This window comes from Rhopalosiphum padi, chromosome 1 (genome assembly GCF_020882245.1).
Source record: "Rhopalosiphum padi isolate XX-2018 chromosome 1, ASM2088224v1, whole genome shotgun sequence".
Classification (NCBI taxonomy): Eukaryota; Metazoa; Arthropoda; class Insecta; order Hemiptera; family Aphididae; genus Rhopalosiphum; species Rhopalosiphum padi.
The window spans coordinates 57,506,961-57,737,373 of NC_083597.1; the positions used below are offsets into that span (position 1 = coordinate 57,506,961).

Here is a 230,413-nt window from a genome sequence, read left to right on the forward strand (position 1 = left end):
TTAAAACAGTGCACTTAGCGTGTACGCAATCATCTAGATATATTATCACGGCTTAAACAAATCAATTGTATAATGGTTGTAGATATATATATATATATATAGTCGTATAAAATAATAAATAATTAATATAATATAATAAGTACTATACAAGTATACAACCGCGGTACGTATAATGATAACATATAATATTATTATAGACTCGATGACGGTGGTTGTTATATTGTTTTAAGTATCATTGCTAATTGAAATGTTCTGTCGCCGAGTAAAACACAAAAAAAAAAAAAAAACATTAACGAGTGTTCGACTTGTTTAATGCAGTACTGCATTATTAAAATCTAAAGAACGGCGTCGTCGCGATTTACGATCAAAACTTTATTATAGATCTGCGAAAACAAATTAATCACGGGAAACGATAGCGTGACTGACCGGACCATCATCGCGTTCGATTTTAGAATAAATAATATTAAGTTATTCGATATGTTTGTAACCTGCATCGCTGTTTACACGACCAATCCGTTTAGTTGTCGAAATAATATTTTAATATTATTATTTTAGGATAAAATCAAATAATGTTTTAATATTTTTTTTTTCGTTATTTAATGATTTGTTCGGGTTTTTAAGGTTGAAATTTCAATTTCATATTCTTAGCTGCCGATAATACCTAACATAGAATGTTCGTTTATAAATACCGAATATTTAAGGATAGACGAATAGTGCAGGTAAGAAACAAGGATAACTAGTAACTGCCATTAATGTGTGATGCTCTGTACAGAACCATCAGAATCTAATGGAAAGAACTGATAATAATATTATGAATTAACTTCTACGAAATACATTTTTTTCAATCGATATTTTAACAACTTGATCTAATACTATTAAATTGTGTAAAACTGAGTATAGAATAAAATGTATTATGAAGTTAATGTGGTAGTTCCTTATGTCAGTCCTTCTTCGTATTTTCCACTCTTTGCGCTCGTAAATAAAAAGGGGGAAAGTTAGTAACCGCTATATTGTACAGTAGGTAGTGTACCTCGTCATTGAGTAAGTCATTGTAATGTATGCGTTCAGTTTTTATTCAATGTTAAATCATTACAAAAACGATTCTGAACGAAGGCAGTAGCTATGTCAGCTATATATTATTACTAAGTATATTTTATATTTTTATGATATATTTTAATATTTATATTGCTATTATAGTAATTTATTTTACTATTAATAATACAGTGAGTTAAGTTAATTTTTTCCGTATAAATTGCATTAATTATAATTAATTATAATAATAGTGTCTGTATGATATTTGTCATATATAATATTATTATAATTCACTTTTAAGTCATTATCAACTTACCGTAGAAGAGTGTGAATAGTTTTGTGATATTAAAATGTAATAGCATAAAATGAATCTAAATGTTATGAAAATGTCGATATATGTAAAAAATAAAATAACATACTTAAAAACTTTAAGTCCCTGAAAATAATATTTTTGAATTACAACAAAATAACTAAAATCGTTCTTCTTAGATATTTAAACATCTAATTACACATAAATATTATGTTTAACATTGTTTTATATTTTTCAGTTTCTGCGGATAAACTAATTGTGAGAAATTACATATTCAACTCTTTTCTATGAAAATTAGACATATTTATTTTTAACTACAAAATAATTTGTAAATTTTTATTATTTTGTCAAATTATCAAATGTCTATGTATAGTACAAAAAGGGTAAAATATTTTAAAAATCATATACAATATGAATATAAATATTTGGTGAAAATTTCAAAATCTACAATCTATATTTATTCATTTTTGAATTACCACAAATTAAGAAAATCTTTTGATGTAAAATTGTTATTTAACGCGTGAATAATGAGCTTTTTAAATAATTTATTATTAAGCAATAATAAAAAATATATATGAAATCACGATCAACTTATTTGTTTAATTCTAATAATAACAATTTATGAAAAATCTTGTATTAACCATTTTGAACGGGTGAAAATGTTCGAAAAAAATAACCGAACATTTATCATAGTCTAAACATGTATAAATAGCTTTCAAATAGTCAAAATATTTTGAATATCAATTATTATTCCATAATATTATACAAGAAATGTAATTATAAATATATGGAAAAAATTTGACGATTAATAATAGAACCGGCAATTTATAAATGTTGACCCCTCCTCCCCAAAAAGTAGTAATAACAAAATTTATTTTTTTACCAGAAAATGTATTAAAGTTGAAAATCAAATTATTTTCACCGTTCTAAAAAGCGATGGCTGTGGATTCGTACACAAAACAAAAACGTTTTTGGAAAACGTGTCCGCTGTATTTTACTGGACATGAAATCCAAACCGTAACGATTGTAACAATACAAATTCTAATTAAAAAAAAAAAAAAAAAGAAAAATTCATCGACACAGGTAACAGCGAAATAATATAAAATGTATTCTAATCCTAAAACCGCAGTGATGAAATTACCTAATACATAATATTCGAATTAAAACAATAATTCATCACGACAAATTATTATATTATAGTGTCGCGCGTCGTGTACGCGTGGTATACGCACTTATACCTATATAATATTACCTAGCTGGCCAGCTATATATACAGTTATCCCGTATAAAAGCAATCTCGAGTTATGTAGTTATTTGTCTCGTGTGTGTGTGTGTGTATAATAATATATACGAATACACTGTACGCCGCACACGCTAATAGATTATAATAATAAACAATAACACTATAATATAATATACGTATAAGTATTTGTCGTGCCCGTCCGTTGACGATATAATATGTAAGACGGTGCGAAATAAATTTTCAGTCTATATCTGATTTTATTTTTTTTTACACGTATAGAGGTACCTACACACACCCCTCTCACTATAATATGTATGTATATTATGTGCGTGTGTACTTTATCGACGTCGGAATACTATTATATTATATGCCCGTACCGATAATATTGTATATAGTTGCGGCGTTCGTTCTCACGGAACTTTTATCGAAATTTATTATTATATTTTCTACCCGCCGCGGTCATTCGGTAGATATAGTGATTCGTATGTACATTGCATTAGTATATATGATATAATATACAACGCATTATGTGCATATAACGCACGTGTATGTCATTATGTGCACGCGCGACTCGTCCAAAGCCGAATGCTGGACCGATCGGTTTGTAAATAACTTAGCGTCTCGTCGAGTGAGTGAGCTGAATTAATGTACAATAATAATACTATTTTTATGGGACTTTATAATATTATGTCGTATAGCGGGCGTGACAAATAATATGCGAATCGGTATTCAAATGTCTGCTGGGGCGGATTACATATTATCTTCTCCGTTCGGTCGACATATAGTGATGTAATATATTATTATATTGTATATCGATGATAAATCTTTGCGTTCGAAAAATGAAAAAAATGCGATTAATCGGACTAGTGAATACATTGCAGGTTAACAATTGCTCGGAATTTTATTATTCCGCAGGACAATTATTGGATACTTCTAAAATAGATGTCCTCATCGTAGTAATTAGGTATAATATTTCGTATTATACATTCTGTTAAAATTACTACAACAACATACGAATGTGATAAAAGAAAGAAAAGACAATTACATGTAGCACTAAATAAAGAAGCTTCCCCGTGAAGGACTTTAATAATACATCAATAACATTATATTGGTTTAATTATTATTGAAAAAATAATCTTAATTTAGCAAAAACGACCGTAAAAAAAAATAAAAAAAAATATTTGTTATCTTACGGGGATCGAACCACGAACGTTTAATTACTTGTTGATTAAAACCGATTAAGTTGACAAAATATGTATTTAATAAACATTATATTTCTATGAAACGTTATAAAGATATTTATACGTGAAAAAGAGATATGTGTTTCTAATTTAACTTTCCAGCGGCACTTGCCCCTCCTACTGCAGTTGGCTTCAGAGGGTTTAGCTTTTGTAGAGCTCAATTAGTCAACACATATCGACCACGCCAGTACGGCCACAAGTGATTGAGCTAATTTTATAGGTATTTAAATATTATTTTGTTTGTTCTCTTGGTAACTAATTAAAATATATATCTATATTATTATTATAAAAATGATAATATGTAAGCAGGAATGTAAGAAAACATTTTTTTTATTTCTTTAATGTATAATACTTAATTTAAAAATAAACATACTTTTTAAAAGTTTTTGATAACTCGAAATTTTTAGTAAGTCGAATTTTTTTTTCCCCTTGAACTTCGAGTTACCGAGAGTCGACTGTATATAATATTTTTTATCTTTTACATATGTAAGAATTTTTTTTATAAGGGTCGTTAAAGCATCCAGTTAAGAGCGGTTAGGGTAGTTAAGGTTAGTTAAAGGTAACTAAGTTATCCCAAGAAACGATGTCTGGGGATACCTACTCCTTAGTTATAATTAGGGTTCGGGACTTCTTGCACTTAAAATTATGGAAATATAACTTATAATACATATCCACCTTACTATTGACTATACCTTACCTGTATTCAATTTCAATTATAACTAACTAATAAGTTTTCCTTTGGTATTGTAAAATATTTCGAGCAAAATTGGTCAATTAACCCTAAAATGTTTAGAGTGCAATTTATTGCTAAACTGCCTTTCATTTGAATTTGTGAATAATTAATTTTTGAACCTGTATTAAATTTGAAATATTAAAAGCGAGTAAAGGGTTGGGGTGACATGTTTCTATAACACTACGGGATAGTATTGTAGGTACGTTTATTTATTCTTTCAAATATTGTGCAACCTGATATTTACACCACAAAAACCAATAAAAATATTGAATAAATAGAGTTATTATTTATTATATCATAATCACGAATGTTAATGGTTAATAATTATTAGTGTTATTTAAAGTTTTATTTCGGTGTTTCAACACCCAGTTACATTCAAAACCCGTAACCCGAATGATGATCGAATAAATATTTTGAGTTCAAAAGCTGGACACGGAGTGCAAGTACAGCAACACTAATTTACTTCTCTGAGCACAGTCATAAGGATAGCTGATAATATATGCATATATAGTTAAATATATAAAATAAATGAAAATGTTTATGTTTTTTACGGTCTACGATACGGTCGATAATCAGTCGTTAAATATTAAGTCATTTCGTGCAATCTACACAAGTATAATAGGTATATAAAACGTATTTGATAATAGTATTATATCTTAACATGGACTGTATTTCCTAGTTCCTACCCGATGACCAATATCGTACGCGTTTCACGAAACATATAGGTAATATACTCGAATAGCGCACGCGATCGCCGCAGCTGGTAGAATAATAATTATGTCATATTATATATTATGATGTTGTGATACACACATATACATAACAGCTCAAAAGACGTGGCATTTCCTGCAGCGGAGTGTTCGGGTGGTTTACGCCGTCGACCTTTAATCGTATTATTGCATCGAGGACAGTGTGTGTGCGTCTCGTTCCAAACATAGTGCGGTGGTCCGAATAATAATATCGTCATGCCGTCGCGAGAGACGGCCAACCCGGTGAATTCCAAAACGAAACGAATAAATAAAACGCACTCAAAACGCACATCACATATTATATACGCGTACGTCGTATAAGCATTTACACTCGTGAGTATTGCCCGTAATAACGCGTCGAATAGGAAGAGCAATAAATTAAACAAGTTTATGTATATAGATTGTACATAGCTCGGTATGTGTACGACGAAATTAGTAAAGCTGTTAGACTAGATTCGGATGCGCGCGTATACGTATATGATATGTAACGCGCGCGACTCTTGTTGTGCGGCCTAAGTGACTTTGTTCGCATTCGTATTATATATTATATCATGTATCTACGCAATGGCCAACACGAGTACTTCTGGTCAGTCGTAAATTATTATACGGACTCGGAGCAACGCAATTTCGTTTCCTATTATTCGTGTTTCTTTGTATAACGTATGTTTTTGGATTCGGATCGGACCGAGACGGCTGCGCATTTTATGTGTGCACACATATAAATTATATCGGTTGTACAATGATGTGTGGGTTTTTTTTTTTTGGTAGTGGTGAGGTACGGGATAAAAAAAAAAAAAATAACGTTACGATTATAAAAGGGAATAACTCGTTTGATCACACTATAAAAATATTATTATATTGACAGTCGAAAATCGAAACGTAATTATTATTATAATAAAGATTTACCATAAAAGTCTGTGGGACTGTCGCGGTCGTGCCATGTAGTTTTGTAATTGTTATTATACCCGGGGTACCTGTACGACTTACCAAAATCAACACTTTATAACGATGATATAGCTCATGTGCCACGGTCATTCGGTAACGATTTCATGTGATACACACAAACGAAATTGGTTTTTAAATTTATTGGTAAAAAAAAAAAAAAAAAAAAAAAAAGGTGAATTAACTTTACTATTAAAATGCAAATAACACAAGTTGTACGTCTGTATTACAATCGTGTAGACGATGATATAGTTAGGCAGCCTCTTCGGTGTAAGTGTCCATTTAGATACACTTGAATCTTGTATCCCCGTCCGCCGATTTACTACTCAGTTATAATATACACGTATATTGTATTGTAGGTAGTACATTTTTAGTCCACATATCGATTGTTTTTTACGTTACTAAGAATAGAAATACTTTGAAACATTCAATTTGATTCTAAGGATTGACAATTTTTTATAATAGTGTAGAACGGCCTACGTATTTAGTTTCGACTAGTTTTTTTTTTTTTTTATCATCTCTGTTATTGTTATAATGATTAGTATTTGATCTTAAGCCGGTTCCACACGACTCGTAAACTCGCAGAAAATATTCGTCGATTGTTGTGCTTTACGAGTCTCATAAGACTATAATACTCATGATGAAATATAGCCAAGTATTTAATCGTAAAACAAACAATTATTTTCACTCACCGAGTCACTCGTGGTGTCTATTGCCTCTATTATAGCGATTTATTACTCGGTCCGTATTTTTTGCACACGTCAGATCGGGACATGTAGATACAGTATAGTTAGTATAAGGAAAACGTTTTCAGTATCTGTACGAGACATGCCTCAGATAAAAATAATTTAATTATTCCATTGATTATTTTGAACAGAATATATTTTAAAATTTTAAAAACTACTGATTAATTTTTGCTATTTTTAATATTGTTATTTTTTTTGTTCCTATAAACTATTTTGAAAATTTTTTTATTACGATATGGAAATTACATTAACATCTAAGAAATATGTAACCATTTTAGAAATATACTTTAATAACGTACACCTATGTTAAAATGTTATTTTTCTAAATTTATTTCAATCGTTTGAAGTAAAAAATCCAACATGAATAATTTAGATATGGCACTTCGGGTGGTGTTATTTTATGACATCACGCATAAAACGCGACTTACAGATATTGTCTAATATTAATTTTTAGACCCCCCCCTCCAAGATTTTTTTTTTTGAAGCTTTATAGGTACTTTTTAACTGAATAGGATAATAATAATATAATATTATTATTAAATTCTATTCTATTTGTTAAAATATTGTTTATCCTTTATTGTTATTATATAATGATTTGTAGGTTTTACTATTTGACTATTTAAATTATCTTTCCGTCTTTTATTATTAATACAATATGATTATGCATAATTCAAATATAAAGACGTTGTACGATAGAGAGTGTAATTAATTATAATTAATTAAATAATTAAAATTGTATTTTAATGTATTGATTATTCAGTAACTAGTATAAAGCGATTGATTTTGTATGTTGCAAATCCACGGAACTTATAATTTAAGTTTATTGTTACTTAGGAAAGTTAAACATTGATGTATTAAAATGTTTATCATGACTTAATTCAAAGTTAAAATTTGACATTTTCTTATCACTTATCAGCAACAAAAATAATTAAATAATGAAAAACGTATATGTGAATAGTTGAAGTTCTGAGCTGAAGATAACATAGTAAGAAACAATATTTTCTAAACAATAATTTAAAAAAAAAAATTTAATTCGATTAAGAATATTCAGATAATATACCTTACGCAATTAACACGTTCAGGTACATGGACAATTATAGAGTATAACTAACTACCTATATTATTACGCATAATAAAAATACATTAACTCTGAAATTCCAAGATATAATAACATATGTATTTTTAAATATATTTTATCGGTTGTTCGTCGATAGTGTAATATAATAGTTCTGTTTGTCAAAAATGTTTAATTAAAATTAAATTTTTTATACGATGTAATTAAATGTTTGAAAATCACCGGTATGGTGATATCGCGTACACGTATGTTAGTATGCGAATATTATTTTCATAACACCGGCGCAAACCCATACCTATGGGAAGGAATCCGCGTAATAACGAGTACCTACCCATAATACGTATACATACGTAACGTTATGGTCGTTGACTAATTTGTGCATGAAAGTGCTCACGTGCGGCATTTCGTGACAAGATCGAACACGTTTTTCTTGTACTTGTACACGCTCGGTAAGGAAAATGTCTGAAAATTGTATAACGCATTATAAATAATATAATTGTCCGCGGGCCTTGATACGCATTTGCCATATTTTCCACAACCGCGGTATCTCATCGGCGAAACAAAAATAATAACAAAAACGGTTGTTCTGGTATTAATTGACTCGTTATTTACAACGTGTTTCGTAACGCGTGCGCGATATACAGGTACACATTTCCATGCGAATAAAACAAAACACAATATTATTTTAACGTCCTCCCGAGGTCGACCGCTAAAAACCGTATAATGTATATATAATGTATAAATTATTTATATTATATGTTATGACTGTATTGTTATTCGATACAGTAAAAAACGCGCCGTACAGGTATGGTCAATTTTAGTTCTGAAGTCGATTTCGTTTGGCCATTTCCTATACTGGCCATGTACCGCAGGCATCGCACTCGTATATATATATATATAATAATATAATTTAGCATCGGAATAACCGCATTACCGCGACGCATTAATGAATTATAAAATTCCAAATCCAAAAAGCGCATTAAAACGCGAGTTTACAACCTCGTCCCGGACTTGATTGAGCGTAGGTGTGTGACACAGAACTGCCCGCCATATATTATTATAATAATATCATATATTTATACAATGTGTACACTGCAGGAGTCTTTACCGCGAGTGCGGTGCCTACATATTATAGCCGTTCGAGGGTCAAAAAATGATTTCGTTAAGCGTAATAATAATAATAATATAATATAAGTATAGGTACGATGTTACGATAGTACACATTCGAGTTTCCACTTGAAATCTCATTTTAGAATGATATCGCAGACGTATCATATTATACAGTCTCGAGAACGATGTTCTTATTTGTACAAATTGAAAAATACATATAATATAATATCATATTTTTGTATCGAAAATAATAACGTGATAAAAGTATTAAATAATATTCCTCTCATTTACTCGTGTTTTGTGCCCAGCAATACAGCCGTGTTGTCGAAAATCATTGTACTTATATATTACAATAATGCGTCTAATTAGTTTGTCCCGCGACGACGATGCACTTATTACTGTAATATATAATAACTATACGTTAAACTGTATACTTACGTTTCTGGCACATTTTTACGTACTGCTCATCCGTATATCATTATATATACGAGTATACGTATATTTTTTAATTGTCGTGTTAATGACTAAGGTAAAATACACGGGACCGTATACGCCACCGTAATGAGTGTAAATACATTGAACACTGACATTGGTTCATTTTTCATTTTGAGTATAATATGTACTATAGTGTACTATAATATGTATCCTGAAAGTAAGTTACAAACAATTCGACTTCGTTAAGTTAATATAAAAGATATACTATAGTTACCTACATTTTACTACACCTATACTTTTTTATGTCAATGAAAAATAATTACTCTGCGATGATAAATGTTTTTGTTTGTGTATAATACTTCTGTTTCACACTTAGTATATTTTTATGTACACATATTTTTGTAACAGAGGTACCTACAGGTTTCAATGACAGATTATTACACAATAATGTTTGATTTAATACATATAATTAAACAGATTTAAATTACAATTTTTCATCTAGGTTTATGTATTTAAAAAAAAATTAAATTTACTTTTATTGATATGTTGGTTGACAGTTTTTTTTTATTAATGTTTTGCACGTGTCACACTTTTTTTTATCACGCGTGGGTGGGTAATGTTATTATGTGAGTGTCTTGTTTTGAATCTATTTATGACCATTTGGTATTAATTATATTCTTTCTTAGTCAAGTTATTTGGATATGTCCATTTTGACAATTGTGTTTTTTATGCTTCTCGATGTTGTCAGGTATTAAGTTTCAGCGGGCTTTCCTTTTTTATTATTAATTTTTGTATTTAATTTATTGTGTCTTTAGAAGGTATTTTATTTAAGGCTATAGTCGCTGCGAATGTGACAGCCACGTTAGCATTTTTGTCTGCTTGGGATGGAACCCATATAAAATTAATTTTTTTAATGAAGATTTGTGTTCTTGGACATGCTGTAACAGTTCGTTTTCAGGATATTATTAAAGTAAAATCAAACAATTTCAAACGTCGCTTATTGTAAAAAATATAATGTTTGACTATATGATGGCTATATTCAATTAGCATTTAGGTAGAAATATAATATTATATAATATATACAACAAAATTTAAGTAAAAATTATAGTTTATAGGCTTAAAAAAATATTTGACCGATTATTTTGAAAGCTTAATATAGCTTGTTCGTAAATATATAGAGGTGGACTTTTAGAGAATAGTTTAATTCATGCCTGATAATGACGCTAAACAGACTTTATTTTTGTTGATGTATACCATCATATAATTGTAAACTATTGTAGGTACCTACTAACAATAACAAATTAGCTGAATTAATGTACAATAATAATACTATTTTTATGGGACTTTATAATATTATGTCGTATAGCGGGCATAACAAATAATATGCGAATCGGTAATCAAATGTCTGCTGCGGCGGATTACATAATATCTTCTCCGTTCGGTCGAGATATAGTAATGTGATATATTATATTGTATATCGATGATAAATCTTTGCATTCGAAAAATGAAAAAAATGCGATTTATCGGACTAGTAAATACATTGCAGGTTAACAATTGGTCGGAATTTTATTATTCCGCAGGACAATTATTGGATACTTCTAAAATAGATGTCCTCATCGTAGTAATTAGATATAAATATTTTTTATTAAACATTCTGTTCTAACTACTAAAACAACAAACGAATGTGATAAATGAAAGAAAAGAAAATTATATGTAGCACTAAATAAACAAACTTCCCCGTGAAGAACTTTAATAATACATCAATAACATTATGGTGGTTTAATTATTATTGAAAAAATAATGTTAATTTAGCAAAAACGACCGTAAAAAAAAATTTAAAAAAATATTTGTTATCTTACGGGGATCGAACCACGAACGTTTAATTACTTGTTGATTAAAACCGATTAAGTTGACAAAATATGTATTTAATAATCATTATATTTCTATGAAACGTTATAAAGATATTTATACGTGAAAAAGAGATATGTATTTCTAATTTAACTCTCCAGCGGCACTTGCCCCTCCTACTGCAGTTGGCTTCAGAGGGTTTAGCTTTTGTAGAGCTCAATTAGTCAACACATATCGACCACGCCAGTACGGCCACAAGTGATTGAGCTAATTTTATAGGTATTTAAATGTTATTTTGTTTGTTCTCTTGGTAACGAATTAAAATATAAATTACTATTTATATTATTATTATAATATATAATTAAAAACATTGAATACGTAATATATACGATATACCCCATTACATCGATGATACATATATAATATTTTTTATTTCTTACATATGTAGGACGTGTAAGGGTTGTTAAAATAGTTAGTTAAGAGCGGTTAGGGCAGTTAAGGTTAGTTAAAGGTAACTAAGTTATCCCAAGAAACGATGTCCGGGGATACCTACTACTTAGTTATAAATACCCTCATATTATTGTAAACTATAATAGGTACCTACTAACAATAACAATATAATATATTATGCTATATTTTATAATTGTTCATTTTTTCCACCAATAAAATATTATGTGAAAATCATGATTATAGATATTATCGTTTATTTATTACTTTCTGTAAAATGAAATGAAAAATTTTAAAGTATTAATTATAATATTTATTATAATAAAATTTCATAAAATGAAATGTTTTTTAAAAGATTATGATTGAAATACGTATTAATACTTGGATAAGTGTTTAAATATAAATAGTTTACAATATTTTACAATTACGGACATCTGAGTATACATGAAAAAAATGGCATGTTAATATATTATTTTAATAATTAACTTATCTATATAATATATAAAAGAATATGAATGGTACCCAAACAGGAAGTCGGCGGTAATAATACGTATTATGATAAAACACTCGTATATAGTGAATTAAACTTTTAAAAATACGTTTAAGAAAATAAAAATATGTATTTTGGTGACATCTTTTGTAGTAGTCAATAGTTATAGTACTTTAGTCATTTCTCAGAAGGATTTTATAAATTAATAACGATTATTGTCTATTTTCAAAAAAGTTTTGATAAACATAATATTGTATAGAATTAGTATTTTTTTTTCGGGTCATTGGTCATAAATTATGACTCATAATATATTATTATTCATATCTCAACTCACCATTCTGCACACACCGAGCGTCGGCCGTCAATTCTGTTTCTATAAATTATACAATATTAATATGCAGCATGATCGTTCAATTTTTTTTCTCGAAATATACATGTTAACATCATGTTCGCGAGTACTTACACAATGTACTCAATATACTGTCATATATTATATTTATATAATAATAATAATAATAATATTATTATTATAAATACGTCGTGTAATAAATAATAATACACGGCGGCTGTCATTAAATTTCGTCTCCGTCCACGGTCATTAACTACTAAACACTGTGCGATAGATAGGTACTATACATAATATGTACACACACACGCCGAACATCGTGTACATCGTAGTAATGGTATAAGGCACATTATATTGTACTGTATAGTAAGAGCTCCGATACTAAACCTAAATATTTAGTGTCAAATTCATTCCGGTTTGTTTGTATATTATTATTATTATTATTATTTAACATGTCAAATCGATTATCGCGGACACCGTGTTTCTATGCTCGTTTTTATTATAATATAATATAAACAAACGAGTACACGTGTTGTACCTGTATATATCTATATGCAACGAAATGCGCGTCATATCGGTAATTATAATATGTCCACGTGTTAACGACCTACGCGTATAATGTATTTTATGTGATATAAAAATCGTATCTATTATAAATGCCCTGTCACGCCTAAATAATATAATAATTCACGTACAATCGCATCGGAGTTAGTTTTTATACATACAAAATTAATATACTCGTACGTATAATATTATTATTATTATTATCTATTATAAGACATATTATAAACCGTAGTAGGTAGTCTGCTGCGGGCGTCTATAAACATGCACTTATCGACTTGTTTTTATTCTCCCTCCCCCCTCCTCGAGAAACGCGGTCTCAATACCTACGTCGAATCGAACAATGACAATATAAATAATAAATCGAAGATTATCGAAATAAAAAAAACAAATGGTCTAATGATCACTATAATAATAATAATAATAACACCGACAACAAAAATTATTTTGAATCTTGAAATGACCTATATGCATACCGTGTTTTAACAGTACAAGTGAATGGATAACTAGTGCTTATTATTATGATTTTTAAGCACCTTTTGACGATGTTATGTTTTTAAACATAATACAAATAGAAAATTATTTATTTATTCTCGAGACAAGATTATACAAATATTATAATAAGCTATACGTAACTTAGAATTTTTGAAAAGAAATTGTTCTGAATTTAATGATCCTTACTGTTTATAATTGTATTATAGTTTACTTATCTCTTGAAAGATCTGTTCTTGAATTTGGCTCGGTTGTTTGGAACTCAACTCAAGTTGGCCTTAAAAACAATCTTGAGAAAATCAAAAGACTGTATTTATCTAGTTTTGTTTCTTTCGCGTGATTGCTCATAAAATTTATTTGGTTAATAAACCAGTAAAATATATTACCATAATATGCTAAATTCGTAATTTAGAATCTAGAAGGCTAAATACAGATATACTGTTTATCCATAAACTATAAAATAATAAAATAGACTATCAAAATCCACTAGAACTAATTTATATAAAAGTACCAGTTTATAAATTCCGCCAATCTCAATTATTTTTTTATTGATTAGGACAAAAATAATTTCGTTAAATACAGTCGACTTAACCGTATACTAATTTTTAATAATAAAATCCCTTATTTTGAGTTTTTTCATGACAATGTTATATACTATATAACATATCATATGTTCAGTGGCGTGTCATACATGTGTGCGATGTGTGTAAAGGCCGCGGGCTATCGGTTTGGGGGCCCATTATTGCTCAACATTCCAAAAAAAAAAAATTAAATAAATACAGTTATGTACGAAAAGGTAAAAAAATTGTTCTCAATTTCAAATGGTTCTCATTTTCTCAATCTGATATCAGTATATCATAGTATATTATTGTTATAAAATATAAATTTATGTATATCTATATTATTTAGAATAAAAAGATGTTGGAGGGGGGCTTTTTTTTAGTTTTGCACATAGGCCCATGTTTGGGATAAACCGCCACTGCATAATATGTTACTATAACTTTATACTATATGTTATTATCAAAATTATATACTTGTAAGTTATTAATTTTTATTTAATATTTTATTATACCATATTATATCTTTATTACATTGTATAAATATCTTCTTGTGTACCTATAATTATATATATATATATTGTTCATTTAAATTGCATGCATGCAGTAATTATTATTGTTCTACGCTTCTATCTTTATGTGCCTCATTACCTTCAAGGGTGCTTCTCGCTTTATAAATAGATATAAAAATAAAATAATACTCTTCTTAAAATTACATTTTTAAACAACCTCGGGGCTTAAACATTTAGATTCCTCAAGTATATTATATAATATTGCAGAATGGGATGTTGTAATATAATAAAATTAGTATATAATATCTATATATAGATAAATATGAGTATCGGTATACTTACTATATGATTCATTAAATATGTTTATATGTTTAAAATCAATATTGTTGTTGTTAAAACAAACAGGGAGACGTCATGTTTCAACAAAGCGTTTACGATTCTGGCGCTCTCATACGTTTTACTCGGGTTTCACACATGATTAGGTATACCTACCAGAAGTATTTTAAAACTAATTCTGTAGATACGTAACAGAATAATATGACGAATGTTGTTGGACAGCTGCAGAAATAACATATATTATTGTTAGTAGTGCGGAAGTCGATTGATGTCCTAACCAGGAGTGGTTCTAGTTCAGAACTTAAATAACACATACTTATAAAAAAACCAATGACCAAAATTAGTGCCTGTTATCAAAGCGTTTGAAGACCAAGACCGTAGAAAGATGTTTTGTGTGGAATCTACTCCGTGGCCGTACATAATAATTAACAGTAGTTGATTTTTTTACAAAATGTGTGGTTTTAAGAATGATAAAAACTAAGTATAGAAATCAAACATACAAGTATACGTCGTAGGTCACTCTAAGATGTCACACGATCATCTTATGTGAAGAGAAAAATCATCACCATGGTAAAACCGTGGGCAACTTCTAACAGTCAAGCACTTCTTTGTTTACTGTCCACGACACGTGAAAACCAGAAATAGCTTAAGAATTCCAGACAACCTCTTCGAAGCTCTGAGTCCATTTGAAGACTGTAATAAAATCATTTTATTTCTCAAACACATTGATATGCGTACAACTTGATATAGATAAACTGTTGAATTCATTTACATTATGTATCGTTAATATTATATTTTTTGTTGTAAGCTAATAACCTTAAAAAAATATAAGAATAAAAAATATTTAAAAATATAATTTTTTAATAAAAACGTTGATTTTTTAACAACTTGAAACAATGTAAAAAAATGTTTTAAAAAACATGAATACTTTTTGAAATGATGAGTGGTTCATGATAAAAGAATCACCCTGTATATATTTTCCAAATAATTTTTTGAAGTAAGCTAAAGATTACCTATGTCTTTCCTTATAAATAAATATAATATAATTTGAGTAGACAAGAGGTATAAAAAAAAAATCGACTTTTACTAGCACTAACAACTACTTATAATTTAATACGTACTAATTGTTGCGTGAAAGTCGTATTGGATCATTTTATAGCCATAAAAATGTTCCCATGGACAGAACAATTTTACTATGGTTAAATAATTATACGTTTCCGGAACTTCCTGTAAGATAATATACTATAAATGCTGTTTAATACTGTTTCAAATAAAATTTGAAATTAAAAAAGCTATTCTAAAGCCAGTAGCCAGTGGATACCTATAACTAATAGGCAATATTTAATGTATGTACCTATATTGATTGCCTATGGTTAAAAGGTGATTGTAAAACATTTTAAACATCAGAGTAATATGTGCTGTGAAATAAAGTATGTACCAATTTATAATAATAATAATAATAACAATAATAATACCTACTTTAATTGAATTGCATCGTAAACATATTGAACGGCTTAACATTTCCGTTCGTAACGTCGTTGGGGTCAAAGATGGTAATAACTAATAACTAATAATTATTATCAACTGTTCTCCAGTAGCGAAGTGTACGTGTGACGAAAATATTATATCAAAATTAAAATAACAAAAATTACCAAGCTTATACGACATTAATTTTAATCAGTCATCTTACAAACGAATACGTAATAACTAATGAGCGACCGAAATCGGCCCGCGGGAGCTGCGTATTATAATAAATTATTATGTAAATCCTTTTACCGCACATATACTGCTCACATTCTAATATATTATACACAATTTATTATTAATAGGTAATCGAATCTGTGTAGGAGTGATTTAAAAACGATTAAGTGGATGCCGCAACCATCGTGCGTGTGATGTTACCGTCTTACAAAACATACAACAAACGCTGAATTTACGATGAGCAGAATAGATATAGCGAATTCGCCCATTCACCAACTCAAAGGTAAAAAACGATCTGTGCTTGTACATCGGTTTTTTTACAATATTTTCATTTTAAAGTGAGCTATTCGTATTTTTATACTGTCCCTAATAATTTACATAATATCCATAAATCTCATACATATGTATCGAAATATTATATATATATATAAAAAATGTATTACCTACTTATACAAACTCAGATAATGTTTTTTTTTTTTTTTTATATAACTACTTACCTAAGTTTGATAATATTGGTAAATTCACAGTAACATTAAATCTAACAACCTAAAGTAGTTTTTGCTAAACAAAAATTACCCGCGATGTTCAACGTTAGTATATATAAGACAGTGTCAGTACGTCGTGCAATTGTAATAATTAAGCGTAGGACTTGAGTAAAAAATTACGTTAATATTTTTCATGTTTAGTAATCAATAATTTTAATAGAATTTTTGTGCCCCCCCCCCCCATTAATAAAAAATGACGCAAATACATTACCAAGTGCATTCAGTTCTAGCCCTAATAGATTACTATATACACTATTGACCAAACCTAACCACTCCTGGATAATATTATGATGATAGGTATTTGAAATTATTATTGAAGTTATTAAATACGTCGTACAAAACATATCATCCTTGTGTTTTGATATAATGTATGTTTCAATGTTTGTGTACGACAGTTAATAGCGTAGACATAAAAAGAGGTACGACGACAGCTAGACGACAATGTAAATATTGTGCTATCGACAATAAATAGGTACCTATATATATTGATAATTAATGTAGAAATTGGTGCCGCCAATTCGTTTTGGTCTCGTTATTATTAATTAGTTTGCTTATTATACAAACATGTACATTGCACACACACGCACAGATAAGCCCACTTTTTCTCGGTCGATTATAAATAATAATCGAATAGTGTTATATATATATATATAACATGCATTATGTGTTGCTATATAATACGTCGTATTGAGCATAATAGATGATTAAAAAAAATAACAGAGTACAGCAGTGTGTGTATATATATATATAGGTATACATATTTATAGAGGCATTCGAACAAGACAAATCACGTCGTGTGTTTAATAAACAAGATTTACATTTTGATATTAATACACGGCTGCCGCGTACACGATAATGCGAACATGCTCGCACTTTGTACTTATGAAATATTTAAATTAAATAATGTGCCTGCGCGTCGTGTAAACGATATGATATTATATCATACACTGCGGTTACGATTCGAAGAAACTTAATATTAGCTGTGCATAAGACGTAAGTACAGAGAGTGATTTTTTTCACAGTATATTGTATAATCTGTGATAATATATTATCAACACTCATATTATTATCTCGATAAAGTATTGACGATTGCTGAAGATTATTTCAACGAGAAATATGTGTTTCCCTGAGTTTGTATATATTTTAATGAAATATACTTATCTATATTTTCGATTAGATTGTGTCTCGCCCATCAGTATCATCAAATTTTTAGCTCCCATTGTGTTATTCTCCAGATCCATTTTGAGGGTACTTCGAATCGAACTTTTTTTTGTCAAGCCAATGTTTTGATCCACAAAACCTAACGCACACGATCCAGCGTGAGTAATATTATCGACGATAATGTTATACTGCTCGACCGATCGAATAATAGAATTCTAAAAAAAAACAATATATATTTGACGTGAAAACGATACCATAAAACGGTATTAAATAAATTCGGTTGTACGTTTAACGGAATCGTATTATGACGACAGAGCCCCGAGGACGTTCTTCCGCATGCGCTCGGATCAGACGATCCCTGAGTACGGAAGAACATCCTGAGACCGTACAGTACCCACGATATAATATATTAATTAATTCCGTTCCGAACGCATCTCACGATGGATATATTATGTATATTCGTCGCTATACTATAATATTATGATATAATAAGCATACGGCGCGTATTCATAAATCATCGTATTTGTTTCGGTTCGTTTTGTTTCTGTTCCGACGTGACTGAAATGTTCAGAGTAACATCGGCCGCGCGGAGCGTATGATAATAAAGTATAGAGCGACGAGAGTGGGTCGTATTATATTATACTGTCGCCGTTTCCGTTTGACGTGAATAAAAAATTAAACAGAAAGATATTATTATATGATATTGTGCGCGCATACCCGTGCGTATTGTGTACGCGCGGTGGGAAAGACATATAAGATGGGTACGTCGTGCACGAACGATAAACATCGAAACACTGTTCTGTATCATAGTGCAAACAGAAAATGCATTTTTTTATATTATACGACTTCGCCGTATAGTTGCACAATCGCAGTCGGCGAAGAATCCATAATAATATGCATATTGTTTTTATAGAAAAATAATAATATAATAATAAAAATAATAAAAACAAAATATGTTTGCGTAACATTGACGTGTGTTCTAAAAATTATTTTGATCACTTTATTAACTGAAATATTCATTCGTGAACGATTGAGTATAAAAATCAATTTCATTAGAATATCAAACCGGAATACCAATTTAAATAGAGGAAGGTGTAGCCACTAACCACACGAAATGAATGAAATGTATTTTCTATATTGTGTTATTGTAATATAAACTATTACATTTTACATGGTACGATAATGTTATATAAATTAATTAATACATAAAAAAATCACATGATGTATATCATACAAATCTACAATATTCGTAATACGCGTATATACGCGAAATCATTTTCAAAATATTATATTATTCTCTTTTTATCAAACAAAATATTGTTTATTTTTCCAGATTAATTTTTGGAATCGTTCTTTATTTTTAACTTTATTTTATACATACTGTGAATACTTAAAATAATATTGTAAGCAAAACATGTGCAATTCTAATGACAAATATAAGTGACCCCTGTCCTATACGACGTTAAAAGTTAGGTAGACTATTATTTTTTTATCGCGTGACATAGGTTTTGAAAAATCTCTAACCTCTGTGTTAGGTATATCTGGATAATTTACAATCGTTTTATGGAATCGAATTTTTATGATATTTTTTTGGCACGCAAATTTTAAAATGACGATAACACGGCGTTTTGTATAGGCAATTTAGGTACATAAATTTCACGCCTTCCCGATATAATTTTTTTTAACTGCTATATACAACGTGAGGATTTGATATACGTGTGTATGGATTTACAGATGAAAATATCGTAAGCTATACTAAAAAATAACGCTAAAGCAGTAGGTACACCAGTTCCACAACTAATTATTGCCAAATTGGGTATCAACAAATATAACTATTAGAAGAAATTTGAAATTGAATATATAATATTTTTTTACTATAAACTTAACGTTAAGCAAATTATATCATACATTTTTTTTTCTTATTAATGAACATATGAGTCGATAGCGGAACAGTCAGAATATAAATAAATCGATTAGGTCTTGGTTTGTTATGCAGCAGAGAAGAGAGGAAAGTGATTTTCCGCAAAATTATAATATCTATTGATAATAATCATAACATCCGTATTGCATAATAATAATATATTATATTATATTATTACATATACCTTATTGATCGTCGATGTCGGCATGATTACGGAAAATGTATGATATTTTGCGATCGACGGTGAAAAATCATTAAACACGGTTTCGTTACTATAACGTCATAACACTAAGCACTCGTAAATAAGTGTGCACTATCATCATATACCAGTATATCCTGAAAGTAAATCATAACATTCATGATATTATATTATTATAGTAATATCATTTTGGTCCTGTGAACTGATAGTGCAATAGTAAATAGCTATCAAGTATCAGATACATACATCGGTATAGTGGTAATATTTTTTAAGGATCTTTTAGAAGGCCCATTGCCAAATTATCATGCATTGAAACCAAAGCCATTAGATCTACACAATACACTGTCCAAAGATTTCATTGCCTATATTACTGATATTTTATACTACTAAATTTCCGGTAATGCTATATATTTTGTAGTATTCATGATGTACAAGCTAATTCACCATAAATTCATACCCTTAACGTTTTTATTTATTAATACATGTTATTTAAATTTTTAAACATACATAATTATCATATTTCTAACTACTTACAGCTTATTTTATGCTATTTAATGAGACGATTCTGTAATAATGTACAAACTTTAATTTTTGAAATGATAACCACTCTATTTGTTGTAAACTGTAAGTAATTGTTTTAAGATTTTAATGCACCAACGTCAAACTACTTAAACGTAGATCCTGGATTAATACAATTTATCAATTTATGCACCACAAATAAATAATATAATAATCCTTTATAATAGTTAAAAATAAAATATAAAATAGGTGTGATATACAAGGTGTAACAGATAGAACTGACTTTTGGAATTTAATTGTTTTTTATATTTATTTTTTAGTACTGAAAATAAAAAAATTAAAATTTGATTAAAATTTTTTTGGATAAATTTAAAATAGCTACTTTGTGAATCTGATTATAAGAACAATTTTGATGGTAAACAATTTTATCTAAGTCAAGTAGTTTATTCTTTAATTTTTTGTTAAAATATCAATATTTTTTTATTAAATTAATGTGAAACATAATAACTTTTTTTAAAAATATGATTTTTGAGAATTTACTGACACGAGTATATTTCTTAAATTATTTACTCGTCATATAATATTAAAAAATTTTGTCATATGTTTAAAGTCCATAGTTAATTTTTTTTTTTGTCAAGTCTATCTGTTACACCCTGTATATATATATATATACAAATAGCGTAGTTGTTACTATAGCACTAATTATGCATAGATAGATAATACGTATATATAAATAACACAATTGTAATAATTACTATAATTTTCAAGTCATTATAGCACTCATATATTACTAACCTACTATCCTTGATATATAAAGCTTAATAACTCAAAAATTTCCCGTTTGAGTACCTACCAATTTAGATACATCAACATTTATTTAAATAAGTCGTCTGCTAAATAGTTTCAAAGCTCAAGAAAAAATTATTGATTGATGATATTGTATAAGCCCTGAAGCTCTGAATTATTCAAATATTTTGCTTTTAGTTGATGATGCAAACGTGTTTAAATTAATTAATAACATTGAAAATATGTAACGTTTACAAAAAGATTTAAATAATATTCATGATTGGTGTAACTTCAATGGAATGACCCTAAAAATAATAAATGCAACACTACATATATTTTTCTAAAAAACTCAATTAAATAGCATTCAACTACAATTTTGCTAATGCATAGTTTAACTCGTGTCCTTCAATTAAAATATCAAGCAGTTTATTTCGATTCTAAAACTGTAATTTAACTTACATATATTATAAATTCTAAAAAGTTCTCTTAGTATTAATATGATTGAACATAATTTCTTTAAATTTAACGATTTTATCACATTTAATCATTTAAATAATTCGATTCTTATCTTATTAGACCACATCTTGAATATGATTAACTATTGTCTTGTTTATGAATCTAAAGCATAAGTATAAATTATAACAACCAAATTAAATCTATACAAAATATTCCTAGAAATAAACATTACAAGAGAACTACACTTCGGTTATGAAAATATTTTTCTAACACTAATTTTTAAAAGTTAGAAGAGGCAAAACGTATACCACATGTCTAGAAAAGTTATTAATACACGAGATATTAATGCCACGTATATTTGAATTGAATCGACCAATGATGATTTTCTTCACGAACTCAAAACATATCGATTAATATTATTATAACATTAAACAATCGATGTTGGCGGCGGCTTTGGTAGAGTTATTATAACTTTTAGTTGTTGACACATATTGCCGATTACACGCGTGCACGAACGAAGTATATAAGAATGTACGATGAATCGTGATCGCTCCGTGTGTCAAGGTGCCTTCGTGGGTCTATGGTAGTTGCAGTGTGACGCGTGCTAAAACCCGCTAAGTCTCTTAACACGAAATACGATTCAAAGAATATTATAATGATTTATTATCATTGTCTTACCTCCGTTTCCTTTAGCCGCGGTGCTGAAACAATCGAAATCATAATATTATATCGTCCGCCGGAACGCGCATGGCTTGTGTGAGGTGCATATTATTTGAGTTTTATACCTGAATGGACAAAAAGCGATATACTAATAGATTTCCGATATATGTAAAAAAAATATACCAATCAAAGTCCACAGTGGAGAAAGTAAAATTTATCGTTTCAGTTCCACATTTTTTTTTTTATTAATGTGTATGTGTTGTGTCAAGTATATTATCGAATTCAATAGGTCTGGTCAAGATAATATATCGTTTAAATCCCATAGATTTTTTTTAAAATTTACACGTGTTATATCTTGAATTTCTTTAGTTCTAGTACCCACACTACTAAACAATGAATGAATACTGCAGTGTCCGAATCTAATCAAAAGAAACAAAGAAATGATATCGTAACGAAACAAAATGAAAGTAGAGAAAAACGCAGACGTTACAGACAAACACATTTCAAGATTTAAATATGTATAAAAAATATCGCTAAACTTTTTACCGATATAAGACGTCATCACGTTTACAATTATTCTATACAGCTTAACATATATCAATCATATATTATACATAAAATACAATTTTATCGTAGTTATTAAACGATTTCAAGTATTAATATAATATAAAATAAAAATATTTTTAAATGTACCTGTTCATTTTTTCTTATAACCTTAATTGTAAAAAATTGGAATGAATTTTTTTTCTTCAAATTTTGAATACAGTAAATATTAAACTATCGCTGAGTCATTTATTATAGCATCTTAAATTTTAAGCGGATTCAATTAGTATGTAACTAAAACGAAATTGGGAGTCTATTCGTACTAGAGATTTTACTGGGACTCGGTTTAAAGTCTCGATATTAATTTTTAAATTCTTTTCATCGTAACACGTCAATATTATGGAAATTATTTTCTAGCATCGAACGTATAAAAAATAAATAATATTATGCTAAACGAATAAACGAACAGAAATTTAAGCGATTTGCCTGAATTACATATTATTGTTGTAACTATGTTTATCGGTCGTCTCGTTCACGTCATGTTCACGTTTTTAACATATTATTGTATATTGTAACAGCCGATCCCACTCGAACAGTCGATTAAAAAGAAACACACTATATTTAGATTCTCGACGATACGACTGAAGTTTTTATTGCTTATAACTCTTTGAACGGTTTAATCTGACATTTACGATTATTCAAATTTCTTATTTTTTTTTTTCGTTCAAACAATAATGACATAATCGAAACGCCATGTAAATGTTAATAGAATAAAAGATATCTACCATGTATGGGTGGGTAGTGTTGTAGTATGTACACATTTATATTTTATATATATATATGATAAACATTATCGCAGTTGAACGTAACGACGACAATCAATTCAGCAGTTGGCTCGGTCGTCGCGGAGAACGTCGCATGTGAGTCAAATATGCATTATTATATAAAACCAGCTGCGCCGAAATATTCTAACGAGTACTCTAAATCTCGGAGATTGCGATCGAACAACATATTTCGTATTACATTACTTTCAAACGAAATATAATGATAGGCATGTCGCGACAGTTCTTCGTCACAATTACGCGCGGCCACGGTAGACGAAACGTTTAACATAACGATTAAGTTTACGTCCGTTTATTTATAAAATCGTGAAGAGGAATAACGGCACAAATAATATTATGTACAACAAAATTTGTAAACTACTTTTGTCGGATCGTACGAATCGTCGTTATTAACAAAGACATCGCTGACGTCGTTACTTTAAGTGTTTACGATAAAAAAAAAAAAGTATTTATAGGTAGGTATGTGTTAATAAATTCGGCTCTCCGTTGTTGTTGAGAAAACTTCAAAAAACTATAGGTACATAATATAAGTCCAGAGATGGGATAGTTGAAAGATTAATAAACTTAATATGATTTCAACATTTTTCTTGAACACTTCAAGAATCCATTATAAAAATTCAGTTCTAACTTTTTAGAAAATACTATTTATATAATATAGTTTGATGTTTATGCAAAACCACTTGTTATATTTTTATTTATCGTTTACTATTTTAAATTACAATTTCTGTTTTTAGTTTTTTAGTTTTTTAGTTTTAAAACAGAATATTTTTTGGAGTACTTAGTATTTCGATACATAAAAATCGAATTTCAATTAAAATATAATGAAATTTAGGTAGTTATAAAACGTATTTATGAGCGGAATAGTGTACCGACATTTTATGGTGTATTTACCTATGTACCACTATACTTCTCTCATCTAAACGTTTATTATCAATTTTCTAACTGTAACCACTTTAAACCGAGTTAATAGTTAATATTTTTCATCACTTTAACTTTAAGGTTATAAATATATTGTTTGTTAATTATCGTTCTTAACTTTGACATAACTTAATCAAATAAAGTAAATTTTTTTCACACAACTTGTCCATATTTGAGTTTAAAATTATTATAGATACATGAGTATATTATAATATTTAATATTCACTATTCACATTATCTAACATTATTTCCTGTGATTTACTATGTACATGGTTTTAGAGTGATACGAACCAGTGTTGAACTGCTATGATGTATTTAAAATGATTGGCCAGATCACGAAGTCGTGTAAAAAATTCGATATAATTTATTAGGACATGATTAGATGCAATAAAATATAATATGATGTTGTATAAATGTATAATACGTTCATCAAGATCGTTAATATGTATTGGCGAAAACTAAGTTAAAACAAAATATAATGCATATTATTATGGTGTACTATTATATTATTTTATTGTATGCTTATAATATTATGGTGTCACGATTTATGAGCGTCCGTTGTGGTAATGATTCCGACGCATTGTGTTCGACGGTATAAAAATCGCGCGTTAGATTTTATTGGAAAAAAAAAACTATGTGGTCATTCGTCTGACCTCTACCCGATGGCTAACAATGGCCAAACTTGACGAATTAACAAACGCGTTTAAAATCGTTATTAATTAGTATCGGAATTACGATATTATTATAAATTATTATATTATTATGTACGTATTATAATAATAATATTATTAACACGCGATCGGATACTTATCGAACCTCAAAATGACACCTCTGGGACACGCCGATTTGTCACACTCCCGCAGGAGGTCACTCTCGCATTTATTGTAATTATTTTTATTATTTATTAAAAGTTAATAATACGTACAGTGAGAGGGAGGGGAAGAGACGGATAACTCAATTACCTACTGTTGTATTGCTGTGACAGACTAAGCAAATAAAATACAAATACATAGATTTCTCCGGGAAGCTAACAAGTTGAACAAACAGTTGATATTGTAAAATACGTTTATAAAAGACAAATATTTACTCGTTATTTCCATTATGGAAACCATTAGATTTTTAATGAACTACATAATTTGGTACTTACGCGTAGTGACATAAAACTACCACACAATACGAATGCGCTGTTCATTTCAACTAAAATCTTCCTCTAAAATAAACGAAATAAATGCCTCGTGACATTATGTGCACCTCTGGGAGACAATAAGACGCTCTGTCTAGTATATTATTTTGGCGTTATGCAATGACATTTTCAAAATATTTAAATTAATTTTAAGCTAGTATCAAACCATGAACCTATTTTCACTGTTTACGGTAAGATGTATTGACTCCAAAGGTTAATAACTATAATATGGTACAAATACATTATTTTATAATAGTTAGTTAAATATTAATAATATAATTAATGCATTGTTTTCGGCAAAAATTAAATCAGCTTAATACCGTAATACGAATAGTAAAATTAATTATTTGAATAGCCATTTGCCACTACCCACTTGTCCACCATATTTTTGTATTTTCAAATTAAAAATACTTTAATAATAATTTATTTCGAATAAAAATGATGTACAATAAAAGCATTTAATTGAAATGCTCTCCACACTTGCCTGGTTGGTATTTTTGAAAACAATATTTTTACTCATACCACACATATTTTCGGAGAAAATATTAATGTACTACCTAGTTAACTCGTAGTCGGGAATCAATAACGAGTTTGATACACAATAATAATGTGAAGGTAGACACTTTGTCCGTCATAAATCATAGTTATTTTAACTATATAGGCAGTATAGGTTATGTTTTTACCACGATGCAACGTACATTTAACGAGTAACATATACTCGTGGGTACATTCCATAATAAAAAAATAAACAAATTACATTGTCGAACGAAACTTGCTAGTCGTTGCTACGGGGCAAACCTACGTAGTTGGTATTAAGGACTATACGGTCTATGATGCACAAAATAACCAGGATTGGCACAGCGGGTATTGAAGATGTAATATCCCGATTAGGATATGACCAAATGTATAATAATATAGCACATGGAAACGCAGTGCAGATTTGTTCAATTTCAGCCAACGTAATTGTTGTTCGTGGTTTTTTATTGTTTTAAGATTAATCCTAAACATTTTCGACTACTGAAAAGGCAAATCAACAATCAACAAGTGCAGGTGATATACAATACATATGGAAAATGGATGGTGGAAAAAATGTTCTTCTACATGTTTATTGTTTCTACATAATTTCTAGTAGTTCATTTATGAAAATTGGATAATCTTCTACTAAAATATATCGTTAGTTGCAATAGTTGTATTCTATAGTTATTATAACGAATTTCATGACTTCAGACCACTTTTTCAAGATTCGTGTTAACTTATTTTGAGTTAAATTTTATTGATAGTTGAACTTGAAATCAATTTATGAAATTTAAAATTTTGTGGAGTCCTTATGTTGTTCTACATAGCTTACCATTCAAAACAAATTTATTTAGTAATGATTTTTTTAAATTAATATCGATTAACAAATATGACTTTTATATTAAATATTTACCTTACAGTAATCTTATGTGGTCGAAATAACACATTTTAAATTTCGAGGAACCGTTGCTGTTGTGTTACACTTACGATTAGTACGAGTACAATGAAAAATGATGATGTACTTATTTACTCTAAATTCGATGAATTTAAAACGATCGATAATCACACGCTTTTTACCACGACGGGTTTCAATCACTCCAGTAATACGATTATCCATGACCGTTCAGTATGAAATTGAAGACACATCTGGAACATAGTCACACTGAGTGAATAAAGAAATTTGCAAAGGTATATATTTAATATTATATTGAAGCAGGCGTAATAAAGATTATAGTCGATAACAAGTATAGCGTGTTTTACATATGTGTAAATTCGTAGTAGCGTATACTACGATAATAATCTTAGAATATCGAAATAATATGAGTAATTGATATTAATTGGTTTGGAGATAAAATATATGACTACGAGTATCATACTCAGAGTATACCACTATTGTATATCATCACGTGTTTATAAAGTGTACCCAAACGTTCTCCGATTTACCAGGTAAAAACGAAAATAGCTTTTATTTTATGTGCCCAAATGTTGTGTCTATTTATACCCAAAAGTGTTGGCTTTTGGGTCAATGTGACCGTTTGTTCAGCCCCCACTTTAACGACCCCCACACGTCCTACATATGTGAGAAATAAAAAATATTATATATGTTTCATCGATGTGATGGAATACATCGTATATTATATTACGTATTCGATGTTTTTGATTATTATATTATATGATAATAATATAGATAGTAATTTATATTTTAATTCGTTACCAAGAGAACAAACAAAATAATATTTAAATACCTATAAAATTAGCTCAATCACTTGTGGCCGTACTGGCGTGGTCGATATGTGTTGACTAATTGAGCTCTACAAAAGCTAAACCCTCTGAAGCCAACTGCAGTAGGAGGGGCAAGTGCCGCTGGAGTGTTAAATTAGAAACACATATCTCTTTTTCACGTATAAATATCTTCAGAACGTTTCATAAAAATATAATGATTATTTAATACATATTTTGTCAACTTAATCGGTTTTAATCAACAAGTAATTAAACGTTTGTGGTTCGATCCCCGTAAGACAACAAATATTTTTTTTTATTTTTTTACGGTCTTTATTACTAAATTAACACTATTTTTCAATAATACCGCCATAATATTATTGGTGTAAAATTAAAGTTCTTCACTGGGAAGCTTCTTTATTTAGTGCTACATGTAATTGTTTTTTCTTTCTTTTATCACATTCGTATGTTGTTGTAGTAATTTTAACAGAATGTATAATACGAAATATTATACCTAATTACTACGATGAGTACATCTATTTTAGAAGTATCCAATAATTGTCCTGCGGAATAATAAAACTATGAGCAGTTGTTAACCAATGTATTTATTTACTAGTCCGATTAATCGTATTTTTTTTCATTTTTCGAATGCAAAGATTTGTCATCGATATACAATATAATATCACATCACTATATCTCGACCGAACGGAGAAGATATTATGTAATCTGCCCCAACAATTTGTAAACATTTTTCGACCATAATAATTAATTACTAAGTACTGGATTAAATATTACACATAATATACTTTAGACCTTAGTTAATACCATTACAGCTAGTATTCGAAGTTCAATAACTTGGAAACTACTCGTTCAAATGTTTTTGATATGTCAACATGTTCATAAAAAATCATTGAAATTTGGATTTACAGTACAAATGACTGTTTATCGTTAAAGATTTATATTATCAAGTTTTTGAAAATATTATGGTATTTAAATGTTATTAAAGATTCCGAAAACCATAATTTGAATAAAGTGCTTATTTAATGACAAAAGGGGTGGTGGCGGAGAGTGTATAGTTTGCGAATTATCCCGTATAATATACGCATATAATTGTGATACCATATAATAGACGAAACCGAATACCACACTATAATAGCAAGTTATATACACAACTCCAGAGCGGTATAGATTTCCGAATAACGTTCCGACGATTTCTAATAATAATAAAATATTATTGTGTTACACGAAATGTCTTGTTGAGCAACACACGGCTATACGATATCCATATTAAATATATTACGCAAGAGCATTATAAATATAAATATTATAAAAACTAAATGGAAAAAATAAAAGAGCGTTTCCGTTGTTTGAGAACCACGACCGCGTCCATCGCGAGTAGTTCTGGTCCGGTAATTCTCTCTGTCCACGACGACGACGCCGACGACGACGACACTGGTCCACGCTGCGTTGTCTGTGTCGAAATACTTCTCGTGTTATCTATACTTTTATAGTATTATAGTTTACCGACCACTTCCTGGTCGTATGTATATATAATATAATATATACATATTTATATATAAGAGAGAACGATCTATCGAACGGCTGTTGTCGTCGTAACTTAATTTATTACAATAGTACGCATTATAATAATATATAGATACATGTTTAAAATATGTATTGCAGCCACAATGCGACGATGGTAATAATATTATTACGAAATTTTGTTTTAATAAAATATTATAGGTATATATATATATGATGTGTAGACTCGACAGGTGCGTCCATGGTACGGATCTTTGGAGTTTAGAGCGTCGCTCGTCGGCCGAGCACGACCGAAAACGAAATCGTCGTGCGCTATATTTCATATAGGTAAACACGGCGATTTCGAGTATGGCTATACCTACAACGGCTCTCATCTCGATCACTCGGTTGATATCGTGATGATAACTTATGGGCATGTGCTTACGATTTGACGATTGCGGCTTTCTGATTTATCGTAATTCGATAAAACCGTTCGGCCGTTAAAATCGAAGCGATTAAACAACGAGACGGGCTTACATAAACCGCAGCTATAAAATAATATTCGTCTATAAAAAAAAATAATAATAGTAATTTGGCGATAATATTAAAAAACGGTTTTAAATTGTCAACGATTAATGCGATCATCGAATATTATCCTACGTATATTTACGAACCGATGATTTCTGATAGTCGCGGACATAGGAACGATAATTATAATATAATATTAATATATATACCTATCACGCAACATGTACTTGATAGAACATGCTCAAAAACGAGAAATAAAAATAAATTCATATTCACATTACAGAAGACGGAGATTTCCGAGTAAGCTATTTTATTTTCAAATACTTTATAAAATTAGTTTTGATAAATATTATGCAAACAAATAAACGTTATAATTTTAATTAAATTTTTTTTTTTGTCAATAGGTTAGTTATTTTTAAAAATTGGGAAAAACTAGGATTGTGTAGATAATTGTGGTCAGTAGTTAGGGTACAAAATAAATAAAATAATATAAGTTAAAAAAAAATTACCTACTGCCTAAGACAATAATGCAGTGAAAATATGCGAGAATTATGAAATTTGTTATCAATGATATGACACATACTCGTATGTGTGATAAATGATAATATTTATTTTATACATTATTATTATTTATGAATTATGTACATGAAAAACTTAAATTAAACATTTTTAAGTAAGTTATAAATGAGATTGTACGTAAAATTACGGTTAATTGAAAAAAAAGTAAACAACTTATTCTGTAACCGTTGCCAGAAATACTAAAAATAAGTAAAAGTAGCTGATATTATAATATAAATTATTACTAATTTACATAGGTACTCGTAATATAGATATATTTTATAAATTAATCAATGTAATAAGCTTGTATTTGAATATTATCAATGACCTAACTATGAACCTATGTAAAATAATTTAAATATCAGTATATCACTCATTATAAATTATAAATCTATAGCATAAAAAAAAAATCGTTTACCATTTGTTTTTCTTTACCTCTACATGTTTGCATTCAAAATACCATACACATTTCTTGTTTCGAATATTTATAAATTTCATTATTTTAATAAGATACACAACATATGTTTATGGGAAATTAATAAATATTTAATAATATAAAATATAAAGGTCGATAAACCTGATTCAGTGTAAAAATAATTTTTTCCCGTGTATACCTATGCCACATATTATATTATAAGATTCTTTACAGCACAAAATAAAATACACAGTACAGTTTAAAATGCACACGCAATGATCGAAAACAACTAATATTGTACTAGCTGTGGTATATTCTTGTTTTTTAATTTTAATTCTATAATAATATTATTGTAGTATTATAGGTTATTATTATTATTGCAGTTTTATACTTTCACAAAATTTTAATAGGAATAAGAAAATATATAATATTTATAAATAATATGTTAGAAATAACCATCATACCATGCACAATTAATATTATCATGGTTTAATTTAACTTTCGATGTAATATGTTAATTAAATGAATTAATTATTTTGTAATTATTATTTACAAATATTTAATATTATAAGTGTAAAGAGAAAATCAAAAAACAAATTTTTCGATATTACGTAAAATCGTTTATAGACGCTTATGGTGCAAGCTGGCATTATTAAACAAATAGTATATTTAGATCATTAAGTGTTGTGTATTAATTTTTTATTCCATCGTCATTATGTAATTTGCGGACATTTCTTATTTGTCTTCGATCGGTATTTACATAATAATCACAATGCCTGTTATAAAACGAACTCCGCGAGTACCCGTAATGAAAAAAAAAATGGTCTTATTGTTAATTGTTAAGACTATAGCGTGCATCTGGCGGTCCAGTTAACCTGCCCAAGCGAGAGGCCGATTTGCATCCTTGGGAAAAGTCCTGGTACATCATATAATCGTGATTTGCATAATGTAGGTAGGTACCTATACCTAGTTTAGATAGGTATAAAAAAATATACACAGATAGATATAGTTACGAGATCTATGCATAATTAATTACTTACTTAAATGTTTTAGGATAGGTACTGAAATTAATATTATAGTTCGTTCGATAAAATAACACAGTCATCATATCTACTCAAGTTACCTAACGAGTTATTTTTTTATTTTTTTTTTTTAATGAGACTTCCAATTTAATTAATCGATCAATTCATTTTAAAGTACCGTTAAGTTAATTTTTCCCCATTATAAACACTTACGATTTTGAAATACACTATATACCTATTTTAGTAGCTACAAATTATAATATATATATATATAGTCATAATATGATGTATTGTAAATACAATGCTGTATTAAATGTTTGACAATCAAAGTGTCGAATGCTTATAGAAATACTTATAGAAAATAAAATTAATTACAAACATAACATATAATATATATATAATAACTATATTATTTATTTAAAAAAAAAAACTGACTGCGAATTGCACCACCTACTTTATTTATCACTATATAGCTACACTTTATTTTATTCGTGACCTTAATGCGCATTAAATATTTAATTAGGTTTATCAAATCGAATTAACCACTCTTACTTATGGATTATAAAATGTGTATAGACAATTCAATTTGCATTAATATCTTGGCAGGTATTTCGATTTTTTAAGTTTCCGTTATATCTATATTTATGGAATAGATTGATACTTACAAATAGTAATCATTGCGATATTTCAAATACAAAATAAATGTAATATGTGCACTAAAAAACTATTTTAAAATTGATTCAAAATTCCCAAAAATTACTTCTTATGCGAGGCGTGTACCGATTTTTTTGGAATATTATATATAGGATTACAATACACCGACATGTTAAACAGGTTAAATATTTTTTAAATAACTGAAAATAAGAAAATACGTGTGATAAAGGAATAAATATTTCATTTATACATATAATAATATGTAGCATACAAATGTAATTATTCAAAATATAATTACTAAATATCTCACCTGATATAAAAATTTTATCAGAGTGGGTAATTTTAGTCTGTGTACGATAAATAATGAGTAACGGTGATAAATAATTTTGATTATTATAAATATTCTTAAAGAAGTTCAAACACTTCAAACAAGTATTGCCATAAGTAGTATACACGAAAAAAAATAAAATCACTAATCACGCATACTTATAAACAAAAAAAATCCAAATGGAAGATTTAGTAAATAAATACAAAAACAAAAATATTAGCAGATTAGATTTGGTTAATATATTAGAGTCGTTATTATATGATAATATAATACATATAATTATTACATAATTAGAAATATCTAATTTTTATTATAATTTTATACTTTTTATTTTTTTGACAAAAATTGCATTGTATCTCATTAAAAGTATTATATATTTTATTCATTTATTATAAGCATTTTTATTTATTTTCACTTATTAACATAATATTTACTTCCTCTATTTTACGGGTTGGTATTGTAATCGTATACATATAATAATATATGTGTGTAAAATTAGTACGTTTGGTTGAGGGCAATATTGGCCATTTTTTAATTTCCTAAAACAACTACTGAGAGAAAGTTGTTTGTTAAAATGAAACTTATAGTTAGTACTCTGTTTTTCATTTTTCTACTTTTCTACTTTTCTACTTTATTTATTTATTTTTTTTTTTATTGATATTATAGTATTTTGTTGTGTATAATTATTTAAAGGATAACTCCATCAATTTCGAGTTAGACATCTATATAATATTTTTTTAAATACAATTGTGTATATTTTGTTTTTAAAATGTATTTACAGCACTCGCATATTATACTCGGTTATAGTATAAAGTGATGAACGCCCTCGGTCCGACGATGACTATCAGTATTGCCGCCGACAAAACAATATTGTGGTACACAATTTAATGTACACCCGAATCACACACCGATGGAGTTAGAACGTTCGCGGGTTTTAAAAAATATCATCTTATTCGCTTATACAGGTATATTATACTATAGGTATATTTTTATCGAGGTCCTTGCGCAACTGAATGTTATTGAAACAATGAAATCAGCCCATCCGAATCACGGTCATCGCACACGTACAAACACAAGCACTTGTGCATATTGATATAATCATAAGTCAAAAGTGGGCAAATCATTATTGAAAATATAATTTACCAACTCAAGTTAAATTTACTTAAATGAAGACAAGATCGTAAAGTTAGAAGTCGATAGTTGACAAATAATAAACTGAACACACTCTATTTATGTGAAAAAAAAAATTTTAACTTTTGTGAGTTAAATTAGTACATGGATTACATACATGGTATTTTGTGCCCATCTTGTATTACTGTTTCCATTTTTATTATAGTATTTGATTTTTTTTTTTTTTTTTTTTAAAATCTAAAACCGTGTTTACGGTATGAACCTATACAGTAATAAATGAATGTTTAAAACCATTAAAACCAAAACATTTTAATTTTAATTTGATGGATTCTTTTAGACCTGACTTAAAATACGAGCTAAGCTATTGCAATAGTCGATTAAACTGCCTATAGTTAAATTCTTACGTTGATTAGAAAATCAACTAACCAAGACATAAAACTATAGCTTAAAAAATATGTAACTATGGTCGATGCTCACCTTCGATAACAATATTATTATACGATATATTAGCAATATACATCATTCAGCGCGTTCGTCCGACAGTTATGGTGATCAACAACAGCGTTTAACACCTATAGCCATAATAGTGTATATTATTATATTTACATATACGTATATGCGCATATACCTATACATTATACGGCCGTACGTATAAAAACTTCAAAACCAATAAGCGTTGATATCGTCGTTAATTTTATCACGTGATAAAAAAATACAATAATCACGTAATGTTGCTGTATAGATTATATATCACCTACTTATATTATTATGTAGATCGTAAAGGGAGATAAAAAAAAAAAAACCACGCTGTGTCGCTATCGCCGTTAATCACTATATATCATTTAAATCACAAACTATAAACCGCTGCAGTATATTATTATCTTGCGGACAAGTGGTTTGGAAGACAACATATAACGCCGTAGTGCAACCACTGCGACATTAAAACTGTAATAGGTGCTTGTTCCTATAATATAATAGACAGACCCATATTAACGTCGCAGGACCTTAAAGAGTAAGAGTTCTTGGATCTAGGCCTCTAAATTTGAATAATTTCCGGTGGTCAATTGTTCATCGTTGTACATTTTTTATTTTCACCAAATAGGTCATTTTGTTTAAAATTATTCAAAAAATATAAAATATATATAATGAAAAAATACGAATGATAAAATATGGCAAATTTGCAGGATTGAAAAATTGTTGACCAAGATTAGGATATGTTTAATGCGGTAACGTGGAATCTGGTTGTGGCGTAAAGGTCAACTGTTGGGAATCATGTGGGATTGCAAAAACAGAGGCTCATCGCCTTATGTAAATGCTTATTAGTATAATGGAAAGGAGAGATCATGCGAATACAATATTCCATACTCCTTGTTTACCATTACTTGAACATTTTAGGAGAGGTGAGGTTCAATTTTTGAGATTGTCTGGTTTTTATATCATGGCACATTATCACATTAATCAATTAAAACATTGAATTTATTCATGATTCTTTCTATCACCATATACGCACTGTGACAAACAAGTTATATATGTAGGTATATAAATATGAAAGACAGTTATATCACCACAGGAAGACTTAACTTGGCCGTCCAGTGCATTTGATTTATTTGACTTTCTGCTGAATAAAGAATTAAATAATACAATGTAAGAAAATGACTTAACATACTTAGAACTTATGTATAAACCATTGTAAGAGAATATATATATATATACATATTTAACATTAACGAATTTGTATAAAATTCAAATTTATGAAAATACATTACAAACATTTTTTTAAAAAAATTTCAAAATTTTCAAATCATAGAAGTTGATGATAAATATACCCAAAAATAAAATTAAAACAAAAATACATAAATATTGTGAAATTAATACATATAAAAGCTTCAATGAGAATTTTAAAAATGTGTTACCATAAGTCATATAATTAATATTAAATTTTTTTTGAACGGTAGATACTATAAATGTTAATATAAAAAACTTTATAACTTTATTATTGTTTAGGTATATGTCAATTACTCAACTTTATTAAATGCGTTTTGTAAATTTTTTACCACAGTTTGTATTACAGTAAGTACAAAAAATAAAAACAATTATACATGTCGACGCAGCGTAATCACAAGATTAATATTTTTAACTTCAATACACGTCAATTGATGTGATTTTAATACTATTCGCGTTTGTTCGAATTTAATCAATTCGAATGATTAAACGTTTTTTTTTCGAAAGAACGTGAAAAATATTAACAATAGACATCTACGTAGTGTGCTTACCGACAGAATGGTTTTTTTCAAAAATATAATTGCAATATTAGTTTGAAAATATCTATAAAATACGAGCTCAACGATAATAAAAATAACACTCGAGGTAAAATTTTATTAATAAATCGATATTATATGCTATACGTGTACTCGCGCGTATATAGCGACTGCATTCCTATTGGGTACTATAAAAATTATACTGCTAGGAAAACAGCGATGCGCATCTACAGATTAATGGTATATCACTCGCAGGTCTAGGATTTCTATGCAGTGAAAATTGTAAAATATGCATTTTATTTACCAAAATATGCAAAAACAATTTTTTTTTAATATTGGTCAATATTATTACATGCTATTATTAAATCATGTTTTTAAAATTTTAAAATGTGAACGACCGGCGGTTAAATCGAAGATTTATATTGGCTGAAACTATTTTCCACATCACACGATGTTTTTGGAGCATATTCAAATTACGTGATTTGTCCTGGATTTAAAGTATTATTTACATCTTTTTCTTCCGTTTTAGAATCACCGTTTAAAATGTTAAACATTTTTTGAAATGTTTTGAATCCCTTATTATTCTTTATTATTAAGTTAATTTTAGTTTAATTAGGTAGTATATTTACAATAATTTGACAAATAAACCAATAATTATAGACGTTTATTAAATAAATACCATTTGAAATTAACAAGATATTCAACAACTTGTATACATGCAATTATATATGCATTATGATCAAATTATGCAAAAATTGTACTATTGAATCAATAATAAGACGAATCCTGGACATATCTCACAATCGATCAATTTGGACTTGAGGAAAAAAACATGCAAATGCATAGAAATCCTATCCCTATAATATCACAATATTATGATTTATAACGTATTTTGGAATCCGTAGTAAATGATTATTTATTATTACTTTTTTATCGTTTTTCGTCTGTTCGTCAACTCTACAACGTGTCTATATACCTCTCTCTCTCTCACACACACACACACACACATCTGTATCGCGATTCGAACGCGTCTCGGCGGTTTTTGGAGCTTGAAATAATGCCGTTAAACGTGACTGCGACGTTTTCCCGCAGACGTATATAATAATATGTATATATTCAATATTATTTTTTTCTCAGTGTATACATAGGTATATCTCGTATTTTACGCGCTGTTTACACACTGCAGTATACATTATTTCCGCCTACGGTCCGTTTGTATATATATGTACATTACAATATATAGTACTATTGTAGTACATGTATATTGGCTGTTTTCGTTTTCGAAATCGTTGACTTACGAGCGCGTGTTTTGTAGGTACACGCGTTTTCGTTGTGTCATCTTGTCCGCTGCAGCTGCCGCCGCGCGTAGCACACTGCAAATAATGTCCCGATTTTTTTTTTTTGATTTTTTTTTTTTGGTTGTTGCGCGCGACGCCGTCCGCTCGGCCGCCGCCGGTTTTCGGGTGGTTATCGCAACTGCAGTAAATTTACGGTTTTAGTTTCGGTTATTGTTATAATACACATGAATTTACCGCAATATATATAGTTATACAATATAACGTGCACACTAGGGCTCTGCACGAACGCCGCGTAATGGCGCAATCGGAATGGTCTGAGTGAAAGGGGATTTCGTCGACGATGCACATCATATATTATATTGAAAATATATTGCTACGAGTGCAAAGTCTACGGGAAGCTGGAGTCTAAACTCCGAAGGACACTCGGTCCTGGACTAGGTGACTGCAAAGCGAAGAAGATCAAAGAGCGATTATACTATACAATATTACTATGCCTATATAATATAAATGATATATTTAAGGAATTTTACGACGTATACTATGCTCGCGCGTAACGTAAAACCGCCTGCAATAGTCTTTTATATCGTCGTATAGGTACTGCACAGGGTCTCCGCCAATCGTGCTCGCTGTTATTTATCATTTGACAATGCACGAGATATACAAATTCTTATGTTTAGCCTCTAACCTGTTGAATGCCATTCATGTTTTATAGTTTGAGTGTAATACTAAGTAAAAGACTAAAAATTGTAAAACTGTTATTAGGGACTATTATATCATTACTTTTTAATAACACAGCCACTTCTCGATTAAAGTTCGATATAGATACGTCATCAATACACAATTTTTCAAAACGTGTTTTTAATTAAAGTCCGTATCGCTACACGTCATTCGTGAAATTGTATAAAAATACAATCAATTGAAAAGGTAATTGAATTTCAAATAAAATTAAAAATCATTATTTGAACAAATGCATGCAGTATTCGATGAGGATAAAAGCCGGTGAATACTAAATAACAACAGACATATTACACGGAGAGCCATTATTATGCACGTAACAATGAAAAAAACACGTCGATAAAAAATAAAAATAGATTTATATTATTGTAAAAAAAAATATTACCGAAAGGCATATATGCCATTAAAATTATAGTTTTTAACGGGACGATTATTTGAGTACATTATTATAATACTTGTGTACGTACACCGTGTTATTTTAATGGCATTTAACCGTATTTACAATAAATGTCTATGATTATTATGATGATAATGCACTTGTAATTTATTGGCAATTACGCCAGACGTAAAGAAGACCTTCACTCAAATACCGATACAAATATATACATATATATATATATATATCAATGAACACGGACGTACACTTGATATGTACAACAAACTATACAAATCCTTAATAAGCGAACGTGAAAATCTCATTTTTATAAATATATAGGTATAGTATATATATATATATATATGATATGTGCCGCATTGAAATATTACACCGTTCGTGATAATATAATTGTAACCATCACACTATTGTTAAAAACACTCTCGACAATTTATGTATTTCAAATAGGTATTTTTAAACGCATTAATACAATTTGCAGGTAAATGCTTACTCATCTGCGCGAGGTCTACAGGTCTAGAATTCGTCTATGTATAGGTATGTATTTTTATATTTTTTACGTTCGTACAATATCACAAAGTAATCGGAAAATATCTGATAGATTATTTTGTATCTATTTTTTTTTTTAAACGTGTAAATACAACATTTTCATTCTAAATATAAGTCATAAAAGTATGATGCTTTCATAATAACAACTTTGATAGTAAATTACCTGCTCCACGTGTACCACCACCGCTCAGGTCTCGTTTATGAAACAAATTTGTCGCTATAACAATAATATTATTTATTTAGACGAAGAAGAAAGCCGTCACCGCATTTCTGGGTTTTTCTTTAAATAATTATTTGTTTCCCAATTAACATTTTCTACGTAACTTTCCAAAGCCTATATATTTTATTAAAAACACTGTGTTATTAATAATTATTATCAGCGTGAAGTCACTATAAACATGAACACTTAAGTATATACGGTGTTGGTGTAGAGACGGCCGGCGATAATATAGTAACAATTATATTATGTACGTATAATAATTATACGAGACAACTTTCTACGTTTCCCGGTACGATATTATAGTACAATGAATATAATGTAAACACCTTGAACTTGACTGCTCAGTTTTACCCAATTTTTCGCAGATACTTTGTTCGATTAAGTATCGACTATCGAGCGTATAATAATTGCGTTTCACGGGCGCGAATTGTAGCTCGTATACGCAGCATTACAGGCAACGGGGCAATTTTCAGTATGAACGGACACGCGTGATGTGTATTTATAATAATCTTCTATATTACATAAACATTAAACATATATTATATTATTATAAATTAACGAATAACGGTATGGTTTTGCGAATAACGATTATCCTACCTCAATATTTTTTTAAATTCACTTTTTCGAACTGACATACATACCCGTATAGGTACTACGCATCACGAAATGATGAGAGTGCATTGGTTCTAACACTGTTTTTCAACCTTTCTATACTACGGCGATACGCCATATTATGTAAAAAAGAAATGTAAATGATGACTGAATAAAAATCTGATTTACCTATTTCATTTTAATTAGAAATATATTTTAAATTTGAGTAAATTCAACTCGGGACTATATATATACAGAATTTAACATTGGAGATGTTAAATATATTTGAATGTGCTATTAATGTTTTACACGTAACCAATATTATCTTAAAAGCGATTAAATATTGGAAAGGATAATATGTAAGTTCTCATTGACAATAATAATTACCCAATGGTTGACGGTGGTGACCCTTCTTTTGAACAGTCGGCCACTGGACGCCAACCCAATAAATTGAAGAAATGCCTCAAATTCCATACCGATTTCAATGTCAACCTCTATAAATATATATAAAAAAAATTTATTGAATGGTTTTAATAAATAAGATTTACCGTGTAGGATAATAAAAAAAGGCTCCAACAAGTCTATTTTAACATTGTTGGATATATTTTTAAAAATTTTACTAACAAAACAATACTAATTCTATGCTCATTTTCAAATGTAAGAAATTATTTTAATTTCTGTATCAAAAATATATTCACATCAATATTATGTTAAGATTTTAATTTTAAATTATTCATTATGAAATTATATGCAATTCAACATCTACTAACCATCAGTGAGTATTGCATAAGTCAAGTATGCCGTTGAGTCATTTCTGTAAAGCTACGTTTACATCGTTCACTTTAAGTTAAACCATTCATATTAATCAATTTAAATGTGTTTTGTGTGAGTTTGATTTTTAATAATTAATTATATTATTATATGAAGTGCGTTTGCAACGAAAATATCTATAAGAAAATCCGAATTATACATTCATTTGGTCCCAAAATACACGACTTTTAGAGTTTTATGGTTCACTAACCCCTCTCAATTTTTAAACTTAAGTATGTGTCTTCACTCTCAAATACAATAATTTAATTACTAATTTTTTGACGGTTATATAATATAATTTTATACCACTTAAAAATAAGATAATTTGTAAGATATTGTGTACAAAATATCTAGGGAGAGACTAGTTTGATAAGTCCCGAGCCCATTCACGATGAAATTTTAACGACACGATTCTGGCACAAGACTCATCATCATATTATCTCATCGTTGAAGCATGTTATTTTCCGATATACGACATTCGCATTATTCTGATATAGCTACAATAATAATTGATACATGTATGGGCTTCCACAATGAGACGTATGAACGTAGGATGGCATTTATATATCATATACGTACTTTATGATTATATACCATAGTTGCGGTAACCGGATGATGACCACACGCGTTCCCGCAGTCGTAAACTATAATAGTATAGCATGTATAGTTCGCGTATAGACTCGTGCATGATTATTGCGGTCGAAAAACGACAGGTCCTTGATGACGGGTCGCAATATTTTTATTGTTTTATTTATATTTTGTTTCCGTCGAGCTCCTACACGCACCGCAGTCCGCCCGCAAGGTGAATGGCTCTTATACCGGCACAAGTCCAATATAAAGTGTCCCGTCTTTTATGTATCATGTGTAACGACATATCTCAAATCGATGACCTTAGATTGAAACGCGCGCGGTTTGCTATGCGATAGCTACTCTCTCGGAGGCTCCGCGAAGTGCCTACCTACTCATTTCGTAGACAATTTTACATTATTATTTAAACGGATACATAACAGAATCACTGAATACGTTCGATATTATAGCTGTGATATTGTAATATATATATATATATATATATATCGTTAACAAATAATTTTTTTATGCGATGTCACGAGACAATAGTCCGCCCGTAAGTCGTGTAATATTATACATATTACACAACTACATAAGTATACTCTCGAAGCGATAAAATTATCGTGCGAAATATTTAAATAATAATAATTATATTCTATTTCTGCGTCGGAGGTGACTGCGGCTGTGGTCGTATAATATAATATAAGAATAATATCGTTGTATTTACTATTTTCATTGTACCTACACACGTATTATAATTTTGTATATATGATTAGCGTACGTCGACCCCCTCGTGACAATAAAACATACGCGTGCGCTTATATTATACTAAAATAATAATGATAATGTTTGGGTAGGTATTACGATAATGTTACGGATTTTTTTTTCAGCGTGAAATGTTTGTTTTTTTCGAACGATTTTTTTTCATTTGTCAAAAAAAAAATCTATATTTTCATATGAACAGCTGTGAACAAATTATTTTTCTTGAAGTTTAAAAAAAAATATATATCATTAAAAATATATTAAGGTTTATTTTTAAGGTCATACACATACTCCGATCTTCGAGATCTTGAAAAAATAAAGTTTTTACATAATTTGAAATATTTTAAATTAATGTAAGATATTAAAGTTGAAATCATCGTGTAAGAACATATTATTATAGTGCACATACATAAAATTCGCGAGTATATTACACCCGCCTCTCTATTTACACCACTCATCAAAACTTAATTACGTAATTAGGTATAAATGTTAATTAATGATAAAGTATATTCGTTGGATATGTTTGAGATTCATGAATTAAAAACTATTAAAAAAATATCCTTCTTGAATATACAATTTAAATAAAAATATTTTTTTTTTGTAAATTCTAAAATGTTATTTTAAGGTTTTAAGAATAAATGTTTTTCCTATATTAATTATTATTAAAGTGGTAGTTTCGTGATTAAAACGTTTTAAAAAGACACGAAAGGTACCATATATATAATCTTACCGTAGGAAATTATGTTGTTTACGGTTACATGTAGAAACACTGATGTTTCTCTCTCTATTCAAGGAAACCCATTTTTTATTTGGTCTTAAATATATAGTACCATGTGTATTGTGCAACTTATCTATAAATTTATAAATACAGAGTGATCCTTAAATCAGCTTCAATAACAGGTCATACATGAAATGTAACAGCCAATAGGTCTATCGATATTTTTTATAATTTGTAAAAATCATCTAAGTATAATAAATAGGTACTATTGATCCAATAACATATCTATTTTATATTTTACTAAAAATATTTATAAGGACTTTAATCCTCAGTTTATACATTTCAATATGTCAAAACTTATACTCATTTGAATTTTGATTAACATACAATTTATTTTAAATAGTTCATTATTACAGAAACATAAATGGAGGTGAGAAATGAGCATGCTTGGTGAATCACTAAGATGAAATTACGCTATCATTCAATCTATATACATACAGTTTTTCGATCAAATTTAAATTTGATCTTTACAATACACACATCTTTGTAGTTATAGTATATACAATTATGTATGTGTATGTGTGTGTGTGTGATGAAAACGCGTCACGGTCATTGACATTTTTTTTTTAATCCGATCGCACTTGTGTTTTATACGGCCTCCGAAATATATTGCGAATTCATTATGAGAACTGTTTGTTGCTTTCCAAATAATGTCGTTAAAAAAATGCAAAATCACGTCTTTAACTTAGTGATTCTTTTAGAAAAAAAAAACACTAATTTCCTGTAAAAGTTTAATGTTTTTTGAAACTATTTTTTTATAATTTTATTTTTACCTATACATAATTTAAATTCTAATATAATATAAAGACTTCAAATTAAGAAAAAAAAAATCAATATTACTAATACTTTTCGATATGTGACGCTATAAAAAGGTAGTAGGTAACTTGAGTACCAGAAAATAAATATATAAATTAAAATATATGTGGTTTTTTTTTAATATTATCATGTTCTAAATAAACAATATAATATGGTATAAATAATTAAAAATTGAGTCTTGAAAAAATGTTAATACGCATAAATATCATGTTTTATGTAAAAACTTAAATGATAAACATTTAACAAATTCTTATTGGGTCATTATATTATTATTAGTATATTTCGTCATTTGTTCCCTTATGGGGCCGCTACACACCAGCATTTGTTTTCTCTGTCTATCTCCCACAATAGGAAATTTAGTTCAAATTAAAAATAGATAATAATTAAAAAGTACAGAATACATAAAACATCTACTCGTAAAAGGGGGATAGGTAAATGTTGGGTTCCGACTGATAAACACTGCAAAACTAGGTATAAAATATTAAAAACTTACAACTTAAATTTTACGTATTTATACAATTTACTTTTGAATAATTCTGTTTTTTTGGACAAACTATTACGAGACCAGCGTTTGTTTTCTCTGCCTATCTCCCACATAATATAAGAACAAAGATACTCCGTATTTCCACGATTATGACTAACTGATTCAGTTTAGGGCAAAAGCTTCTATTATATATTTTATAAAGAAGAGAATTTCTTGTGCATTGACCGGAAAGATTTTTACTATTTACATTTTTTTATAAATATAAGTATGTTTTAATTTAAAATAATAATTTCGATCATTTTTAACCATTTACCATTAATAATTTATTCAAAATTGTAAATATTAAAAATCTATCCGGTCAATGCACAAGAAATTCTCTTCTTTATAAAATATATAATAGAAGCTTTTGCCCTAAACTGAATCAGTTAATCATAATCGTAAACTAAATTACCTATTTAGCTACAACGTGTTCGTAACATCACAGACTGTAGAGATATTATGATCAGAACATTACAATCGTCCTAAAATGCACAAATTTTTCGACTTTTTTTTTGTATTATTCGATTAATTTCTGCTGAAATTAATTATATACTCGAAACAACTATTACGATTGATTGATACGTTTTTAATTGTTTCACACGTCTTTGACGATCACTGATAGGTCCGTTTTCACGACGTCCAATAATGACAACAATCATAAAACCAAAAAAAAAAAAACAACGATTTACTCACACGTATAATTATCTAATTTAAAATAATAATGTGATTTAATTATTTACCAGAAACCCGAAGGACTTCCAAGTTCCAACTATACTATGTGCGTCTAGCAACTGCTTCTGTGTCTGCTATATCCAGCCGAGCATGCCTGATGAATCACACTGTATATAAGTATAATGCTTACTCCAAGTGCATATGTAGATCATATATTATACAATAGAAATGTCATTATAATATATAGTCTTAGTAGTTTTATTTGGGAAGTATACGGAGAACCACTGCAAAAACTGTCGTATTTTTTATACTCTAAAAACCAACTTTATTGTTTAAACTTCGTTTTGAAAAACGTATTTTGAATGATTTATTTTTTTACATTTTCAGTTTCTTTAATCGCAATGATTTAATTTTACATCTTTCTTAAGGACGAGTGTAGGTATTACGTACAAGTCTGTTTATGCGATAACGATAATATTTCGATTACATAAATCATTCTAGAAATATTATTAAAGCCCCCATGTGTCTAAGGACCAATCTACGCCCAAACAACGCCCGTCACAGCAACGGATCGCTGTGGGCCGTGAAAAAATATATAAACAAAAAAAATATAAGTTCCACGAAATTTGAGATGCTCGTCCGCAGAAAATCCGCTCGGTTAAGGTCAACCTTTATTTTTTCTTTCATTTCCTACTACAATTTTTTTTTTACTCATAAATATACATACCGCGGACAAAAGATGACGGCCCGATCTGATCTATCACAACTACACACGGTGTATTAAATTATACACCTCCACGATGATACGAAAATATATTTACATATAATTATAGGTATATCATATTATCGTTGTCGTAGTGATAAAACAGTTCCGGGCCGCCGGTAATTATTGTCACGGGATAACATTATAATACATTACGCGTCGTACGTGCGCGTACATTAAAAATAAACAAAAAAAAAAAACAAGACACGTTACGTTATATTATGGTCAAGCGTATATGGTGTATAGGTATATATAATAATATGTACGCTCGCGAAAATCGATAATAATCATGTCGATGATTTTTTTTCTCTTAATATTTTAATACACTTCACCCGCGTCGCACGCGCGCTCGCCTTTGACTCGGCAACGGACGGCTATATTATATATTATTATAATATCATGTAGGTAGCATATCATATTATTATTATTATTATGTAAATAATTGTTATTATAATATTGTTTATACTGCGGGCGCTGAGTGCCTACCCGCAGATCGTCGGAACATTATTATATATTCAACACGCTGACATATGCTCCGACTGGGATCGATAGCAACGATAATCTGTAATTGTCCCGACTCAAGGTCCCCGCGCGGAGATTAGCCGAGTCTGTTAGGGCGTATCGCGTTACATATTATTGTTATTACGCGCTCGTACGACGACGGACGGACGACGAGGAATTCGCAATAATAATAATAATAATAAATATTAAATTCAGAGCTACAGCGTATACACACAACGGCGTACTTGCGCGACGATTTTTTTCACCGCGACATAACCCCATACGGGACGATGGCGATGGCTCTTGCGGGACGTCGGAAAACGGCGATATGATTTTTTTCTGCGGACGTGCATATCGTCGCGTACACCGTGTATACAATGTCATATTATTATCGTTATTATTAACGTCCTCAAGCTTCGCAGTCGGCCCAACAAGTGTTCATACTCTTTTCGGAAACTGGACTTGTCTCGTTTTATTAAAAAAAAAAAAATAACAATAACGATTTTACGTGACACGAAATACGAATACGTAGGTACCTACGCGTGCGCTCGTTGCGTCCGGATCGGAAAAAGATTTCCCGGAGCTGGTTCCACATCGTGGGTTCTTATCGGAATTGCAGAGATCACTCGGATGTGGTATCTATATATTATTCTACATATATGTGGGTTCGAATGAGACTGTAAGAACTAATTCGGAGCTACTATATATATAATGTAGGGCGATGAGACTCTTTTCGATCAAAACCGTACGATTTCCTTTTTGGCCAAACCAATTAATAGTCTGATATTAACTTTATGTTAAAGCGAAATTAGTTCCCGAGTCAAATAAAGTGTAGAAATTGGTTCTAGTTTAAAGGTGCTTACCAATCGCCCGATAAGAACGGTACTATACTTACACATTAGTATTTCAATTTGTAGAAAATCATTTGAGATTTTAAAACATTTATGTAGATTTTGAAAAAATTACCTTACCTCACCTTACTGAAGTTTGGCCACTATCTAAATTAAAAAGATGTAGATTCAACTTAGGATAGGCGGCGAGGGGGAATTCAAATCCTAGAACTCTCCAATGACTTTTAATATAAAGGATCAGAGATTGAACAAATATTAAATACTTTTTTTAATTGTCTTTATTGTCACCTGATTATGTAATACAAAAATCTGTGTTGAGTTGATGGCTATAAAACCAGTAGAAGAAAAAATTTACGTATTTTTTGGTTACGATTAAATTGAAGTGGCAATGATTTTTTACCAAAAATGTGGGCAAACTTTTTAGCTTCACTAAGACGAACCGTTGCGAATCGTTTCATGGAAATCTGAATTCACAATTTTTTTTTACCCACATTTTTTCACTAAAGTTAATGAAAAGGATAAATTTATCAGTGAAAACGTTAGAAAATTAAATAACGGTTTAATTTTTAACTTAAAATTCATTCCATATTATTTTTTTTCTTTAATTTTAAAAGTTAATTTAACATAGTTATATTGTCATTATTGATACTCACCAATTCGTATGTAACCATTGTAACCTGCAGACAGCCCGGGAATCAATTCGAATGCTACCTATAAACAACCTGGTAACCAACTCGTATTCATCCGAATTTTGTCACCAAACTTATTTTATGTGTTTGTCCTGGTTTAAGCTCATATTCTACTCGACTTATCCTAATTTGAAAGTGATGAAACTACGGATATACTTAGTCTACCTATATCAAGGAATTTTTAAATCAGATTTACACCATTCGGATGCTATCAAAATAAAAACATTAAAAATTTTTTTTTATATTATTGTATATTGTTATCATTACTATCGTTAAAACACATATAATTATATAGAAATACAAGACAATTTATATATAATATAGACGAAAAACATAATAATAATAATAATAATAATAATTATATACTGTCATGAAATAAAAATTTGGATTACGATAATATAGACTTAAAATAAACTTAAATATAAACTTAACAATAAGAATAATATTATAATTAACTGGTATGTATACGCATAATATTATAATATTGTTCACATAATCGTTGATTGTATATATATATATATTATAAATATATACGACAACAAGTGTGAACAACGCAGTCGACGCACGCGAACCTTATAAGAAAATTATAATAGTTTAATAATACGCGTATATTATTATGACCATAATATTATATTGTAATAATTATTATGTTATAAAATTCAGTGCGTCGGTCGCGAGCGTCAAACTTACGTGTTATTTTTCACTATATAATAAAAAAAATTGAGAGGGAAAAAAGGGCATATAAAATAGGCGTACAATGTATATGTATATATCATTATAATAATGTCGATAATACTAATAATTATAATATGCATTAAACCTAAAAAGTCTAATCGTAACGTACCTATATATATTATAATACTATATATACGAATAGCGCGCGAGCTTAAAATATAAAAAAAAAAAAATCATAATAATAATAAACAACAAAGATAATATATAAATTACTTTTATACAATACGAATTTATTTGTTTTCATAAAAATTAAACTTAATCTCTTTGCTACGAATTAAAAATTGTTTATTTCTTTTAACGCATTACAGGTATATTATATACGAAGAATTCGATCGATTTTACGTCTCCCCACACCGGTTTGTGTTTTTTTTTTATATTTTTATTTTTTTTGCTGTTTTTTCTCTATCCTCAATTCGATCTATTTATTTTCACACGGTAAGTTTCGTAAAATAAAAAAAAAAAATCGTATCCTTAAACACGCGTACCTCTTATATACACATCGTCGACACCGACGTCGTCGGCGAATGCTAGCTCTGTACGACTGAATTTCGCTTTTCTGTTTTTCGCTTTCTACGAACAATTATACTATACATAATATTATTATTATCACCGCGATGACGCGGTTTTTCGGCAGTCAGACAACAAGGTGTACACGAGAATTATAACAATACGATACCTGTGATTGTGTGTGTGTGTATGTGTGCATGGTCGACGACCGTGGGATGATAAATGGTCACACACGTCGTCGATGGAAGATTTCGAATTTTTCCAAAACGATGATACGATGACGTGCGCTAGACTATAATTTAAGAGACATAATTTATTTTATATGTAATGATTATTGTAGCACGTCACTGATGCCGCTGCTATACATATATCCGTAATAAAAGGGCCCGCGCGAGTTATTTCATACTATTGTAAAACTTATATGCATAATATTCACATAATTATTATAATACGATTATAATAAAACGAATGTACACTGCAGTAGTACGGATTTTCATCGCGTTTCGTACCAGCGACGAATAATTAAATAAAATCGAAAACAAAAAAAAAATCACAAAAACATATACCTACTAAATACTTTATATAATATCGATATGTATATATTAAAAAAGAGAGAATAGTTATAAAAAAAGCTCATGAAATCGTTTTCCGATACATTATGTTATAATATATAATATAGATGTACGTAATTTATATATATATATGTGTATAATATAAATCCATCAGTCGAGAGAAAAAAAAACGAAAAGGGATCTATATAATATAATGATTTTTTTTTTTTAATTTTTCTTTTCTTTTAAAATTGTATCATTTCGATTTTCGTTGATGAGAAGTGCGAATCGACCATGGTCACTCCGTCCAAGTGGTATCGTTAGTCCCATTCGCCAACGTACATTGGAGTCCTGTGTCCCGTCGGTATGTAACCTCTGGTGGGTATGGGCAACCGTCCGTAGATGTGGTTGTACGGTGAATCGAAAACTTCGGCGTCTGAAAAACGTAAAAAAAAACATTTACATTTAGTACAAAATCATTAATACGCGTTTACACATATAATAGCTAATATTACATAAAATCTGTTGTACGTCTATTCGGCTAGAAGACTATTACTATAAATCGTACATTATACATTCCACAGTGTACGAGTATATTATAACTCAAATCTCTATACATCAAAAAATTAAAAACTCGGGATAAAAACTTAATTTGTTTCAATATTATAGATTTCCGTGTACAATTTGTTTGTTTTAATGTTATATCTACTTAAAAAGTTAAAAATATAAAATACATTTTTTACCTATAACTTAAGAACGTAGACTAATTTAAGTGCTCTTATACATACCTAATACCTACCTATAACATTTTTGTAATTTAGAGCAATTAAACTATACGAAACGATCGCGCGTGTATGTATGTTGTAGATTTTTCACTACACAATATTTTTAATTAATATACCAGTATGTAATATTATGATTAGCAAACAGGACAAACTTCCTACTTCTTTTATTTTTTATTTGCCAGAAAATTGATAAAAAATAATAAAAAAATATTAAAATATAATAGATTTCTATACAATTGAACTTTGATATATTGTCTATAATATTCTATTTTAATATTATTAAATTTGTTACGCGTTCGTTTCACCGCATCAGCGAGATCAGAGAAGTCGGTGGACTAATTATTGCTAATTGGTCATTTTGCGAACACCGTTTAGGCGTCGTCGTCTTCGTCTTATTTGGACACGATTATATGAAACCGGTTTTTAAAAAATAATATAATAATTTACAACAATAATAATAATAACCATAAATAATAAAATTGCGCAATACGCGGGGTCGTATATTTTCGCCAAGCCGTTACACTGTTACAGAGTCCACCGCTCCAGTCACAAATAACATAATATTATACGTAATAAACGATAATATAATAGTCTACCTACACCGAAAGTCCAACGCACCGGCGGAAATCCACTGACATTACATTTTTAAGGCGGTCGTGTTATTATTATTAAACTTTATATATTTTTCCTGGCAAACAGCCTTTTATCCTTTTCTGTTCTGCAGTAGTTTCAGATCAATCTAACGCGGTTACTCGTGGTAACTCCAAAGAAGGTAAAAGCAATGCCGATCTTAACCGAACGAAGAGCCGTTATGAAACCTCCGTGTAGTGCAATCATTTATCATACTGTATATTGTGTACATAGGTACCTGTGGTCCGTACATTTTAAATTCGATTTAATCTATCGTTCGCAATACCGAAGAAAACGAGAATCGTTGTATGCGTCTACACCGATACGCCATACATAGGTCACGGTTTTCATCGTAGTGGACTTGATGACGGTCGAGTTCGATAATCGATTGTACCCAATAATAATAGGCGTTTCCGGCACAATTATATTCGAATAACGGGGTCCGGTTTCGTGCCGACAGCCGTGAAGAAAAATCCGCAAAAACAATCAATGTGACGTTTAATTTTTATAATATATATATAGGCATGTAAAAATATGTGTACCGGAAGCTTTGTAAAGAACCTTTACAACCAATATTTAATACGGATTCGCTACACGCGGTTTTAATTCAAGATAAAACCGTTTGACTTTAAAAGAGACGGATACTGTAGTATAATTCACCGATAATGCTTAATATGCACTTAAATTAGGCATAATATATTATATTAAAAATTCAAATTCAAATTTTGACATTGAAAATACTTATAAAAAATAGCGGTAGGTACTATATTTTACTTTAAAAATTATAAGAATAAGTAACAAAATATAATATTATATTAAATGATAAAGGGATTTGAGAATATTTTGCGAACAACCGTGTACCTATATATTACCTATATTAAAAATTATAATGTATAATATATTATAATAATTTTACCAGCTTACAACAGACTCTATGAGGTAACAATGTATAATTTAAATTGCAGATTACACTTATATAATACAGTTGACGATAGTGGTTTTGGAGTAAAATATATTTTTTTTTAATGGAGCACTTACAACTGACAAATGGAAGTAGGATTAAATACGGTAAATAAAATATTGACGGTGAGATGTATAGTGTATACTTAATATTATACTAAAAAATGTATATTAAATTATTTATTGGTATTTGTGACTAAAATCGTGCAGATTAGAATTTTTTTTTTCATAACGAAATTGAATGAAACGAGTCATTAGGACAGTAGTCAGTAAGCTGTTTTGAATATTATGTTATAAGACAGTGTCTATATACTGTGTTGTAATTGAAACACATAACGTGACAGTAAACCTATGTTGAATGTTTCGAAAGTAATTTTATCTGACCGACAAATATAGGTACTTATAATAATTATATACTTATTCGAAATAAACATAAGACATACCTTTTGTTTCAATTTTTTTTAAATAGTATAGGTATAACTTGAATGAAAATATTCAAAAATGAATATTAATTATTTCTAGTCACGTGAAAAATAAGTTCCGTAATAGTGTTGCTTTAATATAGAGAAATAAACAAACGCATTTATATTTACTGTAATAACGACGATTATATGGACTACTGTCGTCATATTTTGTATACAATTGTATTATAATATTATGTATAGTCTGTTGAAAAACGATTTTGATCGACGTCACAAATCCGCAGCGGATGCAATAATAGTACAGCTGAATGAAACGAAAAAAGAAACGGGAAATGGATAACGTTCAGCCCCGTTAACATTGAGTATCGACCGCATAAAATCGAAATAGTAAATTGAAAATTTCGCCGTGGAGATGCGTATAATCGTTAGGCTTAATAAAATAGTCAATTGATTACCGGTATGGCGAGGAACTCTTGACCACCATACCGTACATGCATATACCAATCGATTATATTATATTATATCCGAAACGTTTATCGAATTCACTAAATAATAATTATCAACGAAATGTAATATCGAACGATCGCTCACCCATTCCGCTGTCGAAGCTGCGCGTGTGCCACATGGCGGGCTGCGTGTGATGATGATAGTGTACGGCGGCGGCAGTGGCCAGGTGACCGTTGGACAGGGCCATCGGATTCTGTTGGTACCGTGATGGCGGGACGGCGGTGCTCATCTTCGGGCCGGCGGGCACGTCTTTGACGAATTCCTTGGTTTTTCCGTTGGAAGTCTTGACAAAGTTCGGCACTCTCGCTCTCAGTCCGCAATAGTACGGGTCGTCTGAAAATAGAAAATTTGTTTTTATAAAAAGAAAATTATACGCAGTGCTATGGCTACTATAACATTCGCTTAATCTATTTAGTATTTATAAATAATTGGATGTTATTTTTCGATTAATAAAATGCGTATACAGTACTAAGCATCTCGGAAATCCGCTCTGTACCCGAGCGCTGTCAAACATTTAAAAAAGACATTATAATATTTATTTATAGACTTTTTTTTTTTGCACAAGCGTTTCTTTTTTAGATTTATCGCGTATTCGTCCCTCTAGGTAAGGTTAGGTAGGTCTTCTACTTGATATCAAAATGGCTATTTGGAAACTTTTGTTTGTAATATCGTAACAAAATATTAAATACCACCTAAAATATCAGGTATACATGGCACCTGCACGATCGTCGTACGCGCAGTCTGTCTTATCGTCTCGTTCTCTCGTGTCGCGATTCAAGCGAAAATTTATAATTACAACGAGCTCAGAGTGCTTAAAATATAATAATAATAAATTGATACTAAATGTCAAGGTACGCAGATGCCGTTTCGTTTAGTGAAAGTGTATGTGCGTCAGCCGGTTCTGCGCGCACCGAGTCGGCCTTTCACCTAGCTGCTGCAGTTTTTATTCACAAACATTTAGAATAGCTATAATAACAACGTGTAACCGGTAATCCGAATGGATTACGCGAGTACCAATTTCCCGTTTCGTACTTGTGCATAATATAATATAGAATTATAATATATTACACTATTTTTAACATATATTTATTTGAAATTATACAATCTGTAAGATCATTTTCAGTAAACACTTGTGCGGATAATAAAGTACAGTACATAACATGAACAATTAGTCAAGAAATCGCCCAAGTGCACCAAGGTGTAACATTTTTATCATGATTTTTTTTTCAAGTTAACATAATTATAAAAAGGTCTCTGTACACCTTTTTCTCTTTAACCGGATTCTATAGGAGGATTTCCAGATATAATAGTGTTAGAGAGAAATGTAATTACTTTGATTTAATTCGGAAGCGAAAGAATTTGTATTTTTCTGGTTCTGCTGTTTCTAACACGATTTAAATTCTAAGGTCTTAGTGTAAAGTATGGTTTGAGATATAATTGTATAGATTGCGCATTTTCTACGTAATGAAATCAATTGGAAAGTTAGTATTTTTCTATTATAAATTTAACTTTAGCCATGCCTTTATTAAAATCGTGTTGGAATACGGCATGTATTTCATTGAAATTTTCGTTTCAAATTTAATTTTAGATACTAAAAAAAAATAGTAAAAAATACTTAAGGATTACATCGAAAAAAATTGAAAAGTCGATAAAGTGATATCAAAGTTTATAGGTCGAGGATCGTGATGAATAAATTCAAATCGGTTTTTATTTAAGCTTCACTCAGTAAGATATGATTGGTATGTTTTTATAGGGAAAATTGTGGTATGCATAATATCCAATGCCATTAAAAATCCGAAATCGTATTAACATAAACGATACAATAAGACCGTGTAAGCCTTGCCCTACCCGTACTAGTACCACAGAGACAGCAATTGTACTGTACACCTAAAACCCGTCTAAGGTGTAAATCATATCACGGATCTACGGTTTTTATTATGTAGTACTTATCCTATATCGGCTATTCATATAAATATATAATATTATATATCATACAGGCGTACAATGTAATTTACCAAGCATGTTAAACCCATTTTATCATTTGATAAAATTATGATTTTAGGATTAAGATTCTGTGGTTGATGGAAAGAGAAGATTGTTTAAAATTATGGTCTTTAAGAATAAATAAATAGTCTGAAAATTAAAATTTGAATAAAAGACAAAATTGGAGTGAAGCATACTTGGTGAATCACCATGTGCATAGGTAGTTTATGATAGGAGCGACCAGGCGTCTGGTGTAGCAGACGGATATGCGACAGCTGCTGATATCGCATAATATAAATTAAATGTAGGTACTTATAATATAATAATATAATGACGATGCCCACCACAATGACGTGACGTATAAGTATAGTATGTATACTAACTGCCTCGTTGTATTTTTTATGTTGAATTAGGTAATCTAGACGAAACGAATTAAAAAGAATACGAAAACCGGGCAAGGTCGTCACCGGATGCAAAGAAATTATAATTATTATTACGCAGACGCGTTATGATGGTAAAAATAATATATAGGTTTTGTCTTTTGAAATCATCTGAAACGCCGTGCCGCGCTGGGGAGAATCTGCTGAGAAAGATTGTAATACTTACACTACAAGTGTTTTATAATACTATTGATATCATAATATAACATGATATTTATATATATATTATATTATAGCGATAATCGTGTATTACAATTATAAATTTAATAATATCAATGGCCTCACAGGATGAGAAATATTCACGATTTATTTTCACTACGTTTACAGTGTACATAACCATTTTTTTGTTCGGCGCACGAGCTATGTATATGTTTTATGTTCGCTACTATTTATGCGGAAACTGTTTTGGTCGCAAATAGATCACATATTACATAATTAAGACACCGATAACGAAACGAGGTCAAATCTTGTTTTTATATTTGTACAACAGAATTAAGAAATGGTCATTTATTATAATTTATAATATTTATATTTATTTAAATTTATGAAAACGAATAAAGAGACTATTTTCTGTACTAAAAGAATCCAATATTTTTCTATAGTATAAATTTATACCTCTATGTGTTATTTATAATTTATATCATTATAGTCGATACAATTTCAGCCACTCATCACTTATTTTTAAGGTACGTGTATGCATGTCTATAATTCATATAATTTGCATTTAAAACATGGTCGTACATTAAGAAAAGCCATAATATAACTAATATAAGTACTATAATAGCTGTTCTACATACGACATGAAATTCAAAAAAAAAAGTTTGGCGTCACGCGTATAGATATTATAAGTTAATTTATTTTACGAAAGTAAATGCACTAAATATACACGAATGCTGCGAAATATCACAATCTCATGACCAAAATTGTTAAGATTTTATTATAAGTTAATAAAATAAAAAATATATATAATTTTTTTAATGTGCTGCAGACGTTGACACAATTTTCTATACGTTTTAATATATTAATATACAATAAAGGTATAGTATGCATAAATGTGTGTGCACCGCAGACACCTCCTAACCCCGGACGATTACACTGTGGCGAAATCGGCTTCGGGACACAGAACTGCGCTTATTATTATACCTATATGTATATATTATAGTATAAAAATAATATACGTGTGCGCTGTAGCTTTACTGAACATACCCGTGATGGGCGGGAGAATCCATTTAAGAATCTGTGCCGCCACGCACACCGCTATTATACGTTTTATTTAATGGCAGATTATAATATTTTATATTATTATATCTGCGCGAGAAGGGACATCGTCGTATTAAATAATACGTATGGCGAAATAAGCATATGTGTAAGTATTTACCGTATTTTTTATTGTTGTCCTTGACTTTGTCCTTTCCCCTCGACGAGGTGAACTGCTTCATGGAGCCTACCAATCTGTTTTCTTCTTCTTCGATGTCGTCGTAGTCGGGCTGCAATTACGAAAAAAAAATGCATGTAGTATAGAGAAACACTTCCGACAAAATTACATGTGCATGCGAAGTCTGACAAGATTTAAAACTGTCAGGGTATAATATTTGAACACTTCAATAGGTACGTTCGGAAAACAAAAAGACTGTATAGCCGTATAGGTACATAATATCATAAAATATTTATCGTTTTACCTCGTCTATTATGAAATATATAATTATACATAATATAATGCCCCAATTTTCTTCGAGTCAATTACTTCTCCGGGTTGAAGTTATTAAAAAATGGTTATTTTTCGTACTATAATTCCTTAGTATTGGTATTATTTTCCTAATTACAGTCTGATAATATTATTCTATTCGTGTGTGTGTTAGAGGTTGGAGTGGAAAAGAATAATTGGCAAAACGCAAAACCTTGATATGCAATAACACGTATTATGGCATTTATATACTTTTAAATATTCGTCCAATCTCGGATGTTTAGCCTTTATATGCTTAATTATACTAGCGTGTCAATTTCAGAGTTTTTCGCAGACCTATTCATATTTTTTATTTGCGGGATATAACCTGACTGCTTCCCATCGCCCAACTCCCCGCTAAAACTCTGTGATTGCATATATTATTATTTATTATAGAATTATACTTGATATATATAAAACACACACACAACACACATCACACTAAATATTATTAAAAATCCCACACTAAGATAATAATGCAATTTTATTATTACACCACGTAACACGGATGAAAGTGTGTACAATGTACATATTATATCAATCTCAAAATGTGTAAAACGTCACTTAACGCATTTGTTCATTCCACCTAATTGCATATTATATTATATAAATTATTGGTTATTAATTAAATATATTATTACCTTAGGTATTTCATGCGGGTAAGGGTTCGACGGGTCCCTGGGCGGCAGCTTTGGTGGTTTGTCACCCCTGCGCGCTGCCGTCTGCATCATCAACTGTTCCCGTGTGGCGGCCACCATGTTTGCTCCCGCTATGCTGTATGGGTCCTCATCCGGTATCGGGATCCTGGGCCGGTTCTTAATGTCCACTGTAGCCCGTTTCACTGCGTAAACAACAATGCGTACGACAACGACGATTAAAGACAGTCGGAAGAAATTACAATAATGTGTTGATATAGTTGATATTATAGGCTGTAAGTAGGTCCCTAATAATAAAATTCATATCAATCTGCAGTGGGTATTACTATAGGGCATTTGCATCACTCATAAACCCGTGCATGGGAAATGTCCTCTTATTGAATATTATGATGATATTGAGAAGTAGAATAATATGCAGAAGATTTCAGGTGTATTATGTAAAACTGGGAAACGTTCCCTCTATTCTCTATTCTGTGAACTATAAATTAACCATTCGCGTTATACAGAAACGAGACTAACCAGCAATGGAATCCTTCATATTAGGTATATGTAAAAATATTAAAATATTAACCAAGCCTATGATGCGTTGATCCGAACACCAAATACGATTATGTTATATTATATTGTTTTATTCCGTAAAACGCGGTACGATCGATTACTTTATAATATAATAATACATCGCCGACACCGACGGTAGCCCGAGTACGTGTTACTATTATTATTACGCGGTGTCCGGTTTGACGCGACCGTTTTAAACCATAAACCGATGGAAATTGGCACCGAGTTATAATAGATATATGCACATAACAAACGAACGCGTATCCCTTTTTAAGAGTGTTTTAACCCCGGGTCCGCATTCCCGTCGACAGCCCGATTTTCCCCTCCTACCACCGCGATAACCACAATACACACATATTAATGCATTATATATATATATATATATAATTTCGTTGCGTGTCTCTTTCCTTTTCTATCTTGCTTTGTCTCTTTGTCCCCATCTTAGTCTCCGCGTGTGTCTCTCGACCGAGGAGAATAATAATAAAATAAGTCATGACCGCGATACTCATCATCTGCACTGGTTAACGGTTGTGTTTAATATACATGTGAGAATATATATATATATATATAATATACATTATACTTCCAAGTGCGCCATCGACAACGGGACACTGTACCGAAACGGATTAATCGCCGCGACGGACGGACTGTGCGCCAATTAAAAGGTCACTGCCGCCGCGTAAAAAAACGGCAAAAACTGCACTTGACGAGATATCGCAAGCGCGGACACGACGACGACGACAACGACGTAATAATATATTACACGAACGACGCGCGCGCACTCGGCCGACCACCCACGCAGCGCGGGGACATGATCTATACGAATATAGGACGACATATGTTTTCCCCTCTGCAGCGGTCGATCGGATAGTACCACGTAAAGTCGTGTGAAAATATCCCTCCACTTATGCACGCGAAAATTTATCTGATCACTTCTGCAGATTATAACAAAATTTTGACTTTTTCTGCATCATGTTCAGCGTAATGGTTTCGAGCAAACGTTTTTAATTCTATCGTCACATCAATATATTTATTAGAAGAGTGTAGTTCCTGTTTGAAAATCGATTGATCATTAAGAATTTCTTTTTTGTCATTAAAAGCATAAACTCATTACGATGTGTGACGAAGGGAAATGATAATATAACCTAATGTATAAAATAATAGCGACGGGATAGAAATCCTGATTTGAAAAGTAAAATACAAATACTAGTATTCAAACAAGTAATAATCCCAAAAACCGGAAAAAATTGATCGATGTTTTAGCATCAAAAAAGTTCAATTGTATACAATAATGTAACGCTGCAAAGTGCATTTATATAAATATACTTATAAATGTACGACGAGAGTAAAACACATCATCCGCGGGAGACCTGTTGTAGCAGCACGTAACATTATAATAATAATATATAATATGCCGATGACCGACCGCAAAACTACATTCCCGCTCGATCGTTAAACTAGCGTATACCTACGTTATATAACACAACGATTGAACTCTATATTATTTTATTATCGAATAAACGATATAATAATGGACTATATTATATGTATATATACGAGAATAATAATGTGATCCGAAACGCAGCGCACGAAATTTGACGTTAAAGTTTTATTTTATTTGGTTATAATAATTTAATATGTCCTAACCTCGAAAGATCGCATCTGCGTGGTCCAATTTATAACGCATAGACAGTGGTATGTCGATCGTGATGACATTTTCGTTTAATTTATATATAGAAGGAACTCAAAAACGTAAATAATAATTAAAGTTTTGCCATCGACCTGTGAACTCGTGAAACGTAAGATATATATAATATATATAAATGTATATCATAAATGTTACATTTAATCGGTCGAGGCTACACACAGAAACTCAAAAATATTACAATAATCTAGAAAACCCCTGAGACAATAAATAACATAATATTATATGATGCGATTTATTACCGCGTGTAATGCGTGCAGTCACGAATTTCGCGGGATTGTATAACAAATCGATGTAGCGAGACAGCGAGAAGGCACCGCACACGTACAAGGATATAATTTTATAACAATAATATCATAATATTATATATAAGATATATTTGATAATTCTATTCAAAATGGGCAGAAATTGATATATGATTAAAGGAGTTAAAATTTTATATAAGTATTTTCCTTTAAATCTCAAAACAAACAATTTTTTTCACTTCTTTAACTATTGACATCCCTAAAATGTGTAGCGCCTTCGGAGCCTTAGAGTACGTTTTGCCCCTTCAACCACATATTGTTGTAGTGCGTACATTTTATATATTCCTATAGGTGATGTAATACAACACCATAAGAACACTCGAAACATTATATTATGCGGTCCATTATTAAGCCACCTTTACAATTTTCTATGGAAACGATGAGTACAACCAAAATAGAATTTAATCATTCTGTTATTTCCAGATTAAGATGACTGCGCCCGAAGATCTGATCGCGAAATAGTGGTCTGAAGATGTTCCTTTTTATGTGTTTATAATATATGAAATATTAAATTGTACAACGATCATGACGAATCCAGCGATATATTGCCACGTGCAGGCTATACATTGAAATTATATGTAATATTCGCGCTTGTGTTCGAGACAAACGATGATGAACTTTGGTACGATTTCCTCGAATCAAAATCATTGCGGTTCAGTGACCCGAATCGCTGCAAATATATGAATCAATATATAATATAATGATAATACACCGGAGGACCGTTGAACGAATCAAACCGCGGTGGGAACCCAAGCCTCCGGGGCTGAAATACGACTAATCAAATCGCGGTCCTGTGACCAATCAAAAGAAATTAGGACCGTGTGTCCATTGTTTGCGACTATTATTGCATGTATGCGGGCGCGCACATTCATTTCACGCCTTGTGCTACTATATAGGTGTTATCTACTGTATTTGTATCTGCGGCCTTTTTTATTTATTTTTTTTTGCCAGGTCAATGGCAAGTGTGTGTGCATATAATTATTAAATAAATAAATAAATATATATATATATATATATATATATTTATATGATTCGGTAAACGATGATAACTGAGAAGGAATAACGTCATTAATCGGGAAATTGTGTTATAGCTTATAAAGTAGGGTAATTTTGCTAAACAAATTAATTTTATAAGAACTAAAAATGTTATGCCAATTACTTCCTAAGATTGGTGGTAAGGGTAATAAAAACATTGCTAACTCAGGCCATGATTTAAATGAAAAAACTAGGGGGTGCTGAAGAGGCTTAATTATCATTACATTTTTATTTTTTGGCGCTAATAAAACATTTTTAATTCTAATTTGTACATTTTTACATGTTACATAATACGCATAATTTATAATTTTCCCTCCTCTTTAAATAACAATAATTTTTGATGATTAGGCTTTGATAAATCTATTTAACATTAATGTCCGGGCAATGTACCTATACGATTTAATAGTTCTTATTTTCAAAAGAATGAATAGATATTACCTTTAAGCTATAATGTTGTCTTTTCCCGCAATAACATCATTGACCATTACATATATATATATATATATATATATATATATATATAAATCCACAAATTCCTAATATTATGTAACTCCTATATATGATATAAAAATATTTTTACTTGTAATTTGTATAATTATTATCGCACTCCTTATTGATGGCATTATCATGACATTTTTCGGAGACTTTAATGAACGTCAACAAATAGAGGAAAACAAAATATTTTTAGAAATATAATATTTTACATTAAATTGTATATATATAAACGTCAATATTATTATCGAGTATGGTTTATTTAAATTGAATGGGTATATAATTATTCATTTATATCAATAGTAATAATAATATGCATGGTTAGGTTGCAGACAACTCGATTCAATAAAATAATTTCTGTTCAATATCATAAAATGATAATATAATGATACTTTCAAAGTCAAAATGGTTAATATAATAATAATAAAAATAAAAAATAAAAAATAAAATAATATATTTGAATAATGATAAGACTACCCCCCTCCCCCTTTGTACAACACAAACATATTTTTATATTTATGAGTGAGAAAATGAAAGAGGACAAAAAAGGACAACACTGTAATATAAGTTGTCACCCAGCGATAGAAAATCAAGTGGAAAAAACATAGTTCTACGAAAAACAACTTACTTGGTGGCAATTTCGATTTGAGCATATCCATGGCTACGACGTTTATGATCAACACCCATATAGGGCTGTCCAACATGTCTGGTTCATTTTTAACGAAGCTGATAGCACTCAAACATTGACATTCTAGACGCCTGCGGTCAGGGTACGCTCTGCGCAATTCTCTGGATACGTTCTGTTGAAATTTTTTCATATCGAATAACTGAAAAAATAAAAAATGTATTATTATTACTAAACACTCGAAAATTAAAATATTATGTATTTTTTCGCTGATTTTTATAATCTACTATTATCATAATATGTAACAATAATACGTATTCGCCATTTCACGCATGTTACCGTCAAAATGACCATTACTACTGGTCGTATTTAACTATAATATATAGTTATATATTAAAGCCGTATTATAATATATTATATGTATTATTTTTATGAACGATATATTATATATTTTTAAGTCTCACAAACGTACCGCCCAATAGCTGCGTTTTGCGATCGACTATACTATGTCCCCCATACGATCCACAGTGTATATTATAATATACTATAAGTACGATATTGTCCGGGCGTAAGATAAATGCGCCGCCGGCGCACGCATTTCAATGGACACCTTATCTGCGGCGGCGACGTGTGCGCGCGTGGCGGCCCCGCTGTGGAATGCGTTTACGGCGAAAACAATTGTCATAAGTACGCTAGAGGTGGTCGAACTAATTACCGGGGCATCGGGAATTACCATTCAATGAACCGCTCTCCTCGAGACGGGTTGCAGCGGCAGTGTAATATATACCTATAGAGGTAGCTGCGGTACATGATACATAATATTATATATATATATTTGCAGGTAGGTACAAACATATATCGAAAAAAAAGAAAAAAAATGAAGAAAAGACGCGTAGAAGGGAAATTAAAAAAAAAATTTAACGGCCATTGTTCTGTCTTTTCTATACTAAACACATCCCAACCCTCTTCTTGATACGACCGTATTTTTTGACCTTCGCGCGGAAAGGCTTATCTCGACGGTTGGAAAACGAAATGAGAGAAAAAAACCTATCCGCGTCAAACCATAACGATACCTATTTCGGCTATCTCTATAATTACGCGTTTTGTTCGTAGGTATATAGTATATATAGGTATATATATAAATATATATAATACATGTATATATAAACATTTTGTATATAAACGCGTTGATAATATTATAATATTCTGTGGCGCACGGTCGGAGTTGAAAGAAAAAAAACTGCCCCGACAATGACGACGACGAATGACTATTATGACGACCACCTACGCATTATATATATAAATCTAAGGTATCTACGTTGCTTTTAAGATTTATTTATATATATATATTTTTTTTTTATCGAAAGACTATACGTGCGCAACAGAATATTATAGACGGCTGCTATTATTTTATGTAGGTATCTATAGTAGGTATATAGTTATAAATGTATAAAAAGACGATCGTTTTCCTGTAAACATAATGATGCGTATTGGTATATTTTTATTATATATACATGGATAATTTGTAAGGAGTAGGTACACCGATGTAAAGTGGTAAGACGGCGTTGTTTGCAAACCTGGTGATGTGTAACTCTCGCGAAGAACAAAAAAAAAACATATTTACCGAATTAATAATATAATATTATGTATACATGATCAAAGTATACTCAGTGCCCACCACCTTTTTATCTTTAATAATGCAGTTCAATAATAAATAATAAATTATTTAGCGAAAAATCATTTTGAAAATATTGATGCACTCAATTCAAAATGTTAACGATTAGTTTCTCAGTTATTTAAGTGTTTATACTAAGGGTAATAGTCCTTACAAATGGTTTTATAAAAATATAAAAATAAAAAATATCATATGTTACATTTTATCTATAGTTTTTATACTTGGGTTATTTTCACCTATATTGGACCAATTGAAATATTGATAGATTGAAATTAATTACTAAAATGATCAAATTTCCATTACCCTCATATATTATCTTCTAAATACATTATCATGGGCCATAATTCTTAATACACAAAGTTAAATATATCAAAAACTAGGTATTATATAACTTTCAAAACCAGAATTTTAATAAACCCGTCATTAAATTACAAAATGGGGGTGATTATGCTTGATAAATCTGTATATTATTGGTTTGACCAACAAAACAGGAACTATTGGTGAAGCATGTTGCATATATAAACCTACTTAACCAATATTAAATCAGCACGGCAATTTTATTTTTCGAAAACACTCAGACTAAACTCCAAAGACGCATAAATAATGTTATTTAAATATTCGTCATCGACACAGGTAGGCGTATACCTCCGCGGAAAGTCATTGATGAAACAATATGTTATCGAAAAAGCTAATTTTAATATTGTGTCACAGTGTTAGAATGCATCGTTTTTTGTATGGGCACAACGGATGTAATATAATATATTGGTATATTACAATAATATTATGATGATGATGTATTATTATAATATTCACATTGATAGAGGAGGCCTTGTAATACACGCATACAATGTTCCATTGTACAATTCGATATCGGAACCACAGCGGTAATAATGGTTTCCGTCTGATGAAATCATTTACATATTATTTTGTTCAAAGTCCACCTCCGAATGCGTTTCTGCAATATTACAAACACAACCGCGTCTTATTGTTTTATTCGTTATATATATATATATATATATAAATACACTGCAATCCACGTAGAACGACTTTGATCGATGATATAATCTTGAGAAGAATTTAATAACAATAATAGTATGTATATATTATAATTTATTATGCCTACGCTTGTTATATTTATGACACTGAAAAATCAGAAAACGGATTATTTTCGCAACTTAATATACGTTATTTCAAAGAACGTATAATTGACTAAATCAATGTGGTTATAAAACCATTAAAATGTGTTTTTGTGTAGTCTATGTTGATGATTGTTTGAGGTGTTGCACGTCATTTTCAGTTTGATATCGAAAAATGTTACGAATACGACGGATAATCATCGACGTTATCAAATCTTAAAGTGCCGGACACCCTTTAGTATCCTTAAGTATTTTAAACCCTTATCCACGAATTTGCGATTTATTTTTCCTGGTTTATTTTATTATTGTATATACTATACGTAAGTAATAAATATAAAATTCAATTTACTACATTTTTGATATAATAACCAAAATTTGTAGTGCATATTATAATTTTGCATATTTTAAGGTTTTTATGGAACATTTTTAATTTTAAAACCATATAATCGTACTTTAATATCTTGGCCAATATTTTTAAAATTAGATAAATATTTTTCGTAAGTCGAAATCAAAAATGACTTGATTCAATTGTCGGATTGTCGTAAAATCTATTGAGACCAAATCACTATGAACAATTGATAATTATTTAAATCGTTACTACTAACTGTAGACATAACAAATAGAACACAACACACGTGTTATGTACTAATTTGTTACAGGTATTTTTATTATATTAGGTAATGATTTATGACTACAATAACATTTAAATTTAATTTTATAAGGGAAGATAAAAGTGTCCGCTATATGAAGAGTAATTATCTGCTGAAGGGAAGTAAATATTCACTATTGGAGAACCCCTGGTATATACCCAGAACCCTCTTTCGTCACTGCAAGCAAACCTATAATGCGGATAATAATAATATTCTTGTCATCGAAGTCGAATGTACATACATATAAGCAGTACTACTACCTATATTCTAACCAACGATAACAATAATAATAAATAATTATATCTACACATAAAATATTATTTATCGTCAAGTAATTTGAAAAAAAATATAACGCCGCGTTCAAAGATATGGTTTTTACGACTTTTAATCGTACATAGCTGCAACCTGCTTGACCGCGAATTTATTATATCATTATTATAATGCACTGACCTAACTTAACCTAACTGAGCACTAGCTGCTGTGCCTTTATAGGTTGCATACACGACGACGGTTGCAGCTATATAACCGTGTATATGTATACAAGCATGTATATATATATATATATATTTATGCCTGTATATATACAAGCGATGGAAACATAAAAGTCGAAGTGTTATCTAATCATAAAGGGTTGTTGGTGAGGGGAGAGGGAGGGGGACACGCACCTTGTTTCGTTTAGTCCGGTTAGCCGGTGCGGTAGTCGTCTTTTTATGTTGCCTCTCACCACCCCACTACACTTCACCGCAACAGTCGTAACTGACTTTGTGTCACCGCTTCTGCAGCAACATCACACGAGCTACTTGTATATGTTATATATGTATGTAATATACACACGCTGACCGACCGTAAATAATAATAACAGCAATAATAATAATAATAATAATGCGGTAAATGGCAAAGCGAAGTACGGCGTAAGTATATCGGCCACTGCCACAGCAGCAGACACTACAAATGCAGTGATTTTTTTTTTTTATACTGTGTCGATTGAACAATGTCTGGCCGCCGTCCGTATGTAAATATTGTTCATAACTACATGATGTGATAATATTATATTTTTCGGGGCCCGATATAAGTATTATTATATTCCTACGAGACTACTGTCATACGGTCGGGCCGCAAGGGCTATCCGAATTTTAAGACTGTTTATCAAATAATGATTTGAGGTGTACTCTGTACATAAACAAACTGTAGTAATTATTATGCATGAACGCATTATTCGAGTTGTCAATTTCAACGAATATAATACACCACTGCGAGAAATATATATATATTTTTTTTTGATTTCCGTGCAATAGTATATCATATCAAAAGAAAAAATTAACAAAACATTTTTATATTATATACAGAGAGATTCACAGGGATCGAACGACGCCGAATATAGATGGCCGGATATAGCGTGATATAACAAAATAACAAACTATTATCGCATTACACATCATATACGCGATAAATATATTAAATACTATTATACTATATATTGTAATACACTAACCTTAACCGGTTTATCGTTCTCCAGACAGTAGTTGGGTAATTTGAGCACGTCTGCCCCGATGCTAGTCTCTTCGCCGGCGTTCGATATGCTCTTTACGTACACGTTCTTCCCGGACAGCCTTTTCACGAGAATGTTTCCCTGATCGTCCATTTTCACTTTGACACCCTACGCAAAACACGTGACGATAGTTAATAAGGTTATTCATACATTAATATCAAAATTAAAATATTGTTATGTGTTTCTTTTTTCACTTACGAGGCCCACTAGTTTTTTCACTTCTTCGGTCTTTGGATCCCGCATCGGATTGTCGAAACCGTTTACGCCAATCCTAAAACACAAGTTATGTTATTATTAATATTATGTAGCATATAATGTGTGTATCCATTTTTAGAAAAATTAAACATCCAAATCGATTAATCTATTTAATTCATCTTATGATTTTTTTTAGTTTAATTTTACTAAGTAAGCAAAACCAAGGTAATTAAAAATATTATTTATAATACAATTCTCATGGCACGCAACCAAGATTGATACTTATTTTAAGAGACGAATACTAAGTACTATCGATTAGCAATGGTTTTTGTTTGGCATTGTGTGCAGTTAAAAATTATTTAATTTTGTAAAAGTTTCGTTATTGATTTATTCATAATGTGTATCCAAATATTATAAAATTAGTTGTAATAATTTGGTCGGGTATAATGTTTGTCGCGTTTCTCAGTTATGTTTAATACGCGGCTCGTAAATAATATTAACCATAAGACCTCGGGAGGCAACGACTATTCTTATTTCGTAATGTCGTCGGCAATGAGTTGGCGGTGGACGCTTTTATAGTGTATATTATAATTATTATGATACACGACGACGACGATTTCTATCGCACGAAATTACGTATACAATTTATCATATTATATTATTAATATATTATGTATGATGAATCGTAATGCGATCTCTTATATTAATGTAGACAATGTAGCGAATCTTCTGGACTTGATGACCTGAACCGCGTTTGAAAATTATCGAAATGAATATAAATACGTCCCTAACTAAATACACCGCCACGATTTCACGCTAGTCATCGCATGCCGATAACGAAGGTGACGGGTGTCCATAATAATATTATATTGAATTTGGACGAGGTTAAATTATTACGTTAAAATCGCATCATAATACATAATAACATAATAATATTATTTTTTTTTTTATGTATTTAATTAATCGTGTCAACATACTTAATGTATTATTTACAATGGCTCTATAAAATAATAATAATAATAATAATAATAATACAATTATATTAGTATAGTTTCAGGAAGCGCGAACGATCTGACGTATCCAGGAGATTTTAATTGGTTTTACTTATCAGACGCGGCTGCTTTAGCAAATTTATAATATTATCATTATATATCCCGAGAGACTGTTGTTTTGTATTGTCCGTAATTTATACATCACGGCTTCTATAATAATATATAGAGTTGCTGTGAATTTCAGCCGAAATAGTGTGAAAATAATAATAATAGAAAAAATCTGGAAATTAATTTCCACAACGCCGACCGACAATACTGTTATATATTATAACAATATATAATATTATGTATTATGATCTCTTGTTATTATTTATCGTCATCGGCCCACACGCGTGTCCGAGCACAAAAACGCCAAATCATTACCGGCAATATTATTATTATTATTATAGGAGGTACATTATTGTCGTGTCGAAGGACCTCTTTCGGTTATTGGTTTTATTTCGCCGCGATCGACAATACTATAGTATATCTATTAATTTTTTACAATCACTATAATAATGAGATTATAATAAGTGTGCCGATCGCTAAAAGCGCCGAAAAACTAGCTCGCGTTCTATTTTCCGTCGCTCTTCGTACGGTTCGTTTTGGGTTTTATTTTTTATTGATTGGTGCCGTGCTCCCCGTAACAAGGAGGATGCTTTTCCGAAAAAAAAGTAGACGAAGTCGATCGAAACTTTTGAACAGCCGAAATATTGGACCGGTCGTTTTATTACAATCATATATATAGTAATGTATAACAACTATTATTAATAATATATAATGGACTTGTGTACGACGAGGAGTGCTACCGTGGCAAGTATGTAAGACAATGATAAATTGTGGCCAGCCGACGGTTTTACGTCGAGATTTCTCAACTGCCGGAACGGTGGCGGTGCCGCGGTAGCATTTCTCGCGTCGGCGTCGACCGCGGATCGTTTTTACTTTTTACCATCAACGCAGTACGCAGTTCGCTGCAATAATAATAATTACTATTATAGCGTTGAGCAACGGTCGGGTGATACGTAAACGCCACCACCTCTACCGCAACTCTGTTATTGCGGACTCGAGACTACGTTTGGCGCGCACCCGAATACCACAATATATTAAAATAGTGTAGGCATACACGTATATATATATATATATATATATATAACATAATACAATAATATTGCAACTGCGTCGGTATCTCGGTTTGCACGTCCGTCGCGCCACTCCACTGCACCGCACACCCAGACCGGTAGAAAAAAATATGTGAGTGTAAATGTGTGTGTGTGTGTGTGCGTGTATTATATTTTTACATGATTGTATATATATATATATATATATATATTTGTAGAGCGCGCGTGAATCTAGAACAACAAGGACGCGAGCGCAGCGTTATTATTATGCAACACTGACCCAGTCCGGGCGGGCACTTTCACCGAGCTCATATTATTATATATACACACCTCCCCCCGGCACCCCACCCAGAGACCCATTGTTCCGCCACCGCACCACATATTATTATTATTATTATATTATACACTCGGTCGGTTTTATAATGACGGTGACGACGATCTATATAATATGATACGCGAATTCAAAAATATGGATGAATATTGTACGATAATATTATATATACGGCCAAAACTAACACTATTCTCGGATGATCGAATGCACCTCAATAAGTATATGCGATAAAGACAGCGGGGGAGGTCGCGTACGCCAAGGGAAGTATAATCGCTAGTTCATTCCCAATCGACGCCCTTCAGCCCTTAAATGTTTTGATCGTTTTTATTGATGTGTTGGGTGTTCTTATTTTTAAACGATATGAAAATATTATAATTTATAAGTAATAGACATTCTTGATAAAAATAGCGAAAAATAAATTAAATATTGCTTTTATTTCTATAGGTATATAGAAGTATTTGGAACTCTGGCACGGAAAAATAACATGGCTATTGGCTACCGTGCTCGAGTAGAGAGCTTATAAACTGTGGCAACCGCACGCGATCGTTATAATATATTAATGCAGACGGACGAGCGATCGTAACGAATTCGCCGACGCCACCGATGCTTATTATAAACGATCGATTTATCGAAATAATATCTAACCCGTTCATCGATAAACACGCGCGCTCGCGCGTGTCTATTATTATACGATCGCAATTGTTAATTTATCTTTATCGCAATTAACCGATTCGACACGCGCATTAACTTAGCGCGACGTTAATCGCACGTGAGCGCATGTCACTTTTGCAGATTTTTTTTATAATTGAACTGAAACTGATTATGCGAAAATATCAGTCTTAAGCGAGACTATAATATCCAATATACGTTGTTCATAATACTTTTATTGCATACAAATCAGGTAAACCACCCTTTTTTTCATTCTCATTTATAGTGACATATTATATGCCGTTTTTCCAATCGATATTTTACATTTTTTTCTGCAATTTATTTCATGATATTATGGGGTTAAATTTTTCGCGTTACATACTCGCAAATCTGAGACAGCCAATTCTGTTAAACGTCGATTCTTTGAATTTTTGATACGAAACGGAGGCAGACTATCTTATTACTATTATACGTATATTATACCCTATACTCCTCCTAGCAGCAACGCAATCAATTTCCGAGAAAAAATTGCCCCATATAATATATAGGCTATCAAAATTAATTCCACTTAATCATTTAACACAATTATATAATATTATAATGATACATAGAGAGAAGGTTTTTAAAAATACCGTAAAAATCCTTAAAACCTGCAATTATATCGACACTATTCAGTGGTGACAGTGATAATATATAGTTTAATAGCAAAACGCATATTGCGTGCGCAATAATTTCGCTTGACTTGTTTAGTACGAGAAACTGCAGTAGTTGCACAATTATATACGTATTATTTTATTCTTGTATATTATGTTCGCGCGATTTCAGCTGAGTCGAAAAAAATCATTGCCAGGTTAAAGATTAATAGCGGGCCGTAATGGGGGGGAAAGTGGCCTGTGTGCATAGAAACACACGCAAGCATATATATTGCACTGAGAGCGAAAACGGTAAAAGCTTTATGGTGTAAAAATCGTTCAGAAAAAGAAAAGCGAAAATGAAAATAATTGTAACAGCAGCTCTGTAGGTATGTACTGTATATAATACAGTCCTAAACCACGTAATAATTTAATAACGATTCGTATAGCATTTTATTGTTACGAACCGTTCGCTGCTCCCAACTGTATTATAAAAATGTATAACAATAATACCATTATTATTACACCCACACACGTTTAAAAACACATAACAGATTGAATAAAGGAAATGAAATGATCACAATAATGACAAATCGAAAACTGCGCGTAATAATCCGTTCGTGTCGTAAGACATATAGTCTGAACATAATATAACATATTCATAATATACACATAAATTCCTAGTACTTATAATATATTTTAATTTAATCTAACTCAAAACAAAAAAAAAGTTTTCAATCTCAAATCACCGTGAATGCTTAAAATATACTAAAGTTCCGTAAACTTCAATTACGTGCCAAACATTTAGAGAATAAGCCAATAATTGTGTGCCTTCAAAAATATTTTTATTCCCTCGTATACTATATTAAATACAATTAAGTATTTGTTATCAGAACAAAACGTATAGCTACTGGTCAACATGGCGTTTCAACAGATCGCATTGCCTCTGATTAAGATGTATATTTAAAATAACTTTTTCCGCAGAAACTTGTAAAATTTTCGCTTCTGAGTTTTTTCATAACTACAGGTATTTATTTCTGATCAATTTGCCTACTTTGAAATAACTTTAAACTTGAATATATAATGCATTTGATAGTATCAAGGGGCATGGACTATGTCACGGCATTAGCCTCAGTAAGTACGTTTTTTTTTAAATACTGACACGTGATTAATCGCTCAACATTCGTTTCTAGAAATTTTCACATAACATATATTATAAAAATTTAGAATTTTAGTTCAAGTACGATACGGTCGTTGTCGTTGTAGTTGTACCTACAATAATGATTAATAAATTGTTTTTTTTTTCGTTAAAATATCTTATCGTTTACACGATTCAACGACCACCGATGATAATCGACAATTTTGCTTTGTAGAAATCGTTAATAACAGAACTGACGATTAAAACCCGACTGTACATGCCACTTACTATAGATTTAACGCCTCGTTACAAAAATACAGTTTTTTTTGTATAGGTATAGTTATATTGTATATAATATATATTCATTTTTCATTTAAACGTCTACGCATAAAAATATAGTACTAATAGGGTGATTTTCTTTTATCATAATTTTTTTTATTAGTAATTTTTCCTGTAAATATACTTGTATGTATTTTTGTGTTTTCACAAAGATGCATGCTTTTATGTAATTTTAAATCGTCACTACTTAATTTTAAGTTTATATGGGTGAAGTGCATAAGGAATTTTGTAGGGATATCCACCCTTGCTAGCCGTTTTTATGCTCATATGTAGCGCTTATATAAACTATAATACAACTATAGGTACTTGTTCACGTATTCTATTTTTTCGTGGTATCAAAATTATTGGGAAGAATGTTTTGTTTTAAAATATAGAAATGGAAATAAAGTATTTCATCATTTAAAAAGTAAAAAAAAAATTCAAGTGTAGTACAATAGTAAAACCATGAAAAAATGTTTTCAACAATAAATACATTTATCGATAAAATTACTGCTTTGTAAACTATATAATCACCCATTATACAATTATTACTGTTATATATATATATATATATATATTATGTTTAGATAGTTTGACGCTCGATTTTGTTATTTGTTGTTTATTTATTGCGTTTTGCTTACTTATTCGACCATTATATTATTATATATATATAATATATAATATATAAGTTAGGTTTTTATACGACACGCAATTTCTCGTAGATAGATATCACGGAAATCACGTTCGATTAGATTTTTCTTTTGACGTTTTACTTTTTTTTAAATCTCCTATTGACGACCGCTTGAAATCTGAATGGTGTACATAAATGAATTTTAACGATTATGGGATTATAGTCTATTTATCTAGTGATATTATAATTAATTATTATTTATTACCAAATTTAAAGAAAAGAAGCAAACATTCAATAGAAATTTCAAAAATTATTGAATAATCATTTTTTATAATAAATTGATATTTTCTAATAATATATTGCTAAGTTTTTTAATCCGGACTTGATTATCATATATAATATTATATCGACTGTATACTACGTTTTGGAAATTATCGGCTGCACAAATAAATGTGGAAGGACGTACAAAGGCTCATCGTAGGACCACGCAAAAAGCTCAAATGACAGTAAAACTAATACCTACCTATCAAGTAACAATAACATTGGTTTATATACTTAATAATATTGTTCATTATTAATTTATATACATATTATACGAGCGCAATAGAATTTATAGAGCCGAAAAAAACGAGAGCGTAAATTATTATAACGACGTCATAATATCATATATATTATAATATTGGTGTTAACGAGTGCATGTACCCGTGTTGAATTATTATGTAGTTAACACAAACAGAATGTATATAAAAATGATAAATCCTTAACGACCAGGCGCGAGCAGATTTCATTTTTTGTGTCTATCCAATTAGGTACGCGAAATACATATTTCTTATAATATGCACCACAAATTATCTAGCCAACGAACGAAATGATAATATTATTACTCCCCCACCCCCCCTTCGTCGTTCTAATAAATAATATAATACACAGTATTGACGTTGACCCAAATCGCACGGACCGTTGCAGAAATCGGAATGAAAAAGTTAACCGAGAAAAAAATATATATAGAATTTCTTGTATTACTTATATTATTATCTATATTAGTGTAACACCTTCGAGTTCAATAATATTATCTGAGTACAATGTATTTTGTACCGGCTGATGATTATTATTATTTTTATCTTTTACGTAATTCGCGCATACACAAACAATACGTTATAGTTATATACGGTTTTTTACGATTTCATAAAAGACAATTAATTATCTGGCAAGGCTGTGTATAAGGTTTTAGTTTAACCTTTAACTTATAGATACTTTTTGAATAGGTATGATGATATCTGAACGATTTTAGAAGCAAAAAGCTTAGAGATAAATTTAAGTAAAATAAGTAGTATATAATATAGTTGCTAAGATTCCATGAGCTTCGTTCGTCACAAACCTTAAATTTAATAAATGAGCTGTTTTAGATTCTCTTATTTTTAAAACAATTTGTTTCAATTTTTTGAACGGATTTAATTATAAAATAACATACTGTAAATAAATAAATTTATAGTACCTACTAAGTCTTTAGCGCATTCAAATGTTTAAATATTTCTAGTTATCAGCATCATAATAATACCATTACATTATACATAGTAAATTAGTAAAAATTGTTCATTTCTAATATCTAAATATCTAGGTGTACGTCGTATATGCGCAGTGCGCACCGATGCACTACATAATAACAAGATGATGATAATAATAATAGACATATAAACACAACGATGTGTAATTTATGTAATTATAATTATCACGTTTCGAGTACATTACGTTTCAAATATACGCGGAGTTGGTGTTTTCCTTTTTAACGCTGGAAAGTAGCGATTTTCGGTGCATTTCAAATTATATATTCATTATTATATCGCACATTCGTTTCTATAATATTATATGGTTATACATGGTATACAGTGGTTGTTTTTTATAATAATATACGATCACGGTTGCTGATGTTATCGAAAATTCCGCGTCGGAAATAAATACATGTTATATAATATAATATAGTCAATCATATTATCGCCTACTAAAACGGTCAATATTATCATGTACTATTGTATAACTTATAAAAAAAATATTTAAAAATTTAACTGTCAAATTATGATATTATTTCCAGTATATACTGGATTTTAAAAATAATAATTTAAATATCTATATTATGCATTACATTGTTGTTATTTTTTTTTTTTTTTTTAGAAACTTGTGTTTTTTCGTTATTTATTATTACCGGTTGTAGTTACTATGTTATTCTTATAGAATATATACTTTGATTTTTTTTCGTCTCGTCATAAAATAGTTTTATCTAACTGTCGGCGACAAAACCAAAGTGAGTACCTAAACAATGACAACGCATAACTGCATACCTATTATTATTATGTAATAGTATATATTTTCCATCACCTCCGCGGGAATAGAATTTACAGTACAGACGTTCGTCGTAATATTATTATTTTAATATTTACGGATCGACAGAAAGTAGGTATATACATGGTACTTATATAACAATAATATTATAGATACTCACGGGTCTCGATTTTCTAAATGTAGTGACCACCTGCAGTGAGAGCCCGCGACATCGTCATTATGGTGCACCGGGACATGCATTATGAACGGAAAATACGAATGAAAAAATTGTATACCGTCCGAAGACATAATAATAATATAATATACCTAACTGACAAAATGTTTATTATAATATATAGGTAAGTAGTACTGTAGTAGCTAGGTATATGCAACAGATACAAATTTTTATTACATTATTATTACACATTTACGTAACTCATTGGAATGGTTTTTGAACTACATTGCGGTTAAGTATACATTATATATATTATACCTATTATACATATATATATTACAATGAGCGTGTTCTTTTCCTTTATTTTTGTAAGGGTTATTATTATTGTTTTACACGCCAACCGCTTCGCCAACTGCTCTATGTCTAATGGACAGTCCTGGTCGTTTTAGATATTGTAGCATTCCCTAGCGTCCTCAAATAGCAGTTAGCGCGAGAACCAATCAAAAACATTCGCGTTTACGCAAGATTTAATATTGTTTAGTTTAAAAGGTGTGCGTTTTTGTTATAATTATATGAGTATTAATCGAGGTCGGATATTAACAAGTTAACATTACGTATTAAGTTAAAACTTCAAGATAACTTATAACTTATTTCTAAACTTTTTGTTCAACCTTATAAGTTACTTCCTTAACAAAATATATATATAGCATATAGATACCTATTCTAAGCGTGTTAAGTAATACAGAAGTTAATTTAAATATTATTAATTTAAGATATTACATATTATTATTATAACGTCTAAGAATTTATACTCGAGAATTTTAAAATGTCCTGGATTCATTTAATTAATTACTAGTAGTTTGTGTCTATCATCATAAGCACATGGTTCAAATTATTGTAAAAGTAACTCAATAATATCACGAGCTATACATTTTTAACTTGCACACGCTTGATTTCTGATACGCAATAAAGATGAATTCCAAACAATCGTTTCAAATGTCGTGGTACAACGCGCGATGCATATACATATAATAATATTATATTAATCGTAATGAAGATATAATGTTATAAACGTGTCGATGCACTAGATTAGCGCTTCTCAAACCTTTTTTCATTCACGTACTCCTTGACCTCTCACCATTGCTCTATTTTATCCATAGGTTAGAGTGTACCCACCGTCTATGATATATTATACTTATTATGAAATTATAACTTGAATTTATAGTTAGACATACATAGAAATTTGGGTTTTCATTTGTGATCAATACGCGATGGAGCACGTAAGAAGATGTGTGTGTATGTGTGTGTTCAACATACAGCTAATCGGATATGATGCGCTCAAAAGTTTTGAACATTATGCACTTATATAAAACATTTTTTTTACGAAAAACCGATTTTTGAAGAACCATTTCAAGTACACCAAATTTCATTTTTCGGCTATTTTACTTTTTTTATAATTTTATTATTATTTCATAACTTCTCACGTGCCTCTAGTTGAGAAACACTACATTAGACCATCGACATCCACCTAACTCCAACCCTCTACTAGATTTATCTGAAGAAAACGTCAAAATGTATAATATTAAATAATTATATTATATCGTTCCATCCCATAATATATGATATTATCATCGTTGTTGTAACTGAACGAACTACAGGTGCGCGGGAGCCTCTGGTCACACATATTATATTACATACACTCTCGAAACATTATAAAAAGATCTAAACGAAATAAATCAGCACCAGGGAGGTTAAAAAGTAGTCGATTTACCGCAGCGTTCTGCAACGGGTGAAATGATCGAACCTGTTTTGCAATGTATAGTACATAATATTATAATACGCATAGACAACCTGCAGCTCAAACGTCTAATGTAGATGATACTTCCACAATTATTATACCAATCGTGTCACACGAATATTACGATATGAACACGTTGTGGATTTTAAGTGTACGCCACACTCTCACATATGTTGACACTTGGCTCGTCTACATTCAGCAGTACCAATTATATCTTGTGATTAGCTTTAGTGTAAACCAAGTTAAAGGTAACAATATTGTATACATAGGACACCTCGCATGTTTTTATATTTTTTTAGATTTTAAAGTGAGTTATGAATTTATTTTATTTTTTTATTAAATAATATCATTTACCTTTATATTTCATAATAGGTACCTTTCTTAATATTAAATTTAACAATACAAAATTGGTTCTGCCGAACGCAAATTTATTATTATATAATATTATCCATGTCTATAAAACAAATAAAACATATTCATAGATATATCTTCTTATAATATATAATAATGTAAAAGCTGGCGCGGCACAACTTGACATCGACGGCAGCCTAAACGCCCAATATCTACTGTTAATACATAACATATATTTTTTTATTTGAAAAATCAATCATTATTTACAGATTAGATAATTATAATTAGTTACAGATTTTATTAACGTATCTCTTGTAAACTTATGTAATTTACATTATATATTATAATATTATTATTATAATATGTAAGACACGCGATTGAAAAAGATTAGAACGGAACGCCGTTAAACGATAATCGAAAGAAATAAGTCGTGCAGTGGCGGAAATTGTATGTATTATATTATGGATTCACACGGGTGAAGTTTTCTTTCTACCCCTCCCTCCCTCCTAATGAATAATTCTCAGGATTGGAATTATAATTTTAAATTGAAAAACAATAACTTATAATTTATTTGAACTGATTTGTAAAAGTAGTGGGAGGGCTTTTACCTAAGCTTAATAGCTCCCCTGGGGGTACATAGTTATAAATTATGGAAACAGACTTACAATCACTTACAATTAAAGTGATATAACTTACAATTTACTAGAGGGCTATTTAGCCGTGGTAGGGGGCCAACTTCACATACTTGCTCAGCCACTCGTTTCGCGGTTATGGATTTATCGCCTCGGCACGTTTGTGTATCATATTATACCTAACATTATATTGTAAATATTTCCGTTCAGTTCGCCGTTTTTCAGATTCGATGATTGCGAAAAACACGAAATCGCCTGCCGGCGGCACCGATCGTACCCATAGGTATTGTTTTAATTAACACCAAACACGGACTGACAGGCCGAGATCGAGTTCTTTCACGCCGCCGTCACCGCCGTATGACGTACATAAAATTTAATGGGTACCTACACGCCGTATCATATCATTATTGTTACACCGCAATCCGCACAATGGACGCGTGCTCTGCGGCAGAGATTGATGGCGATTAAAAATGTATAGCCGACTACCGCCAATATATTACGCCGTCATATTATATATATAAACGTAGTATATATAATTTGACTGCATTTTTTCTTTTACAAAGTCATGGGTAGTGTTTTTTTCTTCTCTTCAATAATATACAATTCTGTCACAAGGGAAAACATAACCTCACATGCGACGTAGTTCGAAGTGTTTTGTTTCGGTGGACGATATTGTTTTGTTCCATAATCAATCTTAATTATTTATTTATATATATATAATAGATACTTATAATATGGATACAAACAGGGAGCTATGATTTCTGCTACCATTAACGCGTGGGACGATCGTCGAAAAGAAAGTATAATAACAATTGTTATTATCACATTTCATAAGAATATAATTACTACTGAACTACTATTGTTATAAAAGCACAAAATCGCAATAACAGTTGAACATACTATAGAGCATGTACGCGGAGGCCGTTCCTGTAAATGTTATATATGTATAAGCGACCAAAAGACATATTTTCTCTCGATCCCGAACAATAGAAATCGAATAAATCATAATAATACACGTTTATGCGTATGATATAATATAACATATTATATAGGTAATACGTATTATATTGTTTTCAGTGAAAAAATCAGGATTGAAAAAATTGTATAGGTATTATTAAAGGATTGTGTATTTTGTGTGATGCCGTGAAGTCTGAAACACACTCATCTTAATAAATTGCAGTAATCGTCCTCGAAATGCTGCGAAACCAGAGCTGGAAATAAATGTTTCGAAGAGTATATATTTTTATAATGTGTAATGCTTTGTTTCTATGTCATTGCATTTAAACGCTGCTAGTCCACAAATTTGTTAATTTACCGCACACCCGAAAAAAGGGAAATGCAATCGTTAATAGTATGTATTATCATAATATATTATGCAAATTAACGTTCGATAAGCCTAGCGTTCGTAGTCTAAAGCCAATATTATATTATTAAATAGCCGAAGTTAAGTGGCTGACGTATTATTACTTTTATTCAGTCACGCAGTTTTTTACGCGTGGTTTTGGGCCGGATGTTTTTTTTTTAATATAGTCATTAATTTATTTATTATACATAATATATTGCATCTTGCTGAGATTTTTATCGGAGAATACGCGTTTGTTCGCAGGATCCGATGCTGCATCAGTTATACTGCTGGTAAACGTATTATAATATATAAAAGCCCCGCCGGGCTGTTTCGTTTTTTTCAAAATGCATTCTTCGAGTGGCCTGTGTACGATTACGTGTATATTACACGTCTACGATGTCCAATACACTATAAAATGTCTAGATATAATATGTAATAGTAATAATAATAAATATAAATGTTTTAATCTCCGTAACGTTTTTCTTCGGATATACAAGCAATAATTTGTGACACACAAAACTGAAACAAGTACTTACATACAGAGTGATTATACTATTTAAAATTGACAACTAATAGCCAACTTTCATAAAATAGTTCAAGTTTTGTTTTTTCAAAATTATTTAATAGCTTAAAGTATTTCTACGTTATGTTTTTGAAAAAATCTAATTTTATAACGATTTTAATGAACAGTGGTATTTCATATTTTTTTTTTATTCAAAATCATAGATTGTAATTCCATGTAGGAATCCAAAATACTTTTCTAAAAACTGTGAAGTGATAAAAAAACGAATATCGATCAAATGCAACTACTTTTCACCACACTTAAAGCATATCTAATTTAATTTAATTTCTAATAACATTTTACATCAAAATAATATTCTTATTGAAGTTATGAGAAATGTTTAAAATATAATTAGACTTTGGAAAATCCACCATTATAAAAAGGTAGGTATACAAACATTTGAAGTTTAGTTTATAAACTTAGTATACAAATAAAAATATTGATAGTGTGTACTATTTTCTCATGAGAATTATTCTGTGTACAACTGTCATCGCATCATTGGACGATTTACCGCCCTCGATTACGCAACGCATCATCGTTTGTCAAAAACCCCAATAAGGAGTTTTTAATGACAACCCTCGGGTCGTGGTCACCGTTGTACAGTATCTAATTTTAGATAATTTTCTCGGACATCATCCACATGAATTAAATATTATACATATACAGAAATTCAAGTACTTATCTACAAAAATAATGTATATATAATGTCTCAACCACCGAACAGTGATGTATAATAACCCTCACTCTGACCTATATATGTATAAACAAGAACCGAAAATTATATAAATTATAAAATCTCAATAAAGAAAAAAATATGTTTTTTGATATTTATTTACGAAATATTTGTTTTATGTAGTAGAAGACTCCGCCTCTTTTCACTTAACTCACTAACGTCCTGTCAGACCATGCCGTAGTCCCACTGGCCCACTGGAGGCTTAGCCTACACAACTCGAGAATCGGCTGAATCCGCTCCTCTTTACATCTTGATATTTAATATCTGTAAGTTTGTTACTTATAATATTCACAATACGATTTTAAATGATTAAAAGTTGTAAGTTTAAAAAAAAAATAATTATTAATGTGTATATGCTATTACATTATGCGGAAGATAAATTAATATACTAATTATTTTAAAAAAACAGACAAATTATTACATTTTTCAGCATACACAAATCAAATAATTGTATATTATTTATATGAATTCCAATAATCCAACACTCACAAGTCCCGTGCGTAGTATACAATGTGTCGGATTATATACCTTCTGAAAGTATATACAACGCGTGTATTTATGTCTTACACGTTTGCACAGAAAAATGTGAAAATCATTTATATTATATCATAAATATGCAAGATAAAGCGTCTGCCTCCGAGCACTGTTGCGCCTCAAGCCTCAATGCCATTTTCCGTGGACACTCGGCAGATAGGTACCAATATCTGTTTTTACATCTTAACCGTCCACTGCTGTGTAGCATATGTTTGACATTGCGATAATATTATTATAATATAATATATTATATTAAAACACACGCGCAAGGTGTATAATATTATACACGGAGACGCCGCAAGCTCGTTTCGCGTTCGATTTCATCACGATGATGCGAATAATAATAATATGATAATATTATTATTAAATTATTATCGCGGACCTGACCGGACCCGATCCGACCGGACTGACCGGATTCGAAAGAAGGTGACATTGGGTCTTTTTTCTAACTTCTCTCTCCCCCTCGCCATCATTCGACTCCGCCGCGCACGATCTATGATTTTATCATGAAATAATATTATACATTTTTGTATATATATATACGTTTATACACCTAATATAGTACTTAGAAACGAGATAACTAAATCAATTTATATTATTTTGGTTAAAAGTTAAAAAAATTTGATTATGATTTATATTAAGTTATACTAGCTACTAGGGTCATCAAATGATGAGCAATGATTAAATTTCATTATTTTTTCATTACATAATTTGTATTTTTCTTTAATTTCTTTGAAATATTAAATATTTATGTTGAAATTATTGATATTAATGATTGATTCCTATTATATAACAACATAATATATAATATTATGTTAATATATAACTTTATATATTATTGCAATTTAGTAAAATAGTAAATATTTGTAAAATCGCTATTCCTTATTGCATTTTTAGTTTGAATTCAATAGCAATATTCAATATTTTATATGATTGGAAATAATTGAAACAAATTAAATAATAATTTACCTAAAAGCATTTTTTACAAGATTAAATTTATTTGAATTTAAAAACATTAAAATCCACTTCTGCGTTGTAACATTATTCATTGATTTATGATTATTTTCGTTGATATCGATCGTATAATATAATATGCGTTTTACCGTCGCCAATTTAATGACTATGTTTAAGTTGTTATATTCGAGAAACACGAAAACAAATTTATTTCATTTGTCCACGAATTGAAAACATTTTTATACATAATATCATTATTATTATTATTGTATCGACTGCTATATCTATTATTATTAAGTTCAAAATATTTAATTAAAGTGTAATTCGACAGTTCGAGACGAGAATTTTTGTTTTTTTAGCCAAACCGGTTTCGTGCTCGGGTTTTAAAAATATAATACATTATATTATCTGCGTAGATGTTGATACATAAAAACATATTATAATAGCTTATCAAAAAAAATAATGACCTCAAAATAAAATTGTGATTTGCTTTTACAAAATATAATTTCATTTTATCATCGGAAAAATCCAATTTGTACAGCAGATTATAATAAGATGGAAATAATAGATACAACAACTAATTGTTCAAATTTTGATTTTGATACAAACAAATTTTCAGAAAAATTATCCATTAAATAATTTAGAAGAAACAGTTTACACTTCTTATTAAAGAAACACGTGGAATTAAAATTGTTTTTAACACATTTATAATGCGCTTAACCATCGTTATATAAATTATATATTTACATAATACATTTATTATTATTGTTCATATTATTGTGCATGTCTCATGCAAGACCAATGAACTAAACAATCTCAATAAACCAACGACAAACTCTTAAAAAAAAAATAATAATAATAACAATAATGACAGACGCGTGAATTGTGTGTTCACTGATCACCGATCGTCATATATAATATATAAATATTATATGTAGTAAATAGCGTTCAACTTGCATGTCGAAACCACACGCGCAATCCGAATGGTGTAGTTTATGCTTCGATAATTCGCCCGTCGTTTTGACCGAAAATAACACCGAGGAAATGTCAACCGAGAATACAATAATAATAATAATATAATGTACTTTTTGTTACATAAATCACGAAATCATAACATACCTATATCGTGTACGACAACCGTAGTCGTTCTGTTATTTTTCATAAAAATAAACACATAATAATAAAAAAATCCAAATAGTATATAGATAGTTAAATGGTTTTTGTTGTCACATTTCGCTCTCGTAATCCACAATAATAATATGAATTGCATTATTATTATATTATTTTGCAAGACGGAATCTACACACAAGCATACGATGCATACGAACACAGCTGGTAACCTGCACATGGTGCTCAGAGGAGACATTAACACTAATTTAAAACGATATTATGTGGTCGCGTACGAAACAATAGATTTATTATTTATACCTTATAATATATTATATAAGTATAATAAACAATACGTTTATTTAAAAAAATATATTTATAATAAATTATACATATTATATTAATATAGCGTATCTCAACGTATAATCGTACATGCTAAACTATTTGAATACAAAATGGTAATCATTAGTAAAATTTGAATTTTAAAATATTAACTTAAATTACCCATATTAAAAATATTTATTAAGAACTTTAAGAAGTATTTAATTTCAGTACATAAATTTTGTTGAGTTCGTATAAACCAAAAAATAATCTCATAATAATATGAACTACAGTAATATTATGACTCTATAATATAATACAACAAGGTGATTATTTTAAAGGTAAACACTTCTCCATTTTCTCAAAAACTAAAATATATTAACAAATTATAAAAATTATACTATTATTTTTTATCGTTAACATTTTTTTAATTTTTACTTTTTGAATGACTATGACGTACATATTTTGTATTTCATATTTCATGTTTTGATATCTACCTACATAAAATTGAAATTAAAAAGTTTTGATGAGCGGAATGTACCTAATGGCACACGAATACCACGCAAAATCTTGGTCTAATTCAGTTAGTTCAAATAAATTTTAAATAATTATGTACGCTGCCATTGAAAAAAGTAAAAAAATCAAAAATTATAATAACGATATGAAATTATAAAAATAAATCTTCTTTAAATAACTTTGTTTAGTAATGACTACGAATAATCGAAAAAAATAAATAATATTTGTATAAACGCATAAAAAAAAACTTATCAAAAAAATCAATATTTACTATTAATCGCCTTGTCATCTAATCGTCGTCCCTAACTATTAGTACCTGCCATTAGTTACTGATGGGCATAAACACGGTGGCTAGGCAATTGACTTTAGCATAATTATACAATAACATGTATGTATACATCAATCCAATAACCATATACATACATTATAATAATTATGAAACCATTGCTATGCTATAATTTATGTTTATACTTTTGGATAATAATAATAATAATATCATAACGGATATCATAAAACGGTAGTTAATACAAGAGACACGGTTGTTATACATACTGTTAATAGTTCATAACAATATTTTTGAATATAATATATTACATTACATTGCAACATCCGCCGTTATATATTAATATATTATACAAGATGAGATGATTGGTAATATTTTATTCGTGTACCTATATGAGCGTATTGTTAGAGACATAATAATAATAATTATTCCAATAGAGAATCGATTTTCTGTGTTTTTAGACACAGAGTAATATATAATAATAATAGCATAATATCATAACACCCTTTTGAATAGGTATATATAACAAACTGACATTTTAACATCTGCACCGCACGTAAGTGCAACAATCCGATATTATTGTGTAACGGCGCGCCGGCAAATTTATGTTCAAGTGTCGTGCAGTCGTGCCCAGACTAAAATAATATATAATAACAATTGCGTACACGAATTCTCGTTCTAATTAAGAAATCGCAAAGAACTGCGGAAAAAAATGTGGTATCTACCTATTATATTATACCACCCAACGATACAACGACGATTTAGTCGGTTGACCTGTCTATGTATTCGAAGTGAATAAGAAACAAAAAACGAAAAATGACGATTTATATGTAAAATATAATATAATCGTGTTCCGTACTATAATATATAATCAAAAAATTCGCAATTTATTATTTACAAACAATGTCAAAATCTTAACGATAAGTGAAACACTTGATTTGAAATTATTATTATTCTCGATGTCCCTGCAGCCGCACAAAAGTAATATCTGTGGGTGGGTACTGGGTACATTATATATTATATTGTATAATAATTGGGTGTATTATAAATCATATGTCATAATATAAACGCGAATGCATTTAGTTTGCAGATTAATAAAATGTTTATTTCTAATGCCAGACGGGAAGAATAAAATATAACAACTGTTGCACAAAGTAACAGTGGTCTGGCGTGTTTTGATCGAAAAACAAAATAAAAAAATAAAATTTTTGCGGAGGTTTGGATAATAATTTGTAGATGTATTACGATTATACCTGTATGTCTTGTACTTTATAATATCCGTCATCCAATCGTGGGCACCCCCAACGCAGGTACCTACATATTAATATTATAACCCACGTTTAACAAATCAAGACTATGCGTATATAATATTATGACATTGAGCTTTAACTGCGGAATATATACCATCCCGTGAAAAACTATTTAAAAATATTATAGTACCGCGACAGCAATTCATTGTTATGACCATAGAACTATATATAATGTTTATACGTGGCATTATAATATAAGCGTGCATTAGGTAATCTTATATATTATTCGTACCTATTCGTTTGACCTATCGCCATTGTCCAGTGAACCGAAAATAACAGGTTAAAAATGTTGTTATAGAGAGATAAATATTAAGCGATGAATTAGTTAAATCGTTTTTATTTATAACTCTCGATACGTATTAACCGATTAAATCGTAATCATTAATATAGTCCCATTAGGATAAAATCTAAATGATAATTTTAGAAATTCGCCAAAATATAATTTATTTTAAAATCCGCAGGTTGTACAAAAATACCTATTTTTTCATCGAAATTTAAAATAGTAATAATTATTAATATTTTATAAATAACTGCGAAAAATATCGTTTAAAAAATAAAAAGTGATTCTTGTTTACATTCTATACAATTGCATACTGTAGGTTTTAGTTCATCCTACATGCTACTTGTATTCTTTAATAATGAATATTTTAGTAAAATTCTGATTTTTGTAATTTTCTAGTAGGTATGTATTGTGTACTTAAAATCTATATTTTACTGTGGTAACCTTCTTTTTTTTTGGGAGAATATATAAATTTCATATGAATTATCAAACAAATAATTTTTTTAAATTTTGAAGCATTTAAATCAAAACAAGTAGTTTCTTAAATATAGGTATAGTATTATGTTAGGTATAGTTTAAATTAAACTTTATGTACTAATAATAGCTAGGATATAATATATATAATCTTTAAAAAATGCAATCTTAATAATTGAAAAAATGAAGTTGAGCATGTCTGATAAATTACCTTATACGTATATATTACACGAATAAAATATTCTAACAAAATGTTCCGATGACGACAATGTAACAATGATAATAGTATCTATTATTATTATATTACGATTAAAGTCGCCGCGGAGACTTAAACGCTAGCAGCTATGGGCGCGTTTAGCGTCCTTGGCATTCAACTATTATGCAGTCGGAACGGGCGCCTAAGAATTTTTATACGTTTTTAAGGACTCAAGCAAATGATTTTCGATTCAAGTACGCCCCACAATACCATAAAGCGTATTCAGCGTGACGACGATTACGACTCAACATATTAGAATGTCTACTATAGGAAATAAGATACTATATTATATTACATATTTATCTCGTATAAACGGCCGCGGCAGTGGCTTTACACACATTATGATAAGAATATAATATGTTATTATTATAAAATAATATGGGTTATAAAAATATATATTCTAGATTAATAGATCTATAACCCCACTTTGTCTCCGAAAAAAATGAATAAAAATAAATACGTCGCGAACTGTATCTTGAATTTAAAGTACCCATATTAGCTCACGGGAAATTCGGGGTCTGTGTACCTCTTGTAGTGTATCTATTGGATATAGTATTTTGTATATAAGATTCAAACTATTCGCTACTGTTTTGTTATCTCTAACAATAATTTGAAATTCTGATTAAAATTTATAAAAAAATACATTCATTTCTATACATATATATACATGACTTCGAATAAGTATTTTCATATGTAAATCATATATACACGTATCTTTTGATTCTGTGACCAATAGAAACCCTGAGTAAAAACACGGAAATATTCAATTTTCGTGAGCCAAGACTAATAATTATTTTATGTGTGAATCACCCTATTATGGTACCCTATATATAGGGATCTCAAGGAATATGTGTGTAAAATGTATTAGTACCAATTGGCACAGAAGTTAAAAAGTCTATAAGCCCCACTTATTTAAACGTACATTAATTTGTATACATATACTCGTATAAAATTACACATATTATGGCTACAACAATAATGTGCATTATTTTTATATTATATATTATATTGTTTTGTTTTGAAATTATTACATCACACAGCCGACGCTATAAATCTCTCGCAGTCTTTAGATAATATAGGTGTACATATTATTATACTTATATTAATATATAATATACATATTATAGCGCGCGACTGGTTTCAAAATCTATTTTTCGCATCTCAAAAAGTTCTCATAGGTCGCGCGCCTCCCGCGCGAACACGTTCGTCGCCGACACCGCCGCCACAGACGACAATAAATATTCAGCTATTGGCCTGCACTCTATTGTGAGCTTATAGATTATAAAGAGATTTACGGTTTACGCACACATACATAATACTATATGCGCGCGTGTGTGTACCCGGTTCACGCCATCTACGTATATACGCGTACTTACATACGCGTGTGTCTTATACGTGTAGAAAAGAGTCCTGGTATAAATTGTCGCGATTCAAACAACGACTGTGGTTTCGTTATCGGCGCGGTAATAATAATTGAGTTGAATTGGAAAGCGCGCATTCGCGCATGTGTGTATGTGTGTAGCAAGCGTATAAGGAAACAGAAGAACACGAGAAGGGCGATGTGGAGGTAGTGGTGGCGGCGATGGTGATGGCGGGGTGGTGGTGGCGGTGGAGGAGGAGGAAAAACAAATTGTGTACATATGGCCGAGAGAGTTCACTGACTTGCGGGAAGAGAATTCCAAAACCAGAAACGTTTCTTAGAAAATACATATACATAATATATATATGTAGATAGGTATATACAATATACAAATGCTAATTCGACTGCAATAATTGGGCGCCCAACTTTGTATCGATAATATATTCGGCTAGGTATATTATAAGGTATTTCTCCAAATATTATTGGATTCGGATTTTATGTAATTATATATATTTTAATTTTCGTTACATCGCCTAAAACTTGTATACAATAAAAGTGTTTTTCATTTGAAAAATTAATTTTTGTTTAAATAAAAATTTGGTGTAATTATTATACTATTATAATTGAGTTTTGGGATAAAAAGTGCTATATTCATTATTAGAACAATTCTCGTCGGATGAAAATAACACACGTTTTGATCATTTCCATATTATAATACATATATGTATGTGTATATATAAGTACTATACCTATATAGTTTATACATACAACACAGTTTATAATACACCCAAGCCGAAACCTCGCGGGCTTATAATATAATAATATTATGCGCGGAAAAAATAGCAATGTAGGCTTTTTAATACGCGTGTGTGTGTAAAATATAATTGTATGTATTAACTTGCGTGTTCCTTATCGCTAAGATTGAATTTACATGGAAACAAAGTTATAGATGAATAATATTATTAGAAACCTACATTTATGTATAATTATTTCAATCTATCTCCTTCCTCCAGCAGTCAGAATTGAACAAATTAATATACTATATAAGTTACTGTAAATTTAATATCATTATTATTATTATCATAATACGTGACGTAGGTGTCTCCGAAAAATGATGAATCAAAACACATTAGTAGTATAATTCTAAATATACATAATATAATACACTATAATATGCTGTAATTATTATCGTAATGTCGCGTAGGTTCAATCGATTAATGATGAACCTTTTACGAGACACAATAATAATGTAATTATTATGATATTACACATACAAAATACATACATATATATATAAAGTAATATTTGCTATCGAAATTGATTTGTATCTATACCATGACCATTATTAGGTATACCGGCGAAAAGCGTTGCGCATTACATAGCACGTACATAAATTTATTCTTAATTTTAATTCGCGTGTATATTTTTCCGGAAACGCACACTTTAAACAATATACCTAAGTAGTAGGTAGTACTCAAGTACCCAACACTTAATAACATTGTAGTACGCTACACTGTTCGCGTTAATTCTATTTCGTAAGGTCACTGCTTTGGTTTATCGTATTAATTTAATGGTAAATGGTAACACATTATTATTATACTGTCGCGCACTCGCGATACTTATAATCAAATGCTAATTATTTCAATAATAAATGAAAATAAATGTTTTATATCAGAAAAAAACATAATAACAAGCATTAATCACTTAATACGAATAAATCAGTGAAACAAGTATAGTATTGCGATGGATTATTAAGTAAACTTTATTTTATAATATTAAATCTTAACAAATTATAATAATTATTATTGCAGTATACAACCGTGGGTGTGTGGAACTTATAGAAAGTAGACAATGTGTAAAGGCAAAAATAATGAAAAGTGGGAATTTTGTGGAACTTATATTAAAAAATAATCACAAGAGCACCCCTCTTTCACTCTAAATCCTTCAAATATTTAGATTAATTGGCTGCTTGGTATATATTGTTTAATTAAAAACCAAATATATAGAAAAATAAAAATTTAATAATAAAAATGTTTGGTTTACTATAGCAGTGGTCCCACGTCTGTACTATTATTGGCTGTCACATGAATTACATAATTAATCGTCTATAGAAATATTAGATTTTTGAGGGAATAAAAACGCTACTGCAGCAGAACAAACGGACCATAATATTACATATTATATTATTATGTACTATTATGCCACCGGATTTTCACACGAAACAATTTTTTTTTGTTATCAATCTTATGTGAAAGTTTCATGTCTCAATAGTAGAACGTATTATGTCTGTAATTTTCTGGGGTAATCTTCTAGGTGTATAGTTCTCGCGTGATTAGGTCGATAAATGTATATGTATGGTGTAAAACTCTTGTCACTATGAAACTTTTCACAATCTCGTTTGAATATTTTATTTTAGCTGTGTTTATATATAGAATATATATATATATATATATTTATACGATATCGAAACATTATAATGCCTAAACTATCAATAACTTATAATAATTCGTGTTAAGTGCACAATTCAAAAAATTATTATTACCTGTATCCATCGAATCCTTCGTCGGACCCGTTCACCGTGAGTATCGGTGCCCGGGCGTAAGCTTTGGCCACTCGACGGTTTCTTTCGAGCACTATCACTTTGGCCCAAATCTCGTCGTCGATTTGCGTCCATTTATCTAACACTTCCTGAATGTGATCCTGAGAATAAAAAATAAAACCAAAAATAAATAAACAGTCAAAACATAATATACTACCACGATAATAAAAATGTATTCACCTACAATACGGGAGAATACTATATACCACAAATAGCAATATACTGTATAAGTACAAACGCACGGACAGTTTAGTTGCGCCTAACAAATTAAAAATTGGATATCGTTTTAAGACGCGTATAATATTATAATACTATTAATACTATTGGATTATACGTATATAAATATATATTATGTCGTACATGTGGTTTTAAACGCGCAAAACCACTCGGCCGTCACTAAACGCGCATAACATTAAAGTCATGGAGTATATAATATGTATTATATGTATAGTGTATACTACCGCCAACGCACCCGATAGTTCGTATAATACACAAAGGTTGTCAACATAAATATATTTTTATGCTTTTTAACAGTCGGTAAGTGTGAAATTTTAAAGTATCCATATTGCAACAATTTGGGTTAATATGCCTGCTACTATTCAGATAGTTTTCAAGTATATAAGTAATAGTATAATGTAAAATTTTAACGAAATATTTTTAAAAAGAAATGAAAGTTGCACAGCATAATGCATAACCTGCTACGTAATAATTAAAGCAATTAAAAATCACTACTTCTTTTTAACCCGGTTAAATGTTATATTGTTATAGCTCACTATTTAAACATTAACTTATAACTAACTAAAGGTTCTTAACTTTGCCATCTCTACCCACCGGGTAGCCAGCACAAAAATACCCATTGCGCTTTATTATCTTATAACACCCACGGAAAAAAAATCGTATTTAATCGTACACGCGCGTGCCGTCCAACGGGAGCTAAATAATATCACGTACAAACAATCGATCGCGATAATAACAATATGTAATAATACATATGGTATACGATGGTTATAGTATCGTATAATATATTATTATAATATAAATCGTAATGTGTACTATGCGGCCGGAGATTTCCGCACACATGCCGTAACAACTCCGTAAGTGCAATAATATTAACTTGGCGGCGGCAACGCCCTAAATCAAATCCGCGCGCGCGTGTTACATAAAATGTACAACGAAAAAAAACACGATTTTTCCTCGACGACCTTGACGGTCGCGACTACATCGGGAACCGTGCGAGAAGGAGTGTGCAAGAGAAAGATAGCAAGAGAGAAAAAGCGAAACCGCACAAGTAATATAATATATATATATATTAATATTATATAAATACAGTCGAGGCAGGCGGGCTAACCCCCGGGGGTCTGTTTCGCGAGATCCGTTCGGGCGTGGTACCGCAGCCGCCGACGACCTTGCCCCGCCGATCGCCGATCTGATTTAAATTATTATTATTACTATAGCATAATAATGTGATATTAATGCACTACAATTTGGCCGATGGGTTGTTATTATTATTATTATTATATTGTGGATTTCGTTTTTTTTTTTATAATTTTTCGCACTCTGCTCCCGTCACGTCATGTGTGTGCTTGTATGTATGTGTATATAATGTTATACAATTTGCGGCGTGAGATTAAAATTAGCATTTTTAAGCGAGAGCAAAACGCCCGGCCGTGAAGACAATTTTCGTTTCACGGTATTGTCGGTATTAGTATTATTAATACGACGATATAATAATAATACGTACGCTTTATAATATTATGTTTGTACATAAAATATGGTTAATATTATAATACCCGAAGATTCTTATTAATATTTATCGTGTATACCTATGGTATAGTGATCGCGCGATTCATATTATTATTATTATTATTATTATTATTATTATTGTAGGTATATGCGATAATAATCGAATTATTACGACGATCCAACGCGCCGTGCAAAACGAATTATCGAAATCAAGATCCGTGTGCGGTCGGCGTGTACACTTTACACACAACGCGTAAGAATAATGGGCGGATTTGATTTTTTCCTTCGTTAATATCGTATTATATAGAACTTCGATAGTCCGAACGAATTCTGAGTCTCGAATACAAATGTTATCATCCGGATTATACTTTGCACTCTACAGACAATTTTATATAGATATTTGAATAACCGAGACATTTTGTTTCTCTGCACCTTTGTTAATGTTCTGATAACAAATTACAAGAAAATAAAAAATCTAAACAGATAAACACAGAAAATTATGTAACAATAAAGACGTGTACAAATAATTAATAAAGCCGCGTTAATATAATTTTATTATTTTATTATTCATAAATGAACTAAATTACAAAAAAAAAAAAAAGAAACCATTTTGAATACTTATAGAAAACTTCGATGAGCGCGAGAAGCCAGAAGGGATCCCAAATAGCGAAATTGTTGTAGTAAAAAAAATTAAATCACATACCATATGATATAATATACAGACGCATATTTTGATATATTGCTCCTATACGAATAATACAACATATCTAGCATAATATTATATGTTATTAGTTATTATTATTATTATTATTATTTATTTATATGATAATATATACGCAGACGGTGTACGTATAACGGGATTCGTTTTACGATAAAATTTATTAAATTATGTTTTAGTCGTTGTCTCGTAGAAGCGAAATATATTTCATTAAAATACGCCTACGCTGACGCCGCGACTGCAGTAGGTTATATATATATAATATATGTATAGGCCTATACTCTGAGCCGTTGGATTTTATAACGGATAACGTTTTTTTTTATTCGATGAAATGGCGCGAAAGAAAAAACTCGAAGGTAAATAATACGCAATATAATTTTATAATAGGTAAAAAAAATGAAATCGGCCGCGGCAGATCGTAGTCGTGGGTGCATTTGCAGGCGTGTTACGCGTGTGCCGCATAATATAGACGACGATTACACGCACCGTGTTCCTATATAAGTCCGATCGTATAAACCACAGCTAATTCACGATCATACTACAATTATATTATGTCTTCGTTGTACTGCCATCGCAATAACGTATTTAATGTAATGTATAATAATAAAAGGCACCGCTCTGGGTCGCCGCCCCCGCGGCCTATACGATATACAATACGCGCATGCGTAATACAAATTTATTATTGTCGAGTTCGTGATATTTAAAATCCGGGCCGACTGCAGCACGACCCGATTTCCGCCTAGTCACATAGACCGGTGGTTCTCAACCTTTTTAAAATGCAAATCATCCCCAAATTATAGACGATTAATGTAATTTCCGTGACATCTAAAAATATTTTTCATGTATCTACCGCCTCTTCGATTCTAAATAATCATTAGTTAGTGTCTCCTGGTTGCAGGTCTTTAGCGTGTTTTCGTCTACGGTAAGCTTCCGTTCTAAATTTTGGATTTAAATAAAGTGCATAGCTGCAGAGGCTCGTACACATTACACAAGCGTACCGTACAAATTATGCTATTTCTGACATACTTCCCTAAGTAGATGTTATGGAATTCGCTATTATGAAACATGTTCTATTAATAATTTATTAAAAAGTATAGTAAAATTTGAATGTACCTATTATACGATTTTTAACAAATGGTATACGTTCGTGTATGATTGTTTTATAGGAGCATATTAACATGCATTTTTTAGAGTTTTTAAGGTCGTAAACATGTCCACTAATTTTCAACATTAAACTTCCGGTCTTTTAACGATCTCCACAAAGGTTGATGTCGTTGACACGAACACGACAGAAAGCCGAGGTACTTAATATTTCATATCGCTGTCGCCTACCGTTTCATATACTACCGTTTTCGCATAAAATAAAAATAATAATAATAATATATTAATATGTATATTATAATATGTGCTACTATCGTGGTGCACCGTTAAAATATAAAAACAACCGTGATATTATGGATATAATAATATGCCAATCGCCGACCATCGATGTGCGCCGATAAAAAACCCGTAACGCACTACAGCACGGCGCTCACGTATGCGTATGACTTACGAGTGAAAATCCTATTAGAAAATGTGTTTGTATGTTAATCTACGGCGGTCATTGGACTTGAGGCAACGCGACAGCGACAATCGAATTTGTTTTCCATTCGTCAGGTGTCCACTGGTCGAATAATACATGTTATTATTATTAAGTATTATTCTTGTCGGTGGCGTTCGTGTGCAATCTTTTTAAAATGTTTTAGGCATAGGCCACACCTCACACATGCGCCCGCATGTCCAATTAATAACCTATCGGTGTAAATTAGGAATTCCTACTTCAATCTCATTATGCGACATAATATTATACAATATTATCATCATCGTTTGAGCAGAGAATCCCGTTAATAGCTGTTTATAGCCAGAGAATGCGCATATCGCACCTATATATACTATCCATAGCCTTCCCGCGTAAAACGAAATGTAAAATTCCGTTGTCGATTGTGCGTAAACGCCAAAGCTCACCGCCAAGATAACTTGATTTATGTACGAACGGGGATAGTACACATTATTATGATTATTATAGTTGTCGGGTTTCTCCTATAATATTCTAAATAAATTAATATCATTATTTTAAATGTTAACGTGCCGAAATTGATTTTTCACACCGGTTATAAGTGAATTTTTTGGAGAAAACAAAAACCGTTAGAAAATCCGAAAAAGCCGATAGCGTATTATACTGCCCATATGCACCTATTTTATACAGCAAAATGATAGGATTGACCCCGAGGTACGATCGCTTATTAAATAATAATTTATAATAAATTGTCGTGCGTAAAAATATTAATATGATATGTGATATGTATGTGTATATATATATACAATATACATATATACTGTATAAATATACAATCATACAAAATTAAAAATACTATCATAATATTCTCCAAAACAAAACTAACTAAACCTTTCAGATCGAATACACACCATTAACATCGTATGATATTACAGGTAAAGGAGATGATCGATAGTTGTATATTATGACGTATTATATTACCTGTGGGCTGTGGCTGTATATAATATAATATTATAGTTACGTATATTATGAATAAGATGTGTTTAAATATTATCATTTTCATACACAGGTAATAGCAACGAGCCAACAAAATTATTATAAATAATCATGATAATATTATGACTATCCCAATAACCCCACAAGGAATATTACGAAAACGATGGCAAATAATATGTTAATTTTTATTTAAACAGGTACCTATGTCTAATTATCTGCAATTATTGGATGTCACTGTCCTTCAGATCGGGATTAAAAGAGATAATTTTACTAGCCGGATTGCGTTTTATCATTATAAAAAATATATGAATATAAATTACATCGATTGGCATATAAAATAATTACAATAGCAATATTCGAAAAAAATCTCTAATAATAACTCTTATTAGTATGAGTGTTAAATTGTTTAAATTGAAGATAATATATATACTAAAATTCTAATATTACACAATATTATATACACAAAGGTAATTGATGTAAGTACTACCTGTAGGTACTGGTATAAATATTATATATAGACTATATAATATATATATATTATGCATACTGTCGTGCGTGAGAATATAAATCTGATCAACAAGAAAATATTACATATTATATTATATTATTATCGTCACGACGACGTTCTTTGGACAAAGTTGAAGGATACAGATCCGAAATGATGATACACACGCGATCTATCAAAAAGCATTTTTCAGGTATAATAATAATAATATACAATATACATATTATTAGTTAATCGCGCGTATCACGCTTACGTATACAGCGTTTACCTACTTAGGCTACATATATATTTCACAACGTGTCGGAGCGACAGATCATAACTTACTAAATGTATATTTAATAATATTATAATATGTGTTATTAAATTACAGGGTAAGCTGGCTGGGGTTATATTATAATATAATAAGTGTATCAGCTAAGATATAATGATGATGCGTTATAACCACATGCATTTTGGTGTACTGCAACAATAAAACGGTCGTTATAGCAACAAGGGTGACTACTGTAAGGTACACAGGATGTTTCACGGTATGAGATGCATCATTAACAAAATATTTAGTTATTATTTAAGAATAGAATTTAAAGTAGTTAATCACTATACCGCGTGACATAGGTGGTAATCAAAAAATAATAATAATAAACTTATTTTGAACAGAATAAAATAATATTTTTCTACCTATTATATTAACTTCAAACTTCTAGGGTTAAATATACTATTGTTTGTTAACTATGTTTAAAACGTTGTTTTAATTTATAAGTTATAACTAATTCAAGTTAATTTATCATATACTAACTTACACACGTTTAATACTTTTCAATCTGTAGGTACTCACTATATATATACTCGGATCATAATATTATCATTATACCAACCTATATTAAAGAAAACGACAGTTTTTATCTCCAATCGGATGAAGACCGAAATGAAAGTTGTATTCGGCCGCGCGATGTATAAACCGCTCGCAGGTATGTATATTGGCATATATTATTTTATGTAAAGATATTTACACACGCATATATATACATATTATGTGTACTGATGGCGAAACCTATCGATACACGTCATGTGCGAGTGACGTAATAATAATAATAACAACATTGTATAGCGATTTGGGATGACCGCAAACGTTTAATAATCGAAATATTTAATACATAATATACATAGCGTGAACAATTATTGAAGAGATGATTGCGATACACTCAATATCATCGCAGACAATAGTATCTGAAAGCGCCGCCGTGACGTATAGACTTGAGAAATCGTAGTAGGTTTATAGAGGAAACTCGGCCTCTGATCGATGTATACGTGATTCAGTTTTCACGATAAACAATATTATAGAACACCGAATATGTTTGGTAAAATGGTGACCGTAGTCTGTAGTCGATATTCATATTAATATTTTATATTATTATGTACTGTAATATTATGTGCAGCGAGTAGGTATATACAATGTTCATATACATATGTATATAAATATATGTGTAAAATACAATCGTAAACACAAATTGGCAATTGCATAGATCCGTCCACATACTATCCATAAGACCATAATATGTATTTAGAACGCATTATTCTGTCCACGTCGCGAACCGTTTTGGCATAAAAAAAAAAATAAAATAATAATAATAATAATAAATAATCGGTTTTCACCACGGAACGGCGGCATTTGTTCATTCTGCTCTATTTAATGATCGTATTATAATATTATACATATTTTGGCGGCAGTTTAAAGTATGCCATCACCCAAAAATCTCAGTGACAATAACAAAAAAAACGTTCAGCGTATATGATATTATATTATATTAATAGTCTATGTAACGCAGAAATTGAAATACCTAGTTGTAAACCACAGCAAACTCGGGTACAGAAAAACATCGATATTGTATGGAGTAATCTATCAATAATATGTACTGAAAATATATTAACGAGTATATAATAATAATTCCTAGATGCATATACGTATAGATACACTATACAATATGAAGCTATAGTGTTAAAAATTTGGATTTTTTAAACTATTAAAATGTTGTGTGAACTGATGACTATACATATCCCATACCTATATTATAAGTAAATAATATTATATTTTATGCAGAGACGCGTGTCCTATATTCCGCTATTTCACGACTATAGTATACCAATATCGCAACTTGCAATGATGACCGTTTGGGTGTCATCACACATATACGAGTCGTCAGGTTTTGCTAATAAATAATAAAACGCGTTGAAAACTCAGAAAAATAATATTATTATTATGTTATGTAATATATTATATGATGTACGGAATCGTTTGCGAAGAGTCGATCGTCTGACAAAAAATTAAAAACCACGGTCATATACCTACTTGATTTATACGCGCGCCAATAGATAGATCTCCCCCCGGGGAGTCCATTAAAAAAAAAATCGACGCGATATAATATAATATATACCTATATAGTATATATGTATACTAATAATATATAAAACGTCGTAGTAATTTAATAACGTACCGCACGATGATGGATTCAGTCGGTCGCGCGAGCGAGAATATCGCTTTTACTTACTGTAACCCTCGAGCCAAACGTTTCTCCCCCGATTATCATTATTATTACTATTTGCCAACTCGTATATTTACAATGTATCATGTACGTTCAATGTTTGCGTGTGTTGGTCTGCGCGCGCATTCGGATATATATATATATTTATATATGCACCGGCTGTCTTGCACTTTTGCCCGCGTTAAATCTCAGTTTACTATATAGCTACTATTACTACTACTTATTACTGTTATTATCATATTATATATTATACTCCAATACTTTCACTGGGTGCGCGTATCTGCGCGCGCATCGTATATAATATGTATACTTACGCGCGAACGTGAATATCATATTATTATCATTGTTGTTATACATATAGATACGTGGTAATAACGATTTCACGGCGGCGATTTCATATTATAATACTATATATAACATACAGGGTGTACCAATCATACTCCTATATATGGTTGTATATACTAGGTATAAATTATATATATGTATATATATTTATAAGTTTATAACCACATCTTGCTCATACTTTGAGACTATTTCAACAATTAATAGAAATTATTGATGTAAATAATTAGACTTTAATAAAAAAAAAAATCATACATAATAGAATTGATAACCAATAAAACTATCAAGTATTTCTATTATATTTTGGTATAATATTATACAGATACCACAGTATCAATAATTTTAAACAAATCAAAATATTTCAAAAAATAAAATTTTTAAGAAAGTTATTGAAAATCATGGTGACTGCACACGCTGCTGTATACGCATTCTCCACACAGCAATAATATACTGCTACTGTTGTGATTTAAGTCACTTCTGTATGAGCGCCATTCGTTAAAGTCTCCCGTCTGCCTGGACATTAATTATTTTATATTATATTATTATTATATTGTTTATTTAATTTTGTATTCTTTTGGCTTTTATCACTATATTATTATTTCTATGACAACCATAAATTATATACGATAAAATTACTTATTATTAAGCATTTAATATAGATCTATATTCTATATTCTATATACGTCTGCACACTGCAGTATTTATAACAAAATATTAAGTCTAGTAATTTTTAATATATAAAATATTCATAGTAAAATAAACAAACATAGTTACATATAACTTGTAAAGTGGAATCAACATGACTGCCAATTATTATAAACACACCTATACCTATTTCTTATATATATATATATTTATGTGTACGAATATAATAATATATTATAACGTCGGAAAACGATACGGTCGTTTCGCGCTTATAACAATAAATATAATATATATATACATAGTATACACAATACTTATTTACTTATATATCATATTGTATCGTAAACAACAATATTATTATTATTATTATTGTTGTTGTTGATGTTGTATACACAATTTATACGTACTATTTGTGTGTGTATATAATATATACACTTTACAGTATATAAAACGACCTACGTGACGTTTTCGTATCGAAACGCGTGCGCAGAGAAAAAAAATGATAATAGCAATAATGTGTGACGTTCCGGTGAAGGGTATATATATATATATAATATATACCATTGCGAGACACAAACGGTTTTGCGGTTTATTTATTTTGTCAAATTCATACCGTTTTACCAGCTATTAGGAATGATAATGCGAAAAGGAAAAACATTCCGACACAATTCCGATTTCTAATATGTTCTCATTATTGGCGTATTTTATATAAATATATATAACAAGCCTATATAATATATAGAACAACTCTATGACGATCTTCGAGGAATGTATGAGGATGGGAGGGAGGTTTGTCTCCCACACAAACGAGCGTCACTATCTATCCGACCGAATCGGAAAACCTAGTGAAAATAATGATAACGATCGTATAATAATAAACGTATGGTCAATGTTTCTGTACATTTATATATGTATATTATACACGCGTATCATATAGATATTGTAATAGCTGAGTTTGTTTTAAATTAAGCTATCATTTAGCTATCATTCTATACCTATATACACGGCCGGTCGTGAAATCATATTTACTATAAAATATACTATCGCATAGCTAGGTCTCTTATAATAATAATTATATATTGTATGAGATATTATGACGAAATACTTGCGTTGCATTGTTATACTCGGAGATTTTTCCCTTTGATTTCTCGTCTTGTGTCCTATATGAATATTATTATTTATTGTACGCATTAAAATAATATATACGCCTTATATATTATAATTTATAAGAATCTAATCTTATACATTGATCTCTCAAATTATAATATCATACAAAATATGTTTATTTTTTTATTAATATAATATTTTTACCAATAAAAATAGATAAAACCTTTCGCTCAGTAAGTGTACACCTCCTAATGTTTTATTACAATGAATTACTGTTAAAAAATATTAAAAAAATGTTTTATAATGACCGTTAAGATCGAAAATGAATGAACACATTAACGCGTGAAAATCATTAGCACGTGTGAAACACTTAAGCCTTACTTTAATGATTTTACTCCCAAATTGCATTTATCGAGGCCGTTCATCTACAGGTATATATATATATACTACAATATAATTATAGAAAAACGTGGGTTTTTACGAAAAACGTTTTGGGTTAAAAAAAACCTAAGCTTAACTATATCGAATATTCATGCATAATATAACAAATATAGCGTATGTCGTATATACCTGAAACAATTATTTATAAGCTAAAAATTAATGTCTACACGAAATATTATTTAACACATAGAGCGAATCATACGACAGTTTAGCATGATAATATTTTGTTTTTCCATTGTCCATAAACAACTTAGTTACAATAACTATATAGTGGATTTTTGTTCTGCCAAATTTTAGGGAATATATATATATTAATAAAATAATTAATTTCGAAAGAAATGTTTACCACCACAGGCAATTATAATTTGAGAGGCAGAGAGGGTAAGATTTAAACAACAATTTTTATGTATAAAATATGCTAAACTCAATTTGGTTGTTGGTTTATTATTGACTATTGTCTAAACAGTGATATGTTAAACAATAATATATATTTTAAATTCAAGGTTAGTGACAGACCTGCATAAGTATACGAAATCATTTAATCTATATAGCTACTGAAATACGCCAACACAAAATACGAATGATACAATAAATCGTAATAATCACAATTTTATAATGTATAGTTGTGTTATATATTATATAAAACGCAGAATAATATTTTATTGGGTCGATTTTATTAGCCGGAAGCCGGTAACGAGGGCGATCGAGGTCAATACCGCTGTTAATGAATCGCACAGCGATATAACAACCTACCTACCTAGGTATCTAGCTATCAAATGATAGTAATAATACGCGAAAATAATATTAGAAATGACCAGAAAAAAAAACGCACTGCGGAATAATGTAGGCAACGTTACGCAATAATATAATAATTAATATGACTTGCCCAATGTCCAAATTGATTTCTCATAACACATTGTACAGTATAGTATTGAGAACTTTTGTCGACACGATAATATTATTATTGTTAATATATTTATATACGCGTTATATATATATATATATATATTCCGTTCTAAAACGAGTGTATTATAGCATTCGGCTGTTGATTGAAACCGAAAAGTGAAATTTTTTTCTAGTCGTATACCCACTATACTAATTATATTATATTTGTGAATGTGGCTACACACGTATATACCTATATAATTATTACATGACAATTGGCGATAATAATACACGAATCCGAATACTACAGGGATATGTGAAAATAATCAAAAGTGACTTCTGTTTGTGATTTTGACCATTTGACAGCGTCATATATTTTCATCGTCATATGATACTACATTAATTACCAAACTTATCACTCCACATTTAGCGTTACCCACCTCTAAAGTTTAAATTTAAACGATGTTTTTAAAATAATGTTATACTTTATCTCGTAATATTATGGTTATTTTAATCGCGTGAGTAAATACGTTTTCTCCAAGTTTCCCTAGGTGTCTCCTTTTTCATTTTATTTCTCAGGGAGGGTACACATTTTATTTAAATTAACCAGTTTTTTGTTGAAGCATTTTCCATTAATTAAGCCTGGTTATATTGCAAGTAATTTATATTGTTGGATATTACAACTGATTTTTGCTCACCCATTTTTATTGGAGAACAATGTTTCTCCTGGAAAACGCCTTCAATCCATCATAACGCATTATTATTATTATACTTGCATGTGTTGTCCTGTTGTCAATGGAGCGCGCTTATTTTGCATTGTGTGTCGCGACGTTCCAGAGACTACGGGTCAAGGCGTACCCACCAGATGGCCCCCGCGACCGATTTTTTAATTCGCGCTGACCTCTTGTTAGGTGGACTTGGCAAAGCAATTATAACCGAGTTTTGGCTGCACTATTGTACAAATATAATAACCACGTATAGTATAAAAAAAAATTGTTGGAACCTGACTGAAGACCACCTATGAATATTATATTTAATAGTCATATTGTACTTACAGTTATGAATTTTGAACAATATATTATTAAAAACCATATTTAAAAAAAAAACTAACTTGGATTTTATAAGTCATTTAAAGTATTCGATTTAGGAATACATTTTTTTTCAAATCTTAACTAGTCTTTTTTACTTTAAATTATTTAGATATGTTAATTTTATTGGAAATGTTGATATATTTAAATCAAGATTTGATAGATTAGTTTCTAAATCCAAAAATGTCTTGAAATGTATAGGTCAAGAATAAATTTAATTAAATATAACAAAAAATAATTAATTAATTAAATTTAATACTCAGTTAACATAAAATAATCTTAAATTCTTTTATTCTTTGTACTAAAAATTAAATAGGTAACTAAAAAATGACTTGTATTTCAATTATAGGATAAGAATAATCATCTACCTAACAATTTACACGAAAAATGTTCATTCTCGTTTGAAAAAATAAATCAGTATTGCTACAGGCCCTCTTTAAAACGAAAAAATCGGAGTTGACTTGTTAGGTGTGATTATGAATCCCCTGTATATCATATATACCTATGCGTCTTTCTTTTATCGAAAACAAATTTTTAATACTAAGTGCATGTTTTAATAGTTTCTGATATAATAATACGAGTTTTCAACTCTGTATTGATAATTAACAACATATTATACCTCTATATAACCACACCGCCCACTTCTGCGGCGTGCCTCTATCACTATATTGCACTCCTGCAGCGCGAACAGGACCCGAATCCGGTCACGATGCGTTTTTACTTTTTAATAATAATCGCTTCGGTTAAGAGATATCTGTAACTTGGAAATAAAGGCGTTATCGTGCATGCGCTATCGTGTATATATGTTATTATCTAAATGCACTGCCACGGCAGTCACTCGGATTTTATTCACATGTATATTATAATATATCGCGAGACACTAAACAAATTATTTAAAACGCAATCAGGCGGCCTCGCAACGTTTGAAGGGTATTAAGTTTGATTAATATAGAAAGAATGAAGTAACTATATATGAAACGCAATAACTATGATATAATAACATTGTCGAGGTGGCACATTGACACAATATCGAAACGGGTGACTTGAAAGCCACATAATATATAAATATTTTTTCCTTTTCGCCTATGCCGCCGCGGCTGAATACGAAATATTATTAATGAATTCGAGTATATTATTTTAATAATATTGTACAGAATTATTATATTATATTATTATTATTATCATAAACGTCATAATCGCGCGTTCATTAGGAATTGTGTAGCGGCAGCGGCGAAATGATTTTCGGGTCTGGTTTGTCGGGTTATTGGCGTCAACCAAATTATACTTCATCGCGCATATTAAACTAATTTACAACTACTATTAGATTATTTTTAAAATATATAAAAATAATAATATCGTAAGCGCGTGAGATTTCCGTATATTCTTATTTTATTTTATTTTCTACATATATTATAATAATATTCGCCGCCACGGACCCGCACAGCCGACCACGACGACGCCGCCGTGACCTTTTAGTCTAATCTCGTTATATGTCGCGCGACGGCCAAAAACAGCATTCGCGAGGAGCATCCAGCTTCAGGAGATCAAGTAGACCTACGACGTGTTGGTATTTGAGGTGGGGAGGCAGAGGCGCCTTCAAGTATATTATTTATTATATTATATTATATTAAATAATAATATTATACATAATCGCATGTTCCGGCTGTGGTGACGGCGTTAACATTCCTCAAACACATGTCGTTGGCCCGTTATAATATTATTATTATTATTATTATTATTATTATTATTATTATTACTATCGTCGTCATCGTCATCGTCGTCCAACCGACCGACGTATACAGTAGAAATAATAATAATAATCTCGTTCCTGGAAACTGCGGGATTCCACGCGTGTAAAAAGACACGTAATCATTAAAAACTAATAATAATAAAAAACACGCGTGCGCGTGTATATTTTAATTTATATACAAACGACTAAACTGCAGCATGCGGTGTCATTATATTAAAAATTGTCGGCTTTTTGATGCGATTTGCCACTGACGCCGCCACAGAAATACGTGATGACCTACCGCCGACGATTTTATAATATAAAAAAAGGAAATAATATTTAAATATAATACATCATTATTATCGTATAATAAGGTTATAATAGGTTGTATAAACATTATAACAATAATAATAATAGACGTTTCGGATTGAGTGTGGTTTGTATGGAATGAGCACAAATTATTACGTCATGTTAAAATTATACACATATACTTAAGTAGTGTTTGTTAAATTTCAGAAATTTAATATTTTTAAAATGAAAACTTAAATGAAAATTTAATATTTAAATATATCTACTTAAAGGACTTATAATAATTTCCCAATTTTGAAAATACATATTATCTAATAGAAGGTTATGCATATAGGTACGACATAATATGTATGATAATATATTGTTTTTTATTGTTGCATGTATTAGAAAAATGTATAATTTATTTAAAAAAAATTCTGAATTTAAATTTTGAACTAAAAGTTTGTCACGAAAAATCTTATCTCCGTGGCGAGTAGCGACAGCACCACGACTAGAGTAAGCTATTATAAGTTATAACACATGATAAAATTGTTTCAGTAATTCCGCGGCGCCGGTGAAAATATTATCATGACATATCGATTTATATCATTCAAACGTGAAATTTGTTAACAGTCAATTTTTCCGACAAGTGCCTTACCAATAATTTATTATTAAGCGACAATCATGTATTAGTTTGTAGTGTATATATGTATTAATTCTTCACGTCATTCGTATTATCGCTTACATTCTCGTACTTATAAACTGGTAATTATTGATCATTATTCATCATCAACGTCTGTATCAATTTCATTTACTGTCCAGTAGTTCGACTATATCAGTGGTTCCCAAGCTATTCTATTCTACGCCCCCTTTATATATTTTCAAAAATCTCGCGCCCCCCCTTTTTTAAATTGAAAAAAAATTGATCATATTTTTTTGTGTTCTTTAAAAATAAACTTTAAATTATTCAGAATGACTACTTTTTTATTGATGTTAATAATAATAATAATAATGGTAAATAAAAAAATACATAATGAAATTAGATGTTAATAATAATAATAATAATGGTAAATAAAAAAATACATAATGAAATTAATAAATAATGTTAATGCTGACAACACTTTTCCTTGGACAGTTTTTTTATGTTCGGCTCAATATTTGATAATGAACACCTTAAGTCAGATGCGACATCTAAACGATTTCTATGTTTGTTTTTTATAACTGCCATGCTGGAGAACCCAGATTCGCACAAATATGTAGATGAAAATTGTACAAGGACTTTTAAAGCTTCATTTGAAATTTCAGGATAAATAGGTTGGTATTTTACCCAAAATTCTTCCAAAGAGCTACCACTGTTAAAATCAATTTTCGCCCGTGAATCGTTCTTCAGCTCGATTGCCTGTTCTTGAATTATATCTGGCAATGTGTCTACGTTAGTACTGAATGGAGAACTTGTTAACATATATTGCCAACTTTTGTTCGAAAAATTTGGAAAATATCGAGTGAATTCATCAGTCAAACTGTCGAGATGTTTAATCACTATATCTTTCAATCCAGTAGGACAAAATGGTTCTTCTTCATCAGAGAGAAGTTCGTTCAGTCGACGGAAAGACGAAAAATTAGGAGTCTCTTTGTTTACTCGGCGTTTCCACAGTTGTATCTTTTCTAGAAATGAGTTGATAGTATCGTTCGCGATTATTACGTTTATATTCCTCCCTTGTAATTTGAGATTTAGGTTATTAATAGTCTCAAAAAAATCTGCTAGATATGCGAAGTAGAATGTGAAATTTTCATCAGTAAAATTTTCCCGAAGATCGTCTTTTCCTAATTGTAAAAGCATTATTTCGACTTCAGACTTTAATTCGTACAAACGCTCAAGCATATTTCCTTTGGATAACCAACGAACCTCGGTATGGAATAATAAAACAGAATGTTGGGCTGATAGCTCAGAACAAAGAATCTTAAAAAGACGTGAATTAAGAGCACTACTTTTGATGGTATTAACAATTTTTATACATACTTCTAGTACATTTTTAATTTCAAATGGCAGCGTTTTTGCAGCTAAGGCTTGGCGGTGTATTACACAATGAGAACCAATTATTGATGGATTTTTATCTTTTGCAAGCTTCACAAAACCCGATCGTGATCCTAGCATAGCAGGGGCACCGTCTGTACATACACCTACAACATTTTTCCATGAGAGGCCATTCTGATCAAAAAATATATCGATGGCAGACAAAACGTCACTGCCTTTTGAGGTAGAACTTAAGGCCTGGGAAAACATAAGCTCTTCTGCAATAGTCTTTTCATTTATAAAACGGCAGTAAACTAATAGCTGACAACAATTGGCCACATCAGTTGATTCATCACACTGAATTGCAAAGAATACGGAATTTTTTAATTTATGAATCAACTGATTTTGTATGTCCAAAGCTAATTCATCAATGCGTCGTTTGATTGTATTGTCTGAAAGAGATATTTGAGAAACTTTCCTTTTACTTTCTTCACCAAGTACTATTTCAACGGCTTTAAGTATGCTAGGCTTAATTAATGTTTCACCCAATGTATGTGGTTTCTTTTGCTGAGCCACCATAAAGGCGATGTGATATGAAGCTTCAATAATTTTTTCATTATTCTGTTGAAATTCTCCGGTTCTGTCAAGTTTAATTTTATTTAAAGAATTTTTTTTAGCAACAAAAAACTCTTTAGGTTTTTCTTTTAGCATCGGATGAGCTGTGGTTAAATGTCGTTCTAGTCGACTTGGTCGGAGAGCATCGTTACTTAACACAACGTGACAAATAACACACTGTGGCATTTGGATACCATCCTTTTGAATGAACGTGAAACCAAACTTTATATAATCGTCGTTATACAATCTTATTTTCTGTGGAGCCATTATTTTTACGTATGTACACTCGCGACGACTACGTACTACGATACTACGTGCAGTATGCGACTGCAAAACGAAACTAAATCGAGTTTAAACTAATCTAATAGCTTTTCCCTAACATCCTTTTATCGTTCCGATTAATTTACAGATAACGTAGCATAAAACTATTTATAGTTATTATCGGTTATCCATTATTGATACCCGAGAACCGATAAAGAGAACCAGTCTACTAATTTTATTTCTCTACGTTTTAAAATAAAAAAAATGTAATCAATAAAAATTGTCTTTCGTAAAAACTGCTTGCGCCTCCCCAGCAATGTGTACACGCCCCCCAAGGGGGGCGCGCCCCCCAGTTTGGGAACCAGTGGACTATATAATATAAGAAACCTTGTCGAATTGGCGATTCCAAACTCCCAAAACGTACATAATATACATAATGGTCACCATTATCAATTGGTGCTCGGTTTTGTTTTTATCATTGTTTGAATTATTATTGTTATTATTGACGTAAAATCATTATTATATTATTATTGTCCATTAAGGCATGATCAATTACTCCAGTAATTTCACAGTGCAGTTTATATTTTATATTAGGTATATTTTATTATCATTAACCATGAACTATGAGACCCTTTGTGTACACAAACGCTTTGCACATTAGAAGGGTAGCTTCAACTTCAGTCTTCGATGGTATAACGCATACGTATACTATAATAACATCAAATAAACCAACTGTACACTTTTAATGTAATACTATTAATATTTAATAATATATCGTATAAAAACTGTTCGGGGACATTGTACGGAGAAACTAACAAACGGTCGATAATATTTCTCATCGAGGTGACCGGTCACGCAAATGCGTTGTACTAGGTACCTATACATTATTGTTATAACGAGATACAATAACAATAATGGATACCTCCGACTAACCTAATTATTATATTATATTATTATTGTTACTATATCGTTCAAAGCTGATTATTTTCATTGAGATTTAAAGGATACGACGCCTTGACACGCAAACAATATAGTTATCCGATCTAATGTCTATATGTATATAATAATTCGTAGGCTTGAAGCAATATTTCGCTAAATGGAAAAAACTGAAATATTGGTAAATTAAGTTTTAATCAAATTTAAAATTAATTATTTACATTAATCTACTTAAACTGTGATAAGTGACTCTATTGACCTCAATTTTTATTTTAAGCATAAACCTATAGTTATTATAACGTGATATTTCTGAGTTCTAAATAAATCTTAAAAATGATAGTTAAGAAATTCGAAAAAATCGAAACGATCGCTTCGAATTTGAACACGTTAATATAATAAAATATATATTGTGACATATTGCAATGGTATAATGTTATAATAATGTTTATGAAAAAAAAATCGTATCGCGATCTCCACCGTGTATGTCATCCACTATGATAATATGATATATTATTGTTTGTGCGGCGGCGGTCATACGCGTTTATACGTTTATTATAATATATTATATTTTTAGCATGCTGTCGGCCGCCGCCGTGTACCTATATCATGCAGATCGTTGCAGATACATCATGACGTGTATATAATAATAATAATAATATTATACACTACGACGGCAGACTTCTTCAGCAGAGGTAGACATAGAGGACTGTGGTAAAGAGCGTCTCGTCTGCGCATATATATATATATAATAAAACGATGATAGTATTACCTTTAGGCATGTATAAATACAATGTGACGGACGGGGCGGCGGTCTCCAAGGAGCATGAGGGGTGGAAAAATTGCAGAAAAACGCGGACAATACCATCGGATTTTTTTTATCCTCCACGCAAAAATATATGAACGTATCGATCGGAAAACTGTTATATATATGATGAATGTTTCTATTGTCAACGGCTGGCGGATTTTCTGTGTTGACCGGGCGGTGGAAAAAATGCACACGACCGGTTGTCAAATGCGCATAATAATATATGTATATGAGATACGGGTACGTTTTTTTTGTTCTCTTCTCTCCGCGCGTAATATATAATAATATAATATATATAGGTAGCCGCCAGTGCGAGTGTATACACGACTATACGCGATTCATAAGATTCGTTGCTGCTTCACAATGTATATATATATATATTATTTTTATATGCATTTGATGCACTGCACTGTCTGCACTGCAGCAATGTCATCAGATATCAATTTTCATAACGTTGTTATACGATGCTCACGCATCGGCAGATGGAATCAATAGCCTTCATGTGCATGTGCCTTTGGCAAAAGAAAATTGTGTGCTCTCCATATATTAACGTACTATGAACATTATGATAATATTGTACTCCTTATAGTTCTATTATCACAGTACTTGACTGCTTATAATTCTGATAGTATAGAAAGCAACGGGTTTTAGAAATAAGGCAGAAAATGTTGGATAGAAAAGTTTGGATTTTACAAAGATTTTTGTTTAAGTAATCCGAAAACGAAAGAAAAACGAAAAGAAAATAGTTGTTGACAGCGACGAATGTGGAGAAACACTCTGTATATACTATATACCTATTACACGCGTTATAGCTACAGAACTGCGAGTACCTACTATGTAATAATAATAATATATAACACAATACGAAAGTGCCCAAAAAGCGTACAATATATTATATTATGATGGCTACATCATGGCTATGCACATTTGTTTCTATATATATATATAGATATATATATATATATAATGATAGTTATTATTTTTTTTTTATAATCTCTCGAAAATCTCTAGGAGATACAACGAAAGCGTTCGTTGTTATAACATAATAATAATATAATACTATAATATATGTCATAATTATTATTATAAGATCTGATTTTGTTTTCATTTTGGACCGAGGGACTTGACAAGTGTGGCTGGCCCGACTTTACCTCACTTTTTATTTCGCTCGCGTCGTCTGCAAGTACTAATTTCGTTATTAGTATTATTATACCGTAGAAAGCGTGTTCCTATCGTAGCGGCGGCGCGCGTGCCAAGCCCACCAGCCGTCGTTTATTACATTACATTACATTATTACGATTGTTATTATTATACCATGTTCGGCACACGCGTATGAGAATCAGAATATAATGTCTAGAGTAAGTATTTTGTAAGTCGGGTTTACGCCATCTAGAACGCGTGAATTTTTTCCCCTTCGCTCTCGTAATTATGTCATTATGCGACGAAAGACGAAAAAAAATGCTCCGTGTAAAAATATTATTTTACACACATAATATTATTATAAAAATAAATGTGTTTTATGTGTAAATATTACGTTTAGAAAAAAAATATCTATTTTAAAGCACTAAAAAAAATACTAAATACTTGGAAGTATACTTTTATGCTAAATTGTTAGGAGATTATATGCTGACTAACAATGTCCACTTTCTTCAAAACATATTTAACCATAATTTATAAAAAAAAATTATTATTTACGTATAATATAAATGTACATAATGTACCTTCCGGCTCTTTTGTATAGAAAATCAAACAGTTTATATTAGCTTTAATGCTTTAAGTGTACCTATAAAAAGTCATGTTCATCCAACATTTTCTACCTTGTCAATTAATTATGAAATTTGTATAATGTATAGTGTAAAATTTCAATATAGAACGATATGACCGTACTACGATCAAAGTATACACAATATAATAGTGTAATATCACCATTCACCATACATCGCGCGTAGTATAAAATTATAATTATTATGTGATGAACGATGTTAAAAGTCATCTTCGTTATTTAGTGGAATAAGTTTGTGTACATAGGAAGTCCTGAGGCGAAACGAAACCGCGTATCACATTTAATTTCATATATTATTATGTCATTAATATTTGCGATACCGATTTAGTAAATGTCGAGGACTCATGCAGACGTATATAATATATTTGAGATATATGGCCTCGATGAAGCTACGCCACCCCGAAAGCTTTTTTTCGTGTGTCTTCTCTTTCTTCCAAACCGATTTCAAAGTATATTTAACTTCCTCTGTGATTTTTATTTATTTACTGTTGCGTTTAATCCTATCCGAATAGAATCTATGTACACAGTTATTGTATCTCGAACAAAAATAAAATTATACATACAATCACACCGCGTGAGGTCGTCGTCGCGTAGTGTGATGTAGATGATTTTTCGGGTTTCCGCGTGTGTCCATTACGCTCGGCATGCTAAAACGACGTAAGTCGCACTGTCGGTATTTACACGCCTGGGATGATGTCAACGCCGGGTCCGTATATTATTATTATTGTCGCATGTACACATGCTAACCGTACGATAATGATATATCGGCGGAGGGGACACCTCGGTCGGTGGATACGGGCTCAACGCCGACATTCTTTGCATAATATTATCATATTATTCCGGTGTTGGTGCACAACGACTACAACACGGGAACGCTAAATTATATACGACTACGTATGACGACGACGATACTAATGCTGCTGCCGGACCACGCCAAATTGAATAATCACCGTCGTCGTCGTCGTCGTCGTTATTATTGTACAATACGGGATGTATAAATACGTGTACGTGTTGTTCAGGTTTGGCATGGTATTTACAATAATATAATATTAAACGTCTTTAAAAAAAAAAAACCATTTCGTTTCTATATTTATCTCGCAGCCGCCGCTTTAATCGTTATTCCGGCCCGAAAGTCATGATGTTTTTTTTGACGCAATATCAATACGCCGTTTTATATTATTGCTACATAAATTTGCGCACTGCGGGACACACACGATTTTCGTAGGGTTAATATTATGTATGACACTATAACGTCAATATTATTACTTTCGTACCAGTGTGTGGCCATTCGTCGTGTTATCGTGAGCCTTCGAAAGTTCACGCATGTAGGTCCAACAGCCACTTAGACTCAAACTAGGTACTTAAGAAAATTGATACACACCAAATAGGTAGGTAGTATAGTAATAATTTGTAACCAAAATTCGATATTCGCAAGTTAAGTCTTACTTCAGAAATTCATATTTTAAACATTTGGGGTCCTGTGTACTGATGAATTGAAAACTTTAAAGTCGGTGGGCCATTAAAATGTCGGTTCAGGACTCCAAGTAATAAAAACATTAATTCCGGGGGTAAGACTTAGATTAAAATTTTTTATTTTTTATTTATAAATTATTACTAAATTAATATACTAATTTTTTTTTAAAGTATGAATTAGAGAATATATCGAATTTAGGATATCTGCTAGATTACATATTTTAAAGCCCGTCTCGCTAAAACAATAATAGCCAATAGATACGTATTATAATAAATATTATTATATGCTGCGACGTCGTACCGATGACCGTCGATGATTTGCCACCGCTCTTCGTATACTATTTTAATGGCGTATTCAGAACAAATTATAACGACCGTCAATTTTCTGGTCAGGATCGAAATGTAATTTTTTATATCATTGTTTCATAAATAAACCTTTTCCAGTCGTCACAATTTGATCCGGTCGAATCGCGTATAATTCACAAAAACTACAATTGTGTCCATACGTAATTCGTTTACTGTCGTGTACCACAAGTAGTTTGAAAAATATTTAATCGTTTTCTTTTCTCTTTTTCCACAAACATTCACGGTGTAGAATAATATGTAATATTATTATTTTATTTGCGCAACACCAACGTTCATTCATATAAAAATATATATTGTTTCCGTCGAACAATTAGACATTATTGATTTTTCTATATACATTGTTATAAACGATTGTCGTCTTATTACGAAATACATCGCAACGTCCCGGTACATAATAATAATAATGATAATGATAATAAATAATGATAACAATAATATACTATTTTCTAACTGGCAATAATCTACAACAGCTTTAACTCATGTTTTATTGTCGTTCTATCGCTTTGCCTAAAAGCCACTCTGACACTGACAGAAATCTTCGTATTTGGACACGAATTCGATACAATAATAATTGTACGATCTACAAGCACGTTGATATGTGCATGTGTTTTGTCTCGGACGATTTTTAAAATAGGTTATTATTATTTATTTATTTACGTGGTGTATTTTTTGATCAACACTGTAGTAGGTATTTGTACCTACACTTAAGTTACTTCCTATTTATATTCATATTTTTTTTAACTATAGTTGAACTGTTACAAATAGTTTACGAGAAACGAATAATTTTTAATATATATATATGTATATAAAAATTCTGAATAAAAAAAATAGAAATAATTTTACACTTATTACAAGTCTATTTTATAACAAAAAAAAATATATTCTACTCGGTAGATACTAGGTATATTAATTAATTTACATGTTAAGTTATAAAAATTGTAAGATTTAGTTTTTTAGCACAATTTTTGGTACCTTGATCAATAACTATAATATAACATAATATATTTTTATAACTTACAAACACTATCTAAATATTTTATTTTCGAATTTCTCTAAAATCACCGGCTATGTAATTATACGACTCATGACACCGTATAAAGTGTAATTATATCATATTCAATATTATTTAGGTCCTATAGAGCCTATGGATTATACCAACGTTTGGACGGCACAGCCTTGATTTAGTTTTAAAATGATAAAATTTAATAATAATGTGCGTATACTATATTAATTTATATTTTAAGTTCTCGGCCTCTTTATAATCAATGCGTCTGTGTAAACGAGACGTAAACACGGACACAAAAATTAGTTTTTATTTACGTGAGAACAACTGGTTCGTTTCGAGTAGAGCTCAAACAATACATTAGACTTACGCAATATAATAATACACACAAATACACGCATACACAAGGTACAATGTTATATTATTATAATGTGAAAAGCGTATGGTTTGATTTTAAACGAGTGGACGAAGGTTGTGCGGGTAAATCGCGTAGGTACCTCTATAATGCGTGTTTATTAGTCGGGCGACGGCGAAGAAGTAAAATAATAATAAAGAAGTTTGTTAGAAATGACAACATTGATACTATATCGACTTCAAGGTATTCTTATATTATTTTTTAGCAACCTCGCGTGCGCATTACCATATTATAATATTATTATGTGGTTCGTTATTAGTTTATTACAGTTACGATAAAATATATACTGCCTTACGATAATCATAATAATAATAATATTAATAATTAATAATTATAACATTATATCGAAATCCCAACTTCCGAGACAGTGATTCGTGGTTTACAGAACGCACATGGGTACTTATACTATCGATATCAATAATAATTATACTATGCAATATATATAATATGAGCGATCAGTGACCATGGGCTTTCACTGATTAGAAAGAGGCAAGGGATTTGTCAAAGACACTATATATTATAACATCATATGTTCAAATCGATAATCCATAAAAAATATTATAATTTTATCGTATTAAAACCAATAAAAATTATACACGCGCATAGTATAGGTACGCACAACTACAACACTCAAGACGGTGGACAAAAAACGAATTGTATCGTATGCGCGATGTTAATTAAAAATGAATTTAACACTGAGAAGTGGTGGGTCGGTGGGATCATCGTGTATCGTTAAATTTTCGTAAGAAATACCACCGATCAGCGATAACGGTAGATCGTGTGGTCTGCCATAAAAATATTAAAAATTATTATAATATTCTCCTAGGGGCAAGTCATATCGGGGTTGGGAGAAATTATTGTTATTTTTGTTGTTAAATTGTTTCGTACATTGTAATGATAGTACTGCGAATGTACGTAAGAGTCGTTGGGCGCATCTTCTCTGCAATAATAAAACATTTATCTAATAAAACTGTATACGAGAGAAGAAATTAAGAAAACAAAATGGGCACCTCGCATTCACATAGTAATATTATGACGTTTTAGTAATATTATTACTATAAAGGTATATAGGTACAACAAAACTGGGTTAACACTGTTAACAGTCTTCCACACGCTGCGCTCTGCGTCGACGGCCCCCGAAGGGCGTATATATCGACACTTTCGCCGTCCAAGGCAATCCAGTCGGTGGTTTTATATTTATTTGTTTATATATTTTTATTATTATCACCATCATTCTCGTATTCGTATTCGTTTAGCACACTCTTTCGTACGTGTGTATTATAGGCCACAGAAGCACTCTGCGTGCCGATTGTCCGTCGCGTAGTACCCGCAACTTGCGGTTTTTCGTCATGCCACGACCTGCTCTATACTCGCAGTTATGAAATCATCATTATCATTGTCTGCGAGTTTCCAAGTCCCGAGTTCCGGGGGAGAAGAAAGGAGTCGAGCAATTAGCGCGAAAATCTTGGGAGAGGGTTTCAAAATTCTACGAAAACAATAATGTATGCTATTGCCTATTATGCATTTAATACCATATTATCATATACCTCCCTACATAATATTACAGCTATTGCAGTAATTACAAAACAATTTTGGTAGGGGGGGTCTAAAAAATGTTAATAAAAAATTATGGAACTTTGACATACGCATATAATATTATAATGTTGACGTTTTCGAATTGTTTGTTCGCTGGCCACTGAGCTTTGATATTTATCGTATAATATGATATGCGCTTGCATAGATCTAATTGCATTAATTACCCATCAATACCATACGATTTATGTTTCAGATTTAATTAGAACCGCCACGCTATTGCTATCGAATGCGCCTAACTATATACATTATGCGTATACCTATTATGTGTACTTATAGAGATCGTGGTTTCGCGCAAAAAAAAATTATAATCATCGCACCACATTGTATCTATATAAACGTTTTGTTGTTGGTAGGTGGTAGTGTGGTACATACACCTAACTGTACACGACAACAACACAATTGTCGGCGTCGTGTGAACTGTCACCTTAGCGTATTTGTTAGTTCATTGTAATCGTCCCCATGGGACTAGAATAAAAACAAACGACTATCGAACAAATTTCGGGCTCGGCCCGCCTTGGACAACATTGCGTTATTGAATAACGGGCCAAAAACGGTTTTTCGACCAAAGAGAACAATAATGTCGTAGGGTACCATCACAATAATAATACATGTAATAATATAGGTATGCTTGTTAATGCAACGCGTTTAGGTTTGTCGGTGGCACTTTCGTGAACCAGTTTGACAATATTCGGAACGCAAAACCCAAACGACGACGACCACTCCGACGATCGTATTATTATAATGGCGCACGGATTTACATTATTATCGTACGACTTTATTTTGTTTTTTTATTTTTTACTTTATATGCACATCGTTATTATTATACCGTAGCCGACGACGCGACATTTAATCTCTTATATGCGGCACGGGGTGCGTTGAACCCGAAGGTCAGTCCGTCTCGGGCTAAATCTCGTAGCTGCAGCGGCGCGAAGACAAATAACACACACACAGACACACATATATATATATATATATAAACAACGGAGGGCAACGAAATAAAAAGAAGAAAAAGTAAAAAAAGTAGAAGTTAAAGTTCAACATCGCCGCCGGCGGTGCACTACTATACATTGTATATATATGTGTTATGCATACATAAAGGTACATAACCGGTGGTGGTGATGGTGACATTCCGCCCACGCGAGACACACGCAATGCAAAAAACAGATATACAACGGAAGAAAAAAAGCGAGAAAAGAATAATACGAAAATAAATAAATAAAATAATAGTAATATAATGTATATTTATTGTATGAAGGTACACAGCTCGCACGAGACTCCAAAAAAAAATTGCATATGACCGTACAATAATATAACGCGAATTCGTTTAATAAATAAATATCGCACGGCGGCGAAATTCTTTCAGTTATTTGTGTGTGTGGATCACAGTCAGTCCTAAATATGTATAGTAGATACTTAAACAATACGAACGGTCGTATAAATATATTATGTATTTCTCGGTGAGATAATAATGCAAAGAATACTTTGCATGTGTGTGTGATGCGGTCAAGTACCTATATATTATAATATAATAAAACATATTATTATAATACACATATAAGTGTACAATGTATATATAGTTATATATTACTCAGACTGATTCAGCGTACCTACCTGCGCGTTCTTTTTTTATTATTTTATAATAATAATATTATCACCCTACGACAATAAATCCGGCTACACGATCGGCTACGATGATAATAGAAAAAAAATAACAAGCACTTGTATATTAAATTATTATTATAATGTGCTGCGCAGCGGTGTCGTTGCGCGGGCGTCGTTGGCGTCGGATATTTGCATTTCGGCGACAGAGGTCGTAAACGCCCATAATGGCACTCACTGGTACACGCGCACTTGAGCGTACACGTGCACGTAGATACTATGGATAGTTATGCGTGAGTGTACGTTGTTAGAATAGAATATTGTAATGTATAATACATGGAATTAACGTCTGTGAGATTAGTCCCCCCCAATTTTTCCTATGGAAAATTAAAAACTTGAGGGTGAAATAAAAGCTATAAATATATAAAGAAAACTTTGCTTAATTCATTATAAATGAATAATAATGATTTAAAAAATAAATTGCTTGTCTGCAGGCTAGATAAAATTGGTCTGCGGATAACTTTGTGACTTTTGTGACTGACCCTTGAACCATGTAGTATAGTACGTTATACCCTTAGATACCCACGTTAGACATAAGTTCACAAGTTCACGGTAATCGGGCGATGATTGGTAGTGTGTGTGTAATACGAGTATACAGAACGATGTCGAACACGATCTAATTTCGACGCCTACACGCCCTATATAGTAGTATAATATTAATATTGTGTAAATAGGAAAATGACCACATTCACGCACCTATATCATATGTAATGTGTTATTATGTTTGTATAACGTATTACGCGCGCGCGTTTGGTTTAAGGCCCTTCGTGACGATAATATTATATAATAACCACTAATGTTAGCGGCCAGGATATATAGGTAATTATTTCAAAAACACCGACGACCACCACCATTATATGGGCCCAGGGTTAAGGTAAACAAATATTGTGCTTTTTTCGCTGAGGCATTATTGTGCATGACGATAATGTCGTATTATTGTCGAATGCAGTTCGTTAGGTCGTACCGATATAATTTAATATTATAATTTCCTAGTTAACGCGAAGATAGATGAATGACCGGGGAATAACGATCGCACACTCGCACTGCTGCAACTACGATAACAACAACAAATCCTGTGAAAGTTTTTGAAAACAATAATTAATTGAAAAAGTCATAAATTCCCGATATTGAATGCAATATTGTTATTGTACAGAAAAGCGAATGCGTGAGCTAAAAACGTCGGTCGAATAAAACAATTTTATTATACAGGTATTATAAATATATATATATATATATATATATATATATACGTATAAGAATATGACGTAGATATGAACATTTTATACCAACCAACGATTTTGATATCCGACTAACTTTTCTCATTTCTCTTACCGGGAATCGAAACGAGTTACATACTAAACATATTATATTATACGCGTTCGCCGCAGTTTTACGATGACAGTCACAATTCGTCGTAGTACTAATATATACGTCCGTACCTACAAAACAGGTAGTAGATAGATAATTACGTTGACTGCATATTATATGCTACAATGCATCGGTGATATATTTTTTTTTTATTAAATCGTTCAAATATGATATAATATTATTCGTAGTCTATAATATATTCATACGCTGAGTAAGATGACAATCTGCAGCACAGCCATCGCTGACGTAGAATCGAAAAAACTGCATTGATTTTACAAGACAAAACACATAATTTATATAAAATGTAATACGCATATTATGATGTGCACGAATGTTATGCATGTGTGATGTGGGTAATGGCGAATGGATCGAATTGCAGCTAATTCACGTGACAACTTCTGGATGATGGTTTTCCGAAGAAAAAATGCAGTTTGCGTTTGGATCGTAGGTAACATTATATATCTGGTAAAAAATAAAATCACGTCGCGTTCGTAGAAATAATTATAATAACTATGATATGTATATCGTATATGTGTGTATATAATAATCTGTATTATATATAGAAGATGGTATGATGACCTTCTTCTTTCTCGGTTGGATAATCTCGTTTCCTTTTCATCTCCCTCGTAAAATCTTTGCGTTCTGTTGTGCAAACACGATTTTGGTTGGTTTTTATTTTTATATAAAATATAATGGACATCATTTTTTTTTTTACGTCGGCCACTTCACTCGTCATCGAGATGTTCGGTGGGCGGTAAAATAGTGTTTCGTAATTAAGTTAGTCGGTGCAACGCGTTTATTAAGCTGCATCGTGTCAGTTATAATATTAAGCGTCTTTGCGGCAGGTATATAACGCAATGGAAATTATAACAAACGAATAACAATCAAAAACCAAACGGGAACACGCGCGCGTTTTGCGTATTATAATATATTATAATTATATATAGTACATCATCATAACCATATACCTCGAATTTGACGCAGTTTTGATAGCTGTATCACTTACTATACACACTATAATTATGTATAATATACATTGCTCATTGCTATAAATCATTGTTAAAAAGTATATTTTATAAACGTCCATCATTGTTGCAGACAAATTTCGCATTTAAATACACGCGCATTATTGCTTTCATTCCCGTTTTCGGTATGGTAATGTGCAGTGAGAGGAATTTCACTAAGATGTCATTGAAATTGTATCGTGTTATAATATTTTTATTATTCTTCAATTTGAAACGCCTGTTTAATGTTATATTTTTTGGTTTCCGGAAAGAAGATAGAGCGTTTCTCGCGGAAAGTATACTGCCCATTGCCCAGCTGGACCGTTACTGTTGCCGACACGCGGAACCGATCGAATCGCGGTCAGAAAAAAACATAGAACGTACCGAGACGACAAAGAGTTTGCGAAAAATTAGACGATGATTATTATAATAATATCTAGGTAGTATAATATGTATTATACTCAGCTCCTCGAGCCAAAAACGTATACGATTCAGTCTAAATCTGATAAAATTCCGCGCATAAAATTCGACGACGAAATCAACGATTATCATTATTAGGAGACAAAACGAGTTTCGTATTATATCTTCAATATTATACTTGGATATTTTGAGATTGCATAATTTAGCGCATTCCAAGCTTGTATATGCATGGTGTATAAATAAATGTATACAAGTAACATTATAATATTATGTATTTGAAAAATGGCAGACAAAAATAAACGTATATATACGTAACGTACGAAAAGGGCAAAAAATAAAGATGCTCGCGAAACCAGTTTGTTTAATTTTATTTTCACGTGTAATATGTAAAGTGCAATAATAATAATACGATTGGGTGATGACGCCGCACGTATATATAATACCTATGTACCGAATTGCGAAATATCGTCGATCCAACCGTGATCGTCCTCGGTCACAAAACGTTTAAATTAAATCGAAGATCATCAGCTCATCGAACCCGCATGCAAAGGCGTAGACTCAGCCATGGCACTCCTCGACCATATCACCACAAGCATTTTATTATTTCATTATTTTACTTTAATGTATGGTGGCGTATTGACTGCTATTAAGTATAAAATCGCACACAAAACATTCGACACTATCATAGACAAAATTTTCGAATGGTATTGTTACAAGTTTTTTTTAAGTATTACAGTTTATATGTACATATTTTTTAAAAGTGATAAATAAATACTTGTATTGTTTTATTTTTTAAATTTGATTCAATTCGAATATTTATATCGAATTGAAATAATTGAAAATATAAATAAATGGAAAAAAAATGGGACATTAAAGTATATCATCGAGCTCCTACTATAGAACAAGAGATTTGGCTCCGACCATGAATATAATATAATATCGAGGGAGTCTGATTTTATACTCAGAGTGTACCCGAAAGATGTGACATACTTAAATGCAATTTAATCGTTAACCCGCCAGATAAACACCCAGTGCGATATAGGTACGTGCATATTATATTATATGATGTTATAGAGATACGCGCATATATTATAATATTAATACCAACTTCATAATATATTATATAACAACAACATATAAAAAGTTACTGCAAACACTACTCATGTGAGCGACGGTGGTCGCCTTGGACTAAAAATCGCCAAGTGAAAAGATCGGTCCGTTTATAATGTGTATAATACCTACTTTATAATTCCGTCCTATATGTACAATGTACGTCATGTACGCGTCATGATATTAATATATTATAATATAGGCGTGCGTATATATAGTACGCGTTGTTTGCGGAGTTTTTGTTATTGTTTTTACAATTTTTTTTTTTGTCATTTTATTCGAACGAAAACAGCGTGTAATGTATGATGTGTGCGCGCGTATATCGGGTTTCCACGATACAGCCTGTATAGCATTATCTATAAACACGGGTCTTATTTATAATTGTGTTTTATGCGCGAGATAACAATGATGATAATAACAATATTATTATTACGGTACATAGCGTCGGCGGCCTTAAGAGATTATTTTTATTATTGCCGCCTCCGCTGCACCTCCTCATCTCAAGGCCGTCGTTCGCGCAAAGGATACATAATATTATATATATATTATAATATATGTATATCATAAAACAATAACATCATAATACGTACTGGCTATTCAACATCGCGGTCTCGCGCGTACACGTGATATGTTTTTCGACACCCCTGACATTGTCGGGGTTTCGTAACGCGCTTGATAATTAAAACCATAACGCGTCGCGTCTTCCACGTGGAATTTATTTTTTTTTGTTCTTATATGCGTCGTGGCATAACGTACAGCGTGTTATGTTTTTATTTTTATTTTTTTTTGTTATTGTTGTCATTATTACAGCACGCCCATTGGACTCGGACAGTTGCATAACTGCAGTGTAGACGGACATCAATTTCACACCCAAAAAATCGTAAAAATAAAAACTATGAAAAGCAGGAATAAGTTGTTAAAAAAAATGCGCCGATGACGGGCGGAAAACATGAAAGTACCCGCGGGTTAAACGTGCGGGCGAGAAAAATGTCGAAGGATTTATGTCGACATTATAATGGGTACTCTCGCTCGTACATAAAGAAATGGAAACAATCGCGAGGAATTTCGTGCCGGACGAGACCTCGCTCCATATTATAATCTACGCGTACGCGCCGTTTCATGATAACTCGTGGGCGGATTTCGGGAGCAAATCAGCCAACCCCCGCGGCAACGGTGGCGTTAGTGGTGCAACCAATGTGGCGGTGGAATTGAATTCGAATTTCTCGGAAAACTACAGACCCCGTGAAACAAGAGCGTATAATATGGATAAAAAAAAAGTGCTGAAAGTGACTTATGAGATGAAGTCCTGCGCAGTGTCTGCGAAAAGTACTGCTCTGCAAATCGATCTCGAATATTAGTCTGTGGCGGGGGTACGTGTGTGATGTGTGAGCCGTATACACTCTCGTTAGAACGTTCTAGAGAGCATGGCGCGGCGGTTAATTGTGCGGATCGGCGTAACATCGCGGTGGTGAAAGTACTTTCACCCGTCGAGCGTGTTTCCTCGGCCTCCGCCGCGCCAAGGTCGGTGGTCCGGCTGCTGCCGCTCGGACGAGATTCCCTACCTACCCCCCTGTGGATCACACCGAACTCTCCTCCCGTCAGTCACGCGATGACGTCCGTTAGTTCGCGGCGCGCGCGCGCGTCCTTCCGGACCGGAACAACGACAACAAGCGGAGACAGCATAGACGTCGGAAATAAAATTCGCTCTCCCGCACGCGCGGCTCGTACCCATATACACGTAGTACGAGTTTTTCATGTCGAAACGCCGTCGGTATACATTAATATAAAAGTACTACACGCATAATAATAATATACTAAAGCTCCATATACGTCGTCGAGTTCACCGTGATCGTCGCAGAGACAATAATATATTTATTGTTGTACCGAGAACAATGGTATACGCGTATATATTATTGACGAACATCGGCGGCAGCGTACGGTGTTTTTTTCTTCTTTTCATTATTATTCTAAACGGTTTTATGAAAGAAAAAACTGTACGCACATAATACACAGTACCTACAGCAGGCAGGGACAGTAAGCGAAAAAAATTCATAAACCGAGTTTGCGTTATATAATAGAAATTATAATATGATATTATACATCATACTTGAACTACTATAATAATATTATGTATAAACCGTTTACACGATGACTATATTAAATAGATACGCGCTCGCCGTGTAATATACATTTTTCAATAAACGTTACGACGGCGATTATCATATTATACTGTAGCAGCAGTTCGATGAGTTATTATTATTATTAAACTTACCTGTATACCTATTCTATATCAACAACAAGCTATAATAGTTATTATATTATATATTGTATCAGGACGGCTGTCGATAGGCAGTAGGCAAGTGCAGCGTTTGGTGGTCATGGGGAAGATCGGCGGGGTGTTAGTATATAGTTTACAAGAAGAAGACTTGTTTTTTTATACTCGAAACGTCTTTGCGTAGAGGAAGCCTATTATAAGATGTTTAAAATTATTCTTATATAATAATAATATATGGTTAAGATTCCAATAAGAACATCTCAATTTTAACACCTGTTGCTTGATATAATAATAACACCGGCCCGTAGTCGAATGCCAGTACCGGTTATTAAAACACTGAACTATTACAAAGAATAAATGGTAGGTACACTAGTCACAATAAAGTGTTTCAAAATATAGATTCCTACGTATGGTGAATAGCATGTACTTACTTACTAGTTACTACCTAGGTATACGAACAGATTGACCGAAACAGCAAAAATCTAATTTTTTGTCTGTACTTTTTTTTTTTGACAACCGCGATCAATACGATGTACAAACAACGCGATTAACATCGTTCGACAAACCGTGACCACATTGTATCCGTTGTTGTTATAATATTAAACGAACGCGTTTGCAAAAAAAATACTACAGTCTTAAGAACTCATCTCCAGCAGCAGTCTACGTGAGTTTATTACCCACTAGTTGGCAGCATGCACGTATACGTATAGGAACTTTGTGATGTTATGAAAACGTAATTATTCGGGACAACGACGTCGTTTCGATTGAAAACCTAACGAACGCGTTCGTTCGTATATATTATAATAATAATAATATAAGAGAAATCCGACGGGTTGTATTTGTTGTTTATCAGCAACGAAATAAAGAGTGAACGCGCGCAGTTATAATTATTTAATTATATGAAGAATGTTGATATTTTTTTAAGTGTCACGAGAATAATTCAATGATGGAGATGACCGTTGAACTCGAAAGTTGTAATAAAACTCCAGGACGCTCGTTAACACCGTATAAATAACTGCTGTATAATAAAGAATAGTGGAATGTATATGGGAAAAACAAATTATTATTGTGAAATGATATGATATATTATTACAATACATTAATGAAATAAACACGCAATTTAATATAGGTTCAGTTAGGTTAAAATGTATCCGAAGACGAGAAGTAGAGATCAAAATTTTTATTATTATATTCAGGGAATACCTCATCCGCACTTGGGCTGTATCCATCTAACAAATGCATACAAGGTTGAAGGTAGCAAATTTGAGTTCACCAAAATTAGTTTTCTGTTATCTTTAATATTAGAGTGAATTGGTGTAACATAACATAATTTTATTAATAATTTTTAAATTTCAAAGCTTTGTTAACGTTTTAAAATAGAAATATTTTTTATTATATCTTATACTACTTACTTTAATATTAAAATACTAATAAAAAATTTAGATAATGCCCTTAACTTTATGTTTGATAATAAGCTAAATTATTCTAATATTAAAGTTAACAACACAAAATTGATTTTTCTAAACTCATATTTGCTATGTTGTTTATTCGTAAGACGGAGACAGCAAAATAATATGCGGGTGTGGCGACCTCATCGTTCCACGACGGTCGGTTTGAAAAATGAGTTCCTATTTTATTTTGAAATCTTGGTCGAATACATTCGTTGTCGCCCCACAAGGACATTGAGAGAACTACAATGGCAGGTGCTCGCGGGTTGTGACTTGTTAATGGGCGTTTCAAAACGAAACTGTTGATTACAGTTGACGTATTGCCTGGTCGGTATGACGTGTACGCGGAAAACACCACGAGGTATATGCGTGGGATATGTATAAAATGTACTCATACGCCCCTAAAACCCGGACTTCCCCATGAAAGGTATCGTGCTATGCTCGAAGTCATGCAGGAGCAATATTGATCTATTCCGAAAATTGGTGCGTTTGAAAAAAAGTTTTCAATCGCCTCTCACTGCAGAAGAGTCTTTCAAATGCCATAAACTAACCTTATTATATAAGTTTGAAAATATTATTTTTAATATAACAAAATAAGGTATATTAAAAAATTCATCATGTAAAGCTTGTGAACAAATAAAAGCGTAATGACGAAGAATGTAACGAAAAGACACCTACCAGAGGACTGATGTGCACTTTGTTTTGAATCCGTTATAAGAATTATATACGGATAAATTTAAAATTGTGAATCAATGGCGTCCACAAAGAATTAGTATATTTACGCAATACGCAATACATTATAATTTCATTACTAAATATACAAATATGCACTATAGAACACCATCGAGAAACTTTAATGTTTCCAGGTCAGGAAATTTGAATAAAACGGTCGTTTTCGACGGAATCGACCGGACAAGGTCGTTGTAGGCACGTCCTCCCACACGCGAGAGGCGCTCGCGGAACGAATCTAGTGGAACCTATATATAATATATATAAATATTATATTATACATAGTATTATTATATCCCGCTATTGCGTTGTCGCTCGCGTTTCACATGTAAACGATGTGCATGCATCATATTTATATTACATTATACACGATGTCGAATCTGTCCGAGATGGGCGCAAAAAGTGAAAGGAGGGCGGCGTGAAAATATTAATATACCTAATAGTGATAATAAAAAAGATGATTCGATTTTAAAAAGCGAAACATATTTCTAACCAAGCGGCGTCAGTGGCGAAGTCAGTTGTCGCAAGGTCGGCGGGGATACATTGCCTGCTATATTATTATTATTATTATTATAACGTCCGATTACGACTACTTGTGCTGTCTAAAATCGTTTATATACACATGCAGGTAACCTAAACGAAAACAATAAATGATAAACGCACCTTGTACAGCTTATCCTTGTTGTACCACACGTCTTCTTCTTCTTCAACTTGAACAGGAAATCCTACTCCAGAGTCCAAGTTCAGGTCGTCCCTGGACCTGGATAATATTCGGCGCCTGGATATCATGTCGTTGGGTACTGCTAACGACGGACAACTGTAACACAAAACGAATCGTACCGGTTAGCGATCGTAAATAATATACAAGTTAACAACAACAACAATAACAATACTAATATTATAATAATATGTACTTTCTCGATCGACAAACGGTTAGGTATATATTGCGTAAATACGTGTGGCTGTGTGTGGGATTAACAATGGCATCGTAATAATAATCTAATATCGCTTGGGCGTTTATTTTTCGACAAATGTGCGTCTATATCTATATATAATATTATATAATTAATGCGCACCTTGTAGGGGGCGGGGGACATGCGTAAAAGCGATCTCAGTATAAACCGCGTATAGACGTATAGTTCGATCGGATCTCACGTACGATATATATTATAATAATCTCCGAGAAACGTCGTGTGTTTGATTTTCCTTTACACAAAGTATACCTACAAAGCCGATCGATATTATTCGCTATTATATTACTATACACACCGATCGGTCGACAATCGCGTCGATTGTATACAACAATATATCGACCAAGTATACACGATATTAACGAGTCCAAGGCCCATTATAATATGTACTATAGATAATAATATATATATATAGATCTATATAGATCCTCGTCGAATCGTGTATATATAATAATTACGCGAGAACACTGCAGAACGCTTCTATAAGTAGTACCTATATAGGTATTCGCGTCATTTACACGGGCATGGCAATTATTATTCTCGAAGACCGCACTCACCACTGCCGCGTGTGTGTATAAGACGTATTATAGTGTCGCGACGAGTGTATAATATGTAATATATAGTAATGCGGCACGAGCACATCCGAGGAAAAGGTCACGTTTTTGTCGCGTAAAGGACGATATAAGATTTTTATTCAACAATAAAATAACAATAATCTTACGTTCTTGGGATCACTCGCTCGCACAATCGCGTGCATGTGTGTGTGTGTGTGTTGTGTGTGTTACCGAAACAGACAGCGAAAGTGTGAAAACGAATATACGCGAGTTTATAATTATTGTCGTTACGAGTCGTTGATCACCGTACAAGAAATCGTTCACTCGTCTGTGCGTACTCAGTATCATTACGGTTTTAAGTATATATTTCACCAAAGTTTCCCCAACAATTATTTCCGTCCCGTATACTAAAAAAAAAGACCTGACGATTTACTAATATGAAACAACCATAATAATATATATAATATATAGCGCCAAGATATTATATTATACAAACACGATAATAATATCACATATTCCTACGAAAGCTCGGCCGAGGTCGAAACGGAGACCACAACGGAAACTACTCCCTGATTTATAATATTTGAAGGACTTCTGATTAATCACACTCAGTTATCTTTTGAATCGATTTGAAGAAACAAACATTAGCTGTATAATTAATATAATAAAACTGTGTATTATATAATATTATTAATAGGATTTATCATATATGCCAATTGAAAACAATTATTTTAAATTACAATTTGTATTTTTTTTCCCAACTGGTGGAATCAAATGGACGATCATAATATAGGTCATGTAGCGCGGAATTGATGAAATTTCACAATGGTGTAACAATAATACCTATTGTTTCGGTCAAAGGTCGCCGTAGTAGTAGCGTAGGTCCAATGGTTGTCACAATTATTAAATGGCGTAGGTTAGGTTAGCCTTAAAGTCATAGCCACCTTCCTTAAATTAGTAACATTATGCATTGTAAGGCAACAGAAAGCGCTCAATTAATTTACTGAGTGATCAATGCACAAACACAGTTATATGTACATACATTTCATAATTTATAGTTATAGTTTTTACTACCACTAGCTTCCTCTACCATAGATTCGATTTGAATTAACAGAACTAGTGTACGAATATATAAAGTATATTTAGTTGCATGGCCGCATTACGCAATATGGCTAATAAAAACATATTATTTCGTTCACAATTTTTTTCCTTAATTTTTTCCCAGCCGCGTGCGCCCGAGTTCGTGATTATAATTCGGTTCGTGTGAAGAAAACATGCGGCCTCACTCCCAATTGCTGAACGCTAAAATAATTATATTATTATTATATATTCCTGTATTACAGTATATATAGTGACGGTTATTTATTTTCTCGTTCTATCGCTGCGCTATCCACGAAGGTCTCTTCGCAGCGACGCACCTATAGCGTAGTGCAATGCAGAAGGTTAGGCAGTGATATAGGTTACACGTTATTTGTATACCCAAAAAAATATATTAACAAGGAATTAATTGATAATAATATTAGGGTGAATAAGATGTATTCCAATAACTCAAACTAGTCACTGAATATTTAAAATATTATTTTAGTGACAGTAAAATCAAGGCATTATATCAATGACCCAGTGCTTAGTAAACTTAATTTTTCACTTTTTGGATGACTATAATATCATCGTTCCCATTTTATGTCATATTACTCTATGATATAAATTAATACATTCTATAACAATCTCCTCCTCTCCTCTCGCTGATTATTAATTCCAAAGTCCAAAGACGTTATAATTTTCAAAACAATTAATAATTAATAATTATATTATTGAGTTAGTAGTTCCTGCAAGGTAACTAATTTTTTACTGTAGCTCAGCGCGCAAATACCTAATTAAAAAATCATTTTATCATTTTAGCATTATGATTTTGGCAAATTTGAAGGATCGCACTCCTTACACTCATAAATATATATATTTGTTTAATTTTTCAATATTTTTTTCTTTCAAGTCAAAATGTGCATATTATTATAAGTGATACTATCACGTTGGCTGTAAGCCCTTTATATATATACAAGTATATATTACGCGTCCCGTAATAACGTGTAGCCATTGTAGTATAATATATTGTTTTTCGGCGACTATATATATATATGTGTGTGTACATAGGATTATATTATAGGAAGAAGAGTATAATATTCATCGTAGTCTTCTCGCATTTCGGCTCGTCCAACACCACCACGACCGTCCCCGCCGACTGACTTTCGAAACGACGCATAATTTTTTCAATCGAAAAGATTGCGTCGAATTCGGCCTGATATTCGAAAAAGGGGGCCCGTTCCCATATCTTTTTCCATCTAGCCACAAGATGCATAAACACAATACTACGACTGTAGCAATAATAATAATCGCATGAACCGCGTACGGTATATAAGAACTGCAGAATATTTCTCCCACGGGATGCACGCAATCAGCTCATAAGTATAATAATATACAACGAAAAACAATAACAACAACTACCTTGTCTATACATAATTTATAATACGCATTTTAATAACTCTGAAACAACTCGTTCGAATTTGGTGAATCATCCTGTATAATATAATGTACTACGCACGCACGTGTGACAGTCGCGACACGGGACGAAATCGCCCCGCGGTTCACATCGGAACAATGGCCGTTACATATAATAAATATAAGTGCGAGTCTATATGTATAACGTGCTCGTGTGCGTTCATTTTTGACGTATTCCGTTGACAAGTACGTGTATGTGTGTATTTGTATATAATATAAGCCCTCTATACATGTTTATGTACATTGTATGTATATGTATGTATGGGTATAGTGGGTATGATATTGCAAGTGCATATATCTCGCTTTCCCGCCACACCCGTCGCGCGTGTTCGTGTTTCACAACGAAAGTTTCCCATAGATCTGTCGCCAACTTGTCGTAAATACATAAATATAACAATAATTGTATTTTATAATAATATCGCGTTGTTCGTATATACGCATGTAGGCATACTGTATAAAATATAATATACTACGTGTTTATACGAGTACCTATATACATATAAGCTATAGACGGTCAGGCAGTATAGGTATGTAGAAGATGATTGGCACGGTACTCCGTTACAATTAACATGCTAGTCGTGGCCGTCGTATATATTTTATAATATTATACACGGTGGCGAACAAATGCACATTTTTTTACCGTATGGTCGTAAAAAACAAATGAATAGACGAACGATGCTTTTTGCCTGCCAATATCTAGCCGAAATATGATTGTTCTAGTCTATCGAAACTATATACGATATATCGTATCATACACCACGCGTAAATAGTGTGTTCCTAGATTGAGTCATTATATATATATATATATATATATTACTATTGTAGTGATATTCGTCGGGAAATCCTTGGTCAAGTATACTAGCCGACTACCATAATGTCGACGATACAGATGATGTATGGTTCCTGAATGCCGCGTTAAGGAAAAAAAAGAAGTGTATAATAGAATAAATACATAATAGCTTTGCTAATCGCTGCACCGACGACGACACTCGCGCGTCCGTGACCAATGGCTTTTATAAATATTATACGTGTTTTCATTTTAATCGGAAAAAAAACATAATATACGTTATACAGGTAAGCGTCTATTATATTATATGACATGTTATACGTCGCGAATGTGTGCGACGTTTATTTTTTAAATATTTATTTCCGAGACATTACACGTGCGCCACTGTCGAATGGCGAATTAACGGTTCGGAAAAATTTTGTTCGTACTCCGCTGTTGCGGAAAGGTGGAGAGAGATATGATGGGAGGAGGAGAGTAGAATATGAGGGTTACCATTTATAGAACGCGCAAGTGTAGGACGACAACGACGACGACGACGATCGGCGTGGGACGAATTACAGCACATCGCGTATAATATACACGTATATCGTATATTATAAAATTATGTATACGCCGCAAGTGGGCCGGACGACGGTGGAATCGTACGGCGGTCGGGCGTCGGACATTTCTCGAATGCATAATGCATTTTTACGCGGTCGTTTTTTCGGAAAACCGGCGACAAAGACACGATATTATATTATTATATCTTGCGCTGCACCGGGCATTGTTCGATTGTTGTCGGATATTTTTCGAATCGAACACGACCACTGCCGGACGATTCTTCAGAGTCGTAAAAATCGTTGTCACGACGATAATATTTTAAAGAATATTATAACGTGGTGCGCTCAGCGCGCATACCGAATACCTGGTATATACGAGTGCATCTATATTATAATATTATATTGCCGTTTGGACGACGATAGTTTCGTCGGCGAGATAACTTTATAATTGTATCCTAAGAGATTTCGATTTGCACATTATTATTAATGTGCCGCGTTTTCTGTATATTGTGTAACCACACATCAGGTCTCTGTTGGCGCCAAGCGTGTTTGGTGTTCGCCGAGTTAATGTATTATAATATCCGAATATGCCGTTATTATAATATAATATAGGCGCGTTTCGTACGGAATCGGACTCGGATGACCCGTCGTCGTCGCCCACCAGTATTAACGTCCGTCGTTGGATTAGTATTATTATATTATGGTATATTAACGCGCGTCCTCATCATATTTGATCCTACGCGATTTTCCGCAGCCGGGTGAACGCACTCCAGATGCCAAAACATACACATCACTTTAAAAAACAAAAATAATAATCCCGGTACGGCTTTGCGGGTGTCAGACTTCGGACGCCTTTACGGACTAATACCTACAGACATTGATTTCGACTGCGACCCCAAAAACGACTACCCGCAGTTATGATACATGCCATAATAGAAAATGGTCGGGGTTCTAAATAAACGGAAACGCATCACACTATTTATATTAGCGCCCTATGTGATGTTTTGAGTCTCCGCTGTGCAGAAAACCGCACATTTATAGAACCTTGAATTCGGAAATCTCGCGCGTGGGTAGCTCCAAAATAATATGTCAATGTCGGGAAACCGGTGTGTTATACGAGATTTTGCAACTTCCCAGACAGAATAGAATAATGACAAAATGCCGTAATAAATATTTTTAGAGTGTGCTCAGTCGTCGTGGGCTGTTGTAACCATACGCTCCGTCGTATATTATTATAATATTACACCCATATAATAAATGGTCGTTAAAACCCTCCTCAGTCTGCGGCAACTCCGTATACGCAAGCGTGCAAATTAATCGATAAACCTCTTAGGTACAAGTAATTTTTTCCTGAAATTACATCTTTTGCCCATGTGCCTTACGACTAACATTTCGTTTCTTACGTGTAAGGTGTGTAAATACAGAATATAACAATGATATAAACAACAAATTACTTTTTTTTTTAAATAATATTGCATACAGTAAATGTGACTATTAACAACTTAAACAGATAAATCTAAATTAACAAGTTTATTTTTATTTTAACTTTTTAATTCAGTTAAGTTTCAATTATAATACCTGTTTTTTTCAGTTTATTTGAAAATAATAATATCTATTAAATAAAATTATGATTATATTAATATTTATTATAATTGCTTATAAAAGATTCTCAAAGAATCGAAGAGTCTCAAAAAATGATAGTATTGCTGCAGTGAGAGAAACGTGACACGATCAATCAAACGTGAACCGACCATTAGATGATATAATTAATATGGTCCCGAGTAAGCATTTTATTGTGGGTGCGTATAGTGGGTGTTGGCCGAAGGTGAAGCGTCCATGCCATAAAATGTGACGATAATGGCGCTCGAAACAACTGTTTATTTTCATAAAATAATCGTAATAATTTTACTTTAGGATTTTAATCATAATTAACGCAATTATTAAGACAATACCATTCGGAGTTTGAAACCATATATAAACATGTATTATAGTACATTACATATATATATTATATGACAGCTATTTTTTTGGTCAATAGGTATTGTGAAATGACACCGTTAAAAATATTTCGGTTTTACCATATAAATCCAGAATTTACGATCTTCTTATAGGCACTAATATAATCCTAAATTTCATTGGGACCACGTGTGATTGATCAACTTCCATGATATTTATATATATATATTATATACATGGGTCGTATAGAATAAGAGGTACCAGGTTTGGTTTAATCCGGGGAACAATTTCTAAAAAAATAAAAACTGGTTTGCGGCGTGACTCGCGACAGTTGTTTTACATAATATCGATAACTACCTATGCCGGCATTATAATACGCTTAGATATATTTACCATGCATGTAAGAAATTTCTAAAGTAAAAACATCCCAGTGAAGTATACACAAATATAAATATTTAGAGTATTTTATGATTAAAATAATCTACAGATTTGAAATATTACACGATTATTGTACTAGAATAATATTGAACGGAGAAAGTACAATAAGTTTTAGTCGGGTTACTAAAAAAAAGCACGTGGAACGTAAAAGTAATATACTAATTTTGCATATTATTATTGTTATATTTGTATCATATATTCATATACGTTCGATTAAAAAACAAACAACACGACGTTCTCGTAACCTAACCTAATGAATGATATCTCGAAAAGCTCCGTGTATGGAGATGGGGTTTACGTTGTAAAGTTTGTAAAACAAATACGATACATCCACTGTGGCACAGCAAATATGATGTGATTTCGATGAAATTAAATAAAATAATTTTGCAGTGCGGACCTGAGGCGACGAACGGCAAAATATCATTGCAACAGTTTTCACCGACAGCACTCGTTCGTCAAATCTCGAGCGGAAGAGAAAGTCGAAAGCTATAATATTAATATATGTATTCGACGATACGCACTCATATTCTATATAAATTATAAATATATATAATTTGTGTATGTGTGTGTGTGTGTAAATAATAATAATAATAATAATATTATTAATATATGTTGAACGCTACGATACATTTCTATATCTATATGCCTATAAAAGACAATGATCATGCTTGCTCTGAGTTTTGAAACTGTTTTACTATCATATTTATAAATGTAAACTGATGACTGATGGTGGTACAAAATTCTATTTTTTATACATTTTAATCCAACAAGAATAATTTTTAAGGTAATATACTTTACATAATATGTAGGTACTATAATATGCCTATATACCCATTATGAAATGAATAGTATCAATTTACAATGTAAAAGGGAAGTATTCATTTGAAAAAAATAAGTTCGTGTCACGTGTCACTACAGAACAACACTCCTTAAATAGTACAAGAAATCTAAATACTTGAAAATACGGTATTTAAAAATATATTATGTACTTTAAAACAGTAAAATCATAATTTGAATAAATGTGCATAATAATTAAAAGACAAAACGGAAGCGAGCACATGCTTGACGAATCACCCTGCAGTAGTACCTATACAATATATATAGGTATACGGTTTAAATACGAACGCGCTTGTTTTGTGATGGAGGGCAATAATCGTCGGGAAAAATATACAATTAATATTTTGTTGAATGCTCCGCGGAAAAAAAAATTATGATAATAATAAAAACATTTCGTTATTATAATATTATACGAACTGGATGACTCGCAGTTTGATCAGACGAATTTCCCGACTCTACACGCGTATACACACACATAACTGATTATTATTCACGACAGATTCCACGCGTGTAATTCGGTTTTCCGACCTCTTCCCTTATCCAAACACACCGCAACTACAACATATGTGTCGTGTTCGCGGGACGTGCGTGAACCGCGTTTTTTATACCTATGGCAACCTTGACTCGATTAGCACACGGTTTTTTTCCCCATTCTTGTCTTGTTTGCGTTCTTAACAAGACCATCGGTTACTCTTTTTTTCTTGATACGTATTTTGTACATAAAATAATACGATATACTCTTTCTTTCCACACGCTCACACTATCGGTTTTTTTTTTCGTTCCTTCCGTCGCGTATCGCTTTTTAAACACTACGAGAGTCCATACGGGTTGGCGAAAACGACAGACCCGATAATGAGACAACGGAAACCCGCATTGTTATACGCGCACGTCGCGCGCGGTCTACGCTTCGTTCCGGGGTACGATGACCACACGTGACAATGATGTCAAAAACTGTATCTTCTTTTAGCACGTGAACAATCAATATAGGTTGTATAAAAACCTATACAGTCGTTTTATCATACATCTATATCGTTATATTATTATGACATGTACCTACTACATAGTATTTTAACTAGCAAAATAATTAAATACTTATATAATTTATTATATGGCCGTCATCGTGAAAAACGCCACCACCTCCGCCAAAGCTATAGCTGTATTTTTAACTTTACTAACTTTGCATATAAGCGATATTTCCGAAGATATATCATCGGATGTTGCGTAGTGCCAGGAAAGAATATAATATATAGGTAGGTACGTATAATAATAATACACCATACACTGCACCAGACGACGTTTTATCATCCACTGCTCTGAATAATAATTAATCGTATTCGTGCGCAATACGGTACGCTATACAATATTACTTTACGTAGACATATTATATTTTATATGTACGTTTATAAATGTATATTATATTATATGCGGCGATTGTTTTCGGGGTTTTGTGCACAAGTGTGGGAACGGAGGACATATCGCGTTCACGACGCACGTATCGTGGCCGAGCAACGTCATGTGTACGGTGTAACATACCTATGCTATATGGGTACGCCTAGCAATAGATATACGTATAAGTACGTGATTTGGGACCCGAGAAGCGACTGTGATCGGAATAATATCGAACCGGAAAGTTTACCGTAATATAATCCCCATCATGATACTGCTGCGTTAGAAGTCTCTCTCCGCTATAAGTTAGGAATAATATTTTAATATGACGTGTGTATACCTCACTATGCTAGACGGTCTGAGAATTTTAAAATCAAAACGTATATTATAACGTGTATAGGTTAGGTATATATGGTTTATGTGCGATACACTCCATGACTATACAGCGGTGTATAGCTGCTTTCTATAAACGAACGCGTCCGTAAACGATTCGAATGACTTCTGTTCTTTACATAATTATAATATTATACTGCACGTCACGGTAACCATTGACGCCAAAATAATAATTGTGTTTTTTCCACCAATACGTCGCCTCCCAGATCGACAAAATCGATCGGAATGCATTTATGGTATATACCTATTACTATTAAATATTATGAGTACTAATCGACTATAATATACCTCTACGTTCGACGAGCGGATACGAAATGTGAAGACCGAAGGACGTCTAGTCACTTAACTGACTGCACACGAATATCGTCGTCTGATATTATTATCGAAAACGATGGCACTTTTAATACGGTGAAGGGGGCATGACATTATAGACGATTATTTAGTGACTTTTTTTATACGTCAAAAACTATAAAAACAATTTCAATCCAACCAACCTCATTGCCATTATTTTCTATGTAATTATGTTTAGCCAATTACTTTATGTATATGTACGCACCATTGAACTATACACAACCAATCTCGGGAGTAATAATACTAATAATAGTTAAATCAATGTCGATCACTTGATGTTGTACTTGAAATTAGCTCAATAATCGGCTAGCCGTAACCAATGTGTCCATCTCAATGTTTTCGGTTACCTTGAAGCGAGTTACATAGTTAATTGAATAATTCATTTAAACAAATAGGCGGTGTCATAAATGCCACAGTGTATTGTGAACTTTAATCATTAATAAAAGCTCTGTGCACGTATTACATTGAGAATTATTGATTCTTGATCGTGTTTCTTAAATAAAGCTATACTGTTGTCAAAATTAATTCATACTATGATATTATTGGAACTCAAGTATACAAATAATTAAGCATGTATATTGTATGGCTTAATACAAAATTGTTTCGTAAATAAATTCAAATATTCTCTTTAATGTTTGCGAATATTATGTGATTATATCTCTTGAGTCGTAAAAATATTTACTATAGCATTTTATAAATTTAATAATTAAAATAAATTAATGTATTTATATTTATTTATAATCTTGAAATAATAATTAATTTTAAAAGAACCTATAATATAATAACCTTGTAAAATTATATTTAGATGTAGGTATTATGTACAATTCTCAGGTTGAAAAAAATTGTAACAATTAATTAACTTTTAAAGACGATAATAATGATAATTAGTGTTCATAAAAATGTTATATACATATAATTTATTACGGCATTCAAGAACATGTTTTACTTGCCCCTTATAATATAGTGGTTTTATGCCACTTGTAAAAAACACTTCGATTCGATACGATTAACAATATGGTATGTACAAACAATATTCAGACAAATTATTGTCGTTATAATTTATTTTCAACAAATAAACGTAGGCAGTTCGGCAGACGAAATAGGCTATACATAATATTTGAACGGTACACTACAAGTGTGTGCATTTGGCCTAGAATACGATTGAACTCGGATCGTCGGACGGGTGTCACGAAATAATATTTTGATGATTGTGTGTAAAAAAACGATTAGGTACGCCTTAATTGCATTTTAAACGTTGTTTTGTTATAATCGAATTAAATGTTTAATAGTATGCGAAATGTTTTGATCGAGAGACAAAACGCACGCCGAGACATGCACTACGGGAGATCATTGTGCCTAGGCTTTAATATTATAATAAATCCCCGGCAACGTAAAGATACGGGTTTGAGTTCAACACAAAGTACGCGGCGTTGTTCGGGAAATAATAAAATCTAACGAAAAAATGTTCAAAATGAAAATATTTCGTACTCGGCGAGACCGCATCTGTTTATTTATATATTTGTTTGTTTTTGTGTTTTTGGAAAGCTGTGCATGACTACATAGTTGTTGTATAAAACTAACTGTAGTGCGACTGTCGTATTATTTTTATATTATATATATATATATATATATAGGTTTATATACACTGTATGTTCAATAAAAGTAAAAATACGAGCCTTGAGGCGTTGATTAAGTTATACTCAACAACTGTACAGAAACACTACAGTTACGTTCACTATACGCGAGTAATCGAAAAAATAAAACCACCGGTTTCCTATAAGTAATAACATAAAAGTATAAAACGTTAACCCATAAATTACACTGTGCCGTATTAATTGCATCATAAATATTATTTTACGTTGAAAACATTTAAACAGTTAATCTCACCAAATGTACCTAATCCGATAACAAATATTGATTTATTTAATGCATTACTATCATTTTTTTTTTCATTTTATATATAAAAAAAAAAGTATGAAGTTATTAAATAATATTTAATCTAGTTTTATGTAATATTATTACTAGAAAATATTTTATTATTATTATTTATCTTTATATTATGTGGAACCCAGGAAATCACAGTCCATTCATCGTGTGAAGATTTATATATATTACATTCAAAAACTTTGTAATCGCGTCTACAATGTTATTTTAATAAAAAGAAAAACCCGTTATCACATAATCTTATAATGATGAAAAATTAGAAATCCGTTAAAAAATGTTGGTTCCCACAGCAAGTAATTAATAATTTGCAGCCCTTGTAATAATGCGACATTAAAGTTATTGCTAAATCCCTAACTTTTTAAATAGAAGTTAATTAAACATAATTTAAAATTATACCCATGTATATAGTATAGTATTTCAAGTTTTTAAATGGAATACCTATTGTTGAAAAAATTTGTTTTGTTCTTAGGTGGAAAAGGCCGCGTCAAAAAGCAGTGCAAAGAGCTGCGCGATTATAAGACAAAAACACTGACATATAAATATATAAGTACATCATTTTTTAAACGTACAATCAAAAGCCTTATCGAGAAGGGCACATTATCCCTTCATCCCTATCATGGCTACAACTAAAAATAATGATATATATGATTGTAAGACGATTATAGTTATTTTCTGGACGGACTCACCGATTAGATTGTAAGTGTAATGAAATCCGTTGGACTGTGTGCTAGGTATATATAGCCGAATTCCAAGTATGAAGTTTTCTGTAGAAGGCCCTTTAGAACGATTTTTCGCCTCAAAAAATTTTACTATTAAAACGAACTTAAAAAAAAATTAAAACGCGCGGCGAAACAAGACGCAGTATTATAACAATATTATTTAAAACAAATGACGAAAATAATATTTTTACTCGATTACAATAATTATAATATTATTATACGAAAAACAAAACACACGTGGGTAAAACAACGCAGGCGGCGGATACGACGGCTACGGCGGCGTTCGGCGGCGGCGACGACGACCGGAGAGAGTTGCGAACGCGACTGAACGGGATGGCACGACCACCACTTCTGAATTCTGATCGGCGGCGGCGGCCGGTGTAATACACTCTTACACAACTTTCCTATGTAGCGCCATCAGCTGCTGCTGCGGCGGCGGCGACGTGCCCACCACCACCATTGCCACTGACTGGTTTCATCGTCACTGCCACCCCACCCCCCGTCAATATAGACGACAATCTCTAAAATAAATAGCTACGTTCGCGTATTACGATAATAGTAATAATAATATTATTATTATTCTTTAGGTATCTATGCGTGGTTGGTAATTTTTTTCGCATTTGTTGTCACACAAGCGTGTGTTTGGTTGTCTACTCTGAACGCCGGACTTTTTGCGAGTGAAAAAAATTAAAACGATACAATTCGTTTTTATATACTGAGACTATATTATTAGAACGATACATTGCGGGTGCTTAAGATTAGTCGATAAATCAAAAGTACTTAGTGCTGATAAATTTTTTTCATAACCCATCATTCACAAAAATTTATAAATTTTATTTATTTTTAATAAAAAAAACAAGAAAGTTTATCGTGATGGCAGTGTTAATATATAATTATAAATCAATTTTCATCTATAATCGATAAATGTACAAATAAATCTATAATATTAAAATTGATGAATTGAACTAAAACATTTTTATTTTTATAATGTTCGATGGTAATGCATATTAAAAGCGGAAATGATTGTAGAGTTACCGTTATTTAAAAAAAATATATATTCCAACTGTTCGCTAGTATTTCACAAACATTACCAATTTCCCTATCGTTTGCACAGTGTAAAGTATATATTTATATATACTATAATGATCATTATTATTATTATTGCGTTCTCACGGTCGAAATTTAACAATAAATTGCTTTTTTCCATCCAACACTAGTTTGAACGAGTTATAAAACAATTATTATGCACATAGCGTGGAATTTCGGCAACAACAAGTAACTAAAAGAAATTCGTACGATATTGGTTTCACAACAATCCAATCATATTATTATCAAAGAAATATTCTCTTTTTAGTCACAAATAAACTATTAAAAATGATCAATATTAACATTATACATACGTTATGCAATTATTATAAATTTACGTCAAATGTACGCACATTATCATTAGATATTAATATTCATTATTTCACTTGGAAAAATTACCTATTATAACTATGTAAAGTATAATTAATTATGAAGATATGTGTTTGTCTTTATATCCGAGTCAAGAAATAAAGGCAAGTTAAAATAATATACCATGAGAGGAATAAACCAGCTATATTTTTAAGACAGTAGCTAGGGCGTAATAACACGTAGCATTGTTTTATTTGGGTGGTTTATTTTTAATTTATCTTCGGTTAAACGGCGAAACTAGTAATGACATTATTCAAATTATATGCGAATTCACTATTTTCGTTGTGATTATTACAATATTTCTTTATGGAGAAATAATTTCACCGAAAAAAATACCAGTACAATATTTAAATATCCATTTTAGATATGCACTTTGTACGTACGTCAGATTTATGATACTTAAAATTTAATAATTACATGTAATAAACTGATTAAAAAAGTAAATAAATAAATAAGCGCTGAACATTCCTGAATATATTATTAGTAACTATTATGTATTATGATACGTTGTCTATGTTGAACATTGTTGATTACATATTATGCAACAGTTTGAATAAATATAAAATATAGGTACAGTATATAGGCGGAACTCCATACACTCAAGAGTCAAGAGTAAAGAATTCGGCACGGTCGATAAATATATGCATTAAATTGTGATTTGTTTAGTGCTTATATGTACCTATATAAGTACTGTGCATATTATATACATACGCACGCGTGTGTGAGTATGTGTATACGCGTATTTACAGAAAGCTGTTGTGAACATTATTGTTAATCACCTAGTCGTAAATTATGTTTAGATTTTAATTGTAAAGAATCCTCATCCTAAAAAGTATAAAACAACGATTTTGTCAACAAACCCATAAACCACACACTTTTAACGATACGTCCAAACGACAATTCAAAACAAAAAAAAACGAACCGCGCGCTGTATAATTATGCTAATATATTATATAAATTAGCAGACTGCACGATGATATATTTTACAAGAGAGCAAAAATATTCGATTTTTTCCCGTAAGCCGCCGGCCTTCGACTAAATGGCACGTAAGTCAAAATCCAATAAAAAAAATACGATATTTATATTATATTAAACATATTCCATGGTTTCAAAATCGTCATTAAAATATTGTAGTAATATTATCACATCCTTTTCGTTTAGACGGTCGATCAGGTCTTACTGCGGAATCGGCCAATGTTATTGAAGTCTTGCTAACAACTCTGCTTAATAAAAACCAAGCACACTAGTGCGATCGACGAGGTGTGTCAGATCGGTCAGACACCTATACTTCATAATGGTTTATTTAATAACACATATTATCTGGTCCTCTTAATTAGTCCGATCGTTTGCAGATAATACGAATGCATTACGCCACGTTAATACGTTATGAAGTATGAACGATAATAATAATTATAATAATAATATCGTATGGCTGGGAATGAATATTTTCATATGATATTACAGAGATTAAAATTAAAACAAACTAGTATTTTTGTACACGTCAGAATATCAAATCTCAAACGATGGTATTTGTACAAACGTTTTCTATACTTGGTACACTATTTTATATACGATGTAATCGCAACACATATAACAACGATAATATTATATACTCTTTGAACTTGCATAACTCCATTTGTTTTCAGTCAACTCACATGTGTATAATCAAACGCACGACTATCGCATATTATAATGTCACATATGAGCAATTTATACTAACTCTTATAGTGAAATGTGCAAAACGACGAAGAATAAAAAAAATCCGGTTTATAAAATCAATACATTCATCGTTGCGTTAAGAATCTAAAATCATATGAAATAATATACAATTTAACTATATAATATAAAAATATAATATATTATGTATGATGTATATATTATATTATTATACATTTATAAATGTATTCTTGCTTGGTTTATTGTTAAAAAAAACAAGTTTGAATAATAATAATTGTATAATAGGTCTCTGTGTACACTACAGTATTATCGCTTATTATGAAAACAAAATTTGTTGTATTTAATACAACAATAATAACGTTCCGACGAAACAATGTAAGAATAACGAGGATCAGCCTAAGCATTTAAATTTTAAGTCTTTTGTTGTAATAATAATTAATAATATTTAGATTATACATCATGTATCATATTATGTAGTGTTTATAATAAATATATATATATCAATATGACTTCAATATACCAAACATTATGTGGATAACTATTAGCTATATAAAACTTACAAAAAAATAAATAGCAAATCGTGGATAAATAAAAATAATATTAGTTTATAGTTATTGCCGGTCTACTTCCATTGAAGTATATTCAAAAAATACAGTATATTATGCAAAAGTTTTGATTTATTTAATAAGTTAGTATACTTTTCAATCAAATTAATTAAATACATAAATATTTTACATTATTATTAATATTTCAAAGTAGTCACTAGTCAGTTATTAAACAAAACTATATTATGATTTATAACAACTGCAGTGTGTTTGTTTTTCTTCCATCGTCTTTGTAGAGATATTTTTTTATTGTAAATTCCCCCCCCTCCTGACATTTATTGAGTGATATGTATATAGGTAATATTATTTTTCCAATATAGGTTACCTATATTATTTTGTATTGTTTTAATTTTCTGCAAATTAACGGTACCTATATTCATTGAACCCCGTGGTTTTTAATTTTCAATTAATACTTAGTATTTTTATTCTTCTTCTATTTGCATAACGGTATGAACAATAATATTATAATTATTAAAAATACATTATTAACCAAGACTTGTGCAAAATGCTGGTTACGACCTTCACGTTAGCTTGCCGTTTGTCTGTTTCTGCACTGTAGGTCACGCTTATATGAATTATATAGTATACTATATGGATAATACGTATTATTATTATCGTAATGATACCATAATTTGATTTTCGAAAAATCGATTTGCTCTTCAGTAACAGATTTATGACGCAAATGACACGCGCACGACTCGCGCCTATGTATAATAATAATATACTCGTATTATACTGTAGCGGCAGGCATAATGAGAAGAAAATATAAACGATCAATAGTCACATAAATCTTCGATTCATCGGACATTTTTTTTTGCGCGAATACGTATACAATACTTAAGGAATAAACATACGCTTTACCGAACCCCGCAAATGTATGTAATAATATATGGTGTATTTAAAACGACGCTACAGTGCTACACATATTATACGTATTGGTACACAAACACACAAGCGCGCGTAATATACGCATACGACGTGCAAATGAACGATATATTACACTAATAATATACGCCGCAGTCACATAGCCTGTACACAATATACATTATTACATACCTACTGCAGTCACCTCGTATGTATAAAATACCATATGAAATAAAATACAAATACCATGTATGTTTATCCTCTTATAATATTATTTTTTTAATTTTTACTGACGTCTTTAATTTGAGTTGAATGCAGCAAGATTTTGACTTTTAAACAAGATTGCTTGGGTAATATTGAATGCTGTATCGTGTTAGCGAATATGCAGCTCTTGACTATATTCCTACCAGCATCATAATATATATAAACAAATACGGCTCTTTTGCAATGTAACACCAATTAATATTATTTGCAATCAAAGTTTTATATTAAACTAAGAAAATAATTATATAACTACCTAGTACTAAACAAAATGTTTAATGAAACATTTGCATTATATTGGCAAAATATGAGTGTACACAATTAATCATTATAGGTGATGTGAAAATAAAAATTGTTGACTTTAAATATCAAGTTCAATGATTATGTTAACGAAAACACATAAATATATACCATCACAATCTATACGTATTACATATAATTTATACAAGCAAATAATACGAACAAAAATTGAAATGCCCCGGTCCAATCCTTTCCAACTTCCAATAAATCATGATACCTATATTTAATTTACGCTATATCGCTGGCAGTGGGCGGTATAATTGTACATGTAGCATTATATTATTACCAGTACTGTAGAAATAATACGTATAATATCTCTACTGCTGCTGCGAAATTTTCAACTCCAAAAATATTTCCATAATCAATAAGCAGTCTTCCTAAAAATTATTGTAAACTAAAAAACTACAAAACTTTTTTTTTATTTTACCTTTAAAAAATTGGCACAACTAAATATTTGCTACTTTTGTAAACTGCCACATTGCTACTACCCTCCCCCCAGCGTAATAAAAAAATACTGATAGGATGTAATATAAATTATAATGAATTAATGAATAATTTTTAATAATATTTATAAATGGTATTGATATTTTATTTCATATGGTATTTTCTACATACCTATGATGTGACTACAGGAATAGGTCTATAGTAGGTAATGTTTATATTGTGTACGTAATCTATGTGACATATATTATTATTTATTAGTGTACTTATATCGCATATATAACGCGATAATAATTATTTTTTAGACAATAAAATCTTTTAGTTGGTCACTAGGTAGTAAATTACTTTTAAGCTACGCGAAAATTAAATTATAAATACTATAGATAGCTTATTTCAAAAAAAAATCTGTCCAGTGTAGTATCATTGTCCGGTCTGGGCTAATATTGACAGAACCTTGTGGTCCGGTCCATAAACGGTCTGAAATGTTTTAAGATCGACCCGGCAGTCCGGTCCCAGTCTACTCTATATAAATAATTTTAATAACTGGTCCGGTCTATAAATAATACGTAGCCTTGGGTTCAGCCCAAATTTGGTCTTCTGCTTAACTTTTAAAGTGTGGTCTGATCCGAATTCGGTCCCTTCTTTAAATTTTAAGTCTGGGCTGGTCTTTAAAATAACAGACCATGCAGTTCACTAACTTAGCCCATCACTTATTTTTTTTGGAATTTAAAAACCAAACTTATAACATTCGTCTGTGCTTCGTTCGTAATGGTCTGTGCTTTTGACCCCGTCATCTATGTTGAGTATACATGTATATAGACTGCACGACTAGTGCGTGGAAAAAATGAATTTCTATTGTTTTTAGTCAATTATTCTACCATCACGTTTGCAGTAACATAATAATATCATAAACACGTGAGTTTCAACCCGATAATTGATTAAAACTTTACATATTCGAGTGACTTACGGCTGCGTGAGTGTATATAACACGAATAAGACGTAGCTATAATAACTGGCACTTAAGATAATACACCACATATAGTTACGAACTACAACTACTACGTTATTACTACAGCAGTCAACAAAAACAAAAAAAGCACTGCTTAGTAGAATTTTACACAGTCTAAAATATTCACAATGCACATGTATGAGGAAACATGCACCATCAACTAAGTTTGAGTAGCACAAAATATATTATACATACAATTTCAAACTTGCAGTATGATTTATAAAATTATTCCCGTCATCAATTGGTTTTGATAGACTCACGTAGACCTACGTCCCACGTGTATTATATTAAAATATAATATTATTATATATCTAAAGATTTAAATTTTAAAACATTATATATACAGTAAGCAGTAGCTGCTGCGGAATCATGACATATGTATACTTATTTTATCTTATACGAAATTTAATCCGCCAAGATATATTACATTAAACAGTACGATTCTGTTTATTCTACGAGGTACAATAATAAAGCATTTCACAGTTCTGTTCTTTCACATAATATGTCCGTATATAATATATTCATTATTCATACATATAGTATTAAATATATTATATTAAATTATATAATATTATACTCCTTTAACCATTTCCTGCCAAAATTTTAACACTTCTAAGTATCTACAGACTAAAGTAATCATTGTTATTTTATTACATAATAATGAAAATTTGCAGTAGATTACCAAAAATGTACACCATAATACTATGTTATATAGTCACTGACAATGAATGTAAAATACCGATTTTTTGTTAAATATTTCATATTTTTGAATACATATTTTGATAAAATTAAGAACATAAATATTTACATTTTTTGACTTTTTTATTACAGAAAAACCCGCACCCTAATTGTCAGTCTCTTAGTTTAAAAAAAAAACGATATCAAAATTTATTTTTATTTTTTCAACTTAATATAAATTATTTTAAAAATTAAAAAATATGTTGAGTGGAAAAAACGTTATAATGACGATGAAGGGGACAAATACGCATCGTCGCATTATTGTACATGAAATATGTAGGCAAAATTTTACATTTTTTACCGTGTATAGGTAGGTGGTTACAAGTTACGGGTAGGCTAGTATAGGTGGGTAGATACGAAATACAAATACGACTTGTTAGTACACCATTTATATGCCTATATATACGTATATGATGTATTGATATTGTAATGACGACAAGTCTGACCGAAACCGTTATATTATATACGAGTAAAAAAATTGAATTCATATATCACATACGAATGCGTTTATATTGTGTTATATACTATATTATGTACCTATAAACTATATGTCTATATATACGCCGAGAAGAAAAACCGCAAAATGCACAAACAAAACATACACATGTATCCATATAGGTACACTGTTGTTAAGTACACTGCAGTCATTTTACATTTAGGTACCTATACACACATATCCATATATAAACGGATAACTGTGAAACGTATGTGCTGGGAGATTGAAAAAATAATAATAATAGTATATTGATAACAACGGTACCAATAAATGAATAACTATAAAAATAAATAATGCTGGTTACAGAGTCGAGTGGACGCGCGATTCTGGGGAAATATGATCACGAAGTAGTTGGAAAGTGTTTATGGCGGTTGTGTAATTTGCGTGCGCGCATGGAGTACACGACGACGAGAACGTTATAATAATATATTGTAATACCACTGCAAACGCATAGACATAACATATAATATTCTTGTGTGTGTGTGTTTGTGTGTAATATAGGTAACGCATAATAACGACCGTGAAGGTCGCACGGCGTTTCGACGTTAGGAAAATCGAACCCGGTAAACCGGATTTTGACAGTGCCAACGTCCGGTCCGTATCGTCGTTTTTTATGGATTTCTTGTGTTCAACAATAATGATGACTTGTTACATATTTACTGGCTACTACCTTAATATACTATACTACAGGTCTAAACGTCATATTTATCTAATGTATATTTAGGTTGTTGTTATTATTGTTTATTTACAAATAATTCGATTCCCACGGATTGATAGTATAGTGATATATTATAATAATATACATATTGTGTTTATTACTCGTTCTAAATATATTTACTATTTACGGTCGCCACCTTTGTACGTGAGGATAATGCACACAAATATTCTGATTCCGTTAATTCAACATTCACATATTACTCGTACAATACAGCGAAAAGTTTAGTAGGTTAAAATGTATGATTAAGTTTGTAAATAACTTAATAAATTTATAATATGTATAAGTACATTATACATCTATTATAAATGTGCAATGTGTTACAGCTAATGATTACACTTTTAATTTACTTTGTCAATTTGCTGAAATATATTTATCGTCATGTTGCTAATTGTAGTCACTGAGAAAATCATTCATCGAACAACATTTAATTAAATTAATTTACTTACCAATACATTATACAAATGCACATGAAAAATATATATTGTTTGGTTCAAATGCTTAAGACATTATAATTAATTATTATTGTATTAAAAACGGTTTTCATTATACGAATCGAGGGTAGAGAACTAGAGAATACGAGTAGGAAATGGAATTAATTAACAGAAAATCGGCGTATCGAAATAAATATAATGACAAATGCATCACGTACGTATTCCAATATAGGTATATTATATTGGATATATATATATATTGAATGCCAAATAAATAATGCGATGGGCTTGATATATAATTTATTTTTTTAATAAGTAAATTAAAAACACGCACTATACCTCAGTATTACATGTGTCTATATATAACTATAGATATCGTAGCTTTTGTTATGGGTTTTATTCTGGATGAAAAATAAAAAAATAAATTAAAAACGTTATAGTTCATATATTATATACATAGTAATATATACGTTCTTACTAAAATCACTCAATCGAGCTCAATATGTATTATATATGTAGTTATACGTAATATATTATTATATTGGTAATATCGGAGAGACAGTAACACGACGTCGCGGACGTTCTTATTCACTTGATAGACCATTGTATTCGCCATAAAGGTGATTACACAATAGCCGTTATATAGTGTATTATTTATAAGTATAGTGTTCGTGTCAAAACATTTTACTGATGTTGCACTATATATATATTATATTCATATAAAAATATAAAATATACAGTGACATTTGTCATATTATATCGTGTTAATAATTTCCGTGTTTTATAACAATATAGTAGATAAGCCATATATATATCTATTATTGTCGGTATCAAAGGTGATAACTATAAACATATTGTATACTAGGTAGTAGGTACCTATTTTATTATTATGTAGTGCCTATTAAAATAACATCTTTGATCACTGTATAATGTATGATGTTATTATAATACGTAAATATCATAAATCACAGCCGACGGGCTTAAAAGATATTTTATTTTGGAGACTTTAACGCAAGTGTACAATATAATGGGAGTGTAAATTATTATGCGCTTAATAAAAATCCTGTTTTTATATAATAATAATATACTTAAGCATAAGTGTAACTAAGCCTTTTAAGTTATGGGGGGGGTTAATTTGCTATAAAAGAAGGATATTGAAGGTTAGATAAAGTAGAAGAAAGAGGACAGATACATATATAATTATCCTCACGTACAATATTATAACACGTACTAATAAATATTTTTTATGTTAGCTTAATGTATTAAACATAATACTTTTAATGTATAGATTAGTTATTTACTTAAAATATCTCAGGAGCAGAAAACCAGAAACCCTTAAAGTTACGCTTATGAATCTGCTGGCTCTACAGCACGCGTCGTATGATTGTAACGATACATATAATATATAGGTAGGTATAATATGTTTCTATTCATATAGGTCCTAGTAAAATAAATAATATAAGGGTATATATACGATGATCAATGCTGGTTCCATTATAATATGTTTTGTCACCGATTGCTGTAGTTTATATATATTTATTCACACCACGACACCATCGCTACAGCACAATGGGTCTATTGAGCTGAAGTTCTTCGCTGACACGCGTATTTTATTTGTGACTTTTTACACTTTGAACACTTTTTGCGTGTGTGTGTATATATACAGTATATAATATATACTGCAGATGTATATATGCCGTTTTTTATTAAGAATGAACGTCGTCAATCTTTCAACCCAGAGTAGATGTATGCGTGCGTGCGTGAGTGTGGTATCCAAACGCGCGGCGATATCATCGATAACCATTGAAATCCGAATGGGATGGTTTGCATTTTCCCCGACCACCGCCATAGCAACGTAGGTAACTATATATATATTATATACTGTATACTTTGAGTCGTATACGCTGCGCAGAGATTAGTGTCAAATCGTATAGACCTATAAAGAACCGCGTGCGAGGAATGTATGCAATCGGAAACAATGGGACGACGTATTATGGTTGGAACACGCGCGCAATAATGAGACACTGGCGATTCTATATATGCATAATATATGTGCAGTGCGCGCCCGTGTGCCCTATTTCTATACATAGTATATATACAGACTCGGCGCGTGTCGCCGTTATACTACCTCGTTGTACACACAATTTGTATCTTTTGATTTACTAAAACTCGAAAACGATTGATTTACAAATGAACCACGTAGGTATGTTATATCTGTATGTGTACGGGTAAATAGTTAATCGTCAATTGCCACAGAGGACGCGAAGAGTCATTATAAACATTATATATATATAATCTGACCCAGAATGGTAAAATGTCTAAACTATAATATATATATACAAGATTATTCACCAAGTATTCTCACCTCTGTTTTTCCTTTAATATTGAATTTATTTAAAATTTAAATTCTGATTTTTGATATTATTTGTATACCTATTACTTGAGAAGTTTATCCTGTGACAATATAAAATAAACTTCTATTTTTTAAACGAGAACGCTTCTTTTTACTACAAACTATTTTACAAACTATTTTTGAAAATATTGATATATACATAATTCAAAATTTGAGTGGGTAGTTTCTTAGTTATTAAAATATTATAAAAATTGTCTAACATAATAAAAAAAATAGATGCAATATTGATTATAGTAATTATACTATAGATACTCAAAACATTTTTACAATCTATAAATTTTAATAGTTTCATATTAATTAGGTACTAACATTTTAAAATGGTCATAGCCTCATATATTATCTACACAAAATTAAATAACTAAAAAAATAGTCATTTAAATTTTGATTTAATACGTCAACTTTTGAAGATAAATTATCCGTTACATAATTTAAAAGCGCGCTCATTCATTTGAAAAACTAGTTTGTATCTCCTTAGAAAGCTTCTTAAGTAGTATGAAAAATCTCAATAATTTGAAAGAATGGTCTCAGATTTTTGCATCTAGTATTGTGAACATGCTTGGTGAATAACCCTGTATTTATATACTTATTATATCGTTATATAAACATATGATCTAGATTTATGCAACAATTAAATATTAAATCGAATGACACATATAAATAGGTAACATTATATTTATTATATATGTACAATATACTGCAGGTATATACCTACGGCAATCACGGATGACCGTTATCATTAAAAAATTTTTTGAATGTCATAGTGCATAAAGTTCACTGGGGCGCGCATTAATTTCAATACATTGTTGATTGTTCTACATACCCAAAAATTCTATTGCTCAACGCATAGTAATTAATAAATTAAAATAACGTTATATAATATAATATTTAAAGGTATTAAACGAATAACCGAAAAATTTTTGTTATTATTATTATTATACGGTATGCATATGGCTTACGTCATCACGGCAGATTGTAATTATTTAAAGAAAGGTGCAGGGTTATTAATAAATTTGTTTAATTATTTTATATCATATTATATTATACCGTGTGTGTCTTACTATATACTTTTTGATTTTTTTTTTTATATTAAACTCGCCTTTACCATTTTTTCCGTCAACTACATAATATATAATAATAATATGTTATATTATATTATAACTTTTATGCATAGGTACTTACGGTTGAGTTGGGTTGGACATAATTTTTTGCGCACAATTTGTACATATTCCCATGAATACTTGTACTTAATACTTTATGGCCCGAATAATTTCCATCAAATTACGTCATGGAATCATTATTATATAACTTTCGAATACTGAATTTAAGAGCTATAACATCACTTCAATTGAGAAACTTCAACTTTGACGACAACTAGAAAACTAACGAAATTCAGTGTTGATGTCCTTGAAGAAGATTATGATATTAGGTGATCGGTTTTTAGGATAATGAAACAATATAAAAACAAACAAATAATAGTTCTCATGGGTGATTTTAGTATCTATGCCAGTCATCTAAGTGCGGAGTGGCTGTTAAAAACTATCAGAAAAACATGAATTGTGTCAGCGAAATCGTTAAACCAAAATCCTAAAAACACGTTTCGACGAAAAGTAGCCTAAGTAGCTTCGACAGTTTATAGTTATTCCATACGAATTAATATATAATGAATTATTTCATTATTTGAACGCGAAACTGTACGGTGTACATATCAATGTTGACCATGTAAACATTATTAAATATATCTATTCTAATAAATTATTTTTATGAACTGCTATAAGCTCGAAATCAGCGAACTCATCAGCGGGACATGATGAAGGAAATCTATTGTCATTTTTATGTCATATACATTACGTTGGAGAACAATTTAATACATTAAAGAGTATATAGTACTATAATATAGCATTATAAAGTTAGCCTAATACTATAGACACAACTCGTATGCTTATAATTAAATAAGCTACATTATACATACAGTAACTATCATTCGAGTTAAGAAGTATAATGTTGTAAGTACCTACTCAGACATTTTTATTTATATTTTAAACGTAAATAAAATATATAAGTAGTTTATTCTAATAGTATTGTATAATATATTATAATATAATTGTATTATAATATGTTATAGAAATATAGAATATAGATGTTAATTTTTAATATAATAAACATAATATACTTATTCATATTAACCATAGTTCATAAGTACCCATCAATTATATAGGTATTGGTTTAGTGTTTATAGTATTATATTAAATAAAAATAATCAATAAAATCTATAAGAATATGTTATTCTTGACAATAATAACCTATTGGACCCTTCGAAACAAATATATTTTCTAACTAATAAAGTTAAGACTTGTCCAGTTCGAGCGTTATAATATTATGTATATATATTATATAAAAGTATTTAAATAGCTATTTTTGTCATTATATTATTATATTATAATACAAAAATATACTTTATATTTTTACAAAAATCGTAAGTACTGTATATTTTTCGTTATTCTATAAATGTGTCGGTTTTGGGTAATAGAGTAATAAATCCAAACGCTGCAATTACAGATATATGCATTTCCATTTTCATATACCACACATTAAAATAAGCACTGTATACAGAGGTGCCGTATGAAAAAAAATCACTGGGTTTGATTCGACCAAAAAAAAAAAAAATAAATAATATATATCCCAAGAAACAAAATATAGAAAAAACATTCCATACAAAAAGATGGGGTAGCGATCACTACCTTTCGCTTCCTCTTGTCGGTGCTACTGGCTATATAATGTACATATATATATATATATACTATATTATAATAAAGTGCAATAATATTTACAATATTAATATAATGGCCATCAGCGTGCATCATTTTGAAATTATATAATAATAATATAGTATAAAAGCATTGGCGTGTTGAGATACTAGAGACTGGCTGAACAACGTGCAAGCTGCCTCTTCGCGGTTTTCGATGATGACCCGTGCGCCAGCGGTTAATACCACGTATACCCGGTATGCGGTCGTATTTATACACGCATACCTGCACGCGCTCCCGTGAGTGTGTATATTTATGCATGTGTGTGTGTGTGTGTGTGTGTGTGTGAGCGACGACAGCTCCGGTCATCGTAGTTATAGTAGGAAGTTGAGTGTGCATAATACGCGCGCACGAGTCTCGGACGTCGTCATTATTATTATTTTTCTTGTTAATATTATTATTATTATTATTATTATTACTACAAGATCTCTCGTATGATGTGATATTTTTAGCGTTGGTTAGGAGGAAACTAAATATAAACGTACGAAACGATAAACCGGACTTTGTCTCTTCTTCTGCACTAGTGTCAGTTTTTTTTTTGTTCCTCCTTTTTCGCTTTTCTTGCGTAAACCGGTTACTCTTGCGGTCGTCTCACGCCGCCGTCCTTGTCAGGAATGCGCCGTCGCGTTTTTATACTATACTATAGGAAAATCAAAAAAAAACATTCGGTGCGTCACATAGTATATGATATAATCTTCTTTGGCTTGGAGAGAGGAGTACTATAGTAATTTTACTGTTGAGTTTGACGAAAAACAAAAGGTATTATTGCGTTGATGGATAGATAAAAACTGTATACACATTTCTCAATAAATTGTGAAGTAATTATGGGTTCCTTGCACTCTAGTTGATGCGTATATCTGCTTAAATTTTAAAAGAACCAAAAAAACTTTAAAATTGCACTCAGATAAATAGAACGATCCAAACTTAATCGCATCATTTGCATCCAGCTAGGACTTTAACCCTGACGATTGATCAAAAGGAAATGCTTCCTTTGTTGTGGACTGCACATTCTCATACACATCACCATATTCGCCATCGCCTTTTCCACTGATATCAATAATATTATTATTGTCATTATTGCGACGCGAATATATATATCGGATTACAACGATGTGCCGATGTCGTACACCTTTACATATATGCATTATATATAATATTAATATTATAGTCGAGTAGATCTGAGCTCAAGTGTAAAATATTTTATTAAGTCTATCAAAAGGTTTATCGAGATAAAACGTGACGCGATCGTTTTTTTATGATGGCTGTCGAAGACCTCGTGAATGTGTTTTTCGCTCTATTGCGGTGTCAGAGCTGCTGCCACGTCAATAACTTGCACACAACAAAATTGTTCAGAAAAATATGTATAAACATTGTTCACATGTACAGGTAAAGTAAATGTAGTTAATCGACAAAAGCTGTTTAAGTATCATGTAACGTTATTATATAAATATACTGCGATAATATAATACTCATAAAAGCTAAGCGTGACATTCTTTTCACGAAAAAAAATGAAATCGCGCAATGTCAATTGTCATTCTACGTGATGTTTCGGCATTTGATACGAGCAAAATGAATTTTTATTTATCGATTGGAGTCAAATGATGTTAAAATTCTCGAATGGGTGACCAATGTCTCCTGGATATTTGACAATGCATGCCCGAATTTATTCATTTCACCGACTCGAGTAAAAAAAAAATAACAACAATAATAATATACAATTAGCTGCAGTTCAAAATCATTGGAACAGTCACCATTACTTATTAAGATTTTATAAAATTCGAATTTTAAAATATTCAAAGTTTTATTTTGAAAAATAAACGTTGGACTTATAACTTTACCACAACGCTGTATAGATATGTACCAATATCAGAAACCTATTTAATATTATATAATATTTATAATATATTAATATATTGTATTATATACCTCTTTTGAATTAATTATAATTAATATATTCATTTATTTTATAATTTGTAGATACTATACTGCATTAATTATAAAATTATTTTATTATCTTTTTTTTGTATAAATATTTCTTCAACTGTATATTTAATAATACATTTAATGCACTTGTTTTATGCACGTCATGAAAATTTTATTAAACGAAAAAAAACGACTATCGTGACCTCGTCCTTAAACAGTAGCCCCGGGGTAAATAAAATTCCTATACGCAATTTCCGTGTGATCCCCTTTTCAAAAAACATGACGGTAGCCAAGATTTGTAAGTCCTGTATGCACGTAATTTACTGTAATTCTAATGTAATTTTGAACATTATAATTGTATACTGTATATAATACACCTGTAGTACCTATGCGTATAATTAAAAATTTAAACTCATTAATCACTTGTCCGTGATACTGCCACACCAACAACATATTTATTGCAAAACAAATTTATTAATCGTGCGAAGGAAAATAAAAAAGTTTAAAATATAAAACAATCTCGTGGTGAAAAATAAGATCATAATTTTTTCCGAGGTAGTTATTGTATTCTTTTAGTACCTAACTACACATATTATACATATTATGTTTCATATCAGTTTTAAACCCTATAACGGCTTATGTAGAATTATTTGAACTCCATGACGAATGAGTGAGAGAGAATTCAGAGATTCCTAATCGGAATTTATAATATAAAACTAATCATACAAGTTTATCGATACTTGATACCAGTGTTAGATCCGGAGTGAATGGGGTTAATTCGATCCCTCCAAGCCCCAAAACATCATTATTATTACGCCTTAATTTATTTTATTTAATATTAGTGATATGGTAATAAATTAGTCGGTAAATTATAACTTTCATAAGTAAAAGTTAAGAAGACGTTATACCACCCACACATATTGTTTCAATCTTAAAAATGTACAACAGCGAATTGTGTAAGTCGAATCCATTTTGAGTTGTAAGTTTTATTATGACAGTAAGTTGACTAATTATATAGCTTTAAGACAAACATATATTCTGTGTTCTCTCGTCGAGTTTTCTTGTTAAATTTTAATATTATAGCAATTCATTTTAATAATATAATATGTAGAATATTAAAAATTTAAAAATGTCGATTTAAAAATTAAATATTAAAAGAAAAGAAGAGAATACAGATAATATTTTTATCTTTAAATTTCAAAGGTAAATTAACAGTAACATTAAAATCAACAACAATAATAGCACATAAATAAATAATATAAAAAGTACGTATAAATCATATAATATTTTTCTCTGTGATAGGTTTTGTGCAGGACTGTGTTCTCTCTATATAAATATAGCACAGTTTCCACAACCGACAGATGTGAGAAAATAAATAATTGATACACATGGATATTGTATTCAATGTTTAGCCAAAAAGGTATTTCATATTAGCACCGAAAATTTACATTGACGCATTTTCCAGACAAGTATATTATATTATATTAGATATAGTATACCTATTATATTACATTTCTGTTGTAAACAGCGTCATAGCATCTATCTGAATTGATCATAATTTACCTTGAACTATACTCGCATTAGTCGACTGAGTAAAATGTTTGAGATAGAATGATTTAAGAAAAAATAAATGTCCAATCGGTTCACCGTTACGAAAGGCATCCGAATATATATATATTAAAAAATATGTAGGTATAGCGTATACTGCGCGGCCGGTCCAATTATTGTTGTTACATTATATATAAATATAGCTGTCGTTTAGTTTGTGTTCTTATTTTTTCACAATATTAACACAACACTGGCATTACTCTGTCGGTGGCAGAAACATTACACTAACATAATATCATATATATCATTACATGAAATTGGATTTTTGCACTCGATACATGTTATATACCCCGTCGGAATAAAGATCGTCACGAAACTCGTAGCACGACCCCGATAGAATTAAACGACACACATTGCATAATAATAATAATGGTAACAATAATAATAATAATAATGACTGTTTGCGACCCGTATAGTAGCACTGCTGCTGCTGCGTGTTCTTACATTATTATGTGTATAGGGACCTTGGAGTGTCCGGGAGCCAACGCACATTCGTTAAGTCCTTTTTCGCCATCGGCGATCAATAATATAAATAGATCAGACTATCAGAGACTGAATATTATACACCTATGTATATACCATTATGTACAATTAAACAAGGTAAAATACTTTTAACGGCCCTCGCGCATAATAATATCATCAGTTATAGTGCGTTATTCGAATAACTATTATAAATAATATTATATGCCACTACCAATACTTAGGTATACAATGTTAAACGATGGTTTTTAATAATTTTTTTTAATGAGATTGTGGAGGAAACCAAGTAAAGTGTAACCTAACCTAACCCGAGATTGAAGGTGTAATATACCAACTATTATATTATTAGATTATTATAATATATGACACTCAACAAATCCGTATATATATAATATATATATATGTATATATAATTTGATTAAATTATAAAAACATTATTTATATTTGTACTGTGCAAATAAATTAGGTTATTTCTTATCAGATCTCCATTATATGATCGAAAATCTAGTCTTGTATTTAGATTTTGGAATTTAACACTTCGCGAATCTATGGGCTTAATTTTTTTTAAATTTTATTAATAATTAATATAAACCAGCGAATCCCTTTGTAAATAAAGTACAATATGGAAAACGATTGTAACAAATTTCAAAGTATATATAACAAGTTTAAAGAATATAGAAAAGCAAAATTTATAACAGGTTTAAAAGATTACAAACAAAAATGTCAATATACGTTAAAGTTAATTGGAGAAAGAAGGATCAGTATATAGACATTTGACATGATCACTTGACATTAAAGCTTCGACTTATTAACTAAATAATTTGCTGTGGCGTGTGGCGTGTGGCGAATTCAAAATGTAGCGAAAAGTATAATATGCTCGTTGACTTATCTTTAAGTATAATAATTACGATAGAAGAATAAATAGATTATACTCTTCTCATCGAGAAGACTGCATCGACCAAAGAAGATAAACTCTGTAGTACCTATAGCAACAGGATCACAATCACGAAATTCACAAGTAATTTCAGGAGAACTATACTTAAGAACATACAATTTTTAATTTATTTTAATTATATATATATAATGTAATATAACATATTAATGTTTTTGTAAAATGGATCACGGCCAAATTTAGTCGACTGTAGAGAGCTCCGATTCTCGCGCACATAACAACCACGCGACGTCCTTATTCGTTCGGATGCCCGGAGCGGGCCATCGCCTGAATTTGTTATTATATGTACTAGTATATACGCGAGCACAACTACGCGTGCAATATAAACCAGTGATCTAGGCAAAAAAAAAAAAATTAAATAAATGAACCAAACGGTTGCAATAACAATATTGCGATATTCGTGGAATGAATATTTTTCACGTCGTCCGCGCCGACCCGTCGGGCGTGCAATTTTATTTTTGTTAGGGAGCGCGATGTGCAATTTTGCGGGAAAAATCAAATCGTGCGAAAAGCCAAATCTCGCTGTGGTCGAAAACGATACATATAATAATAGTATAATAGGTATATATTATACAGGCGTACTGCAATCGATTTCGGAAAAATCCACCACTGCGATAAACCTATCATTCAGACAGACTGAAGACACACGATTTCTTTTACAACTGTATAAAATATCCATTACATATTCAATTCATAGACAGTGGCGTATATTTGAGTGGAGGTGATCCGTGAATCTATATTAATATAATTAATATTCAAATAATTGACAAATAATAATAATTGACATTAAAAAGTCTTCTAATTAGGTTTCTATTTAGTTGGAGTTCTAAAAGTTCAACTTCTAAAAAACAAAAAAAAAATAATTAAAAGAAAGTATTATACCGTGTTCTTTTGGTTTAATTTTTTTTATAACCTTATTAATCTTAAATTGTTAATTATCGGTGGTGTCTTCTCTTAATTACGGAACTCTCATATTTATGTTTTTCTCTCACTTTATAGCATAACAATGATAATTGTGCATAATTTTGTATATTAAAAATAAAAATTTAAAAAGTTGATTATTATGGAGTGTGGAATTCTCTACCCCAATAGAGTTATAATTTCAAATACGCCATTGAATATAGTATATTATAAATAAATAAGTAATAACATTTAAAATATACTATTATGCAGACATTTTTACCTATATACCTGATATTAGATAATAAATGTTATACCGCATCATATCAAACGCGTATACCCACAACTTACATATACATATATGTTCATACTATTGACTTGATATATAATAATATGTAACCACTAATCATGCATTATTATGCGCGTGATATCTATTCGAATTGGCTTATAATAATTATTAAAACATTTAGTTGTTTTCCGCACCTATCAACTTATATTCGTGATAACTGCAGCAACGAAAAAGTAATATGTAAAATGATACACCTAACCGGTTTTAAATATTTAAACAAATTGTTTTTCATATAATTTTTATCTGTGAATTATTTATTCAAAAAATGGAATAAACTTTTTCAAATTTATAAGCATTACTTTCAAAGTATGTGATATCGAGAGACAACTCACTATTTTTTGTCTTATTAGGTTTCAATATAGCCGTTATATTATGTACAATTTGATAAAACATTTCTTTTCGTGGTTTATTTTTCATAAAATAATATTATTACGCGCAATGTGCAATGCCTCATACACATATACGTACGCAAATGTACCTACCTACTGAAAAACTATCTCACGTTACTCATTTTACCTAATGTAGCCAATATATATATATATGCTATAATACGAATATAATGCTGTAATATTAGGCGGTATTTTATATTTTTGTACCAATTCTCAAACAATATTTTTCCAACCACCAATGCGTTTTTGCACTAAAGTTCAAATCACGTCCGTATAATCATGTAGGTATATAATAATTTAAATGGAGAACAGATTTAGCGGGCAACGGAAACATAATATATATTAATATGTTATTTCTACTACAGCTGGCGGAAGATTACGATAGATTCGATTGAAGCGTCGATATCCAATCACATACCTACATATAATATACACGCATTACACATATATTATTATATCGATATATATATACGCCATGCAATATATAACCTCGCGCCGGATTCCTTGCATAAAAATATTCACACGTACAATATATCTCATACTTGCGTGCGTTATCGTTCAAGGCGTCGTACATACCAATATGGTATAAAATATATTATAATACGCAGTGGTTTAAACTAAACATCGCAGAAATTGCTTTTATGTATAAATCATTCAAACTATGTGTTTATATAGTATAAGTTAAACACACGTATTTTTGTCTCTACGGTTTTGTGAGATGAGATTTTCAAAACCTTATATTAAGGTGCCTCTTCACTTCATTCTATTCTCTGTTAACTATAATGTTTTGTGTTGTTTATTCATTTTAATACTTTATACTTTATAGTTCAATATATTTATATAATAAAAACATTTTTGACAGACATATTTAAAACCTGGAGAGTGGCTAATCAGAGGTCCGCTCGAATATGATTAGTTAGAGTAGAATACGAAAGTAGAGTAAAGTTTACTCTACATTATCAACTGCACTCAAAATCATATTATTCTAAATAACCGAACGATATATTTTTATCGATATTTAAAAAATATGACTATAACGACTTTTATTCATTTAAAACATTGGGATTTTAACACGACTTGTCAAATGTATAGAACACACCATCATGGTATAATGTAAAGACACCTTATTTTAATTTTAATATTTAGGAACACAATGCAATATGCATAATATAGTGTGAGAGCGCACAGCAGCGGATAATACGCGATGTATCGATATTAAACAATAAACCAAAATAATAGTAATAGTAATGAAATATATCAACGACGCCGCCTCCGCCTACATGTGGGAAATATCCAAACGAATCGTAGACGGATGACCCCAAGAGTGTGTATATCACTATACATATTATAATTTAGTGTTAATGTACTCGCGCGCCTATAATTCATAATACGTAGGAGCAATATAATAATTAATATTGCACGTATTAATTAATAGTTGAACGAAGACAATAAGTGACTGTTTATTAATAATATTTATCATTATGTATATAATACCTACATATAGGTGCACGGCGGTCGATGCGTTTTATCGCGCTATAACATCGATTTATGATTTGTCATTTAAACATTTTTATTTTACCGTCCGGTGAACTGGCTGCATGCAACACAAGATCGATATATATGTATACGAATATACGATGAATCATGAATGTATAATATTATTTAGAATCGACTAAAACTGCTACATGGAAAAGCCGGCAAAAATTCGTAATTGTTTTCTAATAGTTGGAATTTTCATTAGATGTTCCAATGTTCTATTTATTATGGAGGGATACCTATATAATTTTTAAAACATCGCTCAGGAGTCAAGACACGCATTTGATTCTTGCAATGGATGACTCTGCAGCAGTGTCGGGAGGACGAAGGTTGAATAATATAATATATATTTCATTACACCGCCCGACTGACTGCCCCATGAATACTCGTGGACACACACTCAATTATCTATGACCGTGTATAATGACGATTTAAAACCCGAAAAGATGTATCAAACAAAATATCTCGCTGTTGCATAATAGGAAATCATCAAAAAACGTATATAGATATTAAGATATAATATTGTGTATGTGCATCCAAAAATGGACGTATTATTATATAATATTTTGGGTACTTACATACGTGACTGAATCGTGTATTAACTATATATATAAATCTATAATATATATATTTTATATCTCCTTCCATATAGTTTCGAATTTCTATGTAGAACTTTTTATATTTCTTAACGATTATAATAAATTGTTCATTTTTATTGCTAGATATTGAATAAAATATAAGCTCTCTGCTTTTCAGTCCGTCAAAAAAAAAAAAATCCTCAGTGCTTTTGTAATCCTATAGACATTATCATACCATTTAATCATAATTTTATTGAGTATAAATATGTTTGAATTAAAAAAATATATATAATTTAGTTTATTCAATTAAAAGTTTCCTTAAGGAAACTTATAATGTGAACTAATAATAAATTATTAAAACTTCTACGTAATAAATTATTTGTGAATAGAAACAATAAAACTTCACTGGTAACTGCAACTAAAAATCATTTAAAAAATTTTAAATTTCAAGTGAATAGGTAATCTGCAACGTGGAAAGAATCTTGAAGATAAAAATTAATATATAAAATTATTGCTTAGAGCTTATCGTTCTGATAGTCTATCAGCCTATATAACTAATTATATTTAATGTTATGTATTTTGATATTACTATTAGGACATTAGACAATGTAATTTATTTTACTATTAGATATATTATCTTATATAGTACGTTGAATTTATCTTTGCCGAAACAATGCATGTATTATATTATAGTATAAATAAAATATATAATAATATAAGTACGTAAAAGTTATATGTTTCCATGAATAATGATTTTGAACTATAACAAAACAATGAATATTGTTAATCATAGTTAAAATATATAATTTCGTCCAAATTTAAAACAAAAATGTCTATAAAATGATTTTTTGAGTAATCGAGACTAATTTATTTTCAAGACATTTCACATTTCAGCAAGAATTACATTCATATTTGTCAAGTTTTCAAAGTTTATGAAGTTTTTAATTTATTGACATTCAAATGTCAGTATAATGTGTACTCTCTACACTTCCACTGTTCTATTCTATAACATTATCAGTGTGCATATTTTTATATTTTAATAATATATGAGATGTAATAAGACAAAATATTCAACATTATACACGCGACGATGGAATTTTGCGAACGTTTAAGGATGTTCTACACGCCCATATAAACAACGTCAAGTTGGGTGATTTCACCGGGAGAGGAGGGGTTGCGTATAGTGTTACACTAGTCACCTGTTCGAGGGATTCCCGTTCGCGGCGACGGTGCACCGATCGAATGTCATATCAAGAACTTTGGCGAACGTCCAACACACGTCTACTCTTTTTATTTTCCTTTTTCCACTTTTCTTTTTTGTCCTATACGGCTGTTGTTTATCGTTTTGACACCAAACACTGTACTTACACTACACTGCAGCTGTCCTAAGCTGACAGCCAGAACTACAATTAAAAGCAATGAGAGAAGAAAAAAAGCCACATTATTATTGCGATTTGCCGCTCAAGGAATGCGTGTGTTTCACTATAATTATGTATTATACATAATGTTATCGCTATGAACATAATATAATAGTATATTATACTATATATTTTTATATTGTGGAGGTACCTGATTTCAATACCGATGCTGCATCATCACACATGTTGTATATTGTACAGAGCTCAATGCCCTAAACGTCCTTTTTTTATAATTTTATTATTGCCATATATACGATACAATACAGAACTTAAAACTTCAATACCATCCCAATCTGTTAGGATTACCACCATTGCATTTACATTATGCTTAATAAATTGTATATTTTTCATTTAATAATAATAAAAGAAAAAATTATAGTTTAAAAATTAAAAAAAATATATTAAACCATAATGCAAAAAAATATCTCACATTTATAACTGTTTTATGAGCATTTCTAATTATAAAAATAAACAATATTTTTCTCATTTTTGAAATTATATAAAAAGTAATCGAGAAGAGCACATTACTGGGTTAGTATTAAAATATAATTATGTTAGTAGAATCGCCCTGTAGATACAATACAATGTTGTCGACATAAGTCTGGTGTATGGGGAGAATTCTTTCATTTTTTTTTTTACACACATACACACACATTATATACATAAAAATACATACGCGCAAATAAATAGCTTGTTCGCCAAATGCCATTCTACGCGCATAATTATTTATTTTGAACGTTTAAAAACAATAATGAGCTTAATCAGCGTCTCTTTCTCTCTCTCTCTCTCTCTCTCTCTCTTCGTATCATGGGTATACATTATTAAAAAAATGTTTCCTTCACACGCTTAAGCCTTCGCGTCGCGTAGGAGTTCGATTGTCTATGGATCCCAGTAAAGCGGATTTGGTGTAAATGATGTGTACAACCATTGTAAATTATCGAACGCGAGACGTAGGTGACTTAAAAAAAAAAACAAACAAAATACGCGTACCTCTATTCAAAACCCGTTTTTAATGATAAAATTACATCGAAGCGTCGTGCTATATCCGTTTAAATAGATTTATAACTATTTATAATATATTATAAGCTTCGTGTGTGCGGCCCAGACGATATACATGCATACTTATATAAATTGCACTACGACGTACTATAATGCGATCAACATATATTGTTACATACACCTAACCATGGCAGACTATTAAGTAGGAATATTCAATATATATTTCTTAACCAATGCGTCAACTATAATATTATATACCGACACCCGCTAAATCTATACAAATCCAAACCACCTACATCCTACACAACGTAAACAACTATTATGACGTGTGTTTATGGCTAGTGTCACCCGTTACCTTTGCTTCTAATGCGGCTGTAAACATAAAATATATTAGGGATAGGACGAATAAGTTAGGTCAAAATTACGAACAAGAAACAAGGGTAAGGTTTTATACACAAACAATAATAATTATTAATTATTCTATATTCTCGTCAAATTTATACTACAGCATCCGAAGATTTATCTCGATTCTACCGTATTCCAACACGCACTCGAAACGTGTACCTACTGAAGTACTGACATAACGTCTACACCACAGAATGACAACGTTACATTAAAACACCGACAGCATAACGTCATGCACTTATGCGTACGAATAATGTATACACAGTGGATGCTTCTTAGACGGTGATGACACGAACGAGTACCTACAGACTGCAGTACATTTCGTGAGCATTTTATAAAATATATATATTTATAATTTATTATTGACTGTCGTAGGAGTATGCACGGTGCTTTTAGGATAAAGGGGAGGGAAAAAACGACGTCACGATGTCGTCACAAGCGCCCAACTATATTGTGTTGCTTACATATCTGCCTACATAAATTTTATTACATTATATGTATACATTTTATGCATATATATTATTCTTTACACTTGACGACCGACGTCGTATATTATAGAATGACGTGAGTCATATGCTATATAATTATATTATTATATGCCACTCGAATCCCTGATGATAATATAGTCGCGCATGCGGTTGAAGAATACTGATATATGGAAGTTGATTTGAAAGAAAACCGAACACCAATCGAATAATATATATCATTGAGTCCAGCCGTCCAGATAATATGTACATAATATACTAAGTATAAACATATAGTTAACGTGCATATACGGTACTATATAACTTCTTTAGTATATAAATATATATATATAGGTAATGGTAAATATATGACTATATGACTCAACTGACGATATGTGAATGCTTCTTCCACGAGGATGAAATTTTTAAATAAAGGTGTTCTGGTCCGTATACGTAGGTGTAAAGTGACATAGTCTACATAATAATATTTTAATGTGTTTAAAATAATTAAAAAATATTTAGTATACAGGGATAATGGATATAAGTATCTAACCTAATATTACAGTACTTTTTTAAGGATTGTATTCTTGTTTTAAAAACAACGAAAAAAACTAAATATTACACATCATGCTCTACTTGTTACAATTGTAACGATCTTTGAAGTCTTAAATAAATACTTCTTATTGATCTCATTAAAGTGCTCAACGTCACATCTCAGAAACGTTTTCTGCAAATATTACCCCCCCCCAATCCATGTTTTTCGATGCCCATACGTACCATTGACACTCACAACCATCCATATAATATAATATTATATATACATTTACGTCGTTGTTTTTGTTATTCTCATACCCGCATACCTACCTACTTAAATTGATCATATTGACATATTATTATAATATTATATATGTATAATATATAGTACTGCAGGATGTTTTGCCCAGCTAAGGAACGTCATTTGTGTTACATATTTCCGTCATTCTTTTCAGCTCCTCTGTTATACATTTTACCTAATAGATATTATCAATTATAATAGCTTAACGATATTAAATCTATAATAACTCCATTAATACAATATAAAATGTATTACTCCACTTCCTTGTATCATTATTATACTATACATTTAAAACAAGATGCAAAAATCTCGTTTTTATTCATATTTAAAACATAAACATATTATAATATTATAATTTATAAACAATGCTAATAACTTCACCGCACGGAAGATTGAAAGATCGTAATACGATTAGTCGTCGGCTTATGATAATACACGAAGTACTCTATATTATAATATTACATATATAGAACTATATAATTGATTCCATGAATATATTTAAACGAACACATTTATTAGATAATGTACACTATAGATATAGCTTACATCTTAATGAGTTTCGTGGACGAATAAGGGGAATTAATATGTATAAAATTACAACAACACTAATATATATATACCCTACATAATATAGTATGTGTGTGGATATGTAGGTACCAATCTACAATACTCACGATGTGTAGGGACAGATGTCAAAATATAAACCATTGTTTTACGCGTTATAGGTGCGCTTTCTTTTTAAAATGGTTATAGAAATTAAAAATGTTACATATTAATTGTGAGTCGTGTATCGTGTGTAGAGTACTCTCCGATGTGGTTTCAATCGGACAGCACACAGCTATCGGATACGGGATACGGGGGGCTGTCACTCATCACGGCATATTATATAATATATAAACGATAAACTAATAACAATATAATAATATGTAACTAACAGAATAATGAGTACATGGTTTAATAATGATATTAAAATATATCATACAATGCACGGTCGCGGCTTTATATAAATGCACATGCAGTCATCGAGATTTAACAGCAAGAGCCTATATTATAATACATCAATATAAATATATTATGTTACTATGTGGATCGTTCAACGTTTAATCATAATATATGTATAATATTGTATAACCGTATAACCGATCCTTACAACACGCATCGCAATGTATTGATAGAAACAATACATTGTATGCATACAGCGGTATGAATGTTGGGGGTTGAACTATATATAGTATAAACAATTATTATTGTATCGATTATTGAGTTATGAAATATGAAATACATTAATTGGTCTTGAAAGTCAATAATAATAATGTGTATATAGTATATACTATAAATCTATTGTATTAATAATATATGATATACTTTATGTACAATATAAATAATAATAATTACGTAACCCGTGTTTGCCAGCTTAAAAAAACTGCTGCAGGTCTTGCGGGTTAAAGTTGTGTTAATCGACCTAATATAATATGATATCTACAACATAAATGCGATATATTAATTATGTACCTATATATTACAATGTTATAAAATATACATAGTCAGATTAGATTAGCTTCGTAATCCACCCACCGATTATAACATACTCCAGTTATTTGAATGTCGAAAACCTAAAATTTTCCAAAATATTAAGTATGAAAAATATATTAACATAGCTAAATTAATACGAGATACTGTTTAAATATTTATTGAGATAGATTCGATTGTGCCGAACAGTGTACCTACCAACAGAAAATACGGCGTTCGGTCAAACTCAGTCAAAGTTTATAATCATATAATAATATATTGTACTCGAACCGTATACATTTTGCGTGGATTTATTAACACTGTTGTAGGCTAATTTAAATAAAAATAGACGCTCTAACAAATAAAATGGGTGGACTCATTGACAATGATCTTAACAATACAAAACTATTTAAACATTTTAAACATGCTCATTATTTTATATATAAAAAAATATACATTACTATGTATATTAGTTATTATACAACTCAATTAAAATTATAGTATTTATATAGCATATAGGTGTACAGTTAAGTCTATAAGAATAAACGAACATATTAATATACTATAATAGTTTGTATTTTAAACGCCAATGAAACTTTTAGATACATTTTCTATGTATTACCAATTCCAAAAATGATTTCTAATGGAAATTTCTTAAAATCAAAAAAATATATAGATATTTACAGTACAATAGTTTAAATAAAATACGTATTTAATTCTTAAGTAACTAGTGCTAATATATTACAATAATAGTATGAAAAGATGTATAAGCACGTCGCTTAGATACCTATAGCTTGAGTACCATTTAATTTTTTTTTAATGAAACATAACTGCATCCGTAGACAGCAGCAAGACGGTTAATCATCGATACTTTCTATAGATACAAACAATCTCGTTAAAAATCGTCCTTGAGTGTTATTTATGTGGTAGAATCAATGCTTTTACTCAACAACGGCAGCGGTAAAATCGGTCATTTTCACACGAAAATATTTTTTTTAATATTGTTATTATTCCACGACAACTACCAAGAGTAAAATATATTTTTTACGATTACCTATCTTATAAATTAAGTTATTGTCTACTGTAACGTAAACTTTGTATGCGGTGTAAGCAGGTACCCAAAGTTGGTGACTCGCAATCTACGCGCACCTACTACTATATTTATATTATTCATAAATCAAAAATTTTAAATGAAAAACAATAAAATAAATTAAGATTGTAGTAACTTGAAGTGATTCAATTAAACAATAATATTATCTACCCCCTTTAAGAAATAATTGTGGTGATGATATAGACTATAATATGTACACTGTAGAGTTACAACTGTATGCGTATAGATTAGTTCATATTTATTAATACGACATAACAAAAATTTGAAATGAAACTAATATTAATAATAAAAAATACTAAATAATATTTTAATATAATTCTACATAGATATATATCCAGCACTGTTTCAAACTAAAGTATTATATTTATCTATACAAAAAAATAATCACATATTAATATTAATCTAATACTCAAATGAGAAAATAATCAATATGACCAATAATTTTGTTGATATTAGGGTATTTATTATTTCTTTGAAAATTGGTAACAAAAATAGCCAAAATAGGCATCGAATTATCATATTTATCCAAGATGTTTAATGATTTTTTGATAAAATAAGTTAAATTATTATGTAAATAGAGTAAATAGAGTAAATATAGTATACGCATAACAAATGGTTTCTATATATTATAATATTATCATTCTCATCAAACTATACATAAGAAGCCCCTCTCTCTTATCGTCATATGTAAAGTACTATAGTTAAGTTGTGAAGTATAACGTATCCACACATCGGTTACCTATTTATAAATAAAACAGTTATAGCAACGATAACCAATTTATTTTAAATGTTTAAGAATATTAAAAATGTATAGTCGATAAATCTCTTACTGAGAACAAGACCGAAGTCTACGAGATGAAAGCTCCTCACACATCAACCCTGCAGTTGACAAGAGACACGTGAAAACCGTGATCAGGTTTATCGTGATTTATATGTGTAGCAGCGGCTGCGACGGTATTTCGACGGACAGTCGCAAACCGCGCGTTAAACGACCTTGAGTTCGCAATATTGGTTTTTTAACATTATATAGATACACGCCTAATGAATAAGAAAAACAAAATTCATCTGCGCATACAACAACGTTATATTATGGGTAAACGTCAACGACGACGACGCCCTACTATACGTGTATCTAGAAATAAACAGCTATAGTATAAGTACACATAATATCTTATAATCATATAATAATATGTATAGTATATTATAGGTAGGTACCCATATGTGCGCGCACTCGAGAAGCCACTTTTGTGTGTACCGGACTTGTCGGACGACCTTGCGTCACACAAAACGCCAAACTCGTTTTTCCGATTCACCATCGCTATACACGAGTGTGTGAGTGTGTGTATGTGTGCGCGCGCGTAGTTATAATAATATAGTACTCTAACGAGACAGGTGAGTATTTTTCTTCTCGATCTTTTTTTCAACTTTGTCTCGTACACGGTTGACAAGTATATGTACTTACTGCAGTATTATACACGTTTAAATAGACGATGAAAAACAATAAGAATTGAAAAAAATAGAACGTCAAACGGGGTTGATAGTTATTATTGTACATAGGTATAGGTATAGGTATAGGAGGAACCTATGTACTACCGGCAGTGGCGGGGTGGGGACCAACGTTAGTAAACCCCGCCGACGCTGCGTCCTTGATGGCGATTTTATCTATTGTCTCTGATACGGTGGCAATAGCGTTTCCAAAGGGTTCCCATGCAAGTCTCCCAGCGGCAGTATATATGAGTATATAGATATAGTGGCCAAACCACAAAACACGCGGTTCTGGTCCACCGCTTGGATTATCGACATCCGGTTAGGAACTGGTCGTTTTCAATCGTAATATCCTATGCACCGGGGTTGTCGAAGACAGTGGAGAGGTGTAGATTATATATACAATTATACACAATAATATGCATATCTGTCAAACCAAGATCAATCGAGACAACGAAATACTGAGTATAAATTTAACTTATAACTACTTAACCTCCTCGTAACCTATATGATAGATAATTTAACAACAATAATTCAATTTTACTCATATAAAATGAACTGTATAAAAATTAGTAACTGACGAGTATTGACTGTATTTTAAGTGTGGAGACAAAATATATAAACATATATAATTTTGTAAAAATGTATAGTAATTACTAATTTATAAATACACAAAATACAAAATATTTTTTCTGGCTAATGACGAAAAGTAAAACATATATGATATATGATATAGAATAATATATATTATTAATTACGATTAACATAATAGAAAAGTTAAACATAAAACACGATTAATATTGATACCTAAGCAAAAAGAAAGTTTTTTATAAATATTCCAAATTATTAAAAATACTCAATATTTTTAAATTTGATTTATTGTATTACGAAATAAAGTATTAGCATACTCTCATATATTTTTAACATTGTATAAAGATTTAGCTTAAGTTAATATTTTTGGTGAATTAAAATAAATGCATCGCATATAGTTTTCAACTATAATACATTAATACGTAGGTAGTATGTATCTTTTTAGTTTTTACTGTGAGAGTTATTTTAATTACAAATGAATAATTGTATGGATAAACGAAACGATTTTTTAAGTTTTTGAATTTTCAAAATAGATATATATATATATTATTAATAACAAAAAGTCATTTTTCATCGTTATTTTACAACATAAATATTAAATAGTTATTAATATTATATATATACGAGTGACTATCCAATATAATAACGAATCTAATATCTATTAGATTACAAAAATATATTTTTTTTAAAACCAGTTCCTATTCGAAATAGCAATATTTTACCTATGCGTCAACAAAAATAATCTACACAGAAATATTTAAAAAATTCAAATAATACAGAAACAGTTAACATTTTTTTAAATAGTACTACGTCGTATTATATTGTTATGTATTGTTTTAGACTTTAAGTAATAAAATATGCGATAAATAAATAATCGAATAACATAATATATTAATATATTATGCGAGTGCGCAAATTGTGATCGACCCACTTTTTGTATGGTTTTAGACGTTTTAGTATTCATAAAACGATACGCTTGTTGTTGATATTATACGCACAGGGCGCTTATGTGATTTGAATAATAATAATATTAATAATCGCGTGCTTGTACTATTTCGAATCGATTTGTTTTCATTGTGGTTCGTTGATCTTCTAAACGGTTAGAAACTACAGTTATAGGCCAACATAGCGTACCTATATATATAAGCTATAACATAACATAGACGTCACCGTATTTAAACGCTCGTTGAACGCTCGTACCGTATTTTGTAGGTTCTGTATTGGTGTTATAATTATATTATATTTAGCCAAGACCGTTAAGAAAACAAAAAAAAATATGCGAAATCGTCGACGTAATATTATGTATAAACACGGCAATAAAGCGAAACGTGTTATACATTGATTACGCTATAGGGGTAATAACTTACTTTAAAAAAATTAATAATAAAAACTATAAGATCGTGTAACGTTTTATAACACAGAAGGGTGTGTGCGATCGACCCACCTCTCCTTCATAATAATTCAACCATGATACTACTCATGGAAAATGGAAAACGAGCTTTTTAAACAGTGCAAATATGAATCAGAGCGAAATATTAGGTGTCTATTTTCGTTTACCCTATGCAGTTTCATAGTCAGTTTTTATAATAAAATGTATTACAATTTTATTGTTGTTGGCTAAATTAATAGTATAATGTATAAACTTACACAACTATTTGAATAATTCTACCTCCTTATAATACATAGAATCAATAACTCAATTTCTTCATTAAATAATTTTCATTTTTATTCAATACTAATCAGAAAAAAAAAATCATCGTTGGGGATAAATAAAAATAAATAATACTATCAATGTACATTGTACATATATATTATGTATATAATGTATACGTATAGCGAACTGGTCGGCGGTCACTCGCAAGTCAATGCGTCACCGCTGCCAGAATTTCCGATCGGGTTTTCCACCACAAAAAAGCGCGTAAAAATAAAAGTTTAAATCGATGAGATAAATACGCAGAAGAAGATTTAAAAAAAATAGCCACTAGATATTACTATAATATACTACACGCAGCAACCGCCGGTAGCCGCGCGTCCTTGACAGGTCATCGGTCGCACCGTCGTCGCCGCCGATTGACAACAGACTGGGGCGGTCACGTCACGATCCGGCACTGTATAATATACCTACGCGTGCAAGCATATACAACACTTGTGTGTTTTTTTTTTATATTTCGCAGTGCAAGTATATAAAACGTAATAATATAAACAAAATATACAAAATATATGTACATCACGATGATATAATGATGTATTTATTGATTTTTTTTACGTTATTTATTAAGTCTTTATCGAGCATATAATACGACGATTTATACGTTGTCTGTTTTTGTTATGTTTTTACTCATTTTCAACAGCTCTTTACAGTTATGAATTACAACTGTTAAACGCGAATAATTACTGCGATGTGAATGATGTATTATTGTATTGTATGCAATTACAAAAATATGGCATTATTCAATTACTTAATGATAAAATACATAATGTATTATGATGATGATCGATATATGGCGTGAGAAAAGAAGAATAAAAAGATGTACTTAAATGTAATATTATAGAAAAGTACCTAGCTAATATAAGAATAAATAAAAATTGATCGAGAATGAGGCCGAACGAGTTTTGTAATCCGATATATATCGGTGAATTATATACGTCAAAAGACAAATTAATCGCAATGCCAATTACACATAACACACATTCAAAGACGACGTCGACCAATAAGTACGTGTATATGATTTATGTGCTATTTGATCGTATTAATTGAATATATTGCTATACTATCGAACCCGTATCCGAGACATCAAGTATGTCTGTTTCGTGATAATTATTTTTATGTACGCACAAGTTCACAGACGAACTATACCTATAAACTCGTAAATTTACTCGAGCAGTATAGTGGCGTTTTGTTTGTCGGCAATAAATGAGTAAATTTTTTTGTTCAAGAGGAGGTTAACAAGCATAGAAAAACAATAATAAAAAAAAAAAAAATACTGCGAGGACTTGGTGTAGTTATGGGCAGTCAACTGGATTTGCTTTGCGCCACACCAGATAGTGTAAGTGTTCTGTGGACTATGACAAATCATAAATCATATGAAAAACAATATTCTTAGTCGAGCTCTCTCCGTAAGATAGCTCATGTTGATTTTTCAAAAATTAAAACAGATTTAAAACACGTTCTATTTTGGATACACTATATACACGAAACAATTATTCGTATAAAATAGTGTAAGGAAAGTATCAACAACAAAATTTGTATCTAGTGAATCTTATTTTTAAATATACAACCGATAGATTTAGATAAGGAATATTGAAATAAAAATTTGTATTTGAACACAGCAGCAGCAACATATATATGTATGTTTGGGAAATTGGAAACCTCGATAATTGGTACCTAAATTAAATGTGACTTAATTTTTTTTTATACATAGATATTATAAATAAATATAATGTTGTAGACTTAAAACACTAGTGTGCGTACGCGTTCTATCCGTTCTTGTAAAAATCATTAAATTCATATCTGTTCAAAGAGATAGCGCTTGTGCTCCACAATCTACAAAACAACTATTACTATAATACTCGTAATATAATTATTGTCTTGAGTCTTGAGTTTACTTTCGAACAATATTTAACTTTTACTTGTTAGTCATTAATGTGGTTGTGTTATAATAGTAGTATTCTTTAAAAAATACAATGCAACAGCAATAATTATATTTGGTAATATAGTAACAATCTGCGGGAAAGGATTTTAGACGTATACATTTAAAATTAAAATAACAAAATGTGCACGAAAATCAATCGGTTGATGACTAATAACTGAAATGTTATTATTATGGAACGTTTAGAAAAATACTGAAAATTAATAAATTCGTGGATAAACAATATCTCTAAATAAAAAATATTTTTGTTCGTTTGAAAAATAACAAAAAACAAAAAAATAAAATATAACAGATACAAATTTAAATGAACACACGACATTGAATATACTTTTTTTAAATTATAATAATAAAGAGAAAAATAAAATTACATTTTTATAATATAGAAAAAAGAGATTGGAAGATCAAAAAATTATGGCTGATATTAATAGAAAAAATTTAGAGTATATAAGGCGGAAAAATCGCAACACTTTACCTCCTTGTAAAAAAACTAAAACTATAATATTAAGCTTTACTATCTTAGTTTTATTTATCATTATTATACATTTATTTTGAAATTTAGTTTTAATTTTCTTAATTAAGAATATATAAATTCTTTCTGCAGAAATAGGTTGAGGATTAAGTTTTTATATTATGTAAAAATTTTAATATACTCGTTTATGTATATTTTCAAATTATACTTTACAGTTTTTTTTAAAAGCTTAACTCAACTGAAAAAGGAAAAAAGAGATTGATTTAAAATCCTATATCTAAAAGACTCTACATCATCATGATCAACTTAATTTGTATATTTTTTACGTTTACATTAATATTTATACATAATATTTACTATATTTTACAGTACATTTTACAATTTAACATTTTAAATTAAATAAATAAAAATTACTTTCGTGATTTATTTTGTTATTCTAATATTTGTCACGGCGTCCTTAATAAAATTAATAGATAATATGTATTGAAAAAATATAATTTTTTCGGAATATATTTCATAAAGATTTTTTCATACTTTTATGTAAATCTTAATAACAATAATGTATAATATACCATCGTCGTAGATCGACGGAAACCGATTATGATATATAGCTCCGTATAAAATGAGTACACAATTCAGCCGCCTCCACCGCGTACCGCTTTTATTTTTATTTTTTATTTAGGGTTCAAGGACGGACACGCGAAGACCAGCGCCGTCACGATCTCCAACGTGCCAGAGGATTTTAATCGGATCTAAATAAAACTAGCTCCAAGAATTTTTAAAAATGATTTTTAAATAAATTTTGAACTCCAGTAAATTTGGTGATTTTGTCGTTTTTCTAAATGTTGGTCAACTGGCCAAGTCAACAATTGAAAAAACTTGTTTTTATTGTCCTTTTATGATTATAATAGATATTACAGTATAAATGAATCGATGATTGCAGAAACGACATGAGTAAATTTTTTAAAACTTTTGGATAATTGATAAAAAGTGTATAATTTAAATAATTCTGAAAAAAATTCTTATTTAAAAATGAATACTTGTAAAAATATATTATGCACGTTATAACTGAAGTCGTTTTTCCACTCAACACATAAAAACAGATGACTAGTATGTGTTTTTGCTAATATCTAAATTTCATAAAAAATGTGACTCGTGTCGTTTTTGCAATCATCAATTCAAATAGAATTATATTAATATTTTTACTCAGCAACAAGAAGGTGTGGTCGTAGTCTAGTAGCAAAAGGGCTCTTAAGGAAAAGTTGTTTAGCAACCAAGGGAAGAAACGGTTTTCTAGCAACTATGGTAGGAGGGGGCAAGAATAAACGCAAAAAAGTATGCAATATACATATAAGATCTAAATATATATATATACCTAAGTAAAAATAAAAGTCAGTACATGCAAAACAAATAAATATAGAATAATTTAGAATTTTCACTCTGCAAGGTCGTTATTTACTATTTAATATAAAATCTTCCTTTGCGCACGTGCGTTAACTGCCACGGTTTTCGTTTCGGCGTGATATATATAATTGTAAATGGTCACGAATTATAATTTAAAGGCGCATTTAGAAAATAATTTAAGTAATAATTGTTTATTATAATCTTCTTTGCGGGTATTATAATATATTTTATAATTTATAACATAAAGATAAAGATTTAATCTATGTTATTGCTAGAGGCGCTATAGAACTCTATTGTAACAATATGTGTATTATATATGTACTTGTATTATAGTTGTATACATTTAATTTTGTTAAATCTTAAAATTATCCACAGTGGTTATAATATACGAGTTAGTATGCTGTTAAAAAAATATCAATAAATTGATTTCATAATCCTTTTTTAACTTACACAATATTAATGAATAAAAAGCAATCATCATTTTCGTAAAAAAAGATCAATATCGGCATACAATTAATAAACATCAGTTCTAAAATGGATATAAATCACTCTATCCGATTAAGCTTTTAAATCTAACAAACAAAACTACAATTTATAGTATAATTATATAATATAAGTTACAACGATGTGACGTGACTTTTCTATACACATAAACCTACCATACACCTACCAGCTGATGTTACAAGTTACAACCATTTGTGAAACTGTTAGCATCTCGATAAGTTGAAAATCTATCAAAACTACAGTCTATATATACAGATAACAATAAAGCATATGAATTCAGTACATTATTTCCTGCAATATGCACATTTTTTTTGATGATCTAATGAGTGCTATGATTGTTTTTCTTTTTATTCTTTGTTATATGGCTAAGAGGCATTGTTTGATACGAGAAGTACAACAATTCTCCACAATTCTTTATCTTTAGTACATTCTTTCAAATTCTTTTTCTTTAAATTTATCTATAAAATTTCTATTTGAGATTCTCATAGAATATGCCTCTTTGTTTTGTATCAAATGACTATAATGAATGATAAAACATTAGAAAGACAAAAACAGCGTAGCTTAATCAAAAAAGATCATTCTGAGAAACTATAAAAAGTTAAAAAAAAAAAAAATACTGTATGTATATCTACTTTTAGACAGCAATGGACAGAATTTGGACATGTTGACATAACAAAATAAAAAATCAAATTTGTGTTTTTAACATGCAGGAGTGAAAACTGAACAGTCTATGGAAGTAAATAGCTGTGGCGATAGATAAGAAAACCAGTAAGTAATATATAAATAACCTCGCAATAGCACATTATTACTTATTCGTGTATATTATAATGTAAATAATAGTTAATAAATCATAGCTAGATGTTATTTTCATTCCAAAAATATTTAATTTTCATTTATGAATTATGATTATTGATTAATAATATTTGTAAATTTTATCAAATACAGTTTTATAGATGTAGTATGTATAGATATTTAAATAATTATAACGTTTGTCGACTCAATCGTATGATTAAAAAAATTCGCGTTCTTGGCACATATTCAAAACAGTAAACATTATATTATATTATACGTGTTTTAATAATTCTCTAAGTCACTGAAACACAGTATTTATAATAAATAGTTACGGTATCATAATAATATATTGTAACATAAATACCGGACACAAATTTACACCACAATATTGATCGACCGTGAAATAGTCGATTTAGCAGCGTTTATAACTTGGACGGGCACAAGAGATTGTTTGTTATATATTATAATCGACGAACAATTCGATCGTTTAGAAATTGAACAAAAGCGATGGTCATAAAAAAAATGGTACAAATTTCTTGTGTTGAGTGGTGACACGCGTTTGCAACGTACACTTTAATATAATATATTATTATTACCAAACCACTGTCCGGCGACTTTTACAGATTTATAATAAAAATAATAACTATTATGATTGTATTGCTTATACGCGGGTGTATAATTCTATAGAATGATTGATGTTCAACATAAATATATTTTTGTATATTATACATTATAATATAAATAATAATAATAACGAATTCTAGATGACAACGGCGACCACGAATGTCTCGGTTTTACGAGCGTAAAAATCAAGCAATCGTTATACGGTGATTTGTCATAGTCGACGCTGCAGCGATCGCGTCATAAACGAAAATCAGGAATATATATCATTGGCGCGCGTCCGATTTATGTCTAGACCATCTATAGATATGTAGGCGTGTGACAGTCGTTCGACTTTTCCTTGGGGAATGTAATCACGTCGATCGTAAATTATTAATATTTTATATATTATTATAATATCTGCATGTATACCAGTGTCAGAAATTATGACACTCGATCATGACATATTATTGTTGCATGTATTAGAGAAGCTATAATGAAAAAATTAAAGTTTTAGACGTATGAATAACGGTAATATGTCGATTATTATGGCTAACATATAAACATGTATACGTATACACAGGGTAGCTCTTATATACCCTGTAAGTTAGGGGCAGACTCCTTTTATTATAGATCATAATATGAACAATGACCCGGATCTCATACAAAAAAAAAAAAACGTAGGATCTACGTTCACTGCCTAATTATGTGACAAGAGTTATAAAATCGTATCATTTTCAATAAACAAGTATTTATGAAAATGTGTTTTTATTTTTCGACATAAGAAAAAAATAGTTGAAAAACTTATTATGTTCTCAGTAATAAAATTAATCAGTGAATAATAAAAATGGTTTTCATAAATATTTTTAAGACAATAATATAAACATATTTTTTGGGGGTCATTTATATTTATGGCCTATGGAGAGCACATTTTATAAGCCACACACGACACACCATGAGACTATAGTCTACGCACGCTTGTAAGTTGTAATGGCTAATATCAAAATAATATAATACAGTCCAGTTTTGTTTTTTTAAATAAGAACGCTACTAAACCAAAATTTTTGAGGAGTTTTCTGGAGGCAACCGCCCTCGCTGACGATGACGACGACGGAATTAACAAGGCGAGAAATATATAAAATAAAAACCAATTTATATATCACGTACAATTAGTATTATTATACCTATGTCTATATATGTTAACACTATAAATATAGATAGGTATAAAAATAATAATAATAACATATTTGTATGTACAGTATAATTTATTACGCGTTTAATTTAGACGTCCGAGAGCTGGCTGAGATAAATTACCCCAATAAAACGACGTTGTGCAAGTGTGACGCGATGCAAGATGATGTGTGTATATACGCGTATATTATACCAATATCTATGCCTCCGCCGGACGTTTTCTATATGTATTTATTGTATAAAAGCGATAGTTTAAAACTTGTTTGTATATGAACTTGGCCCACTTCGGCTATCAATCTCGAGAGAGGAGATTGACTGCGAAGACCAAGAGCACTGCACACGCGCGCATAATATTATTATTTAATACATTATATTATATACGTGTGTGGGTATATCACGTCAAACGAAAAATAAAAATAAAAATTCACTCTCCGATTATGGCACGTATTATTATGACTAAAACGCTGTGTTTTCGAGAATACGTCGTTATATTATAATGGTACCTAAATGTGCGCTTACGGTTGTTGTATACACGCTGTCTTGAAAATACCATGTTATTATATATTATTTCGTCGACGACACCGCAGCCGCATTGTTGCGAAATAAATATACATTCGTGCATAATATATGCTCGTGCGGCGTCTTCTTCTCCTTTACATCTAATCGGTTAAGACACACGCAAGTGTATTAATTTTCAGGGTGTGATCAGTTTTATTTAACATAAGAAACCATCGTTATTTTGGTCAATTTGTATATTAGAACTTAGAATGAAATATATCAAATATTATTTGATATATTATACATATTTAGCTGCGTTTTTGCATATACGAGCAAAGAATATATAAATAATAATAATAATATAATATAATAATATGTTTTACTGTTTTAGCGATTTTATTATTTTTTTGTAAAGATTCAAGTGTGTAATATTTATAACATAAATGCCGTACTGATAGCAGTTTAAACGAAATATATTTATTATTAGTTTACACTTTAGTAAGCTCTTTTAATGTGTTGATCGACAGAGTACGCGGTACAGTTACCAATCGTTTGAATTGTAATCGATACATATAGTTAATTGATTTAAAACGAAAACACATTATATTATATTCTTTTCTTATATTTTTTCTTCTTTAAAGTTTAATGAATTAACTCTATGAGCGGTTTTTAACGGAAACACGATGAGTATAAAATATCATTTTTCACTCCACAATAACACATGACTACAATGGGTTTATTCTTTATTATTATTACGATGATTTATAGTTTATAACATCGTATAATCATGGCATATAGAGGTATATTTGAAACGACGCTCTTGAAAACTGTTGATTTCAATACAAGTACAAATAATATGTACCTTGGGTTGGTACTTCATTTTTGATCAATTATAATGTCGTTAATACAATAATACTATATTATATAGACGCGCAAAACGCAACGAGTAGTTTTTAAACGTAAATTAAACACGAAATTCATAAGAGCCCACAGAATCAACGACTACTATAATATATACATATTTATTATGTATTTAAGCATATAGTATTGCGTACATTTACACCACACCATTAACTTCCAAGAACGTTTGTTAATCTAACAAAAATAACGCAAGTATACGATTAACCTACACGACATTATATTGCTTGTAACACGTACAGTTTAGGTAAATATATATTGAAGGTACCGTATAATATATTTATTTACAGTGCTATAAATTAAAAAACAATTTTGAAACACGTGTATAAGCATACGTGCCAATGTAAACAGTTAAGTGATTCACAAAACATTGTACGTGTACCTATATTATGATAGTTATAAGTGTCTTGTAATGTACAAAAAATATAACGTCCCCGTGGTCCTAACGTTCAGAAAATAAATGTTATATTTAACGAAGTAAGTATAATTATTTAACAAAATGTACAGAGCAATAGTAGAATTTATAAATTATATCAATTAATTAAGTGTTAAACTCCAGAATTAAATTAAAATATATAAAAAGTTATTGATTTATTATATATACTATTCTTATCGTTTTTTTTTTCTACCAAGCCCTTATAAATTATATTATTAATAAATACACCTATGCATTCTATTTGCTGATTTCATGATGATATTTTTGTAAATTTCATAAAACTCGCTAAGTCCAATTTTAAATTTAACCTCTGTGCTCCTAATTTATATACTTACTGCTTTACTTGTATTAATTAGTGTTTCGATTATTAGAAAATGTTCTTTTAGGGTCCAAACGTCCATTGTCAAATATTGCTGCTTTTATTTTTATTTTTATGGCACACCTTGACACGTGATCATATACGCCTCTAAAATATTTTCTTATAAAGAAAGTGTGTGTCGGGGAGAATTTAAGTAAACTTATATTAATTTAAGAAACTTCAACACTCCATCCGATACGTTATTGAATACCTATAGTATCTTTTGTTATATTTATTGGTATACTTGTATTCTATAGAATACCATATTAGACGGAACGCCTAATTCAAATTATATAGACATATGCTAATACGGTTCCATACCAGTTGGTTTTTAAGTATTGAAGTGGTTCAAAATCTATATGACTTTATTTTTGTATACCTTGTGCAGTATTTCTATTTAACATTACATACGTATTTATTATGTATACTACATATTATTATCTAATGCTAAGATGAGTTCAATCCGGTTTTGGAAGCAAAAACATTACGAAAAATATACATTTAAATCAATTCTCCTTGACGGTATAATAATACCCGTGTTTTAGTTACTTTTTTTAATGTTGCTTTGTTTGGAGTGTATTAATAAAAGTGCAATTAACTTTGGTGTTCCGTAGCCTTCGATTATAATTTTATTATATTTCATATAAATAGTGAAATATTTTTTTATTTAAAGCACAAGCTAAAATATATTCACTTCCATTTAAAATAATACACTAATACAGTGCCATTAAATATTATTTGAATTATGATTTATGATATATTATTTTTTATTATGCATTATATAGTGGAGAAGGCGATCGTTTTACTTATTGTGAATAAAATAATGATAGTAATAATAATTGTGACCTTATATAATAGTTTTGTACACAGAAAATTCAATCGGAGAAATTGTCTAAAATTGTTAATAAAACAGTACATCATATATAGCCCGAATAACTCGTACTACAACCGTACCTAATATTATCCACATTTACCCTTGAACTATATATCAACACTAGGTCTATTAATTATCGTATACCGTTTTCGGTACAATTTAGCCGACGAGATTGATATTCGTACCTTTATATAGGTTGGTATACACTCCCCGTATAACTATTTTTGTCGTCGTCGGATAACAATAAATTGTGTTAAGGTTTTATCAGCTTTAATAGCGAACATATTCAAGTCACGTTGGAAAAAATACCGAAAATAATAATAATTAATAATTATCCGATTCGACCGTTCATCACATCGTATCGGTGGTTTTCGTAACGACGTTAAATGTTTATGCATGTTCGATTTTCTTCTCGAACGTGCCGAGATCCAAAGTTAAATTTGCCCGATTCCTGTTGATAATATTACTATCATCATGGGTAAAATCACGCGTTAATTTACATGCTATCTACCTCGGCGGTTAAGTAGATGCGGATGCATAGACTAATAACACTAAAATAGATCTAGAAGTCAAACAACGTATTATATTATGTATAGCACATCACTTAAATCCGTGAGCTCACGTCATCAAAATTTTCAACGTCGGATTAACAACTAACAGGGTACTTTTATTGAGTAATCTTAGTCAAATTTTAGAATCCAAAAACACGTTACTTAATCATAATACATGGCTATCTGAGATATATTTCTAGAATTATAAGGAAATGTTGTGTTTTTTTTAGAGTAACCACTGTAAATTTTGACGGATGGTCTCGTCTGGCACTAATGCAGGATTTATATGGCTAGTCATAGAAATAACGAATTACATAATTATTATCTAAAGATATAAAAAAATTAGGTAATTGATTCGACATGCGTTTTTTTATTCCTAATTAATATCCGCAACGAAATGTTTACACAGTACTCAATTAAATTAGTATATTATATAGGTGTACTCATATAATTATTCTTTAATCGAAGTAAAAGTGTTTACAGTAGTGAGTATGCTACTTTGGGACTTTTTTTATCGAACAATATATCTTATGTATCGTATGTGCCTATCTATAATAAAATTGATATAGCTCCCAATACTAATTCTAAATATATTATGTTATGTATACATAAAAGCACCGTTGTTGAACCACTTATATTCGAGTGTTTCATAGTCATGGAAGAAGACACAGTCTCATGTTGGACCTTAGGGACACTAATAACAGCAACGTCAGTAACTAATGCATCGGCAAATAATGAAACGAAATGATGAAAACAATTATTATTATTATTTCTAAAACTTGCTGATTTTACTTTGGACCTTTCTTGTATAGGATAAATTGTCTTATTATTATTGGAGACATTAATAATTACGTAGTTATAAGCATTATGTACCTAATATATTTAAGGTTTTAATAAAACCTACAATATTTTAAGAAGTGTATGAGAGTGTCTTCTAGTCTGAGGACCGTTTAGTGTTTTAGTGTTTATAATATTATACGATCATATACGTTATACTACAATTACTACCATGTAGTAGTATAAATTAAAATAGAATTTTAAACTACAGTAGTTTATATTTTATTTTACATTTCCGTTTTTACTAACTAGTAGTACAGTAATATTATTACCATAAATCTATTTCTAATATGTTTTCTATTAATTTTTATTAGTTTCCGAATACTTATTATAGTAACATACTAACATACATTTTATTGCTCACAGTAATTTCTCTATTACAAAATCTATTTTTTGCCATAAGTGTCATTCTGTCATTTCCGTGACATAATTTATCAAACTAAAGAAACGAAAAAACCCTATCGTTTTGAGCGTTTTATTTTATAACTTTTTTCTCAGCATACATTTTATACCTACATATTCTGTATCTACTTCGTGTCTATTGTGTTCGTGTAGTATTGGTTAATCCCGAACTGTTGCGAGTTTACGGTCCTACTAATAGGTAATTATTTAATATTATATCATATTATATTTTGAGAAATAGGATTTTAGAAACACGAGAACATGACACGACTGAGTAATCGAAATTAAAACACACTTGATGACAATATAATATTTTTTATCCATCGCAACTATTATAATATACTTATATACACAATATATTATTTATTTATATAATAGTATACAATATACCTCGCAATATACATACAAAATACACGTGAGCAGACTGTTACTGTGGAAAAATAAAACTAACGATCAAATAAAGCGAATTTTATCAACAAAATATGTTAGTTTGTGATCATCTCTTGATCATCCCTCTAGCATAGCGGTTCCCAAACTTTGAAGCGTGAGGTAAATATTACAATTTTTAGATCAACGATTTTCGGCAGTGTTGCGGTATTAAAATTTAAGTATCGGTCCAAACTTAATGTTGAAAACGAAATGCCAGTGGCAGTAATAACGTTGATGCCTAATTTTGAAGCATTAATAAACGGGAAACAAGCCCATTATTCACATTAAATTGTCCATTATATATTAACATTCATCTTGTTTTTTAAATAATTGTTGTTATACTTAATGCCTGTTATGTATATCTGGATTTTTGTCATAAAATTAAAAAATATTTGAATATTTAAATAATCTAAAATTGTAATTTATTTATTCATGGGAGGCGTGATTATTTATTTTTAGGGATGCGTGAACCAAAAAAGTTTGGGGAATCGCTGTTAGAGTCTAGCAAATATTTTATGTAACACCTAAATTTTTTATTTTTGTTTATCTATTGCATCACTGAAAGTGTAAGCAGAAATAAATCATAATCTCTGCTATAGTAACGAATATTCGATTCTTATGTTATTACAGCGTGTTTGAAAGGCGACGTGAGTACCTAACCTACTATACTATATAACGAGAACGACGACATCAACGACAATCTCTCGGTCGTCTGCTTCTCAACCGCCTCCAGGCCATAGCAACCCGTATAATATAATAATATAAACGTCATCTCGTATAGAAATCCGGAATCAATGAAAACATATACTTAGATCTATATACTATACGATGTATATAATACATCAATAATAATACAAGATAGCAATATAATGGGCTGCAACAACACCACCAAGGACAAGCGTCAACTACAGCAATATTCACAACAGAGTCAGGAAAACACGACAAAAAGAACAACCACGATTGGAAATATTAATATGTGGGTATACCGTGCGTATATACTTAAACACGTGTGGAATTTTGACGAAATAATTTCATGAAAAGTCGTCAGATCGTGGGAAACCACGTGCGTGGTCAACGGCAGTGTAACATGTCTATATTGCCTGATCGGTGTCGAAACGGGGAAAAAGTGAAAAAATATAACAGTTGCGTGCACGACTCTAAAATGTTTTGGGACAGTACTACTGTAGGTATATATCGCGTGTGAACTATTATTTTTATTGTCATCATGATTAGAAGGTAGTCATTATCCACATTGTCACCATTATCGCGTGAGACTTGCGGTACAGTCGAGTATAAACAATGAAACAAAGTACCAACAATTACTATATACATTATACATATAAGTTACATTCAAACATTTCGTCCAATTCGAAGTATTTAATATGTCAGATTTTGGGTCCAAGACAAAACTTTTATAGTATATTTTAGTATTATATGACATGTCTTAAACAGCTAGCACATACAAACTATATTGTTGATAATTAAAAGCTATACTATAAGCCGGTTAATCACGATTATACTTTTTACTATAACACATATATGATGTCAACAAAAATATTAAAAAATAAAATTTTTTTATTAATACGTTGAACAAAATAATCCCAAAAAAATATTATTTTAATTAACATTATATTATCTAAATACCTTATACTTTTTTATAAAAATTATTGAGAATGCCCACTAAGAAAGTTTGTAACTTTAAAAAACACTCAGCAAAAAAATAATGATATATCTTATTGATAAATATTTATCGATCAGTCTAATTTTTAACGTAACCTATACAGCCTTGGACCACAATACTAAATAGTATAATTATAGTAATGGTGTAATCTTGAGTACATATAATTATTATTATCGCTATTATTACTATTTAGTATTTATTAGATACCACAGATACGTATTACTTACAATGAAACTAATGCAAATGCAAAAATATAGGAATATCTACTGTCAAATCAATCAATTTTCACAAGTATGGGATAAGAAAATTAAATATTTTTTTTATAAATAGAGAAACTAATAACTATTTATATATATTATATATGCATATGTATATGTATTTTATGTATTATAGATTAAGTTAAGTCATGGAAAATAGCGAGTAATAGTCAGAATATATATTGTGAATTACAATATCAACAAGTATGTACGTTTAATAGTTTTCGCACACCATTTGGTATTTTTTTATGACATAATACAATTCACGTGTAACGAAATATCGTCGAATTTTGTACATGTAAAATTTAATACAAAATAAAGAACTCTTCTTCGGCTTTCACCAAGACCTCCACGGATAACTTACAGCTCGTACACGATTTACGTGCTGGTTTATTTATGTCCATCGTCCGTTTATATACTTTGTAAGTTATATACTCGCGCGGGTCAAGTAACAATGAGAGACGATCGAAACAATTTCCGTTTTTCTGTCGCGGTCATCGTCGTCTCTTATCGGACCCAACGCACGTCAGACCGCATGTTTAACCGTAAGCCGTGTGCGCCGTTGACATCTACACCGCCACAACGTTTGTCGGAGAAGAAATTGCTGTACCAGGCGGTTGTATGGTGTACCAAGGTATATCGTATACACCTATATGGGCACTTGTAGTAATTTCCTGAATAAAAAACGGGTGTAGCGGCGTTTGCTATTTAAATGTGGAAACCGAAATAGACAATAATATGTTTATATATATATATGCGTGTGTGTGTGTGTGTGTGTGTGTGTGTGTGTGTGTGTGTGCGCGCGCGTGTGTATAATAGAGTATTATCATAAAGCGGGTACGTACAATAGATACATCATGATATAGGATGTATCATAATATATCTATGTATTATAATATATAAACAGAAGAAGGACCTCGCAGTAGTTGCCTTTGTCATCGTCTCGAACGGTGTATTAATGTGTATGTTTCTATATGATATAATAATAATAATTGCATGCGTATTTGTGAGTAGACGCAAAGAGAGAAGTAGAAAGAGCGTGAGAGAGGGTTATATTATTATTATACATAGGTACATCGAATATTACTACTACTAATACTATCATTATTATTAGTTATTACTTATTACTATTATGCTATTTCAACTGTATATACCTGTTAAACTATTATACCTACTATTGTACCATAGGTCGTCAGCTAGACGTTCGGGTGTAGGTATATTGCGACATAACGATACTGTGTTATTATTACGGCAGCGTAACGGTATGTGTTTAATGTGCTGCGAACCTATTATGTTTAGGCGCGTTGTTTTGTCTGGTAAATATGGGTAACGGGTATAATACCTGTTAGGTACGATATCTACGCAAAAACTACAAAGCTACTAACAGCACAAACCCCATATAATTACAATTTTAAAATAATATGTGCTACACGCTGTAACTTCAAACCGAGGACCAGACGTAAAACGAATCGACGAGGGTCTCGTGTGCACGGTTGTATAAATTGTGTTACTGTCGTTGTCCACATGTGTCCTTATAACAGCAGTGATTTTTCTCATTTATTTTGTTTTCTGCGTAATACGTTATGGAGTCGTATGTACATATACCATGGTCCGTGGCAGAGGTGTATGTGTGTGGAAAATTAATCAAAGAGAGCGACAGAAAAATTAATTAAAATTCCAATTGATATCCACGACTAACGGAGGGGCTATTGGCGGTCTACGAAGGCCACATCAAAACGTGGTATAGGTGTATTAATTGGCAACCGTTTAAGTCCATATAACGTTTGTGTATAGAAATATATTTGGATTTTTGACGGAGAAAAATTCATACATATGCCAATATAATGATGACACAGACACATTACTATTGAAATGCACTTACGATTATTGCGTTTCTCGATTAGCTGCGAATAGTCTCCGTAGTTTGACTCCGCGTATCCATAAAAGAATATATTGCATATTATCGTGTGGTTACAGCATAATTTCAGTTACTCTACTACAACATACCTACTGGTCTAGCGCTATTATCTATACTACTAGTCATCTATAATACCCTATACGAACAGTTGCAGGTTTTATTTCGTTTAATTTCGAGTTATCCTGCTTTTCTTTACATTACATATATTACGAGTATATTTTACTGAAATACATATTAATTTTTCGAATACAATACTGCAATAAATAATTTATAAAATCAAATATTTTGGTCTATAATTTTATATAATATTATAGTTTCGCGGAACATAAAAGGTTATAACTTTGACGTGTAATGTGTAATTAACACATTCTTTTCAAATATTATATAAAATATGATATTTTAAAACATTTAACACAATAATTTACATATATATTCTATACATATATACCCCGGACAATAGAGTTGGTACAATATAATATAACTGAATAAACTTTCAAAATTCATATTTTTCGTATACACTCATATACATATATATAATTATAATGCACGCTTATTTACAGTTAGAATATTATTGTCTATTTGAAAATCTAATGTATATACAATATATATACGTAAGCATTGGGTTTATCTATATTATTAAGGCATCGACCGTCATGACGATAAGCACGTCCTACCCATCTTTGAAGCAATCTCACTTAATATACTCAATTTGTATTTGAAACCACTCCTATAAATAATATAATTTTCGAGCCAACATTGGATGAGAATTCCATTAACACGATATAATCGCTTCTTGTCTTCACCAAAAAAATCTATATTATAAATTGTAATGTAATATACCTACTAACATACTCTTAATACATGTACGTTTATTTCACGCCTTAATATAACAAACAAACGTCATTGAAATAGGCGATAAGCAATGAGATAATATTAAATTCTTCCATTTGCATAACATAATATGTCATATTAGCGAGCTTATAACTTATAAGAAAATAACTAGAATGTTTTATGTAAGTTTATAGTACTTCTTATTAAAAATCATTATTATTTTTTATCAATAATGCTCAGTTAATAATTATTACCCTAACACACAAAAAAATATGTCAATTTTTAGACACACTATTAATAATCGGTACCTAAAAATGAAATATTGTTTCGGAAACTATCGATTTCACAAGGTAAAAGTTTCGTTTTTAAAATTTAGTTTATTTGCAGTAGATACCTAATAGAATATTTGCGAAAAAAAAAGACAAAATTTCTCTACCTGTGTGTTCAAGACAGTGTAATTACTGGCACTGCACACCCCTGGTTGACCGTATTCTACAAAAATAATATTAATAATAAAATTGTAAACACTATTATTGTTACTATTGCAGTTATACAATAAATTAAAGCATATCGCTTACACCGTTGCGCCAATGACTGAATGACATATATATATATATACCTGCAGTGTACCTACAAACCGATTTTAATGAAATAAACATTATTATACATTGATATTATTATCTCACCGTGAATAATTTTTAAAATTATGTTATATGTAGTTGGTGCACTAAGCACAGGAGTATACCTGTATATATTCAATATACAGTGCAAGGACAAACGCGGAGAAAATAAAGAAATATGAGAAGGGAAAGAAAAAAATAATTTTTCTAGTAATAAAAAAAATATAGAAGCCGAAAAAAACCAAACGTCGAAAGTGTATCTAATACCTATATATATTTTTATGTATACTATATACCCAACAAAATATGTCAAATCTGTCATAAGTGCAATCAATATTATATATTATTATAATGTGTTTAATAGTATACGTTGTTCTGGCGTCGTTCTGTACATATTATAGAGCGTCAAGAAATCCTAATTTTTCCGAAATTCAATTATCATATATATTGTTGTTTGTACATTAAAGTATTCAACCTATGTGGAATGTATACCAATAATACATACCAATTACATTACAAACACAATGAATAGTATCCAAAAAGTGTAAAATACGATTTTTTTATGGATTTATGACGGAGAAATAATATAAAAAATCGTTAATTCCTAATGGAAAACGTTCAATTATTATGTAAATTCACAGACACTCAACAACAGCTATAAAAATATATATACACAAAAATAGCGCTTCTGTCGTCTGTTTTCTATAAATTATATATGTATAATTTATATATAATATACATATATGCATATTTTACAATATACATACCTACGATGTTATAGTATACCCATGGATATATTTTGCGATGTTTCTTATAAAGTACTGCAGATTGGTCAACCTCCTAAATTTCTATTGATGAACGCACTTGTATGTATTATGTACAATTTACCATTCAATATTAAATAGAATCCTTAAAATCATTTTGAAATTTTCCATTGTAGTATATTAATAGAATAATTAATTTTATTTAAATCTTTATATTCACAACAAAATGTAAAATAAATATGACTATTCATTAACATATAAATAAGTAATAACTAATAACTTTATATGTATAATGTATATAGTATTATGTACAGACATACGCATATAAAGTGTATTATCATACTAATATTTCAAGTGATGTTTTAAAGCAAATTACGAATACTACTAAGGATGTACAGATTTAGAGCATATAGTATTTTATACCGACTGAAAACGACGATTACACGGATGATAAAATTATTTAAAAATAATAATGGAGATTAAAACCGAAAAATTCTTATAATATTCAACGTATTAGTCAGTACCTACTGTATATACATTGAGAAAATTAAATAACATCGGTAAACCATGAATAACCTACACGTTTAATAGTGAGGTTGAAGACCTCGTTGTATCTAGTTGCAGTGGCTCGATTGATCAAATGAGATTTTTGAACTAGTTTTACTGAAATTAAAATATTAGTCATCGTTGACCATCTCGGCGGCGAATGACCTTTCAACAGTTCGGGACTTCTGATACATTTCAATAAAACATGACGTGGATGAGGAAAACAAGAAAACCGTTCATTTCGGGTCAGTTGGCGTCGAAAAAAATACGCGATGACACGAATGGGAAGCAGTTAGTTAATTATGCACGATACACGCATGGGACTATGAGAGTAACTGCGCCGTCTCGTTTATAATACCCGTCGTTGTACTTAATACCAAGTCCTATTGGATATTATATATAAGTATTAAGTATAATAATATGTATATTCACCACTGCACGTCTCGCGCAGACCGTCTTATCTGACAATGGTAATCGGTGAAAAAATATACATAATAATATATATTATATTTATATATTCCTTCCAGATTTCGTCGACGACACACATATCGTTTTGCTGGTTGGACTCGATCCTCGTTCGTAAAGTAACGCGACACATTGATAAGGACTTAGGCCTGGCAGATGATTTATATATTATGGCGAATATCCCGAAAGGAGTTGCATAATGTCAACGGTTATCGCACGTACGGTCCGTGAATCGTTCATTAATATTACGCGCACACGCCGCACACGCACACTCATACAATCATATACGTACACATGCGCGCAGTCCGTTGGCCACACTCCAAGGGTCACATTGCAGGCAGCAGGCGGAGACCGGTCCGAGGAGGAACGCATCGTCGGTGCGCGACCCGTCGCGCGTAGAGTACGCGGATGTCATAATAATGTAAAAAAAATCTCCCGCTCGTCGCGTAATATATCGTATACAGCTGAAGATACCGAACAGGAGGTTCGCCCAATAACCGGACTATATGGGAGAAAAAAAAGAAACCCGAAAACCTGCAACGAGTAACCCAAGGTCGTTGTGACGATTCACCGGTTTCTAATAATGTCATTATATCGCGCCACAATATTTTATAATATATAATATATTATTATATAGACGCGGGGCAGTATTTCAGTTTATATTTTGTAATCGGACGAAATAGCAATAGAAGATACTTAAAACGTTTTTACTAACAACACGCTATTATATAGGGTAATTACTCATTAATGTGCTCTATTACTTCGGTAGTGTAATTGCGTTAGGTATTAAATTATATTTATTTTTCAGATCTGTTGACTAAATATTTTCGTTATACTATTCCGTGTTGATTCGAAATACATTAATTCACGACAGATATTTTCCACTATTTGAGCGATTTACAGTTAAAACTATAATGAACGTTACTGGCTAAAGAATTATTATTACGATCTCCACTTACCCATCGGCCATGCCTCTTATTGTTACTTCTTAATTGGATTCCAATGTCCATGAAAATACTGTTGAATAATTCTCAACAGTTAACCATTCAATGTTTAGCTTACGTGATTTAGATTGAAATGAGAATAAATTATTGGCACACGTAAAATATAGAATATATTACTTTTTAACGAACAACAATAAAATAGAATCATAACGCTTACATGCATTTTCTATGTACAATAATAACAACTTTATTTACAATTTTACCATAATAGGCATAAATGCATAATATATAAATCCGAAAGAATAAAATACAAATTATGAATTACCATGAATTAAAAATATAAAGCATTCATTTATATTTTTTTATTCGCTATTATATAATATATAATATTTAAAATACGCATATTAAAATAACTGTGTTGTATTTAAATTGCCTATATGATTACCCCTAATATTCATAATATTTTATTTCATCATTGGAATTTTAAAATAATTTTAGTAAAATATTCCACATTTTCTTCAAATATCAATCTTGATTTTTTAATTCAATTAAGAATGATTTTTTCCCAATATTTAATATCATGTTTGTTATAAATAGAATGAAATCCATGTACTATAGATCGATTTAAAATGATATTATAATATAATGTATTATATTTAAATATAATAATTATCATTTCTGATGGTATGAACAAAACTTACCTTGATATGATAATTATAATTTGGTTTTTCTTAAATATTTTCCTTAAATTATTTCAACATAATATAAAAATAATTTAATATTATTTCGAATTTATACATCTAGTATCATATATTATATTATTATATATGTATGTGTATGCGTTTGTGTACATTATATACTTAATATAATGTAGGATTATCTATTATCTTATAACATAATATTGTTTTATTACCAAATATATTTTAGTCCACTGCATACTTTGCGGAAAAACCGAGAAATATGTATTGATTAAAAAGAAACATTTCTGTTGCAAAATTTTGCGACAGTTTTATAGACTATATTATTATCAAATATCATTGCGATTTCTGAGGAAATTTTGCCCGACGCGACGTCAGGTCCAGTACGCGTGACCTACACGATCCAGTGACTAATATTATTTTTATACCATAGCAGATGGTTGGAAATCCCAAAACACTAGTCGAAACGGGTTTCGCAATCTCAGTATAATATATTTTATAGGTATAACAATATTATTATAATAATAATGAAAAAAGTGCTGTTATAAGGTTATAACTTATACGTTATAACGCTATTTCCTATAAAAACGACATTGGCCACTGCATAATATATAATATTGTACATTCATTTTATATAGGAATGCACTAAATGTGTACAGCCAGTTTCCTGATAACTGTTTCCTCGCTTATTATGACTAAACGTAGTACCTACATATTATGATGTTTACATTATTGGGAAATTTTGTCGATATCATAGAGCAATATAAAAGACGCATTTCTTATGTACACATTACACATACGAGATACAACAACCGGAAAACTAATTAAACTGTCTGACTGTCTGATCAACAGCAAGATCACTGTTAGCGCAATACAATTATAAGTTCTTAATATTAATTAGGTATCTTTATAAAATGTTATATTTTACAAATACACAAGTCAAAAATATAATTTTAATAAGAATAATTTTACCATATGAATTTTAAAAAAAATGCATTCCTCTGATAATTTAAAAATGGATTATATGATATATACTTTTTTAAATTGAATCTAAAAAATATATCAAATCTCGATACAGCGCATACTTTCCTACAGTGTAGTGCATTACATACATTTTTCGAAAAATTCACGTTTATTACATCTAATCTTGTCATAAGTAATGAGGAACCAAATCCCTAGTACCTATACTCCATATTCATGTTACATATTTACTTAAAAAGTAAATTAATAAATAAAAAAAATAATCTTTACAAGAAAAAAGACGCTTGATTGCAAAAATAATTATTCACATGGAAAAGCTTATGTACACTAATTGGTCGACGGTTATTAATAACGAAAATATAAATATAAATTATTTTAAAGAAATTTTGTTAGAAAATTAACGATGCGTTAAATTCTACTGAGCCGTGTAAAGTAAAAAAAATATTAGACATACTATAGGGTAGAGAGAGAGAGATAGAAAGAAAATTGAACTATATTACGACCACAAAAACGTCGCGATGGCCGATGGTAGTTTTTCAACGACAATAGATGATTGAATCGTATTCAAAATACGATGGCACAAACAAAAAACGCCGGCGGTATAAAGCATACCTATTGTTGGTTTCCATAATTTATTATCGTGACCGTCGAGATTCGATTGAGCAATGAAGATTAGCTGCTAATGGCTAAAGACGATCCGAAATATTTGAATTGAATTCCTATAAATAATATAGTATCTGATTGTAGTTCGTGTAACGAACACGCGAATATAATTTTTCGAAAATACAGTACGGTTTTTGCTCGTTGGTTGGATTACAATAATCCAATATTGAAATGAAACAAAAATATACAAAATTATTATAACGAATTATTTTTTAGATTTAAAGGATTGCGTATATTACAGTCATTTTACTGTATGTATGTATTATACCAAAATTATAAACTATAACTATTTCTACCATATTACTACTACAGTCTATATTGTTAGAAATTTACACGTTTATAAGTCATTTAAATTTTTATATATTTTGAGTACTGCTTATTTTTAAAGCACTCTGAAATCAAATATAATATATTATATACTGTTCTAAAATTAATTCTAATGAATATCATATTAAATTATATAGTAATAATGTACTAATGTATAATAATCATAAAATTAAATTAAATAATTTAATTTATATACTCTATACCTACAACTTGTAGACTACAAGTACTTTTTTGTTTATTAAACTAGTGGACAATGGACACTAATCCCAATAATGGTATACATAATTAGCGTTGCACAAAGTACAATATACGTGTCCAGGTTCTGTTAAAAATACGATACAAAAAAGTTTTCAAAGTATTAAAAGCGAACACAATTTGACAAATGAATCAGTCATCTGAGAGTACAAGTTCAAAGGGAAGATGGTTAATGTCATTTATAAAATTATAATTTCATGTTATTCTTAAAGGTTTTTTTTTTTGATATTCGACTATATTAAATGCACTATGTAGGATCTTTATAATCAATACACTACCTACGAAAAAAATAAGATCTGTGCAATAATCACATACGTTCCTTGCAAAACATGGTGCAGAGGAAAATGTCTATAACAATAATAGTGAAAATGTCACGCCGTACGTGATAGCCATTGGCAGCTACACCATATAGTTTGCTGCTGATTAATCGATTTTTAAACAGTTTATATTATATACTAATTCCGATTGAGTGTCAAAAATTTTATCGATTAGTCTTACACGAGCCTTACAAAAATGTATTTTAAAAAAAAAAATTAAATAAATATCATATAATATATAATATAATATTACGGCTTGTTCTATTTGCTAGATTTATTTTTGTCCGGCGTAACATTGTGCAAGTCACTCGTCACGCGCCTTTAATCTGGACCGTATAGTCGCGGAAAGAAACGTTACACTTATAAATAATAGTAATAATATATTGTGTTTCCTTGTCGGAAAAAATATAATAATATAGTAAAACATGAAATAAAGAAACAGAAAAAATGCTCGGCTAAACGTTTTTTTTCTTTTGACGTGTTTGTTGTATATATAGTAATTAAAAACGTAGTGAAAATCTTGCATATTATTATATTTCTGCTGTTGCCACGAATAGAAAGCAAACGGTTTTTAATTATCGTGGTAACGATGATGATAATGATAACAATAAGTCCGCCTACGCGTGTTTGCGTAGTGTGCGTAATTCGGGGTAATTAAAGAAAAAAACCATTTCTAGTCTCTTTACACTCCCGCGGACCGGAACATCTGTGGTGTTGGTGTATACGTGTAGCAGCAGGCGCCCACCTCCCAAAAACATTTCACGAAACGTCGGACAGTAATGATGATATTATTATATTAAGAAAAACTCGAAACGTCTGAAACTATATAAACATTGACGCGTACATTGTCGTGACGCGTTGAACATTCGATGTACCTATTTAATACTTTTTTTATCGTCGTCGGTTTGTTTGACACAGAAAAAAAATCAAATTCATCTATAATAGGTATATATTTTGTTGCTTACATTCGAATAACAATTGAATGAGAAAACATTCAATGTGCTTTGTTTTTGTACACTAAACTATACCATAATATTACAGTCGTACAAAAAAATCTATAAACATGTTCTACACATTATAGATATTTGGTTAAACGTCTAGGATTTTTTTTTTTATTTTTTTTTTTTTATTGATATGGTTATAAATATACCTGTATCGCGTTCAATTTTAGCGACTATATTATGTTTAATCACCCCACAGTAGATATAATATAGATATTTTGGCAGTTCAACATTAATTTAATAATCGATAATTAATAAATATTTTAATTCCTAACTCTTGTACATAATATAAATAATACTTTCGATTGAAAACACATGACTTAAATGCAACAGTATAATGTGAAACGCGAACTTGGTAATTATATAATATTTCACGTACACGATTTGCTGCTGTTCTAAAACGAAATATGGGTTATAGATAGGACAATATTTTGTAAGATCACCATAAAATATATTAGTCTTTCGTCAATACTCAATGATTTTCAGTTTTAATACATTTAACCGATATAAACATATGCATATATTCTTTTTTACAAAATCCTGCCATAAGACATTTCTTATACACTGTATCAATATTATTGATTTTTATGAAAATCAGATATCGGTGTTTCAGTCATTTGTGACGACCGTGATTTTCGAATTTTCCTACAAGTATTTTATACGAAAAGTGTGTCGATCTCAATAAATCTCACTTAAACTAAAAGTGGACAGCAGCAACACGCACACGATATTATAACACGAATTCTGTAACGAATGCAGCTCATATAAATGACTTTTACAACTTTATAAGAATAAAAAATTAACTGTACGTGGTTTATATGTACAAAAAAAGTTACCCAGAATTGGCAGAATTCCTATCTATGTATGGAATAAACGTTTATAAATCGTACATTCATACGCAAGGAAAATAAATTGCCCAACTACACAATAATATTGCCTACTGACTAGGTACTACGAGGTTCTGAATGCAATAAAAAATATGTCATGTTCAACTTTTTTATTTCAAAATAAAACAACAACTATCTTAGGTTATAACTGATTACCTGAACATTATATTTATTTTCATCTGGTAGATAATACAGAAATTATAATTTTAAAATTGATTTTGAATTTTTATTGAATTCTTATGTTGTTATGAAGATGGATATTTAAATTCGTAAAACAATAGTCGATAAACAAAATTGTGTTCCAAAATATTAGATATTCCCACCATAATTTATTATAAAAATATAATTTCCAAAACCTCAAAAACATGCATTTGATAATAACAAATGTTATCGACAAAATCGTAAAATACGTATACGGACACCAGAGTATAAGTTTGAAGTATTTATAAGAAAAATGTATAACGACATAAATGTCCTATACGAGCATCTATATTGAAGACTTGAAGTTCAATACATGCGTATATATCATAATCTATTCGTATATTTAATATTATCGTGCTGAAAACACGTATATATATTATATTATTATAACGCGCGGAATAATAGTTATTAAAATCACCATGTAATTAACAGTTAGAGACATGATGGTATGATAAAAAAAACGACTCACCTCCTGTCCCTGACGCGTTTTTGGGTGCCGTTCGTGCCCCTGATGGTCCTGTAAAGTGACATCATGTTGTCGCGGCCCGGACGTCGCACTTTACGGCGCTGCGGGTGAGTATAATAACAATAATGTACGCGTTATACCGACCGGTGGCGAAAACGATAGTAATGATAATCGAGAAGCAAAAGATTCTACGATCCGTCCGTCAAGCGGACTGTTGTTGCTGCCGAGTCCTTTCCCTTTCGCACAATATGGGCGTACCTATTAGCTATATACGATATTATTTAGGCGGCTATAATAATATGATGCTTAACTACGGCAACAAGTAATACCAATACCGCACACGCGCACCACGTAAACACGTGAATATTTATTACACACTTTAAAGAATAATCGCGACGACCGTGTTGGACGTAAATGGTATAATATATAGGACACTCAGTGTTCGACGTAATCCGACGAATAACTAAACGGTTGAAAAGATGCACGTGCGCGTATACGCTGATGAATGAGACGTAATGATTGTTTTAAAAAATCGATTGCGCGGGTGGTATCGAATGTCGTTGTCGTCGTCGTCAGCGGCGGACGGTCCGACGTTAATTATCACCACTAGTATACTAGTCGCGCGACACGATCGCGTTTTCTCTTTCGCGTGCTCGCACCCGCTCCGCCCCTCTCCGCCGACACGCGATCGTCGCATCCACCGCCGTCTGCGAGAGGATGTCGTCGTCCTCGCCGACCACCTCCCCAATGGTCGTCATCGTCATGATTTGTAACCGGTGGTATCTATTACGATATGTTTATTAGGTGTTATTTTTTTTATGATTATTACTGTAATATGTGTCAATTCTCGCGAGGTTATGGTGGCCCAGTGCGGTGGTCAGCGTATATTTTTTAATATTTATATTTTAACTATTTGTTATCGATGTAAATTTTTTTTTTCGGCAATTTCCTGATTAGCTAGATGAGAATAATAAAGTATCATTTTACAATCGTTAATTCTATTTTTTATTGTATTACCGAATTTTATTGGAGAAACAAGACTTCAAGATTTTTTAACTCCGTCTACACTCATTCCCAAATATCTTATATTCTTATATAATAGAATGTTTGTTTTAGGTTTATTGAGATCCGGTAGATATTAGGCGCATAATTTAAAGTGCGATCATATAGGGATAGAATAGAGTATCCGGTGCCAAAAAATTTGAGAGCACGATAAATGGTTAGGACTTAAGGGGAAAAGAAAATGTCTTCCTACATTCCCATAATTAATAAAAATTATATTAATAAAGAAATAGGCATAATTTTTTGAAACGTAACGCATATGGTCACCATAGTTTATCATGGTACAAACTATAAAAAGGTAGTAAAAGTGGTCCGATGGGTATGTTTTTATAGTTTAAATTTAGTTAATTTAACAAGTATGCTTGCTTGCATTTTTCTATCAATAACACATTCACTCAAAATCTAATTTTTGGGATTTTTAACTGTAAATATATATATTTAAGCAGATACTTTTTTTCTGGTCAAATTTACTTATTGTATAACTTAATGTAGGTTGTAAATAAAAAGTCGAAGTCCTCAAGTCCATAATAATAGGTTCAAAGATATGGCCATATTTAGCTATATAATGATTTAAAAATTATAATATTAAATATTAATAGAATAGAATTCTATGTTTGTAAAAATTATTTGAGTATTGTGTATAATAAATACATAGTAGACTAAATATTTTATCTGTTGTATACTTGATGTAAAACTATATTATTCGTGCTTGTTGTTTTTAATAAGTAAGTGCATAAAAAGTTTAATAACTCCGAAACCATTCCTTCAAATTTTTATTTAGATGCATTATAATTTTCAAAAAAAAAAAATGAACGTATTAATTAATTGTACACAGTAAAAATAATACATCATACAATACTATACATCTTATAAATATATGTAGGTAGTTAGTTCGCGTGGTAGCTAAACTGCAATTATAACGTTATTATATATTACACTAAAAATCATCATTCGGTGCAATCGCGTTACGTGACTATATGTTACCAAAGGTTTACCTGGATTTTAGAAATCTATAAAATAATATACATTCTAAATAACAGCCGCAGGAAATATTGTTTATCCCTACTAGGAAACTGTGAATAATATAGGTGACTTATTATAAGCGTCTCACCTTGACATACTTCCGGTCACATAATAACCCTCGGGAAACAGTTTCGTCGGTCCGGATATATAGGTGATGATGACTGATGACTAATGAGATTCGTTTGCCGGGATTTCGTCGCACTATACACCATTAAATTATCGCACACACCCACTCGCGGATGACAACGCAAACAAACGATTTGATCGAAAAATGTTAATACTCGGTCGACACGACGAAAAACTACGGCTTTATCGAGAATAGGACAGTAACAAAAAAACGGTTCGACCGACAATCGCTAAAGAGTAAAGTTAGAGCCACGACGGTCGACGAACTTTTTCATAAAACTAACCAATGGAAAAGAAAATATCGCGGTTACCCGATCACGAGTACCGTGGTTTACAAAATGGACCGCGATCACGAAGTGTTCATTGGAAGTCGCTGACATACTCGTCGCACCCGCGCATCCATGAATTTGCGCCAAACTCGAAATCATCTTAAGTTATCATTACATCACTATATCAGGATTTCAACGCAATATAAATAATATTATATTAACTATTGGGCATAATAAGAGTAATTTGAGGAATTACCCCCCCCCCCCTAACCATCAAGATGTTTATATAACGAATACAATCTTTTATCGTCACATGAAAATTATTATTAAAAAGTCGTTCGGGCGAGTGATGGGTATCACCTCTGACGAACAGTGCTATAGTATAATAAGTTTTAAGTGGGTCACTGTAATTGATGTGTTATATTTGAATTTAATGATATATCATTTTATATACGAAAAACGATTCTGAGCGAAGACGATCTGCAGACGATTCGTCATTCTAGGGTATTGTATATTATTATACACAAAATATTATTAATAATATGAAAGATTAAATGAATTATACCAAAAACGGCAAAAACATTTACACATCCTAATCTTAACATTATCATTATTGACAATGATGGCGGAAAAATAATATAAGTAGATAAGTAATATTATAATATAACATTAATAACATCGAATTGTTTTTGAACACAAAATACGGAATTTCAATTTTTTGGTTTCAGTAATTCAGTATATATAAACTTATAAGAAATTGTATCACGTTTTTAATCAATAATAATTAAATCTTTTAAAAGATTTTAGCTTCAAAATAATTTGCAAATTGTTGTGATTTGAGTGACTTGACGAAATTAGGTAAAAATGTAAACTTAAAACTTATATAAAAAATTATTATAGGCTTTTGATAAAATGTATTTTTATTCCAATATTTGAAACTTATGAGAAATCTTGCTTTACACTTTCAAGCTTTTTGACCGAGCATATATTTGTATACATAGAAAAAAGATCAAAGATTTCAAATTTCAATAAAGAGTAAAAATTTGAAAATAATACCATTTACGTATAATATGACAACGAAATTGAAAAAATGGTATAACAGTTAGTGAAAATTCTATAATAATTTATTATTTATTTTAAAATACAACAACCTTACGAATTTGTAAAAAAAATCTAGTTAAGTATAAAAATTTCCGTTTTTTCTCAATATTTTTTTCGGTTTATGTATTGTTAATAATAAAAAATACTTGGAATTTTTTATTTTTTATCCATTTTGAGGTACATACTAGATTCATTTTCCTAACAGAAAAGATATTGAAGTTGAAGCTTGAAACATTTTTACTGCTCCAAAAAATGATAACAGTCATAAAAAATGAAATAAAACCATATTATTGCATTAATATCAATACATTCATTGTTCTCGTCAGAATATGAAATTAAAACTGTGCTTATTTTATTTAGTTCACTTCACTTAGACATTTATTCGAGGATACCACTGATTTGTTGTAAATAATTATATGTTTATTGCTTACGTGTTATTCAGTAAGTACCTAATCATAAGAGTATTACGATTACATTTATGTGTAATGGTAAATTATGGTAATAATAATAACAAGTGTTATGGCATTTTAATGGATAAACTATTGATATTAATAGTAGTAAGGAAATTACCATTTTACAGAAGGTATATTCAAACTTATTTAAGTAATAAAATACATTAATACTAAATAAAACGTATTCACACCAATATTAATATTTGTTTGAAAATATATTTATTTAGGGTCACAATATTTTATAAGATAACATTTGTTAGTTTATGAAATATATAAGTAATTAATAAAAATAAAATAAAAATTAAGCTATTTTTTCGTTTCTGTTTTTCAAAATAAATTTATTTAATATAATAGGTGCTAGTATTTGTTTAGCAACATAGAAATGCCCAAATACAAACAATAATTCTAATACTCGAAAGTCAACATTGCTCCTACTTAAGCCAAAGATTAATATTAAAATAAATATCACAGTTAAAATTATTCTTAAGTTTTATTCTAAATGCTATTAAGTTAAATAGATCAACCAGGGCCTGTATAATATACAAAAATATATAAATATATATATATATGTATATACCTAATATTATATTTAGATTTGTATACTGAGGAAGTTTTTGAATTTTTGTCAAAACATCGAAAGTTAAGCCTTCCTTTAAAATTCATGTACCTATTAGATTACTAAATACTGGCAATAAACATATAAATATAATAAAAAATGTTTGGGCACTATTCCAATATTTAAATAGTTATTGCATAATAAAAATGTTATATAAATTATTTCAGTTTAGTGTTTAAATTGTAGTTTGTGTCTACAATACTTATTTCTGTACAATTTCATAAATAATATTATCCTGTCCAATATTATATTTTTATTATAATTTTTTGAATGTTACACAAACATATAAAATGATATCAACAATAAACACGGAAAAAAATCAATTAAATTGTATAGGTACCATATAAACACAATTTTATATTGTATCATTATTCATTACAAATTACAATATACCTACAAACTTTTATTAATTTAATGACTACAAATTAAAAATATAATTCCTATATTATATTATAATATTATATACAAGGAACGGATTTCAATTTAAATAAATATTTTTATATGGTTTTAATATCGAAAAGTTTTTGACATATTATGTGTACGTTTCATTTAATTTTGAATAAGCTGATGCTATTTGTATTTTAAATATTTTTAAATATTTTACAAATAAATATACGTAATCTATATTATTGTAGAATTCTCTGGAGAAATTGGAATTTTAACCAATTCTAAATTACAAAGCATAATGAGAAAAAACCCAGGATTTAACGTCTTAATGTCGATAAGGGATATACTCTGTTATTAATCATAACTTAAAAAACAATTTAAAAATAAAATACAATTCAAAAGAATTAACGTGTATGCAATATGCATCACAATAACATCACTTCTGTTGATATGGAGAGGTCATTCAGCTGTTATAAAGCAATACTAAGATCAAATCGCCGTAATTTTAAACTTGAAAATCTCAAATTATATGTCGCTTCTAATTGTTTCCCCCAAGAAGACTATTTGGATGATTCAGAATAAATATTTTTATTTGTTTTATGTGTTATTTATAAATTATAGTGAATTCTCTTATTTTAAATTTAAATATTTCAATATTATAAATAAATATTTATGAAGTAAAAAACAAATACATATTTAAATTATTTTTGATTTTGTACTAAATTAAAATCCGCTCTAGTTATGTATAATGTATGTAATGCGTAAAATTGAAATACAATAGTAATGCGAGTTCTAGCTATAAAATCTGAAATAACTTTCAAATTCATATAAATATAAACTGGATATTATTGTATACGATTTTTTAATCCTTCATTTTTTATATCTTTCTATCTATATATATACCTATTTATAAATTTAAATTAATAGGGTTTATAAACTTAGGCATTACTGAACCAATTGGCACCAAATTTTACACATAATATACATTATACCTATATGGCTATATGTATATATATATTATATATATATATACATATTATATTCCTTGAAACTTTGCGAGTTTATATATTGTTATTTGAACCACGTTTGACTGTTAGAAAACATACCAAGTGTTATAGGTATAAGTATTATATGCCTATATTCTAATCAACGACAAACAGTTGTCAATCCCGGTCGAATTAGTTTACTAAGTGAGGTACGCCGTCGCCGATTTAACCGTTAACTGAGGTACACTAATTTTAAGATACACCAACATAGTTCCGTACTACCGTGTTTTATATTAATTCATTTTTATACGGTCGAAGTTGGGCTACACAGGTAGTTGTATAATAATTATTATGTATTTTGTAAATGCTAAAATACCTGTACATTTTGATTTCTCAATAAAATCTTTACACAATGTTTAGTATTCGTTTAAACCAGAATTGCATTAAAGTACTAAATTAATGAAGACTAAAAGTATGTAAGAGTATAATGTATTAACATAAAAAAATTATATAAAATCATGTTTAAATATAGTTGCATATAAAGTGAAATTATTTATATGTAATTTTAAAAATCCATATGCATTAAACACTTATAGTACTTCAATGATTTATACAATAATATTGAATCAGTAAAAAATTTTTTAAGGAAATACAGACTTATTATAATAAACCTGTTTTTGTAGTAATTTACAATCTTATTGATTGATTAATAAATTGTTAAAGCTTTTATTTAACTATAAAAAGATAAATATCCATTAGAATATATAAAAAAGTTTTATAAGGGAAGTTTTTTCAATTAACACGCTATATATTATTATATCATCCCATTTAAACAAAATTAGATATTTATCACTTGTATAAAAACCATTATGTTATCAATGTTATAATATATTTATTAATATTATCGTTGTATACACATGCATCAATATAAATTATTTAAATGAATTCTCGTATAAAAATCTATATAGTGTATACATAATAAATGTATACAACGATTAAACAATTATTAATTTATTATATTCTATTAGGTATAGTCCATAATATCATCAAATATTAAAATATTTATGTATTTATGTTTTTTTCAATGGCATTATAGTTTTTATAATATTATTAACGAAACAAAAGCAATTTTTTATACGACATGCTCTACAGAACCTATGATGGTGGTATTATTTCATGATAAAATATTGGATAATATATACAAATATAAAATAATAAAAAATATATTATAATTATTACACACTTAGAGATTTTAAAATTCAAGTTAAATATAGTAAGGTCAAACTCAAAATCATAAACATATGTAAGAAAAATTATCAAAATATTATACCAACTCCTTTCCGCTGAACATTTTTAAATTGTTAAAATGCGAACAAAAATTACACATTAACAAATATATTAAATTTGTTTACTTAATGCTTTATAGTTACAAACTACTGTTATTTAAGAAAAATAGTTATAATAATTAGGGATTTTACTAGATTTGTAATCATAATGGGACGAACTTGGTCGCAAACTTTCTATTTTCAATTGAACCTTGAACATGACCTAGAAAACCTGTTTTCTCACATGCATAAATATTTTATCGTTAAGTAAACGATTTATACATAATATTACAAAATACCAAATAATTTTATACTTATTCAAGTGGGCTGTAATTGATAGATATTTACAGTTTAGTTGATTTAACCTCGACACAAATCAAAATCATAGTAAAAATATTTTCTGGAAGATATTTTCTCATAGTATATATTATTTTTTTTACCTAAACAAATAAATATTGTTTATAATTTTTCTTATACGTCTGTATAAAATTAAAATTATAGTCCCCTGAAATACTAACAATACCATATAACCATATTATTATATACCAAAATTAAAATTTCTGTAATATATTTAATTTGTATTAAGCCATAAAATATGTTCCCACTAGTTGGTACATAATGTTATACAAGAGTTTAGCTAATTGAGTATAAATAAATAATAAATAAGTATCAAAATTGAAGGGAAACGAAAATAATCGTATGTAGTATGTAATTGAAAAATATTATCACACTATACGTAGGTATATAATATTATACTATATCATATTCCAGTATACTATATCTACCTGTATAATATCATTAAAAATATTTAAAATTAATGTTTAGGCTCTATTGCTTACACTGCTTACAGCGTGAGTTTCCTATTTTGAAACACAACAATCTCATAACAAATTTAGCTACAGTCAATACAAGATAATTAACCTCATAAGACACATAATAAATTTGTATTAGATTAATTTTAATAAATTAGTTCGAAGGAGAAGGTATATTATTACAGAGCATTTATTTATGTAATAACTGAACTTGACATAATTTTGTTTTACATCGATCCTGTTGACCAGTTTATCTTGCTATTTAGATTTTAAATATACTCAATAATTGCAATAAATAACGTCATATTTCTTTAGGTACATGATGTGAATTATTCAAAAGCAATAATGTACATGCATTATCAACCTTCATCCTGCAAAAGACACATTATGTAGTATTTGCTAATTCTCCAATATTCTATGTAAACATCATATGCTTATATAATATGAAAAAATTTATTGTATTAGTTTTGCCCTTATTAGATGATAATAATATAAAATTAATAATAAAATGAGTAAATACATATATTTTACAGATTATAAGTTGGATTACTCGTGTACTAATTTACTATGTTTAAAGAAACCTAATTTATGGTTACAGTGATCAAATATATTTCATTAATTTGAATAGTTTATATGAAAGTGTACATTGTACATGTGTGTTGTGTATGCTGTTATCAACTATATTATATAAAACATGGTAAATTTTGCTAGATATATGTATAGGTATACTTATATTTTCTTAGTAATTAATTTAGAAGTATGATTAATTTAATTTTGTTTGGCGCTGTTGACTAGTAGGTACATGTTAATTAATTGGATTATGATTATATGTTTGTATTATGCGTTATGTAGCTAAATATATTATAGCACGCTGCATGAGTATACATTTTAAATATTAGGAAATTAATGTGCAATCTCATGTATGAAAAATGATTTAAAAAAATAACACTGTTAGTATAAAAAAAAACATATACCTATACATTATTAGTGTATATCTAGTTACTTATTAAAGTAATTGTTTAAATAAAGAAAAATAAATAAATATTTCACAAAGAAAGTATCAGAACATTCAAATGATAATAAAAGTGAAAGAGTGTAACGGAGTGATAAAGTAATAAATTTAAGATTATATTTAGAAATATATGATGATCCCCATTTCCTGAAGTACATTCAAGTAATCATTCTAATTACATAGACTATATTCTAAAAACTATTTATTAAAAATAAATAATAATTTACAAACAATAATCTACGAATATATATATATATATATATAGTATATAGTATTATCTGCAGTATTATAGATCACTTTAAACAGTTGAAACTATACCATTTTTATAACACATAATATGTTTTTTTTAAAGAAAGCTTCTGCAGTAAAGTTTTACCAGAAGACATTACACGATTTTAAATACAAAAGCAGTAGAAAATGGTAGGATTATACGTAATTTAAATTTTCAAAAAAAAAAAATATAAACTATCAATACTTTTCAAAAATTTAAATAATTAATGTTCACCGTTCATTACAGTTCACAACTAAAACAATCACCCCTGGCATGTAATTTTATACATAAATTTATACTTTTAAAAGAAATGGAGATTCGTGTTTAGCTAGGTTCGGAAGACGATCTTTTACTTTCGACGAGCGGACAGAACACTTCGTTTGACGCCGATTTTTTAGCATGACAAACGCCGTTTTCGTAGTCGTACATGGCCATTAGGACGTCGTCGTCGATTTCTCCCGTGATCAGGGCAGTGGAAGACGGTTCGTTCTGATATTAAATTGTACATGAATAGAAATGTGTTATAAATATACACCCATATATTATATATGTCTATGAAACCTGCCCAAATTCTGATTTTGCTGTTAGAATAAGTAATCATGAATACTCGTAAGTTTAAAATTACAATCGAAAAAAAATCTTATACATAAATCACTATATTATCTGAATATATTTTAATTTACTCAAAGTTCATAGACATAAAAAAAAATCATGAATACAGGCTGTATTATATAGCTATTACAGTACTATACTGTAACTGAAGTGGTAAGAACCAAACACATAATATGTGAGCTATGATGGTGAATATAAAAAATTGCATAGGTGGTAAAATTATTTTATAATTCCACCGCGTTATAGCTTACACATTAATTACTTATTAATAGCGGTTAAAATTTGGCTACTTCATGGACATACATATTTTGTATTCTATACGACTATATAATTATAATTATAGTATTTTCTAAACTCAACAGACATTTGACTTTGAAATCGTCGATACATTTTCACCATAATGGTTAACGATTAAAGGACATATTTTCTCATCGATTTCGGCCAAACATTGTCGATGACAAACCATCTTACATTCTATTAACAAACAATAATGAATTACAACGTAGATATTTAAATATAGACATAAAGTTTACAAGTAATATGGTCATGGACTCACCCTTACACTTGATTGTAGTTATCCATGGCCATACGTTCCGCACACCGCAAATTGAGCACGTCTTAAGGATCCTAGACGATATATTTAAATCCTTCCATGCGTGTCCGTCATAGATTTCCACACAAGCTATCTCCAACTCGCTCTGTATGCTTAAAAACGATAACGTTTTTCAAACAAAACAAGACTTATTTAAAATTACACGTGCTTACTAATCGATGTATGGTTGAGGGATTTTGGTTTTGTTTACCATTTATGTATAGGTATTAGGTATAATACTTTTTTTATGAAGCGCAAGTTTGTTTAAAAAATTGTATTAAATATTGATAAGTTTTCTGGTATTTTATCAACAATTATAAGGAATAAACGCGTTGCTAACGAAAATATTTCGTGAAAATTGTTATCAATAAAATCATTAAAATCTGTTTTTAATCTATAAATTAATAATTAATTTATATATTAAATAAACCCGTAATATTAAAGTAATATATAGAAAAAAACTAAGAAATTATATTAAATATTATAAATTATAATTAATAAAAGTATACTTGTTTTATTTAATAACTTAATTTGATTATAAAATGTGATCAAAAAATGTTGCATTAACTACAATTAATTAATCAATTTTAATAAATGATAAATCTTCAATAATACAACAAACGTGAAATATTATTTTTAAAATATAGGTGCTAAGTATAGAAAGATAATATAAATACAAACCCATAAAAATAAATATATACTTAATACTTAACATTATTAAAAACAATTATTGGCATGGTTAAAAATAATAAAAACAAATCTTGGAAATTGTTTTTTTCAAATACAATTTGACGATGGTAAAACATATTTTATGACGTAAAACTAATTCTAGAACTATACATCGTATATAATACATATGTCTACTATTATAGAATAATACATTCATATTACATAAGTAAATGATCAGTGGTGGAACTATATGAGGGATCAGAAAATGCGGTCGCGGTCGGGCCCAAACACTAGGGGGCCCGAAGTGCACAACTATATTCTTTTAATAATATTATACTATTTATTATTATTTATTACATACTTCAATTGTTTTTAATAATTTAAAACATACTTAAATTTAATTTTGAAGTTTTTAACTCGTTCTCTGCAGTTTATTGTGTTGTAATCTATACGTGTGTAAATATTATAATATGTTATTCATATTCATGATATATAAATATAATATTTATATTATTATGTTGAATTGTTGTTGATTTTTTATGATTACTGAAAATTCAAATTTTTTTAGTAAAATCTTGAAAGCATTAAATAAAGTGTCAATGATGCCACTCATGACTTCTGTGATGGTTTCAATTAAGATACTATATAGTATATAGTCATATAGGTATTACAGTCTACTCATCAGCGGTAAAGTTTTACAAGACGATGTATTTAATAAGACATATAATAATATCTTAAAAAATAGAGCCCTAGGATATTTATTTAGATAGAGGGGTATTGAAAATGTCGCACAAATTTTGAAATTACGCCTTTAGTATAATGATACTAAATTGTACATATAGGTACAAAGACACTAAGAGTGACTTGATTTAAAATAAATAAACGATTATGTATATTATAATCTGAAAGCATTAAAAAATGATAAAAATATTAAAAATAATATTGATCAAAATCGTTTTGATTGTTTTATCACTGGCCCGAATGTAACAAAATATCACGAAACACAATATTTTTGACGTTATAAAATATTTTATAATGTTTTACTTTTACTTTTTAATGCATAGGTAGGTACCGAAAATGAAGCCATTATCAATTTAAATTTCGCCTACACAATGAGGAAAACATGTTGATTTTTAATCATTCGTTATATAATTGCTGTCATAATACGTAAATGTACATGCCCCCCGCCCGAATGCTGACAAAAGTAATTACATTGATATTATACCAACATGAAACTTTTTGGTACTGTTAGTATTGATTTCTATTAACAAATCAATCATATTTTAATATTAATCAATACATATAATAAACTAAATACCCAGCTTTCTGACTAAAATATACAACAAAAAAAAGTTCAAAACAACCATAACTGTAGACTATAATATTATTAAATTTGAAATTGTTAATATTAATTTAAAAATTTATATAAATATAAAATTACATTGGATTATATTTTTAAAATTTTAATTTAAAATAGTTATCATGAATATATAATGTCCGCCCCTTCAACACAAGAATTTTTAATAAATAAAGGGCGTATACCACTTGAGCAACAAAATGATTAAGAAATACATTGGATTGCTATTTACAAACGTTAATTATAGAAGTGTTCCTGAATTATTGAGTTATTGAATGTAACATTAACATTGAATTGAATACGAATGATATGATATAAAATTAATTATTATAAAATTAATTTAAAAGAATATCTACATAGTATATACATTATATGTATAATATATTTTAAATCAGAACTATCAATTATCAATTTATTTGAAATCTTTAATATTTGTACAACAGAATTATTCTATAACGTAAGAACCGCTAGGGTTCAACAAATGTACAAAAACTATGAGTCTATATGAAGTATAATTAATATTTGTTTAATAGGATTTGCTAGTATCTACCTAATTCGAAAGCAACCACTCTGGTCTGCCACTCGTTAAACAAAATATTATCGTCCGCACCGTACTTTTAAGCTTTCTTAGATTTTTACGTTTTTAAATGAGATTTTTTATTTTAAAAATGTATTCGCTAAACGGCTATACATAATAATATCTCTGTTTAATTATATATTTGTTAGTTTTTATTAATTATACAGCTGTAACATTAGATACTAAACAATCATTTTGGAAAAATAAAGTTTATGGAATACCTATGTCATGGTATACTGAAATATTATAATACTGATAACATGTAGATTGAATATTTGAACGAAATTAAATGTATTATATATATATATATATATATATACGTCTATACATATGTATATAGATGAACATTTACCATAATATATGTTATGCCTCGGGACTTGAACACCCACTGTTTATCAGCAACATGCAAATAATGGTAATGAATTATTTTAAGAGTGCATACAATTGCCATTTTTACATTCCAATTCCTTTAGTTCTTTTTTTATTGATGGGTTCAAGTATTATGCAAATGGAATATAATATTTCACGTCACGATAATACATTGGATAACTATATATGAATAAACATAGATTTATAATCAAAGTTAATAAAATGTTAAATTTAAATTTCTACAAACAAAAAAATGTCCCATATAATTAAAACAAAGACAGATATGCGTTTTAGTGACTATAGTACCTACATAATATTATGCATAGATAGATATGTTAAGTCTTTGCGATAAATAAAATAAAAGCTTTAAATTCTAAGTAGAGCGGAGATTCTATTGCATGTACAATGTATATAATAATATGTGTTGACATTTTAAACTTTGTATGTGATCACTTAATTAACATAAACACGGTTAACATAAAAGTTTACATGATATCAAGTTTGTATATTAAAATGAATTTAAAATAAAACTTGACAGCCAAGCATAAAATAAATAGTATGTATTTAATGTATAATTATGTAAATAATAAATTTAAAACAATTTACATATTGGTTTGTTACAATACCTACAAATCAGCCACCATTCGAAATAATCAAAATAAAAAACAAATTTACATTTAAATTTAAAAAAAATAGTATTGATATAATTATTTTTAACTACAACTATTTTACTTTTTGAAACTGTTTATAATATTATAGGTAACCTACCTACTACAACTTTACAATAGGTAACACAATATCATAATTGACAATAATTGTTATATATTCTACGAATTTACATGTCCAAAGTTATTCAAACGTTTAAAACGTTTTATGTACATATATTATCATTACAGCTTTTCCAATAGTCGTGAACAACTTGTTAAGTAGGTACTTACTTGAAAATATTTTTGACTTTTAATGTTCTAGAGTTATAATAATTCAACTTCGGTTGATATTAATTAGTATATTACAAGGATATGTTTTATTTGCAAAAAAAATTGAATAATAATGGGTGGGTATAATACCACAAAAGTTAAGTAGTTTATATTCATGAGAAGACCTTCAATATGTTACCTTAAGCTCTTAAAATCGTAAATTTTGGCTTAATATTAATCTTTATTTTTATAAATAACACTGACAATATTAATTTAACACACATGGATGGTCATATTTTTTGGTAATCGGTATAGACTTGACAATAATTACAAGTTATAACAAACACTTATCAAATGTATAGGTAGGTATACCTATAATAATCAAAATAATAATATTTAATAACGCTAACTATTAAAGATGTGAGATCATTCGCCTTAACCATAATAATTAAAACCCGATTAAGTGCCCAATTTAACAGTCAATTAGTACAAACAGATAATATTATGTAAGTAGGTACATTGTGTATAACATGAATGCAATGTGATAATAAACATTCAGGTATTAGCTACACGATTATTATAAATGACACAATTCCATTAAAGTGTGTAATTAATCAGTGTTAATAATATAGATTGAAAGTTAAAACAGAATTACGTTTTAATCGTTTTGTCGGAAAATATTTAAAAACAAATTAGCTTTGATCTTTGGAACTAGGAACACAATACTTTTTCCGATAAATTCAAAAAATATGCTAATATTTGCAAGTTAATTATTAAAAATAATTTAAAGTTAGTTTTTAGAAGTTGCTTTGTAAATGAATATTCTTTTAAATTTATTGAACAAAGTACGTATTAGAGGGCTGGAAAAAACATAAAATTTGAAAAAAAAAATTTTGATTTGTAAATTCTAAAAATCAATTTGCAAAATATTAGTATATTTTTCAAATAGATTGAACATAATGATTTTTAACTGACAATATTTTAATAACTTATTAACAAAATATTATAAGAATCAATTTTTCAAAATATTGGCATAATTTTCGAATCGATCAGATAAAGTCGGCGTGCCAACTTCAAGGATGATACTCGTGAGCAAACAAGCTTAGTTAGTACACGAAAATTATCACACCACACACGATCCACGTCACAAATATAAATAGGTATTTAGATGTGCAATACATCAAGATTAAAAACATAGAAAACTAACTAACTATATGAGCGCGGTTACAACAACAATCGGCAAAGCGATTTGCGATAATCGGCTTCGCTTTGAAAAGATCAACTCACGTGGACAAGTTTCTGAGTCTGTTGTGACAATCGTTTGCTTTTCTAGAAAATATCCTCACGATAACGTGCCCTGTGGTTATATAAATCAGAAGACTCGTGTCTTATCCGATCTACTAGTGACTACTACACATATACGCCGCCGTGTAGTGGGTACTTTACAAACTCGCGGGTGTTGAAATAACAATTATTTACACTATAGGATTTGATTTTTTTTGTATTAAATTTCATTTGGAATTATTAGAATAACGAAATAAATATGACAGACGTCTTGAAGATGTACATAAATGCGCATAGGATATTATGTTCAATTTTTTTTAGATTTATTGAACACATTATTTTATATTAATTTGTATACTTATATAATATATATATATATAGCCAGTAAATAATGTACACTTACTTTTTATATATATTTTTTAAATTAATTAAACCATCGACTAGCATTGTTTGATCATCATTTATTTATTAAATATCAATATATAACAACTATAATAATACTTAGGTAGTAAGTATTACTTACACTGAAAAATAAACATTTTATTATTATAATATAAAAAAAAAAATAATAATAATAATAATAATAATAATATTACTATTAAGAATGGATATTACAACCTACACCATTAAGCCGGCATACTGTATACCTAAATGTGTAACGCCATTTATAAAATAATATGATACATTAAGATATAAAGATTATTTATTTTAATAATTATAATAGTAATTAATAGTATATTATATATTAGGATCGATTGTTTCACGTACCTACCTGATACTCGTAGTTCTATAAAAGTTACCTCAACTAGACACGACACATTGATATCTAGATATTTAAATATTTAATCAATTGTTGATATAATTTTAAGATTAAAATGCAATGATTAATAAAACAATAGAGATTGTAATATCAGCCATTGAACAATTTCTAATTTTTAATAAGAGGTATATATATATATATATACTATTATCCTGTATAGATTACGTTAAACAGTTCACGACTTTAAAATTAATTTTGCATATTAGACAAATAATTGATTTGTTTTTTTGTGCAACTTTAGTTGCCAGCGTGACTTTTATAACTATAATAACAACAAAAATTAATCTTATTCATGAGCGAAAGTATTTTGTATAGGTACACAATTAGATTATTTATATATTTTATGTTAAAATTGCCGTATCTATTTATCATATATAACCGTATATTTAATATATGTATGCATGCACCATCAACATAATCGTTGATAACTATTATATAACTAGTCAGAATAGAATGTTCCAACCACTATGAAGTAAAAACGATGATGATCTATTACCTATGTTATGGCAATTGTGCGTGAAGGGTTAATATTTGAATTAATAGTTTTTTCAAAAATTAAATATTTAAATTTATCAAAATAATGACAATCTACGACCTCGATGAATTAAAATAAAATGATCAATACCATATTATCACTTATTAGATCGATATAAATGCTAAAAGTTGTTAATACGACGTTTTTCGATGATTTGGCCAATTTGGTACAATACTACGCTAAATACCAATTGGTATTAAATCTTTGTAGTAGTGCAACTGAGTCGGAGAAATAAGAGAATATTGTGCTTCAATAAATCTATTTTCCTATAGTTTTTTAACATAAAAACACCAATAAACTGTAAGTATACAATTTAATAAATATTTAGATACATAATTAGTTAGTGTTTGATAATCGAAATATAATGGACTAATAGAAATTCTAATTCAGTAATATCTACTACAAATCATATAATAGGAATCTTCAACATTTTATAAAATTGACATTATATAGGCAAATATGTACTTTACTATATTTTTTTTAAAACAATATTGTTGAATATGTATTTTATTCACCTGACTTTTCATTTTAATGTATACACTATACAATATAAGCACATTATACACTAAAGTCTAAAATACTATTGTGATTTATAAACGCTATACATAGGTAGTAATAGTATTTAAGTTCTAGAGCAACTACAAAAAAAAAGATATAGAAAAATATAGTGAATGCATAGCATACTGTAATAGTGTAATACATATTTAAGTGCATAGTATATTAGGTAAATATATATTTATATATATTATGAATAACAAAATCGTGATGTTCATATTATCATAACAATATTATAGCATTAAAATGTTTTTATTTTATAATCTTTACAATTTTCTCATAGTTTTCAATAGCTATATAGATTATGAATATTTTCACTCCATTCTGTCGTTTTATATTCTTATTCGAATGATAGAGAACACACATGTACCTACGAAATAAATATTCATATTTTCATTTCCTGTATCATATGTAGATAACGGTCTTTTAATTTTAATTTTTTTTTTTTACATTTCCTCCGATTGATATGTCGATCGATCTATTTGTATACTGCACGTGTCACATATTAAAATGTAATAGGTATATTGTAATATACTACAATAATATTATGTTTCCTCCGCGAAACTCACATTCCCTGCGCGATGATGAATGCAGGGGTAAGAGGAAACGATTCATCAGATTTCACCACAAAATTACGGGACTGCATACACATAACTACATAAACCTATATACAACATACGCAAGGACCTTCAAATGATTCACTGTCACAGTGACCACCATATAAACGGTATTTTTTTAATCCTCGTGATCGTGCAAAGACTCACTGGAAATTACGTAACACGGCGATGACCGTCCTTAAGCATTATGCAAGTTTATGAAATATAATAGCAACTTCCTAATGATATCGTGAACAAAAAGATTTTTTTAAATAAAATCCTAACCAACATAATATAAATAGATAATATATAGAAACAGATCGAGTAATTAAATACATTTATAAAATGTAATATACACAACTTTTTCAGAATTTCAAATGTCTTGAGCTATAATCTATATAATATTTAACAACAATCTTTTAAAAGAGGATATTCGTTTACCCAATTAATTTAATTGTAACGGAATATCATATTAATTATGTAGAAAAACCAAACTAAAATAAATTAATGATATTAAAAATGGACAATTAAACTATCAATATCTTGAGAATGTTTAATTATCTATAAATTATAATAATATAAATGAATGGATAGTAAAAGATAAGCATGTGCCTATATAATATAATCCCTGGTTTACCACAAAACAGATTTAGATTTGTTACCACAATACCTGACAAGTAATTATAGTTCTGTATTCGACTATGTATACCAAATAAAATATAAAAATATATATAATTATAATTTAATAGTCGTAATCATATATCATTTAATTAAACGCTAATCAAAAATTGAATTCTTATACATTTTATATACATAAAAAACCGACCTAAATGACATTAGAAAATCAGTGATAAAACTTACAAAAACAGTTTTCATTCAAATTATTTTTAGATAATCATTTATTATTAATTGTAATTTTTTTATTTGTTTGTCTTTGCTTATGAACTAGACAACCGTCTAATAAAATATATATTTTATATATTATAATTTTTACTTAATAAAAAAGTAATCTTTTCCATTTTTTAATTATTTACAATTTGTACTTATGTATAATATTATAATGTTTTAGATTAAATAGAAAATCCAATTTTTACTTACCTAAAAACGTCATTACATCAAAATATCATACATTACAAGAAAGTAGTTGTATTTATAAATATATAATGTGTATATAATAACACCTCTTCGACTCTTCCTTATTATAGTTAAAACAGCGATTTTACATGCTCATAAAACGGATTGATATATAATTTCGTGAAAGTGTATGCATTATGCAATATAAAAATGGAAATGTATCAAGTCCGTAACAGCAAATTGTTAAGATAAATTATAATTATTTAAATTAGTAAAATATGCGACTATTTTATTTTTAAAACAAGAGTTCCACGCAAAATAACAATATAAATACTTATAAACACATTCGAAAGCATTAAAACTGTAACAATAAACAACACGCAATAACACATCGCGTTTTACAGTAGACACTTTTCAAAATGTTTTGTTCAAAATTATTTCACAGTTAGATACTATTTGATTTACGTATGATAATAATAATAAAAAATATTTATATAACAATTTAGATGCACAAAAGTGAATCAATTTTATTAAATACAAAATACGTAATGGTAGATTCTGTATCTGCACTCTGTAATGAGCTGTAATAATCTGTAAAGTCTCCAAAATTAATAATTTTGAATAAGTATCGATGGATTTTGTCTTGAATAGATAAGTATCCTCAAATTTGATTCAAGACATTTTAGGTGAAATTCTAAATACAAAATATTGTTGTGCATATTTACATGTTATAGTGACGACATTTTATAATATTCCTTTAATTGGGGGAGAGGGTCAATCAAAATAGCTGTTCTCCACATTCTGTACACCATTCACAGCATATAACGCAAAAATAGATACTGGTTGGACTCTGAAATAGCCACTTCCTTATAATAATCTGTTAACGACATATTAGGTAATAATGTTTTTGATACTTGCAGAATCATGTTAATAAATAAAAATGTTTCTGACAATGAAAATTATTTGAACATTTATTATTATAAGTCCCACTATTCGTAATAGAAAAATATAAATTTCCGTAAAAATCGTTTAACGTTACTTAACATCACGACTACATGTACACGTAACTAAATCCACAAAATTACAGTATGGAATTAACTTCGGGTATTATTAACTATATAAAAAAAAATGTAGGTAGATATTGGAAAGATTATTTTCATTGTAATATATGAGGTTTCGAATAACTACAATACATAATATTTCATGCTTTTCAATAAACTATTTAAAATTATTTCAATATTTAAAACATTAAATTGAAAATAGGTAACTATTTAATGTTAAGATTTACACGGTAGGTACGTCTAAATAGGTATCTACATTCTTAATATAAAATCAGAAAAAATATGATTATGAATGTATAAATATCAACCGTAAAAATCGTGATAGTATTTTTTTTATATATAGATAGAAAAGTAACTTAATCTACTAAGGATAATTAAAAACTGGAATATTTGCCCATATTATACCGAAATGTTAATGAAAAATATATTATTACCTTTATAAGTTAAGAATAAATTGAAATGAGAACAATTTTGGATAAAAAAAAAAAAATTAAACAATTTATGTAATTAATAATTACAATTATAAAAAATAAAATTACAAAAACAAAAAATAGTAATTTATTAGTATTATATAATTAAGTATTAACGTTATATAATCACATTTCGCATTATTATTAATCATACAATGACTTTATTCCCCGCCATCGCATGTCAAAATAACTCATGCACCTTTGCACCCTGTATATAATAATTATATACAAGGTGCCCCATGAGAATCTACCCATTGCGATATCTCCTGAAATAATGGATATCATAAATCTGGTTTTTTAATAAAATTCACAGGGACAAGAACTACAAATATTTCTTGTTTTAATTTATTTTAAGGTTTTGGCAAAAAAAGTTAATAAATATATTTATTAATTAATTATTTTCAAAAAAATTGAAATGCCATTTTTTAGAGTTCTTTTTTCTGAAAATATTGAGGTTTCAAAATTTTAATTTCATTAATCTCCTGATTTTTAATATATTTTCTAGTTTTGAAAAAATCAGCGAATTATTTGATACAATAGTGGTATCATGGTATCAAACATGTGGCCCGCGTGCTCGTATGGCAAGCAAAAGCTTTCAGTGTTTTTCTCGAAACTAGAAAAAATATTAAAAATCAGGAGATTAATGAAATTAAAATGTTGTAAAGTCAATATTTTCAGAAAAATTAACTTTAAAAAATGGCTCTTCAATTTTTTTGAAAATAATTAATTAAAAAAATATATTTTCAACTATTTTACGAAAACATAAAAACAAATTAAAACAAGAAATATTATGTGTTCTTATCCTTGTGAATTTTGTTTAAAAAAAAAACAGAATTCTGATATCTCTATTATTTCAGGAGATATCGTAATGGGTACATCCTCACGAAACACTGTATATTTAGGTATGTATATAAATGCCTTGAAAAAAAATTAATAAAACTCAAAATTATACTAAATTTAAACATATTGTCATGGGACACCCTGTATATTTATGTATATAAATCCCTTGAAAAAAAATTAATAAAACTTAAAATTATAGTAAATTTAAACATATTTTCTTAAATTCAGATTTCACTACTTTTTAATTAAAAAAACACTATAATTATAAGTTGTTGAACTAAGATTATAATCATAGCTAATCTAATCTGACGATAATAAGTCCTAGAAATAAACAATTTATATAATAAAATAGTAGAATAGTATACCTATCTAGGTTTAAAATATACCAGCTGTTATATTTATAACTCAGTAATAATTAATAACTGCGTTAACGGTATTGTCCTGTTACTATATGTCTATATAATATGGCCGTTTCTTAAGATATTATATGATGGATCATGGATGACTAATATTATAATAATATAATAGTATACTTGTCAGTTATATATTAAATAATATTCAGCATCAAACCGCTACAGTGATGGTAGCTCCGAGAGCGTTCTCGCGTGGAGAGTTATGAGCGGGATAAAATCCCCTCATTGCCTTTTTTTAGTGCCATATAACAATAGTACCTAATATTTGACTTATTGTTATAATATTATTATTTTTTGTAATAGGACCCGCTTTGCAATTAATTTGTATACCCCCCCCCCCCATCCTCCACCAATAAAGAATCTTGAGAACGCCAGGTTAGGGTGGCTCGAAGGGAGTGATATGTATTAAATAAAACAAAATAGGGAGCATCTAAGGATCCTAGTTTGGATATGTGATAAACCTAATTAATTATTTGAATATCTAACAAATAAAACAGTTGACTTAATTAGATACGTTGGCAGTTTTTATGGCACAAATAATAGGTGGAGGTTCGCCAGTTCACCACCCATTATATACTCCTTGGACTTAGCTAATTCCTTTAATGTAGAGTAGGTAGATTGAAAAATGTTATTAAAAAATTACAATTTATACTTTATAGCAATTATCATAAACAGTAAATATCAATTTTTGTAAAATATAAAAATAATTTTTAAATTTTCTATATATTTCGGGGGGAGGGGGGTTCAGCTACGACACCGGTATATAATAGGCGCTTAACATAAAATATAAATAGGAGAATCTGGACAAAAAAATTAGAACACACTGGTGGCACACATCGAATATGCAAAAAATACCTACCATATGGATTTCATACTCGATGAATGACCCTTGTCTGAAGAGAACGAATCATTAATAACTGACCATATGAATAATGAATAAGCATTTTGTAGGAATGACAGTCGTTTTATTTGTTTCTTCGTTTTTACGGATTTATATTTTATAATATAGGTACACTCTCGTGACGTACCTACCTATAATAATTAGGTAAATAGGTACATATTATCTATACGCACGCGTTCGTTATACATTATTTGATTCTTACAGCTTAAAGCTTATATAGTCATATTATAGATACCTATATTATTGGCTATTGGTGTATATCGACCTACAATATTACTGCAGTGAGTGTACGTGCCACATACGTAATCGTAATACTATAATCATATGCAGTTCAATAATAATAATATATAGTGCATCACTGCATCAGCATCTTAAACTCACTTCGGTTTCAGTGGCCTTAAAATACCTAATATTATTTAACATACTGTAATAATATGGGCGGATGAGTCAGGTTTGCATCATCGAATCATCGTACATTATAAAGGTAGGTATAAATTGTATAATACATAATATTATACATTAATACAATAATACTACACAACTTTTATCGGTACATTAAATCTTAATTTAATAGTAAAAGTACTAAAAAAACGATATTTTAAGAAGAGCAATGAATATAAGTATTGATTTTATTATTTTTTTTTGTTTGTATCTATCGACTATCTGTAGTATAGTATATACGGAATAAGAAGTACAATTAAGAGGACGCCATACCCGCGTATATTTTATGGCTGTCTTACTCTTACTAATGTAGTATTGTACATCATATGGCAAATTTGTATTCAACCGAATCCATTGTATACTGTTAGTGTTAATTTTAATATTAGTGTATAATGTAAAATATTATCAAACTTACATGTAAAAATATTATCTAGGGCATCAACAAAATATTGTATTAATATTTTTATTTTAAAGTTTAAATGTTTTATATATATTTCATAGGGATAGCTCACATAGGTAGGTATAAATTAAAATATTAATAAAAGCCAAGAAGATGCCCAAGATAAAAATATTCTTACCTACGAGTTTGATAATTGGTAAATTTTTATGCAGCACTAGTTTTTGAAAAAATTGATCGTTTCCAGCATGTAACTCGTAACTCAAAACTAAATAACCATAGAGAATTTAAAATTTTCACCAAATGTATATTTATTAACATTTTCTAAAATTGACAAAATTCATTGTAATCCTTAATTAGTTAAAGATTCATAATATCTAAGATTTAAAAATTTGAAACAACAAAATTCCTCATAAACGTGCTATTACTTAACATGGAATTAAATATTTCTACAAATATTTTTTCTCATTTTAAATCTTTGATAGAAATAAAAATATCCATTAACAGATTTTCTTATTGTGATGTAATAGTTTTTAAACATTTCGTTTTAACTTTAGTCGTGAGTATTATAAATATATATATTAATATTATACACACCGCATTTTAACAAATGCAATTTTTTCGGTACAAATTAATAAGACCTACCCTGTATTACTAATAACAAAATTAAATCTTTAATACCATACTCATACATTTTGCTCATGTTATAATTCATCATTGAACTAAAATTCAACATATATTACATGCAGTGACTTAGCCATCAATAACGATGTGCAATACTCATACTGCAGAGCAGTAATCCACATCCATTCAATTTATATAATTTTACCAACAATTAAAAATGTACGATTAACTATTACAATTAAAAATAATATAAATATAATATAATAAGGAAGGAAATTTGTATTACAATTTCAAGCTTTAGATATAAAAACTAAAATAACTAGACTAAATACTCAACTTATGAGCAAACCTTGAATTAAATGTTCATGTTTGGAAACAAAAATATTATCAGTAAGAATTGAAAAAAACGTAAAATGTCTAATGTCTATCAATAACACTATGAGTCAAAATATTGTCATATTGTGTTGAAATAAGTCATCTAATATTAATTTAGAAAAAAAATAGAATAAGTCAAAAACTAATATGACAAAAATATTTACTTTTTTATCAGATTTTCTTAATTATTTTTATAAGCAGGTTCTTTTGAACCCCTCAACCTCATACTTAAGTATCAACTAGATTAATTTACTACTAAAAACATTTTTACTGTTTCAAAAGATGATTTCAGACATAATAAAATAAACACATTATATCATATGTACAACCGATACATTCATTGATCCACTTAAATTTAAAAGGATAGAATGGAAAATTAGTTATAATAGGTAAAAAAAAAACAATGAAAAATTTGAATAAAAATAATCACTTTTATTAACTTATTTCTTCTTAGATACACCAACAGTTCTTCCTCTACGTCCAGTAGTTTTGGTATGTTGACCACGTACTCTCAAACTAAAAAATAAAATACTCGTTTATAATTTACAATAAATTATACAGAATTAGATATGAAAAAACAAAAAAATAGTTTTGAACTAGTAAGTTATTCTTAATTTCTTATTGAACTTTAGATTAAAACGGAAAATTTTGGTAACTTAAGTAAACACTTGTCATTATAAACATAATATTAATAAAACATAAATGTTATTTTAAGGCACTATGAAAAAAAAATATAGACATAAGAATGAGATACAAGTGAAGTACTAATATTTCAGTTATTATTGAGATTTACTTTGAACTTAGTATAAAGTAATTATAATTTAACAACTTTTAACCAAATTACAATAATGTATCAAGGAACCAAATAATTAATACAAAAGACAAGTAAATCATAAATATGCAATTTTTTAATAAAACAATATGAAATTTCAAACTAATTATTATTTGATTCACTAATTTATATATTTACAAATGTTGTTAGAATTCTATTTTTTAAATAAATGTCTACATTTAGTTTAACTTTAAAATACAACTATTGTATAATGCATAACATTAAATAAAAAATTATATTTGATAAGGGTTTACTAGCCTAAGAGCTGAACAGATTTAAATTAACTTCTAGCCTAAAATATTTTAAAAATATTGATAGTATCTTCAATTAATTAATCATAACTTATTATCCATAGTGGATATAATAAAATATACAAACCCCCAATAATGACGTAGACCACGGTGAGCCTTAATTTTCTTCAACCTTTCCAAATCTTCACGCAATTTGCTGTCAAGGGTACTAGAGGTAAGCTATAAATTGAAAAAATATAAGTTAATATTGCCAATAATGATATATATGTATAAATATATTGGATTTTAAACACACTACAAATTAATTTAAATTTACATACTTGAGAGAATTTTCCATCAACAACATCCTTTTGTCTGTTCAAAAACCAGTCTGGAATTTTGTATTGACGAGGATTTTGCATAATTGTGATAATTTTTTCAACCTAAATAAAATATAGAAAAAATTATTTAAAATCCATTTATAAACATCAATTTTTAGTACAAAAACATAAACAAATTAATAAAAAAGATAAATAAATATAAATGACTCAATTAAATAACAAAAGTATTAAATTTTTTTTTTCAAAAAAAAAAAATGTAATTAAACAGAAACTAGACAAAAACCATAAGATATTAGTCAATAAAGCTCTACACATAATATTCAATTTAGCATAATTTACCAATTCCATAACGTATAAACATTATGTACCGTTGATTATGCTTTGCACTATTTAAACACAATATAAACTTAACATGATTTATTAAGTTTATATTTAAAACTATAATTGTAAATACTGTATTTAAAATAAATCTCAGCAAAATGTAATAATTAATAAGTTACTAAATAGATCTATACATAAACATTAATTTTGCATAATTTACCAATTTCATTATATACAAATATAATGAACCGTTGAACATGCAGATTCATTAATACAAACACTCAATTGTTTTATACAATTTAAAAAAAATCTCATCTTTTTTAGCAAGTCTTGTTTTGTAAACATTATTTTCACTTAACATTTTTCCATATTTTTATTAGCTAAATTACCTATTTGTTTTACATATTATATAATGACCTATATCTATTGACTTTTTATTGTCTCTCCACCGATAGAATATCAAATGAATATGTTACATTTATATTATCCTAATGTAGATTATTGTTTTAGCACAGATTTCTGACATTTAATAAAAAATAAATGTACAATTATTAAAAAACGGTGCATGAAAAATTAAATTAATTATAATAACATTTCTGATTATATACTATGTATTAATTCAAATTTATAAACGTTTTTTTTTTTTTTTTTATAAGTACATAGAAAAGAAAATGGTACCAAATCATTATGCTGTTGGACACAATATTCAATAGATAACTGATAATTTATAGTTATGTATTTAAAATAAATCTTAATAAATTTCAATCAAATAGAATTTACTAAATAGATTTATATATAAATGGTTAATTTTGCATAATTTACCAATTTCATTATATATAAATATAATGAACCGTTGATTATGCTTATTTGTAACACATAGTATTTAGTATTTACATTCTTGTTAAAATATAATAATTTTATGTCTCTTCACCGATAGAATATCAAATGAATAAATTGCATTTATATTATCCTAATGAAGATTATTTGTATAGCACAAAATCTGCAACATTTACTTAAAAATTAAATAAATGCATTGTTTATAATTAACTGTGCATTCAAATTCCCAAAAATAAAATTGTACATTACTTTCCTACCTATCTGTTTTTATTTAATACCTAAAAATATATAAACATTGTAAACACAAATGTAAGAATTAAATATGAATAAATAACTCCAAAACAAATAGTGCTATTTAATTTTGCACAATTCAACCATTTAGCATTACAAATATTGGCAAGCAAAATTTCTCAATTTGTGCAACAATAATTCTTTATCGAGAATCAATTGCAAACAACTTAGATATCAAGAACAGCGTGAAGGATAAATATTACAACTGAATTCCAATACAATATCTAAGCAAGACTCGACTATTTTAACATTTCATACAACTATCAAAAATCATATTCATCTGTGAAATATTGAATTTATTCCTTCACATGCATGGGCCATTTAGTAAAGGTCCACCAAAAGCCCTTGGTAATTGCAAGGCATTTGCTATAGCAAACATATAATAGTACTACGTGAAATAATTGACGCAATATTCTCAAAGACGTTTGCAATTATGTTGAATGGAAAAGACACTATTTAATACACAATTCGTTCTGACAAAGGTAATCGAATAGCAAATAATACAAACCTCTTCGTCGGTACATTCTCCAGCCCTCTTGTTTAGGTCGACATCGGCCTTTTTCAACACAATGTTGGAAAACCGTCTACCAATACCTTTGATGGCGGTCATGGCGAACATGACTTTACGTTTGCCATCGATGTTGGTACTGAGGATACGCAAGATGTGCTGGAACTTTTCTGGGATGACCAAAGACTGAAAAACACCAATCAACAATCAACGGCTAGAGAAACAAATTGTAAAAGGTACGTCAACGGAAAAGGTGCCGCCAGATTCCCGTGGACGGACGCGTTTCGCGCCGATCGCATCCAACAGTTTGTTGTCCCATTCGGATCCCATTACGATCAGAACGGATAAAAAATCGAAAATAAAATACGGTACTCACCATTTTGGTAATGTTGTCGTCAACAAGCACGGGTGAAAAAGATTATAACCACAGTCTTCCGTCAAGAACATGTAACGCAACAAAACGTACCGTGTTTAAGGAGGGGGTTATCGGATCATTCAGTCCCGGCGACCAAACAAATTATACCACTGTTAGAGATTACAGTGTTGCCAACCAATTTTATACGAGATAAAAACCATCACATCTTCATAGCCCGCCATAATAACTATTATTTATTTCATGGACTACAACATAATATATATCAGCTGTGCCCGTGCACTTCGTCGCCCGTACCAAATGCACCCGTGTTAAGTTTGGTTGCCTATGATGCTAACAACGCTAACATTAAACATTTAGCGTAAGGATAAAAACTATTTTTGGTTTTCTGATTTGGTGTCTAGATGATATTATCTTTGACATATTATCAATTTTACATAATTATCCCGCGAATTCTTGCTTAGATTTGCATTTTTTCAATCGATTAACCAATTATGAATCGTCCGTTAAAAATAATCTATTATTCGAACAATCGATGAAATAATCGCACAGCCCTAAACATATTAATAAAAAGGTAATATATTGAGGTCATTAACCGGAATATAAACTAT

The 230,413-nt window shown here is 29.9% G+C and overlaps 3 protein-coding genes across 5 annotated transcripts; all 3 read right to left on the bottom strand.

Moving 5' to 3' along the window:
- Positions 1-49,750: 49,750 nt before the first annotated feature.
- LOC132918341 (uncharacterized) lies at positions 49,751-201,756 on the bottom strand. 3 transcript variants are annotated; one of them, XM_060979528.1, is made up of 10 exons: positions 201,152-201,756; positions 128,905-129,058; positions 92,326-92,483; positions 68,633-68,705; positions 68,378-68,542; positions 63,428-63,626; positions 58,690-58,889; positions 57,704-57,812; positions 53,987-54,235; positions 49,751-51,034 (listed from the first exon to the last, which is right to left on the bottom strand). In XM_060979528.1, the coding sequence occupies exons 1-10, from the start codon at positions 201,214-201,216 to the stop codon at positions 50,919-50,921; spliced, it is 1,488 nt and encodes a 495-aa protein (XP_060835511.1). In that variant the 5' UTR covers positions 201,217-201,756; the 3' UTR covers positions 49,751-50,918. The 3 variants fall into 3 exon arrangements, with proteins under 3 accessions (XP_060835511.1, XP_060835510.1, XP_060835512.1); XM_060979527.1 differs by having other exon boundaries at positions 58,690-58,898; XM_060979529.1 differs by lacking the exon at positions 201,152-201,756 and adding an exon at positions 141,637-142,028 and having other exon boundaries at positions 58,690-58,898.
- Positions 201,757-210,914: 9,158 nt separating this feature from the next.
- LOC132931218 (uncharacterized) lies at positions 210,915-212,008 on the bottom strand. Its single transcript, XM_060997341.1, has 4 exons — positions 211,968-212,008; positions 211,759-211,907; positions 211,567-211,676; positions 210,915-211,079 (listed from the first exon to the last, which is right to left on the bottom strand). Exons 1-4 carry the CDS (start codon positions 212,006-212,008, stop codon positions 210,915-210,917), a joined length of 465 nt encoding a protein of 154 aa, XP_060853324.1.
- Positions 212,009-226,480: 14,472 nt separating this feature from the next.
- LOC132917450 (small ribosomal subunit protein uS13) lies at positions 226,481-229,965 on the bottom strand. Its single transcript, XM_060978197.1, has 5 exons — positions 229,806-229,965; positions 229,430-229,615; positions 227,473-227,574; positions 227,280-227,371; positions 226,481-226,585 (listed from the first exon to the last, which is right to left on the bottom strand). Exons 1-5 carry the CDS (start codon positions 229,806-229,808, stop codon positions 226,510-226,512), a joined length of 459 nt encoding a protein of 152 aa, XP_060834180.1. The 5' UTR covers positions 229,809-229,965; the 3' UTR covers positions 226,481-226,509.
- Positions 229,966-230,413: the final 448 nt, after the last annotated feature.

Bases quoted from the DNA above. Each gene is read 5' to 3' on its own strand.
- LOC132918341 (XM_060979527.1), bottom strand. From the start codon at position 201,216: ATGATGTCACTTTACAGGACCATCAGGGGCACGAACGGCACCCAAAAA. The intron at 92,484-128,904 runs GTGCGTTTATCA...TTTTATTCTCAG, and splicing joins ACAAGGATAAGCTGTACAAG to GATCACATTCAGGAAGTGTT. The intron at 58,899-63,427 runs GTAAGTTGTTTT...TACGCATTGTTG, and splicing joins CAAATCGAAATTGCCACCAA to TTTACGCAGTGAAACGGGCT.
- LOC132931218 (XM_060997341.1), bottom strand. From the start codon at position 212,008: ATGGTAAACAAAACCAAAATCCCTCAACCATACATCGATTA. The intron at 211,908-211,967 runs GTAAGCACGTGT...ATCGTTTTTAAG, and splicing joins CCTCAACCATACATCGATTA to CATACAGAGCGAGTTGGAGA. The intron at 211,677-211,758 runs GTGAGTCCATGA...GTTTGTTAATAG, and splicing joins AACTACAATCAAGTGTAAGG to AATGTAAGATGGTTTGTCAT.
- LOC132917450 (XM_060978197.1), bottom strand. The intron at 227,575-229,429 runs GTTTGTATTATT...TATTTTATTTAG, and splicing joins GAGAATGTACCGACGAAGAG to GTTGAAAAAATTATCACAAT. The intron at 227,372-227,472 runs GTATGTAAATTT...TTCAATTTATAG, and splicing joins TTGATGGAAAATTCTCTCAA to CTTACCTCTAGTACCCTTGA.